The 251472-nt window shown below is 37.9% G+C and overlaps 6 protein-coding genes and 1 long non-coding RNA gene across 12 annotated transcripts in view; 4 read left to right on the top strand and 3 right to left on the bottom strand.

Moving 5' to 3' along the window:
- prkd2 (protein kinase D2) overlaps positions 1 to 6695 on the top strand; it is a 38341-nt gene extending 31646 nt beyond the window's left edge. For all 3 annotated transcript variants that reach the window (XM_059514770.1, XM_059514769.1, XM_059514768.1), the window contains 9 exons: positions 1 to 279; positions 798 to 850; positions 943 to 1015; positions 2196 to 2302; positions 2518 to 2679; positions 3353 to 3451; positions 3627 to 3894; positions 4178 to 4263; positions 4746 to 6695. The exon at positions 1 to 279 is cut by the window's left edge and continues 34 nt beyond it. In XM_059514770.1, the coding sequence (XP_059370753.1) occupies positions 1 to 279; positions 798 to 850; positions 943 to 1015; positions 2196 to 2302; positions 2518 to 2679; positions 3353 to 3451; positions 3627 to 3894; positions 4178 to 4263; positions 4746 to 4970 (1352 nt within the window). In that variant the 3' untranslated portion in view covers positions 4971 to 6695. The remainder of the gene's footprint in view (positions 280 to 797; positions 851 to 942; positions 1016 to 2195; positions 2303 to 2517; positions 2680 to 3352; positions 3452 to 3626; positions 3895 to 4177; positions 4264 to 4745) is intronic.
- A 1926-nt stretch (positions 6696 to 8621) lies between these two features.
- Positions 8622 to 22772, top strand: gpr184 (G protein-coupled receptor 184). Its single transcript, XM_059515173.1, has 2 exons — positions 8622 to 9140; positions 20951 to 22772. The coding sequence occupies exon 2, from the start codon at positions 20954 to 20956 to the stop codon at positions 21956 to 21958; it is 1005 nt and encodes a 334-aa protein (XP_059371156.1). The 5' UTR covers positions 8622 to 9140; positions 20951 to 20953; the 3' UTR covers positions 21959 to 22772.
- Positions 22773 to 60720: 37948 nt separating this feature from the next.
- si:dkey-202l22.3 (7 transmembrane receptor domain-containing protein) lies at positions 60721 to 63741 on the bottom strand. Its single transcript, XM_059515172.1, has 2 exons — positions 63555 to 63741; positions 60721 to 62515 (listed from the first exon to the last, which is right to left on the bottom strand). Exon 2 carries the CDS (start codon positions 62507 to 62509, stop codon positions 61376 to 61378), a length of 1134 nt encoding a protein of 377 aa, XP_059371155.1. The 5' UTR covers positions 62510 to 62515; positions 63555 to 63741; the 3' UTR covers positions 60721 to 61375.
- A 12243-nt stretch (positions 63742 to 75984) lies between these two features.
- si:dkey-202l22.6 (interferon-induced very large GTPase 1) lies at positions 75985 to 81672 on the bottom strand. Its single transcript, XM_059514767.1, has 3 exons — positions 81589 to 81672; positions 81085 to 81192; positions 75985 to 80906 (listed from the first exon to the last, which is right to left on the bottom strand). Exons 2-3 carry the CDS (start codon positions 81137 to 81139, stop codon positions 76363 to 76365), a joined length of 4599 nt encoding a protein of 1532 aa, XP_059370750.1. The 5' UTR covers positions 81140 to 81192; positions 81589 to 81672; the 3' UTR covers positions 75985 to 76362.
- Positions 81673 to 82796: 1124 nt separating this feature from the next.
- LOC132108463 (uncharacterized) lies at positions 82797 to 87693 on the top strand. Its single transcript, XM_059515171.1, has 4 exons — positions 82797 to 82993; positions 83973 to 84086; positions 87162 to 87204; positions 87378 to 87693. Exons 1-4 carry the CDS (start codon positions 82940 to 82942, stop codon positions 87485 to 87487), a joined length of 321 nt encoding a protein of 106 aa, XP_059371154.1. The 5' UTR covers positions 82797 to 82939; the 3' UTR covers positions 87488 to 87693.
- A 1075-nt stretch (positions 87694 to 88768) lies between these two features.
- LOC132108171 (uncharacterized) lies at positions 88769 to 101989 on the top strand. 3 transcript variants are annotated; one of them, XR_009424415.1, is made up of 5 exons: positions 88796 to 88851; positions 89477 to 89579; positions 96040 to 96143; positions 99405 to 99495; positions 101921 to 101989. It is a non-coding gene; the product is annotated as an uncharacterized LOC132108171 (long non-coding RNA). The 3 variants fall into 3 exon arrangements; XR_009424413.1 differs by lacking the exon at positions 101921 to 101989 and adding an exon at positions 101155 to 101305; XR_009424414.1 differs by lacking the exons at positions 89477 to 89579; positions 101921 to 101989 and adding an exon at positions 101155 to 101300 and having other exon boundaries at positions 88769 to 88851.
- Positions 93347 to 225044, bottom strand: dscaml1 (Down syndrome cell adhesion molecule like 1). 2 transcript variants are annotated; one of them, XM_059514764.1, is made up of 33 exons: positions 224753 to 225044; positions 210381 to 210701; positions 204015 to 204161; positions 143545 to 143691; positions 141131 to 141409; positions 139211 to 139486; positions 137373 to 137669; positions 132356 to 132631; positions 127541 to 127822; positions 124047 to 124166; positions 123784 to 123960; positions 121453 to 121658; positions 120830 to 120926; positions 120526 to 120654; positions 120026 to 120193; positions 119481 to 119551; positions 118935 to 119175; positions 116131 to 116316; positions 115118 to 115273; positions 112109 to 112248; positions 108591 to 108744; positions 106780 to 106897; positions 106460 to 106623; positions 105872 to 105970; positions 103485 to 103673; positions 101139 to 101426; positions 100711 to 100866; positions 99655 to 99685; positions 99368 to 99489; positions 98915 to 99067; positions 98625 to 98819; positions 98172 to 98483; positions 93347 to 97548 (listed from the first exon to the last, which is right to left on the bottom strand). In XM_059514764.1, the coding sequence occupies exons 1-33, from the start codon at positions 225000 to 225002 to the stop codon at positions 97016 to 97018; spliced, it is 6480 nt and encodes a 2159-aa protein (XP_059370747.1). In that variant the 5' UTR covers positions 225003 to 225044; the 3' UTR covers positions 93347 to 97015. The 2 variants fall into 2 exon arrangements, with proteins under 2 accessions (XP_059370747.1, XP_059370749.1); XM_059514766.1 differs by lacking the exon at positions 224753 to 225044 and having other exon boundaries at positions 99368 to 99486.
- Between the last annotated feature and the right edge of the window lie 26428 nt (positions 225045 to 251472).

Raw genomic sequence — 251472 nt, 5'->3', positions numbered from 1 at the left:
CGGCAGGGGATTTCTCTCTTGTCCCTCCTGGCACAAGTCCCCACTGCTTTGAGATCATGACGGGTACCATGATCTACTTTGTTGGTGAAGACCCCAACACCACCCCGTCCCTGTCATCCAGTGTGTCTGGTCTACCCATCTCCATCTGCCCCAGCAGTGTTGCGCCCAATAGTGGGGTGGGACGAGAGTTTGCCAAAGGATGGGAGACTGCTATACGTCAAGCCCTCATGCCAGTCATCTTCCAAGACAACCCTCCAGCAGAAGGTCACACTCCTCACCGTAAGTGAGATTAATTCTGGAAGAAAAGTGTGATTCTGCATACATAAGCATAATCATTTAATAATTACAAATCATTATTGTAGATATGTGTAGAATTTAGTTAGACATGATGATGCTATGATATGATAATATAATATGTCATTTTCTTAATTTGGACTATTTAAAAATACATGAATGAATGTCATTGTATAATGTGTGTGTGTGTGTGTGTATATATATATATATATATATATATATATATATATATATATATACATATACATACACAAACACACACAGTATATATACAGTATATACTTTGTTTCATTTTTACAACTTTTTTATAGATAGATAGTTCATATCAGCAAGTTTCATATCAACATAAAGAAGTTATTTCATAATTATTATATATATTATATACTATTAGTAGTTATTATAATTTTCAAATCCTTATTTGTCATTGACCTTTATACAGTACGAGTATAACACTAAGATTATAAAGTGTGACTAATATGGTTATGAATCTGATTCATTTTCAGGGCAGGCATCAGTCAGCATCTCGGTGTCTAACAGTCAGATTCAGGAGAACGTGGTGAGTAAACTTTAAAGATGCCATACATCACATAGTCTGATGATTATTATAATGAGTGAGATCATAATAAACAATGATGATGTATCCAACAGGACATTGGAATGGTGTACCAAATCTTTGCGGATGAGGTTCTGGGCTCTGGACAATTTGGTGTGGTTTATGGAGGTATGTCTATGACTGAAAACCAAGTTTCTAAACATTTACTAGAGCATTGCTATGCGGTTGCTAAGGTGTTCTTGGTGGTTGCCAGGCTGTTCTGCACGGTTGTTAGGTGTTTTCTTACTGGACCATGTAAACAGAGTACATGCACCTTTAAGATGTTATGATATTCTAGATTGAAGTTGATTGAAGTTACGCTATTAAAAATTAAGGTTCTTATTGGCATTGATGAAAAACTTTAACATCCATGTAATCTTTAAGGAAAAGGATATTTTTTATAAGAATGCAAATATTATCTGAATTATATTGGAATGGGCCGATAATGGCTTAAAATGTGAATATAAGGATTGGCCCGATATGATAAATTATGCCAATATGCCTTTCCTTTAAGATGAATAACTCACATGTGATTAGGGTTTGCTAGCGGTAAGATAATCAAATCATGAGTATGCGGTGATTTAAAGGTCAGAAGTCGCTAAGGTCACAAATATTGCACTTGTAAATGAACCAGTTATATTTAGGCTATACAGATTTATTCATTAATGTATTTTTTTTTCAAACAGATTATGAAATTAAATTCAAGGAGCTTTAAAAAAAAATTGACAATTTTTTTTTTACTACTCTTTTGCTTTTTAAATCTTCAAATAATTTAAATGTTTCCACATCTGAGAATAAAAAAAAAAAATGGAGTGATTGATTTGAAGTTTCCAGTGTTCCCTCATTGTAAAATTACTTCATTATTGTTTATTTAATAATAATAATAAAGAAATCACTACAATAAAAAATTTTGCTTGTAATATTTGCACAGGAGAGACTTCATGTCGTTTCCAAATAAAAGGACATTTATCGGTATTGGCATCAGCTATCAGCCAAGATGAGTTGAAAAATATCGGCATATCAGATATCGGCAAAATCCTATATTGTGCATCCCTTTTAGATTAAAGTGTTCATGTTCTTTGTGGAACCAAAAATGGTTCTTCTATGGCATCAACACAAAAATCCACTTTTTTAATCTTATTATTATTATTATTATTAATGTTTTTTGTTTAGTTTAAACAACAAAAACAGAATTCGTATTCAAATCCCTTGTCATAAGTATATGTAATAGCAAACACCACTAATGATATGCAAGAATGGACATTTGCAAATGATCTCACATATACAATCATTTCCTCAACCCTCACAGGAAAACACAGGAAAACTGGCCGGGATGTAGCCGTGAAGGTGATCGACAAGCTCCGGTTCCCCACCAAGCAGGAGAGCCAGCTGAGGAATGAAGTGGCCATATTGCAGGTGACCAGCAGGGAGCGATAGAGAATCAATGATTCATATGTGGCTAATGAATGCCATTGTACTGACCGAATGATAATGAACACATGTAACACAATTAAACCGGCTGTGTGCCTGCTGATTGTGAGGACACCTAACATAAGCTCATGAATGCAAATAAGCAACAACGTGACTTACCCACCCACATTTCTTTATCCTGTCCTTTCATCCTCTCTCAGAGCCTGCGACACTTGGGCATAGTGAACCTCGAATGCATGTTTGAGACGCCAGAGAAGGTGTTTGTGGTGATGGAGAAACTTCATGGTGACATGCTCGAGATGATACTGTCCAGTGAGAAAGGAAGACTTCCTGAGCGACTCACCAAGTTCCTCATCACCCAGGTCAGCGCTGCGTTTAGAGCTTAAAACTTGCTTCTCAGAGGTTAAAGGCTGTTTGCACCAAGGACATACGGTTATCACAGTCCTTCTAAAGGCCTGTTCACACCAATAGGGATAGCTATAATAGCCATTAACTACAACTATAATGATAATTATATACATATCCTGTTTATTATTATAGCCGCATGCAGCATTTTTTCATCTGCTGCTTTAAAGGGGTGATGAACTACCTTTTTTATTATTTCATACTGTTCTCTGAGATCCACTTATGCAATAAAGGTTTTTCATCAAAAAACCTCATTTAGAATTAATAAGCTATTTTCTGTCCTGTTTTGAACTCCAAAATAATATTTAATGTAAGTAACGGTATATGAATATTCAATTCACTGTTATTGTAAAGTGTTGCAGATAACTATATTAGCATTGTGTTGTGTTTGTCATTAGCACACGGCAGTTTTGTCATTTGTTTTATTTATTTATTTTAAAGAATGCACTGTCGTTTTGTCTTCAAGTGCTTTAAAAAGCCAGGTAGATTCTGATTAGCTGTCAATATTTATTTATATATATATATATATATATATATATATATATATATATATAGTAATCATTCTTGGTGTGAAAGGGCCTTTAAAGACATTATTTTGAGCCAGTATCTTCTCTTTCACTCCCTCTCTAGATTTTGGCTGCTCTGAGGCACCTTCACTTCAAAAACATAGTGCACTGTGACCTCAAGCCTGAGAATGTGCTGTTAGCATCAGCGGATCCTTTCCCACAGGTCAGAAATGTCCAAAAAAACACAATTTGAACACATCCCGATATAGAGGCATGGATGGGAAACAAATAACTACTCTTTTTCTTTTTTTTCTATTGCATAATGCAAGGTCATACTTCTCCTTTTTACACTTGGTTGACTCTTAACACTTCTTCCCACCCCCGCGGGATGTTCACAGGTGAAACTTTGTGACTTTGGTTTTGCTCGCATCATCGGAGAGAAGTCTTTCCGCCGTTCGGTTGTCGGCACGCCGGCTTATTTGGCCCCCGAGGTCCTGCTGAACCAGGGTTACAATCGCTCTCTGGACATGTGGTCTGTAGGTGTGATTATGTATGTTAGTCTGAGTGGAACTTTCCCTTTCAACGAGGATGAAGACATCAATGATCAGATCCACAACGCCGCCTTCATGTACCCACCCAACCCATGGAAACAGATCTCTCCTGAAGGTAACAGTAAAATGACACCGAATTAAAGTTGCTGATGTACAATAAAATGTCAGATCAAATTGAGATTTGTAGTATATGAAAAGTTAAAAGAGCTGAATAGAGAACACTTTGCTTGGCTCTTCCTGGACATTTACTTCATAATAACAAAAAGAAATCCGATGCATTAAAAGCAGGCTGGTCGTTGAGTCGCTCCATCCACCTTTGATTTTCTGTCCGCTGCTGTAAATCATTTAGCTTCAATCAATGCAGATTTTGTTTGTGTGATCTCTGCGTTTCTCCATAGCTATTGACCTCATCAATAACCTGCTGCAAGTGAAGATGAGAAAACGCTACAGTGTAGACAAGAGTCTCAGTCATACCTATCTACAGGTAATGCCAATATCAGGCTATATATATATAATATATATATGTATGTGTGTGTGTGTGTGTGTGTGTGTGTAGGTGTATGATGGTGAGTGTGCATTATATTAATTTAAACTACTATTACTATTAAACATATCATTTTTGAATTAAATGAGACCGAGGCAAGAAAGATAATCTAGATAATCTAAGGATAAGGCTATTATATTCAAATGAAGAAAAAAAAATGGAAATAGGTCTGTAATTACATTAAAAGCTCCACATGAAAGAAGAAAAAAGGACAAATGTGGAAAAACAACCCCTGAGATGACAAATGTAAAAGAGAGTTTTATGTTTGACAAGCAAATTACATTAAGGGCAAATAAGCTCCTTAAGTAAAGCGCTTTTAGACACCGCAAACAAAATGAATCATCATTAGCTGTGGCGTCCTTCTGTCTCTATCATCTCCTTATTTGCTCTGTCTCCCCCACCACCCCTGTCTGCTCTTTCAGGATTACCAGGCCTGGTTGGACCTCCGAGCGCTGGAGTCAAAGCTCGGGGAGCGCTACATAACCCACGAGAGCGATGACAGCCGCTGGCAGCAGTACGCTCGTGACCACACGCTGCCTTACCCTGCTCACCTGGTGCCCCCGCCACCAGCGTCTGATGACGACGAGCTGGAGGGTGCAGAGGACGCGGACATGCAGGGGCTGACAGAGCGTGTTAGCATCCTTTGAAGAAGAAACTGAGGCAGGGGACGAGAGGAATGAAGAGTACCTGCCCAAGTCTAGCGATTTTTAGTGCAGCACAAGCATAGGATGGAGGTAGTCCTCTGTATAAAGAAAAAAGAATAAAAAAAGAGTAGCTTTGGATGTCTTTGGCAGGCCGTCTGAACTCTGACCTCCTTTGACCGCCAGGACTGCTGCAGATTTGTTTCTGGGATGCAGATATTAGGACTGGGAAGAACTATCATGGATTCCAATATATAGATACGAAGTCAAGCGGTTCACTGGAGGCATGTGCGAAACATATTTTTTTCAAAATGGGCTGGTTTTGGGTTTGTCTCCCCCAACTAGACGTCTTTCTTAAGGTACGGTCACATTTACCAGTATTCTGCGTATTTTCGCAGGCAAAACCCAGTCAGTTCAATGGAAATACATGCTATCGTTAATTTCATGTCAGGATGAAATATTTCCTCATTTAGATTTCGCAATTGGTTCAGGTCGGTCACACGCATTCGCCACATTTACCAACAAAAAGCTGCTTGGTTTGAAAATGAATTCAGTGTGAATGGAGCTTCATAAATTGCTGAACTATTGACAATAGGCTTTCCCCCTATGACATTTTTGCTAATGTGACCGTAATTCTAGGGGACAAAATAGAAGAGAACCTTCCAAAGGGTCTCGAGACATGGACTTAAAATGTTGAATATTTGCAGCGTCTTAAAAACTCACAGAACATTCAAAAAACAGTGCAAGATGTGACACAATGGCCAGGAACGTTCTTCTGAATGTGTCTTTCGTGACAATGGTGCTTTGACAGTGATGAATAAACTATGTTTTACGAGTTTTAATGGTCGAAACCGTCTAAAGGTATGGTCACATTTACCGGTGCTCCTTGAAATTTTGTGGCCGAAATCCAGTCATTTCAATATGCAATCAAGAGTTTGGTGCGAAGTTGTTCCTCGAGCAGATTGCATTCATGTTCATGTGAATTTGCCGCATTGATCAACCGAAAGTTGGAAACGTCTTCTGTGTGAACGGTGCATCATGCATGCACAATAGACCTTTTTTGCCCACAAAATTTTACCCAAATTTCGCCAGTGTGACCCATCCCTAGTTTGTTGTTCACAACAGATTGACGTCCAGCTGATTGACAATCTCCAGGTCACCAGAAATGTATTAGTCATGATACAGATGGAAAGTTTAAAAAAAGTATCTATTAAGCTGGACTTTTTTTCTTTGTTTGTGCTCTGTAGTGACACCACCTTTAGTTTCAGATCCACTTTTTTATGTATTACTGAGAATCTTTTTGCAAAATAACCTGGAAGACATCCATGAGTCTGGTGTTTTCCAGTATCATCATCGGTTTTCCCTCCATTGGGGAAGACGACTTCACCTTTGAGAATGGATGTTATCTTATGAAGACTAATATGCAGGCTGCCCCTCGGCCTTATCATACAAAATGAGTGCACAAAGACTACCAAGACTGTTCTGAGACCAGCAGCTGTTAGCAACCGGCTGATCTTTTCTAGGACTAGCTGTACTGGATGTGTATTCTTATTCCTAACTGACCCTAGACCTGAGCATTAGGCTGCATGTCACTGAGAATTAGGTTTGCTTGAAACTTATTGCTATGAAGGACTGTTTTGTACACATGTAACCTTAGAAATCCTGATGTAGTTTGTGGAAGGTAATGTTGGAGCATTTCCAACAGGTATAATAAACATGGTGATGCATAAATCTGTTGAAATGAATCTTCTTGAGTTGTGAGGTTTGAGTCAAGTTGATTTTTTTTCTTTTTCATCCTCTTTTCCTGATCGATTGTCTAGCAGAGAGAATGAAAAACATAGAAATACACAGAGAACTTGTTCCAGGTACAATACGGCTAATCTTTACTGACAGAATCTGTTGGCACCGAAAATCATTTCAGCTTGTACCTCAGTTTGTAAAAAAAAAATAAGCAAAAGTGTTGAGTAGGAGTTATGTGCTTACTGTACAATGGAAGTCTATGGAGCAAAGGCATTGTAGAGGGTTTAATATATTAATTCCTATACCAGTATAATCATTTATCTGCATTTGAGCTATAAATCATAATTTTAATGGTGAAACTATGACAGACGTTGGGAAAGATGGCGTGATAAGTTACAATTACAGGATGATGGTGTGTTATTCAATGTCTTATTAAGGGAAATCAAAGGAAACATTTGCTAAATTAGTTTTAATGACATAATTTAAAATGGAGTAATTGAAAACCATCGAAAGACACTATATGTCACACTTTATCTTAGAAACCAGAGGAAAAACTACACCACACTCATCTGGTTAGAATATGAAAAACATAAATAAATGGTCATGAATGTCAAATTTATTAATAACAGATTACCATTCAAAGGGAATAATTATATAGGTTATATACAGGATTATATTTTTATTTTAAATAATAAAATTAAATATATTGAATTAAAAAAAATATATTAACTTGCGTCTTCAATCCAAGATACAGTATTATATATATATATATATATATATATATATATATATCAAATCATTCTGTTCCTCTGAAGCTTTTTTTCCTCAAAGAATCCTAAAAAAAATGTCATAAAATATTCGGCAAATCAGCGTAATAGATTGATTTCTAAGGATCAAGTGACACTGAAGACTGGAGCATGATGCTGAGAATTCAGCTTTGCCATTAAAGGAATGAAAGACATTGTTAAATGTATTCATACAGAAAATAAATTATAATAATTCTAGTTAATTAATAGTGAGAAGTGGTCTCCAAACTAAAGTGTGACCGATGTTTCAAATCATCCTTTGATGTTCTGATAGAAATATTACAGTACTGTAATCAGCTGACACTTGGAAATATACTTTCTAGCCAAATTATCATATACTGTATGATTTAAATGAGTAATTATGTATACTACACCCTCACCCCCCTTTTTATTGCAAGTGAATTACTGTGGAGACATATATATATATATATAAAAAAAAAAATGTTTCTATGAAATTAAAAACATTCTGAAATGGAAAGTAACATATTTGCCCTGACAGTTTTAGGGAAAGCCCACATATATTAGTCCAGAAACTGCTCTGTACTCTAGAAATCAGTCAGTTGCTAAGATAAATGAAAATGCAAACCAGCAGAAGCTGGAAGAATATGAAAAAAACAACAACAAAAAAACTAATGAACACCAAGCAACAGGTAACCGCAAAACAATGTGTACAGCATAAACATGAATTATTTAACAAAAAGTTTTGGATACAAGTCTCATTCCTGCCCTGTATCATTATAGTCAATAATTTCTGAAATTCACTGAAAGGTCAAAACACCTTTTGATTTTTAGGTATAGGTGAACTGATTTCCTTGTGGAATGTAACCTTTAAATAATCAATTAAGAGAATATTAAGTTTATATAGGTTTAACTAAATTTCACAAAAGTCTCAGCCTTTACCGGAACATTTCAGACAGAGAAAGAGTAGGTAGGCATTAGAATTCCTTGATGAGGCTTTAATTCAACTTTGGTTTATCTGTTCAATCAGGTTTCACTGGTAGCGGGTCTTAAAATGGAAAAACATGACTGCCTCCGCAGAATGCAAATTATGGCAAGCCCAGAAAGCATGTTAAGAAGTCGTAGTTTCGCTTATGTCAAACAGGAAGTTGTGGCATTGTGAGTGAGCTCTGAGGCAGGCTGTATCATTGGAAGATTATCATCATCTGTTGTTCACCACGTGTCTGGAAAAAAAGCAGTTCTAACTCATTGTGGTTCCCTATAACACTATGGCATGCAGCTCTTTGGGAAAAAACCCCTAGCCCTAACCTAACATCTTCCTGTAGACGTGCGGAATAGGTTTTTATCTCTCCTCCCCTTCCTCTCTCTCTCTCTCTCTCAATTCATCTCATCTCCATCCACTCCGCACGAAGTGCATCGGCCGAAACTGCTCTCACAGGGTCACTTTTGATCTTCTCCAGCCAGGAAGCATTATTAAAGTGCATGACACCCTCTTCACATCTGAGGAACTCAGCTGTGCCACTTTTCTCAGAGGTCACGCGGGACTGGAGCTCGACTTGAGGCGGTTCTGGGACTGAAGTTGTTAAGAGACATTGCTGGGACAGTGGACACCCTTCTCTGGTTGGAGCTGTTGGAGAACAATTTATAATTCGTTGTGTTGATTGATCCGCAGGTGAGGTTCCTTCATTTTTTGGGCTGGTTTTGTTATAAGAACTACAAGAATAATGGTGAACCAGTGTGTATGTATAAATACGATAAAATCAGAGGGTGGACATGGACTTGTTTGTTTCCTGTGCTATAGATAGTAACACTACTAATGCAGTTGTCAGACACTTGATCCTAATATCTTAAAATGTTTATAAAGCTGGGATGTGTATGTAAGGCATCCGGCTGACACGTCTAGTATAATCGGGAGTTTTGAAAGGACATGTTTGTACCATTTTATTCATACTTGTAATACGTCTTGAAGTTAATAAATTGCATTGTACAAAATCAAGCAAAATGAAAACATTTTTGGGAGATAATTATACCTTTGAAAAAGTAATGGTTGACAATGAATTTGATTTAATATTGTGATGTTAAACTATGAAGTAAGGCTATTTAATTTATAATCTGACAGTCATATAGCATGCAAAAAAAGAAGGGGCTTTCACTTGTCTTTAAAGAACAAATTGAGTAAAAGGGTACAAAATATGATGGAAACCGAGAAGATGCACATCATGGAAATTTCCAAAAAGTGCATCTCAAGATCTCAAGGTGTGTTACCCATCATCTCTCACCATCATATTTTCCCCTCTAAAGCAATGACCTCATCAATTAATAATAAGTTCAAATTGTTATCAAAATGTTAAAATTGTCATAATGTCATAAAAACATTGTCATAACAGGCACGCGATTTATTTAATTTGTTAGCATCATATTTGTAGAATGAATAAATACAAAAATTCATGCAGAAAAATAACAGAATAATCAAAAAAAAAAAAAAAACCTAAATTGCTGTTGAACGTTTAAAAAAATCTATTTATTCATTTATTGTATTATTAGTGCTCTCAAATGATTAATCATGATTAATCGCATCCAAAATAATATATATATATATATATATATATATATATATATATATATATATATATATATATCTACTCTGTATGTGTATATCTAAACAATAAATATACAGAGTACACAAATATATTATGCAATTTTGAACGTGATTAATCGTGATTTCTCTTTTGACAGCATTAATTATTAGTCTACATTTACATATAGTAAAGCTGGCGTTAATTATTTTTCACACATATGTACTGTATTGTAAATAACAAACTGAAATTGCATCTATTTTACCAAATGACCCCTTTACTTTGTGTAAAAAAAAAAAAAAAAGACAAAAGATGCAGACTAGTCTGTTTTTTTGAGTAATCAACAATTTCCTCATTGCGTGACCCAAGGCATTTTTAGGGTCATATGTCTCTGCGCTGACTTAACAGAATTTATATAATTGTCATAAAACTGATGCAAGGTAAAAAGACTGTTAGTTTTGTTTCTGCACTTACATCACTTCCTGCAGCCCAAGTATGCATAGGCCTCAGGATGGGAGTTGCTTAGGGAGCGATTATGCCATTTAGAGGGGCAGCCCACCACTCTTCTTTCCAGACCACTAGCCTGTATCTCAAGAGCTCTCAGGGGTGCTCATTAAACCTGCAATTTCAATAGCAAAACAAGAATAAAGCAGCGTAATCACATTACATAAGCTACAGGAAAGGAAACAGAAAGAAAATCTCCATTAAAGTAAATGTGTTTATCAATACTGTACATTAACTGCTGACTGAAGAGTCCCACATTATCCCTGACTTCCTTTCTGGACAAACGCTGAAAACAAAACATCCTACCCAGATTTTTAGTATAACTATCACTAAAACAGTTGTTAGACCATCCCTAACATTGGAAAATCTGTGTAAAGCACACCCTCTAATTGAGCCCCAAATATGCAATTTAATAAAATACATGCTGCGAAAACAACAACAGCTGCTCGTTTAAAGAAACACCAGATGATAACTGTCTTTTTTTAATGTTTTCAGCAGCTGTTTACAAGTGCTTGTGAAAAAAAATACTTAACTGTATTAAATGTGCATTTGTAGTGTAATCTAAAAAAGACAGACACTTTAATATGAATAAAAAGGCCACTTAAATGTACTTATAGAGAGTACACTTCCATTACTGTTTTTAACATAACTACACTTTTAAAACATGCACTTTGCAATAATATAAAATTAAAGATTTTGAAGTACACTTTAAATCATTGTTTAAAAGATAATTTGTTGTTCTTCAATGAAATTCAGTTATTTTGATTTGAATAAAATTGTATAGTCCATTTAATTTTTTTTTTCTTTTACAGGAGCATATTTATCAGGAAATAAATAAATAAGATAATAATAATATTTAAAAAATCCTTATTTAAAAGAAAGTATTTAGAGGTGTTTGCATCTGAAGTCTTAATTTATAATTGCAGTTAAATAATATATTTTAAAATGCCTGCAAGTGCCTGAAAACATTACATTAAGTTTGCACTTAAGTGAATCTTTTAAAGTGTTTCATTTCTGTAATATGCTAAAATTATTCTTCTTCTCTATACTTCTTTTTTCACAAAGGAGTGAGTAGGAACACAACAAAACCATGTGATTCATTGCTCACTTGATCCGTTTCGGGCTTGGGAGATATTATATTAAAGTACCTGTGTATTTTTTCTTCATGGTACAGCCCTTTTTGTGGTTTGGATCCTGTGGTTATGGTCTAAATTAATTTCCTGTTCATGTTTGTTATATCTGGTGTTTGAGTAGCAACATTTATGTGCAAAATCCAAAAACATCATAATGCAGTATTTGACATTTTAAATCATCAGAGCATCAGGGATATATGGCTTATGTTGGCATAGGTTTAAAAGTGAATATTAAATTTAAACAACAGTAAACAATGTGCAGTTTATCAAAATAAATTTCAACCACAAACCAACCTTTAAAGGGCTCACCACATTGCCTTCTTAATTCATGATGTAAACTAAACATGAAAAACAGGAAAACAGCCAGACATATTTTGAAATGACAGTATCATTAGCATAAACTTCACAGCATGCGAATGACAGCACATCTTTATCATCGCTTATCCAAAAATACCATCAGACTTGAAGGAAAATGATTCGGTACTATCGGCATTCACACCAGAGCTGAAGGGGAGGCTGTTTATGATGCAGTTTTCTATTTTTATTTGTATTGTATGGGAGACTGTTGTGTATTTGCAGGTTCAATCTAATTCTACATCTCAAAGCCATCTTTTAAGCTTTAAGAGTGTGTGCTCAGGTTACCCAGCTATTGATTTTTCCACTGTTTTGCACGGGTAGGGCGAATTGTGAACATTGCTTAAAAACCGTCGCTCAGTTAGACCTGAATTGAATTTTAGTGTGACATACTGCTGCTATTCCAATCCCTCTAGCAGCTAATGCTGTTAGTATACCTGAGTTTGATATTGTGAGCATGAAGGTCTGTGAATACATTCATTTTTTTTTTTAAATCATTTGATACTTAAATGTTTTACTTGTCTTTGTTTGCATCCACATATTGTGTAGATAATATAATATTAAGGAAATAAAAGGCCACTTAAAGGGAGCCTTCACCAAAAAATAAAAAGTCATGATTTACTCACACTCAAGTTTTTCCAAACCTGTATGTTTCTGTCTTCTGTTGAACACAAAAGAAGAAGATTTTGATGAATGTTCATCCATGATAAGAAAAAAAAAAAAAACAGAAGTCAATGGCTAACCAAGAACCAGTGTTGGCAGTAACTATTCACATACACATTACGTAATTTAATTACATAATAAAAGTAACTGTAATCTGTTACAGTTACTGCAAATAAAATTAAATTACCCTTATGAAAATGTTAATGATTACAAAGGGGGTTACATCTGAATATTTTCACACCCAAACACACACACACACACACACACACACACACACAGATACAGAAGTGTAGGACACAGAATAGGACACATGCTTATTTGATAACAGATTTACAGTATTTTAAATTCAATACAGTAATTCAAGAGATGAAGGATTTGGTGTGACAGTAATTACTGTTATTAAATGTTTTTTTTTTAACTAACAGTTGAAAGCATTTGGTAAAAGTTAAGTCAAGTCAAGTCTGCTTTATTGTCAATTCTTCCACATGTGCAGTACATACATACAGAGAATCAAAGTTGCTTTACTCTCAGACCCCTGGTGCATACAGATAACACTAACAGTAGAGCCTAAAAATCTATATCAAATATAAAATATAAAATACAACTATACAAGGGCATTTAAAAAAAAATAAAAAATAAAATAGAGTTAAATAAAGCAGTGCAAGGCAAATGGCAGATAGAAGGCAAACCAGTTAAGTGAACAAACAGTGGAGATAAAAAGATTATAGTGCAAAAAAGCTTATTCAGTCTGATTAGAGTGACAAAGGGCCAGGGTAGTAGAATGACATCAGTTCCACGCTGAATGAGGTAGTGAGTAGACCAATGCTGCACAAAGTGACTGGTGCATGTAATCGTATGTTGGTGGGGGAGGGGGTGACCTGGGGAAGTGGGATATGGGGGGGGGGGTGGGGGTTGGGGGGTGGTTCATAGTTCTTTGGTGCCTGGGGCAGAAGAGGGTAGGGGGGGGGCAAGTTCGGGAGCTTGTTCAGCTTCCTGATAACCTGATGAATGAAGCTGTCCTTCAATCTGCTGATCCTCCCTGATGGCAGCAGACTGAAGATGCTGTGTGATGGGTGGGTGGGATCACTTGCGATGCAGAGGGCTTTGCGGGAGAGACGGGTTTCGTAAATGTCCTGGAAGGAGGGGAGAGAGATACCAATGATCTTCTCAGCTGCTCTCACTAAGCGCTGTAGAGTCTTTCGGCAGGACGCGTTGCAGGTGCCATACCACACAGTGATGCAGCTCGTTTGAATCCTCTAGATGGTGCCTCTGTAGAAGGTGTACATGATGGGGGGTGGGGCTCTGGCTCTTTTCAGTTTGCGGAGGAAGTAGAGACAATGTTGTGATTTCTTGGCCAGTGCTGCAGTGGTGTACTGATATGCAAACTGGAAGGGGTCCAGGGAGGGGGGGAGGGCGGACTTGATATGGTGCATGACTAGCCGTTCAAAGCACTTCATGGTATTAGGAGTAAGTGCAACTGGACGGTAGTCATTGAAGCAGGATGGAGACTGCTTCTTCGGGACCGGAATGATGGTGGTAGCTTTGTGTGTGGACAACAGCCTGACTAAGTGTGATGATGAAGATGTCTGTGAATACATTAGTGAGTTCTTCTGCACAGTCCCTCAGTACATGCCCAGGAATGTTGTCAGGACCTGGAGCTTTTCGTGCATTGATCCTGCTGAGGGATCTCCTAACGCTGTCTGGGGTCAGCGTCATCACCTAGTCACTGGGAAGAGGTGGAGTCTTCTGTGCAGTGGTGCTGTTTTGTTGCCCAAAGCAAGCGAAGAAGGTGTTCAGCTCATTCAGCAGAGAGATGTTGTTGTCACAGGTCCGCGGTGGGGGCTTGTAGTCCGTAATGTTCTGTATCCACGGACATAAGCTTTGAGTGTCTCTGCTATCGCTGAATTAATGGGCTATCCTCCTGGAGTACTGTCTCTTAGCCTCTCTGATGCCGCAGGATGGGTGTGCCCTGGCTGTCCTCAGGCCCACCTTATCTCCAGATCTGAAGACAGCGTTCCCGCATCTTCAAGAGTCTGTAAGCCTCCCCTGTCATCCACGGTGTTTGGTTGTCCCGGACAGTGATGCTCTTTGTGACTGTTACATCATCAATACACTTGTTGATGTGGGCAGTGACAGTCTCTGAGTACTCTTGGAGGTATGTTGTGTTATTATATGTGGCAGCCTGCTTAAAAAATCATTCTGGCCACACTTGTATTTGTTTGTGAACTGGTTTGGTGACTTTAATGAGTGGTCTGTATGCAGGCATTAGCATGACAATGGTGTGGTCTGAGGCAACGAAGTGGGGGAGGGGGGGGAGGCTTTGTAGGCTCCTCTCTGTGTGGAGTAAACAAAGTCTAAAATGTTTTAAGAAAAGTAATCAAAAAGTAATCAAATGTAATCAGTTACATTAAAAAAGTAACTGAAATAGTTACTCTACAAGTTAAAGAGGGTCATTTGTAGCCGTTGAACGACTTTCGGAAAAAAAGTCGACTTTTATGTTATGAAAGTCGAGTCGAAGTCTACAAGTCATTGATGATGTCATTAATGAACAAATAAATCTGGAGCTGAGACTCAAACATCTTGTGGTCATCTATGGCATATGACACCGCACTGTCTACATGGCTATTGCTCCTATAACAGCTCATTTATATCAGTTCTTTTGTCTTTGGTTCATTATGTTTCTCACAGTTTTCTGCTTGTTCTAAATCAGATACAGATAAAGTAGCACAGTAAAGATTACATTCACATGAATGCATTAGTGAGAGAGTAATTGCGTGTGTGAATTAATTCTACCTGGCAGCGTCTCTCCACTAGTAAAGCTGTGGGATTTAGTTATTAAGAAATATATGCTTGAACTTTTCAGTTTCTAAGCTATTTTTTTTTCCAGAAATCACAGAACAGTGTTGACAATACATTTCCACGCTGAATGATTCTGTGTGCCCACGATCTGCGCGTGATGTACAATCTATTGTCTGTAGCCTATTTGTGTGTGTTACAGTGGAGCATTGTATTAGATTAGAACGGCAATTAACTTACCTGTACAATAAGATGTTTAAAACGTGCATTCTCCTGTTCAATGTCAAGCATCCAGTAATATAATCACACATCTTGTGGAGAGTATGCATTTGTTTGTCATTTTAACTGTTTGGAAATTGAGTGTAAATGTCACCATCAAGCTTAAACCGTCATAGAAGAGCAATAAAGTCAACTAGTCCACTAATCACTAATCGATTAGTCGGTGCAACCCCTAGTAATTTGTAATCTGTAACCTATTATATCTCAAAAGTAATATTCCCAACACTGCCAACAACATTCATTTTTGGGTGATCTATCCCTACTTGCAACAAAACTCTACATTAATATGATTTGGATCTGTTTATTTTTATCTTGACATCTCTCCAAATCACATTTTCATCTTAGCACATGCTTGCCGACATTACACAAATACATTACAATAAGTACTATACTGGGACTGGCAGCTGAGAGTAGCGGTGTTTTCCTGTGTAGAGTCCCCATGTGCCACAATGTTATCAGTAGTTGTTTGCTTTCTGGTCAAGATCGATTGAGCCCACCCCGTTTGCCCACCACAGTCCCCAAATCATTTTGATTTTGAGATAAAGCTTAGTTTCTCATGTGAAAATAAATCAGCTCACTTTGAAATATAAGCAACCTCTTCTCAATAAACCACAATCACTATCAGGAGTCTGACTCATTCTGTGAATGAGATTGTACAAACAGTTAAACTTGAACTAGAGAAAAAATAAAAATTCAGAGATTTGATATGTCATCATGTGGTTCATGCCACATCACGTGATCCAAAATAAATCCATATTTAATAGATATAGTGCAAAAAAAGGTTGTTTTGAGTGCACAATTCAGTTAATTCAATTCTTTAAGATATAATTTTGGTTACACATTTCTTCTGATCAGAATTTCTTTAAATGTAGACATTTGTCTAACTATAAGCAACTTTCCAACTTTACGTCCAATAACTCTCTTTAGAGTATTAGAGTGTTAGGGTTAAGTTGTAGAATAACTCGGTATTTAGTTGCAAAGTTGCTCATAGTTAGTAGAAGATCTAAAGTGGACTATAAAAATTTGATCAAATTGCCATAATTTTTATAGTATTATAATAATTTACGCTACAATTAAACACTATACTTCTTTCAGATAAAAGTATTTTGCGTGTCTTTAAATACATATGAAAGTTTAATTCATATGCATGTTGATAAAATGTAGTGCTGTCAAATGATTAATCGCAATTATTCACACCCAAAATAAAAGTTTTTGTTTACACAATATATATGTGTGTACTGTGTATATTTATAATGCATATATAATTACACTCACATGCATGTATACATTTCAGAATTTTTTTTATATATTAATCATATTTATATATAATATAAATTATATGAATCTAAATATATACATGTATGTTCAATATATACTGCATGTGTGTATATTTAAATATACATAATACATATACACAGTACACAAACATTAGGTAAACAAACAAAAAAAAGTGTATTTTGGATGTGATTAATCATTTGACAGCATTAAATAAAATGGCCATACAAGTTTTTAATTAGCAAAAAAATTCTTAAACCTTTTTTTTTTAGGTTCAAACAATTCATTGAAAAGATCTTACTTAGAAGAGTGATTAATTTACAAATTAGACATTGCAAGCCACATAATTTGAGGTATCATTCATGTCTGTATTAGAAATGGAACAAGATGAGTTATGCATCAAAATGTTATATTTAAGATTAAGGATATACAGTCCATGCATATGAGCAATACTATGATGCTTGTCTTAAAAGCAAGAACAAGATATTGATAGTTCAAGTGCAGCTATAAGGCTTTTCAGTGTGGTGAAGCTCAGGTTTTTATTTGTCTGTGGTAGTGCTGTCTGCTTTTCTCACAGCTCTTGCACTGAGGAGCAAGACTTGAGGAGCTGCAAAACCCTTCATGTGGAGACCTGCAGCTGTGGAAAACGCCAACAGTGTCTTGAATTGAATTTGAGCAAAGACTGGCAGCAAGTGAAAAGACTGTCCAAAGGTTGAAAACAAGTTTAGCAATTGCACTGAATATGAACTCAATGGGATATAGAGGATATTCAGGTTGTGATGAGAGAGCTGCAGTAGCTAGATGTGAAATTAACTGATCTGAACATTATCGGCAATTGTTGTAGTATTTATTTATTTATTTATTTTGAAAATGAAAAAATGCTTCTTTCAAAGAGATTTCAAAGTGCAAGGCTTGCAACTAGTGTGAATGGAGAAAAAAAGCATGCCTTATGTGCGGCATATGAACAGATGTAAAGGCTCTGCCTACAAACATCAATAATCTCCAAGAACTAAGGGTAAAAGTTGTTGGAATGCTAAAAAAAAACAGTGCTAAGGCTTAAATCCATTATAAACCCAATCCAGGTACATTTTACAAAACCTTTCTTTCCCCTGTAAGCTTAAAAAAAAAAAAACCGCTCAATCAACCGTGAAATTAAGTTTAACAGCAAGGGTGACATTTTGCCTTTAATATCAAAAACATATCATAATATATAGCAAAGGAAACAATCCTGGTCCCAGATGTAGCGGATTACCTTCATCCCACTGAATTAACGTATCCTACAATATTTGTGCAATAGTTATGTGTTCAGATAAAAGGTAGATATGAAACCTTCTCTGTGGACTATTATTATAATTATTTCAATTTTATTCTATTCTATTCTATTCTATTCTCTCTCTCTCTCTCTCTCTCTCTCTCTCTCTCTCTCTCTCTCTCTTTAAGTTTGATTCTCCATCATTATCATGGCACATGAAGCCAATAATACTGGGGATGACATTTTGCTACTTGTTGAATTTTAAATTAGTTACCAGGCTTCCTGCAAGCTGTTAATTTTCTGATAAGAATGACTTTGCAACCTTTTTTGATTTTGCAACCTTGATATGTAAGAGACTGTGGCGTGTATATGAAGAGGTGTGTAGGTGTGTAAAATGTCACTTTCGTATATAAAATAAGAACCCAATGTGTCTGGCTATATATATATATATATATATATATATATATATATATAGCAGTGGGTTTTATTTGTTGTGCAGGTGTTGTTAATCTAAAATGCTTTCAGTGACTCATTGATGTTCGTCTTGGCTCATTAACCATCACACCTTGACTTAATAAGAAGTAAAAGGAAATATTTTGTGCATCATGTTGTTCACTTTTCATTGAAACCACAGACATTCTGCAATTTGCAGCAACCGGAAATGTGTTGTTTTCATTTGGAGTAGCCATTTCTAATGCGCAATATAAGTAGTTGGTCAGTACACTTTCAGTAGTACGATATTTATCTGTCATGACAATTATAATTAAAATCTAGATTAATCTAGAAAGGACTTTTAAAATATTACTACAATGTGCACCATGACAACAACAACAACAAAACAATCAACAACAAAAAATGTCAAACCAAGTTTAACCGCATCATAGCTACGAGTGCATAAATGTTGTAACCTAAAGGTCAATGTTTTACCACTCTTTCACATGCGCTGAAAAATCTGATCTTTCATGCAAACTGAATACAGCTGTATGCTTGAATATTACAAAAAAACCTTGCAAAGGTCAACTAGTCAAAATGCTATTACAAATATCAAGAATTACGTTTTTCACTAAATGTAATTCCTAATATCAATAATTTGATTTCTGTGAATGAAGATGTCATTCTTGATACCAATAATTCAAATTTAAAAGTGGGGTAAGTGATTTCTGGTAGCCAATATAGATATTTCAAAACTACCAAACCAAACAGGCCCTACCCCAAAAGGGTCTCGCCCCTATTTTGAAAGCTCCGCCCCACACATATGTATATGATATTAGTTCTGTGAAACAAAGAAAACCAGTGTTACACCGTGTCAAGACAATATAGAACTCATTATAATCATTATAATCAGTGATGCTGTCTACACTGAATGCGACATGACAAATCCCCAACAGAAAACTGTTGCTGCATTCTATTTATGAAGTATTGACATTTTAAATGATTTTCAATGGTCACTTTATCGCGTCCAGTGACAGACTTGTCCAGTGTAGATATAGTGTTACTCACCTATCAACAAGAAACAAAGCAACCTCGGCTCCTTCTCTCCAGCGCTGGAAAGCTGATCCAATATTTACATGGGTCCTATTTCTTTCCTTATAGTAAGCCTTCTTTTGTTCCGTAGATGTTTTTCTCTTTTGTTTTTATCTGCCATCTCTATCTTTCTGTCATTACACTCGGCTCTGCTAATGTCTGTCCTGTGCACTGAGCGCTCTCTCATCCACATCATGAGTAGACACACCCCTTACTGCTGATTGGCTACAAGTTTGTTTTGGTACCCGACTCAGTTTTCTAAAGCATTTTTGAAAAAAATCATACCCCACTTTTAAGTGAAATTGAATTGTTGATATCAAAAAATGATGTCCTGGTCATATCAAAGTCAAAACAGCTCGGTTAGACTAGGGCTTTTTTAATGCTTTGAAACTTGGTTACACTTTATTGCAGTGTCTTTGAAACACAAGTTTATTATTTATTCTTGCATAATTACATGCAAGAACCCACATGTACATACACAGTACTATATACTTGTCATAATAATTACAATAACTGGGTAATAACTGGGTTATTACCTTGAACATATACCCAAACCTACCCATAACCCATGTAGTTGCCTTATATTATCCAGGACGTTCTTAGGTAAGTAAGTTAATATACTGTACATATATAAAGTGTAAATCTTAACCTTAACTAGTAAACACTTTGTTAGTATTGCTCAGTACTTAAGCATACTGCTGCATAATTACACTGTAACAAAGACACTGCAAAATAAAGTGTATACATTTTACCATGATTTTACTCAATCAACATTAAATGCAGCCACTAGGATATTTTGTAATACTGTAAATTCCTGTACTACACAATCTGTTAAGGAGCTATCCATAATTGCATTTGTGGTAGTTGCCAAGGTCTGACTAATAAGTATAATTATGTTAAATTATGCAAGAACTGGTAAATTTCCCACCTATTTACATCAGGATTGTGCAACATTTTCAATGAAATTATATTTCAACTTAACTCAAATTCATTTGATTTGATCTTTGAGAGGGCAAACATGATCTAGAATCACAATTACATGCAAAATTGAAAATTTATAAATTTTTATGAGCTATGAAATATTCTGACGCAGATATTTATCTTTTTTTTTTCTTTGTGCACACAGATTATGATGAACACAACATACAACACAATCAACTCATCATGTGTGATCATGACCCAGCCAGCAAGTCATCTGCTGATGTCTATCTACATCATTGCCTTCATTTTGGGGCTGCTGGTCAATCTGATCACCATTGGGCCCATAATTCAGCAGATCTGCAGAAGGAACGTTCTAGGAATCTACCTGCTCAGTTTGTCCTTTTCAGATCTCCTGTACATCCTCACCATGCCTCTGTGGGTCTATTATTTCAACAACAACCACAAATGGAACCTCAGCCAAGGACTCTGTAGTTTGGCTGGCTTCTTTTACTACTCCAACCTGTACATCAGCATCTATCTCCTCTGCTGTATCTCCATCGATCGCTGCCTGGCAATCACCTTTCCGCTGAGAATCCAAGTCTTCCGCCGCCAGCGCTATGCCTGGGTCATCTGTGGGCTGGTCTATGTTCTCGTCATGGCCTTGCACTGTTTGGTGCTTTACCTGGACAAGTTATCGGATCCACTGGATGACACTGTGCAAACGTGCTATGAGACCTTCCCCATGACGGAAAGCATTGCGATGTTCAACCTTATACGGGTCGGAATCGGTTTCCTCTTGCCTCTGGTGGTCATCTCCGTCTGCTACTGGTTGATCCCAACCAAGGTGCAGCAAAGTAGAGGGGTGGATGATCAAGGCAAGCGCAAAGTGAAGCTTTTGTCGATGGGGGTCATTGGCATTTTCTCCTTCTGCTTTGCGCCATACCATATCCTCCTCATGGTGAGGTCCATCGCCTTCTTTTATTTGGGAGAAAAACAAAGCTGCAGTTTTGAACAAGCAATACATTTGCCCTTCACTTGCTCCCTGGCACTATCCAGCCTGAACAGCGTTGTGGACCCAGTGCTCTATGTTTTGGCCAGTAATGGAGTAAGGGAAGATATGAGGTGGTTCTGTTGGAAAAACAAGCAGAGACAGGTGACAGGAAGCCCTCTTGTTGATTCCAAATGGAAGACCAGAATAACCAACTTGGGTTAAAACCAACCTCAGATCTTTGAAAACAGGTTTACATTTGATAGCGTACACACTGTTTTTGAATCTATTAAGGAATTTCACAAATCAGTGACCAGCACAAACCCACTTAAATTGTTTGCGTTGACAGCATGGACACAGTCTTGTGGATGAGTTCATGTTGTGAAGTTGTGGAGGGTCTGGCAGGCTATACAATCTGGCGTGCTCCAGCAGTATAATCCAGACACATGAACTAACTTTTTGACAAAAAACTGCCACCATGACTGCAAACCACTTGCTTTTCTCAGGTGGTAATAGGCCAATTGCGCCAAGTTTTGTGAGTAAAAAGTATCTACTGTATAATAAGCTTAATTTACAGAAAAAAACAAACAATGTCTTGTACTGACAATACTTTAGTGCATATAGAGCCTAGTTAAACTGGATTGTGGCTGTTTTTGTGCATGAATATTGTGTATTACAAAAGTGATTATTTAGTGAATAAGCCAATGTATGTCAGTGTCTAGTAAAGCCCAATTAATTTGTCAAAGTCATGACAAAGACCAGAAGAGGGAAACATCCAAGTCAAGGACAAGTTAACACGCTCCTGAGCTTATGACCAAGAGGATAAATATATGCTTTTAGTCAGAGTCTAAGACCATATTTTTATGGTTTTGTCCTTGTTTCTTGAATCCGAGTCCAAGGCTATGTTTTTATGGCTTTGGTCTTCGATTCAGTCCTCTTGTGGTCTTTCTCCTGATTCAAACCACCCTCTCCTGATTTCAGTCTTGAATCTCAAATTTGGTCTTGCCTATCTGCAGGCTTTTGTACTCAGACTGCTTTATGTCCACTTATGTCCAAAAAAGATGAATTTTTACTTAGTTGTTTTATCTAAGCTGTAATATATTTATCTGTGTCTTTACGAACATTGAAAATATGTTTACAAATTATGGATTTGCAGTGTAACAGGACCTTTGAATCACTTTAACTTTCTATGTGAGAGCCATACTCAGCCCAAGTGTTGTTATTGTGGAATAAAGCCTCGCTTGTTTGTCCTTGTTTAATTCACAGATGACTCCCTGTTACTTACCGTTAAACCACTTGTTGCAATGTTAGCAATTTCAATGCACATCCTGCTGCTACTCTCTACATTTCCTCACATGTAACATTGCCGCAAAAGAAACATTATGAAATTGTGCATTGTGAAATAAAATACATTTTCAGATTCTGACTGTTATGCCACATTTAGGGAAGTGATGCTTCCGTTAAACGGAGGTAAAATGATTTTTTTTGTTTTATTCAAGTGGTGGGAACATATACTATCAGTGTAATCATGCAGCTTTCTGAAGAGACAGAGAGACCCATATGACACCAGCAGGTGTTCTTGAGGGCTGATGAGGAGGAACGTTTGCATAGCATCTCTAACCGGTATCGCCCACAATACACTTTGTACAGCTTTGTTCACTCACCTTCCGCTAGAATTATTGCCTCTATAGACGAGTGGCTCATATGTGACGTGAGTGAGAGTGGCCTACCTCCATACTGTAAAATGCCACAGACCATCGGAATGGATTTTGGTGTGTGAGCGAAGCAATGTTTTGCAGCTTAGAGTACCTGATCTACAGTCTGAATGGTTTAAATGACTCACTTTCACCTAAATGCTTTATGGAAATGGGATGCCATATAGTGTTAGAACTTACTGGTTTGTGCTCTCATCTGTCTATACAGCCCAGAACATTTCTGCAAAGTTCACTTAAGGAAAGAAAGCCACATTCTTTCATCATAATAACCATATTGTATCGCAATAGAACTAATGCAAGCTATTCTGCATTACACAATGAAGGCACAATGGCACAATGAAGCTGCCAATGAGGTCTCACCGCAACAGGAAGTCTGGTGGGATTTAGACAAGAACAACACAGAACACTGTGTCTGCTTTCATGTGCTCGTGCAATTGATTTGCACCTTCCTGAATGCAGACAACAGATGGAGGTGAGAGAGCATGTTCATGTAGGAGGCACAACCTGGCATTGTATCAAAATGCAGATAATTGATTTTGTTTAACGGAGCACCTAAGGAGTAAATCTCACAAAAACATGTCCGGGTCACATTTCACACCAACATCAATAAAGAATAGGACCTTGTATGCAAGTATATATATATATATATATATATATATATATATATATATATATATGTACTATAGTTTAGGGTTGGTATTGGACTCATTCATTTTTTAAAATATAATAATGCTGTAAAGTATCTTTTCCAATTACTTGTATTTTCAAAAAAGTGTTGCTTTGAGAAAATCATAATGAATATACAGGTCGCAAGAACTGTATTTATATATTAAAAAAAAAAAAAAAAAAAAAAAATTCTTTATTGTCACTTGTTATAATATATATTAGAGAGAACGGTGGAACCCTTGGTGAAAAAATCTGAAAAGAGTCCAATAAGTAAACTTTACAGAATTCTAAGTAGATTTTCTATCGTGTTTTGAAACAATCCTATAAGATTAATAATATAAGTGTACAAAGGATGTTGTTCCTATCCTGTTCATTTCCTTTGCAACAGCTTGTTCTCATGTTGGTTAGAATGGTACCAAATTATGATGTAAATTCTAATTCGAACAGTTTTCTTATTGGAATTTTTAAGTATTTTTTTTGACAAGGGTCAATTTGATGATAATATGAAATGTCATTTAAGCTGTCAAAAACAGAAACTAATAAAAAATTAAACATCACTTGAATTGATCAAATAAGCCTTTTATTAATCACTTTGACTAACATTCTGACGGCCACTCTTACTATTATTCATGAAGCATCACCACAGAGCTTGGAATGACCTTTTGGACTGAGAACCTCACTGGGATGTTTCAGACCACCCCAAGTCAAATTTATGGATTCAAAATAAGAAAAGAGCTTGTCAGGGTGGTTGCAGTTGGGATCATACACCTCATTATTATTCTCCAAACAGGTCAACGGGTCTCTGTCATTACAGCGCCTGGTGAGACAAAGGGATTTGGAATCCATTAGTGACTCTAAATTAGAGACCAGGAGATCATATTTAACTTCACAATAACCCAGCTTTTTTCCACATGTAGGCTCATGAGTCTTTGATATGGGATTGATAATATATTGTTATGCAGCAACAAACAATAGTGGTGCCTTATGAATGTCTTATCAAAACCAAGGAAAGACTAAATTAGCAATAAAATAGCAAACAAAATGTATAATTTATATTTTACATACACATTAAATATATATTTTGATTAAATTGATTGTTAAATTTTACTAAAACAAATTTTTTATTTGATTTCACATATTTATTTTTCTATTTTGCAGGCAGTAACAGGTCTCTAAATTGCAGATTTATAGACCTGTTTGTATATATATATAAGACCCTAACCCTAACCCTGGCATCCATAATGGAATCTAATCATTTAGAGTACTTATTAGCAGTATTTGACTGCTTTTTTTGTCCCTGCAAATATTGGTTCAAGGAACATAAAATAAAGGGGTTGAAGAAATAGTTAATGCACTCACCCCCATGTTGCTCCAAACCTCTTTGATTTTCTCTCTTCCACAGAACACAAAAGAAAATGTTAGGCAGAATGCACTGGCCTTCTCTTCTCTTTACAAAGAGAGTAAATGGACTTTCCAAACTCCAAATATTCACAAACAAAAAGTGTCTTAGAAGTGGTTCTCAAACTATATTGTAAACAGCAGCTATGTGGGAAGAGACCAACATTTATTTTATTATTCACAAAAATTATTTAAAAGATCACTCACATTTACATCAATTCAAATTTCACGACAGATTAAATGACCAAGAGTCATTGAGGATCAAACCCATTATGGAAAAGATACCTTCATAGAACATAATAGACAAATAGTTTACCAGTGTTGGGTGTAACTAATTATTATGTAATTAGTTACTATGACTTAATTACTTTTCCCTTGAAAAAGTAAAGTAAGGGAATAGTGTGCAATTCGTAATTCTTAATTAGTAACTAGTAATTAATTACTTTTACAGAGTAACTTACCCATCAATGGTGTCTACTTACAGTATACATCTTTGCAAATGCAAATGTACCTGCTTACAAAAACCACAAGGGCAAACCAACATACAGTATCTTACACCAACCAGGCAGGAGCTTTTTCATTCCATTCCAGCTTTTTCAGAAGAAATTTTCTCTTCTAGTTGGTAATAGTTGACCCTGTGGCACCTATTTCTGGCAACTTGAAGACAATTGGACATGTGAGGCATATACAATCTGTCTCAAATAAACACAGCATGAGCTCTTGGTAAGAGGGAGCAGACTGTTCCCATCAAACAAATCAGTGTCATATGAGTTTCCTGTCTTGTGATGAAATATCACTGATACACCATATACAAAGCATATAGATTTGAAAGGCTTCAGACTATTAAGAGGATTTCATCTGAAAATGACAATACTGTCATAATGTTTTTCTGACCCTGTATATGCATTTCTTTTCTTCCTTTCTTATTTCTTTCCTTTTGTGTGTTTGTGTGTGTGTGTGTGTGTGTGTGTTTTAAACTGTTTTTCAGTATACAATAACAGTTAAAGGGGTTTAGTGTTATTTTACTGACTTTCAGTAAAAATATCTTATTTTATGTTTCAAGATGCCACAAAGTCATACAGGTATACAACTGTATGAAGGGGATTCAATTATTACTATCTTTTCGGAGATAACTTATTTGGTTCCAACAAGCAAAATTGCTATTGCTCATGACAGACAGTGATTATTATTTTTATTTATTTATTTATTTATTATTTATTTATTTATTATTTTATTTAAAAAAAAATTTCTACAGTATGACTAAGATAAATTTACTTAGAGCAAGTTCGCTTTGCGTGAAGGATCTGTCTTTATTCACAGTGGATTTGAAAGTGAATGAAATGAGATACCAAGACAGAGGGGCTCAAACAAAGTCAAAAGCAACCTCATTTAAGGTTGTATTAATGGCGTTTTATTGTAGAATTGGCAAACTATCCAGTGTGTTTGCGCTTTGGAGCTCGATTTCTGTTTCAACGTGTTTTTGCATCATAGCAGTGTAGCAAATCACAGACATATCTGTTGATTTCTTTAATCAGAGGCGTTTATGGACAGGTTGATGGCTAATTTCGCTGGTACTTGTGACTAGTGACAATAAAGGGCTACTACTACTACTTAAATAGGAATCCAGGACTCGTAAAATCGCTAACCTGACGTCCCCAGGCTATGTGTTATCCAGTCAGACTACTTTACCGCCCTGCCCGACGGGCTATCTTGAAAAGTGATACAAAATTCTTAAATTGATTTGCGTTGTTTACTCGCTTGTAGGGGTGAAACGGATCGTAGTTGATCGTTTGCACTTGTTTATAAGTCTTGCCGACTTATTTTAAACATTCAAGTGTTTTAAACATTTGCGCGCATTTGGAGCTAGTGCACTGGTTTCTGCGCACACTCATTTCGAAGTGAACACAGAGAGCCGGGTTTAGTTTCAAGCGGCATCCTCCTGCTCTCCCTCGTGAAGTAGGGATGGGAGAATCGATCCTGAAGTATCGATATATCGATACTGATTTGAGTATCGAAAGTATCGATAATCAAATAAAAATATTGATACTAAGGTGTTTTTACTTACCAGTGGTTTTTATTTATTAAACAAAAAACAATGCCTACAATATGCCTTAAATTGGACGAATAACATATGTTAGCAAATAATTGGATGGAAGGGATTTTCCTGCTCATCTGAACACACAAATGTTGCAAGGCAGAATAAATCAATTACAATTTAATTACTCAACGCCGCGGCCGCGCGACACTATTTCAGACGGACCCTTTACAATGTTGCACTTCTAAGCAGTGACTGTGAGGCATGATGAGGGTAAAAGTTAACATGAATTGACACGGAAATGCTGTCATTTCACAATAAATGTATACTAATTAAAGCTGTTTTACATGCAACACATGGGTTTTTGGCTAGATTTAAAACAAAAAAAGTGCACTTTTAGATAAACAAGGAAAACGTCTCTTGTTTATGAATGTAACCCTTGTTCCTCGAAGGAATGAGACGCTGCGTCAAGCGCTTTGGGGAAACGCCTTTGGCAGAATCAACTCTGAATATTGTGTGCAATCTGTTCAATGGAAGGGCGTGACGTCACGGGCGGGGTGACGTAGCGACCAGGAAGCTATAAAGGCACCTGCCATGCAGCTGACTTCAGCTTCGAGTAGGGAAGCAAGCGCCGGAAGGGGTGCCGGGAGTATGACTCTGTGACGCAGCGTCTCGTTCCTTCGAGGAACTAGGGTTACATTCGTATCCTAGAGACGTTCCTCTTCAGGAACTCGAGCTGCGTCAAGTGCTTTGGGGAACGATGTGCCAACGCTGCCAGACTACCAATCCCCTGCCTAGTGTGTATCCGAAGAGCACAGCTAAGGCAAGAGGACAGAAAAGCCAGGAGCAGCTCGCATATCGAGATTGTAAAATCTGGCAAATGTAGAAGGCGTGGAACATCCCGCAGCGTTGCAGATGTCCAAGAGGGACACACCTGCTAGAAAGGCCTTAGAGGCAGCCATACCCCGAGTAGAGTGAGCCTTGCCTCCCAAAGAAAGGGGAAGACCAGAGGACTCATAGGAGACGTTGATAGCCTCGACTATCCAACGACAAAGGGTCTGCTTAGAGGCAGGGGAACCCTTCTTAGGAGGGCCGTAGCAAACAAGCAATTGGTCAGATTTTCTCCACAGGGCAGCTCGGTGGACGTATGCGTCCAGTCCTCGAACTGGACACATACAATTTAGCTTCTCCTGGTCTGGCTCCCGAAAGGGAGGATGCAGAAGGCCTGCAGTACTATGGGTTGTGGCGTAACAGAGGGAACTTTAGGAATGTAACCCGCTCGAGGGTATAAAAATGCTTTAGCCGTACCAGGGGCAAAGTCTAAGTAGGTAGGGGCCACCGAGGGGGCCTGAAGGTCTCCAACTCTCTTTAGAGAAGTAATAGCCAGTAATAGTCATGAATCGGCTCAAATGGAGCTTTACAAAGAGCCTCTAACACCACAACCAAGTCCCAGAGGGGAACACGGGATGGTACTGGAGGTCTCAGCCTCAGCACACCGTGGAGGAAACGTGTAACTAGGGGGTGTCTACCCACTGACTGACCGTTGAAAGGGACATGGTAAGCAGCTATGGCCGCCACATACAGCTTTAAGGTGGAGTGAGTTAACCCCGCAGAGAGCTTAGCTTGGAGAAACTCCAGAACTTTACCAACTGTGCTGTTAACAGGGTCAAGCTGGCGGTCTCTGCACCGTGAGGTGAGGAGCTTCCACCTCAGGGCGTACAGTTTCCTCGTAGAGGGAGCTCTGGATTGGAGGAGGGTCTCAACAACTTTGGTTGAAGAGACCAGAAGCTATGAACTGTGCCCCCTCAGGGGCCACACCGACAACTTCCACAACTCCGGGCGAGGGTGAATTATTTTGCCCTGTGCCTGAGAGAGTAGATCTATCCTGATCAGAATCTCCCATGGAGAGCCGTCGAGGAGAGAGATCAGATCTGCGAGCCATATCGGGCCCGGCCGGAACGGGGCTACTAATAGAAGACGGACCCCGTCCCGGCGTACTCTCGCCAGAACTCCCGGGGGCAGAGCGATAGGGGGAAAGGCGTACAGATGAAGCCTCAGCTTGGTCTGTACCATGGCGTCCAGTCCCAGAGGAGCTGGATGAACTAGAGAGAAACAGAGGGGACATTGCGATATCTCTTGAGTCGCAAAGAGGTCCAAAAACTCTCCATATCTACTTCACCACCTCGGGGTGAAGCCCCTCTGGGCCTCGGCCCCTGTCTCGACAGTATGTCTGCTCCCAAAGTCAATCTCCCAGGAATATACACTGCTCCGAACGAGAGGAGTTTGTCTTGGGACCACAGAAGGATCTGGTGTGCCAGCTTGTACAAGGGGCACGAATGCAGATCTCTCTGGTGACCGATATAAGAGATCGCCAATGTGTTGTCGGTGCGCACCAACACATGGTGACCTCTCAGGTATGGGAGGAAATATTTCAATGCTCGATGCACAGCTAGCATCTCTAGACAACTGGTATGCCATGTCAGATGGCGACCGCTCCACAGACCACGGGCAGGGTGGCCACTCATGATTGCATCCCAACCGGTGAGGGACGCGTCTGTCGCTAGTGTTACACGGCGACCAAGAGCTCCCAGCACCCGGCCCTGATTCAAGAACCAAGGTTTCTTTCACATGTCTTAGGCACGAAGGCATCGCCGCGTGACCTTGTTAGTTCGTAATGGATTCCCCCTTGGGGAAAATCCCTTGGTCTTGAGCCACCACTGTAGGGGTCTCATGTGCAGGAGGCCAAAAGGTATCCCGTTGGACGCAGCTGCCATAAGCCCTAACAGTCTCTGAAACTGCTTGACAGTGAGTGACTGGCCTTCTCTGACTCTCTTGACTGAGGTAAGGACAAATGTGCCTGCATCGTGGTCGAATCCCACACTACGCCTAGATAGGTGGTTCTCTGAACTGGAGAAAGTACACTCTACTTGGCGTTCAGTCTCAGACCCGGCTCCCCCATATGTGCGAGAACGACATCTCGATGTCGAACCGCCATTTGCTCTGATTGAGCTTAAATCAACTAATCGTCGATATAGTTCAGAATGCAGATGCCATGCATACGGAGGGATACCAGAGCCGCATCTACACATTTCTTGAACGTGCGGGGTGAGAGTGCAAGGCCGAAGTGAAGTACTCGATATTGGTAGGCTTTGCCCCCGAAAGCGAACCTCAGAAACTTCCTGTGTTGTGGAAGGATGGATATATGGAACTATGCGTCTTTGAGATCTATTGTGACAAACCAGTCCTCGCATCTGATTTGAGCTACAACCTCTTTGACAGTGAGCATTTTGAACTTCAGTGACATTACTGAGAGGTTTAGATGACGTAAGCCTAAGATCGGACGCAACCACCCATCCTTCTTTGGAACTATGAAATACCGGCTGTAAAACCCGGACTCCCTGTCTAGAGGAGGGACCACCTCGATGGCCGCCTTCCTTAATAGGTTATTCACTTCTTGTTCCATCACCAGAGCCTGCTGGGGGTCTACTACTGTCGGTGTAACCCCATTGAATGTCGGCAGTGGATGGCCAACGATGGCCTCTTTCTATTTCTATTTCATTGAAGTGATATATTGAACTTCTCGAAGTTAGATAACGGTCATTAGATTCCTCAGAATTTAATGCAATCCAACAATCAGACAAGTAAACACGGTCTAGATTGTGATAAAGTACACATTGAAGTGATATATTGACTTCTCAAAGTCATTATATTCCTCAGAATTTAAAGCAATCAAACAATCAGACAAGTAAACACGGTCTGGATTGTGAACAATACACATTGAAGTGATATATTGACTTCTCAAAGTCATTAAATTTCTCAGAATTTAATGTAGTCAAACAATCAGACAAGTAAACACGGTCTAGATTGTGATAAAGTACACATTGAAGTGCTAGACGTAACTCCTCCTTATTAAATGTAGTTTAAACAACCAGAAAAGCGGTCGGGTATGGAAAAATTCACATCAAAACTGAAAATGATGTGATGTAATACACGCGTTGTCTCGACAGCGTGCAAATAGCTTAGTCACACAAACAATATTAATCCCCTCGGAGATTAAATAGCTGCTCATTAACGCTGCCCGTATAATGTTAGGCATAACACTGTTTATTGTATACTGGTGCTTATGCAACTTTATGTTTGTGCAACTACAAGCTCGCCGACGCCCTCCGTGTCAATCTCCTCGGAGAAAGAAAGGCGGAGCGTCAAGTCCGATGCTCGGGGGGAAGAACTGAAGCTCGGGCTTCCGAACCCAGAAATCGGGCAGATCTGATGGGTAAGGTAGGAGATAAGGATGTGCCCATCTCCATTCCCTCAATCAGATCGATCTGCAAACCCATCGAATGCCGGCGCCGCTCCGCCTCGGCGAAAGCAGGACCGGTATCGCGAGGAACGCTGGCGAAGGCTCCCTCCTCGAAGAGAGCCCTCCGGGATCGAAGCGTCGCATTGGGAGCTGTCTCGAGAGCCGACTCAGCGTGCTTCGATCCCAGGCAAACCACGCATAGACTGTGTGTATCCCCACCTGTGATGTAGCATGGTCAGGGAGGAACACACAATCTATAGTGCGAGCTGGAATCGCCCTTCACATGTCGTGTCTTTGCTTTGCTCTTTGGCATTATGTTGTTTATTGGGACAGACAACAATAAATAAGACTCACAAGACAGACTTTAGACATGCACACACAGAACGCTTGCTGAAAGACGCGAAGGTGAAGTCAGCTGCGTGGCAGGTGCCTTTATAGCTTCCTGGTCGCTACGTCACCCTGCCCGTGACGTCACGCCCTTCCATTGAACAGATTGCACACAATATTCAGAGTTGATCTTGCCAAAGGCGTTTCCCCAAAGCGCTTGACGCAGCTCGAGTTCCTGAAGAAGAATAATATATATATTCACTTTTATGGAGGCAGAAAAACAAAGTTCATTAAGACCCGTGGGATTGCTTGTGATAAAGATTTAAATGCAAAAGGCACGAAACTGTTTCTGTCTGTGGTGTTTTAATTTTAAATATTTTAACAAGAAAAGTAGTTAAATGTTTTGCCGCTTGCTTGAGCAGCTTATACAAACCTAGAAGTAAAATGCATGAATAATGCTTTGTTTATATTTATTGAGTTTAAACTAATGTCTATAACTATGAAAGATTGTTACAGTTCTGTGTTAAAAGCCTCACAATGCTGAAAAAAAGTATTTTTTTTTACATGATATGAAATCAAAACAATAAACAAATGTTGTTGTTTGTGGACTAAACAGACGCGGATCAGTAGCGGACGGCAAACACGTCCTGTGTGAAAGCACAATGGGTCTGTGCTGCGGACTGCATATGCACTGCAGACTGAGTATGTGTGAAACAGGCGTTACAGGGAAGATGGCTGCTGCAGAACTAGTAGAACATGACACAGAAGAACTTGTGCCAAAAAGAGGAGCCTGGTCTGTTGTTTGGAGGGTTTTTGGTTTCCAAAAATCCGACGTCGATCAAACAGCCATTTTATGCAAGTGCTGTCGGACTAAAAGCACTTCTTGGAATTTCAACCAGCAGAAAATGCATTGTACACCTGATTATGCATGAATAAAAAAGTCATATACCGGGAAACCGGCACAATTTAGAAAAAAAATGTGATATAAATTTTTGTTCAAACCGTCCAGCACTAGGCTATATGTTTGAGTTATTTCACAATAAACCTATTGAAATTGTACACTAGTTTGTGCAGTACATTTATTTGAATTTGAATGTTAAAAGTTAATATTGCTCATGTTCTATTCGGTATTGTTAATATAAATCCCACTCTCCGAATAAAAAGGTTGCATTTTATACATGCAACAGTCTATTACTGGTAGTCCCTTATGACAATGAACCATGTAACATGTAAACATATTTTAACCATAAGTAAACAAAAATAGCCTCGAGCCCTGTGTGTGTGTATATATATACACATTACATTACATTTATCTGACGCTTTTATCCAAAGCGACTTACAATTGCTATATATGTCAGAGGTCGCACGCCTCTGGAGCAACTAGGGGTTAAGTGTCTTGCTCAGGGACACACTGACGGTTCACAGTGGATTCGAACCCGGGTCTCCCACACCACAGGGATGCGTCTTATCCACTGCGCTAACACCACCCCACAAAAATGAAAGCCCTCAAAGACGACCCAGGTGGGACATGAACCCACAATTCCCAGCTATATATATAGTGAGAGCACCCTCACTAATTTAAGAAGCACCCTCAGTGATTTGATTCTGGAGCCGGGCCTGCCTTGAGCAAGGCACCGAACCCTCAACTGCTGCCCGGGCGCCGCAGCATAAATGGCTGCCCACTGCTTCGGGTGTGTGTTCACAGTGTGTGTGTGTTCACTGCTGTGTGTGTGCACTTTGGATGGGTTAAATGCAGAGCACGAGATTTGAGTATGGGTCACCATACTTGGCTGTATGTCATGTCACAAAAGGTATAATTGCTGCTTTATGCTGTGCAAATTCGGTTTGAGTTGAAAATAACAGAATTTACGGCATCTGTGGCATTGTGCTGTGTAATAAAACTGCATATTTTAGAGTGGCCTTTTATTGTGGCCAACCTAAGGAACACCTGTGCAATAATCATGCTGTCTAATCAGCATCTTGATATGCCACACCTGTGAGGTGGATGGATTATCTCGGCAAAAGAGAAGTGCTCACTAACATAGATTTAGACAGATTTGTGAACAATATTTGAAAGAAATTGGCCTTTTTTGTACATAGAAAAAGTCTTAGATATTTGAGTTCAGCTCATGAAAAATGGGGGCAAAAACAAAAGTGTTGCATTTATAATTTTGTTCAGTGTATATACAAAATTAGCTGGCCCAGATCCGGCATGGTACTGAACCAGATCCAGCCCACATTTAGGCCAAATTATCATAAAGCAATCTGCATCTGGTCCAGAGCCCAGTTCTGGTCCAGAACTAGAAAACGTTTCTGTACTGGCATTGGCCTGGTATGCCAAAAGACACCGGCCCAAGTCCGTTGCTCGGAACTGGACCAGAACTTCTGATTGCCCCGGGCCAGATGATTTTTGCTATATGGGAATACAGCTTGCTTGTATTTCAGTGTCTGGCATATTTTGCCATTTCTCTCATTTATTGTTGTTTACTTTTCTGAACAACCTATGCAAATGTATGCAAATGGTTTACCTTGGGAAATGAAGGGCCAACACTTGAATTTTCTGTAAAATAAGTGCATCATAACCAGTGGTGTAATGTAATGAAGTAAAAATACTTTGTTACAGTACTTGAGTATTTTTTTGTGACTATCTGTACTTTACTTGAGTTTTTATATTTTAGCCAACTTTTACTTTTACTCCAATACATTTCCTAATTAAAATTTATACGTTTACTCGTATACATTTCTCCTAAGTATATTGGTTACTTACTACAAAATAGTGAGAAGAACACAGACTGCAGGAAAGCAGGTTTGACTAATCAGTGGTCTGGCGTTAGACTCATAAAAAAAACCTTTGCTCACGTGCAAACAAGTGCACGCACATCTGCGGATGATTTGAGTCGAGGCTGGGGCGTGCGAAATACAGCATTGTCTGAGATAATTTGGCAAGTGTTGTTATAATGATGTGCAATCTGACGTTATCAAGTAGGCAATCACACACAGAGTGCAAGCACATTGATTTTTTAATCTATTAAAACTCAAAATTCCAGGCATTCTAAATTGTAGACGTCAAACATTCTTCTGCATGTTTTTTTATATTTATATAATTTCATATAGGCCTAGCTAACTTAATCTATAACACAAAAGAGTAAAATTTTTCTGCAGATGCATTGACACATTAAATAATAATTTTATACAAGTTCAATAAAGCAATAAGTGACTTACATTTTAGACATATTATTGCTTGTTTTTGCTCAATTTCACTAATGAAGATAATTCCAAAGATCACAGCACTGCTTTGCATCTCTGAGCAATGGACTGTGTTTACTTAAAGAATGAATGAGCTTTTTTAATGAATCGGTTGAATAAATGATTCAGTGATTCACTCATTAACATGGTCAAATGCTTTGTTTCTGAATGAATCAGCCGTTTGAATGAATCAGTTGAATCACAGTGACTCACTCATTAACATTCACTTGATGTCACCTACTTTTTAATTTTGCATTTACTTGTACTTTTACTTTCAATACTTAAGTACATTTAATATTTAAAAAATACTTTTTGTACTTAAGTACAATAAATATCACATACTTTCAGAGGTGGGTAGTAACGAGTTACATTTACTTCGTTACATTTACTTGAGTAATTTTTTGGGGTAACTAATACTTTTCGGAGTATATTTAAAGATGGGTACTTTATACTCCTACTTGAGTAAATTTTGGGGGGAAAATCTGTACTTTTACTTCGTTACTGTGGGCGACGCTCCTCTCCTTACTTTATCTTGCAATAAATGTTATAAATGCTTCAGTTTATTCCAAACGCGCCGTCTACTTTTTTCTGGGCAATGAGCGATGCTCATTCGCGAATGATTCATTCTTTTGAGTCAATTCTGTTCAAAGGCTTGATCAAACCAATTGGCAAACGAGTGAATTGGTTCGTGAATCAGTTTGAATGAGTCGTTCAGTTCACTGCCGCACGCGCTGAGCGTCTGAAGTGGTTCACTCGGAGTTGTAACGTTTAACATCAGCAGCGTTGAAAACGTGGCTGGAACTGCACTGAATTGAAAGCAAATCTGCAAAGGATATTATTTGCTAGCGATGGAGATCCTTATTAGATGAACACCGCGTGTGCTGTTTAACAGGTAATAACTTGGGCTACATTCGATTACAGTACACGATACCACTGTGACATTAGTTTGTTGTACGTGTGTGGCTTATAACAGAGGGGTGTCAAGTTGAATGTAGCTTCTAAAAGACAAAAAATAGCCGATTAAGACTTTATTAATTTTAATACAATCATACCGGTGCGAGTACGTTCGGCAAGTAGCCTAATATCATCAGCTGCTAAATTCAGATCTGTGATCGCTTGCTGGCGCTGAGCCAGAGACAGACGCGTTTTTACAGCACTGTGCACAGGGTTGCCAGGTCCCAGAAATATTTCCAGCCCAATGACAACTCAAAACCCGCCCAAATGGAATGAAAACTAGCCCAATTTTTCAGTGTCCAATCAGATTAGACAACGGATTCCCACAAAGGGCCTTAAAATAAATTTATATAAGTTTAAGTTTAAAGTATTCGCCTTTTGTCTTACCCAAATTCTTAATATCACACACTGTGTTTTTTTTTAATACACAATCTCATACAATAAAGGTCAAATAAGAACATATCCTCTCTGATATTTTCTGACCCTAGTCAGAAAACCACCATCATCCGTGGTGATGGTTTAAATTAATGGCAGCATATGTTTCTTCTTTGCATGTAAGCTCGAATCCTCATTATATTTAGCAAAGAATTCTGTTTCGTAGCTTGTTCTTTATCAGTGACATTTGGGAAAATGAACACTCAACTGCTGCATCGCTGAATGGTAGAGCAAGAAGACTCAATGCAAAATTTCCAAGATCTTCAAAGTTTCTATCACCTGCAGTATCTGTGTATGCAGAAACTTCTACCCAGAAGTCCTCTGTTTTGCCATCTTCTGCATTGTTCCATTCCAGAGTGTGAATTACTCTCCACTGTTGCTCTGCTTTTCCTACATCTCCCTTGAAGAGGTGGAAAAAGGGAAGATCATCAATCCTTGGCTTACTTGACGGCAGAGTATGACTCGGTGACAGGAATTTGAGAGCCTCTAACTGTTTAATGTTATCTGGAAGTCTCTTCCTAATTTCCTTAGATAACTCTAGCACGTAGTCCCTGTACGTGCGTTTCATGTCCTGTTCAGCTAGGTCACTTATTCCATTGGCTTCAAACAAAGCAAGACAGAACTGCACACCAAAGTCTACGGCATCAAGTGGCAAAAGATTCTCATCAGAAAGGTTAAACTCCATGATGTCTTGCCTGCTCTGTAATGTCTTCGGCAAACCTATGCGCTCAAGCAGGGACCGGTAAAATGTTAGAAGTTACGTAAGAAGTTTTGCAGGATCAGGTTTGTGAAGTTGAATTGTTTGGAGGAATTTCAGGTATATCAGGTTAATATTGTCACTATACATTTGGTACAGCAGTTCCGCAGCATAGCTCCTCTCACTGTCTTTTGTCAACTCAAAATGCAACTTAAGCTCCACATACTGTGCAAGGATCTGGTTGATGCAATCACTAATTTTTGGAGATGCTGGGTGGCATTTGAAAACCAACTGTAGGTCTGAGAAACCATGTCTGACGGCTTTTGATGCACAGAGCTGAAGAGAATGGCACACACACTTTATGTAGACAATATGAGGATTGCGGTCACGGAATTTCTGTAGCACTGAATTATGTTGCCCACACATTGTGTTACAGCCATCAGTTGCAAGACAGATGCAATTCAGTATGGAAAATTTGTTTTCATCCAGAAATTTTAATAAAGCATTTGCTATGGTAAGTGAATCACCAGCTATATTGATCATTCCTGCAAAAGTGCTAATGATTCGTGAGGGCTTTTTGCTGTAATATCTGATGACTATACACAGTTGTTTTTTGGTCGTGACATCAGTGCTCTCATCAACAATTAGAGAGTATGGTCCACTTCCTACATCCTTCAAAAGGTCTTCATGTACTACTGGTCCTATCACTGAATTAATTAGTGCTGTGCATTTCGTTCGATGTACACTAATGCCTTCGAAATTTCTTCCACAACACTTCCTAAGTGGTCAACAGTTGAAGTGCTTGAGTGACAAGCAACATGGGCAGCCAGCTTCAACTCTGCCTCTTTCACAGGTGCATTATTTCTTAGAAAGGAACTGCCTGTGTCAAATAATGTTCTGCGCATTTAAGAAAGGAGCCGCATTTTTTTTTATGTTTTTCAGTCACAGCATGAGCTACCAGATCACTGTGGTGAGCTCTTACTTCACATTTGCAATATTTGCAGAACGCTTTTCTATCATCATTTGGAACACTTCGAATCCACTCATTTAATCCTTTCTCTGTCCCCCAATCTTTGCGATACTTCTTTCCATACTTTCCCCATTTACCTGACATTTTAGAATGCTGCTTGTTCATCCACAGACAACCGAACCGACGCTTCTGACTACAACGCTCTCATGATGTGAGTGACGTGATGATGCTTGATTTGTGATGTCAAAGCACATGTGGCACGCGCGCCTACTCGCATCTCGCGAGAAGCAGCGTTTGTTGCCAAGTATTCATTCCCGGGGATCAACACCCACTAATAAAAGGTTCCCTTTTATCTTTGTCAACAATTATTTTTAAAAAAAATAAAAAAATAATATTTAATAAAATTTAATTTTTTTGCGGCCGCGGAACATTATGAAAGTAGCCCAAAAAACCGCAACCCGCAACTCTGTATTTTTTCCCGCAACTCCTTTTCTAAAATAGCCCAATTGTGCGGGAAAACCGCTACCCTGGCAACCATGACTGTGCATTATAATCAATCACACATTATTCTTTTGAGCTTATTAAAGCATTGGCCAATCAGAGGCGTTCCGATGAGTCATCGCTAAAATGCCGGTGCTTCCTTCACTCGCTCACTGACTGAATACCTCTTTCTGGCGAATTCTCTCGTCAGAAACACCAAAGTGCAGATGTGTGTACGAATCTGTAAATACGATATTGATTTCACAGTGTTAACAGTTTCAGTGATTTTAATGGGAGTTTCTGAGAGTGATTGAAATCTAGACTGTCAGTGAAAATTATCTTTAATAATGTAAATGTTATTTGCTCTCTTTCTGAACAATGAAAGATTAGTAGCAATATTTATATCACATTAACTTTCAATGTTAAATTCACATTTAATATAAAGTCAGTCGTATTAAAAATATGTTATGGCATGACACCAATATCTGTTACTTAAGTAAACAGACAAGCTTTTATAATAAATTACATAAATTGGAGTAAAGGCTGATGAAATATATACATTTATACACACACATACATTACATACATTTTATCTATATATCTAAATAAAAATAGGCTCAGTATATATGACCCAAAGTAACTAGTAACTAACTACTTGAGTAGATTTTTTATCCGATACTCTTTTACTCTTACTCAAGTAACTATTCAAGACTAGTACTTTTACTTTTACTTGAGTAAATATTTCTAGAAGTACTTTTACTTTTACTTGAGTACAGTTTTTGGGTACTCTACCCACCTCTGCATACTTTAATACTTTTACTCAAGTTATATTCTAAACGGTGACTTCAACTTCTACCAAAGTAATTTTTTGGTAAGATATCTGTACTTTTACTTGAATATGGCTTTCAGGAACTTTATACGCCACTGATCATAACTAGCTGATTACCCTGACTGCGTTTCACATTAAAGCATAGCGGCAATAGACAAAATTAAAATGGCAGCGAAACCAATGAAACATGTTACATATGTAAGAGGGGTAATAAAATGTAAAGGTGTTCCATCTTGTCTTTTTGATGCCATTTACAATATTTTTTTTTCTTGTTACCACAGTTTTTATGGCGGCTGCCATAAGGATTTGCACTTTGTGCTGTTCCCCAGGGGAGTAAAGTGAAAGGAAGAAGGCTACAGCGGTATGCTGTCAAATTGAAACAATCTAAATGAATATTATTTGAGTGGCAACTTAAAAATGGTTGCTATGGTTTCTCTGAAGCACAATTTCACCCCTGCAATGTTCACTTACACTTCAGCGTTTCGAAACGTTGTCAGTACTGGGCTTTGAGTTGGATTTTATTGTAAAAAGAGTGTAAAGATAAGTGTGATTTTCTATTTTGGTTCACAATAAATGCACAAAACATTGAATTTATGAAAGAAAGAACGATTTACTTTTTGGCTGGATCTACAGTTCTTTTGTGCTTTTCTGGAGTTTTTAGGATGCTAAATTCAGATGCATTTGTGCTACTTAAAGGAAAAGTCTTTATTTTTTTTCAATGTTGTGCAATGAATTGTCAAAGTGTAATGTTTAACATACATATTCCAGTTTAATGTGCTGAGACAGCTGTATGTAAGCTATTTGTTGGTTGATTTCATAAGAGATAGAAAATTTATGACAACTGCCAAATTTGACTCAACCACTGGTGTGAATTTGGGGCAGGGCTATCTGTTTGTCCAACCAACGGAAGGTTTGAAAGCAAGTATTGTTAATGTATTTTCCATTTGCTCACCCTAGTGAGTTAAAGAAATCACACACTTGACATTTTAATGGCATGGCAATTAATCAACAGAAAATCCATTAGCGTATACAGTCTCTGTGAGGATGTAAAGATGCATTGTAACACTCCACTAAATATTATAGCGGTGGTACACTACATAAAAAATAATGTCTGTTCTGCTCAAGTAATGCCTAAAATATCCCAGAACAAACAAAAAAGCACTGATAACCCCCTGGTGTATTTTCAAGGCAAGTTTCAATAACCCAGCCAACATCAATAACAAACATTTAGATGACTACATGAAATACAACAAGATCTACAATTGTAGTTGTGTATTTGTGTGTTTGTGTGTAAACAGTCCAGCGTGTTGAGTGAATACAAGATCAATCTCACCAATATGCAGTTTCCGACAGCAGAATCTTTCCTTTAAATCCAACAGTTTGAAGTCCTCAAAGGTGAGTAATTCAAGCAAAAACAGCAAAAATATATACTCCACAGTGAGACAGCATCAATGATTGCCAGTCAGAAACAGCCTGAACATTTTTTACCCCCACCAACAATTCACAACAGAGAGTAAAAACGGGCATGCCTATCCTTCCATTATAATGTCATCTCTAGCCTATATGCAGATGTAGCAGCGCTTACCTCTGGGCTGTCAGCGTAGACTGACGTAATGAGTTAAATATCATCTCGCGGTAATAGATTTAGAGCTCAAACACAGTACTTCATAGGGGAAAACTAAAAGCATATAGGGATAATAAAGTGTTCTAACTTTTATAGAACAAGTCCATATATAAACCCCATTATGTGGCCAAGGTACACAGACCATACCCCCTCGCCCCCCGCCCCATCCCTAGCCTGCTGCATGGGAGGAGAACGTCTGTACTAGAGTTTTATATTTACCACATTCACATTATCAATATTTGGTGGGTCTCCTGAAATAACTGTGTAATTTATTAGCCCTGCTTTGTTCACAATTACAGCTGGCCCCTCCCATTTGGGCACTAGCTTAGCAGATAACTTTGCTGATGTGGATGAGTTCATATCCAGACTAGGTCTCCAGGTTGAATTGCAAATCTTTCTTCCTAGTATTATAATACCTAGCTTGTCTGGTTTGTTGTGCTTTCATCCTTGTCTTTACAACTCGGGTAGCCACTGGTCCCAGATTTGATGATATTGACCAACATATGATGATATCATGGTTTTGAGTGTTTATTCTTTCTGACAGATTGGTTTGTGGGTGGTAGCTGGTAGTAAGTTTTTGTATAATTCCCCAAGTTTTGAAGAGTTCACGCAAAATGTTAGATGTAATTTTCACACCTCTATCAGTAATCATATATTTAGGCATACCTCAACAAGTGAAGATCTCCTTGGAAATTATTACCACCTTCTGAGTCTCTCAGGGGAAACACTTCCAACCAACTGGTGAAGTAATCAACTATGACCAGCAATTAAGAAGTTCTCTTTTTGCTCACTGGAATGGGTCCCAGGAAGTCCATTCCTACTGTATGTCCTAGTTCAGTCACTTGGGTATTCTGCAAAACAAACCACTTGGTTAGGTGTTATCGTGCTTATATGTGACCAACGTGTGAGTCTAGAGGATGTTTTAGGGCAATTGAAAACCCATGTTAGAGCTGCATGATCGGTGTAAACATCAAAGGGCCTGGCTTTAAGGTAGTGTCTCCACTTCTCTTCACACTCCTTCTCTGAAGTTGAATAATTCAACTCTGCTCCTCAAAGAGTTATTGATGTATATGGCACTACATTCTTCCCTTCTAGGGTGTGTTGACTCAGTTTGGCTTCCACTTCTACCTCACTGGCATCAGTATGGACTTGAAAGTCTTTATCAAGGTGTGGTTGGATCAAGACAAGTGGTTTCTGCAATTCTGCAATTGATTTAGTCAAAATGGTCCGACATTCAGAAGTCCACTCTCATTTCACTCCTTTACTGTTTAGATGATTTAAGGATGCCATTATATCTGCAAAACTATGTATAAATTTGTGGTACCAACCTGCTAGCCCCAAGAAGTGTTGAATAGACTTTAAGTCTTGTGGTGGCAGATACTGTGTGATAGCCTGTTCCTTTTCAGGAACTTGAGCTGCGTCATGCGCTTTGGGAAACGTCCCTGACGAGACCGACTCTGAATATCGCGTACAATCTTTCCAATGGAAGGGCGTGATGTCACGGGCGGGGTGACGTAGCGACCAGGAAGCTATAAAGGCACTTGCCACGCAGCTGACTTCAGCTTCTTGTCCTTCAGCAAGCGATCTGTGTGTGCATGTCATTCTGTCTTGTCAGTCTTATTTATTGTCGTTTGTCACTATTAGCTCCTTTAAGTAGCTATAATATGTCAAAGAGCAAAGCTAAGGCTAGGTATCTGAAGGGTGAATCCAGACCGCGTTCAGATTGTGTGTTCCTCCCTGCTCAACAAAGCTAAACGTTAGAGGCGGGCATACACACGGTCTGTGTGTGGTCTTCCCGGGATCAAAGTGCACTGTGTATGATTTCACGTGTGCTTCGATCCCGATACTTGATATCTCAGATAGACATCTGACGCTTAAGACTGCCCTTTTACTGGCTATCACTTTGCTAAAGAGAGTTGGAGATCTTCAGGCCCTTTCGGTGGCCCCTACTTACCTAGACTTTGCCCCTGGTATGGCCAAAGCATTCTTATACCCTCGAGCGGGTTATGTTCCTAAGGTTCCCTCTGTTACACCACAACCTATAGTACTGCAGGCCTTCTGCCCTCCTCCCTTTCGGGAGCCAGACCAGGAAAAGCTAAATTGTATGTGTCCAGTGTGAGTGTGTCCCTCTTGGACATCTGCAACGCTGCGGGGTGGTCCACGCCCTCTACATTTGTCAGATTTTATGACCTTGATATGCGAGCCACTCCGGGCTCTTCTGTTCTCTCGTCTTAGCTGTGCTCTTCGGATACACACTAGGCAGGGATTTGGAAGTCTGGCAGCGTGGGCACATTCCCCAAAGCGCTTGATGCAGCTCGAGTTCCTGAAAAGGAACATCTCAAGATTACGAGTGTAACCCTGGTTCCTTGAAGGAACGAGATGCTGCGTCGCAGAGCCATACTCCCGGCACCCCTGCCGGCGCTTGCTTCCCTACTCGAAGCTGAAGTCAGCTGCGCGGCAAGTGCCTTCATAGCTTCCTGATCGCTACGTCACCCTACCCATGACGTCACGCCCTTCCATTGGAAAGATTGCACACGATATTCAGAGTCGGTCTCGTCAGGGACGCTCCCCAAAGCGCTTGACGCAGTGTCTCGTTCCTTCAAGGAACCAGGGTTACATTCGTAACCTTGAGACGTTTTTTTCAGGATCTATTTCCACCACTCTTGCTGAAACAATGTGCCTGATGAATTTTAACTGCTGCTTGAAAAAATTACACTTCTTCATATTGAGAGTGGGATTAGCCTGGGTGAGTCATTGGAGAACGGTATTCAAATGCTTGATGTGGTCTTGTAGTGTACATGAGTATATAATGATGTTGTCTATGTACACAAACAAAAATCACCTCTCAATTCAGCTAAGACTTTCTCCATCAGCCCTTGGAAAGTGACCATGGCATTTCGAAGGGCATACGGCATAGAGCAGAATTGGTAGAGACATTTAGTGGTGAGTAACACCGTCTTCTTTTTGCTCACCCTATCCATCTCCTATGCCTCAGGTACCGTTCTGCCTGTTAAGTTTTCGGTAGTCAACAAAAAACCTATAGCTGCGATCCAGTTTTGGGACTAACACTATGGGGGAGGACCACGGAAAGAAGGAAGGTTCAATAATGTGATCTTTAAGCATTTGGTCAATCTGATCTTCAGTGATCTTTTACTTCATTTGAGATTCAATTCAATTCAAGTTTATTTGTATAGAGCTTTTTACAATACAAATCATTACAAAGCAACTTTACAGAAAATTATGTTTCTACAATATTTAGTAGTAGCTTATAAGTGGTGACTGTCAGTTTGTGTGCATATGACAGGATTTTTCAGAAAAATTAATACAAGACGTAGTCAGCCAGACGATGAACATTATTAACAGCAATTATTAATTATTATATGATGCAGTCACACTTGTAGCAATATTTGTTAGTTCTGTTTGTTGATTCAGGGTTAGCAATGTAACGGATATGCAGTTCATCGATTCATTGTTTCTGAACTAATGAATCACGGATCGTTGAATCTAAAACAATGCAAACCCAAAGCTTGTAGATTTTGAATTCAGGCATATAAACCCAACTCTCTCTAAACTAAATGCCTGGCCTGGCGCCAGCCTGGCTGGATTTAAATCATTTACGACACTCTGGACGAGAAATTCCACAGTCACGTGATCAGCCTCAAAGGAGAAACGAAACACATTACACAACACACACACACACACACACACACACACACATAAGCACACACACACAATTTACGCTCTTTATGTAAGTCCTTTATAATATGTATTTTGAATAGGTGTGTGTGTTGCATAAAGTGGTTAATCCTGTTATGCAAGGATTATAAATTGCTGACTTGTAAGTTGGAAATGTTTCTCCTAATTTTAATGTTCTCAAATAGAATCATGAGTTGTAACCCTACCCCCCTGACCAGGTCGTAAAACTTTATAACCTAACTGACAGAACAGCAAAGCCAGATCACTGGTACCTTTTTAAAACGTATTTCTAAACATATTGACTGTGTTGCCTTTTTGGTGCATTAGATGTTTCCTATAATCAAATTGGAGTATAATGTTTATCGTGTGTTAATCAAACTTTAAATGTGTGTAATTCTGCATATGAATGTAACGTCGTGTTTCTATCAGTTATATATGTTATTTTTGGTATCCGTTTAATCGTCATGCTTTGACGGACTCACTTATATAAAGGACATTAATGAAAAATTTATTAATCTGGAATTACGAACTTGCTAGAATATCACTGCTGAGATCCGATAAACCATAACTTATTAGAAGTGGGTGTTTCCCCAGAGACAAAGGAACTTTTTCCTGCTTCAGATCGCATACGTTCATTGGTTGTTCGCGCAAACAGGGGCGTGAACCAGTCACTCCATAAGTAGAACTGACCCAGGAAGTTCCTCCCTGTCTTGCCGTTCTTGCTCTTCTTCGCTCTCTTGTCCCCGTCTGGTCCCTCTCAGCACGGCGGCTGAGAGAACAGCCGTTCTCATGGCTCCTTCGGGAGCTTTCATCTCCGTTGTTTTCATTTCTTTTACTTACTAAGTTCCTCTCTACACGAGGAAGACGAATTCTGAATCATTACGTTTGTTGGACCTTTCAAATATCGCGCAATTCCGCAGCAGCCCCGGAAGACACGAAAGAACACGCCTAGCTACAAAGGACCACGCACACAAGCACGCTGGACTGGTGAGTCACAAAGAGACCACATGCAAGTATCATTCTCTATGAAGATTTAAACACTGCTTAAAGTTTGTCTATTACCTTTTCAAGGTGATTTGATTCGTTGTTGTCTTTCAAGGGTTACTGTCTGTGAGTTTGCATAACTGAGCGCGTGATTCTGTGATCGCGCCTAATTCTCTCACCTCTCTCTCATCCTCTCTCACTCATTTCTCTCTCTCTCTTTCCCTCATTTGGATTCCGTTATGTCTTGTACAAAGTTGCTGTCTATATTGTCGTACGCGTATTTACTCTGTGTGATTTGTAGTTTGATGTATTATTAGTTCAATTATTAAAAACCAATATATATTCATGATATATTCATGCCTCTGTCTAAACGCTCACATCACGAGTCAATGAAATGTCTGACCTTTAGCTACAAGCTCTTTACTTTTTAGTAACTGAAATTTCATAATGATAGAATAATGTTTTCATGGCCAGATAATATTTTTCCTTGAATTATAAGAAGTGATAACTTTATTGAAAGTTGATAAGTTAATCTTACGGCCGTTTGCTGGACAAACCACTGTTTGATTTGCGGTAATTTACAGTAAGAGATATCACTATAATTGATATGAAGAATGGAATATTGACATATTAATGAGTAAATTACAGTGCCTTGTAATGAGTTATTGATATATACAATTGACCTATTTTTCATCTTCAATAATTTTAATGTAACTGTCATATGAGATATATATATTAATCATATTCCTGATTAATTATTAAAATTCCCTATATATCATTTGAGTTATTTATAATGTACAACCCAGTGCGGCTACAGCATCATCTGAGGTCCTCTGAGGGGTCAGCATCATCTCTTCTCAGGTGTTCTGGATCCAGACTGGAGCTTTTGTAAATCCTAGTTACCATGGAACACAGAAACAAATAGAGACATCATTAGCATAGCTGCTCTTCCATCTAAGTAAAATTAATTACATTAACCCAAGCTAAAGAATAAGAATGCGCATTTGATCAGATACAACTGCAGGCACAATTTAACAGAAATGTCAAGTAACGAAGTATAAATACTTCGTTACATTACTTAAGTAGAAATTTGGGGTATCTATACTTTACTTGAGTAATTATTTTTCAACCGACTTTTTACTTCTTCTCCTTACATTTTCACGCAAGTATCTGTACTTTCTACTCCTTACATTTAAAAAAAAGCTTCGTTACTGTTATTTCATTTCGGCTTGTTTTCATTTGTCATCATAAAAAAAAAAAAAAAAAACCTATCCAGTTAAATCGCGCCATCCGGATGAAGTGAATTGGATTGTGGTTGGATGAGAAGTATAAACATATACCATTCCGACACCCTATTGGTTTGTACTTGATCCATCGCACCTGCACGTGACACAAATCACATCACACTCCTGCAAGGACATAGCCAGTGTTGGGTTCGTTTATCAAAAATATATATTTCTTAAAAGTAGGGTTGGGTATGGAACCGGTATCTGATCGCCTTAGAGTCAGTCCACTTAAATTGTCATATGAAACCAGCGTCAGACCCGTCTCCTCTCCGTCTTTCAGCGCGCTCTTCAACCTGCAGACCGCGAGCGGAGCAGTGCGTGCACACTTAAACACAAACAGAGGACACAAGGTATGTGTTTATCGATAGATTGTTAGAATTTCAGTATCTGTGCAGTTCTTTGTAATAAATACAGTTTACAAAAGGTCACGAAGGACGGAGCAGTCGGTTTCTCATCTACTGTTAAGTTTTCGCTTGTCATCACACCACAGCTGTTTCCTCCAGCGAAAATCTAGCCCTTAACACATATGAATGAACACATACTTTAATAACACTTATTTAAATATACTTAATCTAATCATACGTACTTTTATACATACACTACTGTGCAAAAGTATTAGTCACATTAGTATTTTCACTTAAAAGAATGGTGTTTGGCCAGTTATTTATATATTTTGCAGTAGTGTGTCAGTATAAAATATCAGTTTACATTTCCAAACCTTCATTTTGCCGTTGTCAGACTGCTTTATTATTATTATAATTAATGGCAAACTGATATTTCCTTCTGACACACTACAGCTAAAGATATAAATAACTGGCTTAAACCCCTTTTTTGGGGGTGAAAATACTAATGTGCCTAAGACTTTTGCACAGTACTGTACTTTAAAAACGACATTGTTGCTACTTTATAAAGAATGAGCATACAGTAACTCACAGAACTGATTAACCCTTGTGGATTGTTCAAATTCACTACCCTTTCGGTATGTTCGAAATTAAACTGTTGTAAAAATGTATCAGATTATTATTTTTATTTTTTTTGCATAAATCTGTTAATCAACTTCAGTCCTGATCAAAACTACCAAATGTTTTTTAAAAATCCAAAATTGTAACTCTTTAATTGCCAAGTTCATAAATGATGTCACTGATTTGGGGGAAAAAAACAAACAGAATGACTTATTTTCAATATAAAAGTAATTGTGGCTGGATTTTTTTTTTTTACTTTTTATAAGTACTTTTTATTTTTTAGTCTTGGGCATGTCAAAGATTAGTAGCAACATTGGCTTTGATGCATTTTTAGTTTTTGTGCAGCATTTTTCTCCCTAATTTGTTGTTGGTGGCTGTTTTTGCCCCATTGACTTCCATTATAATGAAATTTTTTGATTGCAAAGCCATGACACCATGTAATCATGCATTCTTGATTGTTTGTGGTTTTCCCTTTTGGGAAGAGGTAAAATTTGTTATTTTTACAGTTTATCACTAGGTGGGACCATTAACCCTTTAGATAGGCCTGTGCAAAAAAAGGCTTAGTTTCTGGCTTGTATATGGAGTTATATGGAGTATAACAGCAAATTATAGTGTTTGTGTGTGTGTGAGATTCTTGATTGTTGGTGGTTTTCCCTGTTGGGAAGAGGTAACATTTGTTATTTTTACAGTTGATCACTAGGTGGGACCATTAACCCTTTAGATAGGCCTGTGCAAAAAAAGCTTAGTTTCTGACTTGTATATGAAGCTATATGGAGTATAACAGCATATTATTTTGTGTGTGTATGTGTGCGTGTGTGAGAAAGAGAGAGAGAGAGTGTGTGAGAGAGACCTTTATATATAATTATCAGATTAAACAGATATTAAAATTAGTCATGTATTTTTTACTGTGTAAAATAATAAAATATGTTGTGAAAATAACGATGAAACAGACTGATGTATGTGTACAATTGAGAAATGGATACTTCTGAAGATAAATCGCAGCCCACGTCTCACGAGGTAAATATTTAATAAAAAAAAATAATAATGCAAACATTTTCGAGAAATAAGTAATTTGTACATTCACATATTTGGTAAGATAAAAATACATTATGTAGCTGTGTATACACACCATGAGTTCAACTTTCATCTCGTGAACAGTAGTGAACATTAGTGTATTTAATTCATTCACCAGACCCAAACACACACAATTTCAAATCCACTGGCTCAGTTAACATTTATAGTATAGCTATAATAGCAGTTTATATCTTATTTGCATTTGAAGTGATTTTATAAATCCTGTTAACATATAGAAGGTAATATTTGGACTTCTCTGCACTGACGTTTAGAACAACCGGAAATATCTACGCACACACTCGCAAGACCGGAAATCCAAGATGGCGGAGATATGCAACTAGCCCATTACACTTGTTTTGTTCATTTCAGTGCTCTTGTTATAAATCTATAGTGTATTTTGTTTTATTTTGAGATGATTTAATGTATATGTTTTTAATGTGTGTGTATATATATATATATATATATATATATATATATATATATATATATATATATATATATATATATACAAATGTTGCCTTTCTCCTGGAAAACTGCTGTCTTCAATCAGGTAACTTGAACACAGTTTTTGAATACCATTCTATTAAGTTATCTTTTATTCGTTTACTAAATCACTTTCACTAGCTTTGGTGTTTTTATTTATTTTTTTATTTTTTTTCAATTATTAATGAAGTTTATTTTAACAAAGTTTAGGATAAACATTTTCAGATAATCCAACCAATAAGCATCAGAGGAAGTTTATATATCGTCGCTTTTCTCACCTCCATTCCCAGACGACAGCAAGCCAGATATGCTTATTCTGTCTATTATATATACATATGTGACCTTGTGAATTGCTGTATAGTTCATAAATGCTAGACGATAAATTGTCCAAGAAATTATTGCGATAAACTATAATATTGTCATTCTCAGACCAGTTTCAACTAATATAATGGTAATGGCATAATAACGCAGGTACACCTTTTCAAAGATCAATAAAATTTTATTTTATTTTATGGCAGACTCAGAGAAAGAAATACCAACATGTTGACTTTGTGTGGCTTCAAATGAATTAATTTTGTATGTTATATTATGTTTATATGCCAGTTAGGGATGCTCATATTGACCGTTTAACCGTTAACCGAAAGTAAACATTTTGACCGATGAAGGGGCCGTTCAAATATCATGTCTTTTTTTGTGCTCAAGTTTGTTATTTCAAATTCGGTATGCACGCTCATAATGGAAGAGATGCGTTGCGACACGCACATTTTTCCATGCCCGTCCACAACGGATCTAGTTAAAAACATCTGTGCCCGGTTACATGAAACTCCTTAAGTGAGGGTTTCCCTGAGGGAGAAAAAATCCCTGAGGTAAGGGATTTCATTAAGAGCTTTGCAAGAAACTTCTTAACTCTCACTCTTACCTAAGTGTTTATACTAAGCGTTTCACAGTAGTTTCTGACAACAAACGGCAAAGATCGCAGGGGTTGCTATAGTTAACAGAGTACCTCTAACAGTAAACAGAACATAACGAACCACAAAGCCAAAGCCTTACTAAAATCACACTTGTATAAATATATTTGTGCTATAGAGAGTACAAACAACAGAAAACAAAAAACGTAAACCAAACTGGACAGAGGACGAAAAGGCAATTCTTTTAGAAGAATTCACAAAAAGAAAAAACATTCTCCAAAGCCGCTATAACCCATCAGTCACTAATTCGCACAAATCGAAAGCTTGGCAGGAGATAACAGAAAAAATAAATTCAAGAAATCTTGCTGTCAAGCGAACAGTAGAAGAAGTTATGAAAAAGTATGAAAACATAGTGGTGAGTTCAAGAAAAGAAATAGCAAACAATAAAAAAGAATCCGGAAAGACCGGTGAGTAACCTTCATGCTCTTGCCTGATAAATTGTATCAAAAAGGTATCACGCTTGGTATGAAACAGTGTTATTATTTTGCTGTGTAAAGGAGGAGGGCCACCGCCACAAGACCTATCCGACACAGTTTGGTGCTCAATGTCATGTTCAAGTGTTGCGGTGAGACGAAGGATTGACTGGGGGTCAAACCGATACTCTCTCAATAACTGCGTATTATTCATAGTCTCCAAGGGATTATTACGATCTTTAAAAACACGCCTTGGTATTTCCTCCTCTTCAGTTAACACTAAATCAGCCATCTTATTTTGAGTTTAAGTTGACTTAAGGGAGCTGTTTTGGTCCCTTAAATTTATTAAGGTGAAATGGTCACTAAGGACTTTGTAGCAACACTTAAGGGAACACTTAAATAAATAAGGGGAAAAACTTAACAACAGCCTTAAGTTCCTTAAGGAAACCCTTAGGGTTTTTTTATTGCAACCCAAGTTTCACTAAGGGTACCCTTAACCTTATATCTAAGGGATTTCTTAGCTTAAAGGAGTCATAACTTACAATTTTTCACTTTTCCACGAGAATCAATGTATGTTATGATTGCCTAACGATTATACACTGGGCGGGAAGCCGATATTTAAAAGTGAAGCGTTTGTTTACCTCAGGGTTTGTAAAATAGCCCACGTGCACGCGCACTCAAATACGAGATTTTGATTTCAGCCCCGTCTTGACGTCAAGACGGCGCAGGATATACCATATATGGACACCGCAGCAGGAAGCTCGCCCTTCCCCTCTCCCCCTCATATTCAGTCGCGAAAGATGCTGGAACGTAGTGCACACGTGAGTTGCTCTGTGGTTGACTGCCAGAATCAACATGTAAATGTGTTTTCTCTACCAAGAACGGACCTAGCTATCAGAGACCAGTGGATTAAATTCATTTTTAATGACGCGGTTCCTTCAACCCTTCCCACTGGCTTATCGTTATGTGTTTGTGCTAAACATTGTAGGCCGAAATCCTTCACAAATTTGGGGCAATATCAGGCGAAGTTGGCATCGAATCTCTGGAAAAGCGCCATTCCAACAAAATTGCCAGCAATTGAAACGGTAAGACTGTGTTTTTATTGCTCTACTGTGTGTAACAAACAGCATCTAACTGCTAATGCGGCTATTGTATGCTATTGCGCCTGTCATTAGAAAAATAAACGAAAGACTTGAGGTGAAGTAATTGTTTATGTTCCCTGTAAACGGACTGCAAAAACGGACTTTTGACTGCATTATAATGATTTCTTAATTCAGAATATGATCAAGATTGCGTAGGTTGATGTGTTCGGGGAATTTGCCAGTTAATAGTAACATTTAAAGCCCCTTAAATGAACGAAATGACTCGGAAAAAAGATCGAACAAGAGAGTCAGACACACTATCGTTCAATGAGCGCGTTCAGGCACAACACTGGCGGGAGTATTAGCTTCGAGGTATGGGGAATGGCTGCTAACGTACTTTGCACAAAACAAATGACTGAGATCATCATGAATTCGGTTATTGTTTATTTATTGCCTAACGCTTATGAGGCGCCGTCTAGTTTGTGTGTGTGCTCACGTCTTATATTTGTGTGTGTGTGCTGTGCTCACGTCTCATATGAGTAACTGTATGTGTGTGGATAGTTCATATACATGTATGTGTGACTAGTTCTTATATAGTATATATGCAAGCGTGTTTCATATGTGTGCGTGAATGAAGTTTGATTTAAGCCCTAAACAGCACCTTATACTTATACACTGGCCGGGAAGCCGGTCGCGTTCATTCACAACTTGCGCCATGATGTCAGTTTGTAATGATATGCTAAAGCGTTACCTGTGGTGTCAACCCCACTCCTTCCTGCAACCAATCAACACGCCCCTCATTTGCATTATTATAATGACCGTCCACGACAGCCAAAATATCGCATCAGATCTCGCGAGACAATAATGCCTTCAGAAATAAGGGTCTGAGGAGCTCTGTGCTTATTTTTTTTCCACTTTTCTTTTTTAGAAGGGCCTGAAAGATTATAATACAGCAGTAGGTATCCAAGGTAATACGACGTTATGACTCCTTTAAGGAGTTTCATGCAACCGGGCACTGAGCTTTTTAGAATGGCACGAGCGCACCAGGTCCAACTCAATCAGCTTCCTTCGGGGTGAAATTCCCCGTTGTTTTTGAAAAATGGGGTGCACCCAAACACTTTTCTTCGAAAATAAATCTTGTAGCAGAGTTGCAGCAAGGGTTTTTCGGTGGTGGAAATCCATTAATGAAATGTCCTTGTTGTAACGGAGATCGCAAGTGATGGATGCTTAGCAACGACGCCTCAGGAGCGCAACTGCCCGCGCGCTTTGGAAAGAAGGAGAAAAGTGTGTGAACTCACTGGGCGCGATTACACACGCAACTACATGCCAACAGACATATTTAGGCGAGCGAAAAGTAGGCCCATTTCGAGAGAAAGGGCATTGAAGTTACTTGTACAATATGCTATGTGGTATTAAAATAAAGCAGTAGTGCAAGTACAATGCAATATCACTTGAGACGCAAACATCCACAAGCAAATGAAAGGTGCTTCCCAAAGCTGGTCACTATAGCGAGATGTTATCTGTGCCATCGGAGAAGGTATTTTCTGCCGTGGGCTGGCCACAGGCTGCGCTCCAGACTAACCCCTCATCATGACGTTATTTTTTTTAAATAAAAAAAAAAAAAAAAAAATTATCGTGGCCTAAAAAATTTTCGAGCTCATTTTCTTTTTATTGTGCGATTCATTGATTTATCGACATATCGCGATAATTTAATTAAATTTAGTCTGCTAGTCAGAATTATAGCTGATTAAATAAAAATATGGTGTTTCATGTTTGATTTGGGATAGTGTTCCATGAGTCCTTTGTCCTGAACATTTTAAATGATCCTCCAGATCCTTCACTTTCTCAGATTTCCCAGCATCTTTTCTTTTTACACTGAGGACAATTGAGGGACTCATACACAACTATTTCAAAAGGTAAATGCATTTATTGATTTTCAAGAAAGCAACATAATTTATTAAGAGACACAAGATGTGAACTACTTGAATTGGATGTTCAGGGAAAATAATTTGTTTCTAAAAATCAGTATTAAAAAAGTATGTAGCTTCTGAAGGGCAGTACTAAATGAACAGATATGATGTTTAAACAAAACAAGAAAAAATGTACTTATCCTGTTGAAAATGTACACCCCCAATTCTTAATGGTTTGTGTTTCCTTCTGGAGCATAAGTATATAAAGTAAATAAATATGCAGAAGATGGAAAACCAAAGAATTTTTGGACTTGGAGGATTTTTCTGAAGAACAGCAGGCAGTTGAACTGCTTTGGACTCATGAAAAACTATATAACTAAAACAGCTGTGGGTCATCCAGTTTATGTAAACGTTTGAACATTTTTATAAATTATACATTTTCATTTTTACATTTTCATAAACTTATGAGCATAACAGTAGCTTCTGAAAGGCAGATATAAATGAAAAAACATAGCATGGTCCTGATGATGCCATTAGAGTTGTAGAATATATGTGTGTGTTTGTTTGTGTGTGTGTGTGTGTGTGTGTGTGTGTGATTGTTTGATTGAGAGAGCAGCAATCACTGTCCTGAAGTGTCCATTGCAAATGTATTAATTATTGTGTTTGTCTTTTGGTTAGTATTAATTTTGTATTATTTCTTTTCAAAATTATTTCATTTTTTTATCAACTAAACCCCTGGTCAGAGTCTGACTCCACCCACTGGCAATATTTGAAAAATGCTCAAAAGTGGGCAGAGCACAGCGGAGATAGAGGGGATGAACCGAGGGCGGGGCTGAGCGGGTGGGGCGTGAACATGAGACCCGCAGTGACGGATTGATTGACAGCTGCTGTCAGAGACGCTAAAATGGAGAGTGACTGTAGTGACGCAAGTAGCTTTGCAACAGAGTGTTCATTTGAAGTAGAGGACTTTTCTCCCCCACCTTCACCTGAAGTGGATGATGTCGAGGTGTCTGTGACCTGAGCCATATCAATTCGAACCGCTGGCTCAAACTGCGGTCTTAAGTCCCTTTTCAACGCGAGCTGTGTGGAGAAGCCCATTTCCACCTCCATTGCGTTGGAGAAGCAATCCCGCGTAAAATGCAGTTTGCATACTCTTGCTCTAGGCGGGAACTCGCGGTCTTCCAGGCCAAGTGCATGCAACCACTGACGCCTAATTTTAAAGTCTGCTGGAAAACTATGCAGTCCAGCAGTGCTGTCGCAACCAGCAACACTACACCTATGTACCATACTGACCACTGTACTAAATACAGATAAATCTATGCCAACTTGAAGCTATCCTACCTGATGCAATATATGCTCCTAACTAACTATGCTTCTAACAATACTAACGTTACACTAACAACTATGCTAATTAACTACATAGGCTACACGAAATAATTTTTGCTACAACTACATAGGCTACACGAAATAATCTAAATAAGTATATAAATGCTATGCTAAATAGATGCTATAATAGTCTATCCTGGTAGTTTTCAATACTCGCAATTCCAACTCCTGAATCACTACAGTCAGTGATTTTGACGGAACAAGATGGTTTTATACTGTCAAAGGGGTGGAAACTCGTACAGAGGGGCGTGGTGAGCTGGAAACTGCTTACGTCACCTGCCACCGCAACATCCAATAGGAAAAATCAACTGTAGTAGCCACTGTTCAACCTGAAGAGGGCAGCACTCAGACGTTTTTACACCATATATTGTATAATTAAAACACTTTATACTCAAATGTCAAAAAAGTTACTCGAATCAATGAACAGCACTAATAAAGCCCCATTCTTACAGATCATTAACTTAAAAAAAGTTGGTTTAGGGTTTAGTTACTCTTTAATGATTTACTTGAAGTGTCTGTTTGCAAAATATTGTATATATTTTTCTCAATCTAAATGATGTTGCAGTTCTGCTATGTTTGTTTAATAATATTTGCAGTCCTGTTAAATGTTTGCACTCTTGAATTTGCTGAAAATTCAATAATGAATGTAAATGTAAATGTTTTGCTGAACAGTTTCTGTAGTATTATCATATGGGATGCATTTTTGTTAAGAAGAAGGCCAGTAGCATTAAAACATATTAAGTGTACAGTAATTTACAGACGTTTACTGAGACACAAGTGTCCGTTTACGTGGATTTACCGGTGAGTTAAACATTTCCGTCCGTGTCTAGAAATCAGAAACGCCAGAGCACATAGATGGAAACTGCCGGAAACATTCCATTTACGGGTTTATAAATGGTCTCTGTTTATACGCTGACGTGAACAGTCCGGAAACACACCTTTTCATGCAGTAGTAGTTGTATTTTATATTTTATATTTGATCTAGATTTTTAGGCTCTACTGTTAGTGTTATCTGTGTGCACCATGGGTCTGAGAGTAACGCAATTTCGATCTTCTGTATGTATGTACTGCACTTGTGGAAGAATTGACAATAAAGCAGACTTGACTTGACTATAGCCTCAGTTGGTTATGTCTAAAATTAAAGTAAACAACTGAAAGAAACAAATGCATGTCTGTATATTAGATGCGTGTAGGTCTTAAAGGAACAGTAGGCTACATGCTGCAGACTGTAATTAAAGGGATAGTTCCCCCTAAAATTTAATTTCTGTCGTTGTTTATTCACTCACATGTTGTCCCAAACCTATATTAATTTCTTTATTGTGCTGCACACAAAAGAAGATATTTTTAAGAATATGGATATCCAAACATTTGCTGGTCCACATTGACTTTGATAGTAGGGGGAAAAATACTATGGAATTCACTGTGATCCAGCAACTGTTTGGTTTTCCACCTTCTTTCAAAATAGAGTTTATGTTTAGCAGAAAAAGGAAACTCATTCAGGTTTAAAACAACTTTTGAGTGGGTACTTGAAGGTATAAAAACAAACACTTATTTAAATTGTTGGGTGAATTATTCCTTTAATGTTAATAAAACACCAAACACAATATACTTTTGACTCCTGAAAAACTTTAATACAGTTGCTTTAATAGGAATCAGTGCATATAAATGTATAGTGTTTTATTTTTATTTGTTCATTAAATTTTTTGAATGCTCCTGCTAAATACTATTGTACCTGAAAATAAAACACTGTTTATTTTTATTTGAATATTATGTTTATTGGTGTTTTTTTTTAATAACAAAGATAAAATAATGACAAAGAATTTTATCTTCTCCCACTTTGGCCTAAATATCCGCCATACTTTTTCATATTTTGTTAACTTAATGTAACAAACTTTGTCTTTATTATAGGGTTATTAGTTTGGCTGTAATGCTCAAACAGCTTGCAAAATAGAAAAACCAATTCAATTCAATTCAAGTTTATTTGTATGGCGCTTTTTACAATGCAAGTCATTGCAAAGCAACTTTACAGAAAATTAAGTTTCTACAATATTTAGTAGTAGCTTATAAGTGGTGATTGTCAGTTTATGTGCATATGATAGGAATTTTCAGAAAAATTAAAGGGATAGTTCACTCAAATAACAAAATTATGTCATTAATAACTTACCCTCATGTTGTTCCAAACCCGTACGACCTTTTATCTTTGGATATCTCCAGAAAGATAAGAAAAACATCTTCAAAGTAATCCATGTGACAACAGAGGGTCAGTTAGAATTTATTTGAAGCATTGAAAATACATTTTGGTGAAAATAGCAAAAACTATTACTTTATTCAGCATCGTCTTCTCTTCCGTGTCTGTTGTGTTAGAGAGTTCAAAACAAAGCAGTTTGTGATATCTGGTTCGCGAACTAATCATTCGATGTAACCAGATCTTCTTGAACCAGTTCACCAAATCGAACTGAATCATTTTAAACGGTTCGCATCTCCAATAAGCATTAATCCACAATATATATATATATATATATAATTTTTTTTTTATAAGGACATGAAATTTCACTCCTAGAATCTCTTTCTCCCCCTCTAGCCTAGCTGATTTATTTCCAATTGAATCTTAAGCAGCTAGACGTGTTTGACATTGGAACCAATAGCAACAGCTGCTCTTTATGAAACCTTCTGTAGCAGGCCATGAAAATATATTTGTGTGCACCACATCGTGATATCTGCAAGTCTGCAGCATTCCTTTCTCTAAGCTTAATGACATCATTAGACCAAAAATCTCACTTCACTGATTTTCCTAATACTTTCTGCGGGAAAGTCAAATAGCTTATATAATAAAGTTTATATAATATATAGTTTATGTAATACTTATTCTATAGCTTAGGTTAAACTAATTAATTTTACTTTGTTGAAACAGCAGCTACGCTAATGATGTCTCTATCTGTTTCTCTGTTTTGCCACAACATTTACACAAGCTCCAGTCTGGATCCAGAACATCTGAGAAGAGATGATGCCAACCCCTAAGAGGACCTCAGATGATGCTAACAACATACAGAACTAACAAATATTGCTACTTATTATGCAATCACATTATAATTGCTGTTAATAGTGTTCATTGTTTGGTTCACTATGTCTTGAATAAATATTTCAGAAAATTCCTGTCATTTGCACATAAACTGATCACCACTTATAAACTACTACCAAATATTGTAGAAACTTAATTTTCTGTAAAGTTGCTTTGCAATGATTTGTATCGTAGAAAGCGCTATACAAATAAACTTGAATTTAATTGAATAGTTTATTTATTTAATTTTATTTTTATTATTATTTTTTATTTTTTGATGGATAAAAAGGTTGGTCAGTGATGTTGATGTACCTCGTGCTATACATAGAAAAAGAATAGTCAGAAAGGACATACCTTTAATATCTCACTTGTTTTTTGAGTCAACAATGAGATTATATGAAGAGGAGATGGAAAATCTCCTCTAGAGTTTCAGAATAAGTCTCAACAATGTTGCAAAATTTCCTCAGAATTTTTAAAGACATCCAAGTGTGAAATGTTAGCTGTGACTACATGCTTACTCATAATGCTCAACATTGGATAACAAACTGTTGCTGCCTCTCACAGTTTCAACAAAGCCCTGGGGTCTATTTGTCATCTATTATGAATCATGCCTATTAGCATCATTGCTACTGTGCTCCCTATATGTAAAGGGACCCATTGAAATTAGGTGGTCCAGGCATGTTGAGTGCAGGGAATACACAAGTTCTTATTAGGGAACCCTTGGGGATTGGTGGCTTGGTCCATTTTGGCTAGGTCAATTTCCCTGCGAATATATATGTGATCATGTTTTATATGTTTTCTAATAAATGACTAGACTCTTTCAAACACTGGTGAAAGTGTAGCATTTTACTCAAACATTTATAAGGTAAAACAGTTGCAAAAGGTCGCCCACAGTGACAGCAGATATCGTCTATGTGATTGTATTCACACAGGTCATAACCACATTGTTGTAGCATAGAATCAGCCAGAAAACTACAAGACTGTATGAATTAATATTTTGTGTGTGTGGGGGAAACTGTTGCTGTTGTAATTCATGTCTAAAGCTGAGTAAACACTGTGATTTTACCATGATTTGGGGGCCATAAATGTATTTTTATTGTTGGTCACAGGCAGCTTAGTATTATGTTTCAGTTGATTAAATTTGAGATGAATAGCTTCCAGTGACGTTCTGATAGTATTAAAAATGTTGTGTCCTACAATGTAGTTATCTAATGAAGAATTAATTAGGGGACAGCCATTGATGACAGATGTGTACTGTATGAGTCATATCAAAATCTATCAGTTAAAAAAAGTTTGACTATAATATATGCAAAATAAATGTAATGTTACTTGTTTGACATTACTTTCCCATATGATAATACTACAGAAACTGTTCAGCAAAACATTTACATTTACATTACATTTGAGGTTGCATAGTCTACTTTGGATTTTACTCAACATCTCACTGGGGTCACATCATACAATCTGACAAGCAACTATTGTAAAGACGTCAAAAAAATGCACATATTAGGTTAAAGAAAAAGAAAACCATTAATAGTATGGCTTTGTTTCCATCACACAAATACTGACATTCTACCATTAATTTCCTTAAATGTTTTGGGTTATATACTCTTGTTAATTCATCTGAGAAATGGTTGACTTGATGAGTAATGTAGTGTGGTGTGAATGCATTGTAGAACATCTAATTAAGCCTATCTCACACCTCCAGAGAGCTTTCAAAATGAGACCTCAATTCTTACAGCTCTCCAAGGGAAATGGCAAAACCACATAATAGCAAAACAACTGGCACTTGCTCCTGTGAAATTATCATTACTTTAGCTTTTGCCACTTATAAAAGGTCAGACTCAGTCTCTTGAACATTTTATGGAACTTTGCCTCTCTTCAGAAATGTAGCAGTGTTCCAGTGTAAGCTACCTCGTATGTGTCTTAAAGCAGAGCACACAGTCCATTACCGGAGGCAAAAGGCAGTCATTTGATTGAACTCTGATTGCCGGAGCCCTCTTGAGAGTGTCTGGCTCTGAGGCCAAGTTTCAGAGCAGTGACCTATATCAGATGAGCACTGATCCTTAGAGGATTGTGAGACTGATAGGGTTTATAAGACATTCTGCATCATTGTTTTCTGGTATAGGTGAGAGCTAAAGCAACAGCGTTAACCGCTTATCCTCTAAATGAAGATACAGCAGGGTCAGAGGTGATGGGAAAGAGGTAACTCAGCCAAAACCCATGATATTTCCCTAGCTGCTTCCTAATAGCTGGAGAAAGAGAAAGAAGGAATTGATAAAGAGCTGTCAACATCTAGCTGTGGTTTGCTGGTACTTCCCTTAGCCATAGTAAGTTCAAGGACAGGGTATTACCAAAAAGATTCTTCTATGCCTTCAGTAAAAGCCGCTCTGTAAATTTGTGTTTAGTATCAGGGGTTTTCATTCAAGGTCCAAGGGATACATGAGGGAATCTTGAGGCTGAATCACTAATGTCCACAGAAACATCAGACAGAGACAGAGTATTCTCTTTAGTCCTCATGAAAGAAAAGCCTACCAACAAAAAAACCCTTCGTTCTCATATAATACCATTGAATATTGGCTGTAATACCACTCCAGTGCTGCGAAACCCTCTTAATGTCTTAGTGCTCCTTCTGATTAGTCTGTGTCGATGTGCCACGGATCTTCAGAGGCAGCTGTCGGGGATGGGGCTCTCGGCTGATTGGCTTTCCTTCACAGCTACCTCAGAAATGAGTGTCAAGCAGGTGGCAGGGTTGCGGGAAGCACAGCGAGATAGTAGCTCCTGTCCACTACGTTTGCAAGGGCACAGGTAACCCTGCAGGTGCATGCGGACCTTGCTGTGCAGTGAGGCATAGATGAAGGGGTTGTAGCAGGCTGAACTCATGGCTATCAGGTGGCAACTGACCTGCAGCACGTTGACGTAGCGCTTGTCCAATATCTGGAAGTCCGAGTCTAGATCCAGAAGGAGATTGAGGACTTGCAGCGGGAGCCAACAGAGGGCAAAGGCAAGGACGGAGGCCACCAGAAGGGAGAAAGTCTTGTGCCGCTGCTTGCTCCATTGCTGCTGGCTATGGGACGACTCTCCAGGCAACGTGTGTTTGCGGAGGTGCATGCTGATGGCACAGTAGGAGATGCTTACAGACAGCAGGGGGATCATGTAGGATGCCAGCAAGAAGAAGCAGGAGTAGAGCAAGCGCTGTCGTTCGGCTTCCAGCCAGAATTCCTCGCATACTACAAGCTCCATGCCACTGGGTCGCAGGTCCACGTAGCGCGTGTGGAGGGAAGGAGGAGCGGCCAGGGCCAATGAAACTGCCCAGACACCCAATGTCACTGCACCACAGCCCCACACCGAGATACGCCTCCGCACTGGATATGCCACCACCACGTAACGGTCCATGGCAATGGCAGTGAGGGATAATACAGAGGCGAAGACCGTTGCACCTTGCAACAGAGGAATAAGGTGGCACATTGGACGGCCGAATGCCCAGCCATGTGCATCAAAAGCATACGATGCTGTCAACGGCACACAGCTAAGGCACATCAGCAAATCCCCAGCTGCCAGGTTGCCGATGAAGAAATTGGTGGCATTGTGGAGCTTCTTGTCTGCCAGAATGCAGGCAAGAAGGAAACTGTTTCCGACACCAGCAACAACAACGACCAAGGTGTAGAGTGGAATAAACAGAGGTTTGAAGCGCAAAAGCAGCTGGGTTCCTGAAAATGTATCCAGGGGGTCTGTTCTATTCGTAGCTCCGAGGGTTGCATTAATGCCGGCCAAAACTTGTTCCAGAAGAGGATCCATTTCAACCTGTGACAAAAACATTCATGAAAAACAAAGATAACCTTTATGCACAAACAGGTACACTCTCACTCATCCGTTAGAGATAAACTCAGTGTGAGATTGGCACATGGAAACGCTGTTGCCATGCTCTTGATGGAACCCCTTTTAAAAAGTCTTTCTCTTTTTGTCTTGATGATACTTGAGCACCCTCTAAGCACTAAGCAGAAAGGTTGCATTTCACGGATCGAATTAATCGCTCAAGCAGACTTTTTTTCAAGGTGAGTCATAAAGCCTAATTGCAGTGTTATTATTTAGTGTTATCTAGAATAAACTTCTAAGCAATTTACCTTTATTTAAAGCCACATTGTCTGGCATAGTTAATTCACAAAGATGTACTGGTTATCAGGCATTCTGAATGGAGAAAAATGAGCATTTTATGACTCTATAATTACTTCCTGAGTATAAATCAAACTTCATTACAGGACATGCGATTACATGAATTCATGATTACAATTGTAATTATACCGCATGCTTAGCAAACATAATTGGAAAAGGCCAAAAAGTAATAATGATGGTTATGTATATCAAATGTAAATGCAGTTAATAACTTAAATTCTTTATCTAATAACAATGTTTTGCATTGTTTTTTTTGTTTGTTTGTGAACTATGATACAGTGTGTTCTTAATATGCCACCTTTGTTAATAGCGATAGAGATTAAGTATAGATGTTATATTAGATATGATATCTGATGGTGCCATTAGCTGCCAGTAAAACAGACAGCGTGTGGTCAGGATGAGAAAAATCATACGCACTGAATTTTGAAGACTTTTAAAATTTACAGTTTAAAGCAATTGAATACAAAAATAATGAATCTGAATTCAAATTTATTATTTTTAATAATAAAACTATGCAGCACTGAATCCACAATGTGTGTAAAACAAAAATTAAAAAGTGTTTTAAAAGCAATTACAATTACAGCACAGTTTTGAAAAGGCACATGCAATGTAAATGACAAGCAAGTGCGTGTTTGTCAGAGAAATTGCAAAAGACACACAGAAAGAGTACCTGCTGCACAAAAGCTTGATGTATATCAAGGTGTGATTTTTTTTATGTCCCCACAGTCTTCTTCCTCAGTTGAGATATTATAACTCAGCTCCAAATGTCCACATCCATAAATGATCCTCCGTGCCCAGTTTTCCATGTGTATCTGATATCAATTACCACTGTCTCACAGGAGGAGAGTGGTTAGTGAGGTGCAGACCACCAACCCAATGGTCTGTGGTGGAGGGGGTGCTGGGAGGCTGAGAAGGAATGAGTGAGCAAGAGAGAGAGAGAGAGAGAGAGAGAGAGAGAAGGGGGAGTGACTCTGTCTTCTGTCACAACCGCAGTAAGAAAACACAGTTCTCCTACTGAGACCAACCTCCTTTTTTCTTTCATACTCTCTCTCTCTAGATTAAAATTCACACAGAGGCATATATTTTAGAGATTTTTTTCTTTATAAAAACTCAGTCTTTAATCTCTCTATGAGAAATCTTGGTATCTGAGGGCAGCTGATATTTTTGGAAAAATCAGTTGGTGATGCTCATGGTTGGAACACTAATGAACACTACACAAAATAAACATAATATATATATATATATATATATATATATATATAGATATGAAAAGATATGCAGCTGAGGGTTTCTTCATATGGGCTTTTTGGGCTTTAACATTAAACACTTTTTTTGTTGTTTTGGTGGAAATCACGAAACAACTATGGGATGGCTAAATATATGTATATATATATAAAATTTGTAATCAATGCATTCACCACACTTTCCCAGCTAATTAAGTGTCAAGACCTATATAAGTATGACAAAGAATGGTTTGCATCCTAAAATTTTAAGTTAAAGCAAGAGATAAAAAATAAATAAATAAATAAATAAAACAAATCAGCAGATGTCTACAGTAGCTATCTGCCTTCATCGGTTTAATAATTTTTTGGTTTCTCAGTGATTATATAGAAAAGCGACAACATCATGTGATCATAATCAGTTAACCCACAGAGAGAGAGATCACAAGCCCGTGTGTGTTACAGACGGCCATCTTCCATATGTGCTTCAGCACGCTAAAATTGCTTGTTCTCTAAAAGAGCATTCTCGGGTGCGTCTTTTTAAAGATGGTGTTGCGTCAGACAAACTCGAAGATGTGTCTTTGTAAAGATGACATTACGTCTTCATCTGGAAATGATGGCTATGCTTTCCCAGGCCACCATGGGGGTTGGGCTCAAGTGGAGATATCTCCACCTTGTCCCGAGCCCAAACATTTGGAAAACTGGTTCTTCGGGGTGACCAGGAGCTGGGGCTTACCAGGTCGTGGAAGGCACCTTTCTCTGCCGGAAACTGACCTGCTATCTCTTCCCCCGCCCCCATTGAAGCGGTCAGTTGCGATGCAGTTGTAACCTAATAACGCCTTCACCCGGCAGGGCAAACCATGCCTCCCCTCCCAGGTCTGTAGGTACTTATCTGGATCTGTCTGATGATGCTTATATGGATTGTGGAGAAGCTACATCCACCTTACACACTACAGTGCTACTGCAGGTTCTTCAGGCTAAAGCACTGAGGGACCTGTACGACGGTGGAAACAATCCAGAAGTTCTGAAAGAGCTCCAAACTACAACTGACCTCTCACTCCGAGTGACGAAGATCAGGGTTCCCACTACTCCCTTCAGGGATCAGGTGGTGGCCCTGCAAGCACTACCCCCAGAGGAGGCAGACCCAGACCTAGCTTTGTCCTTTGTCCACTGGAGAGTGGATTCCATCACCCTTGCTTATCAGGCACAGGGTGTGCCCTGCCGGTCTGGGTGCAAGCATACTCTACTAGAAGTGTTGCATCCTCCTGGTCGCTGGTTTGAGGCACCTCACTGACAGATATTTGTAGAGCCTTTGTGTGGAGCACAAGGGTAGAGGCACTTAGAGACCCAATTTTAGTGTTGGCTTGCTTAAACTACTCCAAAGAGTCTGTACTGTACACCCTGTCGAACTCTTCTGTCCCCTTAGCAGCCAGACGTGGCAGAGTATCCGGCACCAGACCCTCACTCAATAAATCTGTGAGAACCGGTAGAGGGCTGGGTTCTGTATATAGAGACCTAAGTGGATCCCATATGTGTAAAGTCCACGATATAGCCTCAGTCAGTGTTTCCCTGGCAGACTTTCTGCCATTTTCCAAGAGTTACAATCACCTCTAATCTTCCATATTCACCTAAACGATAGTTCATATGTGTAAGTGCATCTGAACCTCCTTCGGGAAGGATGGGGCCTCCGCAACATTCCTGTTCCAAGTGAGACGGGTACATTTTCCCAGTGTTATCCAATCTTACAGAATGGGCAGTGCTATGACTGGCCTTCTTGTTGCGAGCTCCAGCCTACGATGAAAAGGGGGCGCTGGAGGCTCGCACAGGACACTGGAAGGGGCAGCATCCACAGCGTTTTGGTAGGGAACATAATTCGTCAGTAATTAGCGATGTGTCATCTCCGTTCCCTCTTTCAGGGAACATCTCGGTTACATATGTAACCCTCTAACCTGGAAGGAGGGAGCAGAGATGTAAAGTCCAGTCGCCACAGCTGTTGTACCACCACTGAATGGCTGGGTTACCGGCTCGGCTCCTCTGTGAAAACCTGGTATGCGTTGCACCTGCTGCCTTTTTATGCTTACACTATGATCAGTGGCAGCGGATGCAATCACTGAATGCCAATGTGCATTGGCTTGTTTAGTTACACTCTAAGTGGATTGGTCTTCCTAGGCGAGATCCCAATTTGTCAGTCATTACCGAAGTGACAACTCCATTCAGGGATCCAGGGTTACATACATAACCAAGACTTTCTCTATGTAACACAAAAAAATCTAACAGGAATTAATATTATGGCAAAGGTGTTTGCAAATGTTTGCTTTAGATATGTGTTTGTGATATTTTGAATGCAGTGCTTTATTTAGCAAGAAATTGTGAAGCATTTTGTTTGTGTAATTCTTGAGTTTGTGTATAAAGTTTTGAAAATATATGTAAGCAGTTGAAAAAAAAACCTTGTAATATTTAAAAATTAATCTATAGGAATTTTTATAAATCGTTTTGTGACAAATTAGCAGATGTTTCACTATCTGCCTTCATCAGCCTAATAGTTCTTTGTTTCTCAGTGATTGTATAGAAAAGCGACAAACATCATGACCATAATCAATTAATCCACAGGCTTAAATTCAACAAACACAAACAAATTGATGGTAAACATGTCAGAGAGAGAGAGAGATAAAAATTATCAAAGATGACATTGTCTGTAAATAAAACATCCAAAAATGCCTCACTTTGTATGGTTTCTTTTTTTTTTCTTTTTTTAAAATCAATATCTCCACATCAGCGGAAAGTAATCACTCATTCAATACTTATACATTTAAGTTGTTCAGTATCGTGATTAGAATCAATACAGTGTCTAGCAATTAGAAATCACTTACTTTGATTCTCAATGTTCTTGACGTTTTCCCTACATACATGCATGAACATTAGAGTATATATATCAAATTTTTAGAAGAATATGTTATACAAGATTTTATATAATACACCTGTTGTACTGTAGTAATACACATTGTAGTACAGAAAAAAAAAACATGATTTACAATTTTGACATGGAAAACAACTGTCTATATATGCTTTTTGTCATCACATATAACTAGGGTTGGGTACCGAAATGTACCCATGGAACCGGTATGCACCGAATAAGTACGCAGATTTCGGTTCCTCATTTCAGTGCCTCTTAAATGCCTGAGCGAACGATTGAAATATTTGCCCTGGTTCTCCAAAATGTACTCAAGACACATGGGCGTCGCTAGGTTTTTTTAGCAGGGCCATAGCATTTAGCTCCATAAACTGTACGTATACAAATTTGCGATCGCCTCAGAGTCAGTCCCCTTAAATTTCATATGATACCGGCGTCAGACCCGGCGTCAGAGCAGCGCGAGCAGACTCAAACAGAAACAGAGGACACAAGGTGTGTGTTTATTGTTAGATTGTCAGAATATCTGTATCTGTGCAGTTCTTTGTCATAAATACAGTTTACAAAAGGTTACGAGGGAGCAATTGGTTTCTCATCTACTGTAAATTTTTCCTCTGTTCACTGCTCATCACTCCACAGCTGTTTCCTCCAACGACAATCTGGACCTAAACATGCATGAACACATACTTTAATTACACTTATTTAAATATACTTAATCTAATTATACGTACTTTATACATACACTACTGTGCAAAAGACTCTTAGGCAGTCTGTTGTCAGACTGCTTGTGCATTCAACAATCTCACTAGATTATTATTAAAATTAATGGCAAAAATGAATGTTTGGAAATGTAAACTGATATCTCCTACTGACACACTATAGCAAAAGATATGAACTGGCTTAAAACCCTTTTTTTGAAGTGAAAATACTTATGTCCCTAAACCAGTACTTTACAAACGACATTGTTGCTACTTTATGAAGAATGAGCATACAGTCATTCACAGGACTGATTAAAGACAGTGACAGACAGCACTTATTTTAACTAAATATCAGAGTGATTGACAGAGATACAGTAGAAACATTATGTGTGATTTTGTATTAAATAATGACCCAGATCGTGAAATACATTTATTAGCCTTAGAGTAAGAGAAGCTTGGTAAATGAGAGCATCCAAGGAGAGTGTGAATGCTATGAATTTATTTTAAATATTTTTAATGTTCTTTAATGTTATCCGTTTTAGGCTTTTTTAATGAATTTATTTTTATAGAAGTATCGGTTCAGGCACCGGTACCGTTTTAAAAGTATCGAAATGGCACCGGTATCGTATAAAACCCATCGATACCTAATCTCATCTAACTATGTTCACCATATTTTTAGATTTTTTTTTAAAGAGAACATTGGGGGATATAAAAAAAAAAAAAATAATAAAAAAAAACTTTAAGGAAAAATCTGAAGCTAAAATAAACCAAAATTTATTTAATAATAAATAAAATAATACTAATAATAATAATACAAATAATAATAATAATAATAATAATAAAATACATTTTGCTGACAGAATCTTTTCTTGTCACAATTTCTGAAACCTGACACTCAAACCCCAGAACCACACTCCAAATCAAAACACTACAAAACATACACTAATTCTCAGCTTTTAACTCACTTTTTGCATAACACAATACACAGTTCTCTATGTATCAAAAAATTCTAACAGAAATTAATATTATGGCAAAGGTGTTTGCTTTTGAGATGTGTTTGTGATTTTTTAAGACAGTGCTTCATTTTGCAAGAGATGGGATGCATTAAAATTCTCATTTAAACCCAAAGATGACATTGTTTGTATGATTTTGTTAAAATCAATATCTCCACATCAGCAGAAACGAATCACTCTTTCAATACTTATACATTTAAGTTGGTCAATATCGTGATTAGAATCAATACAGTGTCTAGCAATTAGAGATCACTCACTTTGATTTTTGACATTTATTGCCACTGTCATTAATTTGGGAAAAATCACTACATCCAAGATTCTCTCTTATATTTCCTAGACAACAACTTTGATCAACTTTTCATTCACTATTGTGGATGTTTTAATTTTATTGTGATTCCCAGTGATTGAAAACAGCCCTCTTGCATTTTCCTAGCATGATGATAGTCATCATACTTACTAAATGCCCTTGACCACAACAAAAAAGAGCTGCATGTCAGACAAGTAATTCCTTCTATAACCATCACTTCTAATCACCATTAGCTTTGCTATTTGTATCACAATGAGAAGGCAATCATTTGTATGACTCTGAATGAGAGTCATTAAGTGTCTCTATAATGAGCAAATTCAACGTGGAATGTACTGATTATTTAAACACTGAATTACACTAAAATTAAGAGTAAAGTTTAAAATCAAAAATGATTGTTTGATGTAAAGACATTTAATTCGCATTAATTCACGGTAAATGCCGTATCTCCCTCAAAGGACAGCTGACTTGGGTGTTTTCAATTTGGACAGTCAAACTAACACAGAGTGAATGTTTTTTGAGGGGGCTGACACCAGGCTTAAGACAATCAATTACCATCTTGTTGATACCCTGAGAAGAGTGAACTAAAAAGGGCCAAAAAATTGAGCAAATAGAGTGAATTTGAAAGGTTAATTGCAATTGTGCCTGTCTAAGTAAATGTCTTGGCATAGCTAGTGTTCTGAATTTGACTGCGGGCAAAGCCTTTGGTGTAAGACAATCAACACTAATAATTCTACCCCTCATGTCATGAGGATTTTGACCTCTTTAGTCAACCAACCCTTGTTCGACCCCTGCGACCGCTCTCACATTGTGAACATGGTGTCACATGCAAGCTATTGCTTTTGCTTGACGAGGGGATTAAATAATAGCATAAAAGAGAGCAGAACGAGAAGACATATATTCAATGAACATTATATTGGCTGGGGTTAAAACTCATTCAATGACACTGACTCAGAATCAGTATTCCAGACTCAGGCACTGAACTTTTTTGAAAGTGCAAATCCCTTTTCCAGATCAGTTCCATAGGGCTTTATATAAGGCTTTTATTTTTGAATGAAACAAGATATTAAGTAAGAGGAAAAAAAAAGCATTTTATTCATTGGAGATTGATTGGTTTACAAAAAGTAATAAAGGCTCAAAGTATCAGCCTTGATACTTCTATGTTAAGTATAATTTTTCCATCTACTACAATGGACTTAATTATGAAGGCTTGTTTCCTCCATAATATAATTGATCATTTAGTTGAATGCTTATATCTTGCTTTTTTTCTTCTTCTCAGAATTCTGAGTTTATAAAGGGTCAATAAATGTCAAAAACGATTCAGAAACTCACAAAGTTTGAATGTCTAACAGAATATGTATTTCTGTACTGTATGCGTGTTTTAGTGTATGTGTCATCAAAGGTGAAGTGTGTAATTCATGCACCACTAGCGAAGCCTAACAGAAAATACAATAGAACACAGCAATTTTAAACTAATTTCCATATGAAACAAACAATGATACATGGAGCTGTGCACAAATGTCACCTTCACACAAATTTCTGAAATTATTTTGTCACCTCAAGCTTTTTCAGATGATTTCTTCAGTCATGTTGAGGTTTTAGCATGCAGCCCAGAGTCAGCTGCATAAAATTGGATCTTTCTCTGTTTGGCCATCCCATCAGTGCTAGTAAAGAGAACATGCTTCTTTTCCACTTTCACCTGAACCCAAACCCCTCAGACTTTTAGCGTTCAGTATGTCTCATAGTTTATTTATACCCACTCACACAGGAGATAAATAACATGGCAAGAACTTTGAAGGTGCTGCTCAGTTAGAAGCTCTACTTCCATCTGAAAAACACATAGAAAACAGACATGCGAGAACTTTAATTAACTTACTTACTCTGTGCAGAAGATGTTCTGGTCTTTCTCCAGAGAAACAACCTTAAGGTCAACAAATAGGACACGTTCTATCATGAACATGTTTGTTGCATCACAAATCCAATAAGAGTTATGCTATGCATTTAATGTGTTCCACTTTAAACTGATTTAGCAACATCCCTGTAACCTGATTGGCCATCTGACCTAAAGGCGCCTCCGGCTTGTTGTCCAGAAAGAAATCCATGTGTGATGTCATATTATATCAGATCATTCATCTATAATGTAACCCCCCCCCCACTCAGAGTCTTAGCAGAAGAAGAAAAATTATGTCATAATTTACTCACCCTTATGTCATTCCAATCCTGCATGCATTTCTTTCTTTTGGAACATAAAAGAACAAAATTTGAAGAATGATGGAAACCAAACCATTTCTGTTCCCATTGACTTTCATTATGTAGAAAAAAGGGGGAAAAAAACCAATATCATATCATTTCATATCATATCATATATAAACAAAAACATTGCAATAATTAGGTGTTTTGTTTCCAGTCTTTTCCTTGGTGAAACATGTTCATGCCTTTATCACCAGCAGGGTCGACTATTGTAATGGGCTCCTCACCGTCCTTCCCAAAAAGACCATTAGACAGCTGCAGCTCATCCAGAACGCTGCTGCCAGGATTCTGACTAGAACCAGAAAATCTGAGCATATCACACCAGTCCTCAGGTCCTTACATTGGTTTCCATTTACATTTAGGATTGATTTTTTAAGTACTTTTACTCGTTTATAAATCACTCAATGACCTAGGACCAAAATATATTGCAGATAAGTTAACTGAATATGAACCTAACAGAGCACTCAGATCACTAGGATCGAGTCAGTTGGAAATACCAAGGGTTCACACAAAACAAGGGGAGTCCGCCTTTAATTACTATGCTGCCCGCAGCTGGAATCAGCTTCCAGAAAAGATCAGATGTGCTAAAATACTAGTCACATTTAAATCTAGACTCAAAACTCATGTGTTTAGCTGTGCATTTATTGAATGAGCACTGTGTGATGTCCGAACTGATTGCACTGTATTTTACGTATTCACTGTATTTTATGTAAAATCATTTTTTTATTTTTAACTGTTTTAAATTCATTTTAAATAAGTACATTTTTTATAATTTCCAAAGTTATAAAATTGTTACATTTATTACAAAAATAAAAGTTTTTATTTTTGTTATTATTTTTCTTCATGATTATTTTGCTTTCTTTTATTTAAATCACTTTGAAATACCATTGTGTATGAAATGTGCTATATAAATAAACTTGCCTTGCCTTGATTCTGTAGAGATGAAACCAACTGGGCATCACATTTTGCAATGTTCCCTTTTTAGGTTTTTATTGAAAAGTTGAACGACGTTTTTATGACATGAAGATTGTATTATGTAGAAACTGGTTCACTGTTGCACAGCCTTTGATGTCTGAAATTCTATTACCAGAAGCTGTACATTCAGAATAGAGCTGAGAGTGAGACAGTAGGGAATGTATGAAGCGTGGTTCAAAGGAAGCTGGACCAGACTGTGAACAAGGGTTATATGCATTTTTAAGCTTTCATTCAGTCATACTTTTATTTTGGATATATGTTGGAAATTCAGTTCTGTTAGGGGCTTTCCTACTAGTTTTTTAACAGTTCCCAAAATTGCACATACATTTAAACTAAATGACAAATTGCCAAATCTGAAACATGTTTTTTTTTTTTTTTTTTTTTTGTATAATAGGGATAGAGGATGTGGAAGCTGACTAATTGAAACTGAAAGGTATAATAATGTGTGCACATTTGTATGAATTATGTTCTCTTAATCTTAGAAAAAGAAGAAAAAATGGATGTACAATACACAACATATTCTTAATACTTAAACTGACTCATATAATATGTTGTTGTATGGCTTATGTTGTAAAAAATATGACGAGTTTAAAATAAGCAAAAGTGAAAAAAAAGAAAAAAGAAAAGTAGAAAATAAGTAAAAAAAAGTTTCTTAATTCTGAAAGGTTCAATTCTGAAGACATCTGGTGCCACACTCTAATCAGCTAATTAATTTAAAACACCTGCAAAGCCTTTAAATGGTCTCTCAGTCTAGTTCTGTAGGCTACACAATCATGTGGAAGACTGCTGATTTGACAGTTGTCCAAAAGACGACCATTGACACCTTGCACAAGGAGGGCAAGACACAAAAGGTCATTGCAAAAGAGGCTGGCTGTTCACAGAGCTCTGTGTCCAAGCACATTAATAGAGAGGTGAAGGGAAGGAAAAGATGTGGTAGAAAAAAGTGTACAAGCAATAGGGATAACCGCACCCTGGAGAGGATTGTGAAACAAAACCAATTCAAAAATGTGGGGGAGATTCACATAGAGTGGACTGCAGCTGGAGTCAGAACCACTACGCACAGATGTGCAAAACATGGGTTTCAGCTGTCGCATTCCTTGTGTCGAGCCACTCAGACAGCATCAGAAGCATCTCGCTTCAAAAAGGACTGGACTGCTGCTGAGTGGTCCAAAGTTATGTTCTCTGATGAAGGTAAATTTTACATTTCTTTTGGAAATCAGGGTCCCAGAGTGTGGAGGAAGAGAGGAGAGGCACACAATCAATGTTGCTTGAGGTCCAGTGTAAAGTTTTCACAGTCAGTTTTCACAGGTGCCATGTCATCTGCTGGTGTTGGTCTACTGTGTTTTCTGAGGTCCAAGGTCAACGCAGCCGTATACCAGGAAGTTTTAGAGCACTTCATGCTTCCTGCTGCTGACCAACTTTATGGAGATGCAGATTTCATTTTCCAACAGGACTTGGCACCTGCACACAGTGCCAAAGCTACCAGTACCTGGTTTAAGGACCATGGTATCCCTGTTCTTAATTAGCCAGCAAACTTGCCTGACCTTAACCACATAGAAAATCTATGGGATATTGGGAAGAGGAAGATGCAAAATGCCAGACCCAAGAATGCAGAAAAGCTGAAGGCCACTATCAGAGCAACCTGGTCTCTCATAACACCTGAGCAGTGCCACAGACTGATCGACTCCATGCCACGCCGCATTGCTGCAGTAATTCAGGCAAAAGGAGCCCTAAGTATTGAGTGCTGTACATGCTCATACTTTTCATTTTCAAACTTTTTAGTTGGCCAAGATTTCTAAAAATCCTTTCTTTGTATTGGTCTTAAGTTATATTCTAATTTTCTGAGATACTGAATTTAGGATTTTCCTTAGTTGTCAGTTATAATCATCAAAATTAAAAGAAATAAACATTTAAAATATACTGTATAAGTCTGTGTGTAATGAATGAATATAATATAAAAGTTTCACTTCTTGAATGAAATTAGTGATATTCTAATTATATGACCAGCACCTGTATGTGTGTGTGTGTGTGTGTGTGTATGTGTGTGTGTGTGTGTGTATATATATATATATAATATGCTTAAAGAATGCATTAATTTGAAATTAATCTCGTTCTACAGCTAACTTTTGCATTGCGGTCAGAAACAGTTTAACTGATCTGAAAAGCCGCCTCTTAACTATGGCGTCATAATGCGTCATGTTCCGCTGCTGAGGTTACTGCAGATGCTCCACGTTGGGTTTACTCAATACAAACAGACTCTAAATGTCTCTTCATATGTTGCATATCTCTTAAAAAAATGTATTTGATCTGAAAGCGCATTATTAGGGAATATAAGAAGAATGCATATCAAACGCATAGAAACCAATGTTGCATGACCGAGCAGGCTTTGTACTACCTACAATGTTTAAGTGTGTGCGTGTGTAATAAGAATAAGATGCAGTGTGTAGCAAGAATAATACATGATTATTCTGACCTCTTGTGGTGAAGTGACTCAACTGCTGACAAAGTTTTAATCCGTTAGAAGGTTATGGTTTTTAATTGTTATAGGCCATTACTCAAAGTGGATATTAACTGTTCTATAAAGAAAAAATAAATGCATGTACAATTCATTTCCACACATCTATACATGTGTTATCTAGATATCTATTTTATATAAATTAGGGCTTCAGGTCAGGTTAAGAAGAACCAAAATATGGAAACGTCCAAGAGAAGTCCATGTTAAATTTACCAGAGCTCTGTTTATAAACATTTGCTTAATCATTTATACCATAATATGAGTAGCTCCTAATGGGAACTTTTTTGTCACTTAAAAAGTAACATGGCATCATAATACATCATAGTATTAATTCATGTGGTCCTATAAAAGCGTCTGTGTTGTATATTTCTTTAAAAGTTTTATTTTAATTGAAAGCACATTCTTGTACCCAGAACAGAGCTTTCCCAAAATATGATGTAAATGAGAAGTGCAAAAGTTTGTCATTATATAGTAATGCATTCATTTATTAAGATTTGAGAATAGCATTATTTTCAAACAAGTCAGTATAAAGTGTGAAATATATATGAATACAATTCAAGCTCCTGCTGGTAGATGAGTTTTCCTCAAGTGTTAATGACACCTAACAGTACTGTTACCTCACAGCAAGAAGATCCCTGGTTTGAGTCCTGGCTGAGGCATGAAGGCTTTCGTGTTGGTATGTGTCCCCATTCCAAAGATATACAGGTTAGGTCAAATGGATACACCTAATTTCCCACAGGATAGAGTGTGTACCAGCACCGGGGTTGCATGAGATAATTAGTCTCAGTACAAGGCACATTCCTTTGACACACCCATTCAATAACATAACCATATTAACTAAAATTCTCCACTCCATACCACAACTGTCCAACATCCCTTATTACTTTCTCCTCTTCCAGTGGAAATTATGTTTTTGAGAAGACCTTTATCATGATAAAAATTAATTTTGAGTTTAATGTACAGTTAGTATTCATTTTGTAAGCATTAATTATAGCATTAGGTGGTTTGTGAAACCTAATAGACCATGATTCTGAATGCTGCGCTTTTTAGAGCACAGCATTTAAAAAACAACAACAACAACAAAAAGACAAAAAAAAGTCTATATTAGTCTATAGTGCATAGTATAAAAGTTTATAGCCATCTACCTTACATACAATGCGAATATGATAAAGAAATGAGACGGAACAAGAAATAAAAAAGGTTTAAATTTAGTTTTTAATTAAATTGTTTTGCAGTTGTTTATTTGTAATGAAGAAAATGCAACATTTATAATGAGTAACAGTGCCATGTTGGCATACATCTTATTGGAAGTGTATCAGAAGACATTAACAGTGAGTATTACTGAATTATTATAAGATTTTTACACTAAACATTATTCAAGATGCAAATAAGTGAATTTATCAGTCTGAATTTAAACCACATTATTACAGGAGAGAGTTCATCAATTCTTTCATCGACTGGCATATTAGTGATGAATCAGAATTTCACCTTCTGTTGATTTTATTTAGTTATGTAATAGTGTTGAAGCTCTGTATTAGTAAACTGTTTTATCAGCTGAAGTAAAATCATCAGAAAAACAGACAAGTACATAATTATCACTCTGTAATTTGAAAGGCCTCCCTCAAGCTCTGTAGTGCATCCCTCTGAGTGATATTTCCCCATGCTTCTGGTAATTTTGCAGGTGCACACTGATATCTTTGAGCAAATCTACTGTTGTACCTCATGAACACATATCTCCAGTAGACTGCAGCCCCGTTATTCCTAGGATCTTCTGGGTAAATGTTCCAGTCTGGGTAAATAGACTGGTACTCCTTAAAGGGCAGAGACCGGCCCGCTGTATCTCTGTTTTGAAATTGGTTTTGTCCTGTAATATCTGCAGAGCAAGTGTTGTGAGACAGAGTGGTAGAGTTGGCATTGGTATAACACACTAGACCTTTGGGGCGATGCACAACGGCTTCGTGCACTTGATGCTCTGTTTCTTCCAGGTCACATGGAGCTTTGCAGAAAGGACAGCGCTTATCACACCCCTTGACTCTTTCATATAGCATGTCCTGAAGTTTATCAGGGAGGTCATCCGGGACTTCAATGACATCCTCATTCTCCATAAATTCCTGATTAATTGATGAGGATAACTCAGAGACTAATTCCTCTAGGTTTGCAAAGAAATGTTCACGATGTGTACTTATGTCAAACAACGGTTTCTTCAAGATTTGAGTAGGAATAGTAATTTTTCCTTGACTCTCCAGACTTGCACAAACTTCCTCAAGTAGTTGTCTAACATTTCTCTGTGCCCCACTACTAGATTCAGATGCCTGATTAATGCACCTCTTTACCCAATCAAAGATTTGGTGCATCCGCTGTTCCCTGCGGTCTTCGATCATAACAGAACCTGACAGATGAACTCTGATAAAGTTCTCAATGCTTTTCCTGTGGAAGCTCTCATGGGACTGAAGGTACTCATGGAAATCCTCAAAGCTGTCCTTTATCAGCATTTCTTTAAGCAGACTGTAGTGGAACTTCTTTGGTGAGCTATAAAGTTGTGCATTTTTGTTCTTGAGCATATCATTAAATATCTGTCTCTCCAAGCTGTTGTAGATAAAGTCTTCGACTGTTGGCTTGAGGCACTTATTGGTGAAAGACTGAGCAGCTTTTTGACACTGGTCCCTTTTTCGGAACTGATATATGAAATTCAACATGTGCCTCTCCCTGGTCTCATTTAGGAATCTATCTTTTATTTCCTTTTCCCTTATGAATGACTCCTGCACCTCTTGAAAGGACTCTGCTGCTTTGCCACAGACATATCCTTTAATGTCCACTTCAAATTTGGGACTCATCATGAATGGCTCACCTTTTAAAACTTCTAGACCCTTGTCTACAGTTGCAAGCAACTCTCGTATGTAGCTATCCGAGTAGACCTCTTTGTGGCACACTTTATCTGACACTTTTCTGTCGCAGTCTTCTATCAACTTATTGGTGAATCTTTGTGCAACATCCTTGTTGTACTTCAGTGTTTTCTTCATCTTACTACTCAAAGCGAAATGGGCAGTCTTCACTTTAAAGCCGTTGAGCTGGTTTGCATCTCGGAGTCTTATATTTTGTCTTTTTAGACCACGATCACTTAGGTTTTTCTTTAGCTGCTCCACCATCCTTACAAAGATTTCTTGTGTCTCTAGGGGGGGATTATTCATGTTGGATGGGATATTTTCCCAAACACTAACAAATTCACGTTCAAGCTCCTTGTCATCAATCACACAGTTATTGTCCTTGGAGGTCTGCAAGAGTGAACGTAGCCTCACCTCCAGGGCTGCTTCAAGTGATGTCAATAAGGCGTGCATCTTAACTATCATATCATGACGAATGGTAGCAGACTCAAGTTTCTGGGCAACATCATATGTCATTTGCTCTTGAATGTGGTCTACTTTTTTGTTAAGGCTTACTTTGTAATTTTCCACTAGGCCAATATCAATATCCTCCTGCCTAAGGTAGTCCCAGAGACTTGTTTTAATATGGTCTCTTTCTGTATTGATTTGGGTAGCTGCTTCATCTCTCAAGATTCTGAGTAGCCTATCTGAATCCAGGTATTCTCCCTTTTGGCTTGCTGATTCTTTCAACTTCATTATGTGATTGTCCAATTCATCCACCCAAAGATCCAGTTGATCATTGAGGTGCTTCTCTCCCTGTGCGAGTTTTCTGCAGAGACCAATGATGGCATCAGCTGTAGCCGTGTCTCCGAACTTTATGGCAAAATTTTCATTTTTCACTGACTCCCACAGCCTTAACATATACTCCATAAATGCACCCAAGCAGGTTGGCTGGCCATTTGTTGCCTTTTCATGGAACATAGTCAACAGTCTTTTCTTTAGTCTGAGAATTGCATCACTGTAGATTTGATCATTTTGTGAAGTCACAGAGCTGCTGACTGTACCTCTTCTTTCACTTACGGGAAGTGTTTCTCTTCGAGATTCATTTGGGAGCTTTTCTTTGGTCAGTACATCAATTACACAACTCATGATTTTTCCAGCCATTCCTGCTCCCTCTGAAGCAACCTGGAAGGTAGTATTCCTCTCCAAGTTCCGTGTGCAGAGAATAGCATTGACAGCAATCTGAAGGTTGCTTCTTGTTTCGATCTGATCCTCATCTGGTAGGTTTAATAGTGTGATGTCACTCAGTCCACTGACAAATGTTGCCAGTTCAGTGGCATGCACGAGGCTTCTTTCTGTTTTGGCATTCAAACCTTCTGTGCTTATCAACAACAGAAATTCACAGTCCATCTCCATTCTGAAGTTGTCAGGCAGGCTGAGGAGAAGCATGTATGCCCCTTTGATATGCCTTCTACCCCACTTTGGGAAGTTGACCCCAAACAAGGCAGATAAGATCTCTGCATTCTTGGAGTTGTGGAAACCTAGGATTGTCAGAACTCTCATGCGACTGAACTTTGGCAGCTGCTTGTGTACCTCGTAAAGAACGCTGTATACCCAATTCATGGGAAATACCGAGGCATCCCCATCATAGAGTTCAAGGGGAACTCCATGAAAGAGTAGTTCAGCCCCTAAATACGGTAAGCGGAACATGTCGTACAAGTCGCTGTTTGGGCCACGGAAGTATCTTTCATAGACCAGTCCCATCTCTCGAAGTAAATGTTCAAGCCCAATGCAAGGTTCTTGCATTTGTTCCTCATTTGCTTCCCTTTGACCAGACATGTTATCCAACTGCATAACTTCAAGTTTCACTCTCATCCAAGAGAGAAAGAATGCCCGCTTGGTTGTGTCAAATGAACAAAGAGCTGCAGTAAAGGCTCTCATGGCTGTTGTTAGTTTATAATCAAGCAGTTGTTTTATAAGGTTTTCCTTCTCCCCTGTTAAGCTCTGGGATGTATGCTGTATGTTACGTGCCTCCTCCTTCTCCAGCTGACACAATTGTTTCCATACTGTACCTTGCAGGGGCAGCTGATTCTCCAAATAGCTAGACACTCCATCTTCAATTCCACTGAGGACTTCTTCAACTTCACTGAATGCCATTCGACAGAGCTCATCTTCATCAACATTAATGTCGAGGTCATTGGCCATACCAGCTGTACCTACAAGGTTTGTGGTGTGCAGGTATGTAATAAAGCGATCCAGAACATCTCTTAAGTTCTCAGCAATTTCTTCCTCATCACCTTCACAGCCATTAAGCATGGTTCCATCTGGAAGTTCTAAATCCTTCATCAGCCTTTGTTTAATTTTCTCATTTTGATTCTCTTGTCCATCCTCTGCTGATGCTGAGCAGTCTATTATAATCATGTGACTTGTATTGTCCCTCCATGAGGCAAGTAGATTTCGTTCCTTGGCACCAAAACTTCCACAGAAAACTATGAGAACTGCAGATGTGTAACACAGAAGACTCATCTGTTTTTCACAGTCAGCTGCATCTCCACGAAGATTAGCTACTAGCACAGGACGAGAAAAGATGTTGTTATGATGATCTCCTGAATGCAGGTTCCAACAAACCTCTACCAGACCATCAGAGAGAACTCGAGGCAGCTGCCCTCCCTCCATACCACAGTTTATGAAGCAGTCATTTTGCTCATGTGGACCCCCAAGAATGCGGTTAAGTACCCGAGATTTTGAGATGTTGCAGGAACCTAGCCTCACTGCGGAGACAAATGGCATCCTGGAATCGGCCATGTTCTTCATGATTGGTCCCTCAGAAGCTGACTTCCACTGACCGAGAACACCTCTAAATGGACACAGGAGGATGGTTCCATTCTTTTCTGGGTGAATAGGGGGAAGATACAGAGGCACTGCAAAGCTGCACTGCATCATTCGCTGGGCGATCTCTTGCTGTAGGAAACTATTTGTTGTCATGTAGATGACAGCAACCAGGTCTAAAGGATTGATAGCGCATTGTGAATTCTCATCCATGTCCAAACCGTAGTCTCCTACTGGTACCTTGCAGCAAGTGCTGCGGGCTTGGGGATTGCATAGCCAGAGTCGCCGGAGGAATGAATTTAAGAGCCCTGTTGGGTCCTGTGGAAGGTCATCTTCAGTGCTTGGAGTGCTTACATATTGCATTGTTGTAAGGTCCAGAGGTGCCACCTTTTCCCTGTGCAGGTCCAGCATGTGCAGTAAAATGTGCTTGTCCCTGTCAATTTCAGACACTAGAGGAGAACCATATTTGGTAAATAAATTCAGTGTTATAATAATATAACTTTTTTTCTAATTATAATAATTTTGCAATAAACATGAAATTATTATGTTATAATTTTTTCTACAAAGCTTGGAATGAAATGCTTAATAATGGGAAGATGGAAATCTGATGCATATCGTAACTCTTACCTATCTTAGTAGTAAGGGGCCCCGGGTCGGGGACAGGCTTCCGATGTAGAGACATTGTTTTAGAATGTGTATTTAATTGTCAGTTTAAATTTGAAGGATCACATTGACCTGCCGGCCAAAAACAACATAATGTTAAACAATGTCCCTCTTTATAGTTCAGAAACTAAATGAATGAGTGAATACAAGTACACAACGTACAACATGCAAATACAAACTGCAAGCTTTAGCTTGGATTACATTACATTTAGTCAAAACTCAAATATCAACTCAAAAGTCAGTTTAATTTAATTTTTATGCAGCAACAACTTGAGAGTTCATACAGAAACTACCTAATTATAGATTTATAGACCTTATAAGCATATAAGTATGCTTTTCACAAGCCATAGTAGTATTGTCATTGTCAGTAGTATAATAGTATACTAGTATATATTACCATATCATCTCACCTAGGAGTTAAAACAAACAAACAAACAAGCAAATGGATAAATAAGCAAGTACGCTTACCTAAAACGTATGATGCCTTCTTTGGCTGTGTGCTTTGCTGTCCTGACATGGAAGTGATTTGACTGGCGTGACACTGAGCATTTATATAAGCCTTGAGAGTGATACAGTCTACTTTTTGGGAATTTGCCCCACCCCGTACATTAGGTATATGAACGTGCAGTTCTTTATCACGTACACAATCAGAAAACAACAACTCCCACCCAGAAGAAAAAGTACCAAATAATCCATGTCCTAATGTGATTATTTAAAACACTTCTACAATAGATATTGTTTTGTCAGCAAAATGTTGAACCAAGTGTAATTTATAAAAAAAGGGAAAAAAGAAATATAAATATAAATTCACTTATTTTTAAGCATTAATAGATTATATCAAGTAAAACATTTTACACACACAAAAAAGCTTGTTAACTTATGTTAAACATTTGTTTTCGTTTTTTTTTTCCACAGGCAAGCACTAAATACATAAACAATAATAATAATAATAAAAACAGGTTTTAATCATTATTGCTCTCCATTTTTAAAGCATTTATGGTGTTTAGATAAGGATTGTGCTGCTGTGGTTTCAAACATGATTGGCTTCCATGCAGGAGTGATGACTTCATTAATGACATCACTCCTTCTGTTATCTATACAGTTGTTGACTGATTAAATGTGATTAGTTGAGAAGAGATTCTGAACATTCATGTGTTTAGATAACATCTGCTTTACAGGTAGTCCTGTTTACAAATGTGATTTCTGATCCTTTTCTGGTCCTGGTGTAAAAGTATTTTACAGAACCCCATGATAATAATATGACAGGAACTTTAAAACAATATTTCAGTGTTTTTGGAAGCAAACAATTCCCGGGAACTCAACCCAAGTGTTTTGCAGATGGTTTCCTAGTGGAACGCAAAAATTTTATCAGGTAACTTAAAACATTACATTGAAATGTTGAAGACTGTAATATATAAAATTATATATGAATGTATATACGAAAAGTACATCTTTCATGCGTAAACTAATGCTTGCCTTTGTTTTTATCACTTTTTTTTACTGGAGTGTTCTTGGTGGTTACTTATTGTTCCTTTGAATCAAGTTCAACTAATTCAAGTTAAACGTAATGACTGACTCAGGATGAGGTGAAGCTCTACCCCGAGGGATAAACGCTCATGTGCGCATAGGAAAAGATTACATGCCTCCTATTTCTGTAACACAAAGCTCTTTAAATTACTTAGCCGTGTGAGTGTGTCCGTCTGAATAGAAAGATGCAGCTCTAGATCCTTGACTTCTCTGAGTATAACCACGGTTGACGTGCTCTGAACAGGACTACCTGAAGAAAAACACAAAGAAAGGCAGTGAACTGACTTTCAAAATGCTGGTGACAATGCTAACAGCCATGTATATGATGGTGAGAGTGGCTGAACAGGTAAGGCAACTCATTGAATTATATTTTTGTGCTTTTGTCGCCAATCGCAACATACCAGCCAAAAGCAGTTCAGTTGACTGAAATTCTTTTCATAGTTTCAAATGCCAGACATTATGATCTATGACAAAAAAAAAAATGCTAGATTGACTAATATGATAAGAGGATTAATTCTTGCCACACAAGGGAATATCACATTTTTTTTGTATTTTTATTTCTTAACTAAATAGGTTATTTTCTTACTGACTACTTGGAAATGAGAGAGAATGCGAATTAAAACATAGGGAAAAAAGGTGATTTTCCATTCATGTTTTTACATTTAAATAAGGTGCTTAAACGTTTTGTGGATATATTCTTTAAGGTAACCTTTATGGGTGTTTCTCTCACTAGCTTAATATGTAAATGTACAGAATTCCTGCATCACAGGAGGATTACTGGTGGAAATGATGTCACAATTGACAGACAGACATATCTTTTTAAATGAAATGAAATGAAATTCATAATAATAATAAATATTTTGAAATGTGTTATATGAAAAGTCTTTAAGTTCACATTTCCTCTCTAACTGGTTAATCCACAACATCCTTGAGTCTCAGTAATAAAGATATAAGGGTACACTGGGTACACAAATATATAAATGACACTGCAATCCAGTGCCTTAATAATCTCAACAAACAAATGGAAAGGAGACTGCAGGAACTAGATCACTTAAGTTTTGACACAGCTGTGCTGTTTTTTCCACAAGGGTTGATTGAATTCACACGGGGACAAGATGGACGCTTTGTAATGACAGATTAGAATCCAAGATCATGACACATTATGAGTCAAACCAAAAAACCTGACTTTGTAAAAGAGGCTAAATGTGGTCTCAGATGAAAAATGTATACTAATTAACAACAACGTACTGTACAACATGCAACACACACCACGGCACATACATACACATGCACACACTGATTCAGCTGTGTCTGTTCTGCTTCAGCTGGGTGTTCGGTGGGTACGTCAACAGCAACCTCTTCCGTATATGGTGTCTCAGCCACTGCCATGGCAGGTTCACTATGTCTCCCACAGTCGGAAAGGAAGTCTTTCAAAGGAGGTGAATTTTGTTTTTTTGTTTTACTACTGCTTAACCCCCCAATCCACCAATGTTTCTTCAAGGATGAATCTTACCAGGAACATACAGTATAAAAGTCATATTTCAAAAACAAATATGCATAATGAAAATAAAGGTTATATTTAGGATCATTATAATGTTGCTGTATAATTATAATGTGGTAAAAAAGAAAAAAAAATCAAGAATTATTAATGAATTAATAATTGTCACAACAATTAAGTGCACATGCCCTCAATTATAATTATTGTAATGTGAAAACAATCTCATTCTCATTAATGTAAATCCAAAAAATAAGCACATAAATTTCAATTATATAAGCATTTATACATTAATTTATACATATACAATTAATGTTTGTATAATGATATGTTTTATTTGAATAAAACTAAATAAAGTATTTTATTTTATTTTATTGTTTTTTAAAGTCCAGGCAGTCATGACAATTATTATTATTATTTTTAGAATTCTTAGATTAATGAGAAGTTGGGAAATATACTTAATATTCATTAAATAATGTTACAAACAAAAAATAATAGTAATAATAATATGCTTCTTTCTTTATGCTAGTAACTTGATTTTGCGATGACACATGACCAGTTCTTAATGAGATTCACCCTCAAAGTTATACAGTAATAGTATGGTTATTAAAGTCTCCTTTAAAAGACTGTACTTACAAAATATCTTTTTGAAAGAGTGAAGGTGAGGTTGAAAGAGGGCATTGCTGATGGGTGGACAAAGAGATGAAAATAATAATGCTTGTATATATGTGGGTGTCCCTTGTTCAATGCTTTGGTCTTATTTTGGGGTTTCTTTCTTACTACTGTGGACCTTATATTCCTAACCGCTGGATACTATTATATCCTTCTACTGTTGTACTATAGTCATAAGTTTTGCACTATGACTTACACTTATTATCAGACATTACTAGGTGCCATTAAAGGCCAATGCACACAGATATTCCCTCTCAGAATATCTAGCCTTGGACATTCCTCAAGTGCCTGTAATCCAATGAAGAAGGATTTGTGTCTTAGTGCATTATGGTCTATAAAAGAGAAATCTGTATAGATGTCCTGAGGTTCTGCTTAAACAGCAGGTCTGTTTCAAATTGCCACATAATAGATTTACAAATCTATGCTTAAAGGAAATCAGTAATTTTAACTAATAGATATCACCATTTCCTTTAGTTTACCTACAGTACATTATGAGAACTGTTTTGCAGTATTCTGAAATCTCATGTTCAACTATGCATGTGGCGGCTAGGCTACCTTCTAGAAAGCTGCACCTTTGTACCTGATTTACCCCAGAATAATGCATATTAATACCTTATTAGTACTTGAATTATAAATATTGGTACCTTTTAAAATGGTACCACCCTAGTGACAGCTTATGTACCTTTTTATCTGAGTGTACATTCATATTTCATACTCATCAATTTCCATTTGAATTCTTAACTTTCTTAAGAGTAGAGAGTGTTAAGGTAGTCATTTAGCAGACATTTTTATCCGAGGCATATCACAGAACACTGATTACGGGAACAATCCCCTGTAAAAGTCTCCTTACTAAAGAAAGCAAAGCTGCTTTCCTTTTGACATGTGCTGGAACACCCCAAACGGTCAAATCAGGCTGCTAATGGTTTACAATTAATAATTTAATAAGGTTATGACATTGGTGTACTTTCTTTGCATTAGCTTTTAAGCTCTTTTCTACACCAGTTCTAATGTCCGTATGGGTTTTGTGCTTTAACATGTCGATCAAAATTGATGTATATGCTTACCATTACCAGATGCCACTCTATATGACATTAATGAAACTACTCGGTCCCCAGTTCAAGATCAAATTTCCTATCAAATGTAGTGTTATGTAGGGGCCACATAGTCCTTTTAAAGGTTTATGCTCATGCAGTGCCTTTAAAGAGAAATTGGTTAATTAAAAGCATCCAAGAAATACTATCAGACACTTTCATGCACATTTCTTATAATATCGATTTTATTTTTTTCTGAAATAGTCATGTTCCATTTGAATGAAAATAATTACCTGTGTATGGAGAAGAGTGCCCATAATGACCCTGACATGACCCCAGCGGCATGAACACATTGAGTCGTGCCGTAACCCGCTGCAGAAGCATGTGTGGAATGTCCCGGCAGAGACATCTCACACCTGTGTGATCTGTCTGTGCCACCATGTCTCGCACATTCCGGCGGGAAAGACAGAGAGGCCACACATGTGATAAGACTGTCATGGCTGATGCTTTTGTGCATTCAAGGACACAAGGATGCACTGACACTTTCGTGGACCTCAAAGTAGTGACGTAAAAGCAAAGTATAAAAGCATTTTTGAGATGCTGTGAATTTCTATACCGTTAAAAGCATTGTTCACACAAAAAAGGAAATTCTCATCATTTACTCACCCACGTGACATACATTTTTCTTAATATTCTAGCTTCAGTATTCTTAAAGTGAATATATATATATATATATATATATATATATATATATATATATATATATTTCAACCATAAATCATCATGTGGTTAAATCATTCCTCACACAATAAAGTTTACATGCATTCAAATATGCCATTTTAAATCAATGACAGCAGGTCAGAGGACATAAAATAACCACCTTCATAAAATTTATTTCCAAAAAGTCTTCTTTGTGTTCCAGGAAGGAAGGTTAGTTATCCAGATTCGGAACAAAATGAGGGTGAGGACATTAATTTCATTCTGGAAAGAATTATTCACTAAAGTGTGTAGGCCTTGTTTCTATGCAATGGCATTACCAAGTGGAATGGCAACTGGTTTAAAACCCAAACATTTTCCCATCTACTATTGGCTTAAGGATAGATAGCCCCGCCCACAAACTCACATGATTGGTTAATGCATTGTTGCTATGCCAAGCTTGTCAGGATGCTCATATAAACAAAACAATGTTTTGGTAGCAACACAATGATCACACTTTTCTGTTAAATGAACCTACAGATGTCTTATTTATAGTCATCTGTGCTTATTAGAAATATATAAAGTATTTTAACAATTTAAACTTTTGGTTTGTTTTACAGTTTGAGGGCCAGAGAAGGAACAGCATAGGAGTTTACAGAAAGAGTAAGTATGAACAATTCTGAAATTGTATTGTGAAATAAAAGCTGTAAAATTATAATTTTTTTTGTTATCGTTACATACATAAAATAATAAATTATTCTCTAAAGTATTTTTTAATTCTCAAAATAGTATTTCTCAAAATATTATCTAGTTTTAATCACTCCCTTATTTTTCAGGCTCTTCTTCCAGTAATGGACACACCAAAACTTCTGCTGATAAAGCAGCGGCTACAATTCAGAACCAGTACAGGAAGTATCACCAAAAGAAGCAGAAAGACCACAAATGAAAGCTAAACTATTAGTTTTTGAAGTGTCCATTTCATGCTGATCAAACCCAGTATTCTCCTTTCTGAACCCTATAACCCCAGCAACTGTCCACATGCAAACCTGGTCTCCATCAATGCTAAAGGACAACACCTTTTAGCGGCACAGTCACATGTTCTGATTTACAGATAGCTGACACCTGCATGAAAACACATTCACACAATGACAAACATTTACCTGATGCTTTTATTCAAAGCAACTTACAATTGCTATATATGTCAGAGTTCGCACACCTCTGGAGCAACTAGGGGTTAGGTGTTTTGCTCAGGGACACATTGGTGTCACACAGTGGATTAGAACCACCAGAGGGTCTCTCACACCAAAGGCATGTGTCTTATCCTGCGCCAACACCACCCCTACATTTCAGACCATTTGCTGATAACCGACGCCACAAATTTCAGACACAAAAACTTTCAGATCTGTATGATAAATGAGGATGATATGTACACAAATTATGTTAGATGTTTTGTTATGTTAGATCTGACAATATATATATACACTGTACTTTTTTTTTCTTAATGCCCTCTGAGTTTTTGTCAGATCTAACCTAATTATGAGGAAAACTGTGTCCTCAAAATATAGTTAAATATCCCACCACCCCCTATATTTATTTTAGGTTAACCACACTGTGTACCAATACATGTACTCTCATTGTAACATTTATATGTGTATACTACGTGGGTATGTGCCTAGGTGAATAAGTGCAATGTGAAAAATACATATCTGTCATATGAAAGCCTGCAGAGAGCTGTGTGTATTTTTCAAATGATAATGTATGAGTGATTTTTTTATACACTCACTGCCATGGCAACATACAATCACATTCAATAAAGATTTTATTTAAGTCCCACGTTCTTGCTCCAAAATGAAATGTCATTCTTCCCTCTGCTGGTGAGCTATAGTGCTAGTGAAAGGCTAAAAAATCAGTTGCCTACAAATCCTGAATAGAGAATCTGAATATATATATATATATATATATATATATATATATATATATATATATATATATATATATATATATATATATATATATATATATATATATGAAGAGTTTGGTTCCAAAACGCAATAAATCAAGTTTTATTAATTTGAGTAAAAATGTGTTATATAGGCTAGTTCTGAATGTGTAGTTGCAAGTAATAAATATTTAAAAAATATATATAAAAAATAAAAATAAATAAATAAAAAATAAGACGGTCCCGCCAAACACTTGTTTATTTACCTTACAATGCGCGTGCGCATTAGCCAGATTGGTCTGAACGATGTCGGGGATTTATTGTACTGCGTGTGATTTTACCTAAGGAGGTAAAATCCTTTCATCCTTCAGGTAAGTAAGGGTTTGCACGATCGCTGACGTTCGGTGTTATGAACACTTCCATAGCCTACTTTTTATTTTATATCCACAACCCCCATTATTACGCATGGATATTAATAGAAACTGGAAAAGGCACCAAGACCGTATACACACAGTTTAGAAGATGAATGGATGGATGGATGACTATGTCTTCATTGGCACTGATAACTAAACTATTGCTTTATTGTATTATTGACGCTCCCGCTAGGTGTCAGTAAGTTCAAGGCAAGTTAATGAACAAAACCTTTTTTTTATTTTTTATTTTTTTTTATTTTATTGCAGTTGAAAGAAAAGTTAATGAACAAAAGTAGCTACTGAGTGATCTACATAGATGCAAACTATGGAGCGAATTTTGTGCCAGTATTCATCAGACAAATCCAGCGTTTTGCAAATAAACACAATCTGCTTTGCAAAGAAAGACTCGACTTTCAAACAAACGCAAAGTAATTTGCAAATACAAAACTATATTCGAGAGAAGATTCAGAGGCATGGACAAATATATTATGTTACAACTGTGATACTCATTTGACTTTTTATGATGAAACGTGGCTTGATTTTCTCACAAATGCAACTGAGCAACTTCCGTTTCCAAAAACAGCAGATGGCGCTGTTCGTCAATTTACGCTAGTTCCCGAGACCTGAAACATCTGTTTACATTTTCAGGGAATAGCCTACAGCAGACCAACGTGAGTGGGGAACAGGTGAGTTTCTGTCTTACTATATATAATTAACCATTTAGATGTTTTAACAAAGCGACCCTACTGTAATGTCAGTGAAATTCATAATACGTGCTGTTAAGTTGTAACATAATTGATTAGTTCAAAGATCAGCAGTGGCATGGCTAAACATTTAAGTTCAAGATTATTAGCCGACCAAAGTGCTGCACGTTGTCGATAGCACAAATACAATAAGTAAAATATTAATGGCATAATGCTAAATACACACGACTATAACAAAATTATTAAATGCCAAAGTAAAAAAAAAGATTAGTTTTTAGACCAGATTTAAACAGGTATCCACTATACCTGTTTAAATCTGGTCTAAAAACTAATCTTTTAGAGGCCATTCTAATATGAGATAGTAAGTTGTTCCAGAGAGTATGACCAGCCACTTCGAATGCTCTATTTCCTCTCGTCTTTAGACGAGTGCGAGGGATCTGGAGGAGAAGTTTCTCCTCATATCGTAAACGTCTTGTGGGTATGTGGGGATGAAGTGGGTTTGTAAGATAAGGTGGAGCAAAATTTTTCAATGATTTGTAGAAAAATAGAAGATTTTTAAAGTCAATTCTGTGCTGAACGGGCAAGCCAATGCAGGGATATCAGAATGGGTGTAACATGATAAATTTTTAACACCACTTCAGAAATCTAGCTGCTGCATTTTGTACTACCTGTAAACGAGAAATTTGAGTTTTTGAAATGCCATAGTACAGTGAGTTACAGTAATCCAGCCGTGACGTGATGAAGGCATGGATGGCAATCTCTAGGGAAAGTACAGAAAGATTTTTTTTTATTTTAGAAAAGGACCAAAGGTAGAAGAAGCTGGAGCCTACAACATAACTGATCTGTTTATCGAATTTCAAAGAATTTTCAAACTCTACACCCAAATTTCACACTGAAGGGGACATAAATAAATTGAGGTGCTTAAAATCAAATAGATTTTGATGCCTGGGGTCTGAGGAGTTAAAAACTATGAACTAACGTTTTATCTGTGTTTAAGAAAAGCAGGATTTTTGAAAGTCAGGATTTAACATCATCAAGACAAAGCAGATAAAGTATTTACAGCACTTTATTTTTCCGTAGTCACTGGTAAATATATTTGATTGTCATCGGCATAACAATGAAAAGAAACACCATGTTTAAACACAGAACCCAGGGGAAGTAAGTATAGAGAAAAAAAAAGAGCAGGAGCTAAAATTGAGCCCTGTGGAACACCACATGTTGAAAGACCCAGAGATGAAGCACAATTACCTATTTTAACCCTATATCTTTTAGTTAAAAGGATTTAAGCCAACTTAGAACAGCACCTACCAGGCCTATATAAGATTCTAATCGAGAGGTAAGAATCTCCTAATCAACAGTATCAAAGGCTGAAGATAGGTCCAGCACCTAAAATAACAGAATCCCCAGAATCTGTAGATATTAAAACATCATTAAGAAATAAGAGCTGTTTCAGTACTGTGCACAGACTGGAATGTCTCATAAATCAGATTATTTGTTAAAAAGGACTGAAGCTGTAAACACACAATTTTTTCCATCACCTTAGAAATAAACGGTAATGCAGATATTGGCAGAAAATTGCTTAGAATAATTAGATTTGCTTAGATCCAAAACAAAGTGTTGGGTGGGGGTATATGTGATTATAAAAGGGTTAATAAAGAACTGTGGTCGGTTGTGGACTAAGGCTGTCACGATAATTAGATTTTTCTCACCACGGTTATTGTGGCCAAAATAATTTGCGATATCGATTAGGGCTGGGTGATATATCTAATGAATCTGTATAATATCTGCCCTTCGATAATGAATGCGATATTGCGTTGCTTGTCAGTGATCTACGGCTCTGTCTATTAAATGCCGCTCCATTTGAAAGCAGGTAATGGTGATTTAGTGGTAATCACGGAACCGGATTTACTGCACATGATCATATCGTTATATATATCGCCCAGCCCTAATATCGATATATCACGATATCTATAGAAAACTTGGGGAATCAGGCAAATTAATTTTTTTCTTTATTTAGTTTTTCTTTTTGCCTAATGAACACAAGGATACTGATAAACACAGGGCAGAAATTAGATGAGTAAAGAAAACGCTTAATATGTTTATTAAAAGAATCACCCCTTTATTTAAATATATGAACACAGGAAACTGCTGTTAACAGGTTAATTGAACGTTTCCTATTCGATGACTAGTAAAATAATGGCATCTTACTGTTTGAACTTGGTTCTTCTTGGAGTCGGCACACACTGCATCTTCTTGATTGACAGGTGTCAGCGCTAAGGCGCATTACTGCCACCTGGGAAGTCAACCAGGTACTGGCGCTGGGAGTAGGCTATTTGCGTGTCATGTTATCATAAGTGCCCTTTTCATTTTAAATATTGTGGTTATCACCAATATCATCACACCCTAAATTAACACAATGTCAATATTCTATTACATGAATATCACAGTAATCGTCAATACCGGTATATCGCGACACCCCTATTGTGGACTGTTCATAACTTTTTATATTCAGTTATGAGAAGGTTGATTGGTCTTATTTGTATTGGAAAGTATGACGGATAACCACTTGGCAACTGCTAGTTAATGTTGTATATTATTTTCTTTACTAAACAACATCTAAAAAGGGTAATAATTTATGTATTTGAGGTCTGAGATGTGGGAACAGTGAAGAGTGAGAAGGCAAACATTTTGCATTTTAGGTCAGCATTGCCGTCAGCAAATATTGTCTTAAATAGCCTGCATAGCATGGCACATATTTTAGAACATGGGATTTTGACCAAATATATTGAATCTTGATTTCTGTAAAATGTTGGAACAATGTTATTTTATTTATTTATTATTATTATTTTCTTTTTGAACAATATAATTTTTTTTTTACACAAAGTAATATATACTACAAAAGTAGTTACTATAAAGTAACTACAAATGAGTACCCCCCTCCCCCACCCGTTTGCATCTCTGGCATTACAATTGCACTACTGAAAACAAGTGCTACAGTTGTTTTCTGTATTTATTTACATTTTTTTATTTAAAATGTAGGGATAGATAGATGGACTATTTATTATATATATATATATATATATATAAAAATCACACAAAGAACATCCACCATTCATCATTCATAGAAAGATAGCTTTATTGCACAAGGTGTTGGAGTACTCTTTTTCTGGTTTTGTTTTGTTTTCATAGAAAAAAAACTGTATATTTAAACACAAGCAATTGCAAATTGAAGCAACTTTTCCATAAAAGTTTAGGAATCCCCTTCGCATTTTATTTATTTATTTTTTAAACTTTTTTCCCTTTTAGTTATTTGTCTCCTTTTCCTTTTTCTTTTAATAACCAGCAAAATAGTCAGAGCATGCAATGCCATTTTTCATCAAGTTAAATAAAAGGATCGAAACAAAACAAAAGTAAAAACAAACAAAACAACCAACAATATAAATGAATAAAAGCATTTTTAAATTATAAAATTATATTTAAAAAATTATAAAAAGGAGAAAATAAATCAAACGCCAGACATCTGGTCTGGGTTTATGTGCCCCATTCAAAACTCAAGGTGTAAAGTATTTTTTGTTAGATTTTATACTATTTTTGTCTTTTTAATCCCCTCACATTTAAAGTTATAACCAGACTTATAATTGTGCTCTGGTTGCTAATGGAGATGTCGAAAATAGTAATTATTTATACAAAACAGTTTCATATATACAAGAGTCTTTATTTGTAGATTAGAAATTATGCTGACAGGGAGGTCTTGGGTATAGCAGGAATTTTTATTGGTTGAGGAAAAGGGGCTAATCGGATCATTCGGGTGGGGAAACAGGCGTGTGGGGATGGAGTTCTGTTCCTGACTCCGCCCATTATCCACACAGCTTCTCCTATGATTGGTTGGAGCTTGGGGGTCCCTGATTCGACTGGCTAAACAGGCCTGCCCCATTGCGCAACACAACTGCATTTTCTTTTCAACACAAATCATCATAAAACCAAACAAAAACCAAGTTGAATACATCTATTTTCATAAAGAATGCAACAAAGAAAAAAGAAATCTAATTCATTTTAAGTCGAAAACATGGGACGTGTGGGCTTTCTGGGGTGGTCAAGGGAATATTTTCACAAGATGTTTCACCTGAACAGGCATGAATACTGATATAGATATCGGTCTAATCCTAATGAAACGTTCATGGCAAAATGCACTGGGCATGTCTGCCATCAGACAGACTTAATAACCCAGTCAGTGGGCATTTGAGCAGCAATAAGCGGAACACGTACGTCTTTCATTGTTTTTAAAACAAGTCCACATTCTTCGCAACTCTATATGAAGTTTGGGTTGTATCTGGGTGATCAAATTTATTAATCTTACACAACTTGGGTACACTGTAACACAATCCTAATTTATCAAGCCACCAATAAAACATCTCCTGGTAAATCAAACAGATTATTATATTTTTTTCATATGCCACAAACAGATATATTATCGTTCAATCCGCTCTGTTTTTAAATCCAACACGACTCTGTGCCTACTCTGTACCTTAGGATTTGTTGTGTCAGGTCTTCCTAACATGAGATATGTTCAGGCGGCTGCATGAAACTGAATCCTGTTGTACAAACCATAAATGCGTGCTATTTCCAGTGCTGAAGTCTGCAGGGGTTGTGTTCTAACACACCAATAAATATGCAGTACATAAATGTAGCAATCTTTCCCCTGATAAGATCTGAACTATCAGACTTGCTGAAAGCTTGAATTTTTTATATCACAGGAGCAATCTCACCTAAAAGGAATAGTTCACTCAAAATTAACATTTTGTCATCCTTCACTATCTATTCACCATTCATTAATTATTCCATACAATTAAAGTCAGTGGGGTCTAAATTTTGTTAATTTAGACCTGTTACAGCCATTTCTATTTTTCTATTCATTTTTTTTACACCGCATCATTTTCTTGTTTCCATTTTATGATGGGTGGCAACCAGCGTTAAGGTGCAATACACTATGTTGGAGTATCAACCTGATATTATTGATGCTGGATTATTTCTGGTAATACCATATATACCAATATTTCACTTATCGCCAATACCAGTATATTGCGACATCCCTACTTTCACTGTATGGATAAGGCACTCCTGTGTTCCACAGAAGAAATAATGCTGGTTTGGAACGACACGAGGGTAAGTAATTTTAGTTTTTGGGTGAACTGTTTCTTTAGGGACCTGATGGAAAGCTCTCAAAGCACTGTGGGTATTTTAAACTATTCACTGGCCAGTAGAGATGGTGCATGGATTCAGATGGCACTCACAGATGTCTTTCTATGAGCTGGAGTTTCAGTGGCAAATTTCCATTGTTTCCAAGCAACTGTAGAGAGTGTGTTCGGAAATGTCCATAAATATCTCCTTCATATCATACAGGCGTGTTGCACCTTGCAGCCCGGCTGATTATAACAATGACAGGAAGTTAGTTTGGGAACCTTTAATGATCTTTCCCCAGAATTCCCAAACGCGGCATGTCGAAACACACCCTCTGCCGTTCTTTTTCAATCTCTCTTAGTTATGTTACCCGTTTATCTCAGCGTTTCTTGATCGACACCTCCTCTCGCTTACTGCTGCACCTCCCACTGAGCGATTGTCTTCAAATCTTTTTTAAAATAAAATTTTTCTTTTTCAATTAGATATGGCATTAAATCTCTGCTCTCACCACGTATATATTTACTATATCTTTAGATAGAAATATATATGTATATATTTTGACAACAAACATTGCAATATATTTTCTTTTCTTTTTTTTTTTTTTGTATTGCAGGAGCCCTGATGTAGTACTTTTTTTCCATTGAAATCATTGGGAGAGTTTGTCGATTTTTGGAAGTTTCTCTGTGATGGGGCTTTGCTTTGGAAACCGAGTGAACGAAGGAGGCTTGAGAGGCATTTCGATCCATTTAGGGGTTGAATGAAACCTTCCCCTCCTACATTTCACTCATTCCCTCCTTTATCCACCCCTGCGCTACCTAAAGCTAGAGTCTCTAAGACCTTCGAATAGGAACGACCGCTAGAGTCTTCATGTGGGGAAGGAAAGCAAAGAATAAAGAGAAACGATGAACAAACGCAGAAAAGCTACACAGCGACGGCAGATATCTCTCCCTCTCTGTTCACGGGCCTATCTGCCTTTATTTCCTCCCTACCTCTCTGCCCTCTTCCCGCCTTTCTGCCTGTTGCTCGGTCCACCCAGGAGAGGCTGTTAGGCGTTCACAGTGAGACAGAGGAAGTGGTAACATTTTTGGGGGAGGTCTGGGTGGGGAAGGAGGGGTGATAAGTATATGGCATCAAACACAAACAATCGAACAAACAAACAGCAAAACAAGAGCCTTTCTTTCATATCGAAGGGAGTCGAGAGAGAAGAGAAGGGAGATGTGTCCACCCTTTTACATACTCTCTCCAACTTGTCCCCTCTTTTCAGATGGACTCTAGACCTTGTTGCTCAGTGGGCGGCACTTGGCGTCTCCAAGCCGATCCGATGCCAAGAGACCAAGCACGCAGGCTTGGTCGAGAGGTCCTTTAAAGGTGTGTGCTGGCCACATGTATACATATATATTTACACATATACATACACATGCACACACACACCATGTACACAAGCTTTAGAAAGCTCAGTGGGTCCACCCGGCCCTCCTTAGTGCTGAATTTCAAAAATTTAAAAATAGAAAACCGAACAAAAAAATAAAAGTACAGTTACCATACATCCGCAGTGAAAATGGCTCCAGACATTTTTTTTTTCACGTTTTTTTTTTTCTTGTTTGTTTACAAAATAGTCAATAACACTCTATACTGTGTCATCAATTGCATGAAAAAAATCCCAGACTCGATTCAGGCGGTCGAGACTTTCGTCTTCGAGCTGTTTTTCCAGACCATTGTGGATCAGGAGGGGCGGAAGGTGTACACCATGGTGGATTTGTTTATGCATAAGCTTTCCGAGGCAATGCGTTGCAGTATGAGCGACATAAAAAGAGACACTTTTTTTGACAGCTTAAAAACATCTAGACAGGTTAATGTGAAACAATATATCTCTTAAAACCTTTTTTTCCTATTTTCCGAAGTCGAGAAATCAAATTAACAAGTGCACATGGAAAGCATTTCGTGCATAAGGTCCAAGGTGTCTTTGACAGAGAGAAGAGAAAGGAGAGGGGAAGAAAGTGAGAGAGAAGAACAAAACGTAAGACAAAGAAAAAAAAAGACAAAATTGGGAGAAAGGGTCCTGGGGTTCGGCATATTCAATCTTGGAGAAGGCCAGACAAAAAAGCTTGAGCAGAAGAATAAAAAAAGTAAAGAAAAAAAAGGTAACAGAGAGGAAAAAAGAGAGACCCCTGTCCCGCCATTGTTCATTTCCGCCCCTGCCCAGACTCCAGGAGTAATGGAATGTACTGTATGTGTGTGAGCTACACCAGAGTGTAGGATTTGGAGTACGCCCCAGCATTCTGCTTTTGCAGTCTGCCCAGGCCGGACGAGCTGCTCTCGAGCAGAGAGTCTCTGGATCCCCCAACCTTGGAACTGCCAGGCGTCAGGCCGCTGCCTCCCGTGGAGCTCGAGCTGGCTCCTGCTCCAGCGGCAGCTGCCCCACTTGGGGCCGAGGAGGTGGAGGAGGTGCTGGGCATGGTTAGAGTCCTCTGGGGCAGGGTGGCTGTGCCTGAGCTGATGCTGGAGCTCCCAGCGGCCCCGCTTGAAGCTGGGCCCGATGTACCAGAGGCCCCTGAGCTGGTCAGGCTGCTCAGGCCGCCGTGGCCCAGCGTCAGGGCCTGCTGCTTGGAGGGGTCTAATGTCATGTGGCGGCCCTGTGTGTGGTAGGCCCGGGCGGCAAGGCTCCGAATGGAGGCCTCTCGAGGCGGGACCACAGGACAGGGGTCGTGCAGCTCCGCCTGTTTCCGGAAGAAAGGGTCGGTCTTCATGTAGAGGGGGAGGTTACAGTACTCACCTGTAGGACAAGAGACAAGTGTCAGTAAAACAGGTGAATTGCAGCTTTGTTAGTTGGAGGCTATTTTATAGACATTGCTGTTATGTGACCCTGGACCACAAAACCAGTCGCAAGTCACACTGATATATTTGTAGCAATAGTAAACAATACATTGTATGGGTCAAAATTAAATACTTTATTAAATTACTATGGGCCAAAAATAATTAGGATTTATTAAAATCAGAAAAAAATAATAGTTAGAATTAATAAACTAATCATTAGGATAAGGATAAGTAAAGATCTTGTTTTATAATAATATTTTGTAAATTTCCTAGCGTAAATATATTAAAACTTCATTTTTGATTAGTAATATGTGTTGCTAAGGACTTAGTTTGGACAACTTTAAAGGTGATTTTCTCAATACTTTTGCACCCTCAGATTCCAGATTTTCAAATAGTTGTAACTCAGCCAAATATTGTCCTATGCATCAATGAAAAGCTTATTTACTCAGCTTTCAGATGTTTTCAGTTAAAAAAAACTGACCCTTGTGACTGGTTTTGTTGTTCGGTGGGGGGGTGGGGCGTTTGGAAATTACAGCTCCAACAATAAATGTTTAACATCCCCAATATGTCTTGTCAACTCACTCTTGTTGGCGCGGTGGGGAATGGGCACTGCAACGTTTTTGCCGCGGTCATAATCCTGCGGTTTGGGCGGAGAGGCAGTGAAGCGACAGATGCCTGGTTCGGATGGTGTGCTCATAGAGGTCATGCTGTCTGCATTATCGTTGGTGCCTGTGGTCATCTGATCAGAGGAGCTGTCAGAGATAAAACACTCGGTGATCTCGAACTTGGCATGCTGCAGGTGCTCCTCCAGCTTAGCGTGTTCATAAGCTCGGGCCAGCTCCTCGTAGGTGGAAGACGCACTTTCTGTGGACACCATACTGTTTCGTCCCTTATCTGAGCACAGGAGAGGACAGAAGGAGTGTTAACAATCTTCATATGATGACCCTTTCTGTCAAATGTTTTGGCTGGAATAAGACCAAGTCTAGTTAATGAAACCATAAATATTCTTAAAATCTGAAATGTAAGTGTATGGACCTGTGTCCTGAGACAGGCTGGCACTGTAGCTGTCACTCTCTGTGACCGTGATGCCATGCTGGGAGCCCACTGTCCGCCAATCTGAGGTGAGAGTGCGAGCAGGTGTGGACGCCTGGCATTTAGTCAGAGTCCACTGGCTGGAATAGCGGTTCCTCGTGCTGTGTGCAGACTTCACGCTCTTCCTCGATACTGGATCTGAGAAAAGTAATATCAGAGAGAATATGAAACATTCACTAATTATACCATCTTCCATCTGTTATAGAATGAGTGGGTGAGTAGGTGTGACATACTGGTGCCCGGCCTGATGTCTGACATGTCAATCAAAGGTCCTGTGTTTTGGATGAGGGCGGGGTGGTGAACAGACACACCCGTACAGAAGCTTTGAGGGTTCACTGATTGGCTGAACTCAGTGTCTGTCACAGGGATGGTGGCCTTGTCTTCACCTATCACACACAAAAGAGAAATACACACATGCCTTGAGGAAAACTTTAGCTTTAGGAGTTTTTTTTTTCCCCCATCAACATTTCTTCTGGTAATCAACTCAACTCAATGTGTATATATATATATATATATATGGATGTGTATATATATATATATATATATATATATGTATGTATATATATATATATGTATATATATATGTATGTATATATATATATATATATATATATATATATATATATATATATATATTGCAATAACATATGATTTGCATATATGCAAACACATATGCAAACACTGACCTATCTGCTTGATTCCCTCTTTGTCCTCGATGAGCAGTTGCACGCGGGGGATGTCTATGTGCAGTCGGGGTCCCTGAGGTGGGCCTTTCACAGGAGTGTCAAAACTTCTATTGTTCTTACTGCTCCAGGTACAAAACAATCACAGACAGACACACACAAACACAGAGGAAAAATGTATTGCCACTGCCACTTCCTTAAACACAAATTAAGGAATTAATTTTTAGTTTAATGTTTGAGTTTTAATTCTGGAGTTGAATCTGTACACAGACTTCTAAATATATCCTTACCTGATGAGCATCTCAGCCAAGCTCTTAGCATCTACAGATGGAAATGAGTCATTTTATACTGATGATTCTGAGAATATGTATTATATAAATATGAAATACAAAAAATAGAAAAAATAGATACTATACAGTGGTAGCCAAAATTGTAAGAACACCTGACAGATCTGAAATTGACCTTTTTTTTTTGTCTCCAAAACATGATTTCATTTCATAATGTTCACGAAACATGCAGGTGGTTGCTCTGAGCACAACAAATATCAGTTGAAGTGAGTCATCCTGCTTTTATCCACTTTTAACTTTAATATTTGGTAGCAATAATTTTGCAGCAATTACAGCAGCATATGATCCATTAACAGCACATCTCTCTGACATTGTCATAATGTCAGTATGTTTCCTGAGAACTTCAACACTAATGTTATCCCATGCCTTTTGCAACTTAAGCCAAAGGATTTCCTTTGAATGTATAATAGATCTGTCCAGTTTATTTTCCAACTCGCCCCAAATTTGCTCGATGAAATTGAGGTCTGGACTTTGAGGTGAATGTGATTTCACCAAGTACAACATGTTCCTGGATCAACATCCTTTTCGATCCTGGAACAACATTCCAATCAACCAATCAGAATTGAGTTAAATTTTTCAGGAAATGTCAGTTTCAGCTTTACAATCAGGATTAGGTGCTTCTACACCCTTGATTTTAGGAATAAATTATGGGTACGGTTAAGTTAAGGGGTGGGGATTGGGTTAAGTCTATATTTTAGAACAGTAATGTTTATCCAGGATCAACAAAATATGTTGATCCAGGAACATGTCTGTCTTGGCAAAATCACGGCGACTGGACTTTGAGGTAGCCAGTCCATCATTTTCAATGTTCGAGCAGATTCCTTCCATCGCAGATAGTTTCGGAAATAGTTCACTTGATGGGTATTGTAATGGTCAATTCAACAAAAACCAGTGAAACCTCGTAAATATGCAAAGTGTTCTAACAATTTTGGACACCACTGTATATTTAATATTCTATTCAAACAGCATTTTATACATTTTCTGCTTATTTCCTCTCACCTCTAAGTCTCTTGAGTCTCTTTTCTTTGCGTTTCTTGCGAATAATGAAAAGTAGGGCCATGCCCAGTGTGACGAGGATGACAGGGCAGCCGATAGAGAAAAGCTTTTTAACATCATCCCCTTCCCCTCGTGCTGACTTAATAGGCGGAATAGTGCCTGTAGAGGAAAGGCAATAGAGATAAGTACAGAGATCGAGATAAAGCTCACGTCAAGGCCTCTTATCTCTAAAATTCGGGCCTAAAAACAGCCTAATTAATTGATTTAGCTGCTAATTGTTCATGTCCTTTTGTTTTGTCCTCTATTACATGCCCTGGCCCTGGAGGAAATATATTTGTACATCCAAACAATTACTGAATGAAAATTGAGTGACTTGACTAATGGTGACAGAGTTACTGGGAAATGAAACTCTCTCTTGCTTGTAAACTTACTACCGTCATAATCCAGCGTGGCAAACTGGGAGCTCTGGTTTCCGCACCCGGCGCTGTTGCATGTCTTCATCTTTAGCTCATACCAAGTGGCCTCACGCAACTCGGCGAGGAATATGTCAGCTGAGGCATTGGTGCGCACGCTTTGCCAAGCCCAGGTGCCTTTGGGGCGGAACTCTAGCAGGACAGCAGTGATGGGGCAGCCGCCGCTCGTCCAGCCCTGCAGGTTGAGGCGGGCGTGGGTGGAGTTGATGTGAGTGAAGAGGGGCTGGTCTTTATTGAACTGCGGCTCTGCAAAACAAGAAAGATCACATTTTACAAATCTATATTAATGTGTAATGTATAGAGTGCTTGCACCTACATCACAGATTGGTCAGTTACCCAGATGCGCAGACATATTGGAAATACTAAGATGTAAACTACAGCATAGATTGCAAGGATACTGTACTACTGACGATGTTGTTCCACTAATTTATGCTGTCTAAACCATGAAAAATAACTGGATGAAAGTTGCTTAATCATATAGCACAGGACTTGTCAAATTATAAAGGGCATGATATTTGAACTAAAAGTTAATGGGTGAAAAAAGATCCATACGAGCAGTATAAGTCAAGATATTAACCAAATATTTTCCCTGCGTGGCAAGCAATGATGAGAACAAACAGGAATATCGTCAATATTCTTATCCTGGAAATCCTGGTTCAGTTTGCCCAACCATAAACGCCTTCTTTCCACAGACAGTTTTTTGCAATGTTCTCCTTGATTTTTACTGTTTTTTTTTCTAGGCTTGATTAAACCACCTCAAGCACATCTGTACATCCCACCCCTCAAGATCAGAATGTGCTCCGGTTGTAGCTCTTAACAGCTCTTAATGGTATGTTTGTTTGTTGTTGTCTCATACTTTTGGATGTGCTGTTTATACATGCTACTGCTTCTGTTAGCTTTTAATATACGGTTTTATTCAGATTAAAGCTTTAATACAGCACAGCAACCGTACGCTCGACCATGCATAATGCTTCTCATTGCTTTGTGACCATAAGTGTATAAATGGAACAGTTTGTTGGAGCTGATCTGAGGATCAGAGAGAGAGAGAGAGAGAGAGAGAGAGAGAGAGAGAGAGATGCAGAGCAGGGGCGACGTGAGGAACAGGATTGAGAATCGCTGCTTTAGAACACTGGGTTTTGAAACTTGTGAATCGTGAATTACAAACTTGTGAATTAGATATCTCCGTTTGCATTGAACTTTCTGTGCTGCAACTTTGCAGAAACGGTTTATGATCAAACAGCAACATTACGAACTAACTAACATTAAAAAAGTGAAATCGCAATCAACCACCCCTTTAACTTTGGCAGCCTATTCGGTTGTTAAGTGATGACGTAAGAAGCGCTGTTTGCGGGTCCATGCCTCAACTCGCTTCACTTGAGAATACGACCTTAGCAGCCGTTTATGAGCACTGTTTATTCATATTAATAATTTAAGCTAATTAACGCTTTCAAACTTACGGTATACACTACAGTCTCCGTGCTCACAGCGTCCCAAACACAAATAAATTTTATATATTTTTTTAATATTTATATTTTCATTGTCTGGCTATCTGGGACTTCGGTATGGAGTTAAAGGTTAAGATTATAACTTTTCTGCTAGTATTCTATCACATTGTGAGTTTATATCAGCACCTTTTTGTTGTTTTCTTGTGATAACTGATAGAGAGTTTGGACACGGAAGCGCTTCTACGTGACGTCAGACTTAAGAAGCGAATAGTATTATAAATGTTTTCCCAGTTTGACTGATTAGTGATTAGTGCCAAAACATGACAATAATTAACCATTTTCAATATCAATAAACAAAAAAAATGTGCAAGTTTTGTTCGGTTCAGTGGCATTGTTTACATTATACCCATATAATCTAATTTCACATGTTTAGATGTCACATACATCACCCAACTGATTTAGATTTAACTTTGAATTTTACATTTTTATTAAATGAGATATTCTCTACCGTACAAACCTTTTTTTATTTTTTTTTTTTTTTTTATAAATTACTCCGTAAGGACGCATTAAATTCAGAAGTTATTATAATGATTTCTGAAGCATCATGTGACACTGAAGAATGGATTAATGGCTGCTGAAAATTGTGAAATGAATTGTGAAATGAAATTGAAAATTACATTTCAAAATATTTTGCTTGGTGAGTATAAAAGACTTATTTCAAAAAAAATGTACAGACCCTCAAGTTTTGAACAGTAGTCTTTATGAATAAAAATAAATTTTTTACTATGAGCTTGTTTAGCAAATATATATATAAGAAAACAAGCTGCAAGAACTGTAATATTTAGCTAGATCTGCTCACCTCTGCCGTGAGTCTTGGCCTCAATGATCTCGCTGATGCGACCAGCTCCCACACTGTTTTTTGCCGCAAGCTTTACTTTGTACCAGGTACCACAACGCAGGTTGTCCAACTTGAAAGATCGTTCACTGGAGCTAATGAAGACATCCTTCCACTCCTCAGTGTTATCTACTGAATACTGCAGCACGAAACCTGAATGTGCACACACATATGCAATGTATTATTGATAGGATTTTATTAATGATATTATCAGTTCATGCAATTCCTAGGAATCATACTCATCATGTTGGCATTGCAAGCCTAACTCAGAACACTTCTTAACATCACCACCAGATGGCGCATTGACCTTACAGACAAATCTTAGAGTAACAATCTCAGATGTAGTGCTGATCAGATTGCTGTAAACCTCCATTAGTTGCCCAGACAGAGCGAGAAATGCTGACTGCACAGTTATGCAAATAAATGCACAATATGGCGTCGCCCATCATTAGGAGCGGCCCGGATTTGATGTCTGATTTTGGCTTTGGCAGATGGCAAAATAAAGGGCGCCACATCAGAAGGATTTACCCACTGACAGCCTTGTATTCTCTTTATTTTCCACCCACCTTTACACACACAAACACCACAGACATCTGTTTTTTTTACCAACTTGTTTTTTTTTTACCAAATTTACTGTAAGATGCAAGCAGTTTGACAGTAACATGTGACACAGTGGCAGATAAATCACAATCTGAAAGAAAGACAGATAGACAGAAAAAAAGAGAGCATATGAAAAATGTAAAGAAACCTTGGAGATAGAGAAAAGAAAATGAAATTACTTTTACTTTGAGGAGCCCAATATACAAATCCGATTCCAAAAAATTTGGGACACTGCACAGATTGTGAGTAAAAAAGGAATGGAATAATCTACAAATCTCAAACTTATATTTTCTTCACAATAGAATATAGATAAAACATCAAAGGTTGAAAGTGAGACATTTTGGATTTCATGAGAGCTACACATTCCAAAAAATGTTGGGACAGGTAGGAATAAGAGGCCGGAAAAGTTAAATGTACATATAAGGAACAGCTGGAGGACCAATTTGCAACTTATTAGGTCAATTGGCAACATGATTGGGAATGAAAAGAGCCTCTCAGAGTGACAGTGTCTCTCAGAAGTCAAGATGGGCAGAGGATCACCAATTCCCCCAATGCTGTGGCGAAAAATAGTGGAGCAATATCAGAAAGGAGTTTCTCAGAGAAAAATTGCAAAGAGTTTGAAGTTATCATCATCTACAGTGCATAATATCATCCAAAGATTGAGAGAATCTGGAGCAATCTCTGTGTGTAAGGGTCAAGACTGGAAAACCATACTGGATGCCCGTGATCTTCAGGCCCTTAGACGGCACTGCTTCACATTGCTACTATAATGAAAATCACAACATGGGCTCTGGAATACTTCCAGAAAACATTGTCGGTGAACACAATCCACCGTGCTATTTCGCCGTTGCCGGCTAAAACTCTAAGTCATAAAAGAAGCCAAATCTAAACATGATCCAGAAGCGCAGCCGTTTTCTCTGGGCCAAGGCTCATTTAAAATGGACCGTGGCAAAGTGGAAATATGTTCTATGGTCAGATGAATCAAAATTTGAAGTTCTTTTTGGAAAAATGGGATGTCATGTCATCCGGACTAAAGAGGATAAGGACAACCCAAGTTGTTATAAGCTCTCAGTTCAGAAGCCTGCATCTCTGATGGTATGGGTTACATGAAAGGCACCATCAATGCTGAAAGGTATATCCAAGTTCTAGAACAACATATGCTCCCATCTAGACGTCGTCTCTTTCAGGGAGGACCTTGCATTTTCCAACATGATGAGGCCAGACCACATACTGCATCAATTACGACCTCATGGCTGCACAGAAGAAGGATCCGGGTACTGAAATGGCCAGCCTGCAGTCCTGATCTTTCACCCATAGAAAACATTTGGTGCATCATAAAGAGGAAGATGTGACAAAGAAGACCCAAGATAGTTGAGCAACTAGAATCCTGTATTAGACAAGAATGGGACAACATTCCTATTCCTAAACTTGAGCAATTTGTCTCCCCAGATGTTTGAAGACTGTTATAAAAAGAAGAGGGGATGCCACACAGTGGTAAACTTTTTTGAGATGTGTTGATGCCATGAAATCTAAAATCAACTTATTTTCCCCTTAGAATGATACATTATCTCAGTTTACATATTTGAAATGTCATCTATGTTGTATTCTGAATAAAATATTGTCATTTGAAACTTCCACATCATTGCATTCTGTTTTTATTCACAATTTGTATAGTGTCCCAACTTTTTTTGGAATCAGGTTTGTATAAAAGTTCTGAGGCAACCAGAAAGAAAAAGGACAGGTGCTTGTACCTCTGATGGAACTTCCTCCATTGTCTCCAGGGATCCAAGCCAGAGTGATTGAAGAAGTAGACGTGGTGGAAACTGTCAAACGTGGTTGATCTGGAGGCACTATAACACAGGGCACACAGAGATTGATGGGAATTGTTCTTTTGATAGTCAAACACCAGCAGTCAATATTTTAGATTTCATCCACCATGTGTTTCGACATCAATCAACATTTACTTGACCTGTAACAAGACATCTATATTCATGTATAATCTATATCCCCACCCTATAGATGTGGTAACATCCACTGTTGTTTGAAATTGAGTCATCAATAGGAATCTGTGAAATTGAGAATTTTACTTGAGAGCGAAATATTTACCCTCACAGATTTTGCAACAGGTTTAAGTTGGTTACACAAATTGCCAAACTGACCAAGAAATGGCTACTTAGAAAGTGACTTGGATTATTGACAATGGACCTTTTTTGCGCAAAATTAAGCCAAATTCCTCGTGACTGCACCTTAATTCTAAAATAAAATCTTAAAATCTTGTTCATAGGAATGTTGTCCAAGGTAAATTTTACAGGGTGACATGAAAGTATGCACTTACTTACCTTGTACCAGCAGGTTTACGATGATTGTGTCAAACCCCAGTGTGTTGGTGGCCGTGCAGGTGTAGTACCCAGAATCCTCAGCTTTCACAGAGCGCAGCACCAGGGTACCGTTTGAAAGAATATTCCGGTGACCATCTTGAGTAACTGGGATGGCAGTGTCCTCACTGTAAGGATCAAATCAGTCATATTGACCTTCTCATCTTTGAATAAAATAGAGGCAATTATGTGATCGGGTATCTGGGTTTGTAAATCTAAACCTTTAAGTCTCTATATTTCAAGAACTCATTGGAAAAACACTGTGATGAAAGCTGATCCTAGACCTGTCTTTGGTCCATTTGATGGTGGGTGTTGGCTCTCCCACTGAGCTGCATGGCAGCCGAACTTCCTTCATCCACGGAGTGGTCACCGTTCCTCCGAAAGACAGGATTTTAGCAGGAGCTGAGTAGGACAAATAAACAGTCATGTATTAATATACAGGTAAACTAGACTGATTTATTTTTTGGGGGGTATTGCAATGGGAAACACAATGGGAGTAAGAGAGAGGGGGCGGGATCGGGAAGGTCCGTGAGCTGGGACTCATGCTGCGTTCCAGGCAGGTTTTTGAGCCCGTAAGTCACGACTTCAGACCACGACTCACGACTTTGTAACGTTCCAGGCAAGTCACGCCAAACTTCCTAAGCGCAAGGAATTGTAGCTAGATTATTAATTTTAGTGCAGCATTATATTGTCCTAAAATCTATTTTTCAACGTGTACAACTGTAATAAACACTGCATCCATACGCAATATTATCTGTAGGGGCTGCCATTGTTGTTTCGCGGGCTATGTGACATCAGAGCTCGGAACTGGAAATACATTGATCTAGTACGAGTTCACGGGTGGGAAGTCACAGGTTTGACTGCTGTTCCAGTGCACTTTCACTGGTAGAAGGTTGGAAAAACACGGGTTACGGGTTGCCTGGAACGCGGCATCAAACTAGGGACATCCAAAGCGCAATGGCATTTTATGTCGGCATACTGCCTACGAGGCTACCAAGTCAATTTAAACAGACATCTTTGACTACTGTGCTCATCTCTTTGGCAGAGTCTCATGCATGACACGATACTCAAGTTCAACTTAAAAAAACAAACGACAAAAAAAAAAAAACATTTCAACACTGTGTTTTTTCCCATTCCACTGCACTGCACGTTGCAAAAAATTGATAAAATCAGTGTGACCCTCCCCATTAAAAGTTTATTTTCTAGAATTTAAAGTCTACATGTTATATATGAACATTTAGTGTATTCAAATATATATATATATATATATATATATATATATATATATATATATATATATATATATATATATATATATATATATATATTAACACATTGGAAATCATACATAATTGAAAAAAATGGGCATTAACGGACTCTTGCTCTTTAAACTAGCCGTGAATTACTTGTTAAAGAACAACACATACACACACACACTGAAAATGTGCAACTCATAGGTTCTCTCCCTGGTTTTCTGACCCAAGAAATATTGATTGAACTGCCCCCTTCATTGTCTGGCATATTGGCCAGGTCATTGTCTGCCATCTCTTTCTCATTTAGATGCTTTTACTCCTCTCCACATAATACATGATAGGCTTTACCTCTATCCATCAGGAGAAAATCAAAGAAAATGAAGAGAAGAGAGCATCAGTGACAGAGAATGACCTGTAACACCCAGTTCTCACTCAGGTCATCTGCCTTATCAGGCAATTGCACAACGTCTACAAGATTGCTAAGTAAATAAAGCTAAATTACAGACAGGAAACCCCAAACATCAATTTCTGCATGGAAACTGTCAATCTGTCTGTTTTGAGATGAAGTACTGACTTTAGTGCAGTTGTTTTGGTACAGATATTAAATTAAAATTAAAATGTAATTTATGCATTTAGCAAACGCTTTTATCCAAAGCGACTTACAGTGCATTCAGGCTAACAATTTTTACCTATCATGTGTTCCCGGGGAATCGCACCCCCAAAGCTTGATATGCAATGCTCTACCACTTGAGCTACAGGAACACTATAGATATGACTGGAGATATATCACACCAGCATGGCTATTAATAATTATTTTCTCATTAAACTCAAGGTGGACTCACCTTTTCCAGCAGGCTCCACAGTCACCTTCTCACTGATATTGCCCCGACCAGCCGTGGTAACGGCGGCTGCCCAGATCAAATACTGCTGACCCCGGGTCAGATGGGTGATTCTGTATATCAGCAGCTCAGGGTTGGCTTCATATTCACTGGGTGCCTGGAGAACCCATTGCAGAAACACAAGTTACAAATGTGCCCAGAGCTGATAAAGACAACAACATAAATTGTCTACTTTTATAGTCAGTTTTCTCTTTTACCTAGTTAGAATTAAAAAATGTAGGCGGGACTTATATATTCTATTCAGGAAACCTGTTGGAAAACAGTAATTATTCTTTTAGTTGGTCATGCTACTGAAACAGAAATTAATTAGCTTTAAATTAGTAAGTTTATAGCTAGTTCCCTGAATTAAGGTGTAGTAACATCTATAAAGGGTCTGCAATATTTTGGGGACAAAATCTTGTAATTTCAATAGGAATCAGTGTGGTCGTGAGTTTCGCATTTGAGCATGAGTTTCAAAAGTTGCATACACAGAGTGTAAGTGCAGCAAAATCACATCAGCAGTTTGAAACCATTGTGGAATCTGTGTGAAGAAATCTTACTTTAATGTGACCACCTTTAGTCATGTGAATTCAGAGCATTGAAATTCACACAAATCACACTTACAGTACCAACATAAATTTGCTGCGTTTACCAGCAATGTTGCTTGGTTTAAAATTCACTTATGTGTAAGATTTGCTTCATACATTAATAAATAATTGACAGTGACCTTTTTCTCCGCAAAATTTCACACCTAAATTACAGATTCAGTTTTAAATTCACATTTATAACTTGTTTTACGCAACAGAACTGCACTTGCTAAAAATTAATGTGTATTTGCACAGAGAACGTTTTTGGCCTCGCTTTTGGCACCAGCTCTTATAAAAATGCTTTTTAAAGCTAAAAATTAAAGATGATGACTTGTTTTCATGCAGAATTTACACTGGATTCTTTAAAGGTGAAGATGAATGTGTAACTCTTGGTGTGGCAGCACCTGGAGAAAATGATTATTCAAACACAATTCTTAGCTAAATAACATGCTAAGAGATTTCTGCTGCTTTTCTTTATGTGAGTGTAAAAGGCTGAACTATGTATCTGCATGTGTGTTTGTGTTGTATGTGTGTGAGAGAGACCCAAGGGGCCTTACACAAGTAGATGAGAGGGTACAAAGACAATACCCCTAGACACACAAGATCAGTCAGCCTCAGATAACACTAACAATAGAGGCCGGCTAATGAGAGATATCTGCTGCTCACCTCAGCATGCATGAGACACACACACACACACACACACACACACACACACACACTCCATGATGAGTATTTCTATTATTATATCCACTTTCATTGTAATGTGCAACAGAAACAACAATGTACGCTGTGCACACACATAAATAACATGATGTTAGGCTGTGCTTCCAGCTCTCTGTAATTGTAGTGTGTTTAAGAGAGCCGTGTGTCTGCTGTCCAAACGAATGCTCATCAGTGAATGTCTGCTGCCCACAGACATGCAAACACACACAGTGTCATTCCCACCGTTCGCCCTGCATGCTGCCCTGCCATCCTCCATCATACCCCTCAGCCCTGATGCTAACACATCCACACACACACATAGTGTTGTCTCACGTCATGTCTCATGCTTTTATGATGGTTTGAGGCTAATTGATTTGTGTAAATATATTTCCATATTCTATTCATAATGAGAAATATCTTTCTCGCTTTCTAGCAGCTCTCTTCTGAGGGAGCATTTGAACTGAAATGGAACCTCAAAAGTTATTGATTTTTGGATGGCTTAAGCAGACAGTGTGATTATGGACACATAAGTTCCCCAGGTATACTTAGACCACTTTGGTTAGCCAACTTGGAAATAACTCTTTCCCTGCATGTGAATATGCCTACTTCCATACAATGTAGCAGGCGAAAAACTGCTATTATTCATAGTATTGATGACCCGCTATTTCCGCTCAGATTGTGAAATGCATCAAATGGATACTTTACCGTTACAGTGACAACATGACGGATGTAGTACGTCCGAATTATATTCATACTACAGAGATTTATACTATAAATTACAGTTGCAAAGTAAGTTTTAGCAACTACTTTACAGTATGCGATTTCGATGGAGCCTATCTCCAAGATACAGTTCATCAAAATGCATTCTGAGCTAGCCTTCTTTACAAACCCGTAAGACCTTCGTTCATCTTCAGAACATCATGGTACATCATGGTACTCCAGTGAACGCATGGAAGACAAAAAAAGTATTCTTGTAGCTTCATAAAAATGTGATTGATGCACCACTGATGTCACATGGACTGTTTTATTGATGTCCTTACTGCCTTTCTGGGCCTTGAATATGGTAGTTCTGTTGCTGTCTATGCAGGGCCAGAAAGCACTCAAATTTCATCAAAAATAACTTAATTTGTGTTCCGAAGATGGTCTTTTGAGTTTGGAGGGACATAAGGGTGATAATTAATGACAGAATTTTCATTTTTTGGGTGAACTAACCCTACAATAATAATAATAATAAATTATAAATGTCTGTGTCTCTCAGCATGAATCAGGTATGGGAGGTGCAGACAGGAGGGGAGGGGTGGGGCACTGTAACGGATATTAAAATATTCCTCCAGTGTGGAGATAGCAGTGATCCGGGGAGCGATAGAGGGAGATAATGAAAAGAGGAACAAAAGTACTCCCCGCACACTGAGTCTGACCCCCTCCCCCCTCTACCCCCCCCCCCCCCCCTCCTCTCACACTCATTTACATAGTAATCACCCCGTGCTCTGCGAGAGGCCGGAGAGAAAGAGAGGAGTGATTTGTGAATGAGCGAAAGAAAGGAAGAGAGTGAGCATGTGTATATCTGGACAGGTACATTAATTCAGTGTGAGAGTACACAAATTATGTGTGTGTGTTTTTGTCGAAGAGATGGTTATAAATGTGATCGAGCCTGTGGGATGTGTTTGTGTGTGTGTGCTGTCAGCTTGTTTCCTGCCCTCCCTGATGAACAGATGAGGTTGTCTAGGCAACGTGATGAGACGTAGATATGCAAATGAGACGGGAGGGTGAGCTTGCATTGCACACACTGCAGTATGAGCCTCTCATTTACACACACACACACACACACACACACACACACACACACACACACACACACACACACACACACATATCCTGCTGATACTGCAGCACAACCTCACACATGCACAGATTAAAAAATACACTTGTCACAAATCCAGACACAAATAGACAATATGGTTTAATAAACACAAAACAAAAAAAATATAGAATCTAAAATCCACACATACTGTGTCCACACCCATATGAAATGAAGCAAGCAAATAAGTGTAAAAAATACACAAATATTCACTTTCGTCTGCTTCAACGAACACACAAATGAAAGCATGCCTTCATTTTTAAACAAAAATACTCAACCAAGCAACACCAACACCAAAATCAATGTTAAAAACAAATTACCCCTTTTTGCCTCACCGGTTGGCCTGATCCAGGGCTGGAACAGTAAATTGTGTATTTTCGGATGATACCATTGGGCTTTATAGGGGGAAGCCAGGATACCACCACACTGGTGGCAGAGGATGGCACAGCTTTAATCCCTGCTGGAGGACCGGGATCTGAAAGGAAAAAAAATTAGAGATTGAAAACTAGATTAATGTATGACAGAGGCATTGTGGGATTTACCACATTTCCCAGTGACCAAAAGGTAAAACGTATACGTAAAATGCTTTTCTGGACTAAGATGTTGTTAGCCTATTTTGTCAGCTGACCAAGTACACTTTGGGTTTTTCAAATATGTTAAGGTTTGCATACAGTGTGCATGAAATGTACTGTAGTAAAGATTTTTAGTAGTGCTGTCAAACGATTAATCTTGATTAATTGTAAACGTTTTTGTATATATGTGTATGTACTGTGTATATTTATTATGTATATATAAATACACACACAGTATATTCGAAAATATTTACATGTATATATGTAATTTACATATAAATATATTTAATATCTAAAAATAATATTTTTTTCTGAAATATATGCATGTGTATTTATATATACATATACACAATAAGCACACACACACTATGAAAACCAAAACTTTTATGTTGGTTGCGATTAATCGCAATTAATCAATTAATCATCAACACTAATTTTTAGTTGAATAATCGTTCAGACGACACATTAGCATGGCCAACAATTCGACCACATTGTTTTATCTTTTCATTGCACTGCAAAGAATATTTGCCGACCACTAAGTTTTGAGCTTTTGGTCACAAGATCTGCTGCCGTTACAGAAAACTATGAATTGGTGGCACTCATAACTAATTTGCTAAGCAACATTAAACAACAGAAGGTTAATATAGAACTGGCTTCCTTATCTCTGTAGAGTGGCCATATGCGCCGTTCATACAGGACACGTCCCGGACAGGATTTTAATATTGCCTAAAACATCCAGAGCAGTTTGACCAATAACATGCAGGTATTGTACATAATTGACCAATCGTGGGGCTGCGTGTGAGAAGGTGAGATCTAGAGGGAACGATCAAAGCGATGTTTGCACATGTTTGTTCATTCAATTGACTTGAAGCGTCGCTGCGCACAAATCCAAAAAAAAAAAACAAAGTGCTCCACAATGCTTCAAGTCAAACGAACGAACAAACACGTGAAAGCGATTCAAAGGTAAAAAACTCTTTATAGCTCTCATGAATGTTACACAACGATCAACCTGCACAGTGCAAATAGCCAAAACCTGGATATTTTAGGCATTATTAAAATCCTGGCTGGGACGTGTCCCATATGAACGGCGCATATGGCCACCCTATATCTCTGTACTCTTGTATTTGGTGTTATTTGATAAACACTATAGCAAATACAAATAAGCGCCGCCCACTGAGAGAGCAAATTTTCATTTTCATTCACTGCCATTTTTCCATTGATCTGAACAGACAAACCACAGTCAAAAATGTAATGTTTGTTTTGGTGTAAATAGGCCTTGAACCTTTTGTGGGAGTCCAAGGCTTTTTTTATTGCAGGATTGGCTCGAAATCCATTGAAACACCATCAAACTTATGCCATTTTAAAAATAACCATCTAACTTTAGTGTGTCTACAATATTCAGGAAGACATGGAGATTTAAGGAGGATTTGGGAAAAAAAATCATCATCATCATTACTAGGGTTTAATCTAATGGGACAATCCATGAGGGGGTTCAGGTCTTAAAATGTGGTGACACAAACTGTTGTGATATTTTGTGGTATTAATGATGATTTAACAGCATAATTCCTTACTATTAGCAGAAGGAAAATTGTCAAAACTATTGACCAAAAGTTCTGGTAGTGCCACTATTCTGGTAGCCCCGTTGACAAACCGACACCACACAAATCTGTATACTCCTAAATCTAAATTCAATTAAATGAAAATGCATCTCTCTCACTCTCCAGCACAAAAACACCCCTTATTTCCCTGAACCCCTCTCAACCCCACCAAGGAAAAGATGAGAGACAGATATCGCCCTAATCCTATCCCAACCAGTGTAAGCACAACATTAATGTCAGCTAATCCACAAAGAATAAATCCTTCTTGTGTTGGATGTAGGATCTGCTTTGAGACACATACCCAGACCCCCCTCCTTCAGCGTCTTAATTCTCATTAAGTGTGCTAATACTATATAAGAGCCTAAATGTTGCCACAGTGACCGTATCCAGCAATCAAGCAATCCAGCATCATTCTAGACCTGAACCATGCAGCATTTGCCTCCAGCTAATGTGGTTTTGTGGCAAGATTTTATATCTGACAACCCCCCACTCCAACCACCCGCCCACCCAGACCTCATACACACAACACCCTTGAGCTTGAACAGAGCCTGGGTAAAGGAGAAGTGGCTTGCACATAATGTGGCTGCATGTTTGAATATGGTAATTACTATATTAAGTAATTATCAATATTATTTTATTCAGCAAGAATGAATTAAATTGGGTAATTAAAAGGCGGCAGTAAAAATTTATATTAATGTTACGAAAGATTTTAATGTAAAAAATAAATATTTTGAATCATAATATTCAAAATATTTGGATATTAGAAAATATTCAAATATCGTGCAAAAATATTTGGATCAAATATTTGCAACCTTGTTGAGCATAATATACTTATTTCAAAATAATTAACACATCCTCCCAATCACAACATTTAAAATGTTAATGGACCTATATATAAAACTGAAAATTATCAATATAAGACCACTGAGATATTAGCTTATCAACATGCTAACATTAAACTCTGTTGGATCAAATTATGAGTCAAGTCTTTTGTGTGCTGCATGAGAGAATTTACAGACAACAAGCTACATTCCCTATGTAGTGAACAGAGAACCAACCAGCTTACTATGTTTAGAATAAGTGCTATATATATATATATATTTTTTTTTTTTTTCTGCAAATACCTTGACATTCAATCAGTGGTCATGTGTACATGTGTGATGCATGAACTTACGGTCTTCTCTGGTCTGTATGTAAAGTACGTTGCTGCGGACGCCATCTCCTGCCTGTGTGTAGGCGAGAACCTGAATGCTGTAGTTTGTGAACTTCTCCAAGCCCTTCAGCTCCACCTGCTCACGAGTGGTAGTGATGTTCTGCATCTCTCCCCATTCTGAGAGATGTGAAAAAATTTTAATGACTCTCCTTTGTTATTGCATGTTCATTTACTTACTAATAACAGCACACAATTTGAACACTTCACATGAGGAAACACAGGAGAACCATGTTTACACATTCCACTTACAAAAAAAGTACCATGGTATTATGCAGAGGGATACTAAAATAGTCTGTTTTGCTGGACAAAGGGTTACTTGTCACTGCTATAGCTATATTTAGCAGACAATGATATTTATGTCCAAATGCAAAACACACAAAAAGTTAAAAGTTTTCCCATGGCTCTTTGGAGATGTTAAAATACTATTTATTTTTGGACATACACCATGGTAACAGCATGCTTTTTTGAAGAACCTTAAATCCTACTAAATACAATGTAGTAGGTACATATCAAAATATCATACAGTAGTTTTACCATCTGATATCGTTACTGTGCTGCCACAGTAATTGTTTTGTAAGTGACATAGCCTAATAATCACAAAAAGACCCATAGACTTGACTTTTACTCTCAATTCTGTTTGGTATAAATACCCTAACCTTGTCATTACTTTCGCATTATTTAGAACATTTATGGACCATTTTTACATTTCAACAAGTTGGCTCAAGTATGCTACCATTCAAAAGTTTTCTCTTTAAGCTAATTTTATTCAGTAAACTTGTAAACAGTAAATACTCACTTTATATATTTATAAAAGACAACAACAACAACAACACACACACGTATACCTGTCCACCCACAAATATATACTCTCTGTGGGTTGGACTGGCCAGGATACTGATACATGGGCAGGCAGTAGGGGGCGCTCTACGGGGACTGCGTCTAGTGAGGGAGTAACAGTAATAGCGTATAATTACTCTGATTTAGCCTAAGTGTCTGGCCCCCACAGCACCCACCTCCATCGGGGTAGAGGGACCAGAACACCACACGGTAGCCCTTCAAAACCCCATTCAGGGTCATTCGTGGGGGCTCGGACCACGTGATCACCGCCTCGTCTGATGTCACCGTAATGGCCCGTACATTCTGGGGTGGCTGGCTAGGAACTGCGAGAAATAAAAAGAGAAATGGTTACATAAAAGCAAAGGAAGTGGCAGGAAAATAATTCAGGCACCAATGGAAACAAGATACAATAGGTGAAGTGGAAACCAAAAATTGCAGTGAAAGAGCACAATTACATTGATAAAGTAAAATGACAGTACTATACTGCAATTGGAGCACTTGGTATGGCCCAAGAGCATCAACAACCTTGTAACTACACTCGAAATGGACAGAACAATCACGTCCCAAAGCTAAAGATAAGTGAAACGTTCCTCTTATCTCGATCTTGAGCTGTTTCACCTACTAAATGCATTAGATTTTTTTCCCGGATACACCGCAAATGTGGCAGTGGTGATGTGCCAAATTGCGTCTCTGAATAAATAATGGCACTATTGAGGGGACACAGAGCCTGCCTGTGTGACTTGCTGGGAGGGAAAAAAGCATGTGCGGACGGCAGGATGAAAGGAGGGATAGAGGAGGGATGAAGCTGGCTTGGCTCTATGAGGGAGCAGCTGCAGCTGGCGCAGGAAAAGAAGGAGTGAGTAAAGGAGATGGTGTGAGGAGGGAGGGAGGGAGAGCAGAGGAGAAATGATGGTATTTGTTTGAAGAGGCCTTAGGGTCTGACTCTGTCTGGCCCTGGTGGACCACACTAAAACTGCCATTTAGAGTAGAACGGCTTGACAGAACGGCTTGACAGAACGCTCACGAGCACAACTCTCAATAAATCTTCAACACTGCCCACAAAACCCAAGCTCTCATGCGCTGTCTGGATCTGACGCATAGAACAGGTATATTGGCATCTTGCTTCCCCCCAGCCAAAATTACTTATTCACCCATGTGTCATTTCAAACAAGCTTGACTTAATGTCTTCCATAAAAGTTTTTTTTTTTTTTGTAAAGAATATCCTGGCTGTTTTGTCATTATAGTGAAAGTGAATGTGAGTTGCCTGTATAATTTGTGTACTATATGTCTTCTGTCTAACTATAGGCTTACTGTACAGTATGCGAAAAACAGACAAAATTCAAGTCATAATGCACTGAAATTCTTGACATCCACCCCAAGTCATCTTGGCACATTCATGAGAAAAGTAGCCATGTCTGATTCATGAACAAATCATTTGTTAGAGTCAGATCTTTTCAATGAATCATTCCAAAGAGGCCCCTGTGAAGCAAATTAAACCATCCATCTTTGGACCACTTTTCAATGATGCCCAGATACATCAAACTGACATCATAGACCTGGCAGTGAAGAAAGCCGCATGTGGTTTTGCTTCACGCCACCTACATCTGGGACAAAAAGTTGCTTGAACACACTGCATAGACTATAGCTTACAGCCAACATAGTTTATACGTTCTACACCTGCATGAGAGGAAATAACTCTCTGTACCAGCATGTGGAAGTAGTCTGTATTTGTCATTCAAAAAGGAAAACTGGAAGAGCTAGGAAGGGTCTTCTGTGTTTGCCCTCTTGACTTTGTTTAATCAAATCCCTTTTTTGATGTCTTGTGAAATCAAATCAGTGTTATCTATCTTGCCAATGGACTTCACTGCTGATTCAGTATTCTCAGTCATTCCAACTAGAGGCAACAGTGCATAACACACCACAAAAACAAGACTGACAACAACTTGACAACATCATTGGTCATTGGTTCATTTTTACTCTAGGTCAACTTTTGACCATTTTTTTTTCCAATTTAAACTGCATCAACAGTCACCAACCAACAACAACAGACATGTTTGACTGGTGTCATTTAATCACTGTGTTGCCCACGTCAGTGCTTGTTTTTGATGATTGGACATTTTGAACCTTGTTTGTCAGGTCTTGGAATGTCTGAGAAGTGACGTACTGCAATCTGGTGACTGTCTGCATTGCTCTGGGTCTGTCAGTGCAGTGTGAATTAACCTTTAAAAAAGATGCAAGTGAAAACACATTCAAGTTGTAGATGGTTTTACATAGTTTCTAGCTGGTCAGAAGTGGTCTGGATTGTCAATTGGTTGGATTACCAGGAAGTAGCCTGTTTTTAATCTAATTTATTTTTAGGATATTAGGGTTAGAAGAAAAGCTAAAACTTGATAAGAACACCGCTGATGGAGGTAAAAACAAAGGCATCTGGAAAAAAAAAATGATGGAAGAGCTCAACAGTTGCACAAAAAGAACCCAAGAGCTTTCCAAAAATAAGAATGGAGAAGAAAGACAGTGGGACAGAAGTGGGCGGCGGGGTGGAAGGGGATGTTGGGAGATGGAGGGAGAGATAAAAGAAAGGTGTTTTGAGAGCGAGTGAGAGAGGAGTGGGAGCCAAGAGGAGGGGAGTTGAAAGCCAGAGAGAGGGATCTGGAGGAAAGATGAAAAGAGAGAGGGGGAGACAATGCGCTCAGCTGCAGATAATTAGACTGGGAGGAAAAGCAGTGGATCAGGGAGAGGGGCCTCGGCAGACAGGCTAATTATAATTATTTTTTCCTATGCTTGTTGTTATTACTATTATCCTTAACAGCATCAATATCACTGAAAGTGACACACATGTGGATGAGGGCCATGGGCCAGAGTTGTCCTGTACTCACAACTCACACAAAAGATAAATCCTCAGAGCATGATAGCTAGATAGATAGATAGTGTATTTTATTACCATCCTCAAGTGTTGTGGCATTGATCTCAGAGCTGGAAGGTCCTGTTCCGGCTCGGTTGAATGCCTGGACCACCACACCATACTGAGCAAACTTCTTCAAGTTATCCAGGGTGTACACCTCACTGTCACCTGTGGCTTTCATCTCCACTATACTGTACTGTCCATTACTGCCCGGTCCATTCTCTCTATAACCAATCTGATAGCCACGAATCACTCCATTCTGTAGCTCTTTCTTAGGTGCCTAAGTGGAGTGAAAAGAAAATGACATATAGTATGAAGTGAATCTAAAACTCTAAAGCCTAGGTCTTCAACCCTGCTCGTGGGGACCTACTGTTTTTTTTTTTTTTGGGTGAGGGGGGGGCAACCTTCTTCAGAAAACCTGGCCTGTGATTTTTCAAGTGATCCTGAAGACCTCAACTAGCTGGTTCTGGTGTTTTTGATTAGGGTCATAGCTAAACTCTGCAGGACAGTCGGTCCCAAGGAGCAGGGTTGAAGACACTGGGTCTAAAGTCCAAAGAATAGCAAGTTTAGGAGTCAAAGACATACCTTCCAGGTGACACGGATACTTTGAGAGGTCATTGGCTGTAAAATCACATCCATGGGTGGCCCATCAGGAGCTGTTTAAAGAGAATCACATCATATTACAAGAATATTAAAGGAATAAAAAAAATGTTGTCACCTTGAAGTCATTCCAAACCTGCATGACTTTCTTTTTTTCTGTGAGACACAATAGGAGAAATTTTGAATGATATCCTTTTAGGTACAATGACAGGGGACCAGTACTTTTAAGCTTAGGAAAGGCTTTAAAAGCACCATAAAAGAATAATAAAAGTGCCCTATATTATTCAAGTGCTATATTCCAGACTTAAATGTACTGATAATCTCACCCTTCCAGTGAGCTTTCAATCATTGTGATCAAAACATTGAGTCAGTGAGAACTTGAGAACAAGATCAGTACATTACTGTGGTAAAGAGTGACCAGGAAATTCTTCAAAAATTCATCTCTTGTGTTCCACAGAAAAGTAGTAAGTACAGGTATGGAACTTCATGAGGGTGAGCAGATGATGTCAGATCACGGGCGGGAGACGTACGTGCTTCCTCTGTGCTGATGGTAAGTTCTTTGCTGGCTTGACTGCGTCCAATCTTGTTGTAGGAGTACATGCGAATGCTGTACACGGACGCCGGGTGGAGCTCCACTATATTGGCCTGGTTGTTAGTGGGGGAGATCTTACGTGTGGCATGTTTCAGCTCCCACGGGTCTACAACAAGGACAAAACAACACGGATACATTACTACATCACACTTCCATCCAGGCTGTTCTGGAACATTATGTTAGGACTGTTTACAGTTCAAATGATACGGATTGGAAAAACCAGCGATGCACTGAAAACTAGGACGAACATAGATGTACAAACAGCAAATAAGGCAATACACCCAAGTCGCAATGCTGCTAAAATCCGTTCACAACCCATTCATCTTCTCACAGTCAGAGCTTATTCACTACATATTCTTTTGACAACAAATACATTTTTAATGCACGCTCACAATGTAATTCATCCAAGCTTGAAATGGAAACAAAGCAATGCCGCACCGGATTTGTTCTTGTACTCTATGTCGTAGCTGGTGATGATGCTGTTGCCGTCGAACCGCTGCGTCCACCTCAGGTTCATACTTCGATCTTTGACCTCTCGAACCTCCAGCTCTGGAGGGTCAGGGGGTTCTGCCAACAAAACAAGTGGAAATAGACTTCAAACAGATGGAGAAGATTGAGACAGAGAGAGAGGCTGAAGAGTAAGAGGTGGCTTGGGGCCAGGAGGTTAATTATTGATTTTGTGTCTCTAGATAAAGAGTATCATGTAAGATGTGAGCGTGTTGTTCATGGCTGATTGTCTTGCCTTGCACCGTCAGCTGAATGAGCCCTCTGCCCTCGCCGTATGAGTTGATGGCATGGCAGGAGAAAAAGACGGAATCCCCTCGCTCCGCTGGCTTCAGCTGCAGAAAGAGAGAAACTTATTTTACTTTTATCCTCATTTTGAGGTCCACGTCATGTATTGCTGTACAATGTACAAGTGTAAATTGGACAAAAGTACATAGTTTGGCATTAAGTTAGGAATGCTGGATGACTGTTTGTTTGTATTCACTACTATGTTATGACTGGAGTAATTATGTAAATGAGTTCATCCTTGTCCTTATTTAATAACATAACAAAACCAAACATGAATAAATAAATACAAACAAACAAATAAATACAACTAAATAGGAATTACATAATGAATTAATGAATTATTGATATATAAATAAACGCTCCATGATCTTCTCAGAATATAAAATAAAGTAAACAAACAAGCTAACCACAATACCAAAAATAAAAGTTGATAAAAGAAAAGGTAAAAGTGTATACTGCTATAATCCTGTTTGGAAACATTTAGGCAAGCCTCTGCCTTTATTCAACATTTATTGAACTCCTTCACTGACAACATATACATATACTGTATGTGTGTGTGCACATGTATCTCACCTTTAGTGTGGAAATAACTTCATCGCTTTTCTCGTTGGAATTGGTAGTGATGGAGTACCGAGGGTTACGATCAGGGTCAATAACGGTGTCACCTCGCTCCCAGCGGATGATAATGGGGTACTCACCCCGGGCAGTACAGTTTAACTCCTTGTTCTGCCCCTTTATGGCCATGGTAGTGTTTGGGTGGGATGTGATCATAGCTGGAACTGCACAAAAATAAATGATAGCAGGACAGGAAGTAAATATATGTGAAGGAAAAAATGAATTAAAAAAAAGGCAGAGGTCAGTGAGATTTTATCCTGACACCTTGCCGTTCTTGTGACACGGGGCAGTGAGTGTTAGCGTGTCTCTCTTCAACTCCTCAATCACTTTTTCACACTCTCTCGCTTGCTCATTCCCCCTGAGTAACTCTTCTCTAGCGCTGCCACACACACACATACACACAATATCGATCTGAAGAGGGTTCCACTGTTTTGTTTTCATCACTTATTCATTCCCTCCCTTCCAACGAGTGAAACGGATAGAATTGAGGGAGGCAGAACAGAGGAACGATTCAATCAATAACACCAACACTGAATCAGACAACGCGAGAGACAGCGAAAAGGAGACAGATCTCCTAAAGAAAAAAAAGGAGGATGCTGTAAACCGAGTCGAAAGATATCCACAGGCTTTGCATGAAAATTTAAAACCATGCTCTACTATCTCTTGTTGAATAACACAACATAACTTACATTTATCCTAGCAATTCTACCTATTACTGCTCTGAGTTTACAAACACGAGCATTTATTTTCTTTTTTAGTCAAGAACACTAAATTACTTTTGAGAAAAAAAAAATGTAATGTAGAAATGTAAATATAAATTGTCAGCAGCCTAATGCCATAAAATCTCATAATTAGATATAGTTTAACAGTTTGACACGTGTCAAGTACAATTATAAGCATATATTTCTAGCATTTATTTTCATTTAAATAAAATAATATGGTCTGGAAACTCATTTTAATTACAGTAATAATTATATTTTAAGCGTTACAGGACATTAATTCGAATGAGATCCACTTGCATTACATTAATGAGAAATTGAGGTGAAAATATAAAATAAAGTAAAATACTTCCTCTTTTTCTAAATACATTTCATAGCACATTTCTTAAGATTTAACTGGGTAAAATGTTAATTAATACATTGGTGGATGTGGTTTGTTTAAATGTGGTCAGGACTGTAACTCAGGCCTAGGGCAGTGTTGCGTGGAAGGGAGTTTTCTGCACTCTACATTATGTAAAGGATCAATAATATGGATTTAGACAGAACAGATTGTGTGTCCGATTTAACGATCAGTCATGAGATGACCTTACGGATTCGTTGTAATGTTCTATTAATCTAAACGAGCTGGGTACACTTGAATCTGTTGTTTTGGCACTCTTATTGAGAGCTGTTCACACACACACACACACACACACACACACACACACACACACACACACACACACACACATGCAAGCAGTTACTCCTGGCAATTCTAGCTACTATATAAAAAAAGTCAAAGGCTTCTTGTATTTCTTGCCTCAGTTTGACTGATATATCATAAGCTGGGTCATTAGTTTGATTGACAAAGTATGACAGGTGCAGGTGTGTGTGTGCCTGTGTGTGTGTGTGTGTGTGTGTGCAGAGGTGGTTTATGTTGTGTGTGAGTGTGTGTCTACTCAAGCGTCTCAAACCCCCTTCCCGCAGGCATCAGTCTGAGACGTGAAAGCCCATCTGAGGGTCATTCTTAAACAAAGACCTCAAACAGACACCATCGCAAACCATCCCAAAGGCTGCAGGTCAAATCACTTCCAAGAAATCGTCAAATCTACCGTGACTGGAATTAAAAAATATGGCTTTATTTGTATGTCATGGTTTAAGGAGAGATTTAACTATTATGAAATTTCTGATATTCAATAGCTATGTCCTGAAACCTGTCTACCTAGAGAACATGTCTAGGCATAAATTAGGTAGCCTTGTAAGGAACCTTGTTTAGGTCAAAAGCAGTAATGTTTGCATTCTTCACAAGTGAGAAAATCTCAGAATTGTTTTTATTTTTTATTTTTTTTTAAGATTTTGAATGGAATCAAGGGAAATTCATATTTCTTAATATATACTCTGAAAACTATTGCTAATTCGAAATATTAAAAAAAATGTAAGAACTTGAATTACCTCTAGTATTAGTGTATTTTTTTACACTCTTTTTACAGTGAGTATTGAGACTCGAGCTTAGTAAAATGTTAATGTCAAAATGTATAACCTTGGAACCTTTATTTTTAAAAGTGTAGATGTACATGAGAGCCTGACATACTTTTAACAGTGAGCATCATGCTCTTGCTGATGTCGGACCCCACTCCGTTGCTGGCCTGACACAGGTAATATCCCCGGTCTTCCTCTAAAACATGGCGGATCAGCAGAGATCCATTGGACAGGATCTGGATGCGACCTGTCAGTGGAACTGGATGGTACTGCTGGGGGTTCCCTATACCTTTAAAAATCAAAATTAAGACTTATCATCTGCTCATGACAACTTGAAATTAATGTATTGGACATGCAGTAACAAAAAAATATTACCTTTGGCATGCTTCCAGACAACTTTAGGAGGAGGGTACCCTTCCACAGAGCAGTTCAGAACTTCTGACTTGCCGTAGATTCCATCTTGGTTATTGGGCTGAACCCGAAAACCAGGGGGAACTACAACAATAAAATACAGTTTCAGAAGAGGAGATACCAAATAAATTGGTTAGCCAAATCTTTAATTTACAGTAAAAAATTAGTAGCCTGCAGATCACAGCATGCCCACTTTAGTTGAATAAAAATCCTAAATGAATCCTTTTTATTAATTTATTGAACTGAAAGCCATCTTGGCATTGCACACATTAAATTTCATACAAATCATCCATGCTAACACACGTTCTTTTTGATTTTTGATTTTTTTTTTCAATTGAAAGTAGACATTTCACTCTCTATAGATTTATTTTTCATATACAGAGTTTCAAAGTTTCTCTCTAAAGTTCACAGACCAAGATGGTAACATTAGATTAAGCGGCCATGTAATGTTTTTTACTACATACATCTTTCAGATGAAAAGCTATATTTGAGGTCAATGAATGATAAGTGTGCTTTTGGATGTCCTGCCCGATGTACTGTATTACGACCAGCCATAAACGATCTGTCCATCACAGCCTGTGTATGTCATTCACTTAGCCAGCCACACCAAAGCAAACAGGAGGAGAGCATAAAGAGACAGGGCAACTAAAATTTAGTTCAAAATGAAAATATACAGTTTATAGTTTATTTATATAAAAGGTATATTTCTGTATAAAGTTGGCTATCATATTGTTATTGTGATTCCTTGTCCCGCCCACTCCCGCTGACATTTTTTTCCTGTCCCGTCCTAATCACGTGATTAATAGTGATTTTGTTTCCAATCCTGAAAAAATGTCAGCCTTCTAGCAAGAACTCTAAAGTGGCTGACAGTGACATCTTTATTCATGGAATTTACAAACGTCAACAACCGGTGAATGGAGGACACCGGATGTTGATGTTTGTACATTTCATCTCCGTTATCATTTCGTGTAAATAAACTAAGTAAATAAACTAAATAACATATAATGTTATTTGTTATATAACTAAATAACAAATAAATAACATATCCTACATGCCAAACTTACAAGAGCATTCAAATCTGGCTAAATATCCTATGACAACTTGGTGCTTTACATATCATCAAGACTGAGAAAAGAACACAACAATGTTTTCTGTGTTCATGAAATAGTTATTTTACACTGCTTTATAAAAATGGCGGGTTGCCGGTGTTTTGAATGCGTTTGACCAATCAGTGGACACTTGTGTCACTGGTAGTTTCTGGTCGCCGTGATTTTGCCAAGTAAGACATGTTCCTGGGTCAACATCTTTTGATGATCCTGGATCAACATTATTGTCCAAAGATATAGACTTAAAGGAACACTCCACCGTTTTTTGAAATAGGGCTTATTCACATTATTTCCTACATTTAGTGCATGCATTGTTTTAGTTTGACTGGGTCGGCGTTAGCTTAGCTTAGCACAATGAATGGAATCCTTTGTTGCCAGCAAGCATGGCCTGAGTAAAAGTGATCAAAAAAATTTTAAAAACCCACCTAATTACTTCTTGTGGCCTGCGTATTCACAACGAGTACAAATAGCGATCCAGATTAACACTAGGCGATTTCCTAGGCAGATATTGACTTGGGACTATATTATGGGGAAGCACAGGCGAAGCACTGCTGCTTAGGCGAAGCACTGCTACTTCGGTGCAGAGATATCACGCAACACATGAAATCCCACGACTTCCGTCAACATACCGGCGTGAATAGTAGCTGCCTGGCTATTTTCCTTACAGTACACGAATGGCGATGAACATGGCTGATTTTGAGAGAGACGAAGAGGGTGACTTCTCAGACAGTCAAGAACCTGAACCATACCTATTTGAACCAGAGTTTACAGAAGACGAGCTGCGTGCTTTGGAAATAGAACGACAGCAGGAGGAGGTTGCGATCGCTCGTGATGAGAGCCAACATGAACTGGTGGTGTGAATGTGGGGGAATATGCCAATCTATGCCGACGGAAATAGAGTGTCTATGCTGTAGAGAGTGGGACATGTTTTTGCCATTGATGACCAGGCTCAACACGTCAGATCAAGATGAGCGTGCCCGAAGTTGTGTCACATCTACAGAGGATTTCACGGCGCTGATCCATTCTGCAGTACTCGATTTTTTTTCCGGTGTGACAAAGTGAACTGGAAAAAACGCCCCACGCCGAATGGACCAAATGGACAGCTGTCCACAGAGTAAGTGATTATTTTAATCATGACGCATGTATAGATTGACCCATATTATAGCTGTATTCACATAGAGTTGATGTTTTCACAGGCAATATAGGTTATATAGGAAGAGAAATAAACGACAACTTACATGTGCACTTTGTTCTTCCTGTGTTTTCAAAGTAGTCCTCTGGTGCAAAATGTTCTTCGCAAACACGATACTGCTTTATTTTGTTGAGAGGCATTGAACTACAGATCTCCAGAGCTGCTAGCCATTTATTTCTCAGTTCCACATTAGGTGGAATTCTGTGAAACATTACATTCGTGTATGTCCTTTGCTTGTTCTCACAACCTTTTGCTATGCAGGTAATAACCATGTTTGCTGTAACTTCTCAAAATAAATCATCCAAAAGCGAAGACACTCGGTGCAGGTCACGCCGGTATGTTCTTCTTCTTCTGTTTTTTTTGACGCGTTGCACGCCGGTATGTTGACGGAATTCGTGAGATTTCATGTGTTGCATGATATCTCTGCACCGAAGTAGCAGTGCTTCGCCTAAGCAGCAGTGCTTCGCCTGTGCTTCCCCATAATATAGTCCCAAGTCAATATCTGCCTAGGAAATCGCCTAGTGTTAATCTGGATCGCTATTTGTACTCGTTGTGAATACGCAGGCCACAAGAAGTAATTAGGTGGGTGTTTTTTTTTTTTGATCACTTTTACTCAGGCCATGCTAGCTGGCAACAAAGGATTCCATTCATTGTGCTAAGCTAAGCTAATGCCGACCCAGTCAAACTAAAACAATGCATGCACTGACACAAAAATGCATTTGCCCACCTATCTAAATGTAGGAAATAATGTGAATAAGCCCTATTTCAAAAAACGGTGGAGTGTTCCTTTAACCCAATCCCTACCCCTAAACCTAACCCAACCCATAATATATTCCTAAAATCAGTGGGAAATGATTAACAAGGGTGTAGAAGCACCTAACCCTGATTGAAAGCCTAAAACAGATATTTCCTGAAAAATACTTGGTGAATTCACGCTCGCTGGTATTTCCTATAGAACTCTTGTAGACCCTACCCTGAAGTAGTACCTTATTTAGTTACCCAAACAGAGTTCCTAGAACTAAATACATTATGAAGATACACTATCAAAAGGTTCCTCCGGTGTGAATGTCCCTAATATGATCCAGAAGTGGTACTAAATGGTGAAATCATGCTGAGGATCCCATACTACATTGCCGTAAAACCCTCACTCTCTTGCTCACCTGTTACTATGAGTTGTCTCTCTGAACTGACTGTTGCTGCATCATTGCTGGCAATACAGGTGTAGTTTCCATTGTGCTCCAATGAAACTTTGGAGATCTGAAGGGAGCTCATGAACTCCTTGGTTTCGATGGTGACTCCTGATGTTCCTGACACGATCTCCTGCCCGTCCTTCCTCCAGGTGATCCGGATTGGCATGTCTCCGGAAGACACCACGCAAGCTATGTACATCAGCTTACCGATGGAGGTGGGAGGGAAGTCAAAAGGCTGGATAAGGGGAGGAACTGATGGAGGAAAAGAGTAAGAGATCTTCAGTATTAAACACTTCATGGTCTCCAATGTGGTACTGACCCCATCACCCTCTAAAAATGCACACACACATACACACTCACACACATCCCACCCCTCCAGCCCATAATAGCTGCTCTAATTAGAGCCCATTTGGCATGGGGAATAATGGCATTACCATGGAAACAGAGGTGGGGGGCTCCATCTGAGACATCTGGGGGATTTAATCTGGGGCTCGTTAAAATTCAGCTAATTAAATCAGAGACATGACAAGACAAGCAGCACACTATACTGACTTCACATTGGAGTTAGTGTTCTGTTGTACTGGTACTCACATACACACGCATTCATGCAAATGCACACACTAGACCTCACTGTCTTTGTACCGGGAGATGTAGCCCGTTGTATGGACACACATGGTGAAGTGAAGATTCAAAACCCAACATCAGAGCGACCTCCCTTTCATTTACATTTAGCATACTGAAAATAACACCCCTACACACATACACATGCTAAGTACACTGGGTAATTGATGAATGGTTGTAATGCTGCAGAAGGCCTGTAATCCTGTTAATCAAAGGCTATTAGTGGTGTGCTTTCTCTCAGGGTCTTTGTGCCAGTGGAGGGGAAAGACCATCCTCAACCTTCACCATCCGCCTACAGCTTAAATATACTCTTGTTTGAAGGCAACACACACTCCATTTATCAAAACACACCCACTCTGACACAATAAACTACTACGCTTTTCTTTTCAGAAGAAATGTTAAAATTAAGTACTGTACAATGGGCATCTTTTTTCTTTTCTTTTTTTTTTTTTTCAAAAATGCCAAACCTCAAATGGAAGGTTGTTTTGTTTTTGGAAATCCTCCATAAAATCAAGATACCCTGCTGACTAGGCTCAAATCCAAAAATCCTCTCAGGGTGACCTCTTCACACCAAATCCAATGTTCCAAATCCAAAGCCTATATTTGAATTTTCTGTGGATGCCTTAAGTAACTGTTTGGCATATGAACAATTAAAAAAGGACATAAGTTACCAAGGTTATTATAGTTAACTAAAGATGAAAGGTATTTACTTTTTATTTTATTTTTTAATTGTATTTTTTCACTTAATGTACTAAAAAGTGAGATAAAAAAAACATGTAAACATATACCAAATGGTGCTCTGTTTAGGACATAAACATGGCAAATTTATTATATGAATAAAAATATAATCTCAATACTACAAACACACGGTACCTTACAAAATGGAGATAAAATAATATAAATGGATATAGTAAAATGGATATTTTTTTAGACTTATCATGAAAAGCATTGTTTAATTTCTTTAGATCTAGTTCAAACTGAATCCACTGTGACTGAACAATGCATAAAATAAAAGTATGTAAACACAATTTCCCCATCAGGAACTCAAGCTGTGTTGAACACTTTGGGAATGCCTTCAGCATGACCATGCCCTGAATCATGTGTAATCAGACCAATGGAAGGACGTGATGTAACGAATGGGGTGATGTAGAGACCAGTAAGCTATAAAAGCATGTGCAGTGGAGACAGTGGCAGCTTCTGTCATTCAGCAAAGCGCTCTGTATGTGTATGTCTTAATTACCATTGTTTATCACTGTCTCAAATGAAAAAGCAAAAATGCCAAAGTCTAAGCATAAGACAGCAAAACATAAAGGGGGTGATAAAGACAAGCAGCATTTTTTGCACATAGCCTTTGTGTTGTTTGCCTGTGAGCGAAACATGCCGAGTCAGCTCTCAAGGGGGCTGACTATCCACACTCTGAGCGCCTCTCGGTATGGACACTTCACTCCTGAGGGCTTTCTTCGAGGAGAGAGCCCTTTCCAGCATTCCCTGCAGCTGTGGTCCCACGTTGCCTCGGCAGACTTGCGATTGTGGGGTTCGCAAGTGAATCTGGTGGAGGGGATGATGACGGGAGAGTCCCTTTCTCCTCCCTCAGCCACCGGATCCAGCGCCACTTCCCAGGGTTTGGAAGAACACTCTGAGGGAGCGGTTTCTTCCCCCTGACGAACCACCCCAGTCTGCACAGTACGAGGAGCTTGTGGAGGTGATAATTTGTGCTGTGGCCCAGTTAATTCTTGAATGGCACACCGAGAAGCAGGCTGAACCCTCCAATAGCAAGTTAGATGAGAGTTTTTGAGGTCTAAGCCGCCCCCTCCATGCCAAGGCTTGCCGTTTTTTCACGATCTCCGCACTGATGTGTCAAGACCATATTCGGCTCACCACTTTAGTTCCTCTCTCATTGATTACAGCAATGTCACAGGACTAAATGAGCGTGGTTATACAGCGATGCCCCTGGTTGAAAAGACACTCACGGGTTATCTGTCTCCCGGTGTGGAATCTTATCCAAAAGCCCCAGCACTGCCCACCAATCCGTTTCACACTTCATCAACATTGGTGGACAAAGGGTACATGGCAGCAGGTCAGGCTGGTGATTACCTTCATACGATGGCAGTTTTGAAAGCTTACCAGGCGGACCTGCTGATAGAGCTGGATTAGGGCGAGGAAGTTAAATCAGAATACATTAAAGAGTGATATAGAACTGTTGATTTGTCTCTCCGCACCACAAAGGAGACCGCCAAAGCAATCAGGCAGTCTATGGCAGCCCCAGGGGCCGCACAGAGGCATCTATGGTTGACCTTGTCTGAAATTAAAGAGAAAGAGAGGGTCTTCCTCCTTGACGCCCCGCTTGCACCTACTAGCCTGTTCAGTGACACTGTCAATTCCGGTGTCAACGGGTTTTAGGAGGCTCATAAACAAGCAGCGGCATTTCAGTGGTTCTTGCCTCGCTGCTCTCTGGCTCATGGGTCTGCTGGATGGGAGCTGCCCCAGCTGCTCCTCGTACAGAGAGGCGTAGAAAGTAATAGTTGAAGGCTTCAAAGCCAAAGGCCGATCTGAGATCCATCTTCCTGGCTAAGAAGTCTTCGCCCAAGAAGCACTGATGTTTGTGTTCCAGGGCTTCTGAAGGCAGCTCCATCTGGGGAAGAGCGGTGTACACCTCATTACACAGTGCCCATCTATCCTCAGTGCCCTCAGGAGGCCGAGTTGTTAACCCTGCCACCACCAGTGCTTTAGAGCACAGCAGCCTCCAGCAAGCTCACGTCTCAGTGTCTGTCAGAAAACATTGCAGATCTAGGAAGCTTGCTACCTCTGAGGAGGTCTCCTATTAAACCGGAGGTCATTCTTGAGAGGCTGAATCGCTTAATAGAGTTTCTGGCAGCATGGAAGCTTCTGGCAAATATCTCAAGATGGGCCCTGCAGATTGTAGAACGAGGTTACAGAATTCAGTTCTCCTCCACCTTGTTTCAATGGGATAGTTTCCACTGTGGTGGGCAGGCTCTGATTTTAGAAACAGAAGTAAATACTCTTCTGAGGAAGTAGGCAATCGAGGTGGTCCCTCCTTATGACAGAGAATCCGGGTTCCACAGCTGGTACTTCATTGTTCCAAAGAAGGATGGGGGGTTACGCCCGATTTTAGATCTGCGTCAGTTAAACTGCTCAGTCATGCAACTGGAGTTCAAGAGAGCTTACAATCAAACAGGTTGTGTCTCAGATCAGGTCCGAGGACTGGTTTGTCATGATAGATCTAAAAGACATGTACTTCCATGTCTCCATCCTTCCTCAACAAAGGAAGTTCCTGAGGTTTGCTTTCGGGGGTGAATCTTACCAACATTGGGTTTTTCTGTTCGGCCTTGCACTCTCACCCCAAACTTTCACAAAGTGTGTGGATGCTGCTCTGGCTCCACTGTGACTCCAGAGTATCCGCATACTAACTTATATCGACAATTGGCTGTCTGTAGCTCAATCGTAGTAGATGGTGGTTCGACATCGAGATGTCGTTTTTGCCTATATGAAAGAGTTAGGGTTAAAGGAATAGTTCACCCAAAATGAAAATCTGATGTTTATCTGCGTACCCCCAGGTCATCCAAGATGTAGGTGACTTTGTTTCTTCAGTAAAACACAAACTGAATTTTTTAACTCAAACCATTGCAGTTTGTCAGTCATGTGTAAGTGGTTGGGAATCACTGGTTTGATAGTCATAAAACATATACAAACAAAACCAAATTATACCCTGCAGCTCACGTTTGTCAGGTTCTACGACCTCGATATTCGTATTGCTCCGGTTTCCACCGCACGTGCTCTCATAGCTTCTTGGTCAATACGTCACCCCGTCAGTGACGTTGTATTCATCCATTGGTCTGATTGCACACACGATTCAGAGCATGGTCATTCATATATATATATATATATATATATATATATATATATAAATGCCCTGATTGACCAACCAAATAAATAAATAACTTATATTTAATGACTATATTTGTAACTTGGTATAGGACTTCATGCCTAATTTAAAATGATGAATCAACACAAATTTATCATATATCAAAACTTCAAAAGTTCAAACCTGCAAAAGTTTATTTAATTTTTTTTTTACTTGTGCCTGCTTGTGACTTTTTAAAGGGGCATTAAACATCCCCAAAATCATTAGCAGTAATCACTAACCTTTGACTGTGACGTAGACAGTCTGGCTAATGGAGAGCTGGGGTTGGATAAGCACGCTGCACAGATACGACCCCTCGTCCGCACCCTTCTGCACATCACTCAACTTCAGAGTGCCGTTCTCATACACCACCTGACGATGGTTGTCTGGCAACGGCGTTGTCCCATCTTTAAACCACTTGATGGAGTAATAGGGGTAGCCAATCACACGACAGTTAATGAAAGTGTTGCGACCAGCCACAGCTGTGATATTCCGCATGGCCCGGATACTGGGAGGACCTGCAAGAGAAATAACAGAAAGAGAGAGCGAGAGAGAGAGAGAGAGAGAGAGGAGAAAACGGAGGAAGACAAAAAAAGAGGGAGAATGTGCCAGGTAGAAAAGGGTAAATGAGAGGATTGAAAAAAGTGAATGAGAGGGAGATGGGAGACAAGGTTTTGCATGGGTATTTGGGGTAAAGAAGGGGGAAATGTGGACGGAAGAAAGGAGAAGAGCGAGTGGTGGATGGGAAGGAGGGGGTTAGAATGCTCTTGGACTTCACAGCAGAGAATGTGGTGTGTATCTACTGTTTCAATGTGTCTTGTACCGTATCCTTAATCATAGCTTGGCACATAGGCACATATCGTAGAGACGAACCATGCCTTTATATAATTTCAGCAATAAATGAGGTGTGTTTCTGTACCGTTAATAAGCCAAGTTAATGCAATTAATAGTAAAGCAATGTGGATGTAATCTTAACGATAAAATACTAACCTAATGTGTTTGTGTAGGCAGAGTAAAAATACAACATTACATTTGATAGCCACGTCCCAAAACACACATTTAAAGGATTGAGGACTGCGAGAACAGAGGCCTTAGAATTACTTTAGCGAAACTGTCCCATGCTAAATCAAAGAATTATGGTTGAATAGCTAAATGCTAACAGCTACTGAATAGCTTTTAACAATAAAGGCTATAATGTTGTGCTGCTTGTGTAAAGTGTAAGGTGGCGTTCACACTGAAAGCGACTTAATCATTAGAGCTCGCTGTACTTCCCTACTGAAACAGGAACAAAAAAATAAAAAGCTTATTATAAAATATAGCTTGTCAGGTCAGGCTGGTCTGTTTTGGTGGCTTTGGGGTACTTTTCAGCATTTAAGTACAGCTTAAACAGGTAAACACAATGTTAGTTAGGCTAGGAGATTAGTTAAGCAAGATTCAACTAATTAAAGCTGGCAAAACATCTTTATGCAGAAAATCTAGTTCATGCATTCATGACCTCTAGACTGGACTATTGTAAGGCACTACCAAGTGGTTGTTCTGCGTGTTCAATAAACAGTTAATCCAAAATGCAGCTGCTAGAGTTCTTATCAAGTCAAGAAAATATGATCATACCACCCCAATTTTACAATCTCTACACTGGTTACCTATTAAGTTCTGTATCGATTACAAATAATTGCTACTTACTTATAAGGCCCCAAATGGTTAAGCTCTAGTGTACTTCTAGAGCCAGTCTTCTATCAAGCTACAATCCATCACACTATTTAAGGTTGCAAAACTCTGAACTTTTGGTAAGACCTATGATAGGCAAAGTCCACAAAAAGAGAGCATTTTTGCATTTGACTCCTAAACTTTGGAATAAACTTTCTGATCATGTTTGGGGCTCAGACACACTCTCTCTGTTTAAATCTAGATCAAAGACATATCTCTTTAGAAAAGCATTCACACAATGCATCTCATAACCTGGTACTCCAGTTGTATCTGATCAAATGCACATGATTATAAATTTCTTGAAAAGTCAAGAACAGCACCTATGCTAATTATTTTTTCTTTGTTTTTTTTTTCTTTCTACCTCGGGATGCCCACCCTAAGATAACTAGACTGCACACGCTCAAGTCTGGATCTGGCCATTTGCAAAGACATTAGACAACCTTAAGTCTGAATAAATAGAAAAAACTCCCAAATTTCCCTTACATTGTAATTATTATAATCACAGTTCAAGTGTGTTCATTGTGTTCTGCTTGAAGATATGTCATTGACTTATGTCAGTACAGTACTGACATAGTCACCTCTCAAAACAAATTACTTGTAATTGTAATCTAGAGAAATGCATCTCATGTAAAGCAGCTCTGAAATGATAAGCAATACATAATGCTCTACACAAATAAACTTGATTTTAATTAAATTAAACCTTAGGCTTGTTTTGAATGCTAGTATGCATTCCTGCTCAGTCGTGAAGGTAGTCGCTGTGCATTTGCATGAAGTTTGCTTAGATTTTTGTCGCAAATTTAGGTCTCAAGTAACTTCACCAACTTTGGGTTCAACTTGCTCTTTTGCTGCAAATCGCTGTCAGTGTGAATGCCCTTTAATGTGATTAGCATATGCTAACAGCTTCTGGTTCTTCCTAGCATAACCAGTCATTGCCGAATTTGAAAAGGTTAGTAATGTCCAATTTGTGTTTGTTTTGTTTTGTTTTCTTTTTTTGGCAAAAAGAGAAGGCTGACTTGTTCAGGACTCTGCTCTCAGATCACACACGAGGACGGAGGGGTATACAAACAAATGGATGGTGGGACACTGTGAAGATTTAAATTGCCAATGCCTGAAGATGAAGAACAAAAAGAAACAGAAAGAGACAGAATTGAGACAAGGTGGCTTAGGAGTAACTTAGGAGTAAGAAACCAGAGGAACCAGAAGAAGGATAAGACGTACTGTAGAAGGAAATTCTGTTTGCCTCAAAATGGAGGGTGAATCGGTTTATAAATCGTCGATGGGGCACATGTAGATTTTTTGCACACAACTATTCTCATCCTCTCTAACAGCCCACTCCTCATCCCTGTACCTCTCTCTTTTCTTCTGTTGCTCTCTCTCCCTTTCTCTCAGCTCAGCGTGCATTGTGCTTTGAAGTCACCACTTTGACAAGTCAACCCTGATGTATTATTCAAGAAGACTGTCGCACAGTATCCCTCTTCTCTCTTCTTCACAGTTATTCTCTGGCTGTCTTTCTATTTCTCTATTTTTCTTTTGTTCTCAAACATAATATATGAATGTATGAACTTACATAAGGAGCAAGACAGGAACTGAGCACTACTATTGTGCTGTTCACAGGAATAATGGGGCCTAATTGCTCACGGGTGCCTGTGTTTGTTAAATATTGTGTTGTGAAACGATCATCTCAAGAATAAATGCGTGTGCGTGATATGGATAATGCTGTCGGTTTTCATGAGCTTACTGTGGTCAGAGTGTATTAGTCAGGCAGTAGTGTTTTAAGACTATGAATGTGTCAGTGAGCATTGGTATCATTCGGCGTGTGTGCGCAAAACTGTTGCTCCCTGGCACAGGGTCTCATTCTCACCGCAAAGATTGTTCTGGCATGTCTTCTTAAAGCAGACAGATATGTCATAACTGAACATTTCAGAGATCGAGAGAGAGGAAGAGAGGGTGTATTCAACAGGCCTGTCAACACAACTCAATATCACTCTTAGTCTGAGGCTCAGAAGACACACCCATGGACCACCCACAGTCCATTCACTGACCATCTGATGCATAATATGCACAAAGCTGTCTTGATCTTGCAAACTAAATCTGATTCACTGACTGAATGCAACTTTAAGAGCAATAGCGCACTGGGATTTATCTGTCTGACTGGAAGTCTTTGTATGCAAGGTATTGGGTTGATAGAACAAGTGATTCAGTGGATAAAATTATTACTGGAATTTTCAGTGTTTGCGAGGTAAGTGGTTTCAGATATATAAAATATATTCAAGGTCAGACGTACCAAAAAAATATTATTATTATTTTTTTTTTTTGAGGCATCTAGGTAACCATGAGTAGAATGTTGAATTCAATTTTGTGTAATAATCATTACTCATTGCTAATATAAAGATGGTAGTCTATCATAGTCTATATACATTTGCCACTGTTCCTCTTGGAATTTCCATGACGGTTTAACATTGGCATGAAATTGATCCTATCTACTTTCTAAATGTGTTCGTCCACAAAAATTACATAACTTGATGATAACTCGACATAACTTGATTTTCTGGGGAAACAAAAGACTTCTCTCTGGTGATGTATACCAGACTTCTCAGCATCATTTAGTCCATTTAAACACAATCCATCCATAACTGACGACAAGTTTTCATTTCATTTTTGAGTAAAACAGACACAATTCAAAATCCTAACAATGACTGATGGTTACAAATTAAGTACCTGGAGTACATACATTTTCAATAGTACATATAGAATAAGAGAGGAAAAAAGAAGAAATCACAAATTATAATAAGAAAACATCTACGTTTTCTTTCATTTCATCTCTACTTTAAATGCTGTTTTTTCCACTGGCCTTTTATTGTGGTGTCTTCTAATCGTCTATCTTCTAATAATAATAAAAACACTTCTAAACTACACATAAAATTGAGCTGTGATCAGTCATATTTCGTATTACTTTGAGTTTTTCTTCACCTTTCAATCCTCCTCTCTTCTTTTAGAATTTTTTTTGAGTTTTTAAGTATTTTTTCCTCACATTTCTACCCTTATACACTGTTTCTACTTGTCTTCTGTCCTCTCAGTCTGGATTCTTAGCTGACGTGTCTCTTTTCTGTTTTGGCGTGCTGGCATCTTCCTTCTGCCAGATCTCCACTCTGTCCCAGAACAGCCAGGACACCACACGTGTGCCAGCCAGCCGGCGACATCGAGACAAAGACACCGTGTATGTGTGAAAGAGAGGAACAAAGACTCCGCAGATGGAGAGACAAACAGGAGAAGTGGAAAGATACAGAGAACACAAACGGGTGATCTGACAGTGGAAAGAATGAGAAAACGCACAGGTGACAGCACTGTGATGAACAAACAACATAAGACGCTCCACCCACACACATACACCCAATCACCAACCCCACCCACATACATAAACAATGACACTTGAGTTGATAGGAAGCGATGATATATGGAATTGAGATGAGGTGGAGGAATTCAGGGGTCAAGGGGTCGGGGAGGTGGCGGGTGATAACCCTAAATGTCTGAGATTGAAAAGTAGACAGGCACCTCTTACGTTTATGCGCGCTTGGTACTCGGCGCTACCGGCCGAGTTGCGTGCGGCGCAGCGGTACACGCCCCCGTCACGGATCTGGGGGTTGGTGACGTTGACGTGCGAGACAGTGGAGCCGTCGGAGAGCGTGTACTGGCTGGCCCGGTGCGCCGAGTCCCGCGCTACCGGCTCGTCGTCCAACGTCCAGGTAATGGTGGGGGGTGGAGCGCCTTTGGCCGCGCACATGAGAGAGAAGGGCTCGCCAGGGGCTACTACGCGCTCACTGAAAGACGAGACAATCCGTGGGGTGCCGTCTAACAGAAAAAAGAGAGCAGAATACAGATAGAAGATATAAGAATCTTTGAATTGTGCATTGCTGAAATGTTTCCTTCATAAGAACAGCTAAATTTATCAAGAGGAGTTCAAAAGTGGTCAATTTTATGTCACTAATGTTGTCTTGCCTCTGAATTACTCTGTGTCCTTACCAGATCTAATGTGGAAAAAGCAAGTAATGTTGAGTGTGTTTAAATTAAACCAATAAAAACTGAATTCTTGAATATTTAGTCTAAAATCATTAATCATTTTTCATTTAATTTCATATATATGTACAATATATTAAACACAAAATATGTTCTGCTGTTGCTTTGTGCAGTGTTTCACATTAATTAAATGGTTAGTTCACCCAAAAATTTAAATTAGCCCGTGTTTTACTCACCCTTAAGGCATCCTAGGTGTATATTATTTTTCCTTTGAGAATAATCCAGTCGGAGTTATATTGTCCTTGCTTTTCCAAGCTTTATAATTGCATGGGCGAGTGTTTTTGTTCAACGGTCCAAAAGTCAAATAATCGAATAAAACGTATTCATCCATATTAAAACATGTCTCACACAGCTCTGGGGGGTGAATAAAAACCTCCTTTAGCAAATGTATGCGTTTTTTAAAAAACTAAATATTCATATTTAAAACGATACAAACAATTTTGTGTAACTTCAGCTAACTATCGTATGCACATTCACAAAAGACTGCCTTTCCGGCAGATGGCGCTGGACATAGGCGTAGAAACATGAGTGTGTGAGTCCCGTGAAAACCAATGTTTGTTTACAGGAGCAAAGGAAGAAAAGTTTCCTTACTTTGCTAAAGGGAAACCACTCTCCTCTTGGCTTATATCAAAATCCTCCAAAAAATGTCTTCACAAATCCTCATTTTGTACTTCTCATTTGTGACCAGTGTTTTGTTTTGTTCTCTCTTTGTCAAGCAAGCTCACCACTAATCACTGACACGTGCGCTATGCCTACATTATACATCCTAATTCAACCACCGTAACTGCTTCCGCCTACAAAAGTTAGCCGAAAGTGAAAGACGTGTTTATATTGTTTTAAATATGTATATTTTTCTTACAAAAATAGATTTGCTACACGATGCCTATGTTCACCCCTCGGAGACATGTGAGGAATGTTTTACTATAGATGGATGTGCTTTATTTGACTACTTTTGGACTGTTGAACAAAAACGCCCACTCATGCCATTATAAAGCTTGGAAGAGTAAGGGCAATTTTTAATGTAACTGTGATTGGATTTTTCTGAAAGAAAAAAGTCATGTGCAGCTAGGATGTCTTGAGGATGAGTAAAACATGGACTAATTTTCGTTTTTAGGTGAACTAACCTTTTAAGGACAGCAAAATTACCTATTATTGAAAAAATCTTGTAGTGGTTGTTTAGGACACTGTGTAACTCGCTTAAAAGTCATAGTAATCTAAATTTGGAACACTGATGTCCAAAAGTAAATGTACACTGCAGAGTTAGAATCAGAACCACAACCTTCAGCACTATCCCATTATCCACTTTTTCCACTCACCCTCAAGCAGTATAATGGAGAAGTCCTGTGCGGTCTGACCCTTGCGGGTGGCAAAGCACTGATATGCCCCTGAGTGTCTTTTTTGGGCTGCCGTGATGAAGAGAGTCTCGTTGTGGGCTCCCTGGATGGAGAAGTGCTGGTCAGGCACAATGGGTTCTGTGTTGCGAAACCAGGAGACGGTGAAGTGGGGCGAGCCCTGAACGGCACAGGACAGAATCACTGTGCTGCTGATGCCTGTTTTCAGGTTCTTAGGGGACAATGTGACTCTCAGAGGCTCTGTGGAGAAAGAAAAAGTCAGAGTGAAAAATATTATTTGAGTATGAGGGTAAAGTTTCAAAATTATGGTGTCTAGATAGATAGATAGATAGACAGACAGACAGACAGACAGACAGACAGAGAAAATGTCAGTGAGCAATAAGGCAGCTGGTGTTATGTGCTGGAGGCCTCTGTGTGTGATGGTGTGAGTGTCTGGGCATGTATCTGTGTGTGTGTGTGCCCTCCTCCCCTCCTGTTCTGTCAGAATCTGTGTGAGCACATCGGTGTGATGTGCCCAGTGGCTAAACGTCCAAATGTCCACCCCACCTCCCCTTCCTCTATTCCCCTCTACTTTCATATTAAGACTCCAGCCAATACCATCCCACTGGTCTAAGATCCAACCCCAAGCCTGCTGGAAAACACACACATTTCTGGTGGAACAGGGCTCAGACTGGAGAGGCCAGAACAGTCTTCCTGTCCTCTCATATTACTTTCTTTTTAAGTCAACAAGAAGGTGGCAGAGGCCGACCAGTGTGCCAACATCTCTTAAACCCACATGTGCTTCTTGCTTACTCAATACCTGGTATACTCCTTTTGATATCTCTCTCCCTATGACACAGGGGATCGGGGGCAATAGATGATGGACCAACATGACCTCGACCCTCTCCTTTGGATGAAAAAGTATGGATATTCCAGGACTTTGTAAGAGATAGACCAACAATTCACTCCATACACCCTTATACAGTAAGTGACCCAGATCCACTGGTTTCAAGGTTTTAATTATTGGGTCAAACCTTCTACAGAAATATGAAAAGTAAGTACTCCCATAGGACAAGCCAAAACCCTGAGGCAAATGTCCTCATCCCTGTTCAGGAAGAACAACCATCCTGTAGAGCTTAGTTTTATCTCCCAATAAGCCTTAGCCAGCTAATCAATTCCCTTGGGTTTAGTTGACAATTGCATGTATGTTCATTGGAAGCAAGGTTAGAACTAAATGTACAGGAGGGTTGATCTCTTGGAGAAAGGATAAGGACACCTGCCATACGATTTTGATTTCTGCTTTGGGGAATAGACTAGGTGACTTTGGAGTTGGAGATGTTGCTGGACCTTTTGTTAGTTCTTAAAGTACATAAAAGTAAAAAAAAAACATCATTATAATCCTAGTTTTACTGTAGGTTGAAAAAAAGATGTTGACACCCCAACCAATTACTTTTCAATAGGAATGTTGTTCCTGCACAATGATGTTGATCCAGGAATATGTCCTACTTCATGGAATGAAATGGCTGATAAGATTCTGCCAAGTAGGACATATTCCTAGATATTTAGTTGTTTCTGAAAGAAGATTTCAAGTAGCAAACAAAATTCTTACTCCATTATTAGGCTCATAAGAGTGTTGTTTAAGGTCCACTCACAGCCCTATATGCCTAACTTTAAAATCCAAGTTCAAATGAACGTTGGGACCTACAAGGACATTGATACAAAGACCATATCTTGCTTCAATCTATGTCAAGGTGAAGATAACTTGGAACTTTTGAAAAGCTTGTCTTTTTCCCTCACCAGCAGTTTATTGGTGACGTCTTTCATCATTTACTCCTAGCATATAACTAGTCCCTCTTCTTGTACCTCCCCTCTTTCCCCTTTGCCCTTTATATATTTTCTCCTCACCGATGACATTAAGGTGTCCTGTGACCTCTTTGGAGCCAAAGCTGTTGGTGACTTCACAGATGTAGTTTCCAGAGTCTTCCAGACGGAGATCACTGATTGTGAGACCAGTTAGTCGCCGTGTCCAGCGGGAATCAGCAGGAAGCGGCCTCCCATCTTTCAACCAGCGGATTGTGGGGTTGGGGTAACCGGAGGCGATGCAGGGCAACTCTATGCTTCGCCCCACTTGTACTTCTCCTGACTGGAAACTGTCCATTACAGAAGGCTGGGTTTCAGTGGGGTCTAAGGACAGAAAAAGTTCTTTAAAAAAGACCAAGCAATTCTTGCCAATTAATATATAGTCCTTTACATACATAAGCCTTAATCCTTTGAACGATATGGTCCCACATATGGGATTTTTATTTGTGTGTCCCTGGGAGTATGGTCCCACATATGGGATTTAGAATGTTCGGTGACATTAAATAACTGCCAAATTCAAACTGCGTTGTCACGCGTTGGCTGGCGCTGAGCCAGACGTGCACTGCTCATCATATTATCACAACTATGTAGTGTTCTTAACCACATAATGCATATTTTAGGTTTTCAGACATCTAAATACACATAAGTACTAGTAAAACAATACATTTAGAGATTGAAAAATACACACATATGTTTATGTAAGTAATAGTAACAATCCATTTAAATTTAATTTGCATATGTGTTTTATTCATATCAGATACACACGGAGTAAGTAATTATTAAGTTCACGCTATTATTCACCCAGTTCACCGGCCACTTATTACTTGTATTTCGGGAGAAACTGATGAGTTCACGTGCTGTAAATCTGACTGACAGGACTCTCTGACCTGCAGCGCAAGGTCTGTATTTGGGGAAGTCGTGGCCTAATGGCCTAACCTTCTGAGTATGGGTCACCATACTTGGCTGAATGTCATGTCACTTTAAAACAAACATGGCAGCACCCATCTCACATTACAGATCAAGATCATTTAGAAAGGTTTTTAAACGACCAAACACACGCATTTACACATATTTGTGAATCAGAATATCAGATTGTTCATGACCTGGTATGCACATTTGTGAATGTTCTAAAGAAAATAAAAAAATAAAAGCGATCCATCTGTCATTCAGTGTTATTTTAGCCGCGGTGTGTCACGTGACAAGCCTGATGCGTCATCATGGAAACATAAAGAATATTTTAAACTCACCACTGAAAAGGTTAAAGCTACAGTAGCAAAACTGCACAATTAATGTTCTGATAAGTGGAAGAAAATGCTCATGTCAAACAAAATTACAGCTATTTTTTATTTAAGAACCATTTACTAACATCATAAGTAGTTAATATTATATTTAGAAATGAATTTCATAAATTAGGATTACAATGCTATTTCTCAAAGAAATGTTCTGTATCCAAGATGGTAACAAATCCAAATGTAAGAATATGATTAGTCGGTCCCTCCAGGATTTTTGCAGCTTGAAATGACTCTGAGATGTCTATTTAATGTCTGTATTTACATATTTAAGATGTATTTTTAAGAGTGCTTGCTCATCTGCAATAAGTCTCATGTTCACTGTCAGATGTCAAATAGACATTTATTAGACTACATGTAAAACTGCTTCTGAGACGTTTATCAGAGTACAGAGCAGATGATTCCCAGATCTTTAGCAGACGTCTTACAGATGCACACACACACACACACACACACACACACACACACACACACACACACACACACACACACATATAAATATATATATACATATATATATATATATATATATATATATATATATATATTAGGGAGTGGAAATGGCCTATAAGTACTTTTCTGCAGCCATCTATTAGTGGTAATTAAATATATATTTTTATTTTTAAATAATTGTTTGCTTTCCTACATTATGAAACTTTTAGTTTTAATACATGGGGGGAAATCTATGAAGTATAAATAAATATTGTCACATTAAAAATAACTTTCAAATTCAGTAATACTTAAAGCTTTAAAGTGCTGAGGAAAGTTGTGTGAAGCACTCGAAAACATTAGACAATGTCTGTTTTTCCTGTAGTTTTACTATGTTAAATCAGTGGTGAACGGTGGTGAAGATTTGTGTTTATTGAACAATGTTTTTCCTGATTTCCACATCAGTGGCGTTTGTTCTGGTATCTGTAGCTTTAACAGAATTCTGAATGTGCATTGCAATGACGTCACGGGATGAGTTTAAGCCCAAATTCTGTGGAAAATTTGCGGTAATTACGAAAATTTGTTACCTTTTGTGAAAATTGCAGAGTTTGCTTGATTTTGCGATAAATTCAGCGATCGCAAAATCACAAAATCCTGGAGGGACTGATTAGTGCATTATGATTGACAAATATGACAAAGATGTGTCAACTACCCAGCAAACTGATATACCCACATACTCACCCAGCACAGAGAGACGAGCCCCATTGCTCTGTCTGGTTTCTCCGCTGTACTTGTGCTTGGTGATGCAGCGGTAGGTAGAGAGGGCATCCTCTTTCTGAACGTCAGATATGTAGAGGGCCCCATATGATGTCAGGAAAAACCTGTTACCTGAAGAGAGAGGAGATCAGAGGATATGCACATTGATTTCATTTGCCGACAAAAAGACAATTTTAAAAAATCTATTTAGTACCAACTTCATATGCAACTCTTCAACCACAGATCAGTTGTTCTATTCAGAATCCATCATTAAACCTTTACACAAATCCACAAGTTATAACTGGTAAAAAAAAAAAAAAACACCAACAAAAAAACACAATTGGAGTTACAAATCATCCAGAAATATTTATAATCACCACATTCAAAAACCAACACACAGTTTTGAAGGACACAGCAGGTAATCCATTACAAAGTAAGTAAGAGAGAGAGTTTTAATATTTAATGTGCATGTTATTGTAACAGTATATTACTGTCATGGTCACTTCACATCAGCGAGGCCTGACTCTGATTTATCTGTACATTCATGAAGGCTGTATTTTACAATGCTGCACTCACCCAGAAACCAGAAGTGTGTGAATGCTTCTCTTTCCCTTTCAGTCTTTTTTATTCAATTCGGTACATTTAAGCTGTGAATGTTTTCTGACACAAAAGACTGAAAATTCACAAATAAGATGTTCTATGTACTGATTGTATGTGTGTTTGTTTTAGAATTCATATACAAACTATTTGGATTCAAACTAATGATATAAGGTTCTGAATTGTTTCTCCTTGGGGGCAAAATTTTCTTCTTAGGTTTATATCCTGAGAAACATCATAAGAAACATATAAGAAGAGGTTGATACTTAATAAAAAAAAAAAAAAAAACGAGAAGTACAAGCAATATAATTTTCCTTTGGGATGACTTAGGTGTATGTAGAGTGTGTGTGTGTTCTGCTAAACTGCACACCCTGGACACAATAACAACAGCAAAGTATGTCAGTGTGTGAGAACAGTCAGTCAGTCCCTGTGTGTGTGTGGGTGTGTGTGTGTCCTAGTTTCTCCAGGCAGGCAGGGATTGTGGATTGGGCCAACCGCACCATTATGAGAAAACTAACTGAACTAGAAATATAAAAAGTCACAAAACACACTCTTTCTGACACAGACACAGATATAAACACCCTTTAAGAACAAACCTTTAGCTATAGGCCAACATCTGGAGTCATGTCCACACTGTGACTCAATAAAAACGTGAAGATGTCTTTATATATTTATGGTGAGGTATCATTAGTTGACTGCCATGTGTCTTATTTATCCCTCTATATTAGGACACACTTGTGTATTCAAAACTCACTCAACATTTCTAAAGAAAGCAAGATTACCCTGTGGGAAGAAACTGTGTGTGTGTGTGTGTGTGTGTGTGTGTGTGTGTGTGTGTGTGTGAAGGATGGCGATCGATGCATTTTATGGCTCGAGAGCTTCATCCAACGCAGATTTATGAAAGCGGAGAGGACAGGCTTGACTCGGCAGCCCACACACACACTCCATCACTATAACAAGCAGCTCACTCACTCACACACACACACACATACACACACACACACACACACACACACACACACACACACACACACACACACACACACACACACACACACACACACACAGATAGTAGCTACAAACAAAGACAATGGCTGGAAACAAAGCTAAATTCAGTGTGCATCTGTGTGAATGTCATGGCCATGTGATAAGACAATGAAATTAAGTATGTGCGCACAGCATTGGCTGTGTGTGTATGGATGCGTGATTATTTGCGTCACAAAAAATATATTGCTGAATGAATACTCGTACGACAGCTAAGCAAGTGCACACGTTGTGTGTGTACAGACATTAAAGTGTCTGTGTGGGTATTGTTGTCATGCTGAGTGCTAGGCTCGGCAAACTGTAATTTAAGAGTTGGCCCTTACGCTTCAACCTGCATATTAAGCCTTACAGGATAATATGCACTTGGTGACTTTAACCCCCTACAACATCAGTGCAACGCTGTCACAACATTTCACCCAGAGAGAAAGACCAGGGAGGGAGAGAGAGTGAGCAAAAGAGAGGTAGTCAGTGAGTAGTTTTGGTTTAATCGCAGTCACTTGAATCTTTCTCATTGTGAAGACTGGCTAATTAAATATCAGCAGTCACATGAGCAGCCTCTCCCTCTTTTTCTTTTTTACAGCCTTTTTTTCTTAGCTGTAAAATTATTGCACAAATGAAATATTAAACTGATAAAAATTGTCATCATTTCCTCATGTTTTTCCAAATCAATTTCTTCTGAGGAACACAAAAGAAGACATTTTGCGTAATGTTCACACTGTTCTTTTCTCTAATCTAAATAAGTAAATCAAAGCAAAATTATAGCTTTGTGTGAAGAGCAGTCAAATAATTGGTATACATTTTACATTTTTACAAATTAGTGGCTAATGCATATGATTTTGTCTGTTACTTGTATTTTTTATTTTGACCTTAAAAACTAAAATGAGGAAGAGGAATGGCACGGGGAAATGCTGCACATCATATTCAAATCAACACTGTCCATATGAGCACCAAAGCCACTGCTTAGCAATGGTTCCAACATCTTAAATGTATTTTATTTCGGCACTGCCTTTTGCTTGTCAGAACAGAGCAAATGCCTTTATGTGTGTGACTGTACATACAACTTCATTACTTCTACATTTGACTTCACAGAAGAAGTAACCCACTGGGTGTACAGGTTTAAAAATGGAGATAGATGGATTAAAAGAGAGCCAGACAGCGCTATGCACATATTAGTCCCACGTCACCCTGCTATCAGTTCTGTTTGGGAGTGCAGATCAATTCTTGTCTAGTCTTCCTTCACCTTGAGGTGTGTTTCACAAGTGCACACTTACATATTAGCTGAAGTATAGTAATGTGTATTTGGCGTGCTGTCCAGGGAAGGGCTCCGAGCTCGGGAATGGCCTGAATCCAGAGTACCCCAATGGATCAAGGTAAGTCTGCTGTATTTTTACCACTTGGTGTTGATTAACTTGAGTGCGCCCTTCTTGTGTTATAAGGCTATCTGACTATCTATAAGTATCTGACATGTTCCTTCCGAACTTTGTTAATAAAACATCATGTATGTGTGTGAATGTAGGATTAGAAGGGGCATGTAAGGTCAGTCTGAAACAAGGGCTTGATTGTATCTTCCACACACATACAGGGTTCTGTGGTAGTGCTAGAGTGTGTGTGGGCAGCCTGGGGCATCATGTCAGACCGATGGAAGAAAAAAAAAAATATGGAATTGGATTTATGTGTGGAGCATGGCAACCTTCCAGTTACATCTCACTCTACACAGACTCCCAAAGGCCAGAGAAAACACTCACACACACATAAAGAGAAAAGAGGTTTGTATACATGTTCAAGAATGTGTGTTTTGTTACAGGATGTCAGGAGGGCAGGCGGATTCTCTCTCTCTCTCTCTCTCTCTCTCTCTCTCTCTCTCAGCACAGGACTGTATGAGTTTAAAATCTGGTCTAAAAATAATACCCTCCCGGAAGTAAATCTGCCATTTTCCTGCCATCATTTTCAAGGTAAAAAAGAAACAGAATAAAAGAGGATATGAATAGTAATGTTAAACACACAACAGTGTGGAAAATAGAACAACAACAAAAAGAAAATCGTAACATGCGGATGCCAGGAGAGGAAGGGGTGGAGAATGACAGAATGACAACAGAAGGAGACGCTCACGAGATGAGAGAAGAGAAATACCGAAATATCCCAAATAAAAAAAAGAGAAAGAGACAGTTGGAAGGAGAATGCGTGATGACAGAACGATAGACACAGAAAGATGGAGAGAGAGTAAAACAAAAAGAGAGGGGTGTGGGCTGAAGCTGTTGTTGAATTTGCTCTAGGAGCTCCCATGCAAATGATGGCGCAGCTGCAATGCTAACGAGGACCGGGTTTCAAACTGTTCGGCCCATTACTTATTAATGCTCTGCGTCTCTTCCCCCTCCCTCTTTCCCTCTCTCGCTCCACTTTTCCCTCTCTCGCTCGCTGTTGCTAGGGCCCCTGCGTTCACGTGACGTGGGTTAGGGGGCGCTGCGGTGGCATGTGCAAAAAACGGAGCTAGAGAAAGAGGGAGGGATGATGGGAAGACTGGCGAGGAGGGGTGTATATGGAAGGGATGCTAATGCTCGTTTGTTCGTTAAGCCACAAACGGGCTACCAGGGCACACGCGGAGAGCCTGGCACACGGGAGAGACAGGCCAGCCGGTGCTCTGATTGGCTGCGGGTGGGACTCAACGTCATGTCAATGCAGAATACCGTTAACGAAGGAGAGCTGACAAAAATCAAGAGAGCTAAGAGAGCAAGAGGGATCAAAGATAAAAACAATGTCACCAAGTGAAGGAAGACAGTCGGGGATGGGACAGAGAACGAGAGATGGAGCAAAAAAGACTCTATTGTCGACTTTTTCACGCTCAAACACACGCTCAAACACATGCTGCACTGCTGGTTTTGTAAGAAAACCTCAAATGAACCTTCTTTGACGCAATATGCCGTATCCAGAGATGACTCTAGAGTTTCCAATCACCTGGCCTTGTCTTATAACAAATCACAACAATGCATTTTTTGAGGAAGCTGTCTAGATCATTTATAAAATGAACTGGATATAACATCTGACAGTTCTAGACCTCGACTGGTCAAACATCTTTGAAGTGAAACACTTGCTTAACACCTTCCATGTACAGTGTGACTGCACAGCACTCTTACACCATGTCTAAATTATCTATTTTTGACATACTCATGTGCTACTTTCAACAACAGTACAATTGGATTTGAAATTTTTGTTTGACATTCAGTATAGACAGTCTCAAACTTGCAACAGAACAAGGGTGGTACACAGTGTAGACAAGGTTTTAGTGACCAACTATTAAGCTTAGTCTGCATGTCAGGAACTACTGTATCTTCTTGTTGAAGGATGGCACTAAATTAATTTTCCAATATCATTTTATGCCTGTAATTGTTTCAATTTAATCATTCCAGTTATTCAATAAGGCACTGGAGTTGTGCTACACTTTGAATTTAGTCTTGACTGAAGAGGTTGCTCCCCTGTATGTCATGCCTTACGATGCCCTTTAGCTCTGACTATATACACATATAGTGTTCTCTCTTGTACTTTACTGATGCAGAGAGTTTGCAGGTACATTTGGGAAAGGAAGCAGAATTCTTTAGCCAATGCACCACATATTTCTTGTGCCTTTCCCTGCATCTACCTCTTCTCTCTATTTCCCTGCTGTCACTCTTTTCTTCCCACCCACTCTTGTCCAACTTCAGGCTGTGTTCTCATTTTGTGCTGTTCTTTAGCTCCTGCTGTTCTCCTTATCTCCGTACTCCAACCTTCCAACTAACTGTTCTTCAGAAGCCCAATCACATATGAGTGGGTGACCTCTTTGCAGATATGTTCACACAGTAACAGAACACAGTAGTTACTCCCATATTTGAGTTGCATTCCAACCTGTCCTCCAACCAATATGCCCATATAGGTTGTTTATCCATATCCCTGAAATACGACTCATCAGAGCGTATACTAAAATTGTGCCCCTATCAGGAACAGGACATTTTCAAATTAATGTTTTGTACTCTTTTATTTGCACTATAATTCCGGTTTTGTGTAGCTCAGTTGGTAGAGTATTTCGTTATATGACAATATGTAATTATGCAATCATGGGTTTGATCCGAGAGAATGCACATGATCATAAAATGTATATGCTCTATAAATCATAATTTTGCATGATTTCTGTGAGGGGTAGGTTTAGGGGTGAGGTTAGGTGTGGTCATTCCATCGAATAGGCCACCTAGTAAAATATGTATGAATTACTGTGAGATCGGTGTAAAAAGTACATACATTGCATTTAAACAAAGTTAAACATTTGTAATGATGTTTAACCTTCATTTCATGACGACAGATGAAACACGATACTGTCATTATTTTTAAAATGTAAATATAGGTCATAATAAGGTGCTTGCACAAATGACCTATATGGTCATTTTTTGTTGGAGGACAGGCTCTTGGATTCACATGCAGATTGGTTATTTACCCATACATTTTCAAGACTCACAACCTTATTTTTGGTGAGCCCTTGCTGTGTTAGTGTGACCACAGTGGACAACTAATTGTCTGTCATGTCCTTTAGTGTGAGAGAGCCACTCGGTGGACACGCACATCTCGTATGTGTTGCATGTTTTTATGCTTAGTTTTGGGGATAGGGGCTTTGTCATCTGAAGATTTTAGATCAAGGGGGTAAAGCTCAGTTCCTGGAGGGCCACAACACTAGTTTTCAATAAACCCTTAAGGACTTAAGTAGATGGACCAGGTGTGTTTAATTAGGGTTAAAGCTAAACTCTGTAGGGCTGTGACCCTTTAAAAAACTAAGTTTTGACCCCTGTTTTAGATCAAGTCATTCCCCTGGTTTCACAGACAGGGCTTAAGACTAGTCCTAGACTAAAATGTAAGTCTGAGCTGTTTCCACTGAAATAAACTTGCACTGACTGATCTTAAAAATATATCAGTGCCTTTTTAGTTTTAAGATGCACATCGGTAATGTTTTTTTTCTAAGCATGTTTATAAAAATTACTTAAATGTCCTAATTGATCTATGGTCTAATCCTGGCTTAGTCTAAGCCCTGTCTGTGAAACCGGGCCATTATGTTCTACCAAAGCTACACCCATCAATTTTGAGGTCTGCACTTGACTCAAATACTTCACACCAATTCAGGTAAAATAAAAGCTGCTGTTGATTAATAAAGATTTGATGGATGGCCTCTTGTCTCAATTGCACTCTTCTTGTGTCATCTGTGATAACTCTTCCCAGTTTTATGGATGCCATCCTATTTTATATTATTTAAGTTACTGCTATGGGTTAAAAGTGATTGACATACACATAATACAAGCTTGACTTGCATGTTCATATAGATAGTGTTAGAGTCAATATTCGAAGCTGCTGTGTGAACAGGACATTTTGAGTCTCACATCATTAAGTAATTGCTATTGGCAATCCCAAACACTTACAGTGTGAACAAAGCCTCTCTTTCAAAAACTCTTTTCTTCTATTTAACACTCTAGGCATCTGAAGTTGTCCCATATTCCTTGTCTTGGGTGTGTCTATGCGAGGGCCCAGGGGCAACTTAAGATTCATTCTTTGAAAATCAGACATGTAAGGCCACAAATATCTGTTTGTGTCTGTTATATTATTAGGGTTACTGGCTTGGATAGTTACCAAAGTGGAATATGCCCTATTAGTCCATCTTCATCTTCATTCTATTTTATTGTAGTGGTAACATAAAAAAAACACTTGCCCTGATAGTTTTAATGTCAAACACAACAAAGCTTTACTAGATTACATAAAACTAAGAGAGAATTTTGGATTTGCTTTCTGTGAATCAGAGAGGTCATATAAAGAGCCAGCTGTCCCCCATATAATCCACACATGCATGTTAGTATTCATCCGAGTGCCTACTCCGTCCTGGTTTGCCCTAATGACAGGACACAGGGGGCAGGCATAAAACATTGCTGAGTGTGGAGAGTTCAACTATAAACATGTGTTCCCCTCGCCACAACATGTGTGTGAGAGTCTGTATGTGTGTATGTATGATCAAAATTCTGCCATTATTGCATCGCCAAGTTCAAAGCAGAGTCCCCCCGATAAACTTAATTTGCTTTTGATACCAATGCTGTTCACACAAACATAATTATTCATGCATACACACATACACCACCACAAAAAAAAGAAAAAAAAAAACATTTTTTTTTTGTATAAATAATTGTGTAGGGATGGGGACAATATCATTGCCTTTTGGTGACTCACATACAATGATGTAACCTACAAATCTGTCTTCAGCCTGATTCATGAGCCGTAAAGCTACTTTGGCTGGAAACAGGAGATGGTCAGGTTAAGGATATAGAGATCAACCAGATGAGTAGAGAGTATTTGTATAGTATCAGAACATTTCAGAACCACAGAAAGCGACAATTTGCCATATGGCTGCTCCAGTTCAGCACCTTGGACAGCTGCAGACCATGGCGCTGTCCACAACACAGTCTCTTTTACACAGAAACAATGGAACAGAGGTATATCGCAACTAAAACACAACACTGCAAAAATCTTAACCTCACTATGCCACATCATGTTACACCAGGCAGTGGAGATGCCCAAAGGGTCGCCGTGAATACGCAAATTAAATAGTAATGTGACATATGGTACATGGCCACAAAGCTCAGCCCAGCAACAGTGACACAAACACTCATCTACTGCATAGGACAAAAACAACAACCTGCTTAGCCATTCAGAAAGAGGAAGGAGTGAAATAGAGGCGGGATCCATGTGTCTATATATGTCTGTCTGTTTCTCTCTGGAGAAGTGAGAGAGATGAATCTATCTGAATAGATCTATCTATCTATCTATCTATCTATCTATCTATCTATCTATCTATCTATCTATCTATCTATCTATCTTTTTCTCACACTTTTCACTCTATTCTCTGTCTCTCTCTCGCTAACACACAGACACACACACACAATACACACATCTGCAAACACATTGCAGTGTAGCCACAACACAAAATTAATTAACATTTGGCCATAGTATGGCGTGTGTGTGTCGAGGAAGTAATTAAGTTTGAACTGTAATAAAACAGCCATCCTACTAAATCTTAAGGCCTCATTGAATGCTGTGTTAACTGAACTATCTGACTGGGGTAGAATGGGAATGAACAGAGCTCCGACAGAATCAATAACACCCTCTCCCTCACTCTCTTCTGCTCCACCTCTCCCCGCTACCCATCATTTCTTTTCTTCTCCTTTATCTTGGTCGCAAAAGAAATACTCAGCGGCTGACAATAGGACATCTACACCCTCCGACAATAGCCACTCATTCCTTCATTGGCCCCCCTTTCACTATCTATGCTTATGAATGATACCTCTCCTTCATTTCAGCTCTATTCACATTCAAAGCAGAGAGAGAACAGGCAGCCTGAAGTGTCTTGTAATAATAGAAGCATATTTTGATAAAAGACGCCTGACACCTCGCAGGCTCTCAATGACAATGCAAACGTTATGTCTGAGATGCTGATGTGAGGTGGGAAGATTGTTTATCACATCTGAAGGTCAGCTCATGTAGCTATTACCGGTCTCCACCCCTCTATGAGGTTGGAGGTTGCAACCTCGTAGGGTTCTAAGAGGAACATCTTACTACTCAGGAGTCTTCTTAAACGTAAAGTAAATCCAAACATTATTTCATTTATTTGATTAATTAATTTACTCAATTCCATTCCAAACCAGTATGACTTTTCTTCTTTTGTGGAACAAGTTATTTACTATTATTATTACATAAAAATAAGGCAATTTTCATTTTTAGGCAAACGTTCCATTATTCAATTATTTTCAAATTTTGTGTTTTTTTTTATTATTAATTATTAATTATTATTATTATTATTTACTGATTAAATTTGGGTCTTATTTTACTTTCCCCTTCTTCCGAACCCTCCTCATTTCCCACACTCTTCCACCCCTTGGCCTTTCACTTTACTTATTTTCCACCACACCCTTCCTACATTCCCTTCCTTCTATGTTTCTCTCTCTTTCTCTCTCTCTGTGCAATAGTTGGAGGAGAGTGGGTTTGTGGAGGACTAATATGCTCATTAAAAAGGCATGCTTCACCATCAAATGCCAGCTGCCGCTCTTTTCCCTCCTCCTTCTATCCCTCTCCGTTTGTTACAGTGGGAAATTGTGATGCCCATGTTTAACCTCAGCTACTGCTTATGTCTGACCAAAAAAAAAAAAAAATCTATTTATCGTTCTATCTAGAAACAACCTGTTGCCAATAACATTATTACACTTTTTTTTTCATTTTCATTCTCTCTGTCTTTTTGAATCTACTTCTTCCACTTGTGTTCTTCCTGTTAAGGCCTCTCTTGTTCTCCTTCCCCTTCCTTCTTGCTCTTTTCTTTCACATTGCACCCCTTGAATATTTATGGCCATTCTAATTAGGTTGCTGAGTGTGGGAGAGGCTTTAACCAGAACTGCCAAGAAGAGAGAGAAAAGGAGAAAGGAAAAAAACGGAACTGATTCAAGGTATAGAAAAAGTACACTCTCACACACACACACACACATACATACATATACGTATAAATTTACACGTCATACTCGGGGAAAGTCGGTCATTTGTAACGCTCTCTGCCCTATTTACATATACACAGCCCTGAGTGAGAAGCAGCAGTCTGCCATTACTGTTTTCTTGCTGAAGCAGCTGGAGATGCATTGTCAGTGCCAAAGAGCCATTAAAAGTGTTGTGTATTGGAATGCACCAATGAACATGAGAGTCTCTATTGACCACTGAGGAAACGGTGGTTAAATTTCTTTTTAGAAGGAAATGTCCTGGAAAAAAAAAGAAGAAAAGTCCTATATGTTTGTGCTAACATTTTACGCTGGACTGCCTCACAAATGAGGGTCAGTTTAGTGCTTAAGTTGTGCAAAGATTGCTGCTAAAAGAGGGATCGATACCATCGCTTCATGCGCAAACATCTAGACTCCAGACAAAGTAAGCATCATGCCTCATATTTTGTTTTCCAAAAGAGCTTCCTGGCTCTCTGTAAGGCTAATGTGAGGTCAGTAACACAGTCACCACCAGTTAAACTGTAACACCTGATCATGAGCTCTTGAAGCTCAACACTCTGAAAAGGGAGGCGGGAGCACCAGCTCATTTTCATTTAAAGGGAACAAACACAAAAAACTGTATTTTTTGGCTCATACCTTAAAAGTGTAAATTTCAACAAGCTATAAAAAATGATCTGTGTGGTATTTTGAGATAAGACTTCACATGCACACCCTGGGGACATCAGAGAAATATTGTATCAATTAATTCTATGGCACCGTTAATATATAAACGCATTAAATATGTACATGCATGTGTGTGTATTTATATACACATAATAAATATACACAGTACACACACATATACAATGTACACAAAAAACATTTTATTTTGGATGCGATTAACCATGAATAGTCGTTTGATAGCAATGAGATTGAGCAAAGTTTGTATTTGGATGAGATCTCTGCTGAAACTAGATGAAGTTCTGGTGGGGTTCTTTTTTTCTTTCCTTTTTTGTCTCTAAATTTTCCTTTAGCTCGCCATTTAATCTCATTGCTATCTTGCAGAAACCATGGAGATGTTAAAAATACCATGTGTTATTCTACTTCTATGCTGTTGTGTCTTCACACACGCATAAAAGCGGCTGACAACATCAAAACACATTTGCAGTCCTTTTTTGAGTCTCGTCGTTAATAATTAAGGCTCATTGATAATTGATACGGACACAGGCCTTAAGAAGCAGAAATGAGGAATCCATATCTAATGCACATCACCAAAGAGAACTAACACCACAAAACATGAGCAGATTATCTGCAGTCTATAGAGAGAGAGGAAAAAAAGCCAACCAAGCAAAAGATGAATCTGTGTTTGCTGCTGAAAATCTTAGCAGCAAATTAAGTATTAATAAACTAACCATTCCTGTTGAACTAAAGACAAGATGAATCTGTACATTGCATGCATGTAAGCGACAGTGATTGATGTAGAAATGGTCAGTGAGATTGACTTAAATCTGTAGGCTGAATGTGCAGAATACAAGACATAAACACACACACACACACACACACACACACACTGGCCATTCCCACACAAATCAATACAGAGTCTCGCCAAGGAAAGTTTGGCTTGGCTGACTCCTACACTGAGGCAACAGCGCCAAAACATCACTCACAGAGAACTGCACTACTTCTTCCTAAATTTGAATTGTTCTTATGATTAATAATGCCATTCTTTTTAAGATTTAAAAGTTAAGATTAGCTTTCTTTTAACTGAATCAAACTTCTAAACAGGCTTACGATTGCATGTTTGCTATAAGTGCATTCTTCCACAAACAGTTGCACAAAAAGCATTCAGACACTCAAGCTGCATTTTAAAATGTGTTAAATTGCATAAGAAAAATAAAAGGCATCTGCAAACTATAAGATACCTTTTCTGAACTGGTGGATAAACATTGTGAGTTATTTTAACTTAATTAGACACAGTTATCATAGCAGAGTAACCAAACTTTTAGTTATTGATATTAACAGTAAACATGTTCCACAAAGTTTGAGAATCAGAATGTGATTTATTTCTTCAAAATTTTTACTAGCTAGTTAGTTTATGTGGATGAAAAATTCAAATGCTCCTTGCTTTGCTATTTTGAATCAAATGCAATGACTTTCATGCATGTTTGTTTTTACTGCACTTTTTAATCAATCTATATTTTTAAAAGGCTACTGTAGTTGCTGGATTTTATTTACATTCATAGATGTGAATTAACATATAAATTAGACAGGTTTGTGAATCATTTCTATTGACCCACTGAAAATAAATTACTTAAAGGAACAATTTGCTTGCAAATCGGACATTGCTATGGCTTGCAAACAAGTTTTACTGTATGCAAGAGCCACATATAGTTGATTTTTAAAGCAAAATATGCTAGAAAAAGACCATTATAGCAACTTTAAATTATATATTCACTGAAAAAAAAAAGGCTATGAATGCATTAACCACTACGTTTCAGACTGAAAGTCGCAACTTTAAGAGTCCCTACTATTTCCAGGTTTTTCATGAGCGTGGGAACACTGGCCACAAGTATACTACTTTTGGAGTCCACTATATCAAAAGTGGATAAAAAAGAACAACAGAAAATAATAAAACAATGATAAAGACAGGCAGTGTGTGAGGCACTGTGCAGACAGATGTTGCAGTGTGGCACTTGGTGTACCCTAATCGAAGGCCCAGGGGCCAAGAGACTACACATGACAGAGAGAGAAAGAGCACAACGGTGTGTTTGTGTGTGTGTGTGTGTGTGTGTGAGAGAGAGAGAGAGAGAGAGAAAGAAAGAAAGAGAGAAAGAAAGAAAGAGAGAGAATCCTGTCTGCATCACTGTCTCTTCTGCATCAGTGCATCAAGCTCTGCCCCAATTTAACCAATGCCACTATAATCAGTAAACAGCACACAACACAGCGGTAAGGGGATGAAGAGAAAACAAGAATGATAAAGAAAAAAATGAAATAAAATAAAATGGGGAGCTATAACTCATAACTTTACCTTTACTTTATAACTACTACTGTGCAGAAGATTAACTCTCATCATTGGGAATCATCTTAAAGGTTTTTTTTTTTTGTAATCATAGAGATTCTCTTGTTAAAGAAGGCAAATGCATACTTTGAACCTTTCAACCAAAAATACACTGTGCTTTATACATTTAAAATAATACCAATAGCGAGATCTGATTCATGAATCAAGTCAGATCTTTTAAATGAGTCTGAAATGGTTCAATCTGGTTCTCGAGTTCAATTTATAGACTCAGTGATAGATAGCAGCCAGTGAAGACAATAATCATCAATGAATAACCACTTCAGTTTCAGTCTTTTTCTCAGTTAAACCGTTATGAGTTTGAATATAGCACACACGTTGTATAGATCACTGTAATGATGTTCTTTGAAGTTTAAAGACGCCAGTCCCTATTCCCTATAATTACTGCATTGAAGATAGCAACCAACTGTACTCTATATTATCCAAAATTTGTCCTTTTGTATTCCATGCAATTTTATTATGACACAAGAAGCGTAATTTTTGGTGAAATCATTGTTAATGTCCAATCATATTTGTTTGCCATTTGGCTACAGCTTCCCTGAAAGAAAAAGCAACAGAAGATTATGTTCACAGAGAAAGATGAAGAATGAAGTCATGCAGAAAGAAACATAAATGTAAGTCATTCTACAGCTATATTTAGCCTTTTGCCAAGGTAAACAAGGCTGTGAGAGATCTTTTTTTTTCAGAGCTTTCCTTTTTTTATTTAGAAATTAATTTGTTATTTATTTCATTGTGTGCAGTTGATTAATTTTATCAAATGGAATGTTTCTTGATCTATTTATCAGTAATATTTACAGGTTTTCAATTGGATGTACTGTACACTACTGTTTAAAACAATTCTGTCACAGTTTATAAAAATATTAAAAAAATAACAAAAAAAGGTAAGCTGATAATACTAGGAAATGTTTCTTGAGCAGCAAATCAGTATATTTCTATCTTTTTCGGATTTCTGAAGGATCACGTGACTCTGGAGATTGGACAAAATTCACCTTTGACATCACAGGAATAAATTACATGTATTAGAAAACCTGAATACTAGACCAACATGCAAATGAACATGATCCTGGTCGTCACGAACAGAGGGATGAAGAGATTTGAGGAGGGGAGATGTAAGAGTGAAAATATGGGAAAGAGATGAGATGAGGAAAATGTGATGGGGGAGGGAGAAAAGGATGACTTTATAATTTATGAGCCATTCACCATGTGCCTGGTGACATCTGCTATGGCACAGCTAATGTGTGTCCTCCACACACACTTTTACATACACTATAAATACGAAAACCACTTGCTCTACAAGAAGCTGCAAACATAGCATTCAAAATGCATAGACTATCCATTTAAACATCAGTTCATATGCACCACAGCAAACACATCACCATCAAAAAAACAGTGCTATTGGAAAACATGCAGCTGGATTGTTCTTAGTGGTGCATAGATGTGTTTTGGGATTAAGAAAAAAAATCCAGACCTGAATTCATGAGCGAAAAAAATAAATAAAATAAAATAAAATACATTGGCAAGAAAAAGTATGTGAACCCATTTTTTTTAAACAAACAAACAAAAAACCAACTCTGAAATACATGAAATATTATGAACAATTGTGAAGACATTAAATATGTCCATTGTGTTTTTAGCTTAAGCTCATTATGTTTGTCTATACTTATGATTTTTATGAAGATTGGATTACATTTTATAACCAATTAATGTAGAAAACCAACCAATTCCAAGGGGTTCCCAACTGGCTGCCCACTGCTTGTTTGTTCACGACTCACTTCTGTGTGTGTGCACTTGGATGGGTTAAATGCAGAGCACAAATTCCAAGTATGGGACACAATACTTGGCAACACATCCTTTCCTACAATCTATATCAGGGTTCCTCAAATCTTACCCTGGAGGTCCAATGTGCTGCGGAGTTTAGCTCCAACCCTGATCAACCTCACCTACCTTTGATTTTCTAATGATCCCGAAGACACTGATTAGCTTGCTCAGGTGTGTTTGATTAGGGTTAGAGCTAAACTCTGCAGGAAAGTGGATCTCGAGGTCCAGATTTGAGGATCCCTGATCTATGTGGCAATCACCAATTATTAAAAAAAATAAATAATAATAGTTAAAAAAAAATGCAACTATATAACAAGGTGGTGAATTTGTATGACTTGCATTTTTAAGCAAACTACTTTCTAAAAGAAAAGGAAGTATGAAGGTTTACCGCTAAACCTAACCATCAGTGGATCATAAGCAGATTGTACCAAAACGTACATAGGAGATTGTACGAATTTATGCAAATTATTGACCGATTCGCCAAAATCTAAAATAGTTAAGAATTACCATAAGTGTTGTGTTCCTTATGAATTCTGTTATGATAGTTTCTTGGTTTTTCTGCTTTCTGTCATTATTTATTCATTGCGACAATCGAGCAAAACTCATTATATTCACAATTTTGAACAAAAGTTGAGTCACATAGAAACTGGTGTTAGTTGTGTCTGTAAAGCAGGTGAAGGTCCTCCCTAAACCTAATCGCCAATTGCTCTGAAGCAGATCGTATGAAAATAAATAAATGTGATTATTCAAATACATAAAAATTTAGTGTCCAATTTGCCAAATTTTTAAGAGTGTCTTGGTTTATTTTTTCCTTCTGTTTGAATTTTTTTTTTTCTGCTCAATGAAAAACTGCTTAACTATATCAACAATTTCGAAAACAGAAGTTGACTTGCGTAAAAAAAAAAGGTGTTAGTTGTGTCTGTTAAGCAGGTGAGAATGATCCCTAAATCTAACCATCAATGGATTGTAATTAGATTGTATGAAAACAAACAAGATTGTACAATTACATACAAATTTAGTGACTAATTCGCCAAAACGTAAAATAATGGAGATTCTTGGTCTTTCTGCCTTTTGTTTGAATCATTTTTTTTTTTTTTTTGCTGAGATTGTGAAAAAAATGTCCTCAAATCCACAATTTTGAGAATAGAAGTTGAGTTGTGAAAAAAAAAAAAACTTGCATTAGTTGTGTCTGTTAAGCAGGCGAACTGTCAGTGAATTGTTAGCAGTTTGTACGCAATCACAAATAAGACTGTACAAAGTCAGACAATTCAGCATTCAATTTGCCAGAGTGGAAAATAATTATGGATTGCCATGAGAGAACTCAAGTTTGAGAACAGAAGTTGAGTTGCGATGAGCACAGTGATAGTGTTGTCTGTTAAGCAGCTGAGTTGAGTGTTGATGGTTTGCATGTGAGCCCCTTTCAAACGAACACGGCCTGTCTGATGATGCGTTTCTCTGGCAACACCACGTTGCATAACAGCCCTAATCAAAAATCCTTTCAGAACTGGAGGCCAATCTCCTTTTTATGCACTGATTACAACATTTCTGCCTTAGCAGGTGAGAGCCGTGAATAGGCATAAATTAGAGGAAACCTAACTCTAACGACAAGTGTAGTGTAACACATCTTTCTTGATCATTGTACTGTCAGAACTCAGGCAAGTAAAGTCAAAGTGTCGCTATCAGCTTAGAGTTTTGTTGTTGTTTCAGAGGCAGACTGAAGACAGAATCGGGATGGTTAACTATGAGGTCTGTTGTGAGACAAGCTAAAATGGCATCTGTGATACAGCATATGCTTTAAATAAAAGACAGTGATTTTGTCAAGTAGAATGTTTCTGGATCAATGTCAACCTATTAGATATTAGGGTTTTCTTGAGTGATATTAATAGCCTTTTGGCTAGGGTTTTGACTTGGTCTTATTAACTTTATTCACACCAACGTTTCATGCACCCTAAAATGTTTTAGCTGAAAATGCCATAAAATACCTTTCAGTTTTCAAATCAACTCAGACCTAATATAATTTGATTCAGGTTTAATCATATTTCAAATAAATTCCCACCAATGATATCTTCATCAGAAATCCAGAAACTCATGTTTTCATAAACCAATGATCTGACTGGTAAAAAGATGTTATCATGTATAAATGTTAGTCTTCTGGAATAAAATCTCATTAACAAAGAATGTTCCCATTCTTGAACAGATTGCACACATGCATTTTTCTTCTTCTGTCTTCTGCCGAAACGCTACATCACATGTAATAGACTGTGGGATACAGATGTGCTAGCATTATTCAAAAAAAGTTTTTTTTGTTCTTTTTTGGAGCCATTATGTTTAATACTTTAAAATATTTCATTTAATACAGTTAGAGCTGTGTGTATATATTATATTATATTATATTGTATCATAATGTTCTATTATATTAATGGTTTTAATGGAATGACTGGGCTGAACTTTGTTACAAAGGAATGTTACTCCAGGGCAAACAAACATGGTAGATCCAGAAACATGTCCTAATTGGCAAAATCATAGTCACTGATTGAGTTTGTAATTCTAACAATGGAGAATGGATGGACAATGAACAGTTGGAGGTGAGGGCAGATGATGCAGCAGGGGATGAAAGAAAGAACGATTGCAGTGGATCTATACATGGATGATATTCATCAGAGTGACAGGCGTGGAAAAAGGAGGGAGAGACGGAGGGAGGGAAGGTAGAAGGAATTTCTCCATCTCCATATGCCACTCCTTCTTTATGAGGTTTCTCTCCTTGGACATATTGGATTTTTCTCTCGCGTTCTTCCTCACGGTTGTTTGGGTTCAGGCACTTTCAGCATTCATCACATTTGTCAACAGATAATCATTACTAGAGCACCGGGACCTCTACTGAAGGGCAAGATTTCTGACCTATCTGCATTCTCTCATACTGAGGACCCAAGAGTTTAGTGTGCCAGCATAAAAATATCATAAAAACAGACAAGCGATGACAGAGAAAAGAAGCTACACTTTAATCATATTCTTCAATAGAGATAATAATACTCAAACTGATCTTTAACAGTTTGCTTTGAAATTCAAACAACGGTCAGGAACACAAGTAATGTAAAGTATCTCAGAGTAGCACAAGTAATGGAGATTTTCTGATATATTAAGTCAATCCAATTAGCAGACCAGGCACTTAAACTATTTTTATTAATTGAAATAAAGTTACAATTTAAAATTAAATAAAATATAAATATTAGATAAAAAAACAAAAAAAAGGGTGTAAAATTACTAACTGAAAATAAATAAATACATAAACGGATCAATACTTAAAATGAATAAAAAACTAGTTAGATAAAAACAAATAAACAAATAAATAAAACAAATAAAATTACCCCCCCCCCAAAAAAAAAAAGTCCCAAGTTTTGTCCTATTTCCAGCATGCATTTGAACATGAAAAATTTATATTGTTATTTTTTGTGGTCATTTTAGTACATTCTTGTTAATTTTGCCGTTTTAGTTTTGTCATTTTAATGTCAAAATGAGTTTCCCGCCTTGTCTTTAACCAGTGTTATTTTTTTATGAATTGACTGAATATTCAAGTGACTAATATTCATGCTACACTTTCAAGACAGCAAGTACTTTCCATGACATGCATATTTTCAACAAAATACTGAACATAAATAATGAAAACAATTTGCATGAAAGGACAAGGAAAGGACAGTTCTAACTCTGAGGCATGAAATGTTTCAGACTAGTAATTTTGAAAACAGTTTTGCAGATTATGAAACTCTGCACCTGAACTGCAGCGTCAAAGCTGTACAGTCAGTGTGAAATGATACAGCACTAGAACATTACAGCCAGTTGTTTAGCAACAGACAACAAATCATAAACCTGCCTCGGTGCACATCTCCTTAAATATTCATGTGTACAGTCACTTGTACAGAAACTTTCACACTCTGTTCTGTTAGAGCATCTGAAGGAAACAATTAAAAATGTCAAACAGGGACACCAAACCTTTTAACTGACAGTTAAAGAGACTTAAAACTGTCAGAGTGGATTTATGTACAGTTATTAAGCAAGCTATATCCATCCAATCGATAGGACTGACCTCATAAATATGCAAACACCAACAACAACCCAGGGTTTACAAATGTACTCTCAAAATGTGGATGAAATATGAACTGAAATTCATGGTTACAATTTAACATTGCATTTAACAAGTCTGACAAACTCAAGTTTTGAAGACTTTTATCCATAGATGAACTCAACTTCCAAACTGTTGTCTTCATTTTTGAAGCTCCACAGACACATTTTTTACAGTGTAAAGTGTAGAGAGAAAGAATAGAGGTATATGAGAGGGAAATGAATAGGCATAGGCTAGAGGAAGTGAAAGAATTTGACACAGCAGTGAAGAGGCGAGGAGAGGGGAGCACTGAGTGTGTGTGTTCATATCCCCCGGCTCTAGCACACATTAGCTGCATTAAGTGAGCTGACAGGTCCATCCCCATTACCCGCGCTGGTGGCACACACTGCACACAGCGGCCTGACAACTACACACACACAGACACATGCAGCCGCCCAACACACGGAGGCCTGTCTCAGCCTGACAACCACACCACGTGGGACGTGCTCACACACACCAAACACACTTTCTTTCTCTCCGAAGAATCTGATGCACCACAAAGTATTTTCCCTCATGATGACCCATCTTAATTATAAATGCATGCATTACGTTCTGGTCGATAATGCTAAAAAAGAACATTTACATTCATTTGGCAGATGCTTTTATTCAATGAACGTCAAGGTTTATATATTCCACCTGTTTATGTTTCAAACTTGTAACCTTGATGTAGTACCTGCGGCGGTAAAGAAGGAAAAACATAAGGTACAGTATGCAGAAATAAAAGAGTTCCAGTGTGGTATTGTGTACGTCTGTATCATGTCCTCTAGCTGCATTATTGATTGGTTGTGTTGTCTTGAGGTTCAGGGTTAAAGACCTTCTGCCGCCCGCACTGTTTAATTATTCACCCTGCCCAACGTCTGTCCACCAACCCACACACACACAGCACAGACATAAGATACACAGCACACTCAACAAGATACACACAGAAATCTTGATTGGGCAGTATCAAATATTGATGATTTCATGCTGAAATATAAAGTCACGGACCAATGCACATGGAAACACATAATGTACTACACTTGGTATTAAGTTCTATGGTTAAACGTTACTGGTTATTTGGACACATAGTATGGTAGTACCATGTTTTTAAGACATATGCCATGCAACTAATGTGGTATGTGGATATGAGCAGTATGAAGTCTTAAAAATATTGAAACATCATATAGAAGTCAATGTAAAAACGCACAGACCAATAAATGTGGAAAAACAGTTTCTACTTCTGACATGTACCATGGCAACATTGTAATAACATAGTTTTTAGTGCATGGACATGTAGCATATGAATATGTTTTGATTATGTACCTTGTTTAATATTATGCTTTTTGCATATGCCCTATGTTAATACTATGTTTTTGGACATGAAACATGGTAACAAAGTTTTTTTGGGGGGAAATTTACAGTGGTAATATAATGTTTTTTGGACATGTGGCATGTTAAAACTGTTTATGGATAAATATGTTTTCTAAGATATGTGCCTTAGTAGTGCTATCTCTTTTGAATGTACCAGAGAAATTATTTTGGACATTTAAACAGCAATGTTTTCTGGACATTCACCATGACAAAACCACATGTTTTGGACAGGTACCATAGGTTTTTGACATGTACCATGGTTTTTGGAGATTTACCACGACAATACCATGCTATACCAATACCTAGTACCTTGTGCTATTGTTTTTTTGCACATGCATGATGGTAATTTCATCTTGTTGGACATGCACACTGGTGATACCAGGTTTTTGGACATGTACTATTGGTTTCGAGCATATAACATGTTAGTTCCCTGTCATATGAATATACACATTTTAAAAAATAACTGCTGGGTGAAATATGGACAAACCCAGCAACTTGGTTGTTTAACTCAACCTTCTGGGTTGTAACCCAACCTTGAGTCAAAAGAGCCCAATTGCTGGGTTTGTCAATATTTCACTCAGCACTCAGTTGTATTTAACCCAGCAGTGCAACATTAAATAATCAAAGTAATACCTTGGTTTCTTTTGGATATACACCACGGTCATATCATAGCATTAGAAAATGCTAATTGTTCAGTATACCTAGGTAGACTTATATGATATTACCAAATGTTATCATCACTTTACCATACTGCCGCAGTAACCACAGCACTTCCAAACTGTTAGACTGTCTGACTCGGTGATGGCCACTTCATTTATCTGCTTAAGCCTCATCTGGCGGCAACATTCAGGCTAGTTTCTTAACACGCTAAGCTGCCAAAGAGCAGCAGCTAAGCTCTCATTTAGCCTGGCCTTCTGACACTCCCAGTCCATTCAGCACTTAGCGCTAATGTTAGCCTCTGCGCTAACGCCACTAACTACAACAGCCAGATTGGTGGTTATTCAGAAATATACAGCAAGAGATCGAGAGTGGCTGCTGACCCTTTGTGTCTTTCCCTGTCTATCTGCCCTAACATCACGAGGAGGGTTATAGTCTCAATCTCGCTTTTCTCTTGTTCTGCTGCGAGCAATAAGCTGCACATACTGAAAGAAAAAGAAAGGAAGAGAGAGAGAGAGGAGGAAGGGAGGGTGGGATGAACTGGGGGATTGTTGTTTGGGGTTAGTGAAGACGTTTTTCCTCAAATGCGATTTCTATCTACTGCTGACTGTAATCTCCCTGGGCAAATCCGTTTTTAGCCAAATGAAGGAAAAACAGAGGAGAAAAGGAAAAGCCATCTTTATCCAAATCCAATTGCTGCTGGAAGAAGGAGAAAGAGTAAAGGGGAAGAAGAAGAGCTTGTAATTTGTCTGAGGGATTACAAGAAGAGCTGGCAGGCTTTTCTCTCTCTCTGTGTGTGTGTGTGTGTGTGTGTGTGTGGTACATTTGTGCTGGCATGCTAGTTCATGTTGTTGTTGCTCAAACGTTACATAAAGACGCTACTGAATGTATGTTTTGATTCACAGAGATTAAATGTGTGGGAGATTTTGAAAGGAAATCTGCTGAATTCTTCTAAGGTATGAGTTTAAACCAAGCAGGTTCATAGTACTCGAGGAAAGCTATCAGTAAGTGTTCCCATTGATCTTAATGGTGTATGAATGAATGAATATATATACAGGTGAATCTCAATAAATTAGAATGTCATGGAAAAGTTCATTTATTTCAGTAATTCAAATCAAATTGTGAAACTCGTGTATTAAATACAATCAACGCATACAGAATGAAATGGTTTAAGTCTTTGGTTCTTTTAATTGTGATGATTTTGGCTCACATTTACCAAAAACCCACCAATTCACTATATCAACAAAGTAGAATACTTTATAAGACCAATAAAAACAATTGTTGTGAATTGTTGGCCTTCTGGAAAGTATGTTCATTTACTGTAAATGTACTCAATACTTTGACATTGGCCTTCAGCTCATCTGCATTTTTTGGTCTCTTGTTCCTCATTTTCAGGTCTGGTGAGTTTGCTGGCCAGTCAAGCACACCAACACCATGGTCTTTTAACCAACGTTTGGTGCTTTTGGCAGTATGGGCAGATGCCAAATCCTGTTGGAAAATGAAATCAGTATCTTCAAAAAGCTGGTCAGCAGAATGAAGCATGAAGTGCTCCAAAATATCTTGGTAAACGGGTGCAGTGACTTTAGTTTTCAAAAAAAAAAAAAAAACATAATGGACCAACACCAGCAGATAACATTGCACCCAAATGCACTTAAAACTGGACTATAAGCTTCTCTGCTCTTCCTCTAGACTCTAGGACCTTGGTTTGCAAATGAAATACAAAACTTGCTCTCATCTGAAAAGAGGACAACAGCCCAATTCTTCTTTTCCTTAGCCTAGGTAAGATACCTCTGACATTGTCTGTGGTCCAGGAGTGGCTTAACAAGAGGAATACGACAACTGTAGTCAAGTTCCTTGACACGTCTGTATGCCTTGACCCCAGCCTCAGTCCATTTCTTGTGAAGTTCACTCAAATTCTTGAATCAATTTTGCTTGACAGTCCTCAAGGCTGCGGTTCTCTTGGTTGGTTGTGCATCTTTTTTGTCTCCGCACGTTTTCTTTCCACTCAACTTTCTTTTAACATGCTTGGATACAGCACTCTGTGAACTGTCAGCTTCTTTGGCAATGAATGTTTGTGGCTTACCCTCCTTGTGAAGGGTGTCAATGATTGTCTTCCCATGATTGTGTAGCCTAGTGAACCAAACCGAGAGAACATTTTAAAGGCTCAGGAAACCTTTGCAGGTGTTTTGAGTTGATTAGCTGATTGTCATGTCACTATATTCTAATTTGTTGAGATCGTGAATTGTTTTTTTTAAATTTGTTTTTTATGTGTGCCAAAATCATCACCATTAAAATAACCAAAGACTTAAACTACTTCAGTCTCTGTGCAATGTTTCACAATTTGAGTTAAATTACTGAAATAAATGAACTTTTCTACGACATTCTAATTTATTGAGATGCACCTGTATATATTAATTAATTAAGGGTATTCGTATTGAACTGTTAAGTAGGAGGCTTTCAGTTCGGTATGCATTACAAACCAAATAATTTGATTTGTTGGACTAATCCTATTACATTTGGAAAATAAAACAGCTAAAGTGTGTGAAATACGGTATAATGTTCTTAGTGCGACAGTGCTCAACAAGGCAGCCAAAACGACATAACGGCACAGCCCCAGATCCAGCTATCATAAGCATCTTGGATTTGTCTTTTGCACTAATTTGACACTTTATAAAGTTAATAATGTGGGACATTGCAGTTTAGGGTCAGCAATATCTTTATCTTATCGTATTTGCAAAACATTTTAAATAATTAATTTCAAGATACAATTCGATAAAAATTATTGCAAAGCAACTTTGGATAAAATTACATTTCTACAATACTTTTGGTTTATTTTTATTGATTGATTTTTGTTTGTTTGTTTGTTTTAATAGCAATAACTAGCAACACGGCATCTCTGACACTTAAAATGAGAGTAATCAAAAATGCCCATGGACAGGTTATTGCTGACAGAATAGCACATTCAGTAAGGGAAATCACAACAAATAAATAAATGAATAAATAAAAAAAATATATCATGATATTATCTTATCTATCAGAAACATTATCAGCGTTGTCAAAAACAGTAGCGTTTAACACAGATATGTAGAACAAGTAGGTTACAGAATGAAATTAAATAGATGCAAACACTAGCCATGAAGATGTCTATGCTATGTCATTCAGTATAATAGTTTTACAAAACCATGCTAAAAACATTAATAAGAGCACAAGAAACAGTCTAAACAGAAATGATTATTAATGAAAACTATCACAGTAATATGTATTGTTGCATGAATAATAATCAACTGATAAATTTTACATTTTCTAGATTATAGAAGTTCACAACCTCCTCTAAAGCCAAACAACCAAAACACAAATTCATGACGAGGAATTTAATTAAATCAAAATCCAAGATCAGAAACAAATCAAACAGGATAAATATCAGTTACAAACTGAATCAAATCAAATTAAAGCATACCATATCATAAGCATGTGATTTGGAATCGAATTGAATCAGGACTTCAGTACTGACACCCAGTCCTATTCAAAAGTAACATTTTCTGGATGACAGTAGTTTGTTGCATTACCTACAACCTAGAAGTCAGAACCTGAATTTAACTGATTTGAATCAAAATCCAAATTCAGAAGTGATTTACATGGAGCCAAAAAATAAAATATAATAAAAATTACAAATATTTTTCTATAACAACACAGATAGCATGTGCAAATAAACAATGTAATCAGCGGGCGCCAATATATTCTGAGTGTTATTTGTTCTCTGTGTCACTGGTAACCTGTACAATTCACAACAGCTAGTGACAATGTATTTACCCAGAGGTCATGGTCCCCGTTGACATTTCGTGTCCTGTTTGACCCTCTAACCCGGCCAAATTGTAGCATGCTACCAAGAGAGAGGTGACAGAGTGGAGACATATCATTGCTCATCCCTCTCTCTCTCTCTCTCTGCCCTGGACGTAACAGCCTATGACAGCCCCAATTAGGCAGTGTGGCAGCAGCCACTACCAGGCACATATCAACACAGACAGAGAGAGAGACAGTGGCGGGGGAAGGGAGGTGCAAGGCTGGTGGCTAAAATTTATGTGCCATCCTTTGATTTAATGTGAGAGAGCACAGCACACATACACACACACATACACACAGGACAGGGGTAAGAGAAAAGGACAGAGATCCAGATCTGTGTCATTGTGATGTGCCGTCAGCATCTGTATATGTGTTTCTGAGTGACAGTGATCCAGTGGAGTCTGTCTCATGCTGCCTACAGCCGTCCACTCATACTGTACTTCATACCGTCATGGAGCATATACTCATCACATATGACAGTTTACACTATGAACATACTCAATGCAAGTATTTTGGGAAGTAAATAAAGCAACATTTAAAGTGCATTTTCTTTAAATGGAAATAAGCAGCTTTGGCATTTTGTTTTGGGTTTTTCTTTCTCTTTTGGGTTTTACAAGACATGGGAAATTTTATATGCAGAAAATACAACTCAATCGGACAGATGAATGTATAATTTTCTTTAGAGCAAAAAAAAAAAAAAAAAACCTTCAGGCCGTCCAACATGTAGAAGAGTTTATTCATGATAACAGATGAAAGAGGAAATGTAACATTGCATCACTTGGTCAATAATGGATCCTCTGCAGTGAATGGGTGCTGTCAAAATGAGAGTTGAAATAGCTGACAAAAAAAATATTACAGTAACCTAAAAGTAATTCACACAACTCCAGCAGTCAAGCATTTTAACCGTTTTCTCACTGTTTGGACTGTTTTCACAATAAACCAGTGCATGATCTGTGCATATTTCTCTCCTCTTTCAGAAGAGGTGACTTTTTCATTGGAGAAAGCAATATCAAAGTTCAAAATGTATTAATAACAAATTTGTTTATTACAAAAATGGAACTATTCACATCACGCAATGTTAATTGATAAACTGGAGTGGTGTGGATTACTTTTGGATTATTGTGATGTTTTTATCAGATGTTTGGACTCTCATTCTGACGGCACCCATTTACTGCAGAGGATCCATTGGCGAGCAAGTGATGTAATGCAAAATCTATGCAAATCTCTTCTGATAAAGAAACAATCTTATCCATATCTTGGATGGCCTGAGGGTGAGTAAATATTCAGCAAATTTTCATTCTTTTAAAGAGATTCTAGAAAACCTGCCACCCCCCCCCCCCCCCCCCCCCCATTCGGAACAAACTGGCTGAAAAATCAGACAGGGGCCATTATAGCACCCCTTTTAAGTACAGCAAAGGTTTGCATCATCTAATGAGTTTTGATCAGACATATTTCGGAATGAAGTCAAACTGGATATGTTTACATTTACATTTATATCCATACGTTTTGCCTACAAAAACAGTACATTTAGGGTATTCTTATCAAAATACAAGGTATAAATCACATTTATAATCCTATTCAATTCAATGCACCGAGCACATGATCAACACACAGAAATGGCTGAAAACAAACACACATGCATACAGAGGAAGATGGTGTCCCAGATTGAGGAGTGGAGTGCTACAGTAAGCTGATTACTGGCGGTCACCCTGCCCTGCCCTTCCACAATTAGGTCACCCCCACCCCCTTCATATTCCATATTTCCCCTGATCTCTTCATCTTTCTGGGCACTTCTCTTTGCTCCGCCCATCCCACCTTAACTCCAGCACTCCCTCCATCTGTTTTCTCCTCTCACGTTTCTGGAACATAAATGTCCCAAATCAGAATCCTGGGAAGCTAATATCAGCTAATGACAATTGGTAGAAAATACAGATAAAAAAAAAAAAATTCTCATTGTAAAAGTTAAAAATATAATTGCCTTAATCTACTTGATTTAACTATAAAAATGACTTTCACTGTGTTACCTAAGTCAAACAGGGGTGCGTTTCCCAAAACCATAGTTGCTAACTTTTTTTAGCAACTTTGTTGGTTGCAATACAACTGCCCATTATAAACCAACTAACAGGTTGGCAACTATGCTTTAGGGAAACGCACCCCTGATCGATAAATACTGGGTCAAGGTGTTGCAGCAGGCCAAATATATAGTATATTATTGAAAGCTAAAGCAGCTAAACAATCAGGAAGAAAAGACCATTTTTTCCTATTTTAATTTGTTCCCTTAAAACTTCCACAAGAAGAAAAAAAAAAAAAAAACCTGGTGGCCGTGGAAAAGTGTGACTTCTAGACTTGGAAAACTCAAGGAAATTAATACAATTATACATTTTTCCCTCTTTTTTAAGTTAAGTTTGAAAATATTTTGTTGGCCAGAGAAATTGCTTTGTCCGAATAAAATTAAATAATTTATATAAATGCTTTAGCAAATATATGAGCTGAACATATCTGCTTTTAAACCATTTGGTATGCCTTGCCTGATACAGCTTAAATGAACTTGGCACATTCCTTGAAATAATATTTTTGCTTTGAATAAAACCTGTTAATTTAGATGAACATTTACATCATAAAGCACATTTTTAGGTTAGCTGAAATAACACTTTCTACAGTGTTAAAATAGTTGTGATCTCTCAGCTAAAGTGGAATTTTTCTCTTCCTCTCGTTCTCTATTTTCATTTTATACAAGGTAGATTTTGTGAATTCTGATTGACATACATGCTCAATAATACAGATTATTTCCTTGCTATGTTCAAAGGAAGAAAAAAATGCCATAAAGCAGCATGAAAAATGAATGAACAGGGAGGAAAAATCTGTGTTAAGGCAATGAAAAGTTAAAGAACATTTCAAGCAAACAGCAAGCAAAAGCCCTGCAGCAACAGTTTATATGATGATACCAGAGAATCCTGTTGAACTCTCTCTCTCTTCTCTGCGCTGTACAACACACATAAACACGAACGTCCCCAAACGCCGATCCACAACAATACCCTTTAAGTGATTTTCGCTGTTTCAATCTCTTAGTTCACTCGTCTACCTTTAGCTGAAGGATAGAATAAATTGAATGAATAAGAGGGAGGGAAAGAATGAAAGAGCTCACATCAGCACTTAAAGACAGAATGCATTATTGATGACAAGACAAAGCGAAACATTTATTTATCATCCCGGACACAGTCCTGAGAGAGAGAGAGAGAGAGAGAGAGAGCGCAAGAGAGAGAGGGATTAAAGAGCCGAGAGTCATATAGTTCAAAATCAAGTTCGACCCCCTGCCAGGCTTGCAGCTGATCTGTGGTAAAGAGAAGGTCATGGATAACCCCAAAGAGACCATACAGAGAGCTCTTACTGCAATCCCATAACACTCTGTCCCCCCATGCCATGATGGCTATTTAGTGAACAGCCCAGTTGTAAAACAGAAACCGAACGTATGCCATCCCAGATGCAAATGTTTGATCAACACATTACAAAAGTTTTCTTTGTACAGATTTAACATTTTACATTACTTTTGCAGTAACAAACCTCAAAATAACTGAATGTGTTATTATTCAGGTAGCTAGCCAGGTAAACTAGTTAACCTAATTTAACTAACTTGCAAACTATTGCTTCTGATTTTGTTCCAAACATATTTGTTTTTCAGTGATTTTTTCTGTCTACACATTGAAAGTCCAAATTTGTTCGGAATGACAGGAGGGAGTAAATCATGACAGAACTTTTTTTTTTTTTTTTTTGGTGAACTATCCCTTTAATGCTAATCCGCTATAGTCAGGGCTCAAAGGGGATGGCATCCCTCTGGTTGAAAAAAATGACTAAAAAAAAAACATCCCCTTTGTAAAACCACAATCCCCCCTTACAACCCCCTTTAGATTAAGAATGTGTATTATGTAAACTTACCATGCAAATGAAATGTTAAAACTAGCGGTGATTAAAAAAAAAGTAAAAAAAAAAATAAATAAATAAATAGCAGTGATTTGCCAAGCAGTTGTCATTTTTCATGCAAAAAAGTTATTTAAAAAGAAAACAACACAAAAAAACAAGTCTTGAGAGTTTAAAAGCATTCCCTGCGTGATGAGGCCTGTTAGAATACTGTTAGAATGCCGTTATTATTCAAGCAATCAAAAAAATAAAATAATAAATAATAATAATACAAATAAAATTTTTACGTTTTTATATTCATCTTTTCTGAATATCAGCACATGTGCACAAGCAGCACATATGTGTTATTAATTTTATACAACAGTGCATAGCAACACAGTGTTTTGTTCCTTGAATGAATCAATTTTGGACGAATCGAGTGAGTCAGCTGGACTCATTCAGATGGACTCACTTATTTTGTTTCTAATTGAATCAGCCGTTTGGAATGAATCAATTGATTTGAATGATTCAATAAATTATTTATTAAAATATGGACTTGCTGCCACCTAATGGCAGTTTTATTGTCATCATCATTATTTATCCATGACAGGCCTAAACCAGTCTCGGTTCCAGCACAAAAACACATTTAGTAAAATATTGACAAAAATTCCCTCAAAATTAACCCCGTCTAAGCCCCACCCCTAACTGCCTCACCTCGCCCTGCCCCACCCCACCGAAGAAAAAAAAAAAAAAAGCTGACCACACCATCCCCCCAGAAATATTTTTATAATTTGACCACTGGCTATAGTGCCCCATGTGGCAACCTAATAATACAAAATGCTTGTGTTGTATTATTGTGTTCTGATACATTTCCAAACACAGTAATACATGGAATCAAATGTAGCTACAAATATCTGTTTTCACACATCTACATGTGTGCTCCACAATTTCATGGAAAAAAAAGTTCATAAAAAAATAACAATCAATCAAAAATATGTAAATTTTACTGCAATAAAATGTAAAATTTAAGTTTATAATGCTTGGTTTCATAGGCCCTGTCCCAAAGTCCCAAACACTTTTACTTGTGGCTATAAAAAAATCCAATGGACTGTAGGGTGTCCCTTATCTAAATTTAGGTTCAATAAACACTCACAAACACCCTACAGGCCAAGCCCACACTGACGCATTGCTACAGTGAACTTCTACCCCATCTATATAACATGTGGTTGCATTAGCCATATTTCGGCCAAATTTTGCAGCCAAAAAAGTATATTATTAATAATGTAGTGATACAGATTATGTTGTTCAGCATGACAATTTCTGATGCGATCTTATGATATGTATTTTACGAAAAATGTGGTTCAACAAAACGTAGATTTTCTTATGTTTTTACAGACAATAAAATGTCCAATGCTGACGCTTTTACGGCATCTAAACATACAATACTGACGTATTTTTAGCATTTAAACGTGTACAATACTGATGCATTGATGACATCTAAAATATTAATTATTACATATGAACAACTGTACATTTTGTGTATGTTTATGTATATTTTTTGCTTGTTAATGTTACTTACTAATCCCTACGTATAAACAATGAACCAGGCTGCACTTGAACCCATTGCAAAATCTGCGTGGGAAAATCTGTCGCGTGAATATTTCAATCATGTGGATTCCAATTGAAATGACTGTAATATGTCTGTGAAAATTCACATACAAAAAGATAAATGTTACCATTTATGACACCATTATACTCCTACCACAGCTTCAAAACAGATCTTATACCAATCCATCAAACGCTCCACCAGAGCTTCCTCTAGCATATGTGAGATCGAACAGGAAACAGTTAGAGATGAACTCACCTCAGAGACAAACACCGTACTGCAAGCAGTTTCTCTAGCGATTTGCTGTTTGGCTTCAAGAGCGGCTCAATACAATAAAAGTCTTTTAGACCTTAACAAGCTCCACTCTCTGTCACTGAACTATTGTGTGGCAACTGAGAGTGTGTGTGTTTGTTTCTTTGTATATTTGCTGAGTATTTTTTTAGTAAATTGTGGCCTTTGAGATATGTGTATGGCGAGGTTTCTATTGTGTTTAAGGGAGGCTTGTAGGATGTGTGTGTGTGTGACTGTAAGGCCCAATCCCAATTATATTTTATACCCCTTCCCCTACCCCTCCGCCTACCCCTTCCCCTTGTCCCTTGAAACAGAGTGTCAAGGGGTAGGGGAGAAAATATTCCCCTAATGATTGGGACACCACTACTATGCCGTCACACATCATCAGCGTTCATCGTCTAGCTCTTACAATACACACATATACTGGTGTGCTGGTGTGCATTAGAGCCTTTAATTATCGTTCTGTATTAATGAGCTGCTTACTGACAAACACACATATCGGAAATCGCGCAGCTCACACATCCAGGAGAAAATAAACTTGTCAACGCTGCCCCACGACTTTTATTAAATACAGTTTAAATACTGAATCTCTACATTATTTTTTCCAGCGACGAGAGGATACAATCGCTGTTTTTATAAGTACTCAATAACAGCTGACACCGTCTTGCCCTCTGCCCTACCCACACAAAAACCACTGATTATATTATTGTTTGACTGCTGCCCCTCGCTCTGGCTCACACACACTGCCTCACAAACTCCCCTTGAGCCCCCACAGCCAACATAATTACCACTATTGTGCACCAGACACACATAAACTGACAGGCACACAAAGACGCACGCACCCTGAGATGCTCATACGCATGCATACACCACTTGGGGCTTTGACAAACACAAGGCCTCTGAGTAGCAGACGTAAGAGATGGCATGACCTCCAAAATATGGATGCATGCACAAATACAGATTCAGTTGATAATTGCCTCTAACAATGTTTTAGTACTTCAGAGTTTAGTAATAAAAACAATATAACAAAGTATAACTTTTTTTTTTTGGTTATGTGAATGTTAAGGGAACAATCTCTCTTATAACATTATCAGAACAACAACAACAAAAAATGTCTAAAATATTTCAGAAATATAAAGCTCCATGAGCAATGTATAAGTTACTTTTTTCTTGTTTTCTTACATTTAGAAAACATTTTTAAAGACCAGATAACATCTAAACGAACAAAAAACAATATTTCAAAACAATATTTCTAAGAATGTTGATCAATTATGGGAAAATAGTAACATTTAAAAAAGAAGTTAGATGAACGTCCAGCTAAAATGTTTCAGAAATAAAAAATTTCATGATTAACGTTTTTGTGCTATTAACTCTAAACAATAACTCATTGTGCAAATAACATAAAAAAAACATTTGACATATTAACATTACTAGAAGAATCTTAGGCTACTGTACATCCACATTATTTATATTTTTTTCCCCTCTTCTCAAGAAATATCTGCGTACACACGAAACCATGAAACAAGACACAAAACAATCTAGTATACATGGCAGACCCAGTATGTTTGCACTGTAATTCTGCCACAGAGATACAATAAAAATGGAGAAGAAGACTTAGACTATGCGCATAAACCTTGCATGCGGTATACAATAAACATGGAACAATACATTTATTAACCTGCGTTAATGTTTGTCCATAAAAAGACAGTCGTTCAGTGTTTGTTCATGTTTTTGTTGCTGTTAAGTGAGATAACTAGGGTCAAGATGTGGTATGATGACAGCATCATCATTTATTAAAAAATATAAATTTTGTGTATAAACGCATCTCCATGTGGACAGGGCCTTAGTTCATAACTTTTCATAACCTTCTTCCTCTTGAATGCACTACAAAGCACAGGACTGTTTCGACTGGTGTACTTAACTCAAGTCCAGCAGCTAAAAGTGTCATGGTCGCATCTCAAAGTAATTTTTTTTCATTGTAAATGCTGATTCGTCAGATCTTTGCAGAATGACAAATGTCACTTAAAACTAGCACACCCCTTTTTAGAGTACTGTGACCTCTTTCAGACACTGGGGGGAGGGAGGCAGCACTGAATGTACTGTCCCTTAACAGTAAATCTTTAATGGGCAGCTTCTGTTCGCATACCCAGACCAAAACTAGCTGTGAAATGGCTGTGGTGGCATGAGTGGAGAGGCCATACGAGGAGAGACGGAACGAAAGAGGGGTTGGGGGAGAAGGAAGATTAAGTCGAAGAATGGAACAATTCTATGTCGTGGCTGTGTTTACATGACCGCAAGCGTGTTCAGACAAATGTAGCCATTAATGTGGTCTATCTCTCCACTCACTCTCTGTTTCTGTCGTTTTCTTTAAAACCAAACACCCCCCTCCAACCCAACCTGTCCTTGACAGATTGTCTATGCTCACCACACTCTCAGAGATGCCCCTAAAACACCAACCTGCTGAAACCACTCTGGTACTTCCTTTCACTTATTCTCTCTTCCCCTCATCCCCTTCTTTCTCCTGTAAATGAAGAAAAAAAGGGACTTTTGAAGTCAGGGACAAATTTGATGATCCCTTATATGTACTGTATTTTGCAAACCATAAGTAAGGTATTTTCAGTGAATGTGTGAGACTTCTGATTCATTTCCTGCTATAGATTAAATAACAAGAATAACAAAATGTTATAAACTGTAAAATTATTTGTTAAAAACCAGTGTGCTTACAATTGCAAAGCTAAAAATAACGTTACACTGGAAGCCTTGCACATTCATGTTACATACAGTATGCCCATGCCTACTCTTACGCACATGTGCTCTGAAGCAAGCAATTTTTGAGCATTAGTGTACTGTACATTTTCTTTCCATCTGCACTTACTTTGAATGTTTGTCTGTTTGTCTGTCTTTTGTTCAACTGTTCACAGTTCCAGACTTTTGTTTCAAAGTTGAGAATAAACAGATTAGACAGAACAACAACAAACTACAGGAGACAGCAACAACAATAGGTACCCACGTTGACGAGAGCTTTTGTGAGGGGGTTACACATAAATTTACAGAACACATAACACTAGTTTAAACAAGTACAACGATATTTAAAAATTTCTGGAGAGAAATAGTGCAGATACTGAAAAAGGATTAAACTTTGTGTTCGTACACACTAACAAATAGAGAATATAAAGACTAGAAATACGTTTGGCTGTATACACACACCAACCATTCATGTCAAAACTGAATCATACTTTGGTCTTCATTGCTAGTGAGGTTAAGGAGGGGAAACGAGAATGTTAGTGTGTAAGTGTGTCTCAGGATTGAGGTGAGTGTCACATGTGTGCATAAAATTGTTTAATAGGCTGAGAACACACAGGCGTACCCCAGGGGTCTGCTTTGGGCCCATTCTGATTCCAGAGGAGCAGAACAAAGGAAAGGAGATCGATCAGGCTTTCTGCCTGAAACTGACACTCTATTATGCACACACGTTTACCTAAAAGAGGACAAAACAAATACTTATATTATTGTTATGTAAAGCTAATTATATAACAGCTAATTGTCTACATTATAGACATAACATGCAGAACATTCTCCTTATACAGTAGCAAATAATAAGACAGATTTTAAACTAAAATCTGGTTGACTAGTTGTCAGATGTATGCACCATCTAAGGTTCTGACTAGCAAGAGCAGAAATAAGTGATATCCGATGCAATTGCAAGAAAGCAAGAACGCACAAGAAACTTTTCTGTTTCACAAAGTAAATCTAAGTAAATTTTCAGACAGTCAAACAGGGCTCCACTTAATAGTGACTACCCCTAAAGATATCTATATCAGTGACAAAGTGGAGAATGCTCATGTTTGCTAGGTTTGTGTAAGTGTGTGTTTGTGCATATGGTAAAGATGGACAGAGTGAGAGAGAACATTTGCTGTAGCCATGTGGCTTTAGCCATCTGTTGACATGGTCTAAATTAATTAGCTGAACTCATTAAATTTTTTTAAGGGCCCTCTAGCTTTAATGAAACACTCTGCAGACACACGCTGAGATCTACCACTTTGCTTCACGCACACACACACACACACACACACACACACACATATATATATATATATAGCAATCGATCTATTCAGGATTCATAGGTTTTCGATTCGATTAAAGAACGATTCAATTCAATTTGACTCACAATTAAATTCGATTTGATTAACAATTTGATTCTGCATTCTTTAAGTGCATTCACAGGATTATTTAAATGCTTTCCCTAAATTATTTAAAGTCGGGGACAAATTACATAGCAGCCTTTATGGTTACGGAACCATAGGTTACAGAAAAAAATAACACATTTGTGCATTGGTAGATACTAGTTTAATGATGCTATGGCATTGTCACGCCCCTGGATTCATTATGTTGTGTTATGTTGTGGGTGCTGTTGTCTTGTGGATTGCCTCGGACTCTAGACATCGCGGACGACACCAGCCCCACTCTGGACCCAGAGCCCAGCCCATCATCTTCCCACTGCACGGAGCCAAAGCCTGAGCCTACCGCTGATGGAGAGCCAGAGCCCGTCGTGACCAACGAGCCATTGAAATGGATGGTGACAGAGCTGAGGATCGCTGTGGAGCCAGAGGCCACAACGTCAGATCAGGTGCAAGAGCCAGCAACAGAGCTCACCATGGTAGAGAGTGTCATGGACAGAGAAAGTGCGGAGGGAAGCTCCGCCCACTGCAACATAGCTGAGGGTGAGCAGCACTCTTGGGACAGTAATGAGGATCTAATTAATCTGGATATATATGCAGACATGCCCCCTCTTCTCCTGCCTTCATATGAAGTCTCTGTCAGCCCTTAACGATCTGTCTGCCTGGAACTTGATGTCTGTCTGGATTTCCCACCCACCCTTCCTCTCCTACCTTCTCCTATCATTGCTGGTTCTCCATCGCCATCGCTGTCACCTGTCAGCCTCTTTGCTCACCCTCAGCCCAACATCTGTGTGCTTGATTTGCCATGGGTCTGCCACTCTCCATCAGCGTCATGGCTGAAGGATCCCTTGTCTCTGCCTCCAGCCTCTGAGTCCCAGAGTCCACCTCGGCCCTTCGACTCAGAGGCTCCACCATGGCTCCTAGCTCCCTCCTCTCCACCATGGCCCGTCAGTCCACCAGGCCCACTGGGCTCCCTCGTCCCATCCGCCGCCTCGGGACTCCACTCCTCTGGCTTCACCTCGTCCCTCTGGCTCTGGCTCTGTCAGGCTCCTCCTGCCCTCCGGCTACACCTCAGTACTCAGTTGCTCCGGCTCTACCACTGCCTTCTGGATCCCCGCCTCCGCCTCGGTCACTGGCGCCATCTGCTCCGCCTTGGCCCTCTGAATGGCTCATCGGCTCTCTGTTTCTGCCTCTGGCTCCTCCTCCACCTGCTCCGCCACCATGGGTCGTCCCACTGGAGTCGTCGGCCCTTCCTCCACCATGGCTCCTCCGTCTGTCGGCTCCTCCGTTGGCCGCCATAATGGCTGTGGCCTGGGTCCCGCCTGGCTCCTCCTGCTCAGGGTTTCTCCTCTCTACTCTCTGGCTCCTCCCTCGGTGGGCTCTGCTGCTGATCACACCTTCCGGGGGGTGGTGGTGATGTAATGTCACGCCCCTGGACTATTTATATTGTGTTTTCCCTCCATGTGTTCAGTGTCCCATGTTTATTGTGTCATTATGTTCAGGTGTGTCATGTAATTACCCTCATTAATGTTCTTTATAAGTTGCATTCAGTTCTGTGTTTGGTTGTCCGGTCTCGTCGATGTGTATGTGTGTTTCTGTCTTCTCCCTATGGATTACCCCTACGTGTATTATTAAAGACTTTATATCATCATCTTCCTTGTTACTTGCTTCTCTCCCGCACCACACCGAGAGAGGCATGACATGGAATATGTAGAAATTATTTTTTTAAAGATTTAAAATTGTTATGTATGGGTTAACATTTCGTCACACCGGGGGCGTAGCCATCATTTCAGAAGTGACAGAAATGTAAAATAAAATAATTTTATGACTGTATTATTATGTATCAATTTTATGTATCAATTCTCTTACTTTGAATTTGCTATAAGAAATCAAACAAACATCTGGATCTGGACAATAATCAATCATTTGTAATACATTTTTTTCCTAATTGCAATTGTTTACAATTTTATTAATTCTTAGTGTTTTAAATCAATTACTGTCTGAAATTGGTGATTCACAATTTAAAACACGTAAAACAAACTGGGTTCAACTAATATATGTTTCTGTTGATGGATGCGCATTCTGGATTCCCAGACATTACAACAACAGCGATGAAAAAAAAAAAAAAAACCTGGACAAACAATTCACTCTTGATCAATGTGGATTACTGCTGGAATATGAGCAGTCATTTATTCCGTCATCAACCGGGTGCTGATAGTGGGCGCGCACAGATGAGACCTGAACAGCACACGTTAATATGTTTAAACTAAACTCATTTAAGCGTTGTCAGTTTAAACATTTAAGAGCCAAAGGACGCAAGCTCGCGCGTGCAGTGAGAAGATTTGTGCATGGGCAAACCCACGCCTCAGAACGCGCGCAAATATAAGCTCTTTCTCTGAAGTATTGTTTAAATGGACAAATTAACACAAAAATTATGTAAAAATGACCGTCTTGGTAAGTATCCTACAGCAGACATAGCCGGCTGAACGTAGGCCTTACTGGATCAGTGCATTCTCTTAAAGTGACAGTCTTTATATTAATCAAACAGCAACAACAAAGAAATCACTCACTGCTCTTGTATAAATATATATATATATATATATATATATATATATATATATATATATATATATATATATATATATATATATATATATATATATATATATATATATATATATATATATATATATATATATATATATTTATTTATTAGGGGTGGCACGGTTCAACTGTACCAAAAACCGTGACTCTAAAACCGTGAAACAAACCAAAACCGTGAAAAAGTTGAACTGTGCCACCCCTATTATATATATATATATATATATATATATATATATATATATATATATGAATATACGGTACACTATTTAAAGGAAGAGTTCAATAGCTTAGATTTAAAAAAAAAAAAAAAAAAAAAAAAAGCTTAAATGTTACTCACCTTCAGGCCATCCAAGATGTTGATGAGTTTGTTTCTTCATCAGAAAAGATTTGGGAAAATAAAACATTATATAATTTGCTGACTAAATGATCAAGATCAGGATAGGAGTCCAAAAAGCTGAGTAAATGTTATATGAAGCGAAAAGGTGTTCACAAGAAATAAATCCATCATCAAGATGGTTTTAACTTCACAGATGCTATTAGCTAAAACACAAGTCCTCTGTCAATAAAATTGCTTTCTCTAGCAATTAAAAAAGAAAAAAGTTGCATAGATCAACTACATTTTACCAGCAAAAAAGTCTAAAACAGTTCTATTGATGTATTTTGATAAGAGAGAACAACAGAGGATGGACTAGAGAAAGCATTATTATAGAACACAGACTCATATTTTGAGTATCTTACAAACACACAGTGGATTATTGTAATGTTTTTATCAGCTGACTGAACTCTTATTCTGATGGCATCCATTCACTGCAGATGGCATGAAGGTGAGTACATTTTCAACAAATTTTAATTTGTAAATGAAATCTCCATGGCAGTATTACATTAAACATGTATGCTAAGTATTCTGTAGTCAGGGCCGTAGCAAGTGGGGTGAAAGGTGTTGACGATTATAGGGACCCACGGATGAGTGGGGGCCCCCGTCGATCTCAACCGTCTGGCTGAGGCTAGCCTAAAAAGACGATCAGGACAGTTGACAGGCCACTGCTGCGTGTCGTCACGAAAGCTTATCATTTTATGATTTTAAGCCTGGCCACTTTCCAATTTACACTTCAAAAGAGTTTAAATCATTCAAAAACAAGATGCAGAAAAGCTGAACTGGTTACTCGCGGGCTGTGTTCGGTGCGCACGCATCTCACAGTCTCAGATCAGAGCCGCGTCTCACAGACAGCGACACTGAACCGAGCTCTCCTTAGCGAAGTTCTCCTCGAACTTCCTCCTGCACCTGAATGAACAAATACAAATCGCAGTTTAAACAAACAGAAAAGGATGTGAAAAAGCCCAATTCAGCACCGCGGTGTTCTGGCGTTTAGGGCTCAAGCAGAGAAAGGCATCTCAAAACACAGAATTTGCCTCTTTTTGCTTTTGTGCCGACAAAATATGTCAAAATACCCATCTTGGAAAGTATGTTCGAAAGAACTGTTGGTTATGTCTTAAGTGAAAGTAAACAGTAAATTCGGATGTGTATTATATTGGATGCATTCATTGTCTCTTAAAGTGACCGCGCCTAATTTAACTACTAGCTGCTGTAATGTTAATCCAAGAAAATTAAATTAAGAAAATCACTCACTTCTCTTGACTGAATCACTCCTTAGTTTTAACAAGAATGAGTGCACAGTCAAACCAAAAATTATTCAGACACCATATATTATAAAAAATAAAATAAAATAAAAAAACGTTTTAATACTAGGTGCAGGACACTATAATTAATTTAGGTAAGTGAGTATAGCAAAATAAAGTGAACTGTGACATATTATACCCCAAAGAAACTTCATACAGTGGACAACTAGTGAAATTGCTAGAAAAAATGGGACCAAAAATTATTCAGACACTTTGACCTCATGTTTTGCTTATGTTTGTTGTTTCTTTAATTGCTAATGCAACCTTTTCACTCCACAGACTGAACAGAATTAAGCATTGCTTGGTAATTGTTCAACAAAGTATTGATAGTTGTGTGAATATTGGCATACTAACAGTTGTCTGAAGTTTGGTTTGATTGTTATCCATTAAATATCTTTCTATCAAAGTTATCTGATATTATCAAGATGAATTTGTTCTGACAGTTCAACATAAACTAGAGCAAATAAACTGTGATAATGTAAGAAATGTTGAAGGTGTCTGAATACATTTTGGTTTGACAGTTAATTTAATTTTTACAGTGAAGACTGTGCAGTGCTATTTTATATTTAATTATTTGTTTTCTGTACCTGTACACCTACAAACATGAAACAACTTAAACATTGTGCAATTAGCACAAATAAATAAATCGAATGAACATATAAATTAAACTATTTCAAACAGGGCCCACTGTTACAACCTGCACCGGGGCCCCGCAAACCCCAGCTATGGCCCTGTCTGTAGTCATACAATAATTTTGTGGGTTGGTGTTCACCTTTCAAAATTCTATCCCCCCTAATTTGCCACCACACTCGCTGTTCTTAGTATCCTGACAATAAACATCAAAACGCCAAAACTCCATCAGATTTGCTAACAGACACACCTTTCCATTTCAGCCATATTGTTGCTATGTGTCTATTTTCTTTCTATCTTTCTCTCTATCCAGAGGGAGTGCTCAGTTAGTAGCACCAAAGACACAACAGATGGGACTCAACATCATCCATGAGCGAGAGGGAGAGTGAGCGAGCAAGAGAGAGTGGGAGAGAGAGAAGCATTTATTATTTACACCACTCCATATTGGAATATTAATGCTAAAAGCAATCGGGCGACTCTTCATTAAATTAACTGGAGATGCAGAGAAAAGGAGAGAGAGGGAAGTATAGGAGGGGGAGAAGGCACATGCTGTTAAAAGGCCCTAAAATTAGTGAAGCAAAAATGAATCCATTAAGGCTTCCATTCTCCCCTCTCTTCCTCTCTCACTCCTTTCTTCTGCACACCTCACACATTCCCATTAAAAACTGCTGCCCTGGCAGCATGTGCACACTTTAAGCTGTTTCTCTGTGTCTTTCAAAAAATATGCATTTCTGTGCTGTCCCCTTAAGTGCCTGCTCAAAATTTAAACATGCATTTGGTGGCCCATACTTCTTCCATGCTTCCATTTACCCCTTCTTTTTGCTATATCTTCCCCACTTTATCTATTCTTGATTCCACCATTCACTTCTTTTCATTTTTGAATCCTTTCTTCATTCTATAGATTAACACGGCACCAGATGCGTACGTGGCAAGGGTGCATTACGGCACAGGATATGCGGAATCGTTAGCGGCCCTCGTATTTTTGCACGTACACAAACACACTCACATGCCAGCATTAGAGTCGGCAGAGTCTGCTTGGCAACACGGTGCGTGTGTGTACAAGCAGTCTTCCTATTAGCTGAACGCTGGTACGCGCTGTTGACTTATGAAGAGCAGAAAAAAACATACATTTAATCTCCCTGGCATTACACGTTGACACTCCAGTTACAAGCTCACTGCAAACTGTGTGTGTGTCAGGTTTTTACAGCATTGAGGCAACCAAATGTCCCCACAAGGACAGCAAAACCTGAAATCGACCAATCAGCCAACGGCATGAGGGTTAGTTTAAGGAGTAGAGGATAGAAAATATCATTAGTTCAGTACAAAAAACAATAAATGTCAATCAAAAGTCCTCACTATGATAGAAAAACTGAAAATGTGTGTGCGAATGTGCGTTTTCCTGCATAAGGGTGACAATCTATCCTGTTTAAGGGCCCAGAACACACATAAGCACACACAAAGGGGCCGAATCAATTCCAATTTCCTAGGTATTCATTTGAATGATTGGGATGGCAGGGTTGAGATGGAGAGCCAGGCACACACACTCATTTAGTCAGACAAAGCAGCGTTCTGGCTGTCTGGGTTATGGGTCACATCAGGTTTAACCTTTACGCAACACGGAAAAAAAAGAGGACAAGAGAACAGCTTAAAACACAGGCCCTTAAAACAACTCCAAAGAGAGAGAGAGAGAGAGAGATGCTAATGTGTGCCTGACAAGATGCCTTTTTCATATGAACAAGCACAGTGTTTGTTCATGTTTAAATATCAGTGCAAGATTATGTAAATATCAATGTGACATGTTTATTAGTGTGTTTGTGTGTGTGTTTGCGTATGCAGCTTGGTGCATTAGTGCACTGGCCGCAGGGTCGGTCCCATGAGAGGATTATTGATTTTAATGGCAGATATGCTGCTATCAGAAAGATGTCCTATCGCGCACAGATTACTAATCTGAGTATGAGACATGACACAACCATATCGCCCACCCCCAAAACAAACCCGCAAATCAATATAAAAAGTGCACAAACTGATTCAGGCACACAAATGGGACAAACACAACTCCATCGCACACATACACGCCTGTACAACACATATCGGCACAGACATCCCAACATACTGTCAGAGTTGCTATGGCACCCGATCCATATGTGTAATGTGGCTGCTGTTAGTCTTAAAATAAAACTGGGTTATTCAGATCTGACTGTTTGCAGTGCTAAGCTTTGCATTAATACACTGCAGGTTTTAATGATCTCAGCTGTTTCTGAAATAATGCTTTGCTACTGAAATGCATTTGGTGAGAAAAACTGCTCACACAAAAGCAAACAGATTTGATTGAAAACTTTGGACGTGCATTAAAAATGATTTTATAACAATCATCTGTGATCATTTTCTTTTAAATCCCATCTGAAGCTGTTCAATAGATCTGTGTTAAAAAAGGATGAAATTTACATCATTTTTCACTGAAAATGTTTGCATAAGTGTACCAAAACTGACGTGTTGCACCGTATCTGATACCGACAACACTAAATGCCTTCCTGTGTGTTGCACTTTGGCAAGTTTGAGTAAGCTCCAAAGGCACTGAAACATACCGAATTAAGCCTTGTGAAAATGAAGTACACTTAATGGAATTAAAGTTGCACTTGTAATGTACTTGTAAAGTAAAAAAAAAAAAATATATATATACATATATATATGTATATGTATATGTATATGTACAATATGTACAATAAAAACTGAAGTTAGTTTCAAAAAGAAAATTATTTAGTTGTATTATTTTGTAAAATTAAATATGTCATATAGAGACTTGATATAATCTGATTTTGAGTCAATAACAAAGTAAAGTTTTGTCTGTTCCTCAAAAATGAATGAATGAATGAATAAATAAATAAATAAATAAATAAATAAATAAATAAATCTGTTTGTGGTGCATTTTTGGATCTTGAAAGCATGTGGTTACAATATTTTTATATAGTATGAAAAAACAGCTTGTTCATTCCTCGAAACACCTCCATTTTTGTTCCACAGAAGAAAGTAAGTCATACAGGTTTGCAACCACATGAGTGTGAGTAAACAACAACATAATTTTCATTTTTGGGTGAACTGTCCCTTTAAATGTGCCACCCATTTATATAAGAACACACTGACTCAGCAAAGCATCCTCAAATCTGGTTTGTTGTGTCCTTATCTGTGTACGTAATACACATTCTGTCTCCCTTTGCCCGTTTTGATGGAAAGAACAAAAAAGTGCATGTGGTGTGGATGAGGGGGGTGGGGGGGGGCAGTTAGTCCGCCATCTGGCAGAACCTAGGGCTGTTTTTACCCCATTGCCCACATCTCTCTTTCATCCGCTCTCTCCTTTCACCTTATTTCCCATTGCTTAAAGACACTACAATTAATGTAAATGCAAATGGCTACAAAGCAACCAGAAGGACTAGAGCTGCAGAAACTAGACTCACACACAACATCAACACACTCCCACAAAAGACCCAAATTAGGTTAATGGAGATGAATTGTAATTGAAGCCGTGGCTGACGTAGACCACACACACCCTCCTTCACATGGAGCGCTGGAACAGGCCAGAGGGGTGGAGAAAGGAAGATGGGTAGATGAGAAAGACAATAGGGATGGATGGATGGATGGAAAGAGGGAGAGGGAAAAATCGGTGGGAGGTAAAACTGAAAGAGCTCCAAGCGTGCCGCCAAACTCTTGTCACATCAATAAAACTCATTCCCAAGCTGAAACGAAGAGAAAGAGAGGGATCGATGGAAAGATACAGGAAAGTGAAAGAGAGCCAGTGATTCACATGAGTGAGCAGAGATGGGTCAGGTCAGGAAATGAAACAGCAAGACTGAGAGATTGTTGAGAAATATTTGAGTTCATAATCTATGACTACTGATCGAACACCTGGACAATCTGAGCAAAGTTTGAGACATTTTTGAAACCTTTCTGAGCTTGTAGAAATGAAAAATTTGAGATTACATGGAAAAAATCTGAAGCAGTGGACATAAGGAGACTTCTCCATTTGCTTTCAGCAATGTCACTGATGTTTACAAAAAAAAAAAAAAGATATTAAAGAGATTTGATTTGTTTTATTTGTTATATTATTGTTTGGAGTCATAATGAGATTTCTGTTTGTTTAAACATTTGAGCAAAGTCTAAGACATTGTTGAGAAGTCCTGTAAACATTTTAAAGGAGGCACGTAAGATTTCTGAGGTCTTTTTCTCAGGGGAAAAAATCCTAGAAGCTGGAGAAGATATATATCATTGTATCTCGTTGTTTGAGAAGCAATTACATACGAGAAGTATAGGTCAGATAATTTGTCATGTACGGTTTAAGGAATAATCTTTGAACTCTTGATGAGATCTCTGATTTCTAGAAATTTGAGAAAAGTTTGAGTCATTTTTGAGATTACTTCTGAAACTGCAGAAGAGACAAAAACCAAGAAGAAAATGATTGCTGACTCTGTAAAAATCTGACCACAGTTTAAGACTGTTAATAATTTGTAGAGACACATGTGAGATTATTATTATTTATTTATTTATTAATTTATTATTATTAATATTATTCATATTCATATTATTATTATTATTATTTCTTTGTTGGTAACACTTTATATGAAGCCTGTATTTATAATATATTATAAGGGTATTCTTAAGGCATTGTAATGAATGCATAATGCATTATAAAAAAAAACGTTATAATATGTTATATCAACTCATGAATATTCATAAGAACAGTTTTAATATATTATAATATTTACTTATTTGTGTTTATAGCTTTTAAGAGTATGATTATTTATAACACAATGAACACGTTGCATCCACCTTTATAATTGATTATATTTCTCATAGTTATAAAGTCTCATATATTGCCATTTTTCTGATGCTACTTTACTTAAAGCGGTCAAAGACCACTTATAAGTAGTAATAATAATATCAATTATAATAATAATTTAAAAAAAATTATCTCAAACAGCCATAAGATCATATATCAGGTCAGATGAGGGTGTAATATTATTGTTGTAATATCAGTTTGATTATTTTGATGATAGCTGTTAATAAGTAACTCTGCATCTACATATCATATCAGTATTTCTGCTACTGTAAATATGTGCTAACACTTGTTTTTTTTTTTTTTTTTTGATGGTCAAACAACAGATAAACGGATTATTCTTTAAGTGTCTTTGCAAGTACTTCAGCTTATTCTACCAGACTAGAATCTACCATTCTTGAGCATACTAATACTCCAATGAGAGTTAGTTGGCATGTAGTGGCAAAGTGGCTTATAGTCGATTGATTAAGGGGACCATCAAAATAAAACGTAACCATATAAAACATTGCATTAATTTTTTCAGTTGGAGTATTAAGCTCACATCAACTAATTAACACTAGCTCCACAGAAACACTCAAATAACACTCATAACCACTCACAAGCTGAAGTAAGATACTGTGCAGATCTTAAACAATGTCAAGATATGATACAGTCCATTATACTGTAAATGAAGTAGATTTAATATGGTGTTCATTGTGTGTTACAAATACTCATACTCTTAAACTTATAACCACAAATACATAAGTATTATGATGTATTATAATTTTTATGATTATTCATGAGTTGATATATTATAATGTTTTTTATAATGCATTTTGCATTCATTATAATGCCTTAAGAATACCCTTATAATGTATTATAAATACAGGCTTCATAGAAAGCATTACCTTTTTTTTTTAATCAGGGGAACAAAATCCTAGAAACTGGACACTTGAGAAATTCGAAATTTCCTCTCAATTGTATCTCAATGTTATCTAGAGAACTCCATGAGGGAGAAAAACAGACACAATTATTTATTTCTTTTAAATATATTAAGGCTAATAAATTAACATAATCTGTAACTACAATATCATCATGAAATAATTTGATGAGTTTATATTGAAATATCTTATGATTAATAACAGACACTATCTTGGCAGATCTGAGCACAGTTTGAAACACTATGGAGATCACTCTAGCGGAGAAATGTGTACGATTACAATCTCAGGAGGTGTTTTCCTCGGGAGACAAACCAAAAGTTTCTCCGTTCAATCTCATTATTGTCTACAAGAACATAAAGGAATATTGTTAAGATCTGATGTGGATGTCAATCACATATCTCATAGAGATATGGAGAGGGACAGGAACTTAGAGGGAAGTCGTGGTCTAATGGTTAGAGAGTTGGACTCCCAATTGAAAGGTTGTGAGTTCGAGTCCCGGGCCGGCAGGAATTGTGGGTGGGGGGAGTGCATGTACAGTTCTCTCTCCACCTTCAATACCACGACTTAGGTGCCCTTGAGCAAGGCATCGAACCCCCAACTGCTCCCCGGGCGCCGCAGCATAAATGGCTGCCCACTGCTCCGGGTGTGTGCTCACAGTGTGTGTGTGTGTGTTCACTGCTCTGTGTGTGTGCATTTCGGATGGGTTAAATGCAGAGCACAAATTCTGAGTATGGGTCACCATACTTGGCTGAATGTCACTTCACTCACTCACTCATCACAAACATAACCTCAGCAAGAGGGTCTCAAAAAGACAGGAGTGAAGGGAGAGAAAGAAATACACTGAGCTGATGAATGTGAGTCTGGTTTCCTCTCAAATAAACAATGCAAGCTCTTATTTATCAGAGGAGAATGCGATAGAGACAGAAATCACAAATTGTCTAAAGAAAAAAAAATACATGGCCATTCAAAAAACATTGAGATGGGTACAGCTGCATAAACAGAGAAATATAGAGAAAGATGGAGGAGGAGAGGAGAGGCAGAAGAGGAGGGTGCTCTGCAGGAAGAGTGAGACAATGAGACAAACAAACAATGGATGAGTGCACACATTCAGAATGAACATGATAAATGAAGGGTGTAGTTTCACACAGCCACATATTTCATTTTAATAGATAAATAACATACTACTAATTAGGTTAGGGTTAGTATCAGGAAGAAAAAACGGGAGGAAATGGAAGAATAAGAAGAGGAAGAAAAAGAAGAAGTGACAAGATTTAGATATTTTTTTTCTTCTAAATTTCTAAATCTTGTCACTTCTTCTTTTAACTCTTCATGTAACAAAGCAGAATATATAATTGCAGATAACTAATTTAATGCTTAATACCAATTGAGTATAAATGAATATAAATAAACCAACAGTTTGCAAACCCACTGATTGATTTGTCCTCAAAATTTGCTTGTTGCACATTGTGCCTTGTAAACACAAATCCCTGGTGGACTGATAACAAACTGTGTGAGAAAAGTTAAGAGGTGTCAGCTTAAAAGTGAACAATAGTGCATGTGCATGTGTGTAAATATACTCATGCATGTGCATTTTTCAGCATTCGACTCCTGCTTTAAGTAGCAAGACTGTGAGCATTCAGCTGTTCAGCAAAAGCATCAAGAACAATCTGTTCCAATGCACGCAGAAAGACTAACTGTGTACCAGTCAGCGTGTGTTTGCGTGTGTGTTTTGTATGTTTGTTGTGCATGGCAAGCGGTCATGCTCTGATGCCCTAGGCCTTGTATTAAAGGTATGGTGACTGCAGAGGAGATATGTTTGTTTGTGTGTGTGTGTGTGTGTGTGTGTGTTTGAGGAGGTGGAGGGGGGTTGTGGTGGTCTCTAGAGAGTTTGTATCAAGGCTAGGCTGGTTTTCAACTGAAATGTATATGAGATTCAAATTGCATGCCTGCTCTTCTCTTTCTCCACCCCTCCTCCCTCCACTCTCTCTTTCCTTCTCTTCCTCTCTGTCTTCTGGGATTCTTAGTCAGCTTCAGGCTCAGAAACATTCCCTCCCTTCTCTGTTTTCCCTTATAATTTATCTAACCAAGGAGACAGCCAAAAAAGACAGCTACACGCTGCTGACGTGTTTCAAAACACTGAGATACTGTATCATAGTGATTGGATTAAGACACCTTCAGTTAAACAGGTGTCTTAAAAGGCCACTCTGGTGAACATTTTGGGCCTCTTTGGACATTTCAATAACCTCTATTTGAGCATCCTGTGCATGGTCAGACAAAAGGTTTCGGACGAAAATGTAAAAGTGAACTTTAAAAATAGTAAATAAAAATTAAAAAAAGTCAATAATAAGCATCTTTCATAACATATTGTACTTCCTTAATGTAACATTGTTAGATTTTAAATTAAAAATTATATTTTTAACAAGAAAAAAAATATATGAAAGATTCTTAAAAATGTATTCTTTTAAAATAATTTTTTTTTGGAATTTTTGTTGGAATAATGTACACTGATGAATCATACAATACAACAAAAATATGTAAACAGGGGTCACTAGGTTATGGATTCATGTGGAATGTTTTCTTGAATATTATTTTGAAAAGCTGGACAAATTCACTTGTCTGAGAAGTAAAACATGACATGGGTAACTTCTTTGTGAGAGTAAGTGGAAGAGAAATAAATAGGGCCAAAGATCGAACCCTGAGGTACACCGCCACAGTATGAGTGCAAAACAATATGAAACAACCAGGAAAACAACTCCACATGTTAGCTGTCAAGTTTCAATGTACATTCAAAGTATGTTTTCCAAAAAAATGTCTTCACAAAATATTAAAAGACAAAACGAATGGGGAAAAAAAGCATTACAAGCCCAAGGCAGTGCAAAAGCATGGGTACTGGACCAAAGCCGTCAGACTATAACTGGGCAGAGAGCAACAGAAATGAATACTACCTGAGACTTCAGCAGGGGCATGGAGAGAAAGGGAGGGGGGACAGAAGAGATGAGAGAGAGGAAATGGATGGGGAAGCTAGTTAGATGAGCAGGAGGAGAGAAATAACGATCCTGAGCAGAAGAGGGGGGTCAGGTGCGCCTGAAATGCTCTGAAGAGAGAGAAACAAAGGATGAATATCGAGTGGAGCGAAAGGAGAGCCTGAGGAGGTGGAAGTCAAGAGAAGCGGTACAAACACATATTCACTTACACACAAACATGCTCTTAACTCATAAATAACTATGCTCAGAGAGAATCAGGTTAGAAGACACTCTTCTCAAGCAGATGTGAAGGTGCACTGCAACCTATCGGACCCCAAAATAGAAAATAAAATAAACCTTATACAAAACCCTTCTTAAGTGTTGATAAAGTGATTTTCAAAGTCTTATGTCACATTCATACTGACAGCAGTTTCATCATATGACTGTGTATCTGGCTATACCTCTTAAAAATCCAAACCAGGATAAGTATAAAAACGTGTCTGTGGTGACATTTTAGCAAAATGATTTTAAATCGCTTATCGCTGTATGTGGGCAGGCACAAATCACATTGAACAATACAATTACTCACTGTAAAATGTATTTTGTCTTTCTAACACTGAGCTCATTTGCATAAAATTAAGCTTCACAACTTGGTCATATCACAGAACACTCCCAGATCGGGTCGCCGACGGGCACTGTCACTCTCTCATTGAAAATGAATGAGTTCTGGCTGTCGCTGAAGAGAGCTGTCAGTGTGAGCGCCACTTTAGAAAGCAACAATGCACAAATTACAAATTATGCAACTATAAAGCAAGTGCAAAATGCATTACAGATACTGACTCCACTTTTCTGGGAAACATTGATCTGCTGTAAATGCGTAAGTGTGTGTGTGTGCAGGCATTCTGGGAGGCCAGTGAGATGATGTCCAGATTAAAGACTTGTGGGAGTCCCAGGACGCTCACTATATAACACAGAGGCCATTGATTAGCCATTAATGGCGCATTGAGAAGCCATCTCTCCCACCAGTACTCAATCATACCTCTAGAAAGAGAGAAAGTGAGAGAGAGGCATTAAGAAATGCTCTCAGCATGCATTCTCATGCCTATGGCCAATCCTCATCCATGCTGATATTCAGTACAACAGCACAGCCACAATAACACCCAAATCTAATTTAAAACAACAACAACTGATGTCCTTCAGAAGACCTGCAAGAATTTCACAAAATAATTTTCTAACTCAAGGAAAAATCTGTCAATCCTTGCCAATTTCAGTTTCAGATCTAACATCACATACCTAAGTCATCATTACTGCAGTCAAACAGCATTAATCTTTGTTCTGGGACCCGTGGGATAATTCAAATAACACATCCCCCACATTTTTAATTATGCATGACATCTCCACTCCCACATTTAGGCGGCCCACACCCTTCCAGAGCATGAACCGGACTGACTGACATTCAGTCACATACACTAAACCAGGTTAACATCAAGGTTGGGGTCCTCATTAGAGACTAATTAGTACTGTTGGTCAAACAGGTCTCATTTTAGTCCTTACATTTGCTTTTATGTTTTCGCTGCTATGAAAAAAAAAAAAAAACGCCTCTGTTTTTGGATCCAGCTTGAAGATCTTACAGATTCAAGGAAATATTATGCATAAATATACACATTGGATGACAAACATGCTGGCACATGCGTATATGCGGTACGTGGATGGCGCAGTGTGGGGTTTGCTGCATAGCTAAGCGCGTAGAGAGGAAGCCATCTTCTCTAGGTAGCGCCAAATGAATTCACTGAGGCTCTATGCAAATGTTCCCTGGGCTAACGAGCCTAGCTGGATGATTGGAGTGCCATTGAAATTCATCTCTCGCACTGCACTCCTTCCTCTCCCAGCTTCCTATCTCTCTGTCACTCCTTCTCTCTATCACTTTCACAACATCTTTTCATAATCTATCTATCTATCTATCTATCTATCTATCTATCTATCTATCTATCTATCTATCTATCTATCTATCTATCTATCTATCTATCTATCTATCTATCTATCTATCTATCTATCTGTCTGTCTATCTATCGGTCTATCTGTCTGTCTGGGTGTCTGTCTGTCTGTCTGTCTGTCTGTCTGTCTATCTATCTATCTATCTATCTATCTATCTATCTATCTATCTATCTATCTATCTATATATCTATCCTGTGCATGTTTGGCTGAAGCACTCCCTCTTTCTCTTCCTCTTTCTCTTCTTCTCTGTGGGCAGTCTCTGCGCTGTCTCTTCTTAAACACGCTGTGATGCTTTGCACCTGCTCTCCCTGTAAAACATCCAAACACGGTCGTGAATAAACAAGCCCAGTCCTCCGACCCTCTGCTCAAACCAGCACCACTGCCCCCATAAACACACATCAATAAGTAAACGCCTCCATTTCCCTCACCCCCAAACACATACACAAATACACACACAGCAGGTAGGATGCCTACAGCTTCTTCCCTTTAGCACCTTACTCTTTTATGGAGACACAGAGACCAGGATAAATAAATAAGGCACAGATAGGGCGTCTTTAATGGGTTGACATGTGGCCATCAGCCCTTCTTTTCCTAGAGGCTGTGGTGACACTGGGACTTAAAAGCACGCACCTCTCTCTCTCTGTCCATCTGTCCAGCCCCACCAGAGTTTTCATCACTCTTTCACTCTCTACATAATTCAGCACCTGCCTCTCTTTCTGTCTTTTCCTCTGTCCCTTCCTTCTTTATTTTTGTTGTGCCACTTTCTGAGGGAATATTGTCACTCATTCTCTAACCCTGAGACAGACAGAGAGAGAGAAAATGGTGTGGTTGTTTGAGGGAGCAGCTGGAGTGGAGGCACGCTCCACTAAAGAATGCGTTGATTACTAACGCTCACAGAGCAGCTCTCCATCTTCACCTCTCTCTCCCTCTGTGTGTGTGTGTGCTGTAGAGAAGCTGGGGTCTGAATATGCAGATTTGGAGAAAATGGCTGTAGCTGGCAGACACAGAGGCCTGTGTGTGATCAGCTGAGTCTCACTGCAATTCATTGAGCTATTATATATGTACATTTATAAGCAAAATAGGACGCACTTACATACATGTTTGCTGATCAAGTGTAGACTCTTTCTTTCATCCGTTTTTTTTTTTTAAGGTGCATATTCACAAAATGTATAGTGTCAAAAATCTTAAATTTGACTGTACATAAACAAAATGTAAAACAACAACAGTAACAATAATAATAATAATAATAATAATACATTCTATATGAAACTGAAAATCAAAAATAAATTTTTTTGTGGGGATGCAGCTCAAAAAATTAGACAAATTAATAGAAATCAAAAATTATATTGTCCATTCATTCATTCATTCATTCATTCATTCACTCGTTCATTCATTCATTCGTCTGTCTGTCTATCTTTGTCTGTATGTCTGTCGTTCCATCCATCCATCCATCCATGTTGTATTGATTATGATGTATTCATTGTAAACAGACTCACTGATTAAGCTTAGGATTCTCAAATAAAATAAAATAAAAACATAAATGCATAATAATAAGAATTATTATTATTGTTGCTGTTGTTGAAAATAAAATAAAATGCATTTTAACCACCATACCACATCTGGTCAAACTGCATAGTTTATCTCAACACAAGTAAAAAGACTAGTAACATTGTACTATTACCATATTTATATTCCATCAATATACATAGAACTCCAAAGATCACCCCGATATTGACATGATAAATGTCCAAAAAAATAGTACTACCACAATGCCATGCCCAAAAATGAACATTTTTTTGTTAGTGCAAACCCTTTAAAAAGTGGCAAAAAGGCCAAACAAATCAGTGTACATTTTGAACAGTGAAAAAAAGGAATATGACTGGAGAAATGCACTGTAGGACAGAAACGTCCAGTCGAATCAGTGTGGTGTAATTCCTCTTCAGCGAGTGAGTCCCCACTGGAGTTCAGTCCCCTCTTCCCTCATCTGTCACATGCTCCTTCAGCACCTCCAAATAAAACCCATACACTCCATTCACTGCTCAGACTATTGATTTATTTTTCAGGTCTACTTCAGAGGACAATTTGTATAAAGCTTTTCCATAATGCATGTGTGTTTGTGTGTGTGTGTGTGTGTGTGTGTGTGTGTTACTGAAACTTGTGACGATTGAGGGGCATGTTAGGACATGACCGACTTCTCACTCACTCACACACAAATAGACATTAAAATGTACAGCCACATACTGAAACACTACACACTAGGAAACACACACATGAGGTGATGATTGATCATTAATGGGTTCCTCTGGAACAGTGTGTCCTCAAGTTACCAGATGACAGGTCTGGTAACTTGTTTAAACTTTTCTATACAATGACATTGAATTGGGACTTAAGGTGTCAAGCTGTAGACAGTGCTATAAAAGCATTTCATATGAGCTTCATATGAGTCATATGGATCACTTCAATGGTAGTTTTATGTATTTTTTTAGCTCAACAGCCAAATTCTCTATTCTTTTGTTAAATGAGAAAAGAACAGCATGAACATTCTGCTACAAATCTTCTTTTAAGGTCTACCATCAATCAATCAATCAATCAATCAATCAATCAAACAATCAATCATACCTATTTTTTTAATTAATTAATTTTTATTTTTTGGACAAAATAAGTATGTTTGGGTTATATGTAATGTTATTGGTAACAAAAACTATATATATATATATATATATATATATATATATATATATATATATATATATAAACTTTTTATTTTATTTTACAAAAATATTACAAATATATTTTAAACAAAATATTCAAAATCTTCTTCATGAAATATAACCTGAAAACACCTAAATGTGATTGCAAACTTTTAATCTTTCTTGGAAACTTACTGAAATGAATAAGTTAAAGTATTAAAATTACTACAGCTAAAACTGAAAAAAAAAGAAAGTTATATAGAACAGGGTTATTATAGTTAAGTAAAACTAAAACTGAGTCATAAAGCTAGGCCATAAATCTGTTTTATGTTAGCTAGTTGCCAAGGTAACATTTCTTATTTTAATATTTAATCAAGTTAAACTACTTTCTGAGAAAAAAAAACCTTTGTCAAATGTGTATATAATAAGAATAAGACTAAGAATACAAAAAATATGTATAAAATAACAGTTAATTCAATTTCTTAATATGCATTATAATAGTATATAAATAATAATAAAGTAACACTGGTCTGATATATTGCTGGTATCGACATAAATGTATAAAGCTAGAAACATCTTACCTTCTCTAACAGACACAGTTCACTTTCACTGAAATAACCTAAAATAACCTGAACACGGGTCTACTTTCTTCCTTCTCTAAGTCTGCGCTTTCATTCAGTGTTTTTCCTTTGAGCTTTCTCTGCAGAAGTGTTTGGTTCAGGAAAGTCTATCCAGGTTGGAGTTTATGCCCCTCTCAGCAGGAAATCTGTCAGACATTCGGAATGTGTTTGTGGCATGCGCATAACTGTGAAAGCACTGGACTGTATGTGTGTGTGGCGCCGTGGTGGTACACTAATACAAGAAAATAAAAATCACACTGCGATGCATCCTCACACCTTCCTCATTCCCACCGTAGTTTCATACTCGTTGCCATGGAGATAAGATAAAACTCATACTGTTTTGGGCTTACAGAAGAGGAGGAGAACGATCTGAACAAAACTGCTTGATGAAAACTCAAATGCACACACACAAACTGACACCAGTGGCAAAAAGGAACAATTTAAGCCAATAGTTCAACCAACAATTCTCTTTACTCACCCTCATGTTATCCTAAACCCATATTTTCCCATATTTAATGAAAGTTAATAGTGAAAAAAAAGACAAAGAACACCATAAAAGAAGTACATACAAGTCATATAAAATACCCCATGTATTCAGAAGTAATTTAAACATTCATGAAGAAAAGAATGAAATGCTATCATAATTTACTTACCCTGATGTTGTCCCGAATCCATTAGTCATTCATTAATATTCAAAACACAAGTTAGAATATATTTAATGAAACCTGAGAGATTTCTGTCCATCCATTAAAAGTCCACACAGCCTAAACTTTGATGCTTCAAAATGTACAGAAAACACTGTAAAAGTAATCCATACAAAATAAGCAGTTTAATCCAAGTTTTATGGGTTTAGACAACCCGATCTCACGGCAATTCGTACATTTTTCACGAGGTGGCTTATTCGTACGAATTCGTACGACCACACTCGTACAAATTCATACGATTTTTTGCCAAATCGTACGTATTTTACGAGTTGCACAATTCGTATGAATTTGTACGAATGACCTACACCTAACCCTGCCCCTAAACCTAACCGTCACTGGGGTTTAGACAAATCGTATAAAATCGTACGAGTGAGGTCATACAAATTCATATGAAAAAAGCCACCTCGTAAAATACGTACGAATTGGTCGTGAGATAGCGTTGGTTTAGAGGGTAAATGCATGTTAAACTGTTATTCACTTAAAATCTAGACTAATCTAGAATATTGTAGAATATGCTGATTGGGTTACAAAATATACATTTTCAAGTTCAAATCACTGATTCAATGATTCAGTCAGGTTATCAGTGACTAACATCCCAAAATCCAGACTGTTTTGTCACAAGAAAAACTATTGCATGACTTCGGAAGATTTGAAATAAAACGTATGACCTTTATGACGTTTTTGAGCCTTGCAGACCCATTCCTCAATTACTTTATTTATATAGAAACTTCAACATTAAATAGTCCTCTTTTCTTGTATTCACCAGATTAGTCATCCTCTCTTAGTTTGTGTATATGTATCCAAGAGCCACAGTCTTGGACTTATCAGGTAGTCAAATATTGACACATGAGAGAGCAGCAGCACGCTCACTTTCTGTCACACATAGAGTTTAATAGTGTATGCATGGCAATGTAGTGTCAAATATCTACTGCTGGGATACACCAGTGATGCTATATTAACACAGGACAAGACAAGGAGGACAAACAAAGGACAAAAGGGCAACTGAAAGTGAAGAGCTTGTCTATTACATATCAGCAATCTGTCTTTTACTGGATTGTAAAGGGAAAGTATATTGAGTGGGATCAGACTACTAACAATGTACCGGGAAGGAAGTGAGCGTGGACTTCATTTTACTGCTAAAAGATGTTTTTATCACTAAAAAAAATTGAGATTTTTTACCCATTATTCCAGTTTTGCTTGGTTTTCCTTGAAGTGTCAGGCTGATGTAGGACTACAGCCACACACATCCACGCTCACACTCACAAACTGCACCACTACTTGAGATTTACTGCAAACAAGATGCAGTTTTTCCTCGCCCTTGATATAAATAGTCCTATCAGCATAATGATCCCACATCGCACATGCTGACGTGCTTATTTCTTTATTTCTTTTCCATTTCAGATCAATAATTTAGCATCCCTCCATCTTTTTTGCATTTCATTAAATTTGCACAGGGAATTGCCTGGATGTTATGAGCCTCATCCCTGCGTCATCAATGGGAAATAGCGAAATGGCTTGACACTTTCAAAAAGGGCTGAATAGAAGGGAGACCCCAAGATCAACTGCACATTGCTGAATCTGAGGTTATGTCTAATCAAGCTATGATTCTGAGCTCACAATTTGAGAAAATGTATCCAGGTGCTACTTAACAAATAGTCTGCCCAACAATTGAGTAAGATATTTCTTCATCAGAATTGATTTGGAGAAATTTAGCATTATTCCAATGGATGCACTGCAGTGAACGGGTGCCGTCAAAATGAGAGTCCAAACAATTGATAAAAACATAACAATAAATCAAAAATAATCCACACCACTCCAGTCCATCAATAAATGTCAAAAAAGTGTGCTTGCCTAAAAACAGTTCATAATCCATAATAAAGCTTCCTAAATACAAAAATACAATGGCATAATGGTTTTAGACCATGTTTTTGATCTGTGCATATTACTCTCCTGATTCAGGTGAGATATTTTTTTCACTGGAGAAGTCAATATTATGGACATTGATGTTTTATCAGCTGTTTGTACTCTCATTATGACGGCACCCATTCACTAGAGATGATACACTGGTGACCAAATGAAGTAGTGCTAAACTTCTCCAAATCTGTTCTGGTGAAGAAGCAAATTGGATGGCCTGAGCAAAATAAATAATAAAAAAAATAAAATAAATAATAATAATAATTTGGGCAATCTCTTTCTATGAATTTGAAAAAATAAAAAATAAATAAATATATATATATATATATATATATATATATCTATATAAAAAAATAATAATAAATATATATGTATATACAGACACTAAGCTTTTCTTCCCCCCACATCTATAAAATAAAGCTGTATTTTAGGGTCAAATGCAAAGTGTGTAATTTCTGTGGCAGCTGCAACTTAAAATGACGTTAAACATTTAATTATAACACAGGAAAGAATTTCAACAATGAATTCACATTAAGGTCGGGGTTTAGTTTAAGGTTAGTCTATAATAATAATAATAATAAGCTTTATTTAGGAACAATAGATGTCAATGGGCCAAACTCATATGGTGGTGAGGAAAATCTGTGTGTTGGCCTGGTGAAGGTTTTTTTTTATTTTTTTGTTCCCAGCTATAACAAGAGTAGACTAATGACAGGCAGTGTAATTGAACCTGTAAATCCTGCACTAACTCCTCACTGCTCTCTCTGATCCTCTTACACATCTTGCCATCTTAAACATGAGTCACACAGCAGAAATCAGCTTACTGCTTCACACACATACACACACTCTCTCCGGCCCTCCTACGCATACAAGTGAACCCTGCTGCTATTACACCATTAATAAAAAGTACCATCGTATGACCAGTTTCTCTTCCTTTAAGACATCTGCCATGGTAACACCTTAGTACTCTTAACTGAAAGTTCTCCAAAAAGCTCTAGTTCTTCATCTGAACCCAATGGGGCTTGTTTCAGGTTTCTCAGAATTTTAAATAAGATACAATTTTTACTGTTCAAATGTTCAGTGGTAAGTTGTCTTATGCTCACCATGGTTACGTTAATTTGATCGAAAAATAAAATTAATATTGTGAAATATTTTTTACAATTTTTATATATTTTAAAACATATTTTTCATGTCCGAGGGTTGAAGCGACTCTAATAACATCATATTTATCCCCTGGAATGCGAATTTTACCAGGGGGACCCTGCCAAAAATGTGTATTTACCCAATATATATATAAATATATATCACTTTTATGATACTTTTTTATATAATTTCGAACTTGACAACGCTAGGCAACATTCACTTTCGTTACATTGTAAAGAAAAGCCTTTGAAGCAGCCTTCCTTTATTCCAAAACATAATTAAAGTCTATTACACTGATCAAGATAAACCAGAGGGTTAGCGTTGCTTACGTTGGAGCAGATCATTAGATTTTTTTTAGCTCGATTGATGTGCTGGGTAATCTTTAAGCAAAGAGTGTCATAGTCAGTTTGCTAGAGCTGGAAGTGTGACCTTCTGTTTATCCATTAAAGAGACTGGTTAATCAATTAAGCTGGAAGTCACGGTCAGCCACAACAATGCTACACAACAGACAACAAAAACACAACAAAAGTGCTGGCTTGGAAGTGCACAAACACACGCGCCACCTAATGTGTACATCCCTACGGATGTTTTCCCACAATCCCCCGTATCGTGTGGATGACCACTCACACGTCCGCATCCGTGACAAGAGAGAGGGGAATCCGGGCATGTAATCAATCGATACTTGCTAGAAACCTCTGGACCCCTTATACTGATACACATTGACACAGCGGCTAAAGCGGATCAATGAGCGCTCCAGTTTGAAGGGCAGGGAGACGCACACCTCCATTGAGAAAGATGAACTGAGCAGAGAGAGAAAGAGAGAGACTCTAGTCACTGATTCCATCTGACTTCGCCGGTGTAAGCAGCACCTATTGATTTTCCAATCAACTACAAGGCCAGGGTTCACACAAACGTACAAACACACACACACACACACACACACACACACACTCTGCCACTTGAGCTAGGAAGTCCGCTACTCAAGAAAACTGCTACCTTTTTTGAACGCACACACAAAGCACTCTTGGCAGAATCATTTTGCTGCCAATAGAGGGAATTTGATAAAGTGGAAAAGCATTTGTCCACTACCAGACTGGATTTATCACACAAACAAACACACCTGTACAGGGTGGGAATTATTAGGGAGGTTTCAGTGCTGTAGTTATATCTTGAGCCCCCTAAAACAGGATTAAGATACACTTTGCTGTCCTATTATTTTTATTTTTTTTTATAATTATGGAGCAGCATTATTTTTGTTAATTAAGCCTAAAATAAAAACTATTAAAATGATTATCTGTAATTGAACAAAACTAGTAAAAAATTACAAGCACATAACAAAATCCCTCAATTTTAACCCTTATGTTGTGTTGCCGTTATTTTGACCTGGAGAGGATTTATTTTCATGAAAATGCTAGTTAATGTTGCACTAATGCATTGCACTAAAACTTGCTCACATACAGTATAACCTAACTGCTTATAAATTTCATGTCATGCTATATTATTACCAAATCTTGGATTCAGTTTAGCAACTGGGTTCCTTTCCATTATATTGGGTTTGTAGATCAGTGATGCCTATGATCAATCAGTTCCAAAATGAAATACAAAAATCTGTGTTAACTGACAGAAAACAAGTTGACAAAAAGATTGAATCCAAGATTTGGTAATAATATAGAATAATGTTAGATTCACATGCAATTTTTTTAAGGCTGACATTTCTTTACTGGGATCACTAAATTAAATGATTTTCAGCACAACTAAGATCAAAACAAACACTGTTAATACCAAAAGAAAAGCTCATTTAAAAATCTAAATACATACTATAATTGTACATAAATTATACAAAAATAACACTACATTATAAGCACAAATCCTATCAATAAACCGTAATAGAACATAAAACCTAGCATGAAAAATAGCTAGGTTTTATGTTACAATCAGATCACATTTTTATGCAAAATGTGTTTATTCATAACTATGAACCAACATATGGTCCCAATCTTGTTAGATAGTGAGTCTTAGCTTAATTTAGGCTGAATTTGCAACCATATTAGTCATTCTCAGACAAATCTCCCTGGACATTACCCCATGAAAATCTTTGTGTAATGTTGTACGCATACCATGTTAGACAATATTGGGAATGAGTGAGAATCATCCATTCTGACAATACAGAGCACTACGTGTCTTGATTCAGCTCCATTTTGTTGAATTGTCCTTTTTTTGGTTTCTACTCCATCCAGACAAAATGGGAGATATTGAGAAAGGCCTAAATGAATTAGGACTGATAAACAGAGTTCTTTAAGACCATATTGAGAACATTAGGGTAAAAATAAAATCAAAGACAGGGGCTTTCATTTTCATTTTAACACAGATGAATATTCAATTAAAAAAAAAAAGCAATCTATTTCTATTTTGGATATTGGGCCTAATTCATTATGCAGCCAGTAAGAGGGTCACCAATCTGTCATGCATTAAATTCTACACAAATATAAACCATATGGAAATTAGCATTTTTAGCATTTTCTGTGCAGAATTGCTGGGGGTTGTGGGGGTGGGGGTCTCTGATCTTGTTGGGACTCCCAAATAACACCCATCATTTTTCACACTTTGAAACCAGAATGACCTTCCCACCCTTTGAATGACGGAGCAAATAAACTGCAAACTGCAGTTGCAACAAGGCTTACAGGTTTAGGATCTTAAAATGATTTCAAATCTGCGGTTACTGTAACAGCCCAACCATGCAAGGTATGTCTTACCTGGGACGATGGAGACAGTGTCCTTCTCCCAGGACACCACACTGACGTACTCCTGCACAGCAGAGGGGATGAGGCACTTGAAGACGGCCACGTTGCCCCGCATGGACCTTTGGTCCGCCACGCGAACTGTGTAAGGTTCCCTGAACACTGTTCATGATGAAGCAGAAGAAAAACAGAGGTTGGAATTTATTTATTACTTATTAAATAATTAAAAATATAAATATAAAGAATATATATACAAATATATAAATATATATATATATATATATATATATATATATATATATATATATATATATATATATATATATATATATATACATAAATATATATATATATATATATATATATATATATATATATATATATATATATATATATATATATATATACACATAAATATATATATATATATATATATATATATATATATATATATATATATATAAAGACTTGTTAAAAAGAAAAGAATCCTCTAACCAAGCATGAAAGTGAGATATATTTATAGTTTTATTTTATTTTATTTTATTTTATTTTATTTTATTCATCTAACGCAACATCACTAATCATATTAATGGCAGACCCAAGAGAAATGAATTTAAAATAATCATAATAATAATAACCAATGCTGTCAAACGATTAATCACGATTAATCACATCCAAAATAAAAGAGTTTGTTTACATGCTATATCTGTGTGTACTATGTATATTTATTATGTATATAAAAATAAACACCCAGGCATGTATATATTTAAGAAAAACATGTTATGTTTATATATTGAATATATTTATATATAATATAAATTATATGAATATAAATACATACATGTATTTATGAAAATACATGTAAATATTTCCAAAATATATACTGTATGTGTGTGTATTTATAAAAACATAATAAATACACACAGTACACACGTACATACGCATATGCTATGTAACAAAAACGTATGTATAATCACGATTAATCGCCTGACAGCACTAATAATAACACTTTAGTCAATTTTATACAATAGTTTAAATTAAATAAATTAAATACAACAACAACATGAAAAAAACAAATAATATTAATAGTTATATAAAATCTTTCAATTCACCATTATATATATATATATATATATATATATATATTTTTTTTTTTTTTTTTTATTATTATTTTATTTATTTATTTATTTTTTCAGAAGAGTGTACTTTTCTGTGAATCAAAAAATAAATAAATAAATAAATAAATAAACAAACAAACAGATCTGGGTCAAATGCATTAATTGTATTAAATATATCATTGGATTGTGAGATGGAAACTGGATTTATTTATTTATTTATTTTTTCATCAAGAGATGTTCAAGAGTTCTTTTAGCCTTTTTATAAATGAAATGCATGCAGACGGCGGTGAGTGGACGACACTGCACAGCCTCTGGAGCTGTCAGAAACATTTGCCCCCGCTAAAGGGACCCTTTCTGCACCTGACAACCGGAATCCGGACAAAAATCAATAGAAGAACACACAAAGCGAGCGGTGTACGAAGATGTTGTTTACGGGCGAGGAGATCCTCCTACGGTAAAGGGCGACAGGGGAGCGCAAGCAGATTAAAGGAGGCGCTGAATTTCATTTTAATTTCAGAGACTCAATTTGCTTTGTGTCTTTCATCAACATCTATTTACTTATGGATTTTAATTTCTCCCTCGTATCTTTGGGGAAGTAACGCAAGACGCAGAGCAAGGGCATCTCATTCACGAACATGACAGCGCAAATTTGATCACACAGTCGGGGGATGTTTTCAGAGAACTCTGTGGGTATTGCAATTGGATTCGTGGCCAATTCAACTACGCAGCTTTTTCAGCCCATCAAGAAAGAGACCAATCATAAAAATTCATGAAATGTGGCAATCACCCACAAACGCGCTCCGAGGCCACCCCCTCCTTTCTCGCTTTCACTCGCTACCTCTATTTCTATATATAATTAATGCCTGGCTTGCGGGTGAATTTCCTTGGTCATTAATAAAGGTTTCTGCCAGGTGCCAGTGTCACCCACAGCGAGGCGAATCAGTGTCCTTGTCTGATAGTTAAGTCATGAATCGTTGAGCCCAGTCATTATATTTCTTTCTTTCTCAATATTTAACTATGGTCTATGAAATTATGTAAATGAAAATTGCTTGAGTAAGTTAAAACAGGCTGTGTATATTTGCCCACTGTTAACTAACCAGCTTCTTACCGATGCAGATGAGATTTGAATCGATAGAACAAATCAATAGAACTCCCTATTACACTCAGGACTCCATAGTCTACAAATAATCATTTATTCAGTCATTGATTGACTGCGAGTCTCAGGCTTTATTGAATTTCTAAAGATAAACTAACTCAAAGCGGCCCTCTATTAGCTAGTTTTATTTTCGCCTCAACTCGGATTGTGCTAGACCTGGTTGTGGAATGCTGTTTTACAGCGGTGGAAGGAGCGTAAACAAGTGAAAACATCTCTAAGGCTTCAATAATGCATGTGTAAAATTCACAGACGAATTTGCAGACAACAATAGCAGATAGCATTTTTTATGGGCAAATGACTCTCCGTCTTCATGTGTGGCATCATTAGAATGTTACCGATGCCTGACTATACTCATCGGTTGCTTGGAAACGGACTGACACACGGGCTGGTGCTCTCTTTCTCCTTGTGCGCACACCATGAGTCCTGTATCACCATCGTTTAAATAATTAACTTGAGAGAAAGCAAATACCATATTTACTTATTCATGACGCAAGACGTATAAAAAAAGAGAAAAGCTCCAAATTGAATAAGAATTAGGTGGTGAAAGGTGCTCATTAATGTAATAGAGAAAAAAAATGAACATGACCTATCAGGAGGCAGGAAGCCTAAGAAACAAAGGGCTGAAAGAAAGGAAGAGCGAGCCTGTGTCACAGTGCACCTGCCACACATGTCACATGAGGTCTGTTTTTAACCCTTGAGATGACTTTAAACAAACTCAATACAGTAGGACAATCTCCATTAAACACGCTACTGAGTTTTTAGGATAAAAAATTTTCTGCATTTAACTTGACTGTATCCTCCTGTCAGTTACCTGCTTCCAACTAATAGACAGAAAGACAGTGAGACAGACAGACACACACACACACACACACACACACACACACACACACACACACACACACACACACACAGACAGACACACAGACAGAAAGACAGACAGACAGACAGACAGACAGACAGACAGACAGATAGATAGATAGATAGATAGATAGATAGATAGATAGATAGATAGATAGATAGATAGATAGATAGATAGATAGATAGATAGATAGATAGATAGCCTACCTATAGTATTCAAGAAACAGGGACACATACAATTGACATGCTAAGAGTTGAGCCACTGTAAAAGGCTAAATGAAAAATGAATAGTGAGTGCAAGGAGGAACACTCACACTCATATGAAGCCCTCATAGGGAGATTTTCATAAATGTAGAGCTATCCACACAGGTGCCCATGCTATTATTGGCACAGGATCAGCATGCAGGAGAGTGGGTGAGAAAAGAGGAGGAGGGAAAGAGAGAGAGAGAGAGAGATGCATGGGGGGGATGGTGTCATACAGTGAGCTGTCAGCTGTCATCATTCTCCAGTGCCACCTGAGACATTTAGCGCCACACCCTGCCCCTCCCCTCACCATATCCATGGTAACCCCTCAGTGCCAGGATCTGATTGGCTGGTAAGGGAGCCCCAGTGATGGGTTCCTCAGGGCTCTTTGTGGGTTGCTAGGTCCACTAGCAGTTTTGCTGCATCTCAGCACTTAATTGATTAATTAGTGTAATTATTTGAGGCGAAAGTCACCCCCGTCTCGTCGCCGGATGGTAGGTAATTCATTCCATCCTCTGAGACTTTAATGCTAATGCGGGTAAAGTGGAAAAAGTAGTATCGGCCGAACTAGCCTGGTTACAGTTGAAGAATCATTCAAGCGGACATTATTTATAAAGATGTTTGATCTGTGTTGCTTGATGGGGTTATTTCTGGGAAATTCAGAGTAAGTGAACGCGTACATGTGTGTGTTTGTGTGTGTGTGTGTGTTTGTGTGAGATGGGAAATCTAGCTTAGAGGACAGATGGAGACTGGGAGACAGGAGGGACACTGGCACTGCGCAGGCTGGCATAAGAGTGAGTGTGTGAGTGTAGGGTGGTGTATGGATATCCCTCGCTGTTGCTGAGCCCCACTCACGAGCGGTGACCTTGGCACCGAGTGGGAGGGTCAGTCAGCCAACTGTCTGTAGCGCCGTGTGTCCGTCTGTGCGCTGCTTTTTAAAGCAGCCAGGTCAACAGGCCGGCCACTGGGACATCCATTTGGCACTTACATTCTTATTTAGGTTAGCAATATGGCGGCCGCTACTTCTGCTGTCACTGCAGATGTTAAGTTAAGAACTCATGTTCCACCTGTAACGTCACGCGCGCCCTTCTGCCACAGTGCCTGCGTTGACTATGCTCTTTTCTCAGAGCATTATGGTCTGTTAATTGATGCTGATGAGAACTAAAGCCGTTGCAGTCTTTCAGGGTAAAAGTGTGCAGGGTCACACTTTATTTTGAGGTCCAATTCTCACTATTAACAAACCATTAACTATGACTTTTGCTTCAGTGAACTACTTATATATTCTGTTTATTAATAGTTAGTAAGGTAGTTGTGAAGTTGAGGTATTGGGCAGGATTAAGTATGTAGAATATGGTCATGCAGAGTATGTGCTTTATAAGTATAAACAACCAAAATGTCATTGATAGGCATGCTAATAAGCAACTAGTTCATAGTAAGAACTGGTCCCTATACTAAAGTATTACCATGTGCAGACTGTAGTAAGATATGCACGTTTAAATAATCAAGCGCCAATAAAAGGGCTGTAAATAAAAATGTATAAGGGTTTGCTATTCAATACACATCAAACTGTAAGAGAGATAATCAGACCATCACAGATATACTGTAAGTGTTGAGAATGATCCTAAAGAAAAACTAAGCTCAAAATTCCATGTGACACGTGGAATTTAAACGTACAAACTATGAGGAACATTGAAATATAATGAATAAAATCATGACATGGCTTCTTTTTCGCTGGGAAATGGAGATTTTATATAACAGTAAAAATAGAAAGTTTGTGGCCAGTAAGATTTTAGTGTTTTTAATAGAAGACTTTTATGTTCGTTTTGTGCATTTACAGCAGTACATTACCAGTAATAAATAAATGACAATATTTTAAAGCTTTATTACACTGTAAAATAACTTTATTTTAATATTTTAAAATAGAAAAAGTTGATAGAAAAAGTTGTGTTGCTTAATATTTCTATGATTTCCCCCCAGAATTATTTAATGAATAAAAAAAAACATAATTTATGTGAAATACAAACCTGTTCTGACATTATAAATGTCTTTATTGTCAAATTATTAATGTCAAAGTATTGATTTATTATATATTAATAAATGGATTAATATACATTTTATATTAATTAAAATATTAATATAAATGTATTAATTTCACTTGATAGTGTATATACTAAAACTAAACACAAAAAGGTAGTGTACATAAATATATTTATTTATATTTATATTCATATTTATTAAGAAAATGTATCAGTCCACCAGTTATTGACATAATTAAGGTTTTATATATAATGACTAACCAAGTTTTGCTTACACTGTAGATTTGTGGACAAATTCTCACTAGTAATTAACTATTAAGAACAACCTTTGCCTAAATGAACTTCTAATTGGCTGCTTATTAATAGTTAGTAAGATAGATGTTAAGTTTAGGTATTGGGTAGGGCTAAGCAATCTAAAATATGGTCTTACAGAATAAGGCATAAATGTGTGCTTTATAAGTATTAATACACAGTCAATATGCTATGAATATGCATGCTTATAAGCAACTACTTAATAGTGAGAATCGATCATGGCCTGTTCCTTGTAAGATCTGACAAAGAACGTTAGTGGTTGCCAACTAGGGCTGCACAATGTGTCGTTTAAGCATCGATATCGCGATGTACGAATCCACGATAGTCACATCGCAGGATGTGCGATGTAGGCTGTCGTAGTTGATCCGTTATCAACTAGGAGTCGCGCGCGGAGAGCGAGCGCGCGCGCGAGAGAGAGAGAGAGAGAGAGAGAGCGCGAGAGAGAGCATGAGAGTTAGTCACTTTGTTTGTAAGAAAAAATTAGATTAGATTTCATATCGCAATATATATCGCAGAAAAATTAAATATCGCAATGTCATTTTTTCCCAATATTGTGCAGCCCTATTGCCAACCCTGACGTTTACACACTGCACTACACCACCATATAAATACATTAAATATATGGATAGACAGACAGATGGATGGGATCATGTCTCACCTGCTTTGACACGGATGCTCGGGCTGCGGATCTTGCCGGCCTGGTTCTCGGCAGTGCAGAAGTAGTCATTATCATGAATGAAGCTGTTGAAGGCAGAGGGGGAGAAGGGGTAGAGCTGCAGCGTGCCGTTGGCGTGAACGTGGCGGATGTGTGGCACGTCATAGATGTCGTCGCCAGTGGCCAGGTACCAGCGGAGGACGGCATGGGGGGCGCCACCCGCAGGACAGGGCAGGGACACCCCCACTGAGCTGGAGAAGGTCACTCTCTGCAGGGAAGCATTCACAAAGTACAGCCGCGTCGAGACCACATCCTCGCTGTGCACTGGAAGAGAGAAAACATGGTCAGTTGTGAAGTGACAAAATAATTTTATTCTTCAAATCAACACCTGGACAGGTAAAGGGCCCAATGCATACTGGTACCTTTGAGTTACGGCACTTTGAAATCGTAATAGAAGCACTGCGTGTCATTCTGGCAAACTTCCACCTCGCATTCATGTCTGATAAAGTGCACGTCATGCTCTGATTGGATTATCCCAGAGACGTTCCCACTGGGTCAGCACAACTAAATTCAAATCAGTCACTGGATTGGAAAGATGATGTAACCAAAAATGGTCCTTTATCTTATTATTTGTCTGTAGTTTACCAAGTGAACAATCTATATGGGAAAGCTAGGTCAGCTTGTCACTACAGTAGCAAGTCACACATTTTTCCTAAAGCTGCAGTTACTTTAACGCACATCCGGTGTTTTAAGTTAGTTAGACATATCTTATGTCAACACTGCAACTGATGCTTAAAGGGTTAGTTCACCCAAATATTAAAATTATGTCATTAATGATGCACCCTCATGCCATTCCAAACCCGTAAGATCGCCGTTTATCTTCGGAACACAGTTTAAGATATTTTAGATTTAGTCCGAGAGCTCTCAGTCACTCCATTGAAAATGTAAGTATGGTATACTGTCCATGTCCTGAAAGGTAATAAAAACATCATCAAAGTAGTCCATGTGACATCAGAGGGTCAGTTAGAATTTGTTGAAGCATCAAAAATACATTTAGGTCCAAAAATAACAAAATTATTTGTTATGAGCACGACTGCTGTGACTGTTGATGTACGATGCTGCTGACGTGTTATCTTTGTTATTGGGCGCGCCAGAAAACACGTCAGCAGCGTCATATGTCTGCAGCGCCATGAACGCACTCACAACAGACCCGGAAGAGAAAACAATGCTGAATAAAGTCGTAATTTTTGGACCAAAATGTGCTTCAACAAATTCTAACTGACCCTCTGATGTCACATTGACTACTTTGATTATGTTTTTATTACCTTTTTGGAATATTCATGAACGATTTTTCCAGCTTATGAATGGCAAAAACATTGACACCCAATCAGAATCAATCCTTATATAATGATATTGAGAATTTAAAGTGGTAGATGAGTGTGTGTTCAGAATTGACAACAGACAATATTATATAGTAATCTTTATAGTTATTGTTGTTGGTGTAAACAGGCCTTTACAGTCTTTATAATCACATAATTTTTGCTTAAATAAAGTTATTTTTCTTCTTTTTTTTTCTTTTTTTTTGTAAGCCGACCAATCTGTATGTTGTAAAGAACAGTGCAATCCATTTGACGCAGAGTACTTACCCTCACAATCTTATTTTCATTCATGCCAAAAACTAAATATGGTGCTACCCTGACTAAGTTCTTTAGAATGATAAAAATGACTCTTTGTAAAACAGAAAATGCTGCAATTTCCAAAATAGCAAACACAGAAGTAAATGAACAAAGCCAGATGCAAGAATCAGCGAGGCTTCCAAACAAAAGCCAACTTTGTCCACAGCAAGAGTGGATATTCCATTCACATCTTTCCTATGTATGTTCTTGGCAGATGCTTCCTTACCAAAGCGACTTATCCAACCTTAACCCAAATGACAGCTATAACAGCACAGTTGTAGGGCAAGCATTAAAGAATATCACTAATCTAATATGTGTGCGGTGTGAGCCGTGCTGAATGCTGCCATCTGATAGGAGAATAAATAGGTCATAGAAACTCCTCTATGTATCTATAAACCTCTTTGACAGCTAATGTGGATCAGACAATCATTCGCTCTTGGTGTATTACCATAACCGGACTACAATGAGAAAAGAGGAAAAAAAGTGGCGGTTTGCGTAAATTAACATGCTTGCTAATTTAGCACCATGGCTAATTATGTCCTTTAAAGGCGGCGTTTTAGCGATTTACCATCCTGGCATCTCTATTATCTGCTGGCTCTATTACGGATTACATGGTTCGGGTGGGATGGCTCTGAATCTTTTTGTATTCAGAGAATTGCTTAGCTCAGCTCTGGCTCCAAGCCAAGGGAGACACAAGCCCAAAGCAAGATAATTTTCTTCTAAGGCAATTAGATTCAATTAATGCCCCCCACCAGGTTTATGTCAACAATGCCTGGATTAACCCCCATTCTTGTGATTCTTATTGTGTTTGAAAGAATAATGGTGACATGCTACCTTGGCATTAAAATCAATGGGGTACCTATAAGCTTCTGCATACTGAACAGACAGCATCTCAGTATATAAAAATAAATATGAAATTGGAATTCCTACCCAATAACTCTAAATACTAAAGGAACAGTTCACTTAAAAATGAAAATGCAGCTCGTTTTATTGCAATGAAAGTTCAATGTTCTCAAGATATTATATTCCTTTAATGACTATAATAATGTTAATTCTACTTTTGACAGTTGTAGGCTACTCCGTTTAAAGTCTTACAAAGGACAATAATAATGTTTATTTAATGAGGAAAAAAATCAAATGTTTAATGAGGAAAAAAATCAAATGTTAGCAAAATGTAAAATGTAAAAACATGCAAAACATAGAATAAAAACCATGAAAAAAAAAGTTATGTTAGAAAATTCAAAGGCTGAGATTAGAGCTAAAGGTTTTATTGGGTAAGATGGGGGTTTGGATTCTTTCTCTCTACATCCATCACTCTCTCTCCCTCTCTTTTTATATTCCCATAGAACATGAAGGGATATGTTATGTGATTGGAATTTGTACGCCAGACGCAGAGAGTTAAATCCATATAATCTTCTTTCACATTTAACACACACAGAGCCTTCCTGGCCTGGTAATCGCAGCACGGTGGAGGGCCTCTATCACTTCCCCTCTCACTCTGCCTGTGAGGAGGGCAGATTATGGAGGTGGGTGCGAGCCAGGGGGCAAGAATACAGACAGAACCAGGTTTAGAGTGTGCAAAGTGGTAGGTTAAATGTGGGGGGTACGGGGATGGGTGGATTGGGGCTGATGGGAATGGATGGGATGTGCTATCAAGAGTCACAAGTTGAATAGGAATGAAATAAAATGCTTTTCATTGTTAACACTTTGCATGAAAGGCTTAGAACAACGTCTAGACTGGCAGTTTTCAACCTTTGTTACTCCAAAGTCCCCTACAGTCAAGGTTATTCTTTAAAAAGATGAATACTGGGATCATAACACCTAGTCATATTATGCCAAAAAAAAGAAAGAACGAAATCAGTCTAGTAAATAAATAAATAATGGCAAGAACTAGCATTTAAATTATTAATAAATAAAAAATAATTATTTGTTAATTAAATGTATTTATTTATGTTAACCCCTTGAAAGTTTACTGAGGCCCCATACTGGGCTATGAAAAACCCCCTGTTGATAACTCTGTTGTGAATGTGAGGTTGGCTTTCAGTGCAGTTCCACAGTTGTACTGACAAATCTAGGTTTTGAAGCAAATGTTTGACCCGGGCTTTTGTGTAAAGAACCTCTGGGATCCAGCATTAGAGTTAAACAGCAAAGATTCCTGACATGCTCAAAATGGAGCAGTCCCTGGCTGCCGTCAGCCTTAAGTGCTATTTGGGACGAGAGCAGAGTGCACTCTATCCTGGTTTCTAAGCTGTGTCAAATATAATTCCGAGAGCCCTTTTCAGGACCATGGACAGTGACTGAATGGTCCCTAAACACATTTCAGCACTATAGACAGTGCCAATATCCTCCTTTCCACAAAAATGCAACTTATAAATAAACTTAAAATAAGCATATAAAAACATCTGTTAATTTTTCAAGAGCTCCTTTTAAGAATATATATATATATATATATATATTTATATATATATATGAAAAACTAAAACAAACATATCTCTCTTATTATTGGACAAACAACAACAAACGCCACCCCGCTCGTGGCAAAAACAAATATAGACAACAGCGGAAACCCTGCGTGACAAAACATCAGTTCACAGTAGATCTGAACAAAACACAGCAACACTGGGAAATATGGTCATGGTCTTATTGAAATGGGATGAAAAACAGGTCAACTGGTTAGTCTCCCTGCCCCCCAACCCTTTTTGCCTTTGCAGATTATAGCCTAAAGCATAAACCCCCATAATAAAGATTGCAATATATATAATCTCACAGCGGGGTTCTGGGTAAGGGGCTGCGGATCCAAAAGGGACAGCCTGGGGATATCGCCCCCACAGTCTGGGTGATGGTGGTTGGGAGAATCTGAGGTAAGGAGGGGGAAAAAGAAAAGCTTGAGCCCGACAGCTGCAGTTTGTACTCCACACCAACAGGTGCCACTATTGGGAGGCTAATAGGAAAGTGCTCTCATTCTCAGTTCTGGGCTACCCAGGACCTCTGGTCATAGGATCATAAAACTTTCTGAGCCAATACCCTGCGCTGTAAATGGGATGTCATTGATTACCCTAAAGGAGTGGTCACATTTACAAATGCTCTGTGAAACTTTTGTGAGAAAATTCCAATCATTTCAATAGGAATCATTGTGATCGTGAGTTTTGTGTAAGTGCAAAAAAAGTTCTCCATGCAGATTTTACTCAAGTTGGTCACATGAATTTGCCACGCAAATATATATATTTATATATATATATATATATATTTTTTTTTTAACAGCAAAATATACAGTTTGTTGATATGACATGCAGAAAAAAGAAAGAAAAAAAAAATATTCTATTCTATTATTTTCATACTTGCTGAAAGTGATCACTGAAAAATAGTTTGACCAATAGCGTGCAGGCATTGTACATAATGTGTCATTCTTGGTGTACAAAAAGGTAGGATTTACAGAAACCAGAAAAAGAAATACAAATACGTAAATATAATCTAGAGAACTTCAATAGGAAAAAAAAAGCAAAAACCAGGACACTATAGGCAATTTATTAATCACAGCCAGGACATGTCCAGTTAAAAAGATGATGTATGGTCACCCTAAACAATGTGGTCAATGAAAATTAATTTAGAGTAAATATATTTGTTGATACTATGCATGAAAAAAAATGGAATACATCAGCTGCAGTATCCATACAAACTATGCAAAAATGGTTGACCTCTATGTCCTAGGACTTCATATGTCCATGGAAAATTGTTGAGACATTTAGGGTAGATGTTAAGTAATTTAGTGGGGTCTTAAGGAGGTAAAAAAATAAAGGGCAATGGGATAACCCAATTTCTTCTCTCTTTGTTCTGAGATGACTTCAGTGTGAGGGCTAACGAAGCCCTGCAGCTCCTTGCCATTCTCGTTGCCATATGCCAAACGAGGGAAAGGGCTGGGAATGCTCCATTAATGATGCCAGTTTTCCCTATCTATCTGTCTAACTCTCAAGATGGACGCGTTATTCTCCACCCACTTCCTCGAACAAAAAAAAAAAAATCCTGCTCAAAAATGACTTTGCTCATCATTTCTTGTTTTACCATCTTTCTCGCCATCTCTCCCTGCTAATCGCCTTCTATTTTCCTCTTTCCCATCTTTCTCTTTATGCAATCCTTCTTCTTGCACATTTGCACAACATATACATACATACATACATATATTTTTTTTATTCGGTCACTATGGAAATAGCATTTGAATATGTATTGCAGACAGCCTATTGCCAATGGTGAGCCACTATGCATAATGCAGCTCTCTCAGACGCTCATCTGCATTTGCTTAGACACACACTCTCTCTCGCATGCACACGCAATAGATCTTCACACCCTGTCCTCAAAGAAATCTATATACAATCTCTCTTTCGATCACTGTGTCTCACCTACTAAGCATGTCTGAATACAGACGCATATTTTTGGAGTGCGCAACTGTTCGACAACAACACAATTCAACCATCCATTTGCCTCCGAGCCTTCCAATTAATTTATTCGCAGATTGTTCAAGGGCCATTTCCGCTGTCAAGCCTGTCTGCATCGCGCTACAACGCCGCATATATATATTTTTAACAGCTTCCAGTGTCACAATGTTTTTTTAACCTTTTAAAATGACTCATGAGATTAAGAGAGAGAGGGGCTGACTTTCTTCCTCCTTTGTTTTGTATACCTTTCATCAGACAAGCCACTTATCAAACTGATAATCATTTATGCACGGTGCAGTCAAGGAAAAATCAATACTACAGGTGTTGAGTAACTTCCAGCTGAATCTAAAGTCAGCTGTGCACTTATAAATGGGTTTATGATAGCAAGAATGAGGTGTGTGCATGTTGGACATTTCTTCATAGCTAGGCTGAGGAGGACACATGTACACTAGTGTTTAGATTACATTTGTTCTGCTATATTAGAGTAAATCTTGCCTGCCACTGTTGTCCCTGTGATTGTTCAGTGCCTTGCGTGAGTGAGCTTGAGTGGATTGGAAACCAGTCACATGTAACCTCCTACATTTGTATGGCAATCTCTTTGAGAAGAGAGTGACAGAAAAGTGGTAGAGTAGAAGAGGTATATATCTATACGTTTGGTGATATAATTAGCATTTTGCATATATCTAATGAATCAGATATATGACCCTGGACCACAAAACCAGTCATACGGGTCAATTTCTGGAAATTGAGATGTATATATCATCTGAAAGCTGAATAAACAAGCTTTCCTTTAAGGTATCTAAATAATGAGAAAATCACCTTTAAATTTGTCCTAATGAAGTTCTTAGCAATGCATATTACTAATCAAAAATTAGGTTTTGACATATTTATGGTAAGACATTTACAAATTATCTTTATGGAACATGATCTTCACTTAACATCCTAATGATTTTTGGCATAAAAGAAAAATCTATAATTTTGACCCATACCGTGTTTTTTTCTTTTTTGGATATTGCTAAAAAATATACCTCAGTGACTGGATTTGTGGTCCAGGGTCACATAGATGATCATGTAAGAGCATGAGGTTGATAAATGCAGTTCGAAATGCATTTGGGGTTGGATTTTGAAATGGGTAAGGGTTTTCTACCCCTATATTTTCAGGTTACTGCAGCGTCAGGGAAAAAGTTATTTATTTATTTATTTATTTTTTTAAATCTGCATTTGCAGAGGTCACTCAGACTTCAAAGGATGATTTTGGAGGTTGAGAGTTTCAGTCCTCTCAATGCATTTTTTAAAAGAGTTAATAAAATGTGAATCTTACCAAATCTCCCATGTTTTGGGTAGTTTATAGACTGTAGTTTAAACACTTTATAAACGGCTCCTCTTCTGGCCACCCTTTACCTTAAGTAAAATGCAAGTATATCATTTTCTGCAACAGGAGCTACATGAATCTGAACTTCTGTTGTTCCTGTTATTGGAGCAATTGGTTGGAAGCTAATAGGTTAAACATGAAACCATAGAGGAATTCACGAAAATGTCATGAAGAATGTAACTATCAGAGATAAGCATGTCTACACATGATTTACTAAGTACAGTGTGGAAAATGGGGAGTGTTGTAACACAAGGCGAGTAAGTTTAACCAATTGTGATTGTGAATTGTGTGTGGGTCAAAATTATAGATTTTTCTTTTATGCCAAAAATCATAGATATTTAGTAAATTTCCTACCGTAACAAAACTTTTTCTTTTCGTGTTATTTATTTATTTTTTTTATTTTTTTGCACCCTCAGATTACAGATATTTAAATAGTTGTGTCTTGGCCAAACATTGTCCTATCAAACCACAAATCAATAGAAAGCTTATTTATTCTGCTTTCAGGTGATGTATAAATCTCAATTTATACAAAAATAAATAAATACATGACCCTTATGACCCTTTTTTTGTGTGTGTGTGTGTGTGTGTGTGTGAGAGAGAGAGAGAGAGAGAGAGAGAGAGAGACTGTGTGTGAGTGATTCTATTTGTTATATTTAAATCTATGATAAAATATATTGCCAGTTGTTGTTTCCCAGTGCACATTTGTTCGCAAAGGAACGCGGCAAAGCGCTAGAGCAACGTGCTGTTGCTATGGTTACCTCCTGAGGCTACTGCTGTTCGTGAGTAATTGTAGATAACTTTTGAGGTTAATTGAAACAATATATATATACAACCCGAATTCCGGAAAAGTTGGGACGTTTTTTAAATTTTAATAAAATGAAAACTAAAAGACTTTCAAATCACATGAGCCAATATTTTATTCACAATAGAACATAGATAACGTAGCAAATGTTTAAACTGAGAAAGTTTACAATTTTATGCACAAAATGAGCTCATTTCAATTTTGATTTCTGCTACAGGTCTCAAAATAGTTGGGACGGGGCATGTTTACCATGGTGTAGCATCTCCTTTTCGTTTCAAAACAGTTTGAAGACGTCTGGGCATTGAGGCTATGAGTTTCTGGAGTTTTGCTGTTGGAATTTGGTCCCATTCTTGCCTTATATAGATTTCCAGCTGCTGAAGAGTTTGTGGTCGTCTTTGACATATTTTTCGTTTAATGATGCGCCAAATGTTCTCTATAGGTGAAAGATCTGGACTGCAGGCAGGCCAGGTTAGCACCCAGACTCTTCTACGACGAAGCCATGCTGTTGTTATAGCTGCAGTATGTGGTTTTGCATTGTCCTGCTGAAATAAACAAGGCCTTCCCTGAAATAGACGTTGTTTGGAGGGAAGCATATGTTGCTCTAAAACCTTTATATACCTTTCAGCATTCACAGAGCCTTCCAAAACATGCAAGCTGCCCATACCGTATGCACTTATGCACCCCCATACCATCAGAGATGCTGGCTTTTGAACTGAACGCTGATAACATGCTGGAAGGTCTCCCTCCTCTTTAGCCCGGAGGACACGGCGTCCGTGATTTCCAACAAGAATGTCAAATTTGGACTCGTCTGACCATAAAACACTATTCCACTTTGAAATAGTCCATTTTAAATGAGCCTTGGCCCACAGGACACGACGGCGCTTCTGGACCATGTTCACATATGGCTTCCTTTTTGCATGATAGAGCTTTAGTTGGCATCTGCTGATGGCACGGCGGATTGTGTTTACCGACAGTGGTTTCTGAAAGTATTCCTGGGCCCATTTAGTAATGTCATTGACACAATCATGCCGATGAGTGATGCAGTGTCGTCTGAGAGCCCGAAGACCACGGGCATCCAATAAAGGTCTCCGGCCTTGTCCCTTACGCACAGAGATTTCTCCAGTTTCTCTGAATCTTTTGATGATGTTATGCACTGTAGATGATGAGATTTGCAAAGCCTTTGCAATTTGACGTTGAGGAACATTGTTTTTTAAGTTTTCCACAATTTTTTTACGCAGTCTTTCACAGATTGGAGAGCCTCTGCCCATCTTTACTTCTGAGAGACTCTGCTTCTCTAAGACAAAGCTTTTATAGCTAATCATGTTACAGACCTGATATCAATTAACTTAATTAATAACTAGATGTTCTCCCAGCTGAATCTTTTCAAAACTGCTTGCTTTTTTAGCCATTTGTTGCCCCCGTGCCAACTTTTTTGAGACCTGTAGCAGGCATTAAATTTTAAATGAGCTAATTAAGTGGATAAAAGTGTAAAATTTCTCAGTTTAAACATTTGCTACGTTATCTATGTTCTATTGTGAATAAAATATTGGCTCATGTGATTTGAAATTCCTTTAGTTTTCATTTTATTAAAATTTAAAAAACGTCCCAACTTTTCCGGAATTCGGGTTGTATATATATATATATATATATATATATATATATATATATATATATATATATATATATATTTATATATTTATATATATATATATATATATATATATATATATATATATATATATATATATATATATATATATATATATATATATATATATACACACACACACACACACACACACACACACACACAAAAGAAGAGACCTCCATCCCTGATTGATTAGATATTGATTGGAGGATTCATGCTTTAAGTCAAATCCAGATTCGCACCCTGACACTGGATCTTACAGTATTCTCAGTCTCCAGATCGGTTGCCTTGCGCATGGTGTCCGATTGGTTGGTCAAGTGGCCCCGACGCGCCGCGTGCAGCAGGTGCTCCGGAGGCGAGGAGTGTTTGCTCGTGCGCTTAACTCACCGGCACACGAGCTCTGAAAGGAGAACAGCGGTCACCTGTCGAAGCGGAACGCCAGAGTGACACGTAGAGTTTTATTTTGACCGCACTTCAGCTGAAATGGCAGGTGGAGCGGCGGGGTGTGATTTTAGGCGGAGGGGAAAAAAAATAGCTCGGCGCTTAACCCAGTAAATCTCGACAGTTACATTTGTGGCGCCAATTTTCTTCGGCGTTTTGAAGGGTCTGAGAGTGATGTATTTTACACAGAGTTCAGACTGTCTAGAGTTTATATTGATAGTTTGCATGTCTGGTGTAAGCAGTCACAGAGCTGTTTAATTCCATAAAAGAAAGGCATGTAAAACATGCCACAATAAGCATACAGCTAAAAGCTTATATTTAATACATAGAGTCTATTATTAAAAACAAAAGAATTAAAAATAATAATAATAATAAATAAAAATAAATAATCGTTGATTATCATGTCTTCCCCCCACATTTCCCTATGATACATATTTGCATATATAATCGTGATTCGCGACTTACTATTTTTTTTTACTTTCTTGAGCAACAAAGCAATGTTTTGATGTTTCCCACGGGCACGGGAAAGAAACTCATACTTTGTGAAACTTTTCTAAATCTTTTTTTTTTTTAAGTACCCTATATTTGTCTATTAAATGCGCTCCGTGAAATGTTTTAGATAGGAACAGTTTGGGTTTTAAAAATCAATTCAGCACAGTCATAATTCGTGGGAGAAAAAAAAAAGAAAGAAAAGAAAAAAAGAAAAACAACTGATGCGACAAACCTGTTTAGTCGAAACCATCTCATTCTCAAGTAGACGTAAAGTTCAAGGACATATTACTACAGTTTATGAGAGTAACGTGTGTTTATCACTGTGACTCATGCTGCTGTCACACAATGCTTTGCTTTTTATTTTTATACAGGACATATCGTATTATAATGAACGCAACGTGTCTCTCGGCAAATAACATAAAAAAAAATAGAAAAAGAGGGAAACAGGTGCAGGCCTCTATGACGAGTACTATACCGAAACAGAGAGATAGACAGATCCACGGAGAGAGAGAGAGAGAGAGAGAGAGAGAGAGACAGAGAGAGAGAGACAGAGAGAGAGAAATGGAGTCCTTATGGCCAATGACCTGATTTACTTTTGGATGGGGGATGCGGCAGATCTCCTACTAATTGCGCAGCTGGGAAGAACAGGGGGGAGAAAGGAAACCGATTTTGCATATTTCTATGAGGGGGAGACCGGGTGGGATAGAGGTGTCCTGATGTGAGGCGCAGGTTTGACATTGCGAGCAGTTTGGAGGTGAAAACGCATGAAAGTGGGCACTTATTTATTATTATTATTATTTTTTATGTTCACATATTTCTGTTATTGATGATGTTAGACATACATAATTAATTAATAATAATAATAATAATAATAATAATTATTATTATTATTATTATTATTATTATTATTATATCTCAGTCTAAAAAGGTCTGACGTGGCAAGCTCCTTTCAATCACATTTTAATTTAGGCAAATGTTCAGAAATTCGGATCAGACCGGATAATATCGCAGCCACCACACAAATTTGACGACCTGACGATTGTTGATCCTTAAAATAAATACTGGACAGACACAGATACACACACACTGCCCACAGCCCTTTTATTCATTATTCAATATCCTATGAAGCAAATCTGGCATAAATACAATTGATAAAATTAAACAAATAATTGTTAAAATGTTTTGTTTGATATTCTAAACAGATTTGAGATCTATCACTCTGAGGGTACACACCATCTGGTTAATAACATCAATTAATTAAACTATATATATATATTCCATATTTCACTTAAAGCCAACACGATAAAAAAACGAATAAACTATGTCATTATTAATCAATTTAATAAAAATAGCTATTTGCTATTATTGTTTTATTGTTAATAATAATAATAATAATAATAATAATAATAATAATAATAATAATAATAATTATTATTATTATTATTATTATTATTATTAATCAAATTATAACTCCCATGCAAATAACAATGGAAATTTCCACAAACAATACTGCAGCATCCATCGGTGCCTTTTTCCATTTCATTTACTTGCATTTCCATAAAAAGACAAGCTGACCCTCGAGACTGCAGTTTACCCTGGATCCGGTTTCCCAGACCGGGGTTCAGGTGTGAAGACAGGGGGGTAATATGCTAAAACTTGCCCGGGTCACGATGATGCATAATACTTCAATTAAAATGACTGATAATTCCTAACCAAAAACGACTAAAATGTGTTTTTATGACAACATACAATTATTTCGGGAAATGTGGGGGGGGGTGTAATATTTATTTTTATATATATTTTTTTTTAATGGGAAATGTTTCTACATTCCTTGAAAGTGGAAAAGATGGAGGCGCGGCCCTCTCGGAAAAAATACGCAGTCCTAATGCATATGCATGTATGATAATTGATGTGCGTTTTACATCTCCTATCGACCGTGTCATCAGGTCTCAAGATACAAGATAAGAAATATATTGTGAAAATTAAAGAAAACACATCATGAACTATGAGCACTAGAAAATAAAAAGAAAACATCGCAAAAAATTTCAAAAGATAAGTTTGTTTGCGAGCTCCGTATCCCGTTTTTTACGCACTTTACGCCCTACTGCGCCCTTCCTCCCCCATACAAGAACACACACAAACATACACAAACACACATTAATACACACCACAGTTCTCTTTCACAAACCCTCTCTCTCTCACACACTAGGAGAGAAAGAATAATTATATATATATATATATATATATATATATATATATATATATATATATATATATATATATATATATATATACACACACACCTTCTCAATTCTAAAGCATCTATACTCAAGCACTGTAAAACCAGGCAAATCGTTTACATTTGAACTGTCTGTGGGTAAATAAATATGATATCCATACTTGACAAAATATATCAGATAAAGGAAACTTCAAAATAAGCACACACGTTTGAAAAGTGGTTTCATCCAGAATTATTCTGTGAGATAATTTTAGGAAAACAACATATGAGCAAGAACTGAAAGCATATCTCCAAGGCTGGAGGGTGAGAGAAGGAGGGGTATATATGCTGTGAGGAGTCAAAAACAAAATTGTTGAGGAGACACCATGACAAAAAATGATGCGTAAAACTAACAGAATGAGCAAATAAATAACCTTATTTATGATTACAATAAACCACATCTTCGTTTTGCATTTATACAAATTCAAATGTGCCTTATCAAACCCACCATCAGCACAGACAAACCGGGAATTTGTTGGCATAGAAAATGGAGGACCACTAATTGCACCAGTGCTAATTGGAAATGAAGCTGCATATGCCATTCTATTTTGTCACAAGATCTATGCAGATATATTCATCCTCTACCACAAAAAAAAAAAAAAAACATGCATTTTTATTACAAAATACCTTTTATTATTTTCCCTAAAGGCATACAGCTTACTTTAAACAGCGAACAGACATATTCAAATCCTAGGAAATGTACATTATTTTTCGAGCCCAGTAAAAAAGAACACCAAGCGCAAACAAATTCACACCTCACTGACCAACTCTACTTTTCCCAGCCAGCAAAGTACAGAAGGCCAAAAGTGTAAGGTAAATGCACACGACCGACGCAAAATCTGATCCCGTTCTACATATTCATAACTCAACAGCATATTCATATCTTGCATACAAATCATGATATCTCCACCATCTTTGCGCACGGGAACATGCAGATCCTAGAGCCTCATAATCTCCTTTTCGTGGTTAATCGCTGACTAGAAAAATCATCTTTTCACATTTTAAGCAACTAAAAACATTTTTGAACGAAGTTGTATAAGTTTCGGAGCGAAAGAAACTTATTGAAATCCAGATATGTGAGCGCGCAATAAAATAACGCTGAATATCTACTCAATAAACTTTACAGCGAGATTTTTTTTTCACACACATTTCCACTTAATTTAATTTAATAAATCGTGACGTTTATTTCAACATTGTTATAAGTAAAAAGCAGCAAAAGATAAACTGACCACATACCTTCTTGAAAAGAATACAGCAGGAGTAAAGTTACCAGCCACATGCCATAAATAGCAGGTATATTTCTCAGGAATGTTTTGCAATCCCGACGTGTGCACTGTGCAGTATTCGGCCAGGCGAGGCTCCGTGCAGGAGTGGTGACGATGCTCCCCGGCGATCTCTCCAGCCCTAGTCCCGGACTCGCCAGCGCCGAGAAGCGGGGAAGACTCTGGTCCCGCCTCTCGTACCCTCCCCTCCGCGGGACCGTCATCCGAGCGGCCCCTCCTTCGGTAGTCTAATGGTAAGGCGAGATGGAGAGGTGCTGGTGCGGGGCCAGAGAGAGACGCGGCGAGGACGGCGCGCGGAGTTTTGTTGGTGGGGGTGGGTTGAGTGCATCAGGGAGGACAGGACTTAACATGTTGTTGTTGTTGTTGTGAGGGGTCCACGTGGCTGGAGACAGCAGGGGCATTCTGTGGCACTCAGTGTTACCATAGCGCACCTGGGAACTTAATGGCTGCTTTTTACGCACGGCGGATCACTTTTCGCAATGACAACGGCTTACCTTTTACCGCCAGAAATCGTGCATTGATGCAACTCTGCCGTCAAAAACTGTTTAAATATTGTCCGTTCACCCAGTGTGATCTTTTGGCTGGTTTTAGCCACTTTTCAACAGACCCGGACGAAAAAGTCCAGACTGGGAGACCACCTTAAACCATTTAAGACCCGCGGATCATCTGTAAGATGTTTTAAAGTTCGCGTTCGTTATTTTATGCCACTGCTCAGTGAGTGACACGCGTGCGTCCTTAGAGACTCTGCACGAGACCCTGTCACGGTCTCTCAATGCGTTAATGTATGCGAATGAGAGAGAACGCGTGCTTTAGAGGTGCACCGAGGAATGTTTGAATCGCCGGCATTGTTCAGTGCTCAAAATGAGAGGAATGACATCTGAGGGGCGTATCGTGTATTGTCTCGAGTAGAGAAAAACGCTCACAGACCACCCCGGCTTTCTCGGTCTGGTGACTATAGTGTCTTTCTACACCACCCAAGTTTGCAAAAAGAAATATTTATATGAACAGATTTAATTAAACAACGGAAATTGTAATTGGACAGCATTGTTAATCCCTTATAATTCAGATTAATCAAAACTGTATTGCATTTGACAGTTTTTGTATGTTGAAATTGGCAAACCCTTCATCTTAAAAGGAAGAAAGCAGTCTGATGGATTTCTATGGATTGTTTTGACAATGATACGTAACAATGCCAGAGTACATGTCTGGGTGTAAAATTACAGTATGGCACACTATCCCCAGGGCAACTTAAGAAATGAAAACAATGTGTAGAGTGATCGTATGCTACCAGTGGTTACAGTGTTTGGCTTGATGGTTCCGCTCCAGCGCTCTCTGGCTTCACACACCCACATCCACTTCGGGTAATTATTGAACTGTAACGTGCTGTACTGCTATTGATTACAGGCTATATGCAGCCCTGTTAGAGAATCAACCGATACAGAAATCCATCACACTGACATGTGATTCTACACATAAAGACAGCGATGCATCCTTACCCAGCCCCTGGTCAGTCCGTAACAGAACAGTTCATCTAATGTCATTTCATCCGTTTTTTTTTCAGATCATATAAATGGAATAATCATTAGTGAAAATATGTTGTCATAGCGGAACATTTCATCCTGGAATTAAGTGAACAAGGCAAGGGTATATCAAATGTAGATTAAGACTACTCTGCTAAAACTCTAGGTAACTTATGTTTGCCCACAGAAATTCTTTCTACAAAATCGGAACATTTACAAAGTTGCATATTTTGGTTTATTTCATTACGTTTTCAACTAAAAGTATGAGTTATTTTAAGTTAAGTTTAACACGTTTGGCAGTTTTTATTTTTTATGGGCTAGTCAATTCTATCACCTGATGACTATGCTATACCATAAAGTAACTTTGCAGGCCAAAAAAAAAAAAAAAAAAAAAGGAAATGCTGAAATTGTACTTTTTAGGAGTAGAACTACACCTTCAAAGAGTTCACATTAGTACCTTGATCATACTTTGAAGTAATACAGTGTTTTTTTAGGTTAAATGAGGCGCTAATGTGTACCTTTGAGGGTAATGCCCCAACAAGCTTAAGGTACAATTTTTGCAAGTGTTTTTATTTTTAATTTTTTCTGAGAGTGATGTGGCCACAACAAGGATTGTTGTTCTCACTTGATAACTACCCAAGCTCTGGGTTGGGTTAAGCTTAAAGGGTTAGTTCACCCAAATATTAAAATTATGTCATTAATGACTCACCCTCATGTCGTTCCAAACTCGTGAGACCTCCGTTCATCTTCGGAACACAGTTTAGGATATTTTGGATTTAGTCCGAGAGCTTTCTGTCCCTCCATTGAAACTGTGTGCACGGTATACTGTCCATGTCCAGAAAGGTAAGAAAAACATCTTCAATGATGAGTCAATCTTTCGTTCGTTATCTGGCTTGGCTCGGTGTTCATCTTCAGTTCTCTCTTCACAGCAGTTCAGTCAGTGTACAGAGTACATGAATTACTCCGGGATATTGGTTTGTTTTAACTCAGAGGGAGTGTCAGCCACGTTAAAAAAGTTAACAGCTTAAGTCATTTGTGGATTAATGCGTATTGGAGATGTGAACCGTTTCAAACGATTCAGTTCGATTTGGTGAACTGGTTTAAGAAGATCCGGTTACATCGAATGATTAGTTCGTGAACTGGATATCACTACACTGCAGTGAACGTGCTCACAACAGATCAAAAAGATAAGACAATGCTGAATAAAGTCGTAGTTTTTGCTATTTTTGGACCAAAATGTATTTTCGATGCTTCAAAAAATTCTAACTGAACCTCTGATGTAACATGGACTACTTTGAAGATGTTTTTATTACCTTTCTGGACATGGACAGTATACCGTACATACATTTTCAATGGAGGGACAGAAAGCTCTCAGACTAAATCTAAAATATCTTAAACTGTGCTCTGAAGATGAACGGAGGTCTCACGGGTTTGGAACGACATGAGGTTGAGTCATTAATGACATAATTTTAATATTTGGGTGAACTGACCCTTTAAGAGCAACAAATCTAGTTTGATATTAATGACCAAAAGTGTTAAGCACAGTGGCACAAAGTTCTGAAATGCATATGACACTTTTGTGTCAAAGGGTACAACTTCTGACAAAACACCTTAGGGCAGAGGTGTCCAGAGGTGCCACTGTCTTGGAGAGTTTATCTCCAACACAATTTAAACTCTTGAACCAGCTAATCAATGTCTTACTAGGTATTTTTGGAAACTTCCAGGCAGGTGTTTTGAGGTAAGTTGGGGTAAACTCTACAAGACAGGCTCTCCAGGGCCCCTGCCTTTCCATTCGGGGTCACTTGTCCAGTGTTGTAGTCCAGACTAGCTCTTTCCGAGCTCAAGTCAAGATCGAATAGGGAGTTGGGTCCAAGCAGGGCAGAGTCAACATGATCATGAGTTCTGTTATTAGAAAGAGATTTTCTCAAGTACAACTCTGCACTTGGCCAGTACACGGAGGTTTACCTTGGCAAAACACATTGGAATGATCCATCTAGTAAGCTCCTGGATACCTCTGAAATTCAGAAATGTATACTAAAATTTGCCAGTCAAGATCCACCTCTTTCTGCAGTGGTTTGTATGGAATAGCAGGGAAGATAGCAGTTGAGCAGATCAGCCAGACTCTTTGTTTCCTACCAATGCCTCTCTCTACCACTTCTCTCAACTCTTATGTAACAAGTGGAAATATAGAAGATGGAATGCTACCCTTACCCGCCCACACACTTATGAAGAAACACACACACACATGCTCAGAAAGAAAGTACAAGCCACACTGGCTAAAATAAATCTAGATACTGTGTATATATCTACACAATGTGCATCAGAGAGGAAGTGACCACTGACTTGCAGGCAGGCAGCTACTGCTGAAGTCATTGCTAATACAAATCATCTGCATCACTCTCTCTCATCTGTTGCCTGGAGAAAAGCAGAGAACGAGAGAGAGAGTACGCCAATGAGGAAAAGGAAGGAGAGAGAGCGGAGATGGCAGAAGCGGGTGGGCTAATGAGAACGGTAATGCTAATACGCAGACAATCAGAGTCCCCCCTCAGGCCACGGCTACATGGTAGAATCATATTAACGCTAATGTATCTGGTATTAATGCAGAGAGCCCCCTCCCTAACCAAATGCCTACAAGGTCACTGAGGGTAGAGGGTGGTAGTGGAGTGGAAAGGAGGGGGCAAGGGTTGGCGCCTTTCCACCTCAGCCACACGCAGGTAACGGGAGGGCACTAAATGCTAGTCTTCTGTAATGGTGGCTAACGCACCCCGCTTCAGTTCCCCCTGCCTATTAGAGTACTCTATGCAAACTAGCGCCATGCAGAACCAAAATGGCGGCCGAGGAGGCCCAGATGGTGAGCTGCTTTGGTTTAGCATGGCGCCACAGTGGTGCACGGCTTTCCCAATTTTGCTGGAGCTGCACTGGCACTAATTAGCCAGCCTGATACAGAACTGTACGCCATGTTGCACTCGCCAGCATTAGTCAAATGAGTCAGTGAGCTGCACCAAGTCAGTCAGCTGAGGGAGGGACCCGTGCATCTGCGGCTGCGCGCCAGTCTGTTTTTACAAGACCAAATGTTTTTATTTTGTAATTTGTGTTTCTTTTATTTATTTATTTATTTATTTTTGCGTGCTGAGGAAGGGTTTGTTTTGCATTAGCAGCGACGAGACTGTTGAACCCAAGCTTTCGGGATGAATTTGGTGTATTAGAGGGTGGGTGTGATTGTGTCTATGTGCATGAGGGAGCAAGTGAATGAACGTGTGTGGAAACAGGAGGATATTTCTGGATTTCTCCCTCTCCCTGCAGCCTGTTGAGGGGGAGAGATTGGGGGGAAGAGGAAGGTGGTGAAGCGAGACGTCAGGGGGGTGTTAATTTATTCAAATGAGCAAGAGAGGGTAATGAGAGAGGGAGAGAGAGAGGGAAAGAGAGAGAAAGAGGAAAAGAGAGAAATGGGGGGTTGGTTGTTTCGCTTTGCAAATCTCTCATCTCCTGATCTTCCTTATTTTTCATGCGTTTATCTTTCAAGAATCTCTCGCCATCATGGATGGCAGAAACAGTATAGCAGGAACTGGAGAAAAGGAGGAGAAAAGTCAGAAAAAGATGGAGCTGGGAATTTGCGTACATGCAATTAAAATAATCTTTAAGCTGATTTATATATATATATATATATATATATATATATATATATATATATATATATATATACACACACACACACACACACACCAGATTTAACCTTAAAAATGTTATAATGTATCATCAGAAAATGTGATAATTATACCTCGATTAATTAATTTGAAAGGCATGAGTGCTTGTATGGACATCTCTGACCACAGATGACTTAGTGTATGATATTTATATCTTTGCAAATCTAATTAATTTAAGTATTCTTATCACATAATGGAATTTTTCTCTTGCCGATTAGGTCAAAACGGGATGATTTTCTTTTTCGTCTTTAACTTATTTATTTATTTTATATTTTTTTCTTTCTCTGGACTGGGTGTGTATGTGAAAGTAAGTGATAACGATATGCAGTGTATTTGAATGAATTAGAATGCTTACTGACATCTAGTGGGAAGATCGTACAATGCAGATTTTATCTATCTATCTGGATGGATGTTGTTTACATCGACAATATTAGTTTCCAGACCGGCGTGTTTAGATTGTATCTCCATTCCCATGCTACAGCTGCCCCCCTCCAGTTTAACAAAGCCAAACAAGTGGATTTATTTTCACGATAAGTTAAACCAGTATATCCTTAAGCTCTAAGCAGGAGTGTTAAAATGCTGACCAACTGCAACAAGACCCAGTGCACTCATGTATACGCTTTAGGCTTGAACACTTCTCCGTGTGTGGGAACCTACAGGTACTGATCCTCTCACCATTACATAAGCAGACCTCTATTTACACTTTATTCTGCAAGCTCATTGAGATGTGGTCACATCAAAACTTCAACAATTTGTAAGGTTATAGTGGTTTCAGCTTATTTCCATTGCAGAATTGTTAAAAAAAAAAAAAAAAAAATATATATATATATATATATATATATTTTTTTTTTTTTTTTTTCTCTTTAAAATGATGTTCTCATGGACTGTGTATTGTATTCTTGATATTCCAAGTGCTTGGAGGTATTAAATAGATAGTTTACCCAAAAATTATGCCATCATGTACTCGTTCCAAACCTGTATGGGTTTCTTTTTTGAGCTAAATTCGCCCATTGGCCTCTGACCATCATGGCCTCCTAACAATCCCCATATCCGCTGATTGGCTTCATCACTCTGTCTCCTCTCCACCAGTAAGCTGTTGTGTGGTGGGAGTTCTGGCGCAATATGGCTGCCGTCGCATCATCCAGGTGGATGCTGCACACTGGTGTTGGATGAGGAGATACCCCCTGACAATGTAAGCACTTTGAGTGCCTAGAAAAGCGCTATATAAATGTAATGAATTATTATTATTTTTTTTTCTGTTAAGCACAAATGTTTGAATGAATGAATGAAAGAATGAATGAATACATAACTATGGAAGTTGATGGCTACCATTCTTCAAAATGTTCAACAAAAGAAATAAACTCATACATGTTTGAAAAAAGTGGAGGGTTAGTAAATGATGACATCATTTTTATTGTTATTATTATTTTGGGGGGTGAACTATTACTTTAAAATTACTAAAAATATAAACTGCACTCAACTGTACCTGATTTTTACAGATACCAAGTTGTCCTTTTGGTATAATATAATAAGAAAACATCTAACACTGAACCAGAACTGACTTTTACATAATGAACAACAATATATATGTCAGTCTCTCTCAATATTTTTTTTTTCTTTTTCCTTTTATTGACAGTCAAGAAAACACTATCGTGGAATTTGTCTTCGGCTATCTGAGCAAATGTGAACAATATATTTATATTTCTCCCATTCACTGCCCTTCAAGTTAACCCTAAAGCCCTAATCGCATGGGATAAGTATTTTCTTGGGACCTTGTGTGAATTAGAAATCCCCCCTTTGCCCCTCTAAAACTATCTGAACCATCAGACCAGTGCTGCTTCCTCTAAGTTTATCATTCTCATGTGTTTTAAGGCTTGTCAGTTTAAACAATTTAAGCCAAGCACAAGATGTCACGAAAGAGATCTCAATGTGGTTCTGTCGTGCATACAAGGAAGTCATCTCTGAGACAGCAAGCAAATACCAAATTGAGTTCTTGTTCAAGTTTTGAGCAAATTGCCAAATTTATCTCTGAATGGCTGTCTCGACGAGTATCGACATAAAAACAGTCTTAAGCGAACATAAATAGTTGATGTGAACAGACACATGCATGCTTAGGCTATGTTAATAATGTTAATCAAACAATAAAAGAGAGAATCACTCGTTGCTCTTAAATAAGTAACTTATGTATCTTTAATGGATATGTGTCTATATGTACTCCATAAAATTTAGGTAATTTAGGTAATCTGTCTGAAGGTTTAGCCCACCTGTGGATGCAATCTTAGATCCGCCCCTGTATAGCGATATGACCCAACACTCAAAATACTATCAAAACACTCCGACACAAGACTCCATTCTTCTCTAAAGATGGATAAAAAGGTGCACATAAAACAAAAACAATATACTGTACGACCCTGCAAAATCACAGAGATGGCGATATGCACGGGACTAATATTATCACAGTGTTCGTCAGCGTTCGATGAAATATGGTAAGACATTTGCGGGGGAAATTTTTACTTTACAAATTACAGACATGCCCGATTCGCATGGGATTAAGATCACAGACAACCTCCACATGACTAGAGGTCACCAGGTGATACTAATCCCGTGTGAATAGGGCTTATGATGACTTCCGCTGCCGAGAAATTCGGAAATGTGTGGAGTTTACACGTTTTGATGTCCACTGCTATTCAAGAAATTACGTGGCTGTAGGATTTCTGTCAAAGAGAAATGGTCAAATTATAACCATTATTGTACATTTTAATTAATTGTTGTTTTGTCAATATTAAACAAGCATTACATCATGCTAACGTGTAAAAACAATGGTCAGGCCTTTGGCGCCCTCTGCAGTCTTTTGTCATAATGAATAATGTACGTTAGCTCTGTTGTTTTATTATTAATTTTAAGAGTTTTGTTAAAACCATACTTGCTATTGATACTTTATTTGAACTATTTACCTTATTGACATTATATGTATTTTAAGCCTAATTTGAAAGGCTATTGTTAGCTTAGGTATATTTTTATTGTTACAAAAACTGTTATTATAATTATCCGATTACGCCATTAATCATCAGAATAATTGACCGATTGCTCCATAAACAAAATAATCATTAGCGAAAGTTCTAATTTATTTGTTTATTTGTTTATCTATCTGTTCTTTCTTTAAACATAAAACCATTTGTCTTCATTTGTGATCGGAGAAACGACAAACAACAAGCGATACTCTACACTGCTCGAAACTCACGTTTGAATCATCAGTGGCAAATTCTTTAAATCTTTTTTAAAAAAAAACATACTTACAGGTTCTGAGTCCTTCAAAAACCACATGACGGCGGGGGCAACAATACTACGGCGAGAATTAAAGTTACTTCTTGTTTCTTTGCGTGAACATTTGAGTGGTGTTATGCAAACCTTCCCACACAGTGATGTAGACATGTGGGGGTGTGTTTAAATGAGGCATTTTAGAAGGGTGTGGATGAGTCTTAACTTTTATAAAGAACATCTCTTTTTGGATTTGAGACTTCAGTCTTTGCAACTTTAGGGATCTTATCGATTCACAAACAGCTTGTAACACTCCAAAGAGAATGGAAAACTTGAAATCGCATCATATGAATCCTATAATTGAGAACAATAAGTGCTCTCTCTATATGATGGCCACCAACCCTGCATGTCAACAGCTTCATTCAGTTCATATGATGTTTAAATGGAGGACTTCACAGAGAGGCTCAGTGGCCTGTTTGCCACCACCCAAGTGCCCTACATTTAGGTGCGACAGTTGTGAGACACTTCTTGTTATTTTTGCTAATTTCTAAGATAGTTGTAAGATAAGTGGTCAACAAAAGTATTGATAGCTGTGTAAATATTGTCATACTAACAGTTGAAGTCAGTCTGAAGTTTTGGTTGTTTGTTATTCATTACATATCTTTCTATCAAAGTTATCTGACATTATCAAGAGGAATTTGTTCTGACACAGTTTAACTCTGAGTTCTTGTCATATTTTATTACCATTTTCCAAACTATAGCAAATAAACTGTGGTAATGTGAGAAATGTTGAAGGTGTCTGAATAAATTTTGGTTTGACTGTGTATTTTACTTTAAATTAAAGACTATCCAGTGCTATTTTACATTTAATTATTCGGTTTCTGTACCTGGACACATACAAACTTGAAAAAACTTTGTGTAAATAGCACATATAAATGAATAGAACGAACATACAAATGAAAAAAAATTAAACAGGGCCCACTGGTACAACCTTCACCGGGGCCTCACAAACCCCAGCTACGGCCCTGGATGATTCCATGTTTTCATGTTCTTTACGCCAAATTCTGACCCTACCATCTGAATGTCACAGCAGAAATCAAGACTCATCAGACCAGGCAACGCTTTTCCATTCTTCTATTGTTCAATTTTAGTGAGCCTGTGCCAATCGTAGCCTCCGGTTCCTGTTCTTAGCTGACTGGAGCTGCACCTGGTGTGGTCTTCTGCTGCTATAGTCCATCTGCTTCAGGGTTCGATGTTTTGTGCATTTAGAGATGGTATTCTGCATACCTTGGTTGTAATGAGTGGTTATTTGAGTAACTGTTGCCTTTCTATCATCTCTAACCAGTCTGCCCATTGTCCTCTGTCCTCTGACATCGACAAGGCATTTTCATCCACACAACTGACGCTCACTGGATATTTGTGCGTGAAAAAAAAAAAAAAAAAAAAAAAAATTTCTTTTAATACTAGAATTGCTAAAAAAATAAGAGAGAACCAACCACAATTTTCTGCATGAAACCTAGGCCTTTCTGGGGAAAGAGAAAGAAAAATATGAGGGTGATGCTAGCAGAGCATTTCAGCTCATGAGCGTGGCTGACAGGCCCTGTCTCTGCCTTTAATGATTTAGTTATTCAAGCATAATTAAGCTCAGGCCTGGAGCAGTGATTAATGCTCTTTGTCAGCTTGCAGAACAATATTTCAAGCTTCCTGAGCCCTGGCTCATCTCCAGCTCTTCTATTCTTTCTGTTCGTCTAACCATGCAGTTCTTTACATCTGTAGAGGCAATGACCAAGACTGTGATGTACAGCATGATACTGTATATGTGATGTAGACGACACTGGGGTAAGAAGAGCCACTGTAAGATGACCTACCTTGAGGGAAGTTCACCAGTGGTTGTTCAGTATGGTTTTAAATCTTGTTGCATTGTTAATTATTATTCAGAACTGATATTGTTTAGACACTGAAAAAAGGAACAAACAACAAAATCTATAAGGAAAAACACATCTGAAAATGACAGTTCTGTGGAAGAGAAATGCAATCCTGACAATTTGAAGATGTCAGCTTGTGAATTTATTAGGGAACGTTGCAAGCGATTACAGTGGATTCCATTACACTGGCTTAAGGACGGTTAGGAAATCAGTAGATTTTTTTGAAAAATCCGAGAGCATTACTTTAGAGAAACAAGTCTTTACATTCGAGGAAATTGATGTAAGGGGTTTTCCTTGAACTTCCGTGCTGAGAAAAAAAAAAAAGATCCAAACACAATTAACTGATGGATTAAATTTCACTGCCTAGCATTGACATATTCTGAATATATATATATATATATATATATATATATATATATATATATATATATATATATATATATATATATTCATATTTATATAAAAAAATAAATTTATCTTAATCAAAATATTAAGTTAAAAATTACAAATATGAAAACATTCTGAATATTCAAAATGTTTAAAATAAATTAGATTAAAATTTTCTTAGTGGGGGAATAAGAAACAGGAATAACAAATCAATAATAATAATATAATAATATTTTAAAAAGATTTATCATTCATTTTTATAATTTATTTTTGTCAAAATATGCTATATTGCTTTCTAATAATTTGAGTTGATATGAGACATCTGAAAATATACTTCATGCTAGACCCTTATTTTTATGTTTGTATTATCTAAGTAACTGACCATCATACCCCTCTCTCCCGTGTGAGGCTTGTCTAGTTCAGCTGGTGAATTTATCTGTGATCTTTGCACAGGAAGCAGGTTTCGATCTGGAGAAATGATCGTTCAGGATTAATGAATACTCACAGATCTGCATAAATCTGTGTTTGCTCAGGTTAAACAGACCTCAGGATGTTTCCTGGAACTCCACTGAAGCAAAACATTACCAGTTACAGAAGGTTTTAAAGAAGAAGATGAAGTTTTAAAATGCTTGGATATGTAACAGTTAAAGAAACAGTTAGTAAGAATATACCAACACACACACACACACACACACACACACACACACACACACACACATATATATATATATATATATATATATATATATGTGTGTGTGTGTGTGTGTGTGTGTGTGTGTGTGTGTGATATTTTATTTGTCACATTAAGACCTGAGAAGCAATTACATTATAATTCTAAAATTAAAACCAAGTACTCATTATATCAAGTATTATTATTGCACATAAAACACTTGGGAGAAAAGATCAATTGTACAATATGAGCAACAACGGATTTTGCGTGGAAGGTTGTATCCCAAAAGCTGAGATTGGCTGCCCTCTACTGTTTCATATTTGATATTATTAGAAGGTTGTATAGCAAAGAATGTATTAATAAATTAGTAAACTACATGAAAATCTGCTAGGATATAAAGCACAAGTGGCCTTAATTAGATCTTGTTTCCAGGGTTTTTCTTCATTTTTTTTTTGTTTAGAAAAGAAGAATAGCCAAAGTTGATTTATTCATTGCCTAAAATATACTAACAGACAGGAGCTAAGCGAAGAATCATATATATATATATATATGTCAGAGAATTGTTGATTTCTATGAGGAACTTTATAAAAGTGAACATGTGGAAGATAGAAAACTGTCTGAAGATTTCCTGAGTGATTTACCACAAGTAGAGGAAACAGCTAATGCAAAATTAGTGGAAAAATTAACCGAGAATGAGTTATATGAGGCTTTGCACAGTATGGACAATTGAAGAGCTCCAGGAATTGATGGCCTCGGGTATCTTAAGCAGTGATTTTTTGAACACTATAAGTTGTAGGTTTTAAGTTTCTACTTTTAAGTTGTGTTTTAACTGAAGAAGAGATGAGTTTATAATGGGATACAATAATGGATGTGCACCTGATAATGACGACTCTTTCCCTAATATGGAGTTTTTCCAGATTTTGCAGAAGTAGAGTTTTCTCACCCATTGCTTAACGATATTAAAGAAAAGAGTTTGGAAATATGCTCAGTTGTGGAAAAAATAAAATAAAAATAACTTTATGAGATGAGCGTTAAAGTGTTGAACAAAGATAAGCTCAAAAGTAAAACAGATATCCCTTGGAAATCACACTTTGGGGTTAATGAGAGTTATAAACCAGAATGGAGAATATTATAAAAACCACCATTGACCAAAATTACTGGAGTCTTGAAATGGAAATTAATACTGTAAATGCATTGGTAAGTATTATTAATCAGTCAGCTGAAAGTAAGGGCCCTTTCTGTGAAAATAGAGTTTTATTTTATAGATGGATGGATGGATTTATTTCTTTATTTATTTTAAATGTGGAACTTTAAGTGGTTGGTGTGGGGTTGATGTGAGCTTTTAACAAGAATCATCTTGCTAAGAAATCAGATACACCATGGAGATTTTTCTTTGGTTTAAACGAAAATGTAAAACTAGAATGGAGAGTTAAATTTAAACTCCATTTTCAAAAAAAAAAAAAAAGTTGGTGACATGCATTGGAGAATACTTCATGGGATTTTAGCTGTTAATTCTTTTGTTTCTGTTTTGAGGGTGGAAGTCAAGGATGATTGTCCCTTTTGTTTTCAAAGAGAAACAATTTTTCTTGTATTTGTACAATGTTCTTGATGAGTACATTTCTTTGATATTGTAATATATATATATATATATATATATATATATATATATATATATATATATATATATATATATATATATATATATAGTGGTTTTAATTAATATTTTTCTGAAAGTATTTTTATTTTGGGGTTTAAATACAGTCAAGGAAAGAAACATATCTGTCGGTTGCTGAATTGCATTTTTATATATTATAAAAAAATGCATATAATTGGTCAGGCAAAAACGGCAATATACTGCATGTACAGTAAGTAGAAGGAAAAAAGTTATCAAAAAAGCTTGTCAAAACATTACCGATTTATTTAACTGGTAAAATGTAGAGTAATAATTGATTACATTTTATAAAGATACGAATTGTTTGTTTACCTTTGCAAAGGTTTGGTGTTATAATGGAGCTCTTTGTATGATTTCTGAAAATTATTTTACTTTTGCCTTGTAAAATATATGGGTGTGCAGTTGTATAGTTGTGTACATGTTAGATTTGGTAAATTGTTTTCAAAGATGATGGTGAAATAAAGTTCTGTTTTAAATGGAATCTGTTTCCAAATCAATGGTTTAATGAAATGTTTAATAATTAAATCAAAACTGTAAGTGTTAAGTTAAACATGATGATATGACTTTTTCCAAATGTACAGGCTTTTCACATCTCAAAACCATCCAGTATAGAAATGAGCCGTCTTAAATGTCTTCATCCACATGCTTCGCCTGACACACAAATACAGAAACATTTAAAAACTGTCAGCTCAGATCAAATACACTGTCCCTCTGTGTTTTTCTTTGAAAAGGACATTTCTCATAATATATGGTAGTTTTACATATGTGTATATATTACATTATGGTCAGTTTCAAAGTAAACCTATTCTAGGGAATATATCTAGCAGTAAAAAGTGACAACTACTTTGTTTAAAATTACAATATTTGAACTAAACATTGACCACTAGATGACACCAGAAACACATCAGTAAGTTAAGGGTGCTTACCTTACGCTTGCCACACCGTCTGATACGGTTACCTACAGGCCCAGACATTCATTACAGATCAGTAATTTGATATGACTCATAAGACACACACACACACACACACACACACACACACACACACACACACACACACACACACACACACACAGACAGACACAGAGGCTAAAACGTACCTGTCAGGAGGAGGACAGATAGTACCACAATGACCCCAGCAAAGATCAGGCCTCCAATGCGCAGATTCTCATAGTCTGTGAATAAGGATATTCTGATTAAGGAAAACATGATGCAAAATTCTGATTAAAACATTCTGAAAATTATTTAAATGATATTGTTCTCCTGTCTCAGATGTGGACCTGGCTATTCTAATGAATTAGAATTATTCATAAATAGTTAAAGCTCTTGGTCTTAATGGGCCTAGAAGAATTCTGAATATCTTATCCTGGATATTAAGAATATGACCATCAGGCAGTATTTATAGGTAATCAGATTATTATTGTCCACATATACAGAAAACTGAATTATTCAAGAGGAATTTGCTCATCCTTACCATAGTAGAAGTCAGCATCTGATTGTACTGTTGGGACTGGAAACAGAGAGACTCAGAATAAAATCAAATGAAATAAGGCATAAGGTTTTTTTTTATTTATTTATAAGAAATCAGTGAATATATATATATATCCCCTAGTATATATAAGTACCCCCCTAGGGCATACGGGGTATGTGATTTCCCAAAAGGATTTAGTTCTGTATTTGTTTGGTGGTCGAGACAAGCCCTACTTCTGCCCAGAGGTGAGGAAAATAACAGAGTAGAAGAGGAAATCAAGGTCTACAGGGAAAACGTGGCACAACTGTCATTTTGAGTTTCGCAATCCAACACAACAGTCTGAACTGCAACACCTAAAATAACATGCAAACACAGACCTGCAAATGAAGTGGTCTGGATTTTCACTTCATTTTATTTGAATAGCGCTTTAAAAGACGTTTTAAAGGAAGTAATGGCTTAATGCCTAGTGAGCAAGTCAAAGGCAACTATTTGCAAAACATAAATAAATAAATAAAAGTCTGCCCAAGTTAATAAGGGTGTGTGTGTGTGTGTTTGTGTGTGTGTGTATTAGGCCGAATAGCCAGAAGAATATTAAACATTGCATCAGTTATACACAATTTCTATCGCAGAAACACCCATGTTCATAAATTCAACTATCATTCCATTTTAATGCACATTTGGTGCAACAACAAACCATAAACCCATAATGCTGTGATTGTTTTTAAATGTTACCAAGAATCTCGGTGTGATTTTTGACTGCTTTTAATTTTGAAAAACAGATTATTTCTGTTGTAAAAACCAGTTTCTTTCAACTAAGAGTGATAAAATATAACTTAATTCACACCATATTTCTGATATTATCGATCAATCTTATCAGATTAACTTTGATCGTTCACTTTTATTTTATATCCGTGAGTGCAGTACACCTGCAAAGCGTTAGCACTTGTTAGCTTGTCATTAGCGTTTTCATTCGAACCTATCGCTGTGCTGTTTTCTTTTCTCCTCTGCTCTCTCTCGCTCCAGTTTTTCACAAGTTCATCAAACAACCGCAGTAAGAATATTTCTTCAAGCACGGCAAGTAATGGCTTCTCCTGCTATTGTTATTTGCACCTCTTGCCACATGTACAGTTTATCTATCTCTGTCGCAGATGAGGGATTCACATGTGATAAATGCAGGGAAATAGGCTGACAGAGAAGATTTCAGTATTAGAGACATGCATTCAAACTTTAATTGAGGACAGTAAGAATGTTAGGGTCTAGATACGGCTTTGGATGTGTCTAGCTCAGGGATTCCTGTACATTGTCTGGTTCCGGCAACAGAGCCCCTGCAGCAGGGCAACTGGGTGACAGTGAGGCAGCGTAGTCGTGGGTCAAAACACCACTCTTCTGTTCCGATCAAAACATTAAACAGGTTCTCCCCACTCAGTGATGCACCCACTGAGAAACCTGATGAAAGTGCTCTAGTTATTGGTGATTCTATTGTACGGAACATGAATATAGAGACACCAGCCACCATAGTCAAATGTTTACCAGGAGCCAGAGCGCCTGACATCTTGGCAAATTTAAAAGTGCTGGCTAATGCTAAACGTAAATACAGTAAGATTGTTTTTCATGCCGGCGCTAATGATGTTCGACTTCGCCAGTCGGAGATCACTAAAAATAACATTAAAGAGGTGTGTGAACTTGCAAGCACGATGTCAGACACTGTAATATGCTCTGGTCCCCTCCCTGCTTACCGTGGTGATGAGATGCATAGCAGATTGTCATCACTCAATGGCTGGATGTCTAAGTGGTGCCCACAGAATAACATAGGTTTTGGGGAAGACCTGACCTGTTGAAAAGAGATGGTCTTCATCCCTCCTGGGGTGGCACCACTCTTCTCTCTAGAAATATAGCAAATAGTCTTAGAGTTTATACTTGACTAACTGGGGTACAGGTCAGGAAGCAGACTGGCTAAACCGACCGTCTGCTAGCTGCCTCCCGTCACAGAGGCTACAGTATCGCATCAGACAGTGCACTATAGACCCCCTGAGGAACAGTTCCACTCATTCTCTACTATAGGAGAGGAAGAATTGTATAAACTTGTTAAATCATCTAAACCAACAACATATATGTTAGTCCCTATACCATCTAAGCTCCTAAAAGAGGTGCTTCCAGAAGTCATAGATCCTCTTCTGACTATTATTAATTCCTCATTGTCATAAGGATATGTCCCCAAAACCTTCAAACTGGCTGTTATTAAGCCTCTCATAAAAAAACCACAACTTGACCCCAAAGAACTAGTTAATTATAGACCAATCTCGAATCTCCCTTTTCTGTCCAAGATACTAGAAAAGGTGGTATCCTCACAATTATATTCCTTCTTAGAGAAAAATGGTATATGTGAGGATTTCCAGTCAGGATTTAGACCGTATCATAGTACTGAGACTGCTCTCCTTAGAGTTACAAATGATCTGCTCTTATCATCTGATCGTGGGTGTATCTCTCTATTAGTTTTATTGGATCTTAGTGCTGCATTTGACACAATTGACCACAACATTCTTTTGCATAGACTTGAACACTTTGTTGGCATCAATGGAAGTGCATTAGCATGATTTAAATCGTACTTATATGACCGCCATCAGTTCGTAGCAGTGAATGAAGATGTATCATATTGATCACAAGTGGAGTATGGAGTACCTCAAGGCTCAGTACTAGGGCCGCTACTCTTCACGCTTTATATGTCACCCTTGGGAGATATCATCAGGAAACATGGTGTTAGCTTTCACTGTTATGCTGATGATACTCAGCTCTATATTTCTTCACGGCCCTGTGAAACACACCAATTTGAAAAACTAACGGAATGCATTGTTGATATAAAAAACTAGATGACGAGTAATTTCTTACTGCTAAATTCTGAAAAAACAGAGGTGTTAATTATAGGACCTAAAAACTCTGCTTGTAATAACCTAGAACACTGTCTATGACTTGATGGTTGCTCTGTCAATTCTTCGTCCTCAGTTAGGAACCTAGGTGTGCTATTTGATTGCAATCTTTCCTTAGAAAGCCAGGTTTCTAGCATTTGTAAAACTGCATTTTTCCATCTCAAAAATATATCTAAATTACGGCCTATGCTCTCAATGTCAAATGAAGAAATGTTAATCCATGCATTTATGACCTCAAGGTTAGATTATTGTAATGCTTTATTGGGTGGTTGTTCTGCACGCTTAGTAAACAAACTACAGCTAGTCCAAAATGCAGCAGCAAGAGTTCTTACTAGAACCAGGAAGTATGACCATATTAGCCCGGTCCTGTCAATACTGCACTGGCTCCCTATCAAACATCGTATAGATTTTAAAATATTGCTTATTACTTATAAAGCCCTGAATGGTTTTGCACCTCCGTATTGGAATGAGCTCCTTTTACATTATAATCCTCTACGTCTGCTACGTTCTCAAAACTCAGGCAATTTGATAATACCTAGAATATCAAAATCAACTGCGGGCGGCAGATCCTTTTCCTATTTGGCGCCTAAACTCTGGAATAACCTACCTAACATTGTTCGGGAGGCAGACACACTCTTGCAGTTTAAATCTAGATTAAAGACCCATCTCTTTAACCTGGCTTACACATAACATACTAATATGCTTTTAATATCCAAATCCATTAAAGGATTTTAAGGCTGTATTAATTAGGTAAACCGGAACCGGAAACACTTCCCATAACACCCTATGTACTTACTACATCATTAGAAGAAGGGCATCTACGCTAATATTTGTCTGTTTCTCTCTTATTCCGAGGTCACCGTAGCAACCAGATCCAGTCTGTGTCCAGATCAGAGGGTCACTGCAGTCACCCGGATCCAGTACGTATCCAGACCAGATGGTGGATCAGCACCTAAAAAGGACCTCTACTGCCCTGAAAGACAGCCGAGACCAGGACAACTAGAGCCCCAGATACAGATCCCCTGTAAAGACCTTGTCTCAGAGGACCACCGAGACAAGACCACAGGAAACAGATGATTCTTCTGCACAATCTGACTTTGCTGCAGCCTGGAATTGAACTACTGGTTTCGTCTGGTCAGAGGAGAACTGGCCCCCCAACTGAGCTTGGTTTCTCCCAAGGTTTTTTTCTCCATTCTGTCACCGATGGAGTTTCGGTTTCTTCCCGCTGTCACCTCTGGGTTGCTTAGTTGGGGTCACTTCATCTACAGCGATATCATTGACTTGATTGCAAATAAATGCACAGACACTATTTAACTGAACAGAGATGACATCACTGAATTCAATGATGAACTGCCTTTAACTATCATTTTGCATTATTGACACACTGTTTTCCTAACGAATGTTGTTCAGTTGCTTTGACGCAATGTATTTTGTTTAAAGCGCTATATAAATAAAGGTGACTTGACTTGACTAAGACTGTAGGCTAAAGTCAAGCCCTACCTGCCACGTAAGGAGTTTGAAATATAATTCATGCTTTTATAACATCTAGACTAGACTACTGTAACTCTTTATATGTTGGTCTTGATAAGTCATCTCTTCAACTATTACAGTTAGTCCAAATTGAAGCAGCTCAGTAACTGGTACTAAAAAGTATGAGCACATTACCCCTGTCCTAGCTTCACTACACTGGCTTCCTGTCCGCTTCAGGATTGATTTCAAGATTTTATTGTTTGTTTTTTAAGATTTTAAATGGGTTGGAGCCTGCGTATTTATCAGAGCTTTTACATGTCCACGCTCCTGTTAAAGCATTGAGGTCATCCAATCAGGTGCTCCTCAATGTTCCAAGAACTAGGTTAAAAAATAAAGGTGACCAAGCTTTTTCAGTGGTGGCACCTAATTTGTGGAATAGTTTACCTGTACACATAAGAACTGCTCAGACTGTTGGAATTTTTAAGTCATTACTTAAGACACACTTATATTCCTTGGCTTTTATTTCGAGCTGAGCTGTGACATTGTGATGTTTTTACTGTATTTGTCTTATTTGTGTGTGTGACTTTTTATTTTTATTTTCTGGACATTATTAAGCACTTTGGTCAACCATGGTTGTTTTTAAATGTAAATAAATTGATCTGAACTGAACTGAACTCCAGCTCTCATTAGCAGTGTGAAGGAGAGAGCGGAATAAAAGTACAAATAAAAGTCATAAAAATTAAACTCACCTGCTCCAGAAGACATGGCTGCTGTCTGTGGGTCACGGTGCAGAATGGCAACACTGGCAATGTAAATCATAATAATGCATTATAATCCAACAGTCTTAGCACTTAAAGTAACTGCTGCATGCAGTTCAGTGTATTTTAGTTGAATACGGTGTAGTGAATAGTATCACTGTTGTAATTAATGTGGATATCTGTACACATTAATTTGTTGCTGCTGAAAAGCAAAAAGCCCCTTTTCTCCTAATTTCATAAACCTTCAATTTCATTTCATGAGTGCCCACTACTGGCAGAACTCATGTATGGAAGGCAGATGGGGGCAAAAGTCTTTAAATGGGATGCGTGCAATTTGTCAACATGCAGCAATTTTGAAATTTTATGTTTTATATGAATAGACATTTACATTCTGGCTGTGTTAGGTGTTAGTTTTAGCCACATTTCTTATATGTATTTAGGCGAACAGATTTATCACATTATGCTGAAGAATTTGAACGTGCCTCTCAATGCACACAGATTCTGGCCGTGTCTGAACGTGTAATAACTTTAAAATCAGTTTTACCTTTAGATTATTTATTTTATTTTATTTTGTTCATTGTGCTATTGCTTTACTGATATCTACTGTGCTAGAGTAATGTAATTAAAGTTACAGTGTAAATTAAGAGTTTTCTACCTTCATTTTTTAAAAATGCTGGGTTGTTTCAACTCAGCTATCCGTCAAATATGGACTAACCCAACTTTTGGCTTAAAAAATGTAATGTAAACATTTAACCCAACAGCTGGGATAGTCCATATTTGACCCAAATTTGGATTGAAACAACCCAGCATTTCTTAGAGTGTAAGAAAGAACTTTAAACAACTAAAAGGTGAAAGACAAATCTTGATGTACAAATTCATTATCCCTCATGAACAAATATACCATCTGATGTTTGCATACAAGCATACCAGTATTCCATTATGACATATGTTGTTTGTATACATATATACCAATGTACCACACTATCGCATATGCAAATATATTCAATTGGCTGCTCTGCATATTGTTCCATGAATGCAGAAACCAGTATGTGCAGACAGTCAAATTTCATGCCATCTATTTAATTATTTTGGCCCCGTCTGCCATCCATAGCCTTGCAGTGGGTTTAAACCCTCATAATGCATTCAAAATCTGTACACAGTTTTATACTAGTACTATTTTCATGTAGTCTGTATACTGTATCATAAAATGCATCAGAAGCCAGGGGCGTCGGACTGGGGGGGTAAAGGGTACCGAGTACCCAGGGCCCGAGGCAGGGGGGGGGGCCCTTAGACGTCAGTTTTCTATACATACATATACATGCACTAACATTTGTATAGCATTTATGTACAACTAAAAAAGTTCCTGTGCAAAACTAAACTTGTAGTTAGGCGCTGGTTTGGTATAAAAAAGTCATTTTCATGCTGTGCAGGGCCCCACACCCCTCTCGAATCAATGCAAATGGTACGACCCGCAGGCCAGGTGCTTCTGCTGCGGACCCGCGGTGATTGAATCAGTTGATGAGACAGGAGCTGGAGTGAGCCGTGAAGAGTCATGTCTCTCCTTAAGAAAGGAAAATCAGGGGCTCAAAAACGAAAAGAGAAGCAGAATAAAGAGAGAAGGGCAAATGAGGGCAAGCAGTTGCTCACAAATTTTTTTGAAAAGAGAGGTGAGCTCCAAATGCATCATCAAGCATTGACATTGTTTTAACATAAATATCTACTCCCGGTAGAATAGCATACATTTATGTTTGCATTTATGAATAATATACCAATACTTTATAGTATCACACCCTTCATAGCGAGCAAACAATGTTTCTGATTATTACATGGCTTGGCTGAATTCCAATGTAGAATGCGGTCTGTTATTTCTTGATAACAGACCGCTGCGAAGTATAACAGACCGTTGCCATGAAAAACAGCGCGTTGCTATGGACGCGGAACGGACTATTTTCTTTGGCGGAAGCAATACAATCGTTTTTAAATCAATAAACTCTTCTGCTGCAGTTCTCCCCACTCTCAGAGTCAGAAGTTTACATGAAAACACTGTATATTTCCCTCCATTGTCAAAATCTAACACCCGCGAAAACACAGATCGTTAGCGCCTATTTTACCGCATTGTTATGCAAATTAGCTCGCACACGCTCTTACATTAAGTACAGGATTGTTCTCAGTATAATAATGCACATCTTAATGATTGAAAAATGACTTATTTTAAAACATAATTCAAAGACTGAATGTCTAGTTTGGCGGTTAGTTTACCCTGTGATTCTATAGTCTAGTCTGCATTTATTTTAAACAGACAAATAATCATCAATTATCTTGTACTTAGCCTACACTTTAAAAAAAGGTATTGTGACAATAAAGGATATTTTAGCAACCATTTGAAGCCATATATTTCAGTTTCAGAGTCAGACCCTGCAGCAGCAGGCCCCTCATCATGGCTAGGTGAAAGCAGTGACAGTGAGGTGGATGTGAGTGTGACAGTGAGACAAGGTGAGCTTTTTAACACTTAGTAATTAGTAATTAAGTGTTAAGAGGAAATAAGCAAAATTAGTACATTGTTATTGTACACATTTAAACTTTAAAGTGTAATTACTAATTACAGTTTAAAGTTTACAGTTTAAAGTTTAAATGTGTGCAATAACAATGTACCCATTTTGTTTATTTCCTCTTGTAGCAGAGGCAGAAATAGAAGATGAGGTTGATATAAGTGATCAGAGGGAAAGTGAAGAATGTGATGAAGGTAGTCAGGAGCAGGAGGACAGAGCTGAAGAGGAAAGAGAAGAGAATGAGAGACTTAGGGATACTGGAGAGGGATTGTCAGAGGACCCAGGATTATGGCCAACAACTCTTACTGATAAGCACAGGAAAACTATTGTTCAAATGCTAGCAAAAAACTGGACTTTAAAGACCTGATCAGCAAATTTGCGCATGCAAAGACCCGTCAATGGGCATTTAGTAAAAACTGACATTATTTAGTTTGTGTTTCAGACCAAAGTTTTTCTCATTTGGTATGGTCATTTTCAGAACTGCTTTACAGTATATTTGATTTAGTCCAGGTTTGGACCTGCTAGACCTTTTGTCATCTCAGTAAGTAGTACTTTCGACAATAAAACAAAAATATATTAATCAGAGTGTGGCCTATTTTGTTTACATTTTAAGTGTTTTTATGATAAAAATGCAATACCTTACCCATTGGTATCACTATGGTATTGGGGGCCCAGCAAGATGGTTTGTACCCAGGGCCCAAAATTTGGTGCTACGCCCCTGCCCTCACCGCTCAAAACTTGTAAAATTACATTTAATAGCAAATAGATTTGCACGTGTCACGTAAACATCTTACTGAGATTCATTCCTTATTCTGATTATTGGAAATAATCACATTATTGGTACACATGTAAACAAAGTCAATGACTAACTAACAGCCATGGGCGTGGTAGTGGGGGGAAAAGTGAACCTGACTGCCCAGGGCCCCGTCTAGGGAGAGGGCCCTTTGAAATCCTATAAAAAAATTTTGTACATTTTTTTATTTTTTTGTAGCCTAATTCGAATTAATTGGGCCCTCCAATTGATGTCATTATTCATTTCAAAATATATTGATAACACCAGCTGAGAGAATGAACTCAGTGCCAGACACTCTGGACCCCCCCCCCCCAAATGGTTTAGTCCGCCCATAGACGGCAGCCGGCAGCAAACAAGTAACGCAGTGAGTCTTGAGCGGTCTAGAGCCTGGGAGCCTGATCATGCTGTGCAAAAAAAAGCCCAAATCGGGCTTTCAAAAAAAAAGAAAGACAGGAAGGAAAAAGAAAGGAGGCAGAATGAGGGGAAGCAGCTGATGACTGCTTTCTTTCCAAAAGGTGAACTGAGTTTGCTTGTTATGCCCCTACATCCAATTAAAGTTAACTTAGTCAACTTCAGACAGCTGCTGCTAATGTATGTATGCTAATGTTAAATCTTTAGCTTAGTTTGTCAACCAGGCTGCTTGTCGCTGTAAGTAAATTATGGGCCAGGCCTAAGGTCAGGTTGCCAACATTAACCAGTTTCAGAAACAAACCGTGCTGTGCTTAAAAGCTATAGTCAATGCTCAATAAATTCATGATGATATCAAAGCCAATGAATAGGGTTGCAAAATTCTGGGAATTTTCAAAGTTGGAAAATTTCCATGGGAGTTAACAGGAATATAAGGGAATTAATGGGAATTTACAAAACTGAAAGGTTATTCCTTTATAGTTGACATTTTTTTTTCATTATGGCAGGCTTAGCTTATTTGATTGGTTTCTGAGGGTACAGTTGTCTCGTGTTCTCCTGTTCAAAAATAAATGTTTTTAATTTAAAACTTGCATCAGTATCATGGATCAAAATGTTAGTACACAAACGAACCCGATGTAGCCTATGGTTTAAAGGTATTTGAGCACAAGTAGGCCAAATGCATCAATTCAGGTGGTGAATGAAAGAACCAGTCATTACTATAATCTGATTTGATTATAGATTTAAACACTATTTATACTTGTTTATATTCAAATAATAAAAAAAAAAATTCATTCAAAATTGAATTTTCATTTTGCTAACCCGCATCGTACAATGGCATGTGTAGGGGGCCCACTGACATTGAGAGTATACAGGGCCCAGAATTTGGTGCTACGCCCCTGTCAGAAGCACAAACATTTCAAATGAATTTTTACAAGAACCAACCCTGAAACCAATATACTGAACTGAAGAAGATAAAGAATCATACAGCTCAACTCAAAAACAGCAATTAAACTAGAAATGTTATTTTATTATTTTATTTTTTATTTTAAGAAAGGTTTATTTGCAGATCCTCGACATTTCTCTCATTTCAGTTCCTCCAGGCTTTCTTAAGGATAGTACTTATATTGATTCCCTTCCCAATCCATATCTTATGAGTAATGATTAACTTATGCTTCTTTGAAGAGAATGTGACTCATAAAGCCTCAGTCAGGGCAGTTTACCTTTCAATTCTACACACAGATCTTGTCAGACAAACAAACACTTCAGGTCCATGATATTACATATTTCTGTAATGCTTTGTTCTGTGGCACAGTGGTTTTAGCTTATTGTTAATTCATTGCTTAAACAAGCAACCACTCTTGAGCTAACCTTTAACCACTGCACCACACCACCCACAATTCGACACACTTACTGACTAGTGACAAAAACTTTGAAACATGATCAATTACTGTAGCAAGTTGACCCCAAAATTACTTATTTCAATAAATCCAACCTATTTTCATATGTTAAGATAATGCTGACTGCTACCACATGTCCATTAGAATTTGTTTAATTGTATTTTTTTTATGTTATTAGCTTAAATTGACCCCAAAATGCTAATATGAAAGTGTTAAATTTAAAGTGACTCAAAAAATGAATCTCACACACAAACACACACACGCATGCACACACACACACACACACACACACACACACACACACACACACACACACACACACACACACACATATATATATATATATATATATATTAATAAGCTTAGTTGGTAAAGCATTAAAAAATAAATTTTAGATAAATATATAATAAGGTCATTTAGAAACTACATAAAAGTCTCTGGGACCCCTACAAAGCGAATTTTGACAAAAAAAACACGAGCATGAACATGCAACCTAACATGCCCCAAATGTCCCAAACCACAGTTGTCATGTCATGAACATAAACCAACAAAAACACATTTTGCAAATCTGACCATTTTAGAAATTCTGATGATTAACATTCTGCAGAAATCCATAACTCAGTTACCATCTCACCTCACCTGTACTGTGGAGAGCTCCCCTTCCTCCTGAGGTCTTGACTACTGTGAGAGCGTGTCTTTAGTTCTGGTGCATTTCATCCCCTCTACCACTCCCTGACTCCTAGAGCATTCGTAAATCTGACCGCCCAACCATTCTTTGAAACACATTTATTAGCCCATAAACACTGGCCTTCAAACTATGATAAAATACCACTGGGCCCAACCTTTGGAGTCATTGCCCAAGGGAAGTCCAATTACATCACAGTATAAAATGCTGGTAGTGATTGTGGCCATATTCTGTCTAGTCGGCTATAAGCAATGGGCCTCAGAGAGCTTTGGTAATTGACTTTTAGTTGACAACATGGTACTAGATGCTACAATGGTGTCAAATCGATCATTCTGATGGATAACCAAGTCCAAACGGTCTTAAACAAAATTTTACCTGATGTACTGAAGAGAGCCATCTTTTTCTGGCAGGTGATGTATGACCTTTTTAAAAGAACCAGAAGAAGAGAGACTGACTGAAGCAACATAAACGAATTCACACACCGATGCCTGTTTCAGACAAAGACTTTATTCATTTTGAAGCACAAAGAGCGGCCAGCAGCTGCACAGATATGAGACTAATATGTATTAAATTCCTCTCTAATAGCGAAGCATCTGTAGCGTTAGACTGTGTTCTTCAATACATGTGATTAATATTCTGTGAAACGCTTCTCTCTATATAAACTGACCTACATTTCTACAGCTCTCATAGGTTTATCACAGCAAGTGATGGGAGGAACAACACACACACATACATACGCAGACGCACACAAATCTAAAGGTTGGTCTCTTTAGAGGCTGACATTTTGGTCCCGTTGAACAATGTTTATAAATATGAGTGATGATAAAGAGTTAGTTCGCCCAAGAATCAATATTCTGCCATTGTTTACTAAACCTCATGTGATTTGAATGCCAAGTTCACCATAGATATGGTGTATCAGATTGAAATTTAAGTTACTTGAATCTCATTCACGCTGGCTTACGTTAAAATATGGCACAGAGTTGATCACACAAAATGCACACACTAACATAGAAGAACGCCGAAAGAGATTTGAAAGCTACATTGGAGATTTTCAGCAAATAATGATTAAAATTTCTGTCTGTT

This window comes from Carassius carassius, chromosome 28 (assembly GCF_963082965.1).
Source record: "Carassius carassius chromosome 28, fCarCar2.1, whole genome shotgun sequence".
NCBI classification, from domain to species: Eukaryota; Metazoa; Chordata; class Actinopteri; order Cypriniformes; family Cyprinidae; genus Carassius; species Carassius carassius.
This window is presented reverse-complemented; position numbering and strand designations above follow the sequence as displayed.

Bases quoted from the DNA above. Each gene is read 5' to 3' on its own strand.
- si:dkey-202l22.3 (XM_059515172.1), bottom strand. From the start codon at position 62,509: ATGGATCCTCTTCTGGAACAAGTTTTGGCCGGCATTAATGCAACCCTC.
- LOC132108463 (XM_059515171.1), top strand. From the start codon at position 82,940: ATGCTGGTGACAATGCTAACAGCCATGTATATGATGGTGAGAGTGGCT. The intron at 82,994-83,972 runs GTAAGGCAACTC...GTTCTGCTTCAG, and splicing joins TGGTGAGAGTGGCTGAACAG to CTGGGTGTTCGGTGGGTACG. The intron at 87,205-87,377 runs GTAAGTATGAAC...CTTATTTTTCAG, and splicing joins CATAGGAGTTTACAGAAAGA to GCTCTTCTTCCAGTAATGGA.
- dscaml1 (XM_059514764.1), bottom strand. From the start codon at position 225,002: ATGACGGTCCCGCGGAGGGGAGGGTACGAGAGGCGGGACCAGAGTCTT. The intron at 137,670-139,210 runs GTGAGTGGAAAA...TTTTTCTGTTAG, and splicing joins CTCCATTATACTGCTTGAGG to ACGGCACCCCACGGATTGTC. The intron at 120,927-121,452 runs GTGAGATACATG...CTCTTTCTGCAG, and splicing joins AAGTTATTTCCACACTAAAG to CTGAAGCCAGCGGAGCGAGG.
- si:dkey-202l22.6 (XM_059514767.1), bottom strand. From the start codon at position 81,139: ATGTCTCTACATCGGAAGCCTGTCCCCGACCCGGGGCCCCTTACTACT. The intron at 80,907-81,084 runs GTAAGAGTTACG...GTTCTCCTCTAG, and splicing joins GCCCCTTACTACTAAGATAG to TGTCTGAAATTGACAGGGAC.
- gpr184 (XM_059515173.1), top strand. From the start codon at position 20,954: ATGATGAACACAACATACAACACAATCAACTCATCATGTGTGATCATG.